This window comes from Pseudopodoces humilis, chromosome 11 (assembly GCF_049639895.1).
Source record: "Pseudopodoces humilis isolate 2021_Gansu_Grassland_sample_001 chromosome 11, ASM4963989v1, whole genome shotgun sequence".
Lineage (NCBI taxonomy): Eukaryota > Metazoa > Chordata > Aves > Passeriformes > Paridae > Pseudopodoces > Pseudopodoces humilis.
The window spans coordinates 8,645,841-8,934,198 of record NC_142210.1 but is presented as its reverse complement, the minus strand read 5'-3'; the positions used below and the strand labels follow the sequence as shown (position 1 = coordinate 8,934,198).

The following is a 288,358-nucleotide window of genomic DNA, read 5'->3' as shown; positions in this document are numbered from 1 at the left end:
ACAGACCTGACTGGAGTGAGCTGTAGCCTCTTCAGTTTTCTCACATAACTGAGAGAAACCCAAACACGCCCATTTCCATCAAGGGTCTTTTGAAACAAGATGGTAGAAAGAAAACAGCAGGTTCCATTTAGGCACTATCCACATCACTGGATACCTGATGGACACATTTTCCAAAGTTGCATTATCAGTGGCACTAATTGATGCTACCCTAGTCTTCAGTGACTGTCTTCAAATATGTGTCCTGATTATTAAAACCAGAAAGTACAGGAAATATAAAAAGGAAATTTTTCCACCAGAGCAGGAGGGTGTCAATGCAGTAATGATACAATGGTTGCTCTTTTATGAATCAGATGAAAAATGCTGAATACCTGCAGGGAATTTCTTCGATTGCTCCTGGAGTTGGCTGGGCTTCTGTAGAAGAACTGGGCTTTCATATGTCTCCACCATACTTTTCAGTTGGTGGTGGTGTCTGCTTATCTACACACGAGATTCCCTGAACTGTTGCTCATTTTTCCCAACAGGGTTCCAGGCAACGAGGACACCATCACTACAGACAAAGTTTAAAGATTTTCAGTATCAGCAAAATTTCATACAACAGCAGTGTTATTAGGAAAAGCTGAGACATCTTCAAAAGGTTGCTAATAATATCCCTGTCCATGGGCAGAGCTTCAAAAAAACCAAACAAACCTGCCAGACTTCAGGTTAAGACATCTGGCAAAAACCTGACCTTTTGTCTTTGATTTGGGGCTAGAACCAATAAGCACTAAAACTTCCTTAACCATACTTTTGCTCAACTTTAATCTGCTGAAAAATATGCAAAGCAAGTTCAAATTTACCAGTGCAAAAGCAATAGAGAAGAGAGTCTGGCTAACAAAGGACTACTATAAGTGTATTTAAGACATATATGTATAGCTGAATATTTTATTTTTATTTCAAATGCCAGTATTTAGCCATCTGGCTTTCCTTGAGGCTTTTCATTTGTGGTTTTGTTGGTTTTTTTTAATAGCAAATTTTCAATAGTGAGGCATTAAAAATACAAAAGAAAAGAAAACCAAGTTCTTTAGTGTGAACCACTGCAGGCTATCAATCACCACTCCATTGTTAAACCTACATGAAACATAATATCAAGAAAGTGTGTATTTTTTAAAACAGTCCTTTATTATCTAAAATATTCATTCCCTCTATATCCTACTATGTGTTAGTCTTAATGGCCATATGGCCGGTCATTTATAATTAACAGCTTTTATCTAAATAAATACAGTGCTTTGAATATTTAAAAGATTTGTTCATTAAGAACCCTCAACAAAAGGTGAAAAAGGCTCTTTCCACAAAGAGTAGAAGAATATGAACTCCATGAGGTGCCTGCAGGCAGGAAGCAGCACATCAAGTATGGTATTAACCATTTCTACTGAAAAAACAACACTTGCCTGCACAGAAATTTCAGTGTAAAGCAGATAAAACATCAAATGAATTAAAAGGAGTTCTGGGGGACAAAACCCCCACATATACACAGCTTGTATAGTGCAGAGGGTCTGATAGCTTGAATTGGCCTTGGAGACACCGGCACCAGAACCTTCCTCTACAGCACAGCACTGAGAGACCTATGTTTTTACATGATTTTACAATCTAAGCATGTGCTTTCTGGTTTTGCTATACAAAGTGTGAAAGGCAAAGAATTACATTAGTTCCTCCAATCTTTTCATCCTGGCACAGCATTGTGGTTATTTCCAGAGGGACAATGCATGTTAGCACTGCCTCACCATGGCAGGGCTCTCAGTTTATTCTATCCATACTGCCACAAGGTTTTGTGCTGTACTAACAACCAAATTCTTGTTAGAATTCCACATCCACTCATTATTGCCTTTCCTTGTTTATATAAATTACCATGGCTTGTTATTTGTCAGGATTCATATCTGTGAATTTAATGGAACTGCATTTCTCAAAATCACCCACACTGTCAACAGCTCTAATTTGTTTATGTCAAATCAGTTCCCCCCCATCCCCCCCATTTACCCTTCTGTTTCATACCATTTATATTAGCTTGTCAGCTGGGATTTTATTTATTTATTTGCTTTGGAAGGTTTGCTTCTGTGAAACCCTGACGGCAGAAGAACCACACAACTCAAGGGACAAGTAATAAGATATAAATGCTTTCAAAACCAAGCTGTTACTTCCAATTCAGTTCTGGTCAGGTGTAAAAGTTCTGGACAGTTTTTTGCATTTTCTACATTTTCTAGAAAAACAGATATGAGATGGTTTGGGATTTTTTTTTCAGTTTTTGTCCTTTTTCAAAATTATTGTTGTTATTGTTATTATTATTATTGTTTAGATTTTTTTTAGCTCTGCAGATTGCCCTTTCTGACTATTTTACTGGCCAACACCTTAGAAAATGACTAAGAAATATTAAGTGAAAATGTAGACACTTAAAGATGCAATTAACTTTTTCAAACACCGGCATTGTAATAACGGAGAAGTCTTACAAGGCACCTGATCTCACACAGCAATTTAAGCACTAGGACTGCACCTTTTCTCTCAAAAAGGTACCATGTGGGAGGACAAAGAATATAGAAATATTCTTTCAGTAGATATTTCTATATAGAAATTTGCAATGAGGTTACCACCAAGATATTAAAGCATATATAAATTTTAATATGTACTGAGAAGAAATTAAAAACAGTGGTGTGGTATTATAAACAGTGTCTGCATGGTTCTTGGAGCTGCAGAAACCCAAAGTCCTTGCTTGTTTAGAAAGGACTAAAGTAATATGCAACATTGCAAGACGAAACTCACTGCATGAAAAACTAGATGAATACTCAAAAAGGACTTAATTTTGTCCAGATTTAACATGAGTTTCTGTAAATATCTAAGGATTTGATGTTTTAGAAGAGATTGGGATGCAAGGGAAGAGCTCCAGTATTTCGCTCAGCCGGATCCTTGATCCTTAAAAATCAAGTCATTGACCCAGAAGGTGATCTGGTGGTTGTGCAGTGTTCAGTATTTCCAAGGGGAAAATCCATCCAAGTCAAGCCATGTTTTTGAAGGGGCTCGGTTCATCACATCTCCTCTTACTCCACGGAGCAGCAGAAGCTGCAGCACTCCTGTGCTGTGGCCTTGCCCCATCTCCAGCCTGCACAAAAGTGTGCTGGCAGCACTCTGCAACAAAGGCAAGGAGCATCTGGGCTCTGCAGGCAGCCACAAAACCCTGCTCTCTCCTCTCCACCCATTTTTGTGCTGTACCAGTTTAATCAAGCAGTAAGCTACTTCTGTCAGGGCTCTTAGCAGCAGCCTGGCACACCACCTCATTTGCTGGCCAATCTGCTTTTTAGACCTTTAACAATAGCTCAGCATTGTAAATGCTCAACACATCATATGTAGCTATTGTGGTGTTTCTGATTTCCATTTTATTTTGGGTACTAACTTTTTCCAGTTGTGGCATGATTGACATCCTGGCAAAGCCTGAAAAAAATTATTAATAGGAGGTATTTCTGGATGTTATGGCAGAGTTGTGTTTAAAAAGGGAACAGAAGTTCTATATTTCAGTTATTGTGCTGAAAACAACAAAACCCCTTTGTTTAAACATTTACTGGAATTTGTGTATTTTTACTGTCTGTAAATTTTATCCTAAAAAAACCCTTAGACTTCATGTCAACAGTATTAGTGCAACTACTGTGTCATCAATACCAAAAAGAAGTTGCTATTTTAGCAGTTCATAGATCTCTTTTCAGCTTGGAAAAAAAAATGCCTTGGGCTAAATTTAGCTCTCAAGATTTCAGCATTTATGTAGAGGAAGGGACTTTGAAATTCTGGAACATCCAAAGTCAGTGTCCTTACTTTCCAGATTACAGCAGGACAGGGTTTATGCTCATATTTGCTAAGCTGAAAGAAAGCTTCCATAATGATAACAACAAATATGTAGGATCAACATGCCTTCAGTTGCACATAAGGACAACATGCACTAATTTTACAAAAAAATTGAAACTAATTTAAACTCTGCATTAGAAATATTCGGAGTACCTCCACAAGAGCTACAATCTTCATTACTCTCTTTGCAGCACACTGAGATGGGACTGATCCCATCTGCTCAGTCAATGAAGCCAGGAATCAAAGTTGCAATAGTGCAAAATCTGAACTGTTTTTTTTTCTGCTTGTGTCAAAGATCCAAACTTTGGGACAAAACCCTGAGTGGTTCTTGATCTTAAAGTCTCCTTTAATAATGTTATAGCTAAGATTTGAAAACCTACATGAACAATTCAGCTAGACACTGATACCATCACTTTTAAAGATTCCATTTGCTACATGATTCACTGAAAATAAACCTAGAAAAGCTGTGTCATCCACTGTCCTGCTTCAAGTCAAGAGAGAGATACATAATCCAACCCACACAGGTGCTATTAACCTATCAATAAAGGCTTCCAGTGATGGAAAACAGACCATCTTCTTGTGAAACCTTTTCCAGCCTGAAAATGCAGCTAAAAACCCCTTACTCTGCTCTCAGTGGGAGACAAAGAGTATCAGTTCACCTTTCTGTTCCCAACTTTCACACTCTAAACTAATCATCTCAAATTCTCCTCATAGCTTTTGTTATCTAAGAGAACAAGGATAAAGCAGAAACAGACAGATTTTGTCTATATCTTTCGCAAAACATGGCTCCTAAAAGAGAACCTCCAGGACTGTAATAATGTCTTACATAGGATGAGTCAATTCATTCACCCAAGAGCAATTTTGTTGCTTTTTTCAAGCAGCAGCGTGGTACTGAAGCTTTATGTTCAGTTTGTGGTCTTCTAGCAAGTATTTTCAGCAGTACTGCTGCCTACCCACTTTTCCCTTGTTTTATATTTGATGATTAATCTGCCTTTTCCTTCTTACACACAGCATCACCTGGGTGAACTTGGGTGAATCTGGAGGATGTGTCATCATTACTCACTAGTTCCCTTTAAGTGTTGTGTGGGAAACTGCCATTCTTGTAAATAGGTCTTTTATACAAATAGCCTACCTTCTGTCAGAAGCCAGTGCTCCAGACAACAAGCAAATAGCAATAGCTGTTGCCACAGTATCTTTACTACTAATTCACTTTAGCCTTAGTAATGACTTTTCCTTTGTTATCACTGTTCGATTAATATTAAGCATCAGTTAAGCCTCAGTTCTTCACCAGCAGAACCCTGAGGACACATTACAGTGATAAGGTCAGAGCTGGCAGTTCTAAGACTACAGACCATATCCTTGGGATAATCACTAGAAAGGAAATACTACATTCATTTTCTATCACTTCTGCTCATCAGAGGGAAGTAACCCTGGGTATGCACTGCTCAAATTGAGACAAAAGCCCTTTGGAGTCAATAAATTATATTTGTGTATATAACAAGACAAGTCAACAAACTGGCATCCATGCAGAAGTCTCAAACATAATAAGGATTTTTTTTCCCACTTGGCAAGACCCAGAAGCATTATACAAGATTTACAAGAGAAAAAAATTGTCTCATTCACACTACCTTGATACTAGCTTGATACTGGTGCAGTGGAGTCCCGAGGACCATGAACTCCGAGGCAATGAAAGCAACAGCCCAGAGATGAGAGCTCAAACCTTTCACTGAATATATTCCCCTTTCAGCCCATGAAAGGTCTTTTAAGACAGAAATTCAAAAGTGGCTGGAAATGATTCTTCACTCACTTCTGCCAGTTACAGACCTTGGCTGACTAACCAAGGAAAGACAGGGGCACAGCCACTTCTGGCCAAAATCCTAAAGCAGTGTAGCTTCCTCCTCTTCCCCTCCCTCACCAAATACAGAAGAATAAATCACTGCTCTGAAGTTGGATTTTGATCTCAAGAAAATTGATGGTGACACAGGTTTTGAAATTTGGCAGCTTCATAGTGCCTTTTAAAAAAGAAGACATCAGGAGGTATCACCAGCATATTCAAATCAGGGAATGAGATTTAGAGCTCTCTGAACAGAATAGACAGGAATACCTTTCACACTTGACTGTAGTTACTGAGTTTTATACCCTTGCAGCATCCTTACAGATTGGCAAAGACCCAGCATATTACATTTCCCATGATGTTGTTGGCTTACATGGAGTCAAAACAGGACCATAAACCAGAATGATCTGGCTCCTCATAGCAGAGAAAAGACAGTGGAGGTAGAAAAAATTTTTTGTTGCCTGCAATATGGTACTTAAATTGGCAGTGACCAACTGAAGGTATATAGCACAGACAACACTTCTGTCCAGCAGCCCACTCCGGTTACATATCCCTGTACCTGCAGTTAAGTCTGCTTCTTAATTGTGTGTGTAAAAAATATGTTTGTTTTACAAGAAGACTTTCACCCAAAATACCAAAATACCCAAGTTCATTTCTGTTCTCACACACCACCAGAGCAGCAGTCTGGTTTTTGGTTATCTTACTGCTCTGTGAACTTTTGTAACTAGATTTACAATCATGGTTTAGATTCAAACACCCTCCACAGTTATCCCAGGAACTTTACTGGTTTGTGGTGTAGGATCATTGAGAAGAGGGGATTTTCAAATACTCTAAGAAATCAGGGCAGAACAGTACTTTTGAGTATTTATCTTTTAAAGTAAAAATAATTTGTAAATAGTAACAAGCCGTATAATTTGAAATACTATTTCTTCATTTAGCAGACAAATCACTTGCCTGAAAGGTCTAAGAGTTGTTGGTTCCAGCCAAGATCATTGCTTTCACTCACTAAAAGCATGCAGTGTACTCCATTAGGCAATTGCTTGCCCATCAGTGTACAATCTAACACAGGGCCCCCTGAAAACATTGTATTTGATAACTATCATAAGGATTGATTAAACTCCCTCAGATAAGAGTATCTGTTTCCATCAGGTTAGTTAGTTATGCTAACACCATGTGGCAGTACTTACTAAGCAGATGAATTTGTGAAAAGTTCTACAGATATTTTGAGGATATAATAGATATTTCATTTTGACTTGAGATTAGCACACTTCTCCCCCCACTTCTCAAAAGCATAGATGTATAAATACATTAAAGCAAACAATTTCTAGCTCCCCTTTCTATTTAAAACTTGCTTAATTAAGGCATTTATATTTCCACAAATTACTGCAAAGTGATTGACCTAGGGGTTACTCTGAACCTCACAGATGAAAGACTTTACTGGAAATTCTTCTCGGCAGCTGTTTTCCAAGTTCATTTCATTTGAAAATCTTTACTTTTTTTTTTTTTTTTTTTTTTTTTGTTATCATTATTGCTAAGTGAAACTTCCTTAGTTGGCCAGAATGGGAAAACATTTTACTGTCTCACAATGAGTCAGTTCCTGAAAGCTGATTAGCTTCTACTTCATAATGGCTCTAAGGATTCAGTTATCAGCAGTGACTCCCAAATAATCATGCTGGACACTTACAATGAAGAAAATTTACTTTAAAGCAAACAATTGCAAATCCAGCGTGCTTTGGATCTCCTAATGTCAGTTTAAGTATTATTGCCTATTAGGAACAACAACAGCACAGCTGAAGCGGTTAATAGAAATGAGCACAAGTCACAGTTTTAATTGCAGCCTTAGAGCCATATTCATTAGAGATGAACACATTCCCTCCACGTTGCTAGCAGAATGCCTGCATACATGATTTCAAAATCACTGCACATCTGCTCAGAATATGACTTCTGTCTCCCCACACTTTACCTGATGTCTCTGATGAGGACAAGAATGCTTCTCTCCTAAACTTGCCAGCTGAAAATATAGAGCAGTGAACACATTAAAAATATTACACTTTGATATGTCCTTAAATAAGGTTTTAGAACAAAATGTAATTTTAAGTAATGTACACAGATACATGGAAATGTACTGACTTGATATTCTTGCTATATCTCTCCCATTGTAAGAATTGTATTTCCAGTGCCAGATTTGAGAAAATTACACCTGTCAAGCAAAAACTGTCTCAAACACTTAAAACTATCCCTTGGAAATATAAGAAGACACTACATGATGTTATTTTCTGCACAGGTAGAGGTCAGCTGTTGCACAGGAGTCATTTACATGTCTGGAGGAAAAACAGTGCTTGGAGAGCTCCTAACACCACCCTGTTCACACAGCTTTCAAGGATACATCTTGTATTTTTCCTTAGAAGTCCCAAAACAAAGTTCAGGAACTGCAGCTGGGAACAGAGAGGTTAACTGGGCAGCAAAACCCCAGGGAAGGCTGTATAAGCTTGAAAAGTATCCAGTGAAGGATCAGAGTGAATGAAGTGGGAAATGAGGATTTGGCTGTTTTGAAACTAAATATATCAGTCCATGGCATCTGTCTAACGAGGAAAAGGTTAAAAATGCAGATCTGGAAAGCTATACTTCTTACTGTGAGCTGCTAAGTGTCCACAAATTCCAACCTTCCTGTCACTAAAATTTAGGGAGGATCACTCACAATGGATGCATGGAAAATAACATCCTCTTCAAGTGAGAAGAGGATGCCAACTCACAGACAGAGAAAAAGATTGAAAGCAGCACATGGCAGAGAGATTCATCGCAACCCTCCAGATTTTAAAAATCCAGGATGAAACTCCAATGTCCAAGAGATTCTTGAGTTTCATTTCACCATTTACCACCACTTGACAGGAATCAAGTGTTTCAAACAATCAGGGAGCTACAAGAGAGTCCAACATAAAACAGGTACATTGTTTGAGAGGAAGTATTATACAAACCAAAAAAAAAGAAAAAAAAGCAATTAAGCATTGCAAGGCTTTTTTAATAAATATACATCATTATAGACTCACACAAGTGGGGAAAGACTCATAAGATCATCGTATACAGCCCTATACTGTGGGCACTGCCAAGCCCACAACTAAACCATGTCCCTAAGTGCCACATCTACATGTGTTTTAAACACTTCCAGGATGGTGTTTCCAATACTTGACAACCCTTTCCATGAAAAACTTTCCTAGTATCAAACCTAAACCATCCCTGGTGCAACTATATAATTCTACAGTATATTCTACACTTGAACTCTGAAAAAGAGTTCCTCTTGATGATTTATTTTTAATTTTCTGCTGAAAGAAATGGGAAGACGTTAGGGTCAACACAGTCTGATGAATCCATATATTAACAATTAAAGTACATTGCATTAGCATGTCAACCACATAAAGTACACTTTAAGGTTAATAGAGTATGGTTTGTCATTTATTAATTAGATGACATGTTGAATATTTTCATTCCTTCAGAATGAACTCTATTTTTCTCATTTGAAACACAATACAAACATGAAAGGAAAATAAAAACTGCAGAAGAAATATGCAACATATGCTGAAATTAAATTTGGCTGCACTACCAAAACATTTCAGTGACATGCAATTTACTGGAGACAACAACTGCCAATTTCACCTTGTGAAAATAATTCTCTTCCTGTTCCTGCATCAGTTGACAGCTGTATTGGCTTTTCAGCTCCTGCCTGTGTCTTGCCTTTGGCTCCAACCTCATCAGCCTTTAAATGGTGGTCTCTGAGGAAACAGAGATGTTTTCAATTCTGAGCTCCAGTTCCTCATCTACATTTATCCATAATGCATCTCATCCTGAACTGATAAGCAAGGGAATTATTCCAACAGTAATGTCACCATGCACAAAATGGCAGAAATAGCCTTCAGCCCAACAGCCTTACCTTGCTGCCATTGCCTGTCTGGGTTCCAACAGCACACACACAGAAAAAAAAACAGAGGAGAAGAAAGCTGAACTCTGGCTATCAAGACCCTACTTGAAGCTTGAAATTTTAGGCTCATTCTTTCTGAGCTGGGAAAAGAAAAAAAAAAAAAAAGAAGAAAAGAAAAAGATTTTAAAAACCTACCTTAAACTAGTTTTTCTTTCTATGTCATGGGCCATACCTTGAGAGTACTAATCTACAGATCCTCTGTAATTACATGTAATATTCTGGAAAGCCATGGAACAATTCTTCCAACCACTCTCTTTTTCTCCTGATGTTTTTCCAGTAATTAACAATGTCCAGTTTATCCATACTTTATGTTTTTGGAGTTTTTAAGGCATAATTGGAATTGATTCAAGAGCAACAAGAATTGAGAAGGGTCCTGGTGCTCAGCTCCAGAAAGTACATCACAGACATCAAGCTTACACAGCCACTGCTTGGAAACAGCCTCCTCTGGGAAGTCAGGCTTCCTTTTTTTTCACTGCAAAACTTCAGTCTCACTCCCACACAAAGCCTTCCCACCTCCTGCTAAGATATAAAGAAACCTAAGGATATGGTCATAATTACAAAGCTGACACAACTGAACCAACCACAGAAGAAACCTCTCATGTTCTCACCCACTGCAGCTTTTCACCTTCTCTTCACACTCATTTTTGATGTAGCCTCCCAACCCTGAGACTTTGGCCTCAACGTGAAGCATCAGACATTAAGTCTCTGACACAGCATGAAAAGTAGCAACAGAAACTTCCAGCTAGTGAAGTCAGAGAAAAGGCAAGAAAAAGGAATTGACACAGTTAGAATCTGTTTTCCAAGATGCTCCTGCGTCAGCTTCCAGAGGGAGCTCTGTGTCTAGAGAGATGGGGTGGCTGGGCCCCTGCTGCTCCCCAAATAGCTCATTTAGGCATTTCCCTCCTGCTCCCACTGAAATGTAATGCACAAATGCATGTTCACCAGCATGGCACTCTCCAGATGGTACATGTCTGCTCTAACTTTTTGTATTGGAAGGACAATTTCCTCAGTAAACCTGCATGACTTAAAGCATGGTGTCTTACTGTAGTCTGGATTTCTGCTCACTTTCCATGAAGGTTTACCTGGCATTTCAGCCAGCAACCTCTACTGTGTCGGGTTTTTTTTTAAATAAAAGGTAGTAACACATAGCACAGTCTTTGAAAAATACTGGAAAGAAGGGTAGGGCATTGGAAGGAGAAAAAACAGACAGTAAGAATGGTGTTTACAATGTGTAGTTCACAGACCTGAGGCAAGGGACACACAGCATGATGTTCACAACTAGTGAAAAAGACAGCAATTTTTTCACTAAGCATCTCCATGAAGGCCTCAGGTCAGTATGGTAAATGCAGGATTAGAAACAGTTTGTTTAAGTGCTTAGCTGAATTAGAGCATAGGAACAGCTATCTTGGATCCTTCCCAGGCCAGTCACCACCAGGATATTTTTGTAGTGCGAGAGTTTTTACTTGTAAGAGGCTGGGGATACATGTTCTCTTAAAGAGACATTTGTGTAAGGAAATTAATTATAAACCAGGAGATGTAGGCTTTGTGGTCTTCTATTCTATTATTTCTTAGAATGTCAAACCTCTAATTCTAGTCTAAACTCATATTAAAGCTTGATTATCTGGCTTAATTCACATGATGAAAGAAACTCTGTAATCAATAGTCTGCCGATCAGAATCAGAGATAAGGAGAAAAAAAAAAAGCTAGACATAACCTACTCCCTCTCACTGTTTTGGAGGGTTTTTCATTTTTTATAAACTTACTGGTTTCATGTCCTTGCAGGTAAAAACAGGCATGGACACTTGAAGAATAAGTTGAAAGGGCAGTAACATCACAGACTTCCCAGTGTTTCTCAAGACAATGGGGGAAGAGCAGTATGCCATGAGGTTGCCCAAAATGCCCAGGTGCTCTATGGTCTTACAAGGAAAACTAACAAACTGCTAACCCCACAGTTTAGACTGGCAGAGATGTTCACTCCCAGCAGCTCCTGATGCCTTATGCCAGGATCCCCTGCAGTAAGTCACTGCTGTCCCTCAGATGCAAGACTGGGCAGCTCACGTGTCCTGCTTTCCATCACACACCTCAGCCTCCACCTGCTGCCCACTCCAGGCCTGCTGCTTGCTCCTCACGGGATATACTGAATGGCAGAGGAAAAGAGAGATGCTCTGGAGAAAAGGTAGCAGGCAGAGCAGCACAAGCTGGAAGAAAAAAAGCAGAAAGGAAGATGAAAATATGATAATGTTGACACTAGAAAGGTCAACACTGACCTTTCTTAAATAATAAATACTTGCTTGTGAAAGAGGGTGGGGTCTCTTCCAATTAAAAATAAAAATAAAAGATAATGTCTAAACTGACTCCTTGATCCTAAAAGCTACCAAAAACCACAGTCCAAAATGGGCTAGAGTCTGGGCTGGCAAAAGCATATCCTTGTAAGACAGCAACTGTTCTCACACTCACAAACTCATCCTGGCACTGCTGCTATTCCATTGTTCTGGGAGCTGAGATTATTTTAATTGAAAGCCTGTCCCCCTTCCCCTCCATATAAACACCACTTTTCTAAATGTAAGACACATTGAATGTTACAGAGTAAATTGTGAAGCACACAGACAGCGCACCACTGCTGGCAGGCGCTGGCCAGAGGACAATGCCCACCCAGCCATGTCCCCTCAGTCCCAGGTGTGTGGCAGCAATGTGGCCCCCAGTGTTGGCAGTGTGGGGTCCTCCCAGCTGGACCCTGTGTGAGGAGCAGTCCCATAAAAAGGCTTCTACAGGGACACAGCTGTATATGTGTGTTGGGCTCTGTCTCAGCCTGGATGGCCCTGTTCCTGCCTGGAGCCTGAAGCCTGGGCTGGGAGAGGTTTTGGCTGGCTGCAGTGTGGGGCACAGATGATGGGGTGGCCACTGTCCTTTGTGGCCCTGTAAGGCTTGTCTGTTCACATCCAGCATGAGCTCTCACTGAGGAGTAGAAAGCATATGGAGGAATTGGGGAGAGAAGGTTTGTAGAGTGGCTGAGACTCATATTAAATTAAGATGCCTGAAAGAAATGTGGAAGCTTGGGATATGTAGACCATTCCTCCCAGTTCAATGTCCCTGCCTCCATGGAATGAGTGAGGAGCAGGGCAGAACCACAGACCTAGAAGAACAGGTGCTGAGCAGCACAGAGCAGGCCCTGGGAAATGAAGACTGAGAGGAGACACCTGAAGAACTGAGATTGCTGCAGCCGATTTGTGAGGCGTGCGTGTGTGCAGGCCCGTCAGCCTCCCTCAGGCCTGAGGCTCCAAAGGCGCCATGGAGCCGGTGAGGCCCGGCTGGCCGTGTCCTGCTCTGTGGGCCGGCTGGGGCTCTCGTGGGGTAGCCAGCCCCAAGGCCTGGTGTCTGTGACTCTTCTGCGGCTCCAGAGCCGGCTCCCCGTGTGCTGCTGCCGGTGGGTCCCTGCCAGGCCTGCCCACACCCCAGCCCGGCTTCCCCACGGCCCCCGTTCATGGCATCACAGCTTGAGCTGCATGGCTGCAGGCTGTAACACCAGTCGGCTGCCGCTCTCTGAGCGATCCAAGCCTTCCTCTGCCTCCAAGGAGGGGGGAATGAACAGGTGGTGAATGTCCCAAGAGGGAATGCAAAGAACAATTCGCTTGTGACAGCCCCTCACTCGCTTCTGAAAATTAAGTTGCTTAATGAGGGTTATTCCACTAAGGGTTTTTTTCTGCTTCATTTCGTGGGACCATTTGAGGGTAATCATTGACAAAAGAATGCGGATTAGAGCTGTGCAATTGTTTTCATGGTTCCCTCTGCCCGGTATTACAATAACTGCTCTTTTATGTATTTTTATACTTTTTTGGTGGCATAATAGATGATTCTGACCTCTTTTTTTTGAGAACCCTACTTGCCTCTGGCTTTTCCACAGAGGTTAAAATGAAGAAGATTAGCCTTGTTTTCTGCTTCAGAGGTAACGCTGTTTTTCTCTAAGCAGCTGTGGGCTGGACTGCAGAGTCAGTATTTCAGTGTGTTTAAAAATGCAGAAGCTTCAATAAATGCAGCTGAAAGGTTTGGTAGCCATGAATGAAAGGGAATAAGGTTTTTAATGAGTTGTGCTTCCTCAGGGAAACTGAAAATGTGGAGCACAAGCATAACTACAAAATGTAGAGGGGTTTATGGCTCTGGAGCATTATTAATTATTAGTATTAATATTAGTATTAATAAGAAATTGTAGCAGAAATGTAGCATAACAGGAAGCCCAAGAACAGTGTTCTCAATGTGATAACAAAAATAAAACAAACAACCCCACACACCCACCATTATTATGGACAACAGGAATTACTGCTGGTCTGAGGGGTTTGGGCACCCTAAGATGCAGTAGTCAAGACACTCTCTTAGGGTTAAAGACAAGATTGAACAAATTGACATCCTTTCTGATGATAAAATGTGAGTTTTGACTGGAGTTATGAAGAGTATAAATTTACTATTCCTCTAATGACCACAACAATAGGCTTGTCAAAGCATTTGCTAAATAGTAAGTTACCTGAAGAGTTTGGATGTTCATGTAGTCAGTAACTTTCTTTTACAAGTATATAAATGAAAAGCATTTAGGTGGAATGTCTTCAGTTCTTATTTATATAGGAAGGCCTCTTAGAGAAAACATGATGAAAAAGAACAACCTCATGCTCCATACAGACAGGATAAATTATTTTATTAGACTTGTAATTCATTCTATTAAACTGTAACTTTACCTTTGTTAAAAGGCAAAACTATTATGGGCATCTCAATCTGCAAAATCCCTTCCTCTGCATCCTATTCAATGCTCTTGCTGTAAGGCAGGTTCTTGGAAAAGACTCTTTTGTGAAAGGGTTTTGGATTATCTCAGAGAAGTGTGAAACTGCAGTAGAACACTTTAATGAGACATTTTGGCTCATGTCTGTCCATGCTGCTTAAAAATTGGCTGATCAGGTTTTATGGCTTCTGGGGACATATTGCTGCTTGTCTTGTGAGAACATTCTTTTTCATTTTTTTCGTTTTAAAATTAGTTTAACACTTAAAATGTGACAGGTTTATAGCTACAAACAGTGGGATTTTCAAGTTGCTGAAGGAAATATGGAACCCAGAAATGCATGAAGCAGGTCTGATTTTAGTCTTATAGGGGACTAGAATAAAAATTGTGTTTTCTTTAGAGTACAATTTTTTTTTTTTTCCAATATCCATTTCTCTTTCTATTAAACAAAATCAGAAACTGATAAACACTGTTTTTAATTTTGTGGTTTCAAAAAGTCTGCTTAGCCAAGACCTCTTTTGACTTTTAGGTGCATAGAAGATTGAGCTCTGTGTGATTCATAATGAGTCAGGCTGTAAAGGGTCTTAAAGATCTAGAACAAGTCTCCAAAAGGCTGACATATGTGAAAATGTTTCTCTTTCATGACAGCATTCTGAACAGCATGGCTTGAAAAGAGCAGTGTGTTCTGACCTGCTCTAGTCTGTAACAGCTTAATCATATTTTCCTTTTCTGTGCTTTTCTTACAATTGACAATGATAATTTTCATTCCTTTCCTGTCTTTGGCCTTTTTGTTGTGGCTTGCAGCAGGAGCACTGTTTGTGCATAGTGCATCTTTTTTTTACTAGAGGCCTGGTCAAAGACTTTCAGGAAATCATTTGATGCCTTTAGCTCTTTTTCCTGCTCTGCAAAAGGGTGAATGTGCTATTGCATTGTAAAAATTTATGCAATCTACTTGTGAGAAGACAGTAGTACTAAATGCCTTTTGATTTCTAAAAATTCATCATTGTGATACCACCAATCTGCTTTGTGTAATGCAGGTCACTAGTTACTTGTATGGGTAAACATGGTGTTGATTTGAGTTCCTGAGGATTTACATAATAATGTATTTTTTATCAATATTTATAATTGTAATGATTGTATAATTGCAATTTATATCTTATGCATCTTAAAAGAAATTGAGACATTTTATTATTTTTGTCATATAGGGGGTATTAGTAGCTGCAGCTGTTTGCTGTTATGACCTGACAATGCATTAAAAATTCTCTTTTCATGACTGGGGTCATAAGAAACTATTAAATGTTTTTTCCCCCTATAACAGGAATTGAAGTAAATTTTAAAAGTGTTGTTTTTTTTTTTTTCTTTGTGCTTCATGCATGAGTTGTGGACTTTGAGGTTGGGGGCTTTTGTTTCATGAATGCAAAGAGCAGCAGACTTGGGGTGGTAAAGGTAGGAAAGCTCTCCTGAATGCATAGTAAGAGCATTACTTTGCCAGTGTGTGATACTGAGAGCTCTTAGTCTAGCTCAGTAAGACTGATATTGCTGTATTTTTGCTCCTTCCCCAGAAACCATGTTTTTAGTGGTTTCTAAATTTTACCTGCTATTCCAAATGTGTTTGTCCTCATTCCATTAGTGCTATTTATGTTCAACTAATTTTTTTTTTCCATGGTGGTGTTTATTTTAAATAATTCATTAAGGCAGTCTTGCTGCTCTTCAGCCTTCACTTGATCAAGCTGCATATATTTATTATATTTATTGCACTTCATCTTTCTTCATTGGAATTGAGGTGTGATTTTCCACACAGGGAAATATCCATACCTTTCAGTTGTCTGTCAGCATTCTTCTAGCACAGCATAAGCTCGCTGAGCTCTTTGACAGACTGAGACTTTAAGTTCAGCAGAGCTGAGCTGCATTATGCCTGTAGAGAGCATCTTCTAGCTCTTTAATAAATTTATTTTATTTGGCAAATTTTAGTTCCTGTTGTGTGTCATGTTCCACTCAAATGGAAATTAACCCTTCATTTGTTTTTTGTTGTTAATTCTAGGAAAGCTTTATCTGTCTGACTGTTGCATTGGGGAAGCGGTGGCTGTGATGATGTGACATTGTCAGTCTTGTCAGATCTGGGTCATGTGGAGCAGGATTTCTGTGCTTGCCTGGTGGTAGTTACTGGGTTTTGCCTGTGCAGCCCAAAATACTGTCTGCCTTTGCTTGTGTGAATATTCCTGCATGCTTTGATTAACTTACAGCCTGTGTCTACACTCAGCCCTTGTTCAGTCTTATCAGTAAATACTCCAAGTCCTTGTCCCACTCTTACCCTAACAGGCAGGTTTTCCAGTGGATTCTAAACATGATATTTTTCTGCAAAAACATAGCATTTATGTTTGTACCCCATGTAAATTCTACTTTCCCTTTTCTCCCCTACTCCCTTTACTGCTGAATGATTTTCAGCTCTTCTGTGGTCTCCAAGTACAACTTCTAGAAATGTTTTATAAGTGTCTCAGAGGCTGAAAAAAGAATGAGTTATTTGCATATCTGTATTTTTCCCTGTAGATATTTTCTAAGCAGTGGATTCAAGACAAAGCAGTAAATGTGGGAATGGACCATTCAGGCAGGCACTGACATGAAAGGCAGAAATAAATGGGGGAGGAGGAAGTGCCTCACCACCCACTTTTTTGCTATAATATACCTGTTTACGTGACCAGTGTTTGTCAAAGATTGCATCTCTTCCATAGTGAATACCAACCTTTTTTTCTTTTAAAGTCATGTCTTCTATATATTTTTCCTCCTTTTGGGTTTGGTTTTGTGCAATAGAATTTTTTTTAAAACAAGCATTACCAATTTACCTGTCAAGCAAGCAGTTAAGCTTGCAAAAAGACTTGGGCACAATAGCTCTGCTGCATTGTCCTCTCTGATTATCACCTTCTATTCTTCTTAGGATACTTAGAATCTTTTGAAGCTAGTGATTTTGGAAAAGCTGCCCAGGTTACAAAGCTAAAGGAACTGTATATTTCATAGAATTTTTTAGTTCATTTATTTTCACTGCTCTGGTCTTTTCAGTAACTGGAGCATAAAGAATCATACTCTACCTTAATGCATCAGAGGGAATACTTTTAATTTATCTTCAGTTTGTCGAAAGGCAGCGATGAAAAATTGAAAGCCTTTACTTTTTCTGGGGAATAAATCCTCACAAAATATTCTAAAGAAATCATTTGGGGTTCAGCTAGTCAAAATATTCTTGAATGAAGGCAGAACACCCTTCACCAAGAAACTTATTTCTGGTTAAGGAATGTGTATTCCTTTTTTTCTTGTATTTTTAAGATTCTTAACCGCTTGTATTCAGAAGTCCTAACAATCATCAAGTCTGTTTGGAGACAACTGTGAATGAAATTTCACATCTACTCATGCTGTAGTAACAGCAAAATGTGACTAATAACCTTTTTCCTCCATCTAGTGTTGAGTAATCCATAATTGTAAGTAATTTTTTAAGTTGCACTTTCTTCTTTCAGACAGCAAAAAACCAAATGAGCAGTGATTGTTGGATCATTTTTAGAGATATTTAAATTTCAGGATAGCGATATGATTTAATGGAAAGATCTTGGGACTTTCAAACTGTTTAAATCTTTGTCTTATAATTGTAGTGAATATGTATGTGTCGTGATTACTGTTTGAGACATGCTTGTCCCCAACAAGCATGAGTTTTTTAGAAGCCATGGCAAGAAAAGATAAGAAAGCCTTCCCCAGTTTTAATATAATCACAGCAATCCCCAGCACAGCAAATATTCATGCTGCAAGGATTTGGGATGTACTTTTCCATGAATTTCACTGTACGCTGCTGTATTTAGGCTGTAGAGCATTTTCAGGTATGTTCCTGGTGTATGGAGGCTCCTGTCCAGCTGAAACTGACCCACTGGAAGGTTCCAAATTTTTCATAACCAATTAAAATGTAAAACTGCCCTTAGAGACAAGTTTTGCATAATTTCATACATTTGAACATCCCTGGAATTATGGAATTTACCAGCAAACCTGCAGTTTGGAAAATGTCACTGGTTTGATGGCTCACCCATCTCCAGAAAGCAGGAGTTAGTTGCCTGTAACCCTTAGCAGACCGTCTGGACAGTAGAAAACTGCCTGCATCCCTCTCAATTATCTACCTGGGGAATTAAGATGAGTTAAGATGTGTTTCCAGCAAGTTTTTCCTTTGGAATCCCATTATGGCCATTAAGAAGGTTGGGATTTAATCATCAAACAGAGTATTGTGATTATGGTGTTTCTGAAGCACAGCAGCGTGTGCTTGTCAAGCATTCATGATCCATCCTCATGAGGAAGAATTTTGAGGACAATGACTAATGATGTGTTAGGATGAAATTGGACAGAAAGATTAAGTGTTTATTAAATAACTAAACAGTGACAAAGGAAAGCCTCTGACTGTTGATTAAAAGTATTTGCAAGTTCATGGGAGTATGAAAGAGAATTAGTTGTTTAAAATATCAAGATATTTTACTGTGTGTTGGGAAGAGGACTGTGGAAATGGAATCAGGCTTCTATGAACCCTTATGGAGAGACAAATATTTTTCTCTTGGTGTGAATCCTTAATGTGTCAGCAGAAATGCTGTAGTTCTTTAGGGAAACTTTTATCCTTCCTTACTTTTTCATCTAAAATAAGCCATTTTGCAGTTTGATCCTTGTACATCTAGGATATAACACTTTGTCTTTCTGCCTTTTGAGGTGAAAACAGGGACAGAGTAGATTTAGCAGAAATGTATTATGATGATGTTTATCATACTACCATAATTTTTCCCTTCCATAAGTGAGAGGAAGGTTAACATATGATGGGCTGTGGTATATTTTAAAAAAGCAGAATCAGTGCAGAGATGCCCATGCACAGAGAAATGGAGTAATTCTTCTATGAGTTCTGTGAAGTTCTGCAATACCTGAGTCAAAGTCATACAGTGACTGAGTGACTGATAGTTCAACAAAATCTTGACATTTTACAGGAAGAGCAGACCAAAACTGATCACTCTGGGACAATTGTTTGTAATTTAAACATTTGAGGTTTTGAGTTGTTCACCTTATTCAAGGCAAAACATTTATAATTGACAAAAATGGAAATATCCCTTCATTTTCTGCAATGCCCCAGTAGAAGGTTTATGTGTCTTTTGAACCTCTCTGCAAATTGGTGTTTGAGCAGTTAAAACTCAAAACAGTAACTGGCAAAATCTGATTAATCTGCTCTAGTTTTTTCCTGTTTACAATTTTGCAAGGCAGCCAAAGAGTTTCATGCAGCACTGCATTTAACCGCAGAGCTCCCTCCCTGATTGCTTGTTACATTCTCCGGAGAGTGATGGAAATCAGCAAAGGGAAGGATAAGGCTCTCTGATTGTTCCAAGAGGTGGAATCAATGTCCTTGGGGAAAAGCAGAAATGGGAACACAACGAGCTCTCCTTTGTCAAACTGGAACTCAAGAAAAACAAAGAGCATCTTTAAGAGGATAGTGGTGGTTTCTTCCATTTCTTAGTGTGGAGGTGTCCAGACAAAAACATATGTTTCCTGACTTCCCCACCATCTGTTCTAACCTTTATGTGTACTTCTTGTGTCTGTAGGGAATAGAAGTGCTAACTTCCAATCTAGGTACATAGCAGCTCTGCATATGGTGTCAAACTGACACCTTTTGACTTGAAACCTGGTTAGAGGAAATGAAGAGCCTTGCTGACAAATGTTCCACCCTATTATAAGGAAAATGCTTTTGTTTTCATGGCTGGGAAGTTTTCCAGGCCTTCATCATGAGCTTTTGGCAAGGTAGATAATGAGTAATTACTTACTGATTTTCTTCAGTAAACTGCTGAGCTCATAAAAAAATAATATGGTTTTGGGAATTTGAAGAAGGTGCACTTCAATGTAAGGTTGGGATATCAGAGTCTGTGGTGCAACAGTGATCCTGAAAGATCTGAAACCGGGAACTAAGTTTCCTGGATTAGAAAAACTAACATACATGTGAAAGTTCTTTCAGGCCAGAACACAATAGCATTTTGCATTGTCTTCAAGTTATGTTTAGATTCAGTGACTGCTGACAAGCTCTGAAGAGCTGATGCTTTGGAAACTAAAGGATTGAAGGGGGAAATAGGTGAGTTATGAAGTACTAAAACTTAACTGAGAGGTTAGAGTGTTCATGTAATTTTCAATGGTCCAAAGTCTGATCTAATTCTGTTATTTCAAAGGTAGGACACAACTTTTCCCAGCTGATTTGGTGCATCGAAACCTGCAGCATGATTTGAAGATGTGTTTGACATCGTTGGAAGACAGGAAATTTCTTTATTAATAGTGAAGGATTGATTGCTTTGCATGGAACACCAGACATAACAGGGGTACCAAGTCCAACTTGACTTTGCCTCCACCCCATTCAATGTTCAGATTATTTGATTCCTTTAAAAACATGAGAAAGCCTGGGCACAGTTTACCAATAGTCCTTAAAAAATGAAATTTTCTTTTTCATTACTCAGATAAATTATTATATTTGTCTTTATTTTAATAGCTATACTACTTGAATACTAAATATATACACTCAAAATCATTTTTATGTACTTTACAGAAATAAACCGTTTGTAAATGAAATGATAACTATATCCATCTTCTATGACAACTGAGTCATTTGCGGCTGTTCAAAATGAGAATTGACACTAAAAGCCAAGGATGATTTAAGGGAAATGACAAATACTCCTGCAATAGTAAAGTACTTTGTATTTTAAGATGTGGGTAGCCTAGACAAGTGCTTAGTTGCACAATTTTCATATAACATGAGGAAATTAGAGGCATATTTACTAATTCAGTACTGAGAGGAGTTATTTTGTATCTTGAATTCAACCAACCTTCATTTTTTGTACTTCTTATAAATAATCATGCTTTGTATGAGTATGAAATATCCATAATCCATATAGAAATTAATTAACTCAAGAGAAGAACAAACGAGTCTCAAAATGGAGCTTCAGCCCAGGAGTGCCAGTCTGGTGCCTATAATGGTGGTCACAATAGTGGGAAGGGAGGAGTCAGTCTTGGAGGATTCAGACTGGGTAATCTCCAAGTTCTCAGTTGGTGTATTCTGTCCCTCAGTGCATTTAGCTTCCAGAAAATAAGTTTAATGGTAACACTGAAAAATGTGGAATAAAACACATCCTTTTGTTCTATAGGCAAGCAGTGAGTTTGGGTTGCTTTTCTTTGCATTTTTGCAGATTTTTACTTTTGCAGCTGGTCATCTGTTTATCAGGTGAATTTGGATATCGTCTCTTGTGTTCCTTTATCTGATTGGCTACATCATTTCCTCTGAGGTGTTCTCAGGCTTCAGGTGGGAGTTCAGTGCCTCTGATAGGGAAGAATAGGAGGAAAGAAAAGCTGGCTTCGCAATCTCTGTGTACTAAAAGCAGCACGTGTTGTTGGGTTGCTTGGATACTGTACATAGAAAATGCTGTTGTACCTGAGCACCTCATCTATCTTTGTTAGAACTTGGCAGTGTCTTAAGGATTCAATTCTTTTTTGTATGAGTGTAAATTCAGGGTAACTCCTCTGAGAAAAGGGGTGTTACCTGCTAAGAGAATTAAGACAAAGATGCCCTGCTGCATTAACAGGATCTCTCTCCTTTTTGAGAGAGAGCCCCTTTTGGAGCTCCTCCATCCACTGGAACCTATTTTTGTCTGTAATCTCAGGGCCTGACTTTATCTCAGAGCAAGGTACTTTGCAGTTGTGAGCTCATTTCTGGCTTTTTATTTGTTCTGAAGTTTGTAACTTGTTTGTGCACTGCTTACAGAGAAAGCTCTGACCTTGAGAAATGAGAGAGAGCAGGGGCAGCAGGATAAAGAATCAAGGACTCAAAAAGCCTCAGATGATAGGAACCAGAGCAAACTCTTCAACCTAATCACTAGAGCAAGAGATTTGAGGATGGGTACCAAGGTAAGCTGAAGAAAGCTTTGGTTTCTCATGAGGCTGCTTTGTAGCTCACAAGATATTGAAGTTATGGTTAAAATCCAGTCTTTGAGTCTGAAAACAGGAAAGTCAAGGGAATACTCACATTGTATTTCCCTGCAGCTTAGAGTGAGAATGCCTAACCCACAGCCTGTGGGCCAAAGTTGGCCACCAGCCCAATTAATCTTGCAGAACATTTGCCACCCTTTTTCCCACAGGTTTTTAGATGTGAGCATGAAATTGTTCCAGGATGTGATTCCTGCTGCCTTTTTTTTGAGTCTTTCTGGACCCTTCCTTATTACTTGATTCCGAGAACTTCTGGTATGACGTGATTGCTGATCACCAGTTCTTTGAGAATTTTCCAGGCTTGGCTTCTGGAAAGAGTGTATTTCTGAAATATAAATTCACATTTTCTTGCTTTATTTTGGATGTAGGTGATTGCATTTTGATGAGTTACCTGCACTATAAAAACTGGTGTTTGTTATGTAAAGATTATACCCACACATGGCATTTGTTTGAATTCCATTTTATTTCTGGTTACAATGTTCTTGCCAGCCTAATTAAATGCTGTTTTCCTGCTGGAATGTTGCATCATTGGAGCTAAATAATTAGATTGGTTGATGACCTGGGACATACAGTTTGTTTGGTTTTGCATTTTTAGTTTTCTTTTGGGACACAAAACTTCATTTCAGATCTGTCAACAGATGAATACTTAAGTGCAGTCATGGACAACTCTTGCATGTATGTGGGAGATGGTGGGAATGAGTCCTGAGGGTCTGGAGCCCTTCGTGGGTCGGGCTTTGAAAAATGTTGAGCTGCTATTTTCTGTTTGATTTTATCTTTGCAAAAACAGCTGGTGTTTCTTTCTTCCCACATTTCTATTCTTTTCCCTTCAAAATTAAACACTAATATTTTATTAAATGAAATCTAATTACTCTGGCTGAATGCATACCCTTTATTTTATTGTAAAAAAGAAAAACGATGTAAGAAAAGTAATTATGTGAGTAATGTAATTATGTGCCTTGTGAATGGCACTGCTTCTTTCAAAGCCTTGGTGTTCTTCCCATTGTATTTTTCTTTTCTCTAATTCTTCTTTCTGTCTGAGCTGGACTTGAGTCAAGACTGAAGGGAAGGGTCTGAGCAGATTCTGGGGCTGGGTTCTCAAGGTGCACAATAACCAGGGCACCTCAAATCTTCCTGCAGTCCCAGGGAGGAAGCCTAAAGAGCCCACGTGTGCTGCAATGAAGCCATACTGCAAATCAGATGCTCTGGCCCATCTGCTGTGCTTTTCTAGTGGCACAACACATTTGGCATGGGCTACCTTGCACCATGTGAAAGGCTCTCTCCTGTCCAGCCTGGAGTGAGCCAGCTGCAGTGCAGGGAGGGGATCATCGATCATGTGCCGTGTGCTGCTGCCTGCCTTCACCATGTGAGGGGAGCTGGGTCAGCCCCTGTCCTCACAGGAGATTTGCTAAGGGCCAAACATTGATTCCTCTTTCTACCTTCTGCTTTCTCCATTAGCTGACACCTGGCTCTTGCTATCCCAGGCCCAGGCTTTTTGTACCAGGTGCAAGCTCCAGAAGTGTCAGGCGGGTTCTGTGCATGGACTCCTGTCTTGTTTGATTTGTAAAAGAAATGCCTGAAGGAAAGCAGGCTTCTCCTATCATAATGAGTGCCCTCATCCATTCTGAGGAGTTGACAATTTTGATAGCATTTATTACTTTTTATTCCACCTTAATATACAATATTATCAAATACTGGTTTTCACTGCTCATATTCCTTCTCAGACTGGGAGAAAGGGACCACTGGTTTCAGTGAGGCATTTTGCAGCAGAAAGACGTGGGTAATGGGGTATCTGACCTTGTAGGACCTTCAGCCTGAGAGAAATCTGGACATCAGTTTCAGTTTATTATATACTTTTTATATACTTTTATTTTTAAATTAGACCTTCTTGCATAAAAATGAATGTGTCATACATAGGCTTCCCTGCTGCTTTTTTCAGTAGCATTAAGATAATGCAAGTTGATAACTTGGTTTATGTCAGAATACTCTTCTGCAAGGAATTATTCATATTTGATACTGGAACCAAGGCCTCAGAATATGTAGCAGTGTCAAGAATTTTAAAAAGTTTAAAAGTTTAAAAGTTTAAAAAAGTGTTCTCATTCTAACAGGGATGTGATACTGCAGTGGAAGGCTCTGTCTTAATAATTGAAATTGGTAAATCATTCCACTGGTTTTTAAGAAGATTCAGATGAGATCCTATCTTTACTGATTTCAGATGCAACACAGGGGAAGGAGAAACCACTTTCCAGTCCATCACTTTGTGCCTTAGAATTGAGAATGGATCAACAAAAATATCTAAGCTTACAGTGCATGATGACCAGTTCTTTGCAGCTACATTATTTATGTAGTCTCTTATATAATGTAGTGTAACTAGGAAAGTCAAGTATATACAAGAGAATTTTTTTGCTGATAACTTTAATTTGTTGGGTTTTTTTAATTTCTTACTTGTCTTCATTACAAATAAACAATATGCAGTTACATTGTTTTTATTATTAAGGACTTTCAAAAGGAAACACAGCAATGCTTATTTTAATTTTATTTTAGTTAACATTATTTTTAGAAACTAAATACTCTTTAACCAAACTTTTCCTCAAGTAGGTAATGGTCACTTCAGATAAAGAAATCAGCTAGTAAAAGGAATAGAAGTGGATTACTTTGGGAATTTTTTTCCTTAAAGTACCATTTAAAAAAATTATATACTCAAAAGCTTTCTAAGAATCATTAAATATTTAAAGTTAGTTCATTAGGAGTAAAAAAAAAATGTATTAAGAATTTAGAATTCTAAATCCTTTCATCTGCTCTGATGTGGAGTGTTTAATCACAGAAACCCTTGCATGCTTGTTGCTGATGCACCTGTCAGCTTTCTTTACCAGTGTAGAAAGCACAGTAAATAAGGCTAATTTTTCTTTTTAGGTTCTAGGGAAAAAGCTAAAATAGAAGAGAGGAGTAGAGGAAAGGAGGGGAGGCCCATCTCCTTAAGGAATGTAAAGTCTCGTAAAATAAAAAGCTTGAAGGTATCAGGAAGTGATAACCCACCAGTTATGGATGGTGCTCAGGGTGGGCAATGGGGGTCAAACACTGGCTGGAATTTTGATATGAAAGCCCTAAAGGGTGCAAGACTTTGTTGTAGGAAAGCTGTAACCTTTAGAGGCCTGCTGATGTATAATCCTCACACATGCACGGCTCCCACCAGCTTCAGCAAGTGCCACACAGCTGGCAGTCGCAAGCAGCGTGGCTGCAGTGGTGCAGAAATCCCCTCACCGTGTCTGGGTGTGCCTTCCACAGCTTTGCTCGCTCTGTGTTTGAGGCTTGCAGCTCCATCTCTCAGCAGGACCTGCTTTGTGCTGCACTGCGCCAGCGTGCTGATTAACTCGCTTACTCCAGTGTCACAGTGGATAGTTTTCCAATTAAGAACTGACTGTTAAACAGGAAGTTAAATTGCTGCTCTGACCTTGCTGTGAAAAGCCACAGGGGTAGCCCTGACACAGCTTTGCGTGTCAGGATTTGTCTCTTCACAGTGAAAGGTATCAACACAAGTCTGTCAGAAGGGTGGAAACCAGGACCCTGCTATACAGCTTTGCCTTTTCCCCTGAGAGAATCTTAGTTTCTTTCCAACATGCTGGGGAGAGTAAAAAGCAAAATTACGAGAAAATTGAAACAATTCCTTCCCTAGATATTGGTTTTCTCCTTTTCTCCTCTCTAGCAGAGAGAGCTGAACAGACTCCATGTGTATCTGCTTGAAAAACCTTCACAGAAGTACAGCTATGTATTTTATTTAGCCTTCTCTATTTCCCCACATGAGGGGTGTTTGTGTGTGGGTGTGTGGGTGTGTGTTTTGTTTATATTTCCCATGCTAGTTTTGTTTCTTTTTTCATCAGAAATCCTCTTCTGTTTTTGGATAAGGTTTTTTAAATATATAGCTATATGACATGTAAAATATAGTCAAATCATAATGACAGCTAAGAAAAAAATTATCCTAGAGGTTTTTGCACTGATGATAAAATCACAGTGGAATGAGCCTTCAAGTGAAAGCTGACATAAATGGGAGGCAAGCTCAGGAACTGCAATAAAAAACCAGAGTATTCAATTCAGAAAATTTTCATTTGGAAATTTTTCAAAATTTCAAACGTTTCAGTTAGGGAAGATTTCTGTCTGTGTATGTTCCTGCAGAAGTATCACAGGGCAGTGGATAGAAAGATAAGTATTGTTTGAAGAGAAATTTATTTAATCATTCTTCCAGTCAGACAACCTGTCTTCTGTAGAGATTTCCAGGAATCCTGAGTACAATTGCCTTTCATTTTCAGTGGATAACATTTTCAAGCAGGTCCTTGAAGCAGTCATTTCACAATGAGTCCTGTCAAGCCTAACACACACACACCTGATTTTCCTGAAGCAGAAGTATATAGTCATGTGTGTTTAAACTTTGCTGCTCAGAACACCTTGACGTGTGGTACAGGATGGGGGAAGGGCGCTAAACAACAGCAAAGAAGGAAGAAAACAGGCCTAAAACTGCTTTGACTACACAAACTGCAGGAGAAAATCTGGCATATGAAAAGATTTCCCCATTACTGCTTGCTGAAGTAAACAGAGCCGTGGTGACAGAAACTGTATAGGTTTGTGTTCTGTCCTCATTATCTGCTCCTATTTCTGACGAGAACATCCTCAAACTGCATAGTAGGCAAAACCCCTGTTGTGTGCCAGGCACTTGGAGCTGCTAATGAATGCTGATATAGGAGAAGTGCTCCAGTAATTTTTTCATGTAAATGGGATCGACAGTAGGTCAGAGACAAACATGAAAAGGAAGGCAGACATTTAAAGAGAATAATTTAGTGAGATAATTTGTATAATATTTTATTCCTTTCATAAACTAAAAGAAAAAGCCTCTGAAAAATAGATATGAGAGAGGAGACTGTAACAGTCTGTCTGGGAAAGCTACAAGGCTCTGTGTAAGAAGGTGACATTTGAATCAATTAGATAACTATCACATGAGATAGCCAGGCTTTCAGCTGAGTTTCAGTGGACAAGAGCACTGCTTTTTCTGCCCCTTTCCTTCCCCTGCCCTCCAAGCCAATATGTGAAAGAGAGGAAAATAAGGTTTGGGGCATGTCACTCTCACTCAAGCTTGCCACAGGAAGGTGATATGAATTGTGTACTATGAGCCAAGTCAATAACTACTCAGATCCTCATCTGGTACAGATTACTTAACCCCAAGGAGGTCATCATAACACCACTGAGAGTGTGCAGCTTTGTCCTGTCTAATATTCACTGATGGGTAGAACAGGTTTTAACCTCTGGTTTGTCATTCACTAGATGATTTCTGACATCACCTTCTGCACTGTAGCTTGTTCCCCAGTGTGCAGCAACTGCAGGTGCTTGCTGTAAAGTAACCCAAAGGGTTGGTCCCAGTACCAAAAGAAGGATGTAGTTGGGTAAATCAGTTTTAAAGCCAAGTTTTTCTTCCTCTCTAATATTATTTATGCTGAAAAAAAAAAAAGGTTGTTTTTCAAATAATTTGCTTTCTTATCCCAATAGAGAAAGAAATATCATTGCAATATTATTTTAACATTTTGCAACATTTTGTGTTGGTATGTACCTTTTTTTTTCTGAACAAAACCTGTGTGCTTTAAACATTGCACAAAGTAGCTAATGGTTAGTATTTAGTGCTTCAAAATATACAAGTCTCCTTGAAAATGGGAAGGTGACTAATTCTCTGATTGTGTCTCTACAAAATTCAAAGTTATTCTGATTAGATTTTTTTAATGATCAGAATAATTGCCGTTAGCTGCCTTATACTTAACATCTATGTTCTCCATCAATATGCAGGTGAACAAAGTGCATAACTCCCTGATGCTTTGAAATGATTGCAGCCCTTAATGTTTAAGAGCCTGTTTCTGAGAGATACTGAGTGCCTTCGCTTTTGTTGAAGTGTGTGTTCAAAGAGCTTGGGGATTCTGGAGGAACTGCCTTGGAATCTCACTGAACCAGAACCTGAAAATGTTCAGAATAAGCCACAGAAGAAAGCAGTCAGGACATGACCTGTGTGAGCCCTGCAGGGGCCAGTTTGTTATGGATTCTATTAAATAAGTGCCTGGACAGAAAGCTGAAATCAAATCAATCTTTGAACATTTGATTTCAATTTCTAGTGCCCCTGAGGAATGTACCATTCCCACCAGGAGAATGTTCTTGCTTCCCTTCTTCACAAACTTCCTGTCTCACTAAATGTTCCCTGATACCAGTTCCCTTTATATCCTCATCCTGCCTCAGTTCCTATGGAGACAACACTGAGGGACAGGTCAATCTTTTGGGATCACAGAGACTTTTGTCTGGCCTGGTTGCACTGATGCTTTAACCCCGGGTTGCCAAAATCCAAGATGAAGGGCTGGGATCCTGAGGCTGTTTCAGCTATCCAGTGGATGTCATGTTGAGTTTCCTAGTGGATAAAAATGAGCCTTCACTGAGTATGGGTCTAAATCTCAGTGTCCCATCTAGAGCTGCATCTGGAGCTGTTCTTTCTCTGGGTTGATATTTATTTGTGTAAAGTAGTAGAGTCCTGCCAGAAGAGAGAATAAGCCATGCAAGAGTAGTTAATAGGATGAGTGGATAATTACTGGGATATGCAAAATGGCTCTAGTTTTCCACTCAGACTCAGCCAGAGCAGTGTGGGTTAATTAGAAACTGCATGGTGGTGGTTAGATATATTTGTGGTCCTGGATTTAATATCCTATCAGGGCTAAGGAGCTATTTCCCCTGAAAATTTTAATAAAATCAATACCTTCACAAAATGCTTTCATTTCAACTCATCAGCTTTTTCTCATGGGAAAAAATGCTTTGTCAGACCACTGACCATTAGTTCTGCTCATCAAGGTGAATTTGTAAGGCTTGTTCAAGGTTTGGAGCTTAATGAAGGTGATGGCTGGGTTGCTTAGGTTTTCACAGGACCAGCAGATTTATTTTTTTCTTATACTTGATGCTTCTGATGCTAAAACCGTCAAGGCACTGTAATAAATCAATGCTTTCTTTTCATTTTGTGCAACTCATGATTCCTTTCTCCTAATCCAAATGAAAAGCCCTAGGTGTTTCTATAGGTTCTCTTATGACCAGTTAAAGTGACATTCACAATGGGGTGTGAATGTCATTCTCTTCTCTTATCTGTATCAGTAAAACCCCTTTGTTGTGCTGCTATAAATGTGTGCAGGCTGAATAGCTGCCTTGACCACAGTTAAAGGCTGTGTCTGACCTGAGTGTCTGCTGCATCTCCGAAAGAATTGAAAGCTGGGAGAACATTTCTGGTAAAAATTCCATACATATATTTGCTATTTGTGTTGTGTTCACTTTTGACTGCTTCTGAAGGAAGGACTTTGACTTAGAGGAACTGAGGCAGTTTAAATTCTGACATTCTGGGGGTGACCATGTCAGCCAGTTCTCAGGAACAAGGTCCAGGAAGTCAGATGTGGGATGGACATGTATTGAAGAGCTGAAAAGAGAAACTCCCAGTGCTTATGGAGACCTAAGTACTGCAGATTCTCCTTTGTAGCATGAGCAGAATTACCAAACCATGTATTTTTTTACAGTTCCTCAGTGCACATGCTGGAGAAGACCTAAAATCAGCTGTCTTTATTACAGTGTCACCTACCAAGCGTCTTAAAAGACCCTGTAAAATTAAAATGTCCCAAGTTATAAAAGGGCACAGCTTTAGTGATATCAAGAGATTTCTAGTGATTTATGAAGGCTGCAATCTGGTACTCCCTCAAAAAAAAAAAAAAGTGGGAAAAAAATTCCTCTATGGCAGATAGCAGCTTGTTCTGTCCTCTAATAAATTACACAGTGTGCAAGACAGATGATTTTCCAACACTTAGATATTGTTGAAATTACAATTGTTATAACTGAGTGGGATATGGTGCTAACAGAAGCCAAATTTTATAGAATCTTTTTTTAATCTTGGAGATTAAGAAAAACAAAACAGTCCACAAACCCACAAACATCTTTATGTATCTGTAGTTATCAAAAGTAGCTTTTTCAAAGAGTATTAGAGGTCTTGAACAGAAATCTGAAAATGTTGATTGTGAATTAGGAGGTTCTGGGTTGGTGGTTTTTTTTTTCATAAAAAAGCTGAAGAAGCATGAACAGAAGTGAATAAGAAACTTCTCATAAATAACTGAGTTCTATCTGTTAATAATGAATAAGAGCTGAAACTAGGTTGTATCTGTTTTATGCAGATGGGATGTTTTAGTCCTTTTTATTGAAAGTCAAAATGTGTGAATTACAAATACATGCAGAGGCAATCTCACAAAGGATATTAAAAATCCTTGTGAATGTTTCTGGCATAAGAAAACTTTTAAAAAACCTTTCTTTCTCCCTGGGTTATAATGACAGTTGAACTTTAAAGTAACGGATATCTGAGTGAATGATCTGATATTACATTCAGAGAAAGTGAATAAGAGAATAAGAGGTGTATAGGAGAGGGTTATTATTTACTATTTCTCACAAAATTGAAGACAAAGTAATGAACAATGATACGGTTCAGTATCAGATTTAACTGCTCAAGGAAAGTGCTTCTTATGCAGGCGAGGTAATTAAATCTTGGAGCTTGTTACTCTAGTAGAGACAAGATATAATGAGTTTAAAAGAAAGAAATAAATTAGCAATTGGTAGTCTTCAGTCATGATGGTGCAGAGCAGAAATCTCCTTTCCAGTGGATGCCAAAACCTCCCAAAAGAGGAAAAGACCACACTTTGATTGTCTGGGTTCTTATGTTCTGTTTGTAGTCTACACCTGGCAGCTCTTGGAGGTAGTATGTTGAATTTGAAAAACCTTCAGTCTTATAACCCATAAGCACTTGTTTAAAGTATCCTGGGGACCTGGATATGAGAGAAGATTTTTCAGTCTGTGTTTAAGAATGATTCTGTATTTGTCTGTACAATGTGTGTGGAGATAGAGCATTCCCAAGAACAGGTGCAGAGCCTCTAGGAAGATAAAAAGGTATTTCAGTGCTTGCACCTCATGCAGTCCCTGAAGGCACCTGGGCTGTGTCTCAGCTTTGTGATGGGAGCAGAACAAGTGGCAGTTCTTCTGTACACCTGTATTTTCCACTGCAGAAAAATTGGTGGTGGTGTCCTGTTTCCAAATATTCAGAGGACAAGAATGCCCTCTCTGCAGTGTGAGACAGCCTGGCCACACGTCCAGGAGCCAGGACTCTTAAACTACTGGGAAGTGCTTCTCCTTAATGTTTTTTTTCTTGCTATACAGCAGTGGCAGCTTGGCACAAGACAAAGACTGGCTCTGTTTGTGACTGCTGCTCCCTTGCTGAATGAATTTGGGTAACTCAGCTTGGCACTTCCAATTTTTTTCCTTGCTTTTCCTGCTCTGGCTATTGAGGGTAAGCAAGATTTGTCAATTCCTTGTCTAGAAGACACAAGCTTGCATTAAGAAGGTTCTTTTCTTTTTAATTTTCAACACACTTCACTAGCTTGGGCTTGGTACAATGGCCAGTGTGTGGTGTTCAATAACTTCCATCTGAGAAACACCACCTGGGTGTGCACTTGCACGGGAGACTCGTTAGGACAGAGTCACTTTTTCCTCTACATTTTTGTGCAGTAACTCATGGCTACATCTTGCATGACCTACTATTTATGTGTATTAAATAATAAAAGTTAAGAATAATTGATATTTTTAAAGGGAAAACAGTGTCTCATCTTACTATCTAGTTTTTTTATTCCCAGCCCAGTCAGCAGCTGTAGTACAATACAGTAACTTCATCATCTTATTTCTATTGGGCTTTGTGAAAGCTTTACTAAATTTCCATTACAAGAATTAGACTAATTGCAAATGTAGAGCTCTCTGTGGATTTGTAATATTTTTAATCTTAACAGATAATGCAAAAGATAGCAACGCTGTAGATGCTATTTTTAGGTCCATGGCCTAAAGTTCTATACATTTTTAGAGATGTTATCAAACAACAGTGGAATTTTACAAGTGACAGTAGTGGGTATGTTCATTTCCCAGCATATTTGTGGGACAAGTCTGACAACTGCTCAAAGTATCTGGCTTCAGCAGCCATTTAATCAGTTTTTCGTGTGTAGCTGTAAGGCAGAGGATCCCCATCTCCCCTGACCCCAATTCCATGCCATAGTTTAGGGTTACACACGTCCCTGGTCTGCAGCAGGACACACTCTGGACTTTCTTGCTGCTCATGGGGAGCACAGCAGTGGACCTCCCTACAAGTGAATCTGGGTGAATTTAGACTCAGTGGTTCACAGATTAGGGGAACAACCATACAGTGAGGGAGATTATTTTGTAACTAATTTTGGTGCTTAGTCAGTCTTTTAAGGGCCAGAAGTAGTTCTGGCTTTTAAAATCCTAAACCTTGAAGGTTTGGGGGATTTACTCTTGTTTAAACTGAACCTGGGTGCAAAATTAAGTATGCAAAGGAAAACCCTTGATCTGCACAACCTTGAAGTTTTAATATGAGACTACAAATTTTCATTTTCAGCTGTTTTTTGATTTGCTGTTTCCTAGGAGTAGCAGAAATTGCAGCATTTTCAAGGGATAAGAAAGAAAAACTACTAAAGTGATTTTTTATTAAGAGGAATGACTTCATTGAATTCTTTACTGATCTGAGGGCATCAGCCTACAACCAGCATGACTTTTAAACTCTCCCCTTGTTTGAATGAAAGCAGTTTTTAAATTGTGCCTGTGCTTTAAAGCACCAAAACAATGCTCTTATCAATACTGTGCAAACCAAGACCCAAGGCAGTTGAGGCTTACAGAGTATGGTATCTTTGCTGACAGAAATGGGTATGAAAATGAGCATTAACTTTCTTCAGGACAGACTTGAATTTATGTCTTTTATGTATATAGACTTGTTATGATGGAACATTAGGTATTTGATAAAAATTAGTGCAGTTGCTCCTGTTAGGCTGTCATTGAGGACTATTGTTTATTGTTGCTTATTATAATTTATTTTTTATTATCTCAGTATCTTCAACTATAGTAACTTTTTCTTGTCTGAAATCTGAATCTATAATTATCTTTCTTAATGAAATACATCCAAATTACCAGAAGAATTTATATTTTCAACATTTGTAGCTCATGTAGAATCTCCTTTGAAGAGCTGTTGCATAAACCACCAGGGTATATATGGTTTATGCATCTCTCAAACTTTTCCTAGCCTCTAAAGGCTAGGAAATAACTTTTGTGATGTCAGGTATTATACATTCTCATGTTATGCCATGCTGTCAGTGACTATGCATAGCTGCTGCCTGCTGTCATTGCCAGCACAGTAAATTGGGTCCATGGTGGATGATTTTGTTATTAGTGCATGAATGTGGACGCCCACATTTATTCAGATGCTTTTCACGTGCCCATGGATGTGTACACACAGAGAGAAACTGCAGAGTTTGTCACCATGAAGTATTTTTAACGCATGACAAGCAAGTGAGGTTTTACTGCTATGAGTCTGCAGAATCAATCTGTACTAGTACTGTTTATTGCTATAAAGTTACATTAACTCTGTTTTTGTTATAAATCTTCTTGTGATTTTTTTTTAAGTGCTTTCATTGTGCATATTTAGAGATAATAATGTAATCTTCACACCATTCTAAACTTTCCCAGGGTGTTTCTTCAGAAAAGGCTGTTATTAGAAGACTTTTATGGCGCTAATTTCTTTTCTACCTCAAAAAAAAAAAAATGACACTTAAGACAACAATCAAGGACTTCAAACTGTAATTTATGAGTCATGTTCAAATCCTATTAGTTCCCTTAATATAACTGATTTACTTATTTGAAGTTTCTCACATTTTCCATTTAATTATATTAAATGCCAGGAAGTTTTGTTGTGGAAAAGCCAATAACTTCAGGCTACATTCAGTGAAAAATATACTCTATCCAGTTACATAATCCCATAGATCTGAATTAATCCCAGCTATGGCAAATGAAATAGGGGTCTACTTTGATAATTTTGAATACTAACAAGTTGCAAATCTTGTATAAATTATTTTGAGGTGATAAGGATTTGGTTGAAGCCACTTTGGTAAGAATGAACACATAAAGTTATTACAGAAGACCTCCTCAAATGTCTTAATGCTCCCTTTTTCCATGTGGAAGACCATAATGTCTTGCTCTTGTGTCACCATAACAAAATTTCTGTGTTCTGAGATATCCTCTAAAGTGATAATGCTCTAAAACTATGAAAGAAGTTCTTGCCCCATGTCCCAGTTTGCTGACATTTCACCTGTCTTACCAGAGGTCAGCATTTTCAGGTGGGCCACATAATCAAAACAAAGCAAAACCAGAAGCATTTTGAAAAATGTTTGTGTAGCTTGTTTGCTGCAGGTTTAAGAGTGGGAATGATCAGATGGAAGCAGAGAAATGCCTGAGGTGGCTTTTCAACTGGATATTGACAAACAGGGACCACACCCCCACGGCACTTCGATGGTCACCAAGCGAGCTGAGGCTGGTGCTGTTAATGCTCATGGAACCTTTGAAACAATGGCAAATACCTCTGTTGTGTTTTGTTTGGAGTGTGATTGGACAAACTTTGGAGCCTTTGCCTCTGAATCAGTTTACATATTTCTGAGCAAAATGCAGCTGCATTACTGATGTCAGTGGATTTAACCTCAGGTATTTATTTACTGCATGGTAATAAAAATTTCTGCTATATAACTGTAAAATTATTTAAGCTAGATAAGTCAAGAACATATGATGACAACTGAAAGAACAAAAGCCAAAGGAGCAGTGTATAAATGCAACACATGGAACATGAAAATGCTAGTATTATGAGAGTCATAATTGGGTTAGAGTGAAAGGAAATGCCCTTCATCCTTTTGGGCTTCAATATATTTAAACATAGAAGGATGCATATTTTATGTTGCTGGATTATGCATAGTCTTCTACAAGCATTTTTGCACCACTCCATCATTTTGATGATGAACATGTGTGCATCTGACTTCATTCTGTGCTGTATTGTTTGCTGGTAGAAAATGTCAGATTGATTAATGGTGCTTTTTAACAAAAAAGAATATTACAGCCATTCTGACTATCTTCTTTAAATGACTGCATAACATATTTTGCCCCATTATCTAGCTTATTAATTTATTTTTTTTTTGGTAGGCACAGCATGCCTTTTAGAAATACTTAAAGATCTCAAGAGATGGGAAACAGCAGTGCATCCTTGGATAAGAGATCTGTAAGTTTAACCTACCTCACTGTCCTGTTTTGAGATGGCTTTTCATTTTATTTGCCTTACCTTTGTTAGATCAAATGACAAACATAGCAGAGTTTTGCTGGTTTTTTTCAGTTTTAAAACACTTTCAGTCAAAACCATTAAAATTTAAAAAATTTCAAAAAGGGAAAGTAAGAAAAGTTAAGAGCTGAAAACTCTTCTTCAATGAATGTTTTTTTAACCCAATGGAGAATTACTACAATTCCCAAATTTTCCATGATTTGTTTTCATTTCCTGCTTCACTTATATGGCAATATAAGTGGCAATATATAGTAGCTGTTAGATATCTAGTAACTCAGTGAAAATGAGGTTTTCATGTTTCTCTGGTGACAATTGATTTGTGCTTGGGACCATAAAAATATCTCTTATGAGGGCATAGATGGATCAGACATATGGCATTGGTAAAAAATCACAGCCTGGGTTGGCAGAGATTATTTTTTTTATTTTTTCCTGTGTTCCACAGAAAAAGCTGCTTTCCTCAAACAATGGATGTGGAACCATATGAAATGAGGAAATACACATCTTTGTATTTTGTGTTCCTGTTTTGCAGCTGTGGCTCTGCCTAGAGCCATTCCTAAGCAATCTTAGCTTGTTTCCGTTTGCTGACTTGCTAGGTTTGTGCATTGTGTCGAATATCCTGATGCCACTGAAGATTTTACCATTTATTTAATGACATTTTCATGGGTAGACCCAAAAATGTTTATTGTAATTATTAGTGCAAAGTATATGCATGGTCAGCGTCAGGGAATCCAAGTCAGGGTAACTGACCAGGAGCAAGCAGTCAGTCCCTTCTGGTCAATACAGCTCCTGCAGGGATTGATGTTTGCTCAGGCTCTGAACTGGGGCACTTGTGGGTTTGAATATAATTGTGGTTACGTTCCTTGATGGCTAAAGTGATCACTTCTAAAAGCTGGGATCACTTCTGCCAGTCTGTATTATCAAACAAGTATTTGGAGAGGGGAAAAAAAGCTTTGGCTGCTTTGAAAAGTCACAAAGCAAAAAAATGTCAAAACAGCGTGGCTGAAGTGCACTTTAATGAATGTGAATAATACAAACCCTGTTTCTGTAGACAGGCTTTTCAGCTGAATAGTCTCTTCATTCTACTGTGTTTCATTTTGTTAGCTTATCACTGACATTTTAACCAATCCTTCCCAGGGTCCATCTGGTGGTCCATCTGTCTTCAGCATCTACAGTTCAGTGTGTGACAAATGACGTATACACTATTAAAGAATAACAATTAGCTACAGCATTAAACATAAAGGTTACACAAATTGCATACTTCTGTTAACAAACAGTGTCACACTGAGGCATGAAGAATTTGGCAAGTCAGACAGTAAAAGTATACTTTATATCACAGAGCAAAACAAATTTAGGTCAAATGATTTGCTGTGATTTTTTTTTTTTTCTACCCCTCGGGTCTTCTGAATAACAGATGTTGGCTGTACAGTGTTTTGATTATGCAGAACCTTTTAAATGCAGTAATGTTCACTATAAAGGTCAGATTTACATGCAAAGCAAAATAGTCAAATTATTCATCAACCAAACATTTGTCATTCACCATGCATTACTTCAGAATAATCAGCTTGAAGCAGGGAAATTATAGGACCCTTCTCATTTAAAAAAGCATAGCAAATTTCCAGTACACCTGCAGTGTGAGTTTAATGCTTGTTCTACCTGCTCCAGTTGAAAATAATCTCTCTCCTGATACAGGGAGGTTGTGTACAGACTGTGTCAAATTACCTAAAACCAAAAGAGGAAAGAGTTTACAACTGAACTGGGTTTGTTTGACTCCTGAATCTTTCTGCAGAGTATGACTATATATCTATGCACAGAGAGTAAGTCTGCAGTATTCAGCCAAGTCATGGAGAAGTAAGTCAGCCAAGTGATGGAGAAATTGCCCAGGCTTCTAGCAAAAGGTAGCGCTAGAAGGATGGTGACATAAAGTTAAAAAAGAAAACTGGTGAAAGAGGCAAGGCAACCTTTTAACACAACAGTGTCCTTGCATCAGTATGGTTCAGTAGTTCAGCAAGTCTCTTCCAGTCATTTCATGCCAAAAAGTGGCATCTATCCAAATTTCTTGCATGCTAATGTTGCATTCTGGTAGGTGCAGCTTTCCCACCTGTTGGCTCCCTTTAAAGAACCATGAATGCTTAATGAGTCCTTCTGACCTGGTAAAATGTGACTAGACTTTGCAAGTATAGCCACACTGTAATAGATCTTGGGAAGCAGATTGAGAACAAATCAAATCCATACTCTTGCAGAGTTTGGGATGTTTTTATCATATTTTTAAGACCTCTCTTTTTTTTTTATTTTAATTAATTTAGGACCCCACAATGAATTGGAAAAGGGAAGTGGTCTTGAAATTTGAGATTTTCTTTTCTCACCTGAGTCATTAATTCTGGCCCCTTTTTCTTCTGGAGATACAAAGGCTCAGCTACTTCCCCCTTTGTTTCTTTCTTCCCCTCTCCATTAGTTCACCTCATCACCATCTTCTTTGTTAAATTTCACCTGGGTGCATGAGCTCATGACAGGTAGAAAGACTGCATGGAGCTACTTATATTTAAGTACTCACTTCTCTGTTCTTAAAATTATTTCCTGATGGGAAAGAAGGGTGCATCTCACCCTAAATCCTAGGCAGAAAACAGTATTAACCTGAGCTTTCAGAGATTGAATTGTTGATGTTGCTACTAAGAAGAAATATGTTTAAAACCCCTACCTTTTTCTGATTTATCTTATGCTCTGTAAGAGGGAATGTTCGTGCTCTGCTAAATGCATGTCCAGTTGTAGACACTCATGTTTGTCAGTGGAATTGTGTATTACCAGTGTATCACACAGGTTTTTGTGCCCTTTCAGGCCTTGGCAAGCTACCTCGGAGTATGTGGCTATTGCTTCACCCAGACTGTTGTGGGGAATTAATATGCTCTAGGGGAGGCACAGATATGACCCTGCAGAGATACTGTCATACATATTAGGGGAAGGACTGTAAAGGAGAGAATTTAAGAAGAAATGGAGGAAGATTACAGTTAATATATTTTGTCCATGTCAGAGTGGTACCAGCCCCTGCTGTGTTGGACCCTTAACTTGGTGACTGTTCACCTTCAGAGCAGAGCTCTGGATAGGAGTCAAGTTATCAAGGAAGTCCTTGGCTCTGACAAGGAATGGATGGTCAATTTGAAGGGCAGAAATTAGCTGTGGGGTGAGCTATAATTTAGTATGTGGAGTAGCAAGGTTTTTATTGCTAATGGGGCAAAGTAGATGAGCAGAAGGGTGAAAAAATTTAAGTGAAAAAATTTTAAAATTAAGTTAATCAAATGTAGGGATTTAGGGAACCTTAAGGAATGGCTCTGCCAGGGTGATAGTGATTGAAAATCAGCACTGATAGACACAAAATTACATGAATTATTGACAAATTTCATACTCTGTTTATGGTAGAAGCTTACCAAAACCTCTTTTTATGCTGCAAAATGTCCAACAATGGCAATACCTGTTGTTCATGGGGTACAAATGACAAGGAGCACGTGCTCCATAGTAAATGCTGTTAGCACTTTTGCCAAATGACAGCTATCCCAATAGTGAACTTCATTATGTTCAAATTTTTTCATTCTCTTTCCTGTCCTACAGTATTGGAGGAAAGTAAAATTGATATTCTGCTTCAAAGATGGCCTCACCTGGTGCGTGAAATGATCTTAGATGCTTTCTGCATCTTAAAATGTGTAAGCAGTCTTGAATTCTTCAGGAAGAAAAACCTTCTCCAAAGGCAAGGTAAAGGAGTAATATAGTTGTCCAGACTGTGTCAAAATATCATAATTATGTTTACTAATTCTTAATAGTAATAATATTATACTTATAATATAGTTATTTTAAACACCTTGTTGAAATATTAAAAGAACAGGTGTAGTTTTTAGGATTTACCAAGGCCACATATTTCTATCCAAAAAATGTAAAACTGATTGCTAGTTCCAACAAAACTATTAAAAGCTTCATACTTTTAAGCATGAAGTGAATTACATGGCTGTACAAGTATTGGAGAAATTCTTATTTATTTGTTTTTTTACAGTCAATAGTTGACATAGCATTTGTTTTCCCTTTGTTGATTTTTTTTTTTAACAATCTAATGCAGAGTGCCTAAATGTTGCACTTAATTTATTTTTCTGCTTGAATGGCGAATGCCAATTTGTCTGGAGGCAAGAATTTTGCTTACTATCAGCTAGTATTTCTATCTCAGCAACAAAGGCAGAATATTTTCAAAAGAAAATATATAGCAACATTAAGAAAAATTACCACCCTTAGAAAATAAATTTTAGAATAAAACTTGAAAGTGTCAAAATTGCTGTAATAGCTTCTGTATCTATTTGAGAAAATGATGATCAGACCTTAAATTTATGAATGAGATCTTGCAGTACATTCAGAACAGCGAGGGCATCCTCTACCAATGTTTTCAGTCTTCAGTACTAAAAGGGAAACAAATTAATACTTCATAAGGGTGCTGTTGGTGAGGAATATAGCTCAAGTGCAGAATGGACACGCTGGCCAATGAACTTCCCGTGGTTCAGCAAGCGCAAGAAACAAGCGTCATGGTGACTACACATCAACCCTCTCCATTGCCACACAAAATCCACATCAAGTCTGCTTGCCTGAGTCTGGGCTGGGAATTCAGGTGCTGTGGGGTCGTGAAACTGCACTGCATGGTCTGGGGGCAGGGTGGGAGCAGAGCAGCTTCAGCTGCCCCTCCCCAGCCCCAGTGCTGCAGGTAGTGTTGGACTATAAAAAGATGTTCAGAATTTGCATCAAATTCCCATAAGTCTGAGTTACCCAAGCCTGCTTCAAAACTAACCATTGCAGAGCTGTCAGGCTGTTCCACTTTATGAATGCCCTTGATAAGAAGGTTAGGCTGTGTGATTGGGTTTTGTTTTTTCTTTGTTGCCTGTAAAGGTGCCCAACTGATAATCCTAGAGAATAAAATCCTCTTTTCAGTCACAAAGCAGATAACTGCCTGTGAAGTGGCAGCACATCTCAGTTCTGACCTGTAAGGAGATGAAGGAATACGAAAGACAGTAACATTTTCAGTTCATACTTATTCAGACCTGACTGGCATCCAAGACATTAAGTGCATCTGGCAACGGTGTCACATTACAGACAACCTGCCCTTCCTGAGATAGACTGAAGTTTCTGTGTGTGTTTTTGCCACTGACAGAACATCTCTGGGATATCCTGAAAGTTTTAAATTAGCACTTGTTTTTTATTTGATCATAGGCTTTTTTTTTTTTTCCCATGGAAAGAATAAGATTTATTTCATTAAAAGTATGAATTTTTAATAGCTTGAAAGGCATCTCTGTAAGGTAGAATGCTTCAAATTAATAATGTCAGAATATAAACTAAATATGGAACTTCCAACAAAACTGTATTTTCTAAGGAAGAAAATTGAAGCACTTTTGGCTTTTGGGCTATTTTTGCTAGGACAATTTACTTAGAAAACTCTTCAGCAGTTAGAGGTGTTCACAGAATCAAGTGTTCTGGTGCTGAGTAGAGAGGCAAGTCCAGGCTGATATTAAAGTACTAACTGTTCCTGGCAATTGTTGATCTGAGATAGAACCAAACTGACAAAATAAAGACAAAATGCTATGGGCTGTGATATTGCATAGTATTGTCCATTGAATTGCAAGCTGGGTAACAGAGTACCAATTTTCCTTCTGATTCCTGCTTATTCCTATTTCAATATTCTGCTCCATCCTGATGTCACTTGTTCCTCTAACTTAGGAAAATTCTGATTTCTCTTAAGGGTTTAAAACAGGTACTGTACTGTTGTAGACAGAGTATGGCCAATATTTCCCTATATTTTATGTGTCACTGTGGTTCAGGTTTTCTTACTAAACTCAGATGTTTGATGCAGATTCAACTTCATTTTCACAGAGCTTGTTGCCACAGAAGAGTTTCTTTTAGGCAAGTCTTATATGCCGTAGTAAGTAGAAATATTGTCTGTCTGTGGTTGCAGCAAAGGCCTTGGATAACAAACAGCCATGGAACATGAAATATACTTAACAACCCTATTTAAAAAAAAAAAGATCTCTCAGTGAAGGACCCTATATCCGAGGGGTAGTTGTATCAGTCTAGATACAAGTATTACTGTTTAAACCAGTCCTGAAAACAGCTAATTTATTCTATTCCTAAATATTTTCAGCCATTTGAAAGGTTTTTCCTTGCTCTCAGTTGATCTTGTCACTTAGCCAATTTCAGGAGTGCTGAAGACAGTCTTGTCCAGGATCAGCTTTGACAACACGTCCAAGGAATTTTTCAAAGTAACAATACTAAATAAATAGCGTGAGGATTGGTCACTCTTTCACACTCAGCTCTATCTGCATCTCCTTTCTAATCACATCAAAAGGCTGTCTAGGTGTCTTGCTTTGTAATATTGCCAATAGTAAGCTTGGGACTCCAGAAGTGAATGTGAAGCTCCCACTAGGATGTGCAAGGCATTGCATTTGGCAGAGCTGACTGCAGTGTACAGTGATCCATAAACAAAGCCACCAGGTCACGTTATTTGTTTCCTGCAAGTATTCAGCACTAGCCTGATACTTGAGGAAGTGCTCAGAAATCTCTTTCAGCTCATAAGCAGGAAAGACACTTCTTTTTCCTTGCCTGTGTTCTCTCTTTGACCTTACTACAGCGTTGATTTGCTCCTTTTCTTAGTAAAAACAGCTAGAGGATCTGACCTCAATTTCCCAGGATTCTGTGTTTGTCAGCAGGGAGCTACCACCAATATAAGAGGGAAAAGCTGTATTTCTCTATCTGTTTGCTTCAAGCTCAGTAGCCAGGCTCCATTGCAACAAGGGCACTGGTCTTTGCTGTGTGTTTGTGTACAGGGTAACAGTGGGGTCCCCATAGTGGGCTGGAGCTCTTAGATGTTATTGTAACAGAAATAATGTGAGAAATAATAGCTGTGCTGGCAGGGAGGCAAATCAGATCTTGGCAGGGAATCTTCCCTCAGCCCAGGTCCCTTTTGGAATGTGCAGGTAAGCTAGCTGTGCAAATTAGCTTCTCCAGCTTCTTGGACACAGGGAAAAAAATGGATTTAGCCAGGTTTTGCCTATGGATGTTAGTGTGTGATGGGATGTTTCCTGTGGCCTTCATGAACACTGACTAAGGCTGCTGTGTGTGTCACATGTACAGTCACATTTGGAAGTGAATTCAGAGCAAAGTCAAGCTGCAATGGCTTTACAAATCTGTCCTGATGATGTCAAGAATGCTGGGCTATTGAGAATGCCATCCCAGGTGAATTTTATGTAGAGCAGAGAATCCTGAACATTTGAGAAAAAAGCCTGAATGGAAAAATATTCTGTTGAAAGACTAATATGCCAACAGCAGTCTCTGCTTAAAGGCAGAGCAAATAGACACTCCAGACCTCATAGATGCTTTGAGATTTACTGTCCTTGCAGAAGGGAAGGGTGTTTGAAGAGCACAGACTCTACTTAGAGACTTCTCAAACAAATGGTCTCCTATTGCCTTGTCCTTGCAGAGGATCACCTTTTCATGACTTTACACGCTTGCTTATATGGTGAAAAATCTTGAAGTGTTGAGATTTCCATGTACAAAGAGAAAAACAAAAATGTTTCTGCATCAAAGTGAAACTTAATTTCCTAGAAACGGACATTTTCATCTAGGGGGAGTAGAACAGAAGTGTCTAAAACCAATTGTGAAGCTTCACTTTGAAGTGAAGCTCAGAGGTTCTGAGCTCTGAAATTCAGAGCTTTGGCTGTTTGTCTGGTGAGCTAAGAAGAAGCTCAGAGTTCAATGGATTTTGATGAGGCTGATTTAGTCACAGCTTCTAAGGCCCTGGCACTTCTCAGCCTGTGAAAGCTGAACTGACAAGAAATCGAGGTATGAAGAGTTAACAAAATTATACTGCTCCTCAAAACTTTTCAGTTTTGACAAACCTCCATTTTTCAAAAGAAGAATGTTCCATCAGAAAACTCAGAAGTATGCTTTGGGGAAGGGGAGGAGGGATAAGAAGTTTACTCCTTTCTTTCTGCCTTCAAAAGCAACAGGCCAGAAAGATGTTCTCATTATGTGAGCAGGGACTGAGTCATGGGGAATTGGATCAAGAAAATTAGTTTAAAAGGGAGTGGTGGAGGTTGTCAGTGGGGTGAACTCTACAGATGTGATTTGTTTCTTCCATGTGGCTGCCTATTTCTGGATTGAGAAGGAGAGGTCCCTGGAGAACAAGGTTATTTTCTTCTGTGAATGTCCAGCCCTCAGTAGTACAGAGCCCTGTGTTGACAGTAGGCACAGGGAAGGCTCTGCCAGTACCCAGCTGAACCCTCCAAGAGCCTGAAGGAATCCTAATGGAAGTGGGCTGAGGATGAAAACTACCAGTTACAATCCTGGTTGTGGTAGTAGATTTGCTGCATGCAAATTTGTGCATTATGTTTAGATAGAAGGATTTTTAAAAACTGCATGGAAATGAATTGAGTGATTTACAGGCCCAGTGGTTTATGAGTTACAATTATAACCCATGCAATGTACTGCAAAGGGCTCTGACCATATTCAGCAAATGTTGTTGACAAGTTCATACAAATAGGAGAGACATATGGCCATCATCTGGTCCAGCTGCTTGGTGAGAGCAGGCCAGAGTCACCAAATCAAAAAGAACTAGCAACTTCACGAGGCAACTCTCTAAACAAGGTACATATTCAGAATTCTTGACACATGCTGAAGCTGAAATTGAATGTGAAATGTTATCATACTTTCACTTCCATGTGATTTAACCTTCTATAATATTAACCACAGAATTTGTACAATAAGTACAAAATTATCAATGGAATTGAAGCCAGCAACAGACATTATGATTCATAGCAAAATACTGTCACTACTAAATGCTTACTTGGCAGGGTTTTGTTATACAGGACAAATGCTCTGTCTCTTGCACAATTTTGCAAATCTCACAGTTAGCTTTATTTTTCCCTTTTGCTTAAATTTGCAGGAACTTTAGGTTATTATAGCTGCATTCTAACAAAGCAGATTATAAACTAGGCACAGAACTAAACTTAATCTGCAAAAGCATATGGTTAATATGGGGTTCAGGCATAGTGGGTGTGAAAGAGAAATGAATTTCAGCCAGCATGTGTTTATCAAGCATTGTCATTGCCAGCTATTTGAAATTCATTTTTTGCCATTTGGAAATGTTAACATTGTAATTCTTATGTTTTTCCAGACACAAAGAGCAAACAGACACTTTCTATGCGAATTAGGTTTCTTTGATTAAGAGAACAACAAACCAAACAAAAAAGTCCTCTTGAAAGAATGCCCTGGTGTGGTTTTCTTCTGACAGTCTGTGCTGCAGTTTGCTCCACTCCACAAATAAAGGTCATCTAGAAATGGAAAGGCAAAGTGCACAAGAAAGTGATTTTTCCCACTGTGTTTCTGTCTGTCATTGTGCCCTGAAGAACAGGCAAAATGCAGAGTGGGTGAGAATCAGTGGCTGTTTTTCCTGCTAGTTCAGAGGATTAAGCCTAGGATATGCTGCCTGCAGTCTGTTTGCCACGAGGGAATTCTTAAAGGACAGCCCTGAGGATGGATTAGCAGGCAGGGAGAGCCACAGAGGGTGCCATGCAGTGACTCTGAGGGCAGTGAGGTGGGACTTGGATTGGAGGGACTTGTAAATTGAATGGTGCATGGGGGGATGGCTCCAAGAGGGACAGGGGCTCACCTGGCAGTGGTGGGAAGTGCCAGGCAAAACTCTCCCAGGGGCAACTGCATCTTATCTGGGAAAAAATAGAGTGAGTTTTGTAGCATGTTGTCTTTGTAACACAGACACAAGATTCTTCTATAATAAAAATATAATATATTTGAATATTCTCTTTATATCTTATTTGTTAAGATTATTTGCTGCAAAATCCTCAAAAGAGTAGTCTATCAAAAATGGAATTCTGCATATTTCATAACAAAAACCAATCATTTTCGTGTTTCAACTGAAAACGTAATACACCTAATTCCTCTTATTATATATCAAATTAATACTTTGTTCCTCTAAATATTGTTTATATTGAAGCTTTCTCTGTAAAGAGCATAATATAATTTTAATTATTATGCAAATTATTAATTTTAATTAATTATGCAGTTAATTAAACGCTGGGCTTTGTGCTTCGTTTTTAAGTCACAGTTCCTTAAACTTCAAATTGCAGCCACTAGAGTCCCTTTGTTTCGTGAAGGTGACCAACAGGGTGTGATTTCCAGTGCTGATGGTATTTTTTGGGATATGGGTCAAAACCAAGGGGGAGTTGAGTCAGCAGGGAGAGGACAGAGTTAGGTGGGCAGCGGGGTGGGAGGGCAGTTGCCATGGGGATGGAAGCCCCTTGAAGGGTACTGGAGGGTTGAACAAGTCTCTCCTTTGGTTCCAAAGGTAGACTGGAAGGAGCCGCTCCCCAGACTGAACCAGCTGCACTGTAGTGTTCAGCTCTGTCTGAAAAATTAAGATCCACTTACCTCCTTTTCTAACAAAAAGATGAAGTTGTTGAGTTATCTGGATGGCAACTTAGCCAGAAGCAGAAATGCAAGGTGTATGGGAGTGTCTGACTGCTGTGTGTCCTTCAGTGGCACTTAGAATATTCCTCCTCCCATTTATCAAATTCCCATTCCCTTACACATGAGTTTCTTGTTGCTTCGCCCCCCCCCACCCCCATAAATAAAAAGACACACACACCCACTCCCCACCCCCCAAACAGAAAAAGCAGTGAAAGCAAAACAAAGAGATCTGTGGAAAAACTGGCTTATGTCTGCTTGGTTTTATTTTTAGATCTGTAAAATATTTCTCAACTTTCTGCCTTGTGTCAAAGTCAGTGAGCTTCCCTGATGTGCCCCAGCTTTATTGCCTATTATTTGAATTGAGATAGGAGTATTTGAAAGAATTTGGGTAGCAATGCTGTGTCTGTGATACTGTATTTCAGAAGTCTGAGGGAGTCAGAGATCTTGTAAATATATCTCCTATTAGTCTTACAAAACTATTCTTGTGTGCCAGGCAGATTAATGCTAATACTTTTGCAGTGAGAAGAGTAAATCTCTGAGACCACACATTCAGCTTCTGTCTCCAGGTTCTTATTATGTCTTGCCTTATTATGTCAACTCCAAGGCTTTTACCAAGTCTGCACTGAAGTAACAAAACTGGAGAGGATCCTGGAGGTGAGGAAGTTACGCTCCCAGTCATCGCAGGCTCCTGTCATTGCTTCCTAGGAGCTCAGCAAAGAAGTGAGTCTGCTGTGCCTGTAGGGAGGTTCTTACTCACAAAAAGTCATTCCTTTGGTTAAAAACCTTCTGTTGACATCCAATTTTCAGTTTATTCAGGGAAAGCTCACGCTGCTTTATTCTTGTGCCAGCATCTTCTATTTTCACACAAAGAGATCTTTCCTCTTCCTGGCATTTATCCCTGTGATGTATTTATAGACATTAATGGGCTTCTATCCATTCTCTGCTTTCATTTGTTAGCAGAAGTCAGGCTTCACCAGTCCCCTTCATGTGAGCAAAATTATAGCTAATACTGTAGTCAAAGCTGTTTAATATTGTGTATTCTTCCCTAATGAATTACCTTTTTTTAATGAAGTGGATGATGTCTCTGTTACTTTCACAGGTGTCACTGTGGCAGTTTGTTGTCATCTTACATTCAGATTGCATGTCCGTATATTTCTCAGTCGCTTTTACACTGAAGAGCTCCTGTTTTATATTATGAGTTGTGGGTTTGTTGTTTTTTATTTTTTAATTAGGCCATTAAACCTGATGTTTTATGATACCAAATTCATTCTGTTTCTATTACTCTTTTTCTGTCTAGTCTTCCAATCGTCTTCTGTTGCTGATACAGCCTTCATTATCTTCTATTAATCCATTTCCCTTGCTCTCTTACAATTAGTTTTTTAGTCCTCCCCTTCTTCATCTCAGCTAATGGACTCCTACGTGCTGCTCTCCTGGACTCCAGCTAGTTTAGATCCTTTTGGGTTAGAAAAGCAGTTACCAAAGAAACCTAGATGAATCCAGACTAATCTGATATAGCTGTCATTTCTTGTCCAATCCACTCAGAAGCTGGGGCTGGAAAGAACTCAGGTCTCCTGGTCATTTCTGTACCCTTCACTTTAGCCAATCTGTTTTGACTCCTATATTCTTTTCCATTTAGGTCAGGGTCTATTTTCTTTTCTGTCTATAGTGAGTGATATCAGGAGTGTTTTAGTTAGCTAAATACCAAACTCTTCTTGCAGGGAATGGAGTGCCTGGACAGTTCAGTTGTTTGCTGGGACTTACAGAACTTTCTAGAACCTGCAACAGCCTTTTTGAGCCTATTTTTCCATTACCTTTTTAGAAGGAAGAAGACACTCAGCAGTGTAAAAAACAAAATTTAAAGAAAACCTGTGATATTCTCCATATCAATCTTTTTCATCATGGCCACAGTACGTTTTACAGCATGACTAAAGTAAGGAAATATCTTAATGAGACCCTCACAAACAGAACTTTGTATGGAATAGCTTTATCATGAGTGATTTGGGAGAAATGTGTTTCACCTGAAATGAATTTGATCCAATGACTTTGAATCTCTAAAATGTTAAATGCAAAAGTCTATCTACTAGATCCTATCTAAAATGTTTATTATAGAATGAGTTCAGTAGGTGTTACAGAACAACCATTCATATTCTTACCTTAACAGTCATTGCAGTTCTTGTTTAAAATTCCTGTTTTAATGAGCTTGTCATTTGGCTCTAAAATGTTCCAGACTGAAGCTTGGCATAAGAATATAGCTACAGATTGCATTTATTCAATTAATCTGGGGTCTGGGTGGGGGTGCTGATGGTTTGTTTGGTCTTTGTTTTGTTTGGTTTCTTTTAATTTCAGAACTGTGATATAATTTAAAGAAGGGGTTTGAGGGTTTTTGCCCCTAATATGTTACTGAGTATTTAAAGTGTCAAATGCATTTCCACAGGCAGTAGGCTTGCTGCATGAAGTGTTACTACATTTTCAAGACAAATTATATGCATTTCTGTCACAAAATACGGGACCACAAAATATTCTGGGCCTGCTTTTGTATGATTTTAAGGTATCTTTGTGCGGTTTTTGTGACAAAAAGCTGTTGTGAAGTTGATACTCACAGGAAGCTGGTTCTAGCTGCTCAAGAGCCTTCAGCTGGCAGGGACAGCAACTTTTTAGCTTTAACACTGTAGCTGGGATCAGGACTTGTATTGCTAAAATTGCATTTCTCTAAACATTTTTAGCCACAAGCCAGTGTCAGCCTCTCATTCTAGTTGCACCACTGCTGATAAGCAATTTAAAATCTGTGTGTGAAGAAAAAGATTAAAATTGCTAAAAATTTACTTTTTTTCTTCTTTCTTTCTTGTCCATATTTCACATCATGTTTTGTAACAGAATAAGATTGGAAACAATATCTAGAGTTTGGAATATTTTTTGCAAATGCACAACACTGGATCATAAGATCAGATGTGTAAGTTTAAAAACAAAAACAAAACAAAAACAAGCAAAAAAAAAAATCATCAGAACTTTATTCCTGATGAAATTGTTCTTTCTTAGCACATATTTAATTCTAGGCATGGTATCAACAAAATATGGTTGTCATGGAAGGCCCCAGCCAGGACCCCCAGCTCAGGAGCTGACAGGGTCTGTTCAGCAGTGTGTGCACAGCCCCTGTGGCATCTGGGATGAGCAGCACTTGAGCTGTTTACAAACCAAGCACGGCACAGGGACAGCTGCCTGTCTCCTTCTCTCTTTTGTCCTTGGGTTAGAGCAGTGTTAGAGCAAAGGAGATGTTGTTTTTGTCTATAACTCTAGAGATAATTACAAATCTAAACTATAAATGTTAATGCTTCACATATTCAAGGAATTATTTATGAATATGGATTAGCCCAGCCAGTGAATATTAACAATGATAAATATCTTGTGTTCTTCAGCACTGTTTATCAACAGGTATTCCAAAATTCATTGCAGTTTTAACCTTGATTTATACAAACTCTGCAATATGCACAGAAGTCACTCTGTAACAAATCATGGGCAAAACAAAGAAGTAAATTAAGTTTGGCAATTAATATATTCAATCACGGTAACAAGGTCATCTTAAAGTAAAAGGTTTTAGCAAGAACTGTTGCCCAGTTAGAATTCATCATCTCTGGACTACCAACTTTTTGTAGCAAGTTAGCAATGATAAGCATATTCTGAGGTTTTGGTGGCTAAAAACTGTCCAGCAATGTTGGTTTCCAATCCCATGGAAGCACAACTACCTCACTGCAGTACTCAGGTGTGAGCTTGGCCTGCCCCTCGGCCAGACATTGCCCAGCTTTGTGTGGCTGGTGGTCTTTTGAGGACATGCTCTGTCTGCTGACCTGCATCACCAAACCCAACCCACACTACGCAACAGAGCCCGCTGCAGCCCCCTGGGAAGAGTCATCCCTTGCTTTAGCAGTGTAACTTTTACTTGTACTGCTCTTGGAGCCCTGCCACTCAAGTACAGACCCATTTCTCTTATAAGTTCTGACAAGATCACAGCTGGAGACAGTATGGCTGTAGGCATTATGCATTTTTATGCACTCTGAGTACTCTTTCAGGATGAAAGCAATTAAAAATTTTGACATATTGAGGAAAAAAATGAGGAAGTCACATGGACTGCAACTTTAAAATACAAAATAAAAATCGAGGAAGTCATGTGTACTAAAATTTAAAAATAAAAAGTATTAAAAAATAGTAATAGTGAGTGTAGAACATTTTGCATACCTTGAGCCTTTGAAACAATTTCATTAAGTATAGTAACAGTAACAGTTTGAAGTGTCACAATTATTGCATATTTTTGCCAAATTTATTCTATTTCAGAACTTTCATAAGTGTCTTCTCAGATTGATTCATATATTGCAAAAGAGGAGATACTTAAAGGTGATGAGATAGGAGATAGACTGTGTTTGTTATAATAACGATTAATTCTATCGTTAGTATTTTATTTTAATAGCTTCCAAGTATAAACACATGCTTAAATCAAAATAAAGGGCATGTCAGGATAAAGAGACAAGCAAAAAGGTATAATGCACAACAACAACAGAACAAGTAAATGAAACTGCAGAATACATTACATTTTCCAGAGTCACAGCTGATTTGTATGGTTTTGTTGGTAAGAGAGACCATGTGCTCATATTGCTCTCAAGAACAGAAATGAAAGGAAAAATAAGGCAAAGATAAGTAAAGGGACCAGATACAAGTCAAGTTGGGTTTGCATGCCATTTATCATGCTGCACAGACCTAGTGAGGCATTCCAAGACATTCTGGACACAAGTAAATAAATCCATTTAGCACTAAACTGCATAGACATACCGACTCTGGTCTCAGGACTTGGCTCTGGATTTCCTAAAATACATCCTATTTCTTTAGTGTAGACATGACTTCAATTATTTCTTGGCCAAGTCCTCCATTAGCTGTGAGCAGCAAGGGGTTGAGGGAAGTTTAGCAGTGTTACATCACATGGAGCAGGTAGTGGTTACTGTGATATTATATAAAACACAGAAGTTTGGGAAGGTGAGGGTTACAGCTAGAGAAGACAAAGTAGGTTATTTTGCATTAAAATCAGAGGAAAGAGAAATTTCTGAGCATGTTGATATTTCAAGGATGATATGGGAATTGTGGTTACTGCACATTAAGTATAATGTTATGTGCAGGATTGGGACTAGGAGACTCTCTAAATTGGTATATTACAAATTTCTGTGTAAGAACAAATGAGGTCATAAATTAGAGACAACTGGCAAAATTCAGCTAATTAGAATTTATGATGGTAGAGAAGATACTTTGTGCTACTAACAAGTATCAGACCACCTCGTGTTAGATACAGGCTGTATATTTAATTTAGGTCCAGCATTTTGACCCAGTAGTTTCTCCTTTGTCCAGGGTTACAAGTCTGTGTTATTGCAGGTTTCTCTGTATTCCTCTAACTTCAGCTAATTTGTTCTTTTACTCTCATGTCCTGCTCAGTATGTTGATAGTTCATAGTAGTGCTGTTAAAGGGATAGGTGGGCTTGCAAGCATTTGTTCTCCAGTTCTGAGCACAACCTGTGATAAGAACACAGTCCACATTTCTCTCTCTGGTAAATTTTCATGTGGAGCTGTTATAAATAGGGAGATTTCCTCAGAGATACTCCAAATGTCTTGACCTCTCTTTTTCTTGCTAGAAGATACTGAAGGTAAAACTCATTCCTTCGGAGCAATGCTTTAAAAGATCCAACTCTACAGGAAATGGAAGTTTGAGCCAAATTCTGAATGTTCCTGAATGCTCAGGTGCTCCTGTCTCAGTCTGTTCTCTGGTGCCAGCCCAGTGACTCAGTGTTCTTCTGAGAAATTCTTGCCTGTTTCTTACATTCCTTCCATTCAGATCATTTATATTTGGGCTCCTTGGTTTTACAGGAGGTACAGCTTTCTTTTCTGCCCTGGAAGGATTGCTGACCAGTATGCAAGGAACACAGCAATGGGATTGGTGATTTTTTTTTCAGAAGTCTCTTTACCACTGTTTCTACATTCCCTCTGCTCTGAGGCTGATAGAAAGAACCATTGAAAAAGCCTAAATACTGGAAAAACACTTGGAATGCTTTAGAGAATAGTCAAGGCCTTATCCCTGACATGAAAAATCTAGAAATTCTCTTCCAGTTATTTGCATGAGAGAGCTGATGATAATTTTGTAAGTAGAGCAAAGTCAATAAATCTGGAAAAGTAATCAGCTACAATAGTGTATGTGCTCTTTCCAGAAAAACAAATGTATGCTAGCTGCAGCCATGGACTTTAAGGTACCTTTGTGGAAAATAATTTTCCAAAGGCTTAATTTTTTTCTCCTTTATTACACCCCTGTAGCTCTCTACTGAAATCTTAGGTCTTTGCTCGAGCGAGTGCTTCTTTCTTGTCTGTGTGCAAAGGCAAAAGTAAATTGTATCAGTGATAGCCAAAATAGCTGAATTCTAAATAGAAGATACTTGTTACCTGCGACTCTGATGGCAACGGGATCTTGTAATCTGTGTCTTGAGGAAAGGCTGAATGAAATATTCAGTGATGTGCTTGCAGGTCCAAGTCATTCATAGTGTTTTCTCTACTTAGGTTCCTGATCCATTTGTGTGGGCTATGTTGATGTTAATCCTGACTGGTCTCATGCAAGCTCTGCTCCCCTGCAGTCAGAGCATGCATCCATTGGCAGTCTCCTGCTTTGGCAGTAACTGACTTGAGTGAGAACTGACAGAAAAAGCAGCTTTGGTTTAACTTTGTCAAACTTTACTGAATCTCCTCCAGATCCATTTTTAAAATGGTCTTTAACAATTTCATTAGTGGAGGCAAACTTGATAAAAGATTTCTCCCCAAACTAATTGTCCTGTAAAAGACTTCTGGCAATTTTGGTAAGGTGTTTTATCTTACTCCACCCTCATTAACATAAACAAAATATTGTCCATCTGTCAAAGGTCACAAAACCCTCAGACTGCACACAGACCCTTCTGGAAGAATTTCCAATGTCAAGTTTACAGGATTTGTGAACTGAAGCAGTAGAGACATGAATTTTGATACAGAAGTCATAACACTTCATGTCTGCCTCTCATCCAGCAAGACTGACATAAGCAGATGAAGTTCTGGATTGTCATTAAAAGTCCATGTGTATTATTTGGGAAAGGTTTTGGTACCAAAACTATTCTGAGTGCAAGTTGACTGAATCCTTCTAAATGACTGAAGAAATGGTAGTGAATTTTTCAATTTTAACATTAATTTTCTTAATTTACCTATTTTTTCTAACTTTCAAGGATTGGTGATATACACTGGTACCTGAAGAGAAGGGAAAATGTGAGAAAAGGAAAACTAAGATATGAGTGAATTGGTATCCGACCAGATTAGAACCCATCATAAATTTCAAAATTTTCATGGTATTTTTCTTACCTTAAAGTTATTTTTCATTATTAAGTTAAACAATTTAGCATAACCATTACTGCCTTCCTAGAAATAAAGCACTGCACTCTTTCTCTTTGGTGCTGGAGGCTAATCCTCCTGCAGCCAGGGACTACAAAGAAACGGAAATAATGCAAAGTTGTTTTCAAGTGAAATGGCTGCTTTCCAGCTGTATTAAGCTGATGTGAAGACTGTGTAGGACACCACTGAGTCTCCCAACAAGAGAATGCTAAAGGAGTCTGAGATTGTGAGATTTCTGTGCAGGCAGAGCAAAGCAACTTTTCAAAGGTTGTCAAGGATGAAACTTAATTGAGTGCTCCAAGAGACCAGGAAATAATCATTCAAACTGCCTGACAAATAAATCCTAGAACTATAAAGGCATTAAAGGCCAGATGTCATGCATATAATCATAAAGCATTGAGAAAATTTGTATGGTGTCTAAACCAAGAAGAAAATCTGGATATTGTAACATTTTCTGCCTGCATGGTTCTAGTGATCTTGACGTGAATGACTCTGGAGTAGGAGCCAGAAAAGTGAAACCAAAAAACTTAAATCCCCAAATGTCACAAAACAGCTAAAGGACCATGCTTGGACATACAAAAACCAATGAGCACCTACTGTGAGTTTCCAGAGACTTTTATACCATGGCAGTATCAGGTAAACAAATTAATTACGCTGGTACTGCAAGATTTAATGCACAGAAATACAGGACACCACTACCATTTTTACAAAAGCAGATAAAGTTTATCTCTTGTCATTATAAACATATTCTAGATTTTTCTTACAAAGAAAAAAAGAATTGAATGGAAAAAGCAAGAACACAGACTTGTTTCCCAATATCAGATGGGATTTTCTCATCTGTGAAAAATTCAAGAAACAAATTCTTTTTTCCTCACTTACTGCTCCAGCTGATTTCCTCCCACATGTCATCAAATCTATTTCTGGATTTCATTAGCCCAGCGTCTCTTTCTTTAATAATGTCAGACTCTTTTCTGAGCTAAATAAAAACAAATGAATATTAATGCTTTCTTCTTTTGTTTGGCTCTTCTAACATAGAGAACCAGAAGATGTAAATTTGTTCACTGTGATTGTATTCCTTTGGATGGTAAAGGGCAACATTTTTTTCATAGACTTTAATAATGGTAATTTAAAACACAGATTAGGTAAGGTGTTTTTCTTGGTGTACATGTGGAACAGTTCTATGTCTGCAAATATAATATGATCCTAAACAAAAGCTCTTAACATAATATGCACAAAATTGTGATTCTTCTATACACCAGATGTTACATCTGCAAGGAATCCTGTTGATAGATAACTGGATGGCATGCTAGTTCTTTTCCCATACAAGAAACAAAAATAAAATCCTCAGATAACACTATGTCATGCAATTCCTTAAGGCTTTCCTTTTTTCAAAGCAATATGCAAAATATTGCAAACCATCACAGACATAATTCTGTCTTAGTTAAAGCAGAAAAAAATCCATCAAAAAAGTCTCTCACTTCAAGCAGGAAAAGCATCTTACAGTTGTATTCTGTGTTCATCAGTAATTTTTAATTCATTCTATTTACAAAAAAAAGGACCCCTCAGTTAATTTATATAGCACTTTTGGTATAATATGGTTTAAAATATGAAGATAGATTTTATCATTTGTCCTTTTGTAACAAGAGAAGTGAAAAAAAGTTGCTGTGCTCTGAGATATTATTTTATCCAGCCTTCCCAGTAGATCTAAACCTGAATTAGTAGGTCATTTGAAGCACTGGGGAGAAGTGAAAGACAAAGGAGAAAGGAGCATGTAACTCAGTCATGGAAAAAAGGGATCTGTTAAACTTTGTGGTTCATTCTTTTTCATATTTTGATCAAAAGAGGAAAACATTGCTAGACTGAATTGTCCTCCACCTTTCTCCCCAGCCCCATCCATGAGGACACATTTGTGTGCTCTATTTTCAGCTGATTTCCACCTGTGCAGTCCTCTGCTTCTGCCATCTCCTTTTCCATTCTGCCACAGCAGTTGCTGTCTGCTGTGAGCAGGTATTTCATTCCCATGCTTCCATCTTAGTATGACTGTTCACAGCCTGATTTATTCTTTAATGCTTGTCTACTCCAAAGTAATGCTTCTTTAGGAAATTAACTTGATGGTGGGAGAATTCTGCCCACAGGTGTAGAGAGCTTATGTTAGGGTCAGTTGTCAGTTATTAACAGTGGTGTAACTTCAGAAAGGTTATACTGAAAACTTTCCTGTCTAGTGTTGTTTTAAGTATCAAGTGGCATTTGTCAGCATGCACTTCACTTAAATTTGGATTTCACTTTGGTCAGGCTTAAATTAATTAGGTGCAGCATTAAGCTATAAATATCCATTAACTTGGTAAACAATTAGAGCATTTCAACATTTTTTTTGTCTAATGCTCAGCATTTAGTTCACAGTTCTACCAGCAGATCAGAACATGGGAGCATTTATTAATCCATTCTAAAATGAGGTGCAGTGGCTTAATTCAAGGTCCGCACAGATCTACTGCGGGTTTTGGTTTCTGCTGTGGGCTTTTTTTGTCTCACATTACATAATTGCTGAATTTAGATTGAATGACAATTTATTCTGTCATCACTAAGTATATGAAGATAGCTAAAAGAAGAATTTGATTTGTTTCTTGTTCTTGAATTCAGCCTAGAGTTTATACTACTGGCTCAAAATAAGAGATATTTTTTTTTTTAATAACCACATTTATAGGCTCCACAAAGTGCTTATTGAGTGACATATTTGGCAGGTTTTAGATTAGTTTTGTTCAGGAAAGCTGAACATTATTTCACACTATTAGATTGCTTTAAAAGCATCTTTCCAAGAGAATATGTAGCAAGTTCATTCAGTTAGCCTGATTAAAAACATTTGCAGATGTCATTTAAAACTTGTACATAAAAGCCATTTATTTTTTACCATTTCTGTAGCTGGAACTTCCCTTCTCTTCTCTGTATATGTGCATGTCCATGGAAAACTGAAGGTCTGCAGCTGGACTGTGATTTCCCAGTTGGGCTGGAGTCAGAGCTGACAGCTCACTGCAGGTCAGCAGCCTGTTGAGGTGTGCTGAGATCAGAGCAGCAGCCTGGGCATGTCTGAAGATGCCCCAGAGAGCTCTTTCCCAGCTCACAGCCTTGGCTGATTTCTGGTGCCTTCTCTGTCTCCTGATGGTGCCTGGGAGTCCTCTCCTGTGGTGGCTGTGACCATGAGCATGAAGATGTCGTCTCCTGTAGCTCCTGCTGAAGCCAGAGCTGATTTCAGAAATGTCTACATGTAAAAATGGTAGTAGCAGACCATCCGCTATAGCTACTTTACCAAGAAAACTACAACCAAACCATAAATATTTTATTTCTTTAAAATAAGGAAATAATTCTTTCCACCACACGAGAAACCAGTACAATTCTTCATCCTTACTAACATGCATATTAGCAATGGGATCACAGAGAAAATGAGAAACCAGACCTTACTACAGGATACGCTTTATTAAAGAATAATTTACCTTTAATGTGGGATGCAGAAATCTGCACCCAAATGTATAATCCCTTCCTCTCCATTTCGAGGGAGTTAAGCCTAGCCTTAGATATGGACTACACATACATTTTATTTTTTATTGACATAGGATAACAAATGGTTCCAGCACTCTGTCTCTCATATTCCTACATCCTTTCTGTTTCTGCCTGCTCATTTGGAAGTGGTGAGTTCCACCAAAGATATATCACTGTATTCCAGGGATGAATTAACTTTTCTTTCACATAATTTAAGATACGGTAAATCATTCATTTTACTCACAGAATTTATGCTTGTTTCCTTTGGATTTGATTAAAGACTCAGATCTGAGAAGAAATTTTAAGAACCTTTGTGTAAATACTAATTAAGAATCCTGGCTATTCAGTTATCAGGGTCTTGCCAGAGCTCTGGTTTGCAGCAGACAGGAATCTGAGTGTTAGAATTCTTCTAAAGATTTGAAAATGGTGTTCTCCAGCACACCTAATTTCTGGAAGGGTACAGCACTTCTGCATTTGCGAGTCTAAAATTAGAAACAGTAGATTTCAGGGAGATATGTAAATTACTGATCCTGGGAGGTCTCCACCTTTTCAGATTACCTGAGTGTTCAAATACAGAATGAATAATCAACTTAGTCACCATTTTTAAAAATTTAAGTTGTGCTGTACGTAAGTAGTGTTAATAATAATTTCTAATTTTTTGTACTTTTACTCCTAGGGGTTGTTAATTGTACTGTCAGATTTCAAAAAGAAATAAATCAGCTTAGCATAAAATAGTCATCCCTCTCCCTGAAATATCTCTTAGTGCACTGCTGTCCTGCATTCTAATTTGAAAATGAATTTGTTAAAAAGGGAAGAGAACACTGGGTAGACACATTTCATTAAATGTCCAATTATATTCATAGCTGGAGCTGTAGTGGTTCTTCCCTGATCTTTTAATAGAGACACTGGTTTCCCAGTAATTATAATGGCTTGTTAAAGTAACCTGATAGTGCAGTGCTAGCCTATAAAGAGTTGTTTAAACTTGAGATTCAGGTGGCTCTTTTTAATTCTAGGCACCTATTTTGTTAAGGCTAAATGAATTATAGACATTATTCCACTGTCCTCCAAGAGGAAGAATTTGTCATTCACACATAATCTTGCAAAACAGTAATGCAGCAACATCTCTCGCTGAACTGTCATTTTAGTAATTTGCAACAAGTATCTTTAAGAACTGAAATCATGTCATAAACAACAGAAGCCCCTTAAAATATGAGTCTTAGATTTGGTTTGGAATATTCTATATTATCTCTGTGAAAGCTTTTCAGACTTTCCTGCCATACAGTAGTTAATTTTATTTCCTAAATGTTTTTAGTACTCCTTCTCCTCATTAATTTCAAAACAGTTCAACAAATTCAGTTTTCCAATCACTTTGGCTGACCCAAATCTGTATCGTTCAGTAAATTCATCATTTTCTTAAAGAACTTCTTCAACTCACAATTCAAGATGAAGCACTGACCCTCCTGTGTAAGCTGAATGAAGACCTATAGCCATACTTGTACCAAACTATAGTTTAAAATAAGTTCAAAAAGGACTTGTTCAAAAAAGACAAAGGGGCTGCACTGAGTCAAATGAGGGGTAAACTCTTCAAGAGCTCAAAGTCATTTATCTGGAAAGCTCAACAAAGGCCTTACTTTTGTGTATGAGCACCTCCCATACCTAAAAAAGAAGGGGAGAGAGGAATTTGCTCAGAAGCTGGTGGTGCCTCAGGGAATGGTGAAATGAGCATCCTGTTTGAGGGAGGATGTGGTTTGCAGGTGGCAAAGAGGAGCTGGAGATCTGCCAGCGTGAGTACCAGCATGGCATTCGAGTAAACTCCATCAACCTCCCAGCCAACTCAAAGTAACGCATGCTGCATGCTAATAAACATCATATGGCTTTTCAGTCTGTGGTGGGAAGGACCAAACCTGCAATTTTTAAAAGTAATTTTTTTTGTATTGAGATGATTTAATTAGCAAGATTCAATGTAAAGGCATAGTATGGACAAAAGAAAAAATTCAGAATCCCAGCAGTGTCAGAAGTTAAACTTTGGGTTGGATGGGGGTAAAGTGGCTCATCAGCTTTTGTCAAGAGGACATTCAGGATAATGGAAATGTCAGCAGAGCCCTGTAATGTTTAGACGCATCTTCTGCCATGTCTTCTGACAGCTGGCACCAGAGTAGTAGTGAAATGCAGGAAAAGGTTAAAATAACTTGTCAGTAAGATGCTGTCTGTATGAAGGTGTCTTGGTTTGTGTTGCTTCTTATAATTTCTTATTTCAATGCACAGCAGCCAGCAGATTACATAAAACTCCTAAAATAAGATTAAAAATTATGTAATTTTAGTGTGCTATTATATCTGTCAGCTTCACTTGGTGATGTCAGTAGAGGAGACATAGAAGGAGATTAATGTCTAGAGAGGTTTGATTGTGTTTGTCAGGGAGTCTTTTCCCTTTTTGGATTTTAATTGTCTGATTACAATGTGTTGTCTAGTATAAATATTAGCTAGGTACTTGGAAAGGTTTAAATATTTGCCAGGAGTGTTATCAATGGGTTCTAGTGTCACAAATGAGTGGTTTAGGTCGCTTAAAGCATCATCATCATCAAAGCTATTAGCAAAAGCAGATTTAATAGAAATTTGTGAAAATGTAACTTAATGAAGTTTGACAGCACAGTTCACTCTATTACTTACTGCATAGATGAAGCATGCAGAGGAAATTCAGATTAGAATGTGTTTAGAATGATTTTCAGAGGCAGGGAACACGACAGGGTAAGGATGCAGAGGGGTAGGGACAGAAAGGTTGAAGATGTAATCAGGTGAGGGAGACGCTGCCATTAAGTCATGAGGTTCAGAATAGTCCCCCTTGCTTTCTATGCTCCTGATGGAGCCTAAGCGAGGCTGAGCCCAAACCTAGCCTCCAGTTTGGTCAGCATTTTACATCAAAAGCATTTAACAGCCCTTAATCAATGACTGATCCAATAGGATTTTCTATAAGCACAGCAGTAACTCGAGATCCGCAATGGCAATATTCATACTATGCTTGCTGTGCAGTATTTCAGTGATTCACACCTGCACACACACTGACACAGGGATGTATATGTGCATGTGTGCAGATGTACAGAGGTACCTGCTAAAATTCCCCTCACATTCTGTAGAACACTTTAATGCCTTTGCATTCCTCAGCAGACAAAGGCTGAGCCTCGAACATGGGGGTCACAGCTCAGGCCCTTCGGCAGATTTCGGGGTGGCCCTTGAGCACTGCAAAGGTGGCAGCTGGTGAGCTGAGCTGTCCCACTCAGGGAGATGCTGCCACAGCCCCCTGTGACCCCAGAGAGCTCCAAGGGCCTCACTTAGCACCACTGCTTATGAAGTTACAGGATGATTGGCATTACTCATCAGTCAGTGTCTGTCCCAGCCATAATCCAATACAGTAATTACTGGAATTTGTCAAAAGTCCACTAACAGTGGTATTGCTCTCCTTGGGCTATGATTCAGGCAGGTAATGTTCCAAGGCTGCCCAGGGATGACTGATGATCTCTTGTCCCCTTCCTTGGTTAGGTAACAGAAGTTCCTGCTGCAGTGTTTCTGATAAGCTGAAGGGGAGTTTCAGTGCCATGGGGCCATTAGTCAAGGCCTAATGAGGATTCCTGAGGTCACAGAGCAGCCTGAGGGAGGATGGAGGCAATGCACTACCACACCCAGCTAGACTAGAAAGGACACAAAACAAGTGTTCAACATGTAATCACAAGTCTCCTTTAACAATCTCTCTAATTATACATTTTCTAGCTTTCATAGCTGCAACGTATAATCCAGGTGTACCAGGCAATGTACAGGAAATTAAAGTAGAATCTTATTGTTGGAAGGAATATGTCAATGTAGATTGCAAATGGCAGATACAAAAAGCAAGGGAACAATAGTAGGAACATATCAGTCCTTCTGCAGGACCTCATCTGATAGCTATTAATCAGAGAAGAAAACCCTGGTCTGGATCTTTAGGCAGTCTAAATTGAATTGTCTAGACTGCGGTGACCAGAAGGGATTTATATCAGCTGAGATATTGCCCCACAAGTTTGAAAACTCAGATTCAATTCTATAATATATCAGAAAGCCTTATTTTTTAATTTGTTAATTTTTTTCCTGAAAGAATATTCTACTGGCTGTATCTGCAAAAAATTAAGCTTGTCCAAGGTTGTGAGCAGCTTGTTAAAAATGTAAAGAGCTTACAGTGACTGTACCTTTAGAGGTACACATTTAAGATGCAGTGTGGCTATCTAGCATCTAGCCATGGTCTGTAGCTGTGAAAATATATTTTTGTAGAAAACTCAGCAAAATTCAAGAAACAGAAGCATCTTTTCTCCATGTAACCATGGGGGGGAATCTTCCAGATTGGAAACCATAACATGTACAGCACAGGAAGAGCACTCAAAATTCAGGCAAGCAGGTTATGACAGGGAAATAGAAACTACAGGGTGATGTGATCATAAAGTTCAGGACACAGCCTGAACTTTATGACACATGGATGCTGCAGTCCAGACTTAAATATCTTTGGGCAAGGTGCTCAGAAATTACTCATTATATATAATAGAATAAAACTTTTTTTTTTTTTTTTTCTCCAACTAATAGCAATTCTACACATCACTCTAGGCCTTTCTCTTCAGGAACTATCCTGGAGCAAGGAGACTATGCAGAAGCTAAAGCTTTATACCACTCAGCTTTGGAAGGTTTAGTATTAAATTCTTACAAGCCTTATTTTCCACAGACCTTCCTAATGGAAGTAAAAAAGAATCCAGCAGCTGCAGCAGAATTGGACTGTTCCAGAACACATGTCCTGTGTTTTTCTAGTAACTCTAATACACTGAGGCATGTCAGTCCAGGTAGAAAACTCAGCTTTCTGAAATAGGCCTATTTAGGTCAATGTGTCAAAGAAATTAAATTATTTTCAGTAGCATTTATTTTTGTTGAAGACCTGTTATATCTGAAAAAAAATAAAATTTTTGAAATTGAGGTGTGTACTTATTTGAATCTGAGGTTCTACTGGAATGGAATCTTTTTTTACTTATTAAAAAAACCCAAAAATATGAATGCTGAAAACTATTTTGATTCCACTGTTTGGCTGAGGACAAACACAGCTGTATGGAAATTTAGTGTGGTGGTTCCCACAGCAGCTGTAGTCCCACCATAGAACACATAACAATATTCTTAATTTTCTTCTCAAACTGAAAATCTACCATTGTCTGAAAAAAAAATCTGAGTAATTTCACATGCATAGTGAGAGATATATTTCCAAAGAAACAGCACTATTGAATTTTGAGCTTCAGCAGCCTTTCATTTCTCATCTGTAATTTCCCATTAAGATAGGATTTTGTACCAATGTATTTCTATAGAACATGACAACAATTCCTTTTACAGGCACTTATTTTTGTAGTATTTCAAATGTGAAGATCAAAGTGATTAATGGATTCCATTTCACTGTAGAAGTACTAAGAGAATACTTCCTTCGATGACTTCTGTAATCAGGTTTAATTAAAATAATTTTTTGCACTTCAGAAAATGAGATTCAGATATTTATTTGAATGTAACTATAGTCATTTAATTAAATCATTAGCAATCACAGAGATGACATTATTAGTTCAAGCTCACTTAGCGTGTATTTTAGCTTGAGGCAAAGCCATGGGCTGAAATCAAGACAGGCAAGTAATTTTTTTTTCCATTTCATTAACATAAAACCTTGTGAATGTAATGTATTTTTATTGTAGTCTGAGTTAGAGCAAGCTCTATCAAATTTCACCAAGACTGGAATGCAATGCACTGGCCTTAGAGCTTCTGGACAGAGGGAGCTCCTGACAGGCACAGCTTGTAGTTTAAGGAGACAATAGAAATAAAGTATATAAAAGAGAACAGGCAGCTGCAGCTCCCAAACCTGGTCACAGCATAGCTGATGATCAGGTATTATGCAGGATGTGTCCTCCACCAATTCCACAGGAGTTAGGAACCCTCCCTCTTAACTGCAAATCAACTGTTTTACAGAAATTCATTGTTCCTCTGTATTTTGTTAAACTTGAAAGTTTGGCGTTATTACTAATGTGAAAAACTTGAGAGTGAGCATCTGTTAGTACAAAATTGTTGGTTTGTCATCTTCCCTTTATTTCCTTTATTCTGTGTCCTTGTGCCACTGAAAGACTCGCAGGATTCTTCTGGTATTTCCTTTGGTTTTGGTGCAGTGAGACATAAAAAACCTGGAGGTGAATTGGATGCAAATGTTACTTCTAATGAGGAGCAAAAACCTTATTTCCATTAAATGAGCATAAGAGAAAAGAAGATCTTTTAGTGAAAGACACTCTAGAGATACAAAATTGTCTCCAGTAGGGCTTTTCAGAACTATTGTACAGAGGCTGTTGCCTCACAGTTCAGAGCCCCAATCCCAACCAAGGCCACGTGTTCCTGCTGGGCAGTCAAAATCTACCAAACAAATGGTTATTAGGGTACAGAAGAGCTCCTAGAGGAGATGCAATTTTTGAATTGCCACAGTCCAGTCCTAATTAGTGTTACAAAATGTGCTGTCTTTGAGGTGGGCAGCAGACAAAGACATCTGAGAGACAGGGATGGGAGCCAGAAACCAAATTGCAAAGTATTAGTGGGTTAGTGTGGGAATTATACTAAGAGGGTTTTCCTAAAAGCTGGAAAGACCCATAGGGAGAAGTGGGATACTTGACTGTGGAGGTCTTGGACATGAGTGTAATATACTGACAGTTTCAGTTCTCTCATTTGCAATTTATAAATAGATGAAAAGAGCAACTAAAAACATAATAAAAGTGCAATTGCCTTTTTCAGTCTTCATTAGCATTCTTTTCTTGAACAGATGGGCCTTCACTAGATATTCTTATGTTAAGTTTTGTTCTGTTCTGGGCAATATTATGTTATTTGAATTGTTTAATAAACTTAAATTTATAGAGACAGTATCTGAATTGTCATGAACGAAAGGCTTGGAGAAAAACCTCTTCTTCCCATCAGCTTAAAAATCACCTGAAATTTATGTTGTTTCTGAAACCAAGGACAACTCTGGAAAAATCTTACAAACCAAATCTGTTTTGAGATCATCACCCCATTTCCTTAGCAGTTTAAAACTTGTTCATTGTCAACAGGTTATGTTTTCTAGGTGGTTGCTGAGATTTACAGACATGGAACATATCTGCAAACTCTACATCATCCTCACACTCTTCTGGTGCATTACTGCTGCTTTTTATATTTTGCTGTTTGATTAATCTGTAAGAAGGAAAAAAATTCAAGGGTTGAGATAAATTAGCAGTAACTTTAAACTCTTTTTTTCCTATCCTGTTTTCTTGTCTTTCTTCTGATTGTAGCTATTCACATTTACATGATATGATGAAAAAATATTTATTTTGTCATACCAGGTCTAACTTTTAAATAAATAGTCAGAAATCTGAAAAACTCTGGGAAATCAAAACTACATTTGTTAAATTTGGCAAATATTTTCTTTAAGAAAAGAAAACTGGAATCCTAAAATATTAGCCTTAATGTTTCATTCTGGAGCTGACAGAAGATTTGATTTTAACATTTGAGATGTCATTTGCATGTGTGATTTAAGTAATATCAGTAGGTAAATGAGGTTCTAAATTTATAAGTAAAACATCTCATTTTGAGTCAAATTAACTATTTTAGCTTCCTTTTATTGGAATCCAAAATAATGTTGACATCTAAAATGTATAACATAGAATCAAATTTCTTTCAGAGGTTTTTTTCTTTCAGCTGTCAAGGCAAAAAATAATTTTCTCTCAGAGAGCAGGAAGATGTAATAACCATAGACTTCCTGCTGTTGGGAAGGCAGGATGAGAAATAAGAAATGTGCCAGTACCTGGGTAAGAAGCTATCTGTGGTTGAAAGGCTTCAGCATCTTCTTTTGCTTTGTTTTGCTTAAAGGCATTTCTGGTTTATTTCAGTGTTCCAGAGTCCAAAGGGTGTGTTGTAATATTTAAATCCCTGTTCTCTTCAAGCTCAATTTGAAATATGTATTTGTATGGATGCCTTAGGCTTGCAAGAGGAAAACAACAGCAGGGAATCCAAGGTGGCCCTTGGCCATCCAAAGATTGGTCTTTGGGATCTTTGAACCGTCTGGTTCTTGAGGGAGAGCCCCTCACTGCAGGGCAGCTCAGTGTGCAGCAATGTAGATTACACTGATCCTGCCTGGGACAGAAAAGGGATTTGGTGCCAGACAAAGGAGCATCTGTTGATCTTTTTGAACCTGGAGAGAGCCTGCTGTAATAAGTTCTAGTTCAGCACTCTGTAAGTGCACACAAAGCTGGATATACATGGTGGGAGTGTAGCTTAACTCATTGCCAGTTTTTTTCTTTTTTCTCTACACACAGAGCAATTCTGCTCACAGGAATGCAGGCAAAGGGAAGAGAGCCCTTGGTTTGGCTCAGGAAAGTTGAACTCCAGCCACAGAAACCTGTCCCATGTGTAAGGCAAAGCTCTTTTGTGTCTTGGGCTGTACTTTACCAGTTCTGAAAGCAGATACAGTGATATTACTGTGCACTGCAGAGTACCTGGCACATTTCAACCTACCTAAGGCAGGTATTGCTATTACTGGGACAAAACTGCCAAGGTAAATGGAGTGAACTGCTGGAACTCCAGATAATTCCGGGAGCTAAGAATGAAATGTGGTTCACTGGTTTTCACTCACTTCTTCCTGCCTGGTATTTGAATGCCAAATATCTGGCTTATGTTTCTGGAACTTCCCTTCTGACCGACACTGCTGTGAATCTGACTCTTGCCTTCTCTCTTCTGCCTTCCAACATGAGGGGTTTCCTCTGGAGCCACTGCCTCACGTCTCTTTGAGAGGTCTTTGGCCAGCACTGGCCCCCAGACAAAGCTGTTATTTTCTAACATTAATTTCATGTATTTATAAACATCAACAAATGCAAGCTTCTCACGGCTCTATGGAGGTACTGAGGAGCCTTTGAGGAATTACCATTGCCTCTACTGGCCACAAATTTGTTCTCTGCATGGTGCTATGGGAGGGCTGTTTTAATTCTGGATGAAAGGTCTTTTCTGCTGGAAATCTGGTATTGGCTGCCAATAAATAAGACAGAAATCAGGAATTCCCAGACTGTTTCTACCATATTACAGATCCAGCCTCTTCAGCTGTATTCTTGGCATTCTTCCTTACCATAAAAAGTGTGTGAACATCTTGTCATACTCACTATACCAGGACTTTGAGAAACATACTGGAATATTCATCAAGGCAAACAATGTAATTTGAAAATATGCACATCTTGAACAAAGCATTTATTCTTGAAAGAGATAGAATACATTTTTTTTTTCATCTCTTATAGCCAGTTTAATAATATTTTTATTTTTATTTTTGTTATTCATAATGAAAGGGAGTGGGTTTTCTTAGCTTTGCATTGTATTCAAATTACCCTGTGGATTGGGGACAATTTTATTCTTAGTTTGAAATGTTGTGTAGGGAGCATTCACAATGAAATCATGTTAATAAGTATAGCTTTGTTAAAGACTTATATAAAATAAAAGAGAAGCTAGCTGATACTTCTCTGTCTACCTTAAGTTCAGAAAAATAATACAGATACTGCTATGGTAACCAGAACTGAGTATTGTGCCAAGACTAAACTTATACTGCTCCTCTTGTTTCTTTACCTTGTTTGTGGCTACTGAGTTTCAAGAATGTAACTCTTTCAGAGGAAGACCTCAGAGACAGGCTAATGCTTTGGTTTTAAAAAAAATAGATACTGTCAAAATCTTTCGTGGAAGTGAAACTGACTCCTTTAACATGTTTTTTTGAAATGGGTTTTTCTGCTTTAGTTTTCCTGCTCACAACTCTCTTTGTAGTCCTCTTTGGCTCAGTGAACATTTAATTATCTACCCAAAATGAAACAGTTCCAGCAGGAGAGAGGCAGACTCTATAAAGTCTACTGTTAATATTATAGCTTCCTTTTACAAAAATACAATGAACTTAAAATTCTGGTAACCAGATGTGCTCGACCATGACTCACAAAGATCTGATATTTCCCTCTCAAATGCATTTTCTGTCCCTGCCAGCTTTCACCACTAAAAACCTACCACAGAGGAGAATACTTTTTGCTCCTGTTCCTATAAGGAAATGAACCATTTAATCTGACCTTGAACCCAATCGTGCCATTCTGCCAAGTCCAGCCTCACGACTACAAGAGCCTCTATATAACAAGGGAAATTGTGTGAATTCATGTTCAGGGCACTGACACAAATAGAATGGGATATGAGCCTTTCTTTCCTATGTTCCTCCCCAGTAGGATATTATTTCAAGGTGAAAATTCTAGTTTTGGAGAGCTTGCATTTTCCAAGGGAAAAAAAGTTCAGTCAGAAACAAAAAATACACATTAGGTCTCATAGCAGTTAGCACAGAAGGCCTAATGAAATTATTTTCTGTGTTTAAAAGAAAGTGGTTAGATATTTCCCTCAAGATAGGTTGTGTGGGTGGAAACTTTTCCTTACCTGTGCTTTCCAGGCAACCACTATTCTGAACCTCTTTGGACAAGAGTATATACCTTTTTCTGCAGAAGCCAATGAAGCTCCCAGAGAGGTATGTTATTTTGGAGGGATTTTATATTCTCTACTCTGGCTGTCCAGGCTCTTTTCCAACTCTTGTTATGCACAATTGAAATAACTCCAAGTGTAGGACAGTAATACGTCTCTTACTGTCTAAATGTAGCTGCCTTATTTAAAGGGTTTGTTCCTCATGTTCCCCATGTAGCCTCAGTATTTAATAAGCACAGAGTGTCTCCTGGCCAGTGCTGTCCTCTGCCAAATCCATAACTAGAAAACAGAAGGTTTTAACTTCAGATTCTCAACTTCCTTACACAAGGATCCAGCTTGAGCAACTGAGGCTGGTCTGTGCAAATACACTGCAGTTATGGGCCTCCAGTTGCTCCCCAGAACAGCCCCCATTCAGTCCCAGAACATGCAGGAGGGAAATGCTCCAGCCCCCTGACCATTTTGGTGGCCCTCCACAGAATTCATCTCATCAGTGACCTCAGTTTGCTGTGCTGGCACCCCAAACAGGCAGCCAGCTGCAGGTATCAAGTGCAGCTAACCATGTAGGCTGTGGCCTCCGTGGTACAGCACAAATGTGCACTAATATTGTCATTTGGGCACTGGGAACTGAGGCCTGGGTCTGGCAGCTGCTCTCTGGGGTTGGAGGAAGTGCAGCCACCAGCTCTGCCTTCACTGCTGTGGTGTGCTCTGGTCCCAAGCTCTGTCAGGAGAAGACAGGACTGGCAGTGGACAGCTGTAATTCATATGCTCCTTAGAGGAACTCAAACCTTTTTGTATTTGCCCTGCTTTCAGGAAAATGTCAGTGCTGTAACACTGCTGTGACAACTCTTGTCTAACACAGTACATGGTTTCTCTGGACACCATTTGTTTATTAGGACAGGGGAGGAACCAAGGTTACTATAAATTATATTAGCCAGAGTCCCCATAGTTTGACAGTGCAGAAGAATGAGTCACTAAGTCTTAGATATTTCTGCTGAAACTGGAATAACTGGCTACTGGCTTCATTGGTAGCACAACAACATGGAAATGGTGGGTTTATTGTAGGATATGATGCAGACAAACAAGAAATTGTGAAAAGGAAGATGCTGTTGTCAGTACCAGCATGGTTATGTTTATTTTTCAGGTAGCCTGCTGGTTAGCTAAATACAGAAATAGAAGTGGAAGTTTTATCAGCTGAAATTTCTTTGTATGGAGAAGCATTCTTTGACCAGTTGCACAGGGCCATTTCTGGCAATGGCATTGCTTTCAGTTTGCAAGAAATCTCTGTTACTCATTGAAGTGTGATAGTTTGGAAAGGGAGTAACTCAATACCTTTAGAGGAAGAGTAACATTCTCCAAGTATTCCTGTTGTGGAATACAAATGAAGGTTTACAGCTGGTCATTCAGTAAAGCTTATTAGAGTGAGCTTCATTAGCTCTTTTGTATGATTTTGCTAAAGGCTAAGCAGCATTCTTTATGTCTTTGTTACTTTTTGCGCATGCTTGTACGTAGGCTAAATATAGGAACCTAGAGAGATGGAATTGGTTACAGAAGACACAGCTGTGGAGTTATTATTTACAATCAAATTAGAGAAAAAGAACAATTGAAGGGAACAGCGACCCCACTAATAACTGCTGGGAGCCTTGTTTGAAATACTCTTTTTTTCTTATATCCAAATGTGTCATTGAGAGACAAACAATTCTGTACGGTGGTTTTATTATTGGAGTATGAGACGGTGTTGTTTTTTCTTTGCCAAAATTTACTTTTCGTACAACTATGATATTATTAATATTTATCATATTAATCTGTTGCTTTGATTTTCTTATTTTCTTTCTCCCATAAATTGCTGGGTTTCACAGTAGTATTCTATGGAGGAAAGCATCTAAAGGCAGCATTCCCCTTCATGAATCCAAACTAAACTGCAGAGCTGGTACCACAGAAATGAAACTTCCCTTTCCCAAATCAGTGATGTCAATCCATCACGTCACTGCCTGATGACCAGGCTCCAAGACTAACACTGGCATCCTAAGAAAACACAAGCTCTGGCTGTATGGTAATTTAACGCCCACCTTCTTAAGGTTCAAGTCTGTTCAGCAAAATTCTCCCACGTATCTCCCAAGACATTGCTGTGTTGGCTTCAGGCATTTTTGTGACAGCAGTGTCCTGTGATGCTCCTACCCTTTTAACACCCTCGTCCCAGGTTGTACTTAACACTCTGCTGCAACCTACTGATGCTCCGAGGAACTACAGATTGGGCAATCCCTCCTCAGCCCCACCCAAGCAGAAGGTTTAAAATAATTTAAACAGTCCATTTTCAGCACTCGTGACATCATTGTTTGGAGGGGAATGCTCTTCTATTTTGGCGTTTCTATATTGGAAAGTTTCCTGTAATGCCAACTTAAAATGAGTTGCTGGTTCTGAAAATGGCTGTCAAGTTTGATGAGCACAGCAGGATGAACAGATTGTAGAGTCACTAACATGAGGAATTGTTTCCTTCTCACTGTTACATTCTTTCTAGAACTTCAGTAATTTGTCTGAATTCATGCAGAACGATTAATGAAATCAGCTTTGATAACAGTTAGTAAGCACTCACTGTGCAGAAGCAACTAGCTCTATTAAGCTACTGAGAATAACAATATATATAGAAGGTAGCAGATTTTTTTCTCCAAGGTGCCTCAATATCAAGGTGCTGAGATTTTTCCTTGTTCTAACATGACAATTACTATGTGCCCTGTTAGTGCTTTGTCTTCATAAACTGTGGAGAGATAATCTGGAATTCTCAAAGGTACAAAGTAGCTGCTAAGTCTTGTTAATTTTAGTAGAAATGGAGAGCCCAGCACTGAGCTAGCTTGAGAGACAAGAAGATTTTGCTCTGCTTGTACAGCTGAAATATTGGTTGCTTAACAATACACTGGTGTTAGGATAAGACTAATAAGCCAGATGTGTGGCCAAGATCTACCACAGATACCTCTACAAAGGTGACAGGTAGATGAGGAAATATCCAAATTCAACTTTCAAATTACATTATCTGCACTGATAGGTGGTGATGGGAGATAGAGCTTATGATGGTAAGAAAAATGTGTAGGAAGAAGGGTGACTAAATAAGGGGAAGAGATATCTATGGACACCACGGTTGCTGTACTTTATGGTGTGCTTTGGAATGACAGAGAAGCGGTGCTCTGTGCCTTTCTTCGCAAACCTGACCGGAGTCCCTCCTGAACCAAGGCTCTTCCAAGCAGAGAGAGAAGCAGCTGATGAGGGCAGGTCTGGATCAGAGGTTGTTAACAGGTTGTGGCTTGTAGGTTATGGCCATGCTTGGAAAGACCTTGGGACCACACCTGGCTCAGTGGGAGAGGCAGAGTCTGGCAGGAAGCAGTGACTCATGGACAGTGCTTCTCCAAATCTCATGGAATGCCAGTCTGCTTCACCAAGCTGCTCTCCTCCTTGCTGGTGGAGGGTGATCACATGTTCTGAACACCAATTACTGTTCAAAATTAAATCAGTATAGGTCAAAGAACTGTCTCCCAGAAGCCATCCTTCTGGGATGAATTTAAAGGATTTTTAGCATTTCAAACAATTCCCAAATTACACACTATGAAAATTATTTCAGAAGATGTAATGCTCTCTATTCCAGTGTACTTGAAGAGGAGCTGAGGGGAAAAAATATTTGCATAAAAAAACCCTGGAAAGATAAGTGTTGCTCTCATGTTCTGACTTCATCAGCCTACTGAGCCACCTTCAGGTTCAAGCCTCAGACCTCAAGAGGGAGCTCATAAGTACTCTACTGACTTACTTTGTCCTTCACATTTGAACTAAAGATATTTCTCATTTTAGGGCCACACATCACTAATGTTAATTGTAGTTCTTTTCCCCTTGTCAAATTTTCACATGTTAAATGCACCACAGTGCTATTGCTATCTGGAGCCGATTTATGTTCATACACACTCAGAATTAGTCAGAGAATGAGAACATACTTCTGTAGTTCTTAGATATCAGAAAAGAAACAAGAGAGATGCATCTTGAGGTTTAGTCTCAGAGGACAGTTCAGCAGACAGAGGACATGGACACTTCCTTCCAGCCATCCTTATCTGCACTAGTTTCCTCTGACTCTTCTTGGGTGTGTCAGAGATGAGGGTGCTCAGCATTTCACACAGTCCCACCTCACCAGCTCAGGAGCTAGTGCTGGCACCCTGTGACTTCCCAGTCACCTGGCATGGATCAGACCTTGCTGCCAGCCCAGGAATGATTTTCCAGGGAGAGCCTGATGTGACAGATTTGCTATTAATGGGTATTTGGCTCAGCCCATACACTGACCCCTCTCAAGATACATCACACAACCTTATTCCATTTCTGAAGACTGCCTTCAAGGAGCCAAAGCCAGCAGCCTGTACCTGTCTGAGAGGTTGTATTAAGAAGCCTGCCTGGCATCAAGTGTGGAAAGCAGACAGATTGTACAGAAACATAGAGGAAGTGGTTCAGGGACCATGTGCTCCAAGGGGAGAGCTCATGTAACTATAGCTGCAGAATTGCTATGCGTCTGGAAGACAGCCAAGGGTTGGCAAGACATGCTTGAATTGTCCTGTTCTTCCCACATTATTTCCATGCCCTACCACCTGCTTCTGCCTGAGCCTGAGCTGCTTCCTGCTAGTTTTGCTCCCGATAATGAAACCAAAGCAAACGAGTTATTTCCCTTTTTGGACCTCCAGGTGTCTGTTCACAGAATGGTCTGCAGGATGAAAAGCTCCTGAAGGGAAACAATATGAGAGCAGAAGTTCATTAGGCTGTGAACGGCTTGGGTAAGGACACCTAGGAGAGAGAGTTATGAAATAGTTCTGGGGAGTGGGAACCTCTCCATGATATTCTCTAAAGGAAAGGTGATGCTTTAATTTAACACTGGCAGAAGAAGATGGATTATCTGGATACTTGGAGGAAATTGTGTGAGATGAGTTAAGAGCTATTAATCAACAAGGACTCCTAAATTGAAACAAATGCAATCCAATATACTTCAGACTGTCCTGGGCACCAGAACACTTACACAGATTGGGATCACAAGAAAATAATTTATGCTGGAGAAGTTTCAACCCAGGAGGAAATTATAAGCATATGTTTTGAGGCAGCTGTAACCTAGAGCATTGTGGAATATGATTCTTAGTAATTAATATTGCAAAAGCAAGGACACCAGCCTCTGAAGTGCTACCTGTAGTATATTAGCAAATTACTCTTAGTAATAGGAGTACTCCTAGATAACAGAGGAGTTTCAGCCTTACGCTGGCAAATTAGTTATTGGATCAGAGAGTGTCCTGCTGATTAGACAAAATGGCTGAATAGAAATAGAATAGACAATGCATTATATAGATGGAAAATACATTAGAAGAATGTTAAACATATGGAAAGCATTTAAGGCTCTGAAGGGGGAAAATGGCTGGATCAAATCTGAAGTAAGAAATACTCTGTGAGAAACAGAAGCTAAAGAGAAACCTTAAAGATTGTGGTTTATACTTTTTTTTTCTTCCTTTTCTTCACTTCCTTATAAAATGCCTACTCTTTTGGGAACCCACAGGTCAGAGCCAGGCACAGAGCAGTGCCAGCCCACAGTTGCAGTGTCTCTCCCCATTTCTGAAGCAGTAGGACTCTCTTTCCCTCCCTGTGCAGCCTGCCTCAGCTCCTCTTTCCCAGTCAGTGTGATTAGCATGTTTTGCTAGCACAATTATACAGTACTTTGACTTCTACTGAAGAGCTTAGAGAGGGATAGAATTTAAGTTTGGAAGTAAGTAAAACTTAAGTCTGTGATAGAAAAGAATGTCTACAAATGGTTCATGGGAGGCAAAATGCCCTGGAAATGCAGACCTTGTGGGTAGACTGTTGGTAATGGCTTACACCTTCTTTAAGAACATGCAGAAAATCTGGCTCAGAAGATGATGTAGGCATTTTTCTAGGCCACTGACTCCAGATGAGTGTTCTAATGTTTGCCATTCTGAAAAAGAAGTTGTGATACTGCTGACCATTATTTCTTTCCCATTTTATCTCTTGAATAGAACATGTCAGGTAAAATAAAATCTCTGTCTGTCTGGGGGCTGCTCTGAGCTGGTGGCTCTTCCCAGAGAGTCTCTTAACTTAACCAACAGCTGCATCTGAACACTGCAGCAATTTAAAACTGGATTTGCAGCCCAGCATGAAGGCAGAGGGAATTTGGGTGATTCAGGTGCAAAGTTGTGATCCTGCAAACCCCACCAAGCTGCTGCCACAGCATCTGAGCAACACAGTTTGGAAATGGGCCTGATAATAAGTTGTCCAGAGCTCATGGAGTGCATAGGAGGAGGCTCACTTGCGGCTGTTTGTTTCAATACACATTTCTTAAGCAAAAGGTGTTCAGGAATGCCTTGTCCTAAATTGCCCTCTTTAAACCATTTTGGTATTTTGATTTGATTGTGTAGAAAATAGTGGATTGGAAAAGTTTTTCCCTTTTTTCAGAGATTTCAAAGCCATGTTTCCCATTCCTTTGGCTATACTGCCAGCAGCGGGAACTGCTCTGTGTCTGGCTGAAGCAATACCTTTGTACAAAACCAGTTCAGGTCTCTGGAAATATACAAACACAAAGGCACCAAAAAGAGTAAACATATCCTTGCACTTTGGCATTATGCAAGCTACATTTTAAACTGGATTTCTGACCTAGTCAAAAGTGATTCACTATTGTTTTTGCAATAAAAATCCATGTCAAGGCTAAAACCCCAAAGTTTCCTGCCTTCAAGTCTTCCCTTAGTACCTGATGTACTGTATTCTGATATTGACTCTTTTGGAAAGTAATTTCCTACTTCTCTTCATATAAATCTATTTTAAGAGGAGATGCCCCACTGAATAATGAGATACATTTCCTTTCTCCCTTGCTAATGTTATTTTCTCACTTAAATACTGGTGTTTCTGTTGTATGAGTGTGCATGTGACGTTTATGTCTATGTAGCTTCACAACTTCAGAGAAAGTTTGAAAACATCAGATGAAATGCTGAGAAAGTAATTTGCTATATCCAAAGGTTGAGCAACAAGTTTAAATATGATAATAAAAAATACAAAGGGTTAAATATAGACTAAATGTAGTCAGTTATAATTGTAAGCAAGCAAAGACTGTGAGGAAGTTGGATACTCTACTAATGTCTGGTATTTCATATAAAACTAGACATGTCACAGTCTGACCAGGAAGACAATATCAACGGGACTAATTTACCCAATGATATGCTGAGTTGAATGAGAAATAAAGAATTACAGAACATTCCAAATTCTAATCGGTCTGAATTTTTCCTTCTGATTTTAAGCAGAAGAGTCACAAAATTTTAAATGTATGATACTTCTATTTGAAAAGCTTTCACTGGGAAGAGCTCTTAAATGTTTATTTATTTATATACTGAATTTATTTTATCTGTGTACTACTTTAATCTCCAATGTTCATGCTGCCTGCAGGACAGCTCTTGAGTGTTGCTGTCCTATATACACACAAAGACAATGTGTGCGGGAGGGAGTTATATTTTTACACTGACTTAAAATCCCTGATCTCCTAGAAGTCATGTATAGGAATAGCTAAATGTTGCAGCACTGGAACATTCTAGATAATTGTTTTAGTGCCATAACACATGTATAAACACTGATCTTTACCTCTGCACACTGGGTGCAGAGTTCTGACACAGTAATAGTGCAGGTAAATAGAATCATATGGTAGAAAACCTTTGGGAAACAGACCCCATTCTCATGGTGGTGCAGTGAAGGATCTCATACCTGCATTTAAATTTTATATTTGATATTGTTCCATCATAATTATGAATTTTCTGTTAATAGAAGTTGCCTTACTCCAGGCCTTTTGGTGTCCTATTGCACTCATTTCCCAACTGAATCTTTTTTGGTTTATGTATCTTGGAAATATTCAACCAGCTTATTAAGTCCCACTGTTTTCCAGACACAGAAATATAAAATCTCTAGAAATCTGTGGACTTAAAGCATTGTTATGATCAATGTTTTAGCTCTTGAGTGACTGGGCTGTGCTATTCCCACTCATGGACAAATATCTTGCTAGCTACAATGTGGAAAAAAGTGCATGCAGTGCTCTCAGTAGGTGACATGCCTCATATTCTTTGTCAAATAGAAAGACTTTGACCTTAACAATAACAAACTTGTATTGTTTATCCCTTGACTCTATTCCTTACAAGAGTTCTACAGAAATTGTTTTGTATGTTGCTGTATCTCCTTATTTAACAACCTGGGATAGGTACATCACTGATTAATTGTTTCTGACTGTTTTACTGCTTTGAACCTGTGCCTCTCTTCTCCCCACCAGGCCTCTGCTTCCACTCTGGATATTTACCCTATATTTTCACTCAGCAAATGACAAAATGCAGCACAGCATAAAAAAACATCACTGACCAACCATGGGATTTAATGCCATTCAAAGATGAAATGCCTGACTGCTATTTCATTAAAAATTCAAAATTCAGAAGACTTTGACTCTGCTAGTCTACTGCTTCTGTCTAAACTTGTACCAGTGTCCCAAGTCATCACATTTTGGCTTTTTGAAATCCCCCACAGTGTCTCATTTCATTAAGTATTAAGTATCAGTGCACAAAAGTAATGCTTAGCCCCTTTTAAGATTCACAGTCTGCATCTTTCTGATTTACTCATCTGCAGAGCACAGTCTGATACTTTCCGGGTCTGCCTGACAGATTGGGGCAGGGATCTTGTGGAGCACATCCCACAGCAGTGAAAAGAAATAGCATGCATGCCTTATCCAGCAGCTCCATGGCTAGGGCACGCATCTGAAATGCTGGAAATCCCAGATCAGCTTTCTATTTAGGTGAGTTAATCTGAATCCCTCTTTCCCAGGATAAAGCCCTAATCAACGTCTATGGGGTTGAGGTATTCAGCTACAGACCAGAGTGTCTGCAGTGCAGAAGGACATCACAGACACTCTACAGCAGCTTTCCAGCTTTCCTAAGGATTCTTCAGTCCCTTATTACTGTGTGACTGTGTGTCTGTCCCTAAAAAGCAGCAGGGTCCTGGAGTCACACTTGGACATCGTCACAGGCTGGTCAGAGCACATGGGAAAGCTGGAACTACATGGCCTCACATCTCTCTATTTCTCTGCTGCAATAAAAAGCTGGAATTCTGTTTCCTTTTAGGTGTGTGCAGCAATCAAATAAGGATTGAGGCAGAGAGGACATGAAAAACTAGCGGTACTGGCAATTACCCAGAAGAGGAGAGGCATATAAATCTGGGGTGGGATTTGCATCTTGTTTATTCTCTGTGCACTGTGTAGCCCAAATTGCCTCAGCAATAGACACGTCAAAACATTTTCATTCAGGCAGTAAAATTTTCTTCTTTGACAGGCCAGCTGACCTTCCAGAGCAGGGTTGTGCTATATCAGATACGTGGCACACTGAGAACACATCCTCACGTGGCATTCTCATAAACATAAGGCAGCAGAATCTAGATGAAATCATCATTAGCTGAGTACACAACCAGCTGAAAACTGTCCAAAGGTCAAGTGTCAATTGGCTTGCTAGAACAGAAGGAAATTTCAAGACAAAGCGGTCCTTGGCTTAACTGTAATATATCTCTTTGCCACTGACATAAGAGTAGAACTAAGATGGTCTATTAACATTTGTAGATGATGCTGTGCAGGGAATGGTTGCAGTACTTTGATGCAGAAAACCAGAATGTTCAGACATTTAATAAATGGTCTGAAATTCACCACTTGACATTCAGTCCAGGTCCAAAACTTTGCATTTCAGAGAAATTGGGTACTCAAATATGAAACAGGAGAGTAACCAGCAAAGCAGCAGAAAGATGCAGGGAGTGTCTGACACCTCAGTGGCAGCACCAAGATGGTGATGTTACTGTGAAGGCAGATCTCTCAGTGATGAGAAAAACTAGAGAGTTTAGTCCAGGAAGAAAAGAAGGCAAAGGGTATGTGGAGGAAAGAAACATAACACCAAGCTTTGGAGCTATCCTTGGCCCTGCCTCCAAAAAAAGACGTAAACTCTTATAAACCCTATGACCTTACATGTCTTTTCTACATAAAGGCTTCCTTACCTAACCTGAGGCAAGCTGAGGTAAAAAGAGAGAATGTAAAATGGAATAAATAATGACAAGAGAATTGGGCTTTTAGGATTAATGGATTAATAATATTCTTTCTTGTTTAATCATCTAATTGTAACTTTCACTATAGGTGGGAAACCATTTACTGGGACAGAGCTTATCTCCCACCTGTGATTAATCAGTTGGCAGAAACTCAAGTGTCACCCCCCCAAGTGAAATCTGGGTAGGGACAGAGCTTTAAAGAGGGACTTTACACAGTGCATCTATGGGGAGGGAATGTCTGTAATATCCCCATTTTTGTTTATGACGTGTTATATCTGATTTGCATGCATCATTCCACTTCTGTGTAAATGTAATGTGATGAGAAGGTGGGCCTAGAAATTTTAAATTGCTGGGGTATACATAAAACAATATTTAAGGACACAGTCAGGGACTCCCTGCATGTTTAACTGATAATTCAGGAAACTATAATTATTAATGTGCCATTAGTCATAAATAAATATTAAATAGTCATAAAAGCAACCCTGATGTTAGCCCCTGATGTTTTTGTTATTATCTCTCAAAGGAGCTATTAAGTATCACAGATATGGCTGAGCAGGGAAGAAATATCTTATTCCAAAGCTGAAGAGATGGCCTTAAGGAAGATGAAGCAGCTCAAAAAATAGAGCAGTAGTCTAATTGTGATGGGCCCAGAGCTGCAGCCAAAGTCACCCAGACAGTTTATCATGTAGGCAGATGCTGATGCTAGAGACTGATTTTTAGGTCTTGATATCCGGCTACTGAGCCCACTGCTCTAGGAGAAATACACACACAGTGAATGCCTTTGTGCATCTGCAGTATCAAGTCCCGGGCAGTGCACTAACGCAGCCTGTAATGCTTGTATTTTCTGGTGTTTTCAGTTATCTTTTACATGTGACACATTTCAAGTTGCATCTTTTTTTCAGCTTTCTGAATGTAGTTTTCTTTTAAGAACCACTGTTTATGAAAATGGCACCTGCTCTGAACTCTACCTGCTGCTTCTAATGCCAAAGTATTTCCAGTTTTCCTGTCCCGACAACCCTACAAATGTGGGTAGAGGAATTTCTGTTTGCTTCTCTCTGATCTCCCATGAGTCATTCCCGGTAGTTTATTGCCTTATAAACAATGAGAGACAGTGGGTCTGTAATGGAACCTCATTTGGGCCTGGATGCTATGGGGATCTGTCACATAACAGGAGTAAGTAAGTAAGTTTGAAAAACCAGGTGGTTTACTATCATGGCATGTTGGAGGCAAAAGGTGGACCAAGAATATTCTACATAACTGTTTCCACTGTAGGAGGTAACAGGGAGGGAAGGCCTTCTTTTAAACCTAATTTTCTGCACCTGGGGAAATGAGCAGCTCTGTGTTCCACTTCACAGATGGTAAAGTAAAAGGTATCATATAGAAAAAAGGAGGTGGTAATTACTGTAAAAATCTTCCCTTAAAAATGCATCTTTCCCCTCTGCCACATTATACAAAAGTTGAATGAGAATACACATGTACATCTGAGGAGAGGGTTTTTCTCTCATGTTAAAGATGTACTTCAGTAGTAAGTTAATTGGAATCCCCTTGCTTATGCAGGGGAGAATGTAAAAGTCCAGTAAAACTGGAGGATTTAGTCCCATGAACTTTAATGAGATTTGGTCAGTCTCAATAACGTGATGTATTGTTACTATCAAGTAAAAGCCAGAATCTGATAACAGCTTCAGAGAACAGTTGCAGGCCAGTTTTTGACACTCTTCTCTGGTTACATTAAGTATATAGAGTTACCCTAAGCAGAGTAACTTATTATTCCATCTTGGTTAATGTGTTTATTTATGAGTACAGAAAGAGGAGAGATGTCTTGGCACCTGTCATTGTTACAGATAGAGGGGCAGAATTATTTTACATTGACTGATGCTGACAGAAGTTCCTGTTCAGATTTTCAGCTGGTCTCCATGGGTAGCTCTCTCCATCGGATGTTATGTAGCTATGGTGCCCATCTGCACTCTCATTTTATAACAAATCACTTTCTGCTATTTTATTAGTATTTTTGTACTCTGTTACTGTATTAAACTTCTATTTATAGGTTTTGTGATATACTCCAAAGATTCAAGAAATACATCAGAAGGAAGACATTTGATTCTCCAGTGTGGAATATGCTCATACGAGCTGCTGCTTTCATTTACATTGTATGAGTTACAATCTGAGCTTGACCTCAAATTGGCCTTGTTGTTAGATAGGTGAAAAGGATTTTTGTTTAAAATGCAATTGTTTTTAATTTATTATGTGTCTAAATTTAAATTAAAAGTAAACCAACTGCCATTCTAGTATTGCTGTTTGTAAATATCAAGTGATTGCTCAAGGATGTACAAACTATGTGGTGCAAGCAAATTGGACCCAGCAGCAGCTCTTATAATCACAGGAACTAGATTAAACTCTGGATTTTCACTTACATAAATTGGTTACAATCAGCTGCTAAGCAGAGTTTATACTTCAGGGATGACATTTTCCCCTCTTTCTCCTGCCAGTGCATCCATGTGAGTTTTTGAGGGTTTTTAGTATTTTACCTGTTTGTGACTGAATAGCATAGAGGGAAGATAATTTGACTTATCCTTTTTCTTATTCCACAAGTTCCCTTGTAAGTGAGGAAAAAACCAGTAAATTTTAGCAAAACTAAACCTCTAGAAAGTAAATTTCAGAATGCCTGTTTACATTTTTTTTCTGACACATGTTTATGGTGTAGCACTTTGTTCAACCCTTCTGACTAAGAAGCGGGAGTGGGCCCAAGAGTCTTGTAACTTGGAAAATTCAGGTCTCTGGATGTTTTACAGAGAGACAGATTACATCAATCTGAGTGTTTTCCACAACTAAATCAGCTCTGGCAATACTGTTCTTGCAGTGTCCAGATAAAATTTCAGAGGAGCTGTGGAAGACTTCTTAAATCTTTCTGCATTTTGGTGGCAAAGAGAGGGAGAAGATTTGGTCTCACTGTGAGCGTTTGTGCATGAAGTGAAACTAAAAGTGATTTCAATCACTTTGTGTGAGAGGCAAGAGTAGAAATAGAGAACAAAACTTACCCCAAAGCCACATGATGTGACCATGTTTCCACTTCAAGGAGCAGGCTTTAAGAGATAGCATGTGAGTGTTTGTGGTAGGGACAAGATTGCACAGGGTTGCTGCTGTGGCTCCTACTCACTTTCCCAGCACAGCAGTAGAACAAGAGTCTAAGAGAGAGCAGAGGAAAGGCCTCTGCTTTTCCTGTGACATTTGAGGACAATTCCTCCCTCTGTGCAGGCAGGGGGGTGGGAGGAAGGCAACGATAAGGGCAGAGGCCACTCACTGATGTTCCTGGCTGTATTTAGGGATGTGCAAGCTGGTGGATGCATTTCCTGAACAACCTTTTCCACAAGCTGAGTGCTCTGACTACAAACTCCAGCATCTACTCTTTTTTTATTTTCTCAAATGGAGCAAGAAAGAAAAAAAAAGTTCTTTCCTCCCAAAGGAAAGTACTGAATCATGTCCAGTACATTTATCCTTTTCACTCCCATTTGGTCATGCAGAATTTCCAGTCTCCAGCAGCTGCTTCCCACCCTGGCAGCAGTACATTGCTATAGGCATGTTGCTGCATCCCAACAAACCACCAAAAGAAAGGGGCAGTAGTAGTTTCAGGCTTTACTTCCTCCTGCTTTAAACTGCACCTATACTCTATTGAAACCAGTGTCTACCTTTATAAAAATGACTGAAAAATTTAATGGGCTTTCTGCCTTATTTCTGTTGCCTGCTTTTTTGTTGGTAATGCCTTCCTTTTCCAAAGAGTTGACTGTTTGTGTATATGCAGTGCCCAAGAGTTTTGGCAGAAGTCAGGTTGGCTGATTTTGCTGTTTACTGTTTTATACCATAGATCTTATTGTCTATGTGCTCTGCATTTTCATGAAGGAAAAAAAACATTTGTGCAACATCTGCTTTTAAAAAAGGAAAATATGACAAAGCATCCAGATTTCACCCAAGAGGATTATCCATTAAATTATGGTTGCATTCAATTGTCACCCCAGTTCTTTCCCATTGGGAATTTTACCTGTGAGGTACCAGGCCAAATGCATTTTAAAATTAAATTTAGAGGTCACAACACCCATCCTATTAATCATTTCAAGCAGTAGAAAAATCAAGCAGACTATGTGTTTAGAAAAGAAAAAAGAGGCTCCTGGAATGCAATCCTCAATGCCAAGTACACTTTGTATAGAGTATCATGGAAAAACAGCATTTAAAAATGGAAAGGTCAGGATCTTGACCTGGTTGACTCCCACAAATGGTAAAATATGCTCACTGTGAAAGAAGAGTATGTGCTATGGAGGTATGGGACATGAAAGTGAGAATTAAAAGCATGAAGACAATTAATCTTGCCTTTAGTATCATCTATAAGTACAGTGAAAAATGTGCAGGTGGAGCACTTACTAGAAGTTTCAAGCTGCTCTGAATATTCCTAAATTAAGACTGTGATCACAGAGAATTACCTTAAGCTTCTGCTCTTTTATATTTAAATTTTCTGCCAATTTTTCAAACTAAAGAGGTGATTCTAATGATGCACACTTGTCAAGTGCTACATGGAACAGAGAATTTCTTCTTTAAAAGGGAAAAGACTGCTTGAGCTGTAATTCGTGTGATTATGTGCACTTTCACCACTGCAAAATATGACAGAGATCTGTTTTTTGGTGACAATGGACCTCAGTCTATTTACAAGAGGGTTGGTGTCACAATTAAATCATGCATGACATTTCATCAGTCTTACCAAATGGAGCCTCTCAGCAATGTATGTTTAATGTAATTGATAATGGAGTCATTTTTTGAAATTGAGAACATATCAATCATTCAATGATTAAGATAAACTTGCAGTTGATTTGACATGATTTTCCTTGCAGCTTCCATGTTAGAATTTTATGAGAATTTCCAAGAAGAATCTGATGACTCGGTAGAGAGGGGATGTGAGGAATGAGTCTTAGAAGGGCTGCAGTGCTCAGTGCTGCCATGCCTGAGAATTCATAACAGCCTTGTACAGAGAAAGGTTTAAACACCAAACTTGTTATTTTCTGCACACTTAAGAAAAGCACTCTGTACTTAACAATGTCTGTAGTCCTGTGAGTGCCTGAGAACTTACAGGATGAGTGTCTTGTGAATCACTGAGTAATGCTTCTGCTCCATAAAGGTGCTTTAATCCATGTGTGAATCTTCTCCTAAGAGGCTAATACAGCTGTCACAAATTCAAGGGTTTGGATTTGCACAGCTGAAGTGAAAAGAACTTTTTTTTCTTATGTTCCAGCTTTTTATAATGCTGTTCTGAAAGCAGTGTTTGAATGCTTTATAAACAACATTGCTCCTGCACTTTTGCCACAGTAAAGGGGAAAGTAAAGGGGAGGATGATTAATGTGAATTATACAGCTGACCAGAAAAGAGAATACAATATTTAGATGGGAATTTTTTGTGAAATTCCAGCTCTGAATGAAGCTAAAAAACAGTTTAAAATTACCACTTTTCAATTAGTATTAATTATTTTTGTTCTTACAGTTATCTACATATAGCCATAGATAGCCTTATTACTCATTTGGAGCTTGTGAACTAAATATTTGAACCCCTATATACCTTTATGCCCACAGAGAGGATATCCTTTTTCCCATCTTCTTCCCATAAATTCTGCAGAATAGGAATTAACACAAGTGTCCAGATTATTGCCTTAACCATTAGGTAGTGCCCTCTCAATTTAAAACCATGCTAATATTGCCACATAAACACTGGCAGTAAATTTTATGCCTATTCATGATACAAAGAGACATCACCCTAAAGAAACTGGTTTGGATGAATAAATGCTTCTTGTATTATTAAATTTAAGGGTGTTGGGATGGGAGAGGAGCTTATGTCTAGAGTTCAAAGCATGAATGAATTCAGATGCACAAGACATACTGGATTTTTCTGGATGCTTATGAGATTGCATGCCCTGGTCAGAGATAACACTAAATATGTATACATCTTTGTTTTCATTTAAATTGTGTACTTGAATACTTTGGTGGCCTTTAAATATAGAGGAATTTTTTCTTAAACCTGCAGTGTTCTTGTTCTTCTCAACTTCTTACATTTAACTCTCTAGGACTAGAATTCTGCCCTGGCATTGTAACTAAATATGAGGTCAGATTTGGTATTCTGTAATTAAGGAAAGACATTCTGACCTTGCTGAACATGTAAAATAATGACATAGCCTGTCTTCTACTAGCAGTGTGTTTTCTAGTAATAAGAATTTATAAAAAGGATAAGGTCACTGTTTGCTGTGTTTGAGATTTACACTTAGCTACCAACTTGAACCTGATTCATTAAAGACATACATGCATTAATTGATTAATAAAAACAGTTCACTGCAATCTGTCAGTTGTAGCTCCTCAAAGATGAGCCTACATCCTCACAAATCTAGCAGAACTAGTTAAATTTATATGCGTTCACAGAGCAGGTCATAGCATGAAGCTTGAAATATTTAGAGCCACCCTATGATCCTCTTACTTGCCTTGCTGAAATAGGCCTACTGATGCCAATGGTACTTCTCCTCAGGCAGCTACACCCAACATGGTCCCTTAGAAAAAGGGTAGATGAAAGGTTGGAAACTCATTTCTCTTCATATCATTCATGCTATAAGCCTGTTTTTACAGAGTATAACCTTTGCAGCAAAGTGTACCTAGATATTAAAGGCATAAGCAAGAGTATTACTTTTGCAGTTTTTAATTTGAGCATTGAAGGAGATTATTTCGTGTTTGCAGGTTTTCATTTCCTTCTGTTGCTATCTTGTGTTAGAACACATTGAACTTCAACCAGATCTATCACCTCGAATTTGGTGAGTTGATCCACTGTGAGATGAAGCAATGCAGATGCAGTGCAGGTATCAGCTGTGGAGGGAGAAGGCTCTCCCCAGTGCTGTGGGGTGTGCTCTGCTTGGGTGACCACCCAAGGCTGACCACGGTCATCCTGCCAAGGGCAGGTGCCTGAGAGCAGGTTGGATGTCATGTTCTGCAGGTGGCAGAACAACTAAAAATTGTGCAATGCTGTCATTTGTAACAAATCAGAGGGAGTGGGAATTTCCTGAATTCTGTGAATACTGAAGAATAAAAAGTTTCCAGAATTACTGGACTAATGTAAAGGGCACTTGCATTTAAAATCATGTTAAAGGAGTCAGCCTTCATGTGCTATTAGTAGTGATGAAGATTCCTAAATTCCATGCAGCAAACATCTTCATCAGCACTTAGTGACAACTTAAAACTTTACTAGAAGCTAAGGAAGGTGTCATGGACAGGAAGATTCTTTACATTATACACAGGAAAAAGTTCAAAGCCCAAGAGAAAATGAAGCTACACTTTACAGTATATTTTGGGGGTTTTGCAGCACAGATGATAAAAAAAACCACAGCAGTTAGTTTCACTCTGCAGTTTGTGTGTGCTGATAATAGGACAGAAATGCATTTGTGGTCGGGGCAGAAGAGGCAGGGGTGGTGGAAGCTGTTATCTCAATGGATAAAATAATGCTTGTATTGAATGTTTGTGCGCACCAGCTTAATGGTATAAGAAATACAATAACTTTTTCACTACACAATTTTGTTGTGACAACTTTGTCACTTTCAGGGACAAAGAAAACTTAGGTAAAATGTTTAAATACCCACACTCCTGAGTTACCTGTTGACTTGAACTAGAATCCCCAGATAACAAAGCTGGATATCTGTGTTAGAAAACTAATGTATATTTGGTAAGTTGTGCCAGTACAGATATATAAAATGACAGATTTCTTGATTTTCTTCAAGAGGCAGTTCTAGAAATGTTAGATTACAAAACATGCTAAAGAAGCAAACCTAGAGTGTACCTATCTTTTCTTTTTTTTTCTGGGGGAAATGGCCACTGGGGGAAAGGGGGCCAATTCTTTGATGCATTTGTGAGAAAGAGGAACTATTGTCTATTCAAGCTCACACACAGTTGTGAAAGAAAATAGTTTTCATGGTCTTGCTAAACAGAGACAAGACTCACATGGCCTTGCTATTTAATGCAACTGCAAATTGAAGGGTTTTGCTTCTGATTTGCAGTGGTATTGAAACAAAATTTTTCCAAGCATTCTTGAAATTTACAAAGGAATTGTTCCAGATCCAAAGCCAACTTCGAGTATGAAACCCAGTCCAAACAGTTACTGCCAGACATTTTATGCTGTGCTGAAATTGCTCTCCATCAGTGATGCTATAATCATCCATCTCTCAGGGGCAGCCTTAAGTAGTTGTAGGAATAGACTTCAAACTCATTTTTTGAAGAATGACATGTTTCTGTAAATCCAAATCTCCAGACCAAGATCAATTGAATGTCCAAAGTTACAACTCTGCTCTTGCTGCTAGTTTGCTAATGCTAAATGTGTTTATCAAGTTTTTAAAGGTGGAGAATTGACAGCATATAGCATATATACCTTTCTAGCAGAACCACACTACGGGGTACCCAAAATCAAATGGAAAGACTCTTAGGGAGTACAGTGGCCATGTGTAACAACTGAAATCTGAAAACCAAAGAACTTCTGAAATACAGAAAAGCTGTGAAACAAACCCAAAGAATTACTCTTGCATAATGGTTTTTTCATTACCACATGCATATAAAATCCAGGACACTTGTGCTTTGTACTGTGTGTGACAATTTGAGAGACTCAGCTTGTCTTTGACAGAGGTCCTTTCCTAAACTATCACTGAATGTTTACTTAGAAGGATGAAAATAAAGAATGTGTTATATTTAATCCTACTGCCTTTTTTTTCCTTCAATATTTTATGCATATATTCGTGGATGTTTTTGCTTCCCTGCAGGTTCAAAAATGTTTGTGGTGTAGAAATAGCTAGCACTTTAACTTCTTAATATCTTCTAACAGATTTCAGCAGCCCTGTGCTCACTGACAAGTATCTGCATATTCACTCAATCCCAGCTTGCCCATGTGCAGTTTTGAAGGGAGAAGTATTGTGGAGCACAGGCTGCTATTGCCTGACCACAGAGTTGACCACATCTGGGCAGGAGCAAGAGCACTGTGCCCAAACACAGGGATGGCTGGACATTTCTGGCCTGCTTTATGGTGATGATTTCCTTAAAACCATTTTCCAGAATGTACATGCACATACTGAATGGAATAAACCATTCATTTTCTTTGTCCTTTCTCACATATGCAGTGTGTGTTTTCTTTGCTGTCTGCAATAAATTGCAGTCAAGTTTATCCTAAATTACATCCTTGTGTTGAGGCAGAATGCTTCCCTAGTCTCTGAGGCTACTTACTCTTCTTTTGTGTTTCTTTGCTACATCAGGCTGCATTCCTAAAGTGAACCTTATATGGATTGTTTGCAAAATGAATGGAGTCTCCTTTTTCATCCCACAGTAGTTTTTTGTGTCAAATTTCTCAAGAAATCTTGTCAAATCCAGTAGTATTTTCTTCCTGAGCTTTGGCTTCAAACGAAATCATCTCCAAGATATTGCAATGTAGCACCTGTTTCCTGGTAGAAATGGCTAGACTAGAATACTTAATTGTTTTAAGCCAGTTCTGGACACACTTCAGATGAATCAGTTTATGGGGAAACATAACCTTTGCAGAGCAATACTTAAACTCTGTTATCATTGCTGCCTTTGGTATCTTTAGTAAGCTTGGAGGAGAGAACTGGGAGCCACGAGGAGGCTGCAGTGAATTTGTACCACAGTGCAACCTGCAGTGTCTTACAGCAAACAATCTCAAAACACACACGGTGCTTCTCGGGGAGGACATAATCCAGGAATTCTTGCAACATTTAATTCCCTAATACAATGTCTAACTAAATGTTAACTGACTCCGCTGGGTTTTGTGTTTTAGCACCTTTGCAGCTGCAGCTGTTGCCCTCACACATGTACAGCAGTGTTGCCCTTCAGGGATTACACCTGAAGTTCCTCGGGTTTTATTTCAATCTTTTCTTATAGGGATTGCAGTGTTCTCAGATGTGTTATCTCTCATGGTTACCTCCTTTCCCACGCCTCCCAGTTTAACTGAAGAAGGAAAACTCTGCATTGCTGAAAATTTAAGTGTTATTGTGCAAAGAAATTAAGAGACAGCTCTCACGGCAATCTTTTATTCTCCACATTGAAGCTTTAGTGTTAAGGCATGGAGCTGTATTCCTACTGACAGAAGGCATGGTCGGTCCGCTGGGGGCTGGGACAGCTGCGACTGTTGTGTAACTTCTGTGGGTTTAAATGGCTAAACTTAATTGTGGTTCGGCTGAGTGTTCCACGGTGAAGAGAGAGGGATGCCATTCCAGCTGGCAGAAGGATTGGGAGACATGCAGCCTCGATCTGTGCTGGGTCCCCGTGCGGCTTGGAGGATGCTTTCTAAGAGCTCAGTGGATGGTGGTGTCGACCAGAGGGTTGATTTCTCGTGAAACCTGGAGACCACTTCAGTTTCATCTCATGAACCGGGATTCACACCTTAGCAAGTGGTTAATACCAAGAGCAGCTTGCATACAAGCTACTCTTGGTATCAACCAGTTGCTTGGTATATAATAGTAGCTTGTATTAACCGGTTAATACCAAGAGAAGCTTCCTGCGCCGAACCCAGCCGCAGCCTTGCCGGGAGAGCATCCTTTGCTGACCACACGCACGGAAAGCGGTGTGGCTGCGCCGGCCGGGCTGGGGCTCCCTCCCGGAGCCCCCGGGGCCCCCGTATCCCCCTCGGTGGCGGGCTCTGGCAGCAGCCGGGGCGGGCGGGGGCCGTGTCCGCGGCGCCTCTCGGCCCGGCGCGCACATGGCCAGCGCGGGCGGCGGGGGCGCGACGCTGGCCCGGGGAGGTTCTGCGGGCCCGGGGGCTGCGGGCGGCCCCCGCCCCGCCCACCTCCCCCGCGCGGGGGGAGCGGGAGGGAAACCCCCAGTTCCGCTTCCTGACGGCGCCGCGGCCCGGGCGGGGAGCGGCGGCCGGAGCGCGGGGCTGCCGGCGCCCATGGCCGGCGAGCGGACGCGGCGCTTCACGCGGAGCCTCCTGCGGCCGGGGCAGGCGGCGGAGCTGCGGCACAGCGCGGCCGCCGCGGCCGCCGGCGGGCGGCTGCAGCTGCGGGTGAGTGCGGCGGGGGTGCCCGGCGGGGCCGCGGGCTCCGGGCACCGGCCCAGGTGCGAAGCGCGCTCGGTTCCCGCGGAGGGAGCGGCGGCAGCGCCGGGAGCCCCGGCCCGCCCGGGCCCGGGCGGAGCAGCCCGCGGGCAGCGCTGGCCCGCCCGAGCCGCTCGGCCGCGCCCGCTCCGCGCCTCCCCGTGCTACGGGCTGACAGCCCTCGCTGACAGCCCTCCCTTCGCTTCGCCATCCTCCCTTCGCTTTCGCCGGCTTTCTTTCCCTTTGGCTGAGCTTCGCGGTGGCGGGCGAAGCGAGAGCCGGGGAGCGCTCGGGCGGTGCGGGACGGGGGCGGGCGCTCGGGGCCGGGACGGGCGCGGGCTCCCCGGTGTGTGACAGGTGAGGATCGGTCCTGCACGGCCCGGGTGTCACCATCGCTACCGAGGAGGGGGGGATTCCCCGGGATTTCCATTGGAAACCCCGCGCAAGAAGCCTAAAATGCCACAGAAACACAGACCCTGTTCCTACTTGCATTCGCTTTTAAAATGCACTGCGTGAGGCTTCAGGGCCCGTGCCTCTCCATCAGTGGAGTTTTCTCCTCCGTTACATAGTTGTACCTAAGTCTGTAGCTGATAGGCATAGGTAACAAATTGTTAAGAGTTCACAGTGAAATATCCACTGGCGCTTTCAAATCTCTAAGCATCTATGATTCGTTTATTAGCCATTTGGATATTAAGATTCCTTTGGACTGAAAGCTATGTGGTATGAGACTTATATGACTCTTTGGATGATTAAGCATATAATTTCTGTGAATCATTTAATTCAGATAAATATTTTCCTTTTCTAGTTTTTCAGACAACACAGCTCATGAAGTAGAGGGAAAGTTGTAAGTGAAAGGTCATCACTCATCAAAGTTTACCCCACAGCAGTGCCTACAGAGAATGTAATACATTCTCACTGCACAAAACAAAAGCAATTCTGCAACTGCATTCCTATAAAGTTAGTGGGCATTTTATATCTTTTGAGGGGTCTTGCCTAGTACAAATGGGCCCCTGTGCTAAAGCTGTTCTTAGACAACAGCCAGTTCACAGTTCCCAGTTACCTGTACACCAAATAGGAGTTGTTTTCTTTACATCACTAGATTTGAAGTGCTTTTACAGTCATCTTTGGAGGTCTTCATAAAGCATTCCCAAACTCCTGACTTTTGAAAACTTAGAAGAAGTTACATGTCTTTCCTGAATTTCCACAAATGCTGTACACGCTATCAGCTCTTGTCAAATCCCGAAGCATCCCTACAGCTGCACCACCAACAGATTTACCTGGTCCTGCCTGCTGGGTACACAGATCAGAATTTGGCTCGTTATCAAACAGGATGCACTACACTGACGGAGTTTTAGTGGAAACCCTCAAGGAACCGTCATGGTTGGTTTGGGCTCTGAGCAGATACCCTACCAAGTACCTGTCCCCCAAGAGGGTGTGTTTCAGTTCAGGTACCAGCTAAACTCTTATATTGTCTCATTGCATCTTGGAGTGTTATAAATGAAGTTCTGTTAGCAATATATTTTACTTTGCTGTGTCTTTGCTGCAAGAATGCAGAAACAAAACAGAATGAAATTGATGAAGCAAATCTGAAAATGATGGTCTGTTTCCTTAGAGGAGAGTGGTGTTTTTATTGTGTTGCTAACAAATCTTATACTGCTATCTTAATATAGGATTTAATTACTCCTCGTGTATTCACATTGTATTTTATTCAATCTGTCTTTAAAACATCAAAACTTCAGTTGTAGGGTGACAAAAATCATCTGCCACTTCTGTGAGTCTTCTGTAAGACTTCCTGTTGACTGATGAAATACACTGGTGCTGGATTTCATCAGGGCTTTTGATGCAATATCTGAGGCAAATACAATCAGATCTGAAAAGATGGTCTTTGAAAGATACTGAAGTTAAGATTGGAAGATGCCAGACCAAATTCTGGTTTCAGTTATACTGCTCAGTGGGATCACTTAGGGACTTCCAGATGTGTTTTATTCACCAGCAGGCACATTGGTTCTGAAGTTTGAGTTGCTTGCTGTGTTGAATATGTATGGCTCTGGGGAATTTAATGAAGTTACCATCTTTTTACCATACTTTTTTCGGTTGTCAGTAATGTTGCCTCTGAAAAGCAAAGTTTTATAAAATGCCTTATGCTGAGGTCTGATGATGGAGAACAAAGCTGCTCCCTTCAGGGTTAAATCTTTTCTGCCTACATCAGCTAGATTGGGCAGAATTAACCATGGTGTCTTGGCTAACAGGCAGATCTCTTGGCAGATATACCAGGGTTGCAGTTCTGGGGCTGCCAGGTGGAGCTGTGTTGTTCTGTCCTGGGCAATGATTGCTGCCGCTGGATCTGTAACACAGAATGCCAGGGTGGCAGGTCTGCTGAGGTGTGCTAGGGTTCTCTCTAGCCTCTGTGCCTTGCAGTCAGGGATGCAGAGATGGCACAGCTGTTGCAGTAAAGTTGTTGTCTTGCTTTTGTAAGAAAGTCCCACAGAACCTGAAATTTCTGGCTGAATTTCAGCTGACATTTTGTACCAGGAGTGAATATTCTCACAGAAGAGAAAAATTGTGTGTATTCAGTGAGGTCTGTTGGCTCTCATCACATCTTGCTCTGGCTGTATCAGCACCTTATATTCCAGTTATACTAAATCTGGCTTGTGTTGAAGTGTCCTGAAAGTTGGCTCAGCTGCTGTCAAGAGTCTGCAAATAACTGGCAGCCACAAAGGAGGGAAAGCATAAACGTGTAATGTGTAAAGAATTATGTGCAAAGAGCAAAGAATTAAGCCTGCTGGTACTGCTTTTGTGCTTGTCCTGTATTGAGTTGCGTCTGGATTTCTGCTGGTAACATTTGGACTGCACCTGCTCTAGGTGCAACCCTTCAGTTCAGTAGGAGCATAGGGATCAAATGTCTAAACTATCTTAGAGAAAAGTGTTGTGTCTTGTTGCTCTTTACTGTCTTCATATAGATTGCTTCTTCTTTTGTGTCCTTCACCTTTACTTTTGCTCACTTATTCATTTAATTATTGCTAGTGTTCAGCACACAAATCTGTTTGTAAGAAAAAAGGTGCCATTATAATCAGGAAAAATGAGTTGGCAAAAGTAAGGATGTTTGTCATTTGGTATTGTATAAGAGAGGAACTTCTGCAGTGCCCTGACAGATAAAAAGTGGAAAAAGAGGTTGAAGGTGGAATATATGTGTATATCTTTCTGGTAGGGGGTAGTAGCTGCAGTGTTTTGGCAGAAGTAACATTCTACATTAATTACCCAACTCTTCAGCAGGTAGGAGGAGTGGTGCTATCAGGTGTTGATGGTGTATGGCTGGACTTCAGGTTGTTTCCATTGCCTCCTTAAGCTTTCAAGTAATAACGGCAATTCACCAAACTAGCTGGTGAAATAGATAAGCATCATCTAGAAGGTAAATAATTTATTGTATTTTGAAACTTTGATGTGAAATTCTTTGTCTCTTCCAATAGCAAACACTTGTTTGAAAGTTGCTTTGTGAACACTAGCTGCCTCTGCCCAGAATAGCTGTGTGCCCATGAATAGCTGTGCACAAGAAAGGGAAATTAATATGTCTGTTGCTTCATTTGTGTCTGTCACTGCAGACACAGTTACTGGAGGCTTTTAAAAATGGGGTTGGGCCAGTCAGTGCTCCTAGAAATCAGCTTGCTAACTGCTTAGCTAGTACTGAACTTTGTTTTATACTATTATTTCCAGATCCCAATTAATTTGGCTAAGTACTGCTGGCTGCAGTCCTCATGCAGTCCTCATCCTTTACGTAAAGTGTTGTGACATTGCTTTTATAAAAGAGCTGTGGCAGGTCTTGCTCCTCATCTCTCTTCCATCGTTAAACAAGTTAATAGCAGTCTGGACTTGGGCTCTTGCTCCACGTGTCTTTTTTTTTGGCAGAGGTTTCTTTCCATCCCACTGCAGCCAAGCACAGAGAGTTGTGATGCCCAGTCCCTGAGTACTGGGATCTCTCACTTGGAAGGCTGGATTACATGGCTCTCTGTTCTGTTCAATATGGGTTCCTCTCCTTTCTACCTTACCTGGGGTCACCATAATTCCTCCCTGAAATTCCCTGAATTCCTCCCTGAAAGAATAGATCCCCTTAGTTTCCCATGTGTCTTTTATGTGGTATGTACTTTACAAATACCTCTGTTTATATTGTGGTAGTATATTTCTTGTTTTGTGTGGGTAATGAGCTGGTTTGTGACTCCAGTGGTGTGTTGGAGTCTCTCAAGAAGAGTGCTGTGTGTGGTTTCCAGCCTCTCAGGGAGCACCCACTGCCTTGGTACCTGGAAAATGATACCAGAGCTTTGACTGTGCCTACTCTGTATGGCCTGTTCTCGTTATGTGGTTGTACTTCCATGTTGTGAATAAAATAACACTGAAAACCTCATCTGGTCAGAAGGTACAGTGTTACCTGAGCTACTTCAAGGACAGAAACTGGACTGTGAAAGACATCTTTCTTCTGAGGATGTTCTGATGTCTACTGTTAGTCCAGGATGAACCCAAGTAATGCATTTATAAAGGCAGTGAGTCTCTGGTGGTGTTGTACCCAAAACAGACTGTGTGCTTGTACATGGTTGCACATGCACTGTCTTCACACACCAGCCACTAGAATTTTTGTCTATTTCCCTGTGAAAAAAAACAAATGAACAAACTTGGTTTTGAACAAACAGTATTCTTAAAAGCATGTGCATACAGAGAAAGCCTCATCCTGTTCTAGTGGTTGAGACTTTGTTCATGACACCAGGGTAAGGGAGTGTCACATGCAGGTCTGGAGCTGATAGTTCTGTTATGGCATTTGAGATGAGTTAGGGTTTGCTCAGGGCAGAGAATTTGACAGTCATATTTAGAATGTTGACAACCTTGTGCAATGTTGAAATATTAAGTAACTTCTTTATATTTTTAGTTTACCTGTGAACCTTGTTCATGAAGCTACACTCATAAACTTGCCTATCATTTATAGCCTGTGTGAAATCCCTTACTTCCTCAAGCACAAGACTCACATTATTTGCAAGTAGTCTCCTTTATTAGCAATTTTTTGTTGAAGTGTTCAGAGAGTAATTCTGTAGATGTTTTTCAGCTGGGTTATCCCAAGAACACTTGGTCTGGCCCTGGCAAGGATCTGATTGCTTTCAACTGGCTGCTGGAGCCCAGATGTAAGGGCAAATCAAGCGAAGGGTACAGGCAAGAATGCACTACTTGCACATTCTCCAGCTGCAAGGCTCCCTCCTCTGCAGGCAGACAAAAGGGGCAAAGTCTGCTTCTGAGCAATTCTAGGAACTTCATCTGGCACTGGCGATGAAATTGATGCAGAAATGAGGAAGAGGAGATAAGGGAATAGAGTCTCAGAGAGAGTGGAGACGGAAAAGGAAAGAAAATGGTTTAGAAAGAAGAAAAACATTGGAGAAAATGGGGGAAAAAAGAAAAGACTTTGTGGGGAAGGAGAGGCTGAAGAAGACGATAAAACGCAGGAAAGAAACTAAGAGAGCTGCCAGAAAGCTTCGTCAGGTTGGTGAATAACTTGTTCAGATAAGCCATTAATGTGCACCCCTGGGCAGCCATTTAGGAGGTGGGGAGACCCAGGCACTTGGATTTAAATGCAGGGTTTTTACTGTTGCCTCGCATCTGTCACTTGACTAACACTTTCTTTTAAATTTATGGAAAGTGAGTCAGTTTGAATAACTCATATTGCTCTCAGTTTATAGAAGCTGCATTAACTTTTTTTCCTTTTGCCTGCAAGGTTAAATAAGGGGTCTTGAGAGGGAGAGAATGAACATCAGTAGCAAAGAGAAGCTGGAAAATTAAGCCTTATGTTGGCTTTGGAGGAGGATGGATACACAGAGAGACAGTTTAGTATTGTTGTGGTTTGTAGCAGGCAGTTCTGCATATGTCACTTCCAGAAGACAAAACATGTTTGCAACTTTACTAGCATAAGGTCAAAAGCCTATGAAGTAGTGACACAGATGTGATTATTACACAAAGACTTACTTATTATGTGTGTAATGTTTCCAGTTAAGGATTCCCTGCATTTCACAGAATTCAACAATAATTTTCTGAATCTAAATTATACTTGGTGTATGTTTTGTGAGAACTGTGTATTTTTATTTTAACAAAAGTTGCCTTTATCCCTGTTTTTGTTGATAAGAAAAACAAAACACGAGGAGCTAACTGCACAAGTTCATTCAATAAATCTACAGTAAAAGCTGTAGAATGATTGCCTCCAAGTTTATCCCCCTCACAGGCTGTCCTGCCCCATATGGATGAATAATTTGCCTGGCTTCATAGTCTCCCCTACTCCTCTCATCTCTGACATGGGCAAATTTTTCCCTCTCTTGTAAAATGTAAGAAAACTGAAGGCTGCCTGTCCTTTGCATTCTTGTTTGGTGTAAATTACTTCTGTTCAATTTGTCCCTTTTGGACAGAGCACAGACTCCATGTAGCAGTGTAATAGGAGGGTACTGAGCTCATTAGTGTTAAATGGTGATGTGTGTCACTGAAGCCTTCCAAAGTTGGGAAGGCTTTTTCTAACTTTTTTTTTTTTTTTTTTAATTTCCCAGCTCTTCCTACCCCTCCTCCATATTTTAGTTTGGGTGCTCAAGGCAGTAGTCTATTATTTTTTCTCCTTCATGTCAGTGATAGATAATCACAACATAAATGCATTGCTCAAATATGTGTTTTTTTTAGATTACTTGTCATTTGTGGTACTAGTTTTTCTTCATGGTACAAACAGGAAGAGGTCATTGTTGCATTTTTGTTCTTAAATTTTACACAGGAGGAGTTCCCTTGGAGCACTGGGGGTAGGTGGTGCTGCCCAGCCTCTCCTTCCCAGCTTTATTCTGGGGATCAACATCCAGCCTCTTTACTTGGGTACTGTAAAGTTACTTTTCAGCTGGAACCCAAATACTGCATGTTTTGGAACACAGTGTAACGTTTTGAGATGAAAAAGTAAAAGTACATCAGATAGGGAAATATGGATATGTTTGTGACCTGTGTGGGTTCATACTGTGCAGACAGCAGTGTGAACTGCAGCTACTGTCACTGGGAACCCAGGAAAATGTGGGAAATGGAGATGGATACCTCCCTGCAACGAGAGTCTTCTGCTGCCTCTGTGAAACAAGGTTTTATCTCTGCAGACTCAAAGAAGAAAAAAAGGAAGCCTCAAAAGTTGAAATATACATTGTATTACATTTAAATTACTAATGCACATATTAATAAATAACAATTAACTTACTGCTAGACTTTCTTCTCCTATTGCTGTTGTGCAGTTGTATAATTCTCTTTGTATAGAAGCTTAGTATGCTGTCAGCATTGCAGTGATTTTTAAATTGCACTGCAGTTCCCTGCTTTTTCCTTCATGGAGTGTGGAGGAAGTGGAGGGCAATTCTGTCACTGAGTCTGAAAAGGGCTGTTCAGGTAGAAGAATAATGCTGGCTGACTTAAAAAAAACCATGATCCTAGGTTACTTTGACATGTTGACCTAAATTAAATGATGTAGATATAATGAAATTTAATGAATGCAATCGAATTGGATATGATAGAGGGGAAAAAAGGTTTCATTTTTTTATGTGTTACTGTTTATCAAGAGTAATAAAGAAATATTCTCTCTGAAAGTAGAGTGACTAGGAATGTCTAGAATAGCAAAAGGAAAATCTATTATCTTTGGATTTTAATTTTTAAACTGTCATTGTCTAAATGTATTGCTTTTCCATGCTAGATGTACCTGCTTTGGTAACCATGTTTAGGTTGATAATTTTGAGGAATGTACTTCTAATTTGTAGGCAAGAATGAAATTCTGGACTCTGAAGTGTCTGGTAACACATGGCTCTGCTTTTCTAGGGCTGAGTTAAAAGTTCCCTGCATGGGGAGCACAGTGGCTCTGCAGACAAGGCCTAGAAGGATCTTTTATCCAAAAGCTGCCTGGAACATTTCACTTAAGGGTTAATGTGCCTATCTTTTGATACAAATTCCTCAGTGATCTTTATTCTGGATTGGGGTTTTTTTCGTGGTTTAGGGGCAGAGGTTGACATGGTTTGAAGAAAATGTATTTTTAAAGTGTGAGAAGATTCTCCTGTGGTCTGAGCTTTTGCCAGGCTCTGGGACAGAACAAGTGCATGGCAGAGGGGCATGAGGAGAGAGAGGGGGAAAACTGCTGTGCTACCCTCTGGCCACAGTCGTGTGTAATGAAGCCTTTAACTACTTTTTCCATATTTTTCTTTTGCTGTGAGGTGCTCGTTGCATCTTCCTCCTTCCCCACACTCTACTTCCTGCCTTCTTTCCCTCTCAGTCCAGCTCTGGCAGCCCTGGGGGGAGTCTGAGCCAAAAAGTCAACAGAATAGAGGAAGGGAAGGCTGCCACTACCCAGTGTGTATACTGTGCAAAATGTATGTGTTTCTGGTAGGGCAGGATGCCAGTCCTCCACATCCCCCTTCTGTCCCCTTTGGAAGCAAGCACAGCACTCCTTTCCGTGCTCTGGGTAGGTGCAGGAGAAAGGATTCAGAGCTTGTTGAGTCTTTGAGTGAAAGTGGTGGGCTGGAGTCAGCCTGGGGGCTATTGATTGGACTGTGTTTAGATAACAAGTCATCTTTGGAGCCTGCCCCGTGAAAGAACTTTCTCCACTGCTGTGCAAGTACCATGGCACGGGCCAGGCTTGATGTCTTTTGTTAGGAATGCCTCTGTTGCATTTCACAGGCCATAAATAACTTGTGGTATTTGTAGCAATCTCAGTCTCTCTTTGAAGATACAAGTGTACAGCTTTTTTCCTGGCTTCTCTTTTCTCCTTTTTTTTTTTTTTTTTTGTTACTTAGCCTCAAGTGGTCTCAAGTCTCAAAAGTGGCTCAGGGGCCTAAATTTGGCCATCCTTGCGACAGAACTGTTTTGTGGCTTTGAACTTTTAAGCTATATGGAACAAAATACATGCAAGATTGCTATACTGAATGATGGCGTGTTGACAGGGAGAGACCTTGGGAAAACAAGACCTGAGTCACACCTCTGATTCTGTGTGCAGAGAGAAAAGGAGTGATGAGTAAGTATTAAAACCAGTAATGAGCAGACTTTGATATTTATTCTAGAATATCATGTGGTGTGTGAATACCTTTTCTATTCACATATTTGCAATGCATAGTAAAATATGTGCTGAGCCATCATGTTTCTGTTGTCAGTACATAGGCACACATTTTCCCCTTCAATTCATGGGTAGCAGGTGGACTTCCAGCAGTGGATAGAGAGCAATTACAGAAGCAATGCAGACATTAAATACCATGCACAGCTCTCCTCTGAAAGCAAGTTACTAAAAAGCATCTGCCTGTTCCAAAGCTGCATCTCACTTTAGGCAACAGTTGCCTTTTACATGAGTAACAGTTGTTTTTTCCTTTGAGCTCTGTGATTGCACAGTGCCTCTGTTCTGCTGACACCCTTTCATTAAACAGCTAAAATAGCAAACACTGATGGAAACGAAGTCGTACAACATTAAGTAGAGTTGAATTATACTGGTTTCTTTAGTGCTGCATTAATTTATTCTCATAGCTTCCCCTGAATCAATGAAAACTGTTTTGGAGGTTTTTTAAGAAAACCTACAAAACAGAAGTTTGGCTTTCCTGGTCAAATAATAACCTGTAATGTTAGGAAATCCCTGATATAAACAAAAAAAAAAAATGTAGTCAAGATAGGTGATTACTTTTCTTCAGATGTCTTTCAGAAACCTCCTGCTTCTTTTTATATTTCAAATGTATACCCAGTTGTTTCCATGAAAAGAAATGGAGCTCATGTGACACACCAAATCCATGTGTTAACTCCAATTAGTTTGGAAATGGAAGAAGATGGAATAGTAGTTTTGTGGGGGTTTATGCAGCAGTGATAGTTCCAGCTGCCTGGAGATGTTGGCAATGAAATGTTTTTTGCCTTCTATGTATTCTTTCTACAGAAAGGGTGAGAAGAAAACTGTTTGCAGAGAGCTTTCACGTGAATGTTACAAGTTACTTGTGTTGCAATAAGGATGAGCAGTAGTAGAGTGGGACACAATATTTTACTTATCTTAATAAGTAAAATATTTGTCTCCTTTTTTTTCTTAGAGTTTTTCTTACAATAAGAATCCTTCAAAACCACTAGCTGTGGCCTGTATGTTGCAGTTAAATATTATCTTTCTCTCATTTCTTCATTCTCACATCTGCCCACTCCCTGCTTTGCTGCCCTCACCCCTTCCAGTCCTGGATCCTTGTTGTGCTTTGTGTCCCTCTCCCACTTGTCTCGGAGCCTCTGTTAATGCCTCTCTGTGCAGGGAACAGTGTGTCAGTTGTGTCAGGAACCCTATCTTTGCCTGCCATCCATGCCACACTAAAACCCACTTCTTCCAGGAATGCTCCTTGCCAGTCCTGCCAGTAGATATCTCTGTGCAGCTGCCCCGGGTTGCTCTGCCCAGCCGTGCCTCTGAACCTCAAACTGGCAGTGGAAAGCCTTTGGCTTTGGTAATAGGCCCCTCTTCTGGCTTTAGTGAGAGGTTCTGCATTGAAAACATGGGTTTGTATTGATAGTTGCTATTTGAATGACTGTTCACCAGGTAAAATATAATTCAAATAATACTGAGTGACTTTTCTTGAAAGACAAATTTTTCCTATGTCTGTTTCCTTAAAGGAAGCAGTGGTTCCTTGTTCAGTGTAGTGCAGAAGACAACTCCAATTTGTGATGTGTGAATATATCAGTGGATTTATATGTATTTTGAAATTGACTCAAGTAAATAGAGCTAAAATCAGTTTCCTTGGAATAATGTGGCATGCCTGGTTTGGGGGGTTTTAAAACGAGAACTTTGCATTTAAATTCCATGATGATGGCTACTGAGATGTGCTGGAATAAGGTATAAGGGCTATTCTGCTTGGTCTTTGTGCCCCAAGGCTTCTGGGTTTCTGTTGTCTACCAGTGTTTCCCAGTGTGTATTTCAGAAGATCCTCATTCCTAATCCTAAAGGATCTGTCAGGGATTCAGATAAGAAATTTGAGTTTCTTTATTTTGGGGGAAGATTTTATGTGATCAAGAATAGGAGTCTGCAAATGACTTATAATTAGAGCTTGAGAACTGAGATGTGGAAGCTCTGTGATGCACAATGAGGGGCTGCTGCTCAGTCTGTGGCTGGGTCTGTCCTCACCCCAGCAGCCCGTCCCGAACCCACCTTGCATAGCTTGCAATGCAGCTGGTTGTTGTCAACATCTATGAGGTAAAAAAGATAATGTGACAGAGTTGTCTGACTTTTTTTGCCCGTGTCAGAGCTCCAGACATGCCCCAGAGCCAGTGTGCCAAACACATCCTGCTATCGTTAGCTAACAAGGATAATTTAACAAATACATTTTTCTGTCATAAGGGTGTGAAAAGAAACGAAAATTGAGCCATGACTAAGGAATAATACACTCTAGTTGCTATTATCATGGGCTCAGCTTAGCAGATTTTTTAGCTTTTTTGTGTCTGTCTGTAAGATAACAGGAATAAAAGCCAGCAAAGTGCAGTGCTGATGGTATGACTGTTTTTAGACAGTTTGGCAGGAAATGCTGTTTCCTGTTCTGTTTGATGTTCTCTTGACTTTCTCATAAATATTAACCCATCTGGGGCTTCAAAATTTGTTGTTACGGTGGGATAGACAATGTCAGTGGCAGCCAATTTTAAATCTAGTTGTTCCTTTAAGTAGATTGAACAGGTTAAAAAATACAGAATTATGCTGTAATTCTTTTGACTGCAGTGTAACATCTTCAGATTTCTGTCTGCATAGTCAAGTTGGAAAGTGGGATTATATTTGCCTTTAAAGTATGAGCTCACATTTGTGTGGCTTGCTCTTCTGGATCAGATTAGAGCTTCCAGAAGTCCTGTGTCATAGGCAGATGCCAGATTCCTCAGCACTCCAAAGTCAAGTAATAGTAGTGCCATTTGATCTTCCCAGATCACCAGATTAATTTATATTTGGAATAGGATGATAGATCCATCTTCTCCATTACTTTCTTGAGAGGAATTGTGTCCTTGTCTCTTGAGACTCCAAGCAAGTGCTGTCCACTGGTGTCAAGGTCCCTTCCAACCAAGCTCCTGTGTGACAGAGGTGAACCTCTTAACCTTTCACTCTGCCTGTTCCTCCTGGCTGGCAGTGGTGTGAACACTGGTTCAGCAGGATGTCTTGCTGAGGGTAGTGCCTCCTATCAGGGTACTTTTGGGGCTGGCTTTTAAGCTTGTGGTTGTTTCCAAATCAGATGGTGATAGATGAGATTTGAAAGACAGAGGGTGCTGCTTCGCAGAGAGCTGAGATCTGCAGACACATTTGTGCTGGGTGGAGGACATCTCTAGGTGTCTCCCTGGAAATGCAGTAGCTTCCATTCCTGGAGTGTGTGTGAGTGCCAGTGACACTGCAGTGCCCCAGCAGTCTCCTCAGTAAATTGCCAGCCTCATCTTTAGTGAAGAGCAGTCGTGTTGAATTTAGTGTTACTACATCAGGAGTGAAGCACTGATTCTGAGAGTGAGTAATTGTAACCAAGTCTGCCCTTATGCCTGACAGTGTTTGGTATTTAGCTGTAACTGCTCCTAATTTGCTCAGCTGCTTGAAAAAAGCATAAATGACATTGAGGTGAGAGCTCTTCTGTTGGCTGCAACTCTGTGTTACCATGAAATAATTGTAAGATTACACAGAAAGTGATAAATGATTGTTAACTTTAATTAGAGCGCTAATTATATATTGGAGTGAATTTCAGCAGAAATGAACAATTGCTATCTCTGCATTTAAATTGCCATCTGAATTGTAAGAGAAAGTTGAGAATATTTTCCCTTGGTATGAAAAAGGGGTGTGTTTAAAGGGAATCTGCATGTACCATCATATTTTCACTTGGATATAGATGTTCTAATGAAAGCTTTGGCAGCATAGACAGCCAGATTGTTGGCTTCATTAAAAAATGACTATAAACAATCTTTTGGATTAAAGTTCTCATGTGTACTCTGTAAAATTTAAATAATTTACTTATGCATTTGCACTTTTTCTACTGGAACTATTTAGGAACATAACCCTGTTGAATGGCCAGCTGTCAGCAGAAGACTGAGGGGGTGGTCTGGGAAGTTGGACATCTATTTAAAAACCTAATTGCATGTTGCTCACAGCTTGATGCCCTGAAGTAAATCAATACCTTTGTGAGTGTAAATAATTGTGATTTCTTGAAAAATGCTATCTGGCTGATCTTCATTTCCTGCTTGATTGAGAAGTCCTAAAAGACTAAAAACATAAGAGGTCAACATTTGGGTACTACGTAAAATTACTAGGAACCTTTGGAAGTTCATTTGAAATGTGTCATAATAATCTAGACAATGATATCACTTCTGTTATATACTAGGTAGTTCTTTTTTTTTTTTTTTTATGTCCTAACATGATTCTGTAAAAACAGGATATTTTCATAACTATCAGTTAATTTTACAATGAGTCAATAGCACAGGCTATTAGGACTTTAATAATAAAAATAAATTACTTGTAACTAGACATTTCAGTCAGTGAGAATGAAAGCTCTTTGCACATATGTGTACTTAGCTCATAGTTTCTACTCATATTTTAATCTCCCTTGGAGTTCAGTATTAGTCTTTCAAAACACACATGTTACTAATCAAAATATTATTCTTCTAAGGATTTCTTCCTGAAATACCAACCAGAAGACATATGTTTATAGAGACTGTGTTAGAACTTAACAAATACAGGCCAAACAACTTATAATTGGCCTGGCTTTGCTTATTTTGTATTTTGTTGAATCAACAGCCTTGTGGATGTGAATGTTAATGGATACCAGAAACCTAAGTTTCGTTAGGTTTAGATTTTGTATGATTTTATTATCTTCTGGAGGTCAAATAAAAGAAAGGGAATGAAATCCTGACAAGAGACATTAAATGAAAGCCACATGTTGTACAGAAAAGCTGTCCAGGGGACAGTGTCACCCATTAGCTGCTACAATAGCTGTTACTTGGTTTGATATATTGTGCACATTGTTGTGCTGTGACAAAAGCCCAGCAATAATATTTCTAAAAGGGGCAGGATGCTTTTTGATTGGGTTGATGTGTTTTGTTTTGCTTTTTGGGGTGCCTTTACTTTTCCATGGTGTTAAGGGCAAAGCTGTGGGTTTCAGGCACTTCCTTGGGTGGTGTGAGGAGCTGTGTTTGAGTTGCTCCATTCTGAAAGGGTGACAACATCCCAGTGAGCATTGTGAGTCTGAGGGACCTTGTCTCTTTTCCATGCTGTTGTCTGGGTGGTCTCACTGTTCCATTCTGCAGCTTGGGCTTCTTGGCTGGTGTAAAGCAGGAGGAATGTGAGCCTCCCTGAGCTTCTAGATGTGCTAAGAAAGGAAAGGTTTTGGGGCTAATCAGCCCCCACATGGTAATCAAGAGGATAACTTCTCTTACGGTATCTGGCACTATATACACACAAATCCCTTTCCTTGTCCTGTGAAGGCTGATGTTTATGCCAGCAGGATTCTCTGTAGGTGGACTTCTCTGTAGAAATTAATATTTTTCCCTGTGTGCTTTAGCCCAAGAAGTGTCATAGTTTGGTGATACTTGACATGATCAAACTGGGAAAAGGTGCTTGGCTGGCTGCCCCTGGACCTGTCAGATTTGGGTAGGGTTTTTGGAGTAATATGTAAACAAACAAAAAAATCAAGACAGCTCTGTAATATTTATAGCCTTAAAAACTTTCAGAGTCCTAACTCTTCCTTATTTTGGATTCTTGGCACTGATAAGAAAAAAGGAATCTGAAGCCACATTATTATACTGCTAGTGGAAACAATCCATATTCTTCTTGTGGGATCTTTTCTGACCAGACACAAGGGTACATCTGCAGCTGCTGTATTTGGGGGAGTGGGCTGATGGAGGAGCAGCACCTCAACACAGTTTTTGCTGGCCCTGTATGTACAGATTTTACTTTGCATTACTTTTTTTTTTTTTTTTTTTACTTTGTCCACATTTTATGCCTAATTTTCCCTTTTGCAGCTGTAGAGGCTTATGCTCGGAAATTGAATGAGATTGTTCCTTTTGGTTCCTTGCTTCTGGCTGAACTCTTTGCATATGCCTCAAAGTGAAATTGCCTTGGAATAATAAGCAGGGATTGTACAGTTGACTTAGAGTTGAAAGAAGGCTGATTGGGAGCCTCTTTTATTAATTTCTGGGTTAGGTTAGAAACAGAGCCTTGTGTGAAGAGGAATTGTATGGCCTAAATGGCCAGTTCATCACCTGTAGCCTTTAGTTTAAGGCTTTGGCTTAGGTGGATCTTCTGCTATGGTTGTGTTTGAGGCTGTTCCGAAGAGGACACAAATTCAGGCTCTGATTTGTTAGGCTGAATAAGCCACGTTCTTACATGTTAATGAAATAACAGTTTGTAAAGAATTTCTGGAGGTTGTCAAGTCCAGCTCCCTGTTCAAAGCAGTTCCAGAGAGATAAGGTTATTCAGGACCTCATCCACTCTCCTAGGATGCCCTGTTCCTGTGTTTGACTTTTAACCCTTCATAGTTAAAAGTTTATTTTACTGTATTTAATTGAAATATGAACTATCACACGTCTCATCCCCTGCTGCTGTGTCTCTGTGGAAAGCCTCTCTTCTCTGTGTCCTATGAGAGTGTAGATTGGCAAGGTTTTCCATCAGTCTTCATTTCTTAAAGGTATTTTTCTCAGCATTTCCTCCAGCCTGTCTGTCTTGGTGATCTTGCAAAAGAACTCCATCCTCTGTGTCAGTGGACTTGTGCTGGGCATCTGAGAGCTGGGCACAGCAACCACATAATTTCCTGGGCACCTTGGCAGGTTTGCTCTGCAGCTGGTTCATTCTTGAAGGTGGCCAGGCCTGTTCATGTAGTTTCAGCGATGGCTCAGCAGGGTATTCATGTCATTACTTTTAAACACAGTAGTGCAAGTACTCCCTTTGCTAGAGGTACCTTTCATGATCTCCAGAACTACACTGAACTCTGCTTCTGCTGGTGTCATGTTGGTAGTTGATGATCAGTTTGGTATTGGCCTCTGCTTCCAGCTCTTTCTCCTCTGTTTTCAGCTGCTGATGGCCCAGCTTGCAGTAGAAATTCTTAGCTTCAAGGCATTTGATGTTTTGAATTAAAAATTTATTAAATTAGTTTGGAATGCTTTAGGCATCTAAACTCCTGGCTCCCTGGGACAGCCATTATTTTTGTGAGGGACTTTGGAAAGGGCTTTCTTGGCTTGAAAATCCAAAAGGCTTTTGTGAAGAGCATGTTCTGAGCCAGGTGGGAATTACTGCTGACCTCTATCACATACAGAGTCTTGACTCAGAGGCAGAAGGTGCTGGATATTACTTTTGTAATATTAGTTTGGCATCTGAGAGAGATGAAGGATATCAAAAGTGGGAGCCAAGAGATGAGTGACTGTACGGCTCCAGCCTGGCTTCATCTACAGGGGAAAAAATGGTGGGGTTTGGGTTCTTTTTCATTTTTCATGCAGACAAATAAAGAAACATGCTTAGCTCCCAGGTAGTCATTCTAAGTGCTGATATTATGAAGAATGGGAAACTGTGCTGGAAGGCTGTGACTGAGGTGAAGATGCCATCCCTGCCACTGAGTTCCACACATTTCTGAAAATGTTTTTACCATGTGTACATTTGCAATCAATACAGTCCTGCTTTTCTAGCTTATCTGGTGTGGCCTGGATTCAGACTTCTCCTGTGTAATCTGTGGCATTTGTGTATGAAGCCTGACCTCTTCATTTAATACCTGATTCACTCTTTCTTGGTTGTAAACCATTAGTTTTTCCTTGTTAAACAATATGGAAAACATTAAACAAAAGAATTCATTCATGTTATTTAAATTCCTCAAATGGGCTTTTTTCCTTACTCAAGTGAATTGTTTGAAAACAAAAGGAGTGTATGAGTAGATTGGAGTGTGCCAAGACATACCTTCTTTTGCAGGCTCTCTTGTGACCCAAAGAAGACATATCTGGCCCAAGAATTAGAGGCTGGAAGTGCTCTGGTTATGGAGCAGTTCTGGATTTTGTTATTGTTGTTAGCTGGGTTGTAAATACAAAGATGTCATCGGCTTGGAGTGGAGGCCAATTAGAATAAGAAATGCATTTTCTACCAAGATATCACTGTCTAAAATTCTGCTTTAGTCCAGATTTGAGTGGTCTTTTTGAAAGTAATTCCAGCCTCTCTTTGTTTGTGTTTGCTCTGTATTTCTAGCCTGTATTTGAACAGAAATACTAGTTCTGGATTATGGCAAGCTGTGGCTGCTACAGAAATACAGAATAGGTTGGACATCCTGAAGATGTGGTGTCAGCAATAAAGATTTCTGTGGCTCTTGTCCAAAGTTTGTGGATGTGGGTGAGAGGTTTTGCAGTGGTTTTTTTTGGCCTTTGATCATATTTTAGAGAAGAAGTGGTAGTTTATTAAACCATGGCACTGTTCAGGCCATTCAGCATAGAGAACATTGCTGTACAAATGACACCTCATCCAAACCCACTTCTTGCTCTCAGAACCTCGTTAGTGCCGCTGACATCTCTGTGTGTGGGGATGTTCCTGCCTGCTCTCCCCATTGCTCTGTTCTCTTTCCAAGGTTTCCAAAAGTGTCAGGGCTGGTGCCAGAGCAGCAAATGGAGATTGCAAATGCATTGGCTCTTCTGTGGGAAGAACGTCTGCCCATGTAGTTGTGTGTGTTTTGTTCTTTAAAATAGATTTGTGAAACATCTAGACAAAAGGCTTTGGAATTTATGCATTTCATGGAGATCTTGGACTGTGACAGGTAACAGACAAGTAGCACTCTGTTTCAGCTGTAAGGAGTGTCACAAAACCAACATGTCAGAGTGAAAACAGGCACTGTGGTCTTTTTTTTCCCTCTGTGCCAGTTTCATTTTTCAGACCCTCTCCCATTGGGCTAGTGAAGTGGAGGTCACTAAAAAACAGGAAACAGGATCAGCTGTTGCTAGTGCCATTTGAGGGGATGTGTGGAAGTTAAATGTGTATCTTTCTGAAAGAGGATAATAATTTGCTACAAGTTCTTTTGGGGAACCAGTGGAGTGGTGGCTGTTTTTTTCTTGTGACTGATCTGTGAAATCTTTGATTTAGAAGTGTAGGCTCAGCCAGGGTTATAACTTCTGGTGAAAACTCTTCACAGAGTTTATCTTAATACATTTTGTTTTTGTTTAACTGTGTGCCAAAGAAAAGATTCATGTTGGTAGCTCCAACTCATTCCCCACCAGTATTATGGGATAATAAAAGTTCTTTTTAAAAACAAACAAACATTTGCTTTGTAGGTTAAGTAGATATTTTCCCTGGTTTGAAGTCAAAGATTTTCTTTTCCTGTTACATGTTTAAGGAAACCACAACAATGCTCTTAGCTGCTTTTTGGAATATTCTGTGCTTGCTCCAGAAAGCCACTGAAGTGCATTGAAATAAGGAGGTTTTCATCACTGCCTATGGTTTGCAGTGCTCCGTTTTACTTGATCTAAGAATAATCCCACTGGTCTCACAGGGGCTGTAATTGTGGAAAACTACCTGTCAAAGTGAGGAAATTCTTGAAAATTAGCAGGGTGCTTCACCTAAGTTGAAAATAAGAACGTAGAAACTACTTGCACACAGACTAGAGATTTATTTCACTTTTTGTATAAAGAGAATACTCTGAGAAACCTCTTTAGAGTTTGAAGCTCCAGAGGAATTCTAGACCAGCTTCTGTCATCAGCCTGTTGGAAATCCTTACACCAGTACTAAAAAAACCTTTGTTTTCTTATTTGTCAAGTGGTTGCAATTTGTTGATGTGAGATCTAAGGGGGGGAAGCTGTATTCTGGCCGTGTACAGTGGGGTAGCAATTAAGAGTCTTCCACACGACGTCTGTGTAACACTTTGCACCAGCCATCGACGAGAATGAGCAGAGGAATATCGAGAAGAGAAAGGCAGCGCTAGCACAGGCAGTCATGGGAAGCCTGTTTCTGTGCTTATGTGACTTTTTTTTCTTTCCTCCCGTGCCTGTAGCGATTGTTCCCAGGCTGAGAGGTGAAGTCGGGAGGCAGCGGCTGTGAGTTGGTTTTTCGTGTGCTACTCCCTAGAGGGTGCCAGACACCCGCGCTGCGCAGCCCGTGCGCTCCGCAGGTGAGCGCGCTGCCTCCGTCCTGCCCCGCCAGCATCGCTCGCTGCTGCCGCCTGCCACCGGGAAAACGGGGGGCTGGACACACAAACACCTCTCACACCGTGTGCTCTCCTTCCTGGGGTTTCGCTCACTGTAACTTGTGTGTTGGGAATCGTTTGTGTTGGTCCAGGATAACTTTGTGTGAAGGAAACGATTTCAAGATGAAGATGCTGTAAATACCTGCTTTCCTGGGTCACTAGGGAGCAGCTGGTGGAAAATAAAGAATTACAAAGCCTGTGTATTCTGATTCTTAGTCATCCTCTCTGCTGTTTGAGACCTCGGTGTTTCTGATATTTGACCATTTTTGCAACAACCCTTGAAGATACAGTGCATGAATGTTTTGAAATGAGTGCAAGAGGGCATGTTATGAGTGGAAGGCACAGATGCTATTTATGGCTTGTAGCACCTGTGACTGCATATGCTTTCTTTGAAGTAAATGTGGGATCCCCATGTGTCCTTTAAAGCACTTTTTTTTTTCTCCTTCCTCAAAACATGGCAGCAGTGGTTCAGCCTAGCCTTGCACAGCCTCCTGTTGGCTTCTGGGCTGGCTGTGAAAGGTTTGGGACACAACTTTTGGAAAGAGAAGACAGGGCAGAAAGAGAAGACAGACACCATGTAGGTGGATTGTTGTAGGCCCCCAGACCTCCACTGAGAGCAGACAGAGAACAGAAGGACTATTGGAAATTCTGCCTCTGTGGCAGTGACAGATGCCACTCTAACATGGTATCCTCCACATTGCTTTAAGGCCATAGTCATAAGAAAAATGTGCGTAGAAAGACCTGAGCTTATACTCAGGTATATGTTCTTATAGCTTTTCCTCATGCATAAAATGTGCAAGGAAAAGAGGCCTTTAATGAGAGATTGTCTCATGGAGCTGCCTGCCATGATGAGCATCTCCTGCAGGACTGCACCTGTCTGATCTGGGTCTCGATGCTGATTCCTTGGAGGCTGGTTAGGATTCCCTGGTTTGTTTTGAAGTAACAGAGCATAAGAGTCTTTCAAACTAGAATGTGGTTTTTCCCCTCTGCTTTCTTTGCAAATGCACCCAAGCCTTTATGAAAACAAATACTGGAGACAAAGACCTTTGCTAAGAAAACGTGTATCAGCTCTTTTTGTTTTGAAAGGGCGAGTGATAAATATTTAAGTGTTGAGAAATGAGACATTAGCTTACCAAAATGTGAGTGATCCTCATTTGCATCAGGGCAGAGACTGTAATTTTGTTGTCATATCTTGCTTCAAATGTTTATCTGCTACTTGTATGGACTAACTTAAGGGAAGTTTTACGATAAACTGTGGGTCTCTGTGTGGAGCTGTGAGTTACAGCCTCTGGCCACTTATGTTGTTTCTGTGCTGCTGGGGAGCTGCTCATCATCTGTACATCAAATGATGTATGTGGAATGGTAACTTAAGTAACCTGTAATGGTGGTATGAGCCTTTCCATTTGTAACTGTGAGTTCTTATTGTTTGTACTGCTATGCTGTCTTTAGTTCCTGCTAGTGGCTTGAGGCTCCTGTGGGCCAGATTAAACACAGAGCTGTAAGCAGTTCCAGGGGTGTTCCTGTTCATTTTGGTGGCTCCTGTGCTCACCTGCCTCTGCTGCTTTAGGATTGTCGCACTGCAAGAGCTTCTGTGCAGCTTCTCAGTATCTATCGTGCAAAAATACCATGGAGAGGCAGGCTTGTTTTACAGATTAAAAAAAGTGGAACCAAACAAAATGGTGCATGTCATTCTGGCAGCTGAGAGGTCTCGTGGCAAAGGGAGGTTCTAACCTGCAGCCATCCTCCTTGCTTGAGAATAACACAGCCTCCTTTGGGGGTAGAAGAAGGATAAATATTGAATTTGATAAGTCATCCTTTCACTTAAAGGATCTTCTCCAACACTTGTCTTTCTGCCTTCCTCTTTAAAGCCCTCAGCTGAATATTAAAATACCAATAGGTTGTATCCTGTTTATTATGATCACAGGAATTCAAATCCCACAAAGAGAAAGGAAAATTAATGGAATAAAGTAAGCTGTGGGAAGGAAAACAGCTTTTAATGTGGCATGCTAATGAGGTATGAAATAGGCATGTAAGAAAATGTTTGGTAGCATCTTTAGAAAGTCTTGCAACCTGCAGAAACACAAATACAGGAATATTTAGAAGAGAAATAAGCCAGTGCTTGGAGGAGAAGGAGTTTAGTGTCTGCTACAGACTTGGAGTGAGAGAGAGTTTGCCTCTTCAGGCCCTGGCTGCCCTTTTGCAGAGCTGGCATCTCTTTCATGTGGAAGCTGAGGCCGGAATAGCTGTAAGCTCGAGGATACAGATGCCTTTGAACTCTGCTTTCTTATCATGGACTTTATAAGACATGGCAAGTGTGACCCATTTCTGTTCCTGCTTAGCTCTGCAGCTACACAGACCCAGCCCTTAGAGCTGCTGAGGACTGGGTCACTGAACTTCTCTGGATTTAAACAATTGTCTTGCCTATCCAATTTTTTTTTTCCTTTTCTTCACTGATTTGCCTTTAGTGGTCTCCTTCCCAGCCTGTCCCCATAAACCACCATGCTGGTGTTACATGTCTATACAGCACAGCAAAAACGAGTGGGGGACAAGGATGGAGTGAGAGTGGGCAGTGGAAGGCTTCCAGTGTGCATATTCCTTAGCCCAGCATTGCTGCCAAAGTCTTCGCAATGGGGAGTTAAGGAGTTGCTTGCACAAAGGAGTATTTTGCCTCCCAGGGGGTTTCACTGAATTTTGTTTCTAGATTAAAGTGCCAATTAACACAAAATAGTGCTGAATGCTTCACTGTAAGAGTAACTAACACTGTTGATAACTGGTGTATAAACATAATGTCTGCTAATGAGATCTCTACCTTTGTAAAACAAAGCTGTTGATACTCTGTGTGTGTCCAGGCATTTTTAGTGGGCTGGGAGGTTTCCTTTCCAATGACAGCTCATGCCTCTGTGAGATTTCCTTAAAACGGAAGGGATTTTTTTTAGCTCCTCAGTGGTTTCTTTTCCCCTGTGCATTAGCTGTTTTTCAGTTTTTGAATTTTGATCAAGAGCTGGAGGCTACTTTTAGCTGGCTTTGGCTTGTTTAGTTTACTTGCTTTCAGAGTGTCATTTTTCTCTCTGAAGAGCTGAAATGCCAAGATTGTGTCATTTCTACTTGTATCTAATAATAGCTTAATCCACAAATAATTGTAATGAAGTTACTAATGCTGCTGGCAGAGAATAGTGTGATCCAAAGGCCCCTGAAATGAATGGGATTCCTCAGTGAGAACAGAGTGAAGCTTTGGGTCGAGCCCTAGGGTGCCGCTCCATACACACGTGCACTCACGTGTGCGACAGCGTTGGGCTGCGCTCTGGAAAACAAATTTCAAAAAACTGCTGCCAACTCTCACAGCTGAGCACTGGTGAGTGAAGGAGGATGCTGTACAGACAGGGGATGTGTTAGCAGCCCCCGAGGTAGCAGAGCAGTTGCCATAACAGCCAGCAGCAGATGTTACCCAGGACCGTATCGCTGCTGCTGGAGTTAGAGTAGGAATGGAGTCTCCCAGCTGCCAAGCACATCGTTTGTGTGGCCAAGGTGTCAACTGCAGCTCAGGAATAGGCAGGGAGCTGATGAAAACATCAGCAACAGCAGCAGCAGCAGGATTGCTGGTTTGGTGCAGGAATTACTCAGCTGTGCCCTTGTAATCCCATAAGGAAAGTCAGAGTAACAAGCATGATAGGAGCCCCCTCTGCAGGGTTTGCTGCTGGGGAGGCAGGGACATCTCACCAGGGTGTGAAGGGTGTGCCTGGGGGGATCTGGGGGGGAAGAGCTGGGTGGCTGCATTGGCAGGGCTGGGGGTCAGCTTGTGCAGTGCCTGCCAGTGCTGCTGACTGCTTTCCACATGCCCTTAAAGCTGTTTGCTCTGAAGAAGTAAAGGCAAGAAATAACGGTGATGAGTTTGTTGCTATTAAAGGACAGATCTAAAGGATTTACCTTTTCTGGGAAGTGCTTTAATTAGAGTTATGATGTCTTTTGCCAGATTGCTGAGCAATTAAATTCTACTTAAGCCCAGAAAAAGTACTTCCATGAAAAGTTTTCAGTGCAGTTCCTGGCTGAGATTGTGAAGAGGATATTATTTACAAATATCTCACCAACAGACATTACATTACAGAGTTGACTATGCTCCTGTGGGAATTGATGACAAAACTTTCATGGCCTTCATTAGAAACTAAAACCTTTTGATGCAAGGTAAATATGGTTTTGGGTGCACATATAATAAAGTTAAACATATTAGCTTAAAAGCAGCTGCTCTGGAAACCCTACTGGAAATTCTTAGTTTTCCTAATGTGTAGGAGAAATCCATTTTCTGTAGGTATTTTTAGTGCTAACTTCCTCTCCTGTGCTATTATCTTACACACTCTCCCATTAGTGCTTGCTGTGTTTCCAGGTCAGCCATGTGATTGCCGAGCATCCCTGACTGGCCAGGCAGCAGCCAGAGAGGCAAGCTGTTCGTGCTGGCTGCCAGCAGCAGCTTCTCCCAGCACGGACCCACTGACAGCACACAGCACCCCTCTCCTCTCGCCCTTCTGGGACGGTCAGCACTGTGTGCTTCAGAGCGAGACCCTGCTCCTGTGTAGGTGTAAAGATGTTTCTCTGTGAAGGCAGAAGGTTGTGTGTAGGAACACAAAACAGCCCCACTGTTGAGAGGCGTTTTGGAGCTACTGCTTCACCTTGAGCCACGGTTGTTTTAGCATGAGCTGGAGGAAGCACACGGATTTCTGCCTTTTTGCCACTTGTTACGTTTACAACTCAAATGAACTTGCTGTGCTTCAGAAAATTGCAAGAAGTGGTGAAAGCATTGTAGCCCAAATCCCTCTGTGAGTTTTTTTTTTGTGTGTGTGTGGTAAAAAACCCTGAGGCAAAGTGTTTTAAACCCAGCAGTGCTGATAATGAGAGTTAATAACTTTCCAGATATTGGCTTTTTTTGCTACGTGCGACTTTTTAAAAAAGGTATTTAAACTGATCCAGCCAGTTGCTGTGGATGCCTCTGTGTGTGTTTAATGAACAGCTGGCTCTTTTGAACTGGGAATTTTAATACTTTCAGTTCCATGAAACTAGAATCAGAGGAGGCGGATGATTGTACAAGAGAGGGAGCGCATTTTCTCATGCGAATTCAGGAGCAGAGAGGGAGGGAGGGAGAGGAAAGCATCGTAATATTGCGTGTGTTTCTGTTTCAGAGGATCAAATCTTTCCTCTGTCTGCATCCAAGCTATTTGGTTGTGATCAGATGATCAGAGCTCAAGGAAGCGATTGGAGAGCGAGCTGGCTGCAGCTGCACTGTAGGCTGTTTTCAGGGACAAGGAGCCACTGTTTTTCAAACATAGCATAAACATAGAAGTTATTTTGTAGGCTTCAGGATGCAGATATGGGTTGTGCTGCCAGCATTGTTCTGCTCCAAGCCTTTCGTTCTGTGGTACAGAGGAACTGTCCACATATCTGCAGGCGCCGACGGCGAGAGGAGTTGTCACATGAAATTCTGCCGCTGGATAGTGATGATGAAATGAGCAGACCCAGGACTCTCATCATTATGGTATGGTATACTTTAATCAAGAGAGAGGTGACAGAATTATTACTACAGATGTTATGTGATTATTTTTTTCCTTTGACTATATATTCGTAGAGAAAAAGCATTGACAGGCAGTTTGTCAGTTCAGTTAGTTTGCTGGTAGATTTGCTTTATCTATAATGTTACTTTATAGGTGAAGCTGTAAGCTGCACATAATCTCTGTGTAAAGTAAGTGTTCTGTTATTTAATTGTTGGTGGGTTTTGTTTGTGAGATAGGCAGCACTGGAGCCGGTAGTGTGGTTATGTTTTATTTCAGACTTGGAATTCCAAACAGCAGACAGCTTATGAAATGTTTGATAAGTCTGTTCATCATAAAAACAAAAACAAACCCAAAAGCCAAGCCAAACAAAACAAAAATCTTTACTTGCACCCAGGATGCAGTTGGAATTCATATTAAGTTATATGCAAATAAACTGCCATATATCTTTGCTTCAAACAGTTTGCAGCAGTGAAATGTTTGCTGGATCATTGCTTTCCGGTTTACTGAGTTGCCTCTGCTCTTTAATGAAGGAGGGCTTGAAAGGCTCTCAGTCTTTGAGTGTCATTTTCTTCCTGAATTAAATTTTTATTTTGTGATGGGAATATAATAAGCACTATAGGTTTATTAGAAATAAGTGACAGGGTTGTGCCTGGTTATAAATCACTGTTTCAGAATGAGGAATACACTTACTGCCTAGTTACTGCTCTTCTTTGCCAAATACACATGTGGTGAGCATTTCCACAACCCTGGAGTGGTTTGCATCTGAGGTGGCAATGATTTGTTACTCTGTGGCTCTCACTTGATAAAAATATTACCAAGACACTGAAAATAGTATTTGTTTCATTTTGTCAGGACACTCATTTACACCATTTAAGTGCTAGATATTTGATGAAGTTCAAAGTGCCTCCCATGATAGTCTGATCCCACACAGGGCTGTGACTTAGTGGTAATGGGTAGCAGTAGAGAATTTAATAGCTGTCCTGAGCAGCTGTTTTGAATAGAGCATTGCTGCCCATGGAGAGGTGTGTGGTGCAGTCATGGCAACGATAGTAGCAAGGACCCAATCTCAGCAGTGCTTTATGTATCAGCTGAGGGTATTTATTATCCAGGGAGGGAGTCCCATGGTCATAAAGAGGAAGGAAATTGAGTTCATCATTGTGAATCTGATGGTAAAGCTTCTTTTTCTCTAAAAGTATCTATATCTATACAACAAACTTTTTTTCCACTTAGTTAAATAAATTACCTCAACAGCATTTAAATGAATAAATGTCTCCTTTCTGGTAGTAATTTCAAGCGTGATGAAGTGAGAAATGTCTGGAAGCACATCCGAGTATGGATCATCTGTGTAACTTGCTTCAGCCCTTGGAGGAAAAGGGTAGTCTCTGGTGTTGTGGCACCAAACACTGTGCCAGCCTTGCCAAACCCAGAAATACTCATCAGCAGCTTGAGTTGTGTTTCTTTGTGTGCTAAGTCCTGTCAGATCAGGGCTCCCAGAGCGAAGGTCCCTGGGCTCTCTGGGAGGTGAGGCTTTACCCTGCAGTGTGGAAGGAGAGATGTTCTGGTCAGGTTACCTGATGCTGCATGTGGGCTCTGAGATCCCCTCAAACACATCCCCCAGCTGCACTGACAGGGGCTTGGGTTTTCTATGTCAGTGGTGTTTGTCCTGCCAGAAGGCTGCCCTTCCCCAGGAGCTTTGTGGGATCACTTTCTCCCTCTCAGTCCCCTTGAGGAGGAGGAGTGGCCCAGCCCTGTCCTGAGGCTGGGGTAGGTGCAGGCAGGTGCTTTGGAAGAAAGCTGCCAAGCAGGGGTTGATTTTGGACACATCTTTCTTCTCAGGATGTGTATTATCACCATACTTTTGTTTTGAAGCAGTTAATTATGTAAATATCTAAATGAATTTGCCATTAAACTTTGCAGCTAGGCTTAGGAATGATGTGGAGACCTGGCAAGCTAAGAAAAAAGTGGTGCTTCAGAGCACTTTGTGGCGGAATGGATGGTCCTGTTTCCACCTGAATTCATGTTACTTGAAAGAACAGCACGATAAAGAGAGCTGGAGGCTACTGGGCCATGATAAAATATGTTACAGTCCTAACAAATTAGTTTTTCCCCTGGGTCTGCTGTAGATCCTTGAGGATTATACAGTGGAGGCAACTATGTAGATGAGTAAAAGAGTGTTTGGTTCCCAGTGCCATTATGCACATTGTGCAGATGCCAGGAGCTAAACTGATCCAAATGAGATGGCAAGTGCTTATGTCTGAGGGCAGTGAGTAATTGGAGAGCCCAAGAAGGAAGAAATCTCAAAATGCAGAATACCAGAAGTACACTGATGGGCCTGGGTGTGATCATTTGGCTCCTGCCAGCTGAAGATCTGGCATTTTGTCTCTTCATGCCTTCAGATGAAATGGTTTTCCTCTCTGTAACTTGTGTGCCACTGCCTATATGTGCCCTGAAAGTGTGAGCCTCTGGTATTGATTACAGGAGACAAGCCTTCTGTTTGAACAGTCACCAGGCTCTGCTCTTTGTTCTTGCAAGTTTGTGTGAAGCAAAAGTAACATCTTGGTGTTGCCTTGATAGGGAAAACAACCCTGAATCAGAGAACACCAGTCTACCCTAAAATGCTTCAGGTAAGTAAACAGCTCTAGGGATGTGCCCCATTTTCCTTAGGGATGTGCCCCATTTTCCTTTGTTAGTCTCTGAGGAGGAACATCCTGGTAGGATATTCTTCTAGAAATTGTTTTTGCCAGTGGCACTCCAAACAGGAGATTCTGTGGGCGGGCTCTGTGAGAAAAGAAAGGAAGAAGTCCCAAGCACAGCCTCCAGCTATTGCTTAATGGCTACCTACTAATCACTGTATGAAGTATTTAGGCATTATAGCAGGTATTTCTAACATTCTGGTCCTTGCAGAAAGTGAGGATTGATGTCTTTATTCAGAGAATTTTTTTTTCTTCAGTTTATTACTTTAGAAATCTGGTTTTACCCTTAGGCAAGACAGATAAATCATTAGTTTTAGATCTTGACTGAATCCACAGAACTGGGAGAGATGTCAAAAGAGCAAGCTTTAAATTCTCTGTCAATTTCTATTGTGTGTCATCTTCTCTTGGATGAAATCCTGGAATTTGGCAGAGACATGCAAAGTAAGTGTCCAAACAACCTCTAATATGGTGCACAGGTTGAATCAATTTATTCAGTGATAGTGATTTAATAGACCTTTGTTTTCTGTACCTTTAAGAGCATGTCTGCAAGAACTGGCTTTCAAAATAAGTCTATGAGATGGTGAGATTTGAGGTACTAAAAACCTTTCTAGTGTGAATGCAAATGGCTCTATGTGCTGTTTCCACAACAAAAAGGAGAAGAGGAAGATGCCTGAGGGAAGAAAATGAAGTACATGGGTTATGTAGAGCTGTTTGGGGTTTTAAGGGGGGCACTTACATTCAAGATGATGGTTTGCATTTGGAACTTGTGACTTGAAGTTGAGCTTTATCTAGTGGGTCATTCTTTGGGATTTTTCATGCAATTTATTACAAACTGTGGCAGCTGAGATTTGTGTGATAAGAGCAAAGCGTATTTGAGGATATGATCCTACTTTCCACCATTCCCAGCTTTCCTGCCCTTGGTAATAAACGACATAAAAGTGTAAAAATTGTTTTGCATTTTGAATAAAATAGTGTAGCTTGAGCTGACTTATTAGCTTGAACACGGCAATATTCACTTCATTAATGCTGCCCAAGCTGCTTCTCAGGCCACTTAGTTTGTAAATGTATTTTTACTCTTCTAAAAGCAGTAGAGAGAACAGAAGCATGGCTTTGAGAATTTTCCATCATCTAGAATTGACCAGAACTGTGTTCCTTAAGTTTTGTTATATGGTCTCTACTCATTTTCTACTTTTTGTTGAAATAATTTAGTCCACTCATCTCATTTGTATGCATTTCTGTCCTGAAGGTCTGTACAATATAAGTGCTATCAATGGATGGCAGCTCTAGGAACTGCTGGATCTCTGACTCATGACTTGCTGGTTTTGAATGTGGGAATGTGTCTGTGTATACTCAAATAGGGGGGAATTGCAGTGCCTTTTGGAGGCTCAACCCTGGGAACAGAAGGGTGTTCCTTTCCTGCAGTGTCTTGGAAGAGGGATTGTCTTTGCAAAGCAAGATTACCCAGAACTTGAAGTGAACAAAATAAAAAAAAAAAAAAAACCCTCAAAAATTTCATGACTTCTTAGCTTAAGTCAGAAGCTTCAATGTGTAATGCATTTTTAAGAAACGATAAGCATATGGAGCTTTATTTGACCTTAACTTCCACTTCAGCACTTGACCTCAGCAGGAACAGAAACAGGCCCATGTTTGAATAAATGAATAACATTACAGTGTAAAGAGGAGAAGTAGTGAGTGATGCACAAAATTTAGTTCTGCTTCAGAGTCATTTTGGCCACTGTTCTTGTTACCTTTGCAGCTTCTTTGTGTGCTGTGCCCAGTGCCCCTCAGACCTGTGAGTGCCTGCCAGCCCTTCCCCTGGGCACCAGGAGCAGTGTCCCTTGGAAAGATGTGGGGTTTGTTTTGGTGTTTACCTGTTCAGACAGCAGCTGTGGCTCTGTCTGAACAGGTAGAGTTTATTTTATACAGAGGGGAGAAAATGTGGGTCAGTTTTCATTCTTCAGGGTTGCAGTACCATGTAGTGTATGCATATGGTTCAAGAAAAGCTGGTGTTAAAAGTGGCCTTTTGCCACTGAGCTTCTCCATCTGACTTTGGTACTCTGAGCAATTTTTTTATATTGCTTTCACTTCTTATTAGTGTTGCAGCAATGTGTATAGTATGACAGTGTGTGAAATGTAATTATTATGAATGTGTTAACCAAATTTTTTGTGACAGCTTATGAAGAGTGTGGGCTCAAAGCAATAAAGTGATGAAAACATTCTCCTATATATGAGGAATTTTTTCTCTTTTTTCTAGGGAAAAAGGAGAGCAGTAAGCAATGCCTACCTGAAAGAGTAAGATATATATTAAAGAGGCACAATAAGTCTCTGTAAGTCTCGGTCCTTGGGAATGCTTTGGGAAGGTGATTTATGCATTTGACAGAAACCCCAATTTAGGATGTGTGTTCAAAATACTACTTGAGAGAGCAGAAAACTGACCTACAGAAAGGCAGAGAAACTTGATTAAAGCCAAGAATACAAAGAGAGAAACAAACCTGCACAAGAGAAGCAGGAAAAAAACAAGTCAGGTTTTTCAGGCTTTGACCATCTGCAGGCACAGTGCTGTGTCACAGGCACATACACAGACAGAGCTATGCACACACATGCTTCACTTGTCACAGTTTTGGCTATGATGCTCTGCAGTTCTGCTTGGCTCCAGTTATCATGGGCTTTAGCAAATGCAAGCTTGCCATATTTCCCTTCATCACTTTGGTCTTTGGATTATCATACAGAGGAAGGTAGGAGAGTCAGGAAGAAGATCCCAATGATCTGTCTAGTCTGGGATTTTGGAACTGGATGAGCTGTGGTTGTAGTAACCTGAAGCTCTGTACATGGTGTGATGTGCTCATACAGCAAGTCAGCCATGAGCACAGATTTTGCATTTGTTTGGGCCTCTCCTGTGTTTATCACAATATTAAATACTTGAATGAATTATAACAAAAAGATAAAATTAATAATAATTAAGATGCTAACATAGATTTAAATGCTAAGTGCTAGATACTGGATGAACCACCTAAAATAACCACAGTAATTGAAGTTCTGGAGACTTGATTTGAAATGCATTTCACACAGAATTTAGTAGAGGTATTTTCTTTCATGCTGTCAATAGTGTAGTGCTGGACAGAAATATAAAACACATATGTGTGTATTTGGAACCAGCAGCCTTTAGGTATAATTTCAGAGTAGCTCTCTGGGTTTTTTATGCATGTCTTGGGCTGCACAAGGAGTTCCAGACTCAAGACTTTGTTCAAATAATTTGGTCTTTTACTTCCCCCAGTGAGGTTTTGGTACTGGGATGTGCAGCTGCTGCTGGCACTGTACTGACTAGGGTGTGGGAGTGGGTTAGGTTGCTAGTTAATAGCTACAGAAATTAAGTGATGACTGATACAACCTGCTGCAGTGTCTTGGCTGAGGAGCAGGTGCTCCCATGCTCTGGTACAGGGAGCCCATCTCCATTAGGCAGGATTCACAGAATCACATCCCACTTGGAGTCTAGCAGCACTGTCACTGCCCGTAGCTCACAGGAGGCAGTCTGTGGAGCCAGAGGAGTGCAGAAATCCCCCTGGGATGCTCCATTCACGCTCCCAGCACAACGCAGGTGTTTGCACTGCCTTACCGGTGAGAGCGTTCCCGCAGGGACCCGCAGCTGGAGCACCAACCTGCGATGGGCAGAGCAGGGACAGTGGCAGCAGGGCTGGTGGCAGCAGTGGCAGCAGGGCTGGTGGCAGCAGTGGCAGCAGGGCTGGTGGCAGCAGTGGCAGCAGCACTTGAATCTGAACGTGCGCTCCCTGTCCTTGGCCCAGGCTCTGGCAGACTGGGTCTCTCTGGCTGAATCAGGGGGAGCTGCAGCTGGTTCCAGAAGAGCACAAAGGAACAGTATATTAAGCTCATGCTTTCAGAAAGTGATATTAGTGCCAGCCCTCACTGGTCTTAACTCACTGTTGGCTGCAGCCCCGAAAGCCGGGCTGGGCTTTATTTTTCCCTCTGTTGTTAATGCAGAATCCTCTGAGTAGCACTGAACTGGATTTAAATGCATATAGCTGAGTCCAGAGTCCATTTCAGGCCTTTGGCCACAAATATGGGGATATTGATTTAGCTTGGAAACAGCTGTGCCCTGTAAGAGGTATGCTGAGTGCAGAAGGGAGCCATAAAGACATCAGGGCCTTCAGAGAATGCTGGCCAACAAAAAGTACTGCCAAAGTAAAAGCTGCTGGGAGGGAGAGCTGTCAAGGCAAAGACAGTGTGTAAGAGAGGAAGAGTTAAGTGAAGAGAGAGAAGCCAAATGGGTAATGCCATTTCTTCTCATTTGAAATTAAATAGGCACTCTGCTGTTAAATTTTGGTCAGATATTTGATTTTAGAGGGCTACCCACCGTTGCTCTGTTGATATATCATATTCTAATGCTGCTTTTTGCCTCCCACCTTGTTATTTTCAAAAGCTTTGGTTTTACTTCAGTGTGCCTCTTCCTCACTAATATTAAGTTCTCCTCCCTTGCCCTTCTTCCATTTCCTCCTTCCCAAAGTGTAAAACTGTCTTCTGCTTTGACTTCACTATAAATACACTCCATTCCCCTCCTCTGTGTGGACTGGAAATCTGAATGGAGTGCAACAAAGCTGTTCCTGATATTTCTCACTTCCATGATTTTTTTCCAGAACAGCACCAATCTTAATACACTTGTTCCAAATCTAGATTAAATGAGCCAGAATGCAGTTTAGCACATTTCAGACAAAAGCATTATGTGAAGTTTCCTTTCTCTTGAGAGACAGAGATATATCTCTGATTCTTTGTCTCCCTGCTTCATACTCTTCCATCCATCAGAACTAATTGGTTTTGGTGTATGTGGAAAGTCTCTGTTGCTTTGTAACCTCTCTAGTAACCTTTGGGCAGCAAAGCAAGATCATGTTGTAACAGGAGTCACTTCTTTTCATAGCAGCTGCTCAACCATTCCACCATCAGCTGTGGCAGAAAGTTGAATGGATGAGTAGATACTGTGAGTGCACCTGCAGCACAAAATTTAGTGTGATCAACTGTGTGCTGCAAAACCTTGTGTGGGTAGCTTTGTTCTTGTTTTTTCTGTGCATCTCAGGGGGATTCCCACCTGATTTCAAAAAACCTCTCAAGATATTCTGACTTCTAGATTACATTTCCTGAATCATACAGGCTTTTGATGAAAGGCATCATGACTATCAGATGACTGCTGTCATTGTGGGGGTGAATACAGACCAGTTCCAGCTTGCAGTATCTCCTGTAGTGAACAGGAGCTGGACAAAGACAGGAAAATGGTTTTGATGTTCCCTTGACCAAAGAGAAGTTTGTAAAGGCAAAACATGGGATTTAATTTCTAGGTCTAAAGAGTATTTCAGCCTGTTTTAAGGCTGTCAGGTAGTACTGGCCGCTCTACTTTTATGAGTAAAACAAATTAAATTACCTGCTGAAGTACTTGACTGAACTCTTGTTTCCTGCAGTAATGTTGTTCAGGAATATAGGAACAGGTTTGTTACCTTCAGAGTGTTTGGAGCTAAGGAAGATGAAGGAAAGTGGACTGTTGAGGAAATACGAGTCTTTCAGCTCTCAAATCACTGTCTTGAATAATTAAAGCTTCCGGCTTAGTGATTGGAGTAAGAAATACCACAATAGTGAAAGGATTAGGATTCAGCATCAAAAAGCGAGTCACATGAATACTTCAGGATGTTTTGAGTGGCAAGGGTTTGACATCATCTCAAGACACTGACCACGGGCCATGATCTCCTATGCCAAGGTGTGGTACCTGTACATGTGTGCACACATTTCCAGTCAGACAGAAACTGATTACTTCATTGTTCTGGGGCTCAATTATTTCTCTTCTTTTAGACTCTGTAATAAATACATTCTATAAAAATGTACTTTTATTATCCTGTTAATGTGGTGCCTCTTCAGAGCAAAGTGTTATTTTCTTCCTAAACAGAAAGAAGCTGTGTTCAATATCTTACTTTACAATTGCTGTCTGTTAATAATTATTGCCAATTTGTGGTTAGCTTAAAAAATAATAGTTTCTCTGTGTGTGGTTTTTGATGAAAAATAGCCATTGTGATGTTTGTTGGACTTTCCTGCCTCAGGGATCACTCTGAGTACATTGTATGGAGCCAGTTGAATTGAATACTTCATGCCTTTAGTGTTTGTTTTTCCTCACTTCTCATCTGTCAACTGCTGTGCTCATTTTCTTTTCATTAGTATTGATACTTGCATGAAGATGAGTTGGCCAAATTAATTCTCAGTTAAATGTGTGCAAATCCAGCAGAATAAGTTTTGACTTAAAGCAGTAAACCAGATCAGAAGTTTAATTCTGTGCTGCTTGCATGTTTCTCTCCCCAAAAATAGAAATAATGAACTTAGAGTGGGAAATGTGTGTGGCTTTGTTGGATCAGTCAGTGGCTGGCTCTGAAACAAGGATGCTGAGTTGAACATCATGCCACCAATCACTCATGACTTTCTTTGGCATTTCAAGTAAGGGTTTGGTGTTATTACCTTGATGTTTTCCACAGGTTGTGACTTATGTGCTAAAATTAGCTTGTGCAGAGTATAAGCCTTAGCAGTAAAGAGATTAATTACTGAAATGTATGTTCCTGGAACCAGATGCTCCCCCATTGTCTGAGATGTTCCTGCCATTAGTAAATTATGTGCAACCATTCATTGCAGGCATCACTACAGAAGATCTGATCTTAATGAGATTACAGAGAAGGTCTTGAAACTGCTCTTGGAATTAGTCCTATTCTTTCTCATTTTTGGATCCTTCTCTTTTATGCCTTGAAGTTAAAGAATAAAAAGTGCTCACACAGCTGATGTACTTCTTTCTTTTCAGTGCCTTAGCCCTTTCCCTGTCTTTAATCCATTCTCCCATGAGCTCAAGGAGACTTTTCTCATCTCCTTAGAGCTCCCCAGAAAATGCATCCAGCTGCCTGTTTGGTCTCTCCACCTGCCCAGTGGTGCTTGAGCCTGACTTTGCTCATTCTGACTGTGACTCTGGTTGGCTTTTTGCAGTGCTCGAGTTCCTCCAGCTATTGACCACTGTCAGCTCTTTGGTTTTAAGCAAGGGCATAGCCCTTAAGGAGGAGCAGTGATCTAAGCAGTTAGCTAATGGCTCGTTTGTTGCCAGGAATGTCCGGTTCCTTTGGCCTTCAACCTTGCAGTGGGCTCTCCTTTTATCTTTTAGCTGGGCTGATAGGAAAGAAACCAAGCCCCTTTTTTGCTGTCTGCTCCCAGGAGCGGCACATGTGTTCCCTAGGACATCGTCCAGATGAATGTGAGCATCACATGTGTCAAAGATAAAGGGAAAGCAATCCCAACCTTGAATATGGTGTGTCCAGCAGGAAAAAATCACTGTTGCTTTGCACTTTCCAGTATTTCAGATACACAATACATTTTATTGTTCATGATGCATCTGATTCTTCATGATGACCATTTATTTGCCCCTTGTAGCACCTGATTTTGTTTGTGCTGACAGTGCAGCAAAGATGTCACTTGGGGAAGGACTCGTGACTGGAGTGTTTGTGCATCTGTCACCTGCTTTTGTTCACAAACCCTCTGACCAAGCAGCTCTGACAGACAGCATGCTCATTCCTCAAACTCATCTGTAAATGTAAAATATTTTAGTAGAATATATGGAAGTATACAGGATACCCATAAACACAATTTGAACTGAAGAACTATTTGGAAATAATAGAAATGTTTACTAGCACATCCTTGATTCTGCTTTTGATATAAAAGATAAAAGTGAATCCAAGCCTGGAATTATACCAATATGTTTTAGCCTGTCCTTTCTGAATCTAAATGAAACTGTAAGTATCAGGTAATAAAATGTAATTCTGAAACATTTTACTGTATAAAAAAAAGCAAATTCTTGAACAATGCACCAAAACAGACCTGCCCAGATGAAATGTTTGAGATGAGTTGACATAAAAGTTTGTACCAGCTACCACTGAGAAGTTTCTTTACACAGTATTTTTAAGCTGCCAAAAGCTTTTGTACGTGCTAAGTGCTTGCCAATTTTTTCCTTTTTAAGAGAACTCAAAGGCAATTTTAAGTTACATGAGCCTGCAGAAAGAATCTGAATTGGTGGCTAAACATTGTTTTTTTGTAAAATGCATTCAAAAGACAACTGTATTTCTTGGAAATATTTTCAAAAAAGGTTTTGTTCCTTGAGTCAGGATGTGTCTGCAATGTTTTCAGTCAGAACAAGGAGCTGAGTGAGGAGGAACTGCAGCAAATTCTTCTTTATTTCCCATCCACATCCTTTTCTGGCACTTCTTTATGCCTGGCTGTAGCATGTATTTGTAGGAAATCAGAAGTTAACCTTTTAGTTTCTGATTTCCTGACCAATCCTTTTGCTTCAAGTTCAAGTGGCACTTAATAGAACCAAGAATCAAAATGTCCCAGCAATTTCCCAGTAAAAGGGAATTTTTTTGACTTTCCATAGTTTCCATATTAAAAAAAAACCCCAGAATTTCCAAATTAAAAAAAAGACCTCTTGGTACAGAGTCAGTTGTCAGTGACCAGTTTAGGGTTGGTATAAGGCAAAAGTGAAGGTGCAAACAATTGTGTTTGTGTTGGATACAGAAAGCAAGATATGGGAGTGAGGAGGAACACAAGGGGAGGAATATTGGCTTATACTCATCCTATTGGAGAAAATCATCCAGAAAGGGTGAAGGAAGAGAAATCACTATGGTTCAGCTCTCTGCCTTGCAGGGACTGGGATCTGGAAGCATAGAACAGCTTTACTGTGTTAAGAATGACATAGTTTTGGTTCTGTTTTCCAGTTCACTGAGAAATCGTAAATAAATTTTGCTTTTTGATCTATCCTTGGATAGAAGAGTTCTATAGCAGCTTCCTGGGAGGCCTTCAATAGCTCACAGAATTCAGACAGACTTATTGGAACTGGGACATTTCAGAGAAGGGTGAGTAGGATCAAAATTAGTTCATTACTACATTTGTACATAAAGACTGGTCCTGGACTGGCCTGAAAAATAACTGTCAGGGGATATGATGAAAGTCATACAAATCAAGAATGGTCAGAGACGTGTAGGCTTGCTTGCAGATTTTTCTCCAAAAAGTGAGAGAAGATGAACTAGGGATCATCAAAGTAAACTTACAAGGGACAAGTTTTGGGGGAAAAATGCACAGAATTAACATTAAAACTGAATTTCCTTGCCAAAAACTGTGTACGTTTGAAGAATAACTGAAAAAATTTGTGAGAGAAAAGTCTTTGAGAACTAGAGAATATGCTGATGCTGTCTCAGGCTGGGAAACTGCATGAGTGTAGGTTGGAAGGGTATCCAGGAGAAATACTGTTACAGAGACCACATTCTGTACTTCTACCTGAGCACCTGCAGACACAGGTGCAGAAATGTGGTTTAAATCCTACATGTCATGACCGTGCTTGCAAAAACTGAAATTTGGCATGGAATAATTGAAGGAGTAGAATTTGATGGATTATTATATCCATCTCTTTTATAATGTCTCTAAAGAGACATTATATCTTTTTTTGGTCAAGGTTGGGTTAGGTGTAGTTTTAATGATTTTACATGGGCCAACTCAGGGACCCTAAGCACTGCCACTTGGGTATTTTCCTTGTGGTTTTTGCTTTCTTATTTTGATAATACTGAAGATTACATATTTTTTTTATGTCTCAATTAGGATAAGCAGGTTTTAATTAAGAAATTAAATGCAAAGGCCTGGAAAGGTGAAACAATTCTTTGGGTTTACAGAAAGTTGTATCAGAGTGAGAAATACCATATCAGATGTTGGCACAGTTTGATGATGCTGTTTTATTTTCTGTGTTCCAGGGGAACAGAAAGAGAAGGGCAATGTCAAAAGGATGCAAATTGTCTTTCAATCTTTTCCACATACAAAATTTAATTAATGTAAATCTGACTTGCAGAGTTTTATACTTCACACCTTTATTTTTTCTTTTTAAAAATGAGAAAATAATCTTGCTTATTTGCATTGAAATTTGTGGTTTTTGTCTCTTCCAAAATGCCATTATTTAGCTTTCAATTACAGGATCCAGGTGATGAATTATTACATGCAGTTGCTTTCTCAATTGCTTAAGATACCCACAGGTGCTAGAAGAGGGTATACAGGAATTTGTGGCATTGAATGTAAGTTACAAATACATGATATCAAACACAATAATGATTGCAGAGTCAGCTTGCACATGTGTGAAGGAAAGAGTTTGTGTTTAAAAAAAAAAAAAAAGGGAGAAGATTCTAGGATATTTTATATCAATGTTATAGCATTGTAGAGGTTGATTGTGACCTTGAGTAAATGAGTGAGTTGCCCAGCCTCCTTTTGCTTCAGTTATTCCAGCTGGAAAATTGGGTGAAAATGTGGATTCTCTTTATAAACCAGATGTCTGATCTGAGGCTTTTCTTGGTAAAGAAAATATCATTTTTGCAGCATAGCACAGACCTGGATAAAAAGGATTAAAATTACAGTCATAAAAGCAAGCAACTGGAGCCAAAGTCACAGCTGCATTTTCATGTCTGGAGATAGTGTAAATTCTGATGATTAAATTATTTAATCACCTTTCATGTCCCTTCATCACTATGTGTGTTGCTATCAAGGACTGATTCCAGTCCAAGTAGATGAAAACAAAAGGGGTAATGTTTGTTTGAAATTTCCCAATGGATCAAACTAAAGAAGAAATTAAAGTAATTGCATATTATGCTTTTGTGCACATCAGCAGGACAGCATTACTAATGGGGAGTTTATTCTTCCAACCTGGTTGCTGGTGTAAGAAGTAGCATTTTGTTTGCTTAGAGAGAATGAGTGCAGCCCAGTTTCTCCCCAGGCTGTGCAGAGCAGGCTGGGGCAGCAGCCTGTGCTGGCTGTGCTCTCCTGCGGCTGCAGCGCCCTGGGGAGCCTGGCACTGGCACTGGCACTGGCACTGGCTCTGGCACTGGCACTGGCACTGGCACTGGCACTGGCACTGGCACTGGCTCTGGCACTGGCTCTGGCTCTGGCACTGGCTCTGGCACTGGCACTGGCACTGGCACTGGCACTGGCTCTGGCTCTGGCACTGGCTCTGGCACTGGCTCTGGCACTGGCACTGGCACTGGCACTGGCACTGGCTCTGGCTCTGGCACTGGCTCTGGCACTGGCTCTGGCACTGGCTCTGGCACTGGCACTGGCTCTGGCTCTGGCACTGGCTCTGGCACTGGCTCTGGCACTGGCTCTGGCTCTGGCACTGGCTCTGGCACTGGCTCTGGCACTGGCACTGGCTCTGGCACTGGCTCTGGCACTGGCTCTGGCTCTGGCACTGGCACTGGCACTGGCACTGGCTCTGGCACTGGCTCTGGCACTGGCACTGGCTCTGGCACTGGCTCTGGCTCTGGCACTGGCACTGGCTCTGGCACTGGCTCTGGCTCTGGCACTGGCTCTGGCACTGGCACTGGCTCTGGCTCTGGCACTGGCACTGGCTCTGGCACTGGCTCTGGCACTGGCTCTGGCTCTGGCACTGGCACTGGCTCTGGCACTGGCTCTGGCACTGGCACTGGCACTGGCTCTGGCTCTGGCACTGGCTCTGGCACTGGCACTGGCTCTGGCTCTGGCACTGGCTCTGGCACTGGCACTGGCTCTGGCTCTGGCTCTGGCACTGGCACTGGCACTGGCCCAGGGACCAGCTGGCAGCAGCAGGGCACAGAAGCCGTACTCTGCCCCCTGGGCTCCCCCAGGCTCTGTGCCCAGGGGGCTGCTGGGCTGGGAGAGCTGAGGTGATGGTGTCTGTAAACGAGACCATCGTTGGGTCCTCTGAGGCCCTTTTCATTTTCCTTCAGCCTTGTGGCAAAGGAATGCATTATATTTGTGCCAGGTGGGATTCCAGCTTGGAAAGCTGCTCAAATGATGCTGCTGTTCCATCAGTGTTCTTGTGAGGTGAGCTGACAGAAACATCGTGGTGGCAAATTGAGAGCAGGATGGTGTGTGCAGGGGGAGCAGCATTCTCAGCCTGTGGACAGGGAGGGACTGCCTCTGGCTCAGCCAAGCCTACTTCCCAAACAGCAGGATGTTCTTTAGGAGCTGTAAACTCAGTAAAGGTAGGTAGCAAGTGCCTTTTGGGGTGTGGATATTACCATTACTGGGTGTACTTGGGCGTGTTGAGGTGATGAAATGGCCATCGGGTGCTGTGTGGGCGGTCAGGCTGGGAGCTGCCAAATTGCTCTCCCAAGGCCTTCTCAACCCTGTCAGGGACCCCTCTGGCCACGGGTGAATTCTCTGGCATGGCACAGACTGGCGCACACAACCTGTGGATGGCTCCTGTCACCAGCAGTTCAGCTGGAGGGGCTGTTCCAGCCTTGCACACAGGGCAAAGTGACACAGCAGCCTCTCCCAAACGTGTTCTGTGTGAGTGCACTGGTAGCTGGGGCACAAGGAGAAGCTGAAGGCACAGAGGGAGGAATTGGTGAGATCAGCACACTGATCTGCCTGGGAAGGACGGAGATGGATTGACACAGGCGGAGTCTCTGACATCAGGGAGTGCTATCTGGAAAGATCTGTTAGCAGAGCTCTGACAGATAGAAGGGCTGCTTGTCATGGATATTTATGCAGAGGCACCGTCCCCTGCCTTGGAGAGCTCACCTTGTGTGCTGATGTCATTTTAACTGTGATGGATTCCCAGCCCTTGGCCTGCTCAGAGCAAGCTGTACGGATGTGTGTGCAAAATGCAAGCAGCAGCTGCTCTAAGGGCCTTGTGGAGTGTTTGTATGCAAAGCTTGATGTATCAGCTTAGGCTGTTAGACCATAGGTGGAGTCATATTTCTTTAAAAAAACCATGTCATTCGATTTCAGTTGATTCAATATCAGAATGGCTTTGCAAAAGGTTGCTTTAGATGTAGTTTTTCTAACTCAGTTGTTTTACCTCTCTGTTTACATTGTTTAGGTTTCATATTTTTCCTTTTTTATTTTTTAGGACGTGTTCAAATATTCATGGATCAATAGCGATCATTTAATCCAATTATTTAATTAAAAAATATGACCTCTTGGTTTGATTTGGGAGTTTTTTTGATGAGGGGAGGAGGAGAGGAGAGAATGTTCAGTCTTTGACAAAGGGATTGGGATGGAGGTCACTAGTGCTTTCTGTTGTCTTTGTTAGGTGCTAGTAAAAAGCACCTATCTGTTCCTGGCCCCAGTGCAGTGATCTGCTTTACCTGTCCAGCATGAAGCTTTTGGGAAGTGCAGCTTTCAGGTGCAGTCACAAACCTCACCAGAGCACCCTCTCTTCCCGATGCCTGGATGATGCAGGTAAGATGAACGTGTGGTGGCCAGTCCCTGTCGCCTCAGCTTTAGTTTCACAGTCTCATTGGGAGATTTTTGACAGTCATATATGAAAAAAACACATCCAGTGTGTGGCCACTCAGTGCAATCACTGTCCTAGGGAGCATTCTGACCACAGAAAGGACAGTGTGTAATATCTGATCCTGCTGGCTTTGTCCAAACACAAAACTGGCTTCTGGCAGCACTGCCCTGTTCAGGGTGTCACAGACCGTGGTGGGGGACTTGCTGGGGGATTAACACTGAGGACATGAAGAGCTGCACTGCCTGGATGCTGTGGGATATTAACAGTGTAAATCTCCTCTTTATTGGCCTCAGAGGATGAGTGCACCAGCTACTTCTCCAAATCTTGAAGAAAATGATGTGAAAATATTAAAATTTAAAAAGAAAAATACAAAGAGTTCTTCGTGACCCTCTCGAGGAGCCATGATTTTCTTCTTCTCCCCAGTACCTGAGCTAATACTGCCTGTCCCCCATGTGCCAACCTGTAACCGTGGTCAGAGTGCATTTTTTCTGTTTTTTTCTGGTTCTAGGATTTTTTTCTGGTTCTAGCCCAGGGGCTGGGTGTTGGGCAGGTTTTTCTTCTACTTCTTCTGCTTCACTGTAGTGGTTCTACCAGGAACTCTGAAGTGTTAGAAGTGCCACAAGCCATTCAAGGGAGGTCCTTATCTGCCCTCTGCCAAGTTGAGAAATACTAAGTGTGTCAGAAGATCTCTCAGTACTGGTCTAGGCTGCACAGACTTTCTGAATGGCAGTGTCACTGTCATCACAGGGGTCTTAGTTTATAAATGAAACAAGATTCTTTTTATGAAAAGCTTGTGTTTTATTTCAGAATTTAACCTTAGCATAGGCATAATATGCAGCTGATGCAGCTTGTTCTAGCAAAAGGAGTATTCTTGTTAATTTAACTTTTTCTCAAATCTGTTAAACAAAAGGTCTGAGTCAGGATTATGCAATTATTTGTATATTCAGTGGCATAAGTCAAGATTGTATTTTTGACTTGCACTCGTTTTTTTCAGGTCAGCATTGCTCCCAGACAGAAGTCCTGAGCTGAAGGGAAGCATTCATTCCCTGAAATTTGCTATTAATTTGATGTTTGCATGAGATTTTTTTTTTTTCTTCTCTGAATCTGGGTGAAAAAAATGCCAGCGTGACAAACAAAAGTATCAGTCCTTGATCCTTCTTGGTTGGAGCTGGTAAACTGTATTATTTTAGAAGGACAGTATGCTGAATTGATTATTTGCTACACAGCAGCCCAAATATTCAGCCTGTTTTGGGGTGTCTTTTATATTAGTTGAAGATACACACTTTAGGAACTGAATTTTTGTATCTTTCAATGGCTCCTTGCAGAGTTCTATCAAAATGCATTTTCCAATGATCACATGATGTACTGTAGCAGTGAATTAGTTTTGTTCAGTGGTATTTTTTTAGATACTGCTGTATATCACAATTCAAACTGAAGTAAATGAAGTGTGACAATGAACAGATCTAAAAGGGAAATGAGAAACTCTAGAAGAAATGGAGAAAAAGGGAATTAAAAGTTACTAAAAAACTTGTGACCCCTGTTGGAAAATTAAATGCTACTGGTTCTGCAGCAAAAGGAATGCATAGTGTCTCCTTAACTGGAGCAGAGATATCAAATATCATTATTCTTCCTACCTGGATATTCATACATTTCTGAAAAGTGCTGGGAGTAGATGAACATGTCACACAAAGCAAAGCAGAAGGCAATTAAACACTTAATTGACTACTTTACATAATAGATTGTTTTTTGAAGGGCTTCAGCATCCTTATTTTGACTCTGTGTATTGGGTACAGCAGTTCACAAATGTAAACCAAGGCTTGTGGTTTTCCTGGGGCCTAATACCTCTCTTCTTTGGAGTACACTGAGATATGGATAATACTTCTCACCTTATACATTATAGTTCTGAATTTGAAAGCATCACAGGAGGTTTATTCATATTAATATAACATAACCAATTTTCTAATTATCTTAAATTGTCTGGCATCTTTAACTCAAGAGAAGTCTTGAGAAAAAATTAGGAAATCTTTTGCAGTCCCACTGATGCTAATGAAGTTTGCTTTGTACTTTGCTTCAGGACAAAGCATTATTAGACATTTGAATGGTTTTGTTATTCCCCATTACAAGAGGGATTTGCATCCAAAACATTTCTAAGAAAGTGGAGTCTTTATTTGCAGTTGTTTACTATTATTTTGGTTCATATCTCTCTGTGAATGCTGTAGCTTATTTGTTATTTCAGTGCTTCAGTCTTTTAATGCCTTGGTGTTGAGAAAATACAGTGATTTTAGTTTTGTTCCTGAAAACCTATCTGCCAGAGATATGGCAATAAATAAGAATTAATATTAGGAATGAAAATCTGGACAAAAGACACTCAGTGGAGTAAGCTGGATGAGGACCAGCTGGAAACTTGAACCTAAGTTCATCTTTTGTATTATTTTGGAGTAATAGAAGTTCATTAAAGTTTCAGGAAGTGCTAGTGACCCTTATCTCAGTGGAAAGGGCACCCTGGAGAGGCTCCTCTGTGCTGTGGGAGGCAGGAAGCTGAGGAGAGCCTTCCCAGGGAAAGGAAGGATGGAGCTCTGCTTGTTCTATGTGATGAGTTAAGGAGTGGATAAGCAAAGGAGCCTCTGAGAGGAGCTGATACCTGCCCAAAGTTAAGCCAGCAGAGCTGATGATTCCAGCATTAAATTCAACTTCTGGCAAGGACCTCTGGTCTTGGCAGCCCATTCCCTGTGCTACATGAGAGGCACCAGGGACTCCAGTAGAGATAGTGTGGTGGATTGAGAGAAAACAAGGGTGATTCCAGCTTGGTTCATGCTGTGCTTCTATATTGGTAGCTACTTGAAATGTCTGCATACCGTGGCAAAGGGTTTCTGTTGTCTTTTTTGCTTCCTAGTGCCAGACAGATGCCTTTCACCACTAAGTAGGAGTAGAGTAAAATCTGTTTTAGGGCATCACACAGCAGGCTGGTAGTGCTCAGTTTAAAGGAGGTGATCTCAAAGGCAAAGCTGAACAACAGAGATAATGATGAGATGGGGGGTTAATTCAAGAGTAGCACTATGTTTTAACTTCGGAAGAGGAAGGCAACTGATCAGACAGATGTGGTTTTGTAGTGTTCAGGTCAAACGTGGGCTCAGTGTCTCTGATCTCCTGGAATGGAAACCTAGCATATGGAACAATCCTTGGAACTCTTGCAGACGTTTGTTACTTTGGATCAAATGTTACTGATCTTGAGAAATGTGTGATAGAGTTCCCAGAGTTTGTAGGACTCAGAATTATTTGTTGGAAAGAAAAAAAAAAGAGACATTCAGCATAAACTTGCAGATCTCAAACAGAGTAATTAATTAATTCAACCAAGTTGTGAGAATGATGCTTTTATTGTTCAGTTGGCAAATGAAATACAGAATGAAGAAGCAGAAAAACTATCCCTTTGTCCTAGCTATACACACAGATATTCAGATATATAAAAATAAAAACTTAATGCGTGCCTCATAAGGGCTATGTGCATAGGGGAGTGCAGCATTGCTGCTGCAGCAGCAGGATGAATCCTCAGCTGGAACAAAGAAGAAAAGGGATCTGTGTGTGTGGCTGCACACGTGTGGGCACTGAGGGGGTTTGTTCAGTTTTAAAAGACCTTTGTGCCCTGCCAGCCTTCAGACAGCTGAGCACTGGGTGAGTCTCCTACCTTAATTAATAATTTGACTGGCTCTGTCACTGCTCCTGTTGCCACTGCAGTTCTGAGGCACTGAGTGAGGGCTTCTAACCTGTCAAGGTGCTGCTGGGCTTGCCCCTGTGTGGGGTGGTGGGCAGGGGGAGCTGCTGGCATTTCCCATGTGTGGGGAATCTGGGGTGCAGGCTCAGTCTGGCAGCTTTATTTCTCCTGAGGTGGGAGCAAGGTGTGAAGCAAACAGGTTCTTAGCTGGCAGCTTACAAGCACTTCTAAAACCTGTTTTTTATAAGCCAAAAATGTATTTTGGACATTATGTATTTCTCTGTTTTCCCCTTTTTGTAACTGTCTGCAAATTTAAGAATTTGCCGGATTCTTCCTCTTATTGGCGTTTCGCGCCGCTTCAAAAGGGGAACTGCTACCTTGGTCCAAAAGCAGAGATGGCCCTGGGCCCTGGCAGCAGAAACCTGTCACTCTGTGGTCCAAGTTGGCTACCAAGGGGCTCTGTAGGAGATGGCTGTTCTGTGAATGACTTTTTTTATCTTGCAGACACACACACCCCCACACGAGTGAGACCGCAGCTGTTTTGGCTTTCGAATCAGGGAGGGTGATGAGGAGAAAGGATGTAATGGTGTTTGAAACAAAGATGTTCACTTGCAGCGTTTTTTCTACAACTTCCTATTTCGAATTTGCATTAGAGGTGGGGACTGAGTGTATTTATGGTTTAATGAGATGCTCTTGCCTTAATAGCAGAATGTTGTTCACAGGAAGAAATGAGTTATTGCTGGTTTTCTTCTTCTTTCTGTTCAGTTACTGTGGATACAGCGTGTAACTTTTAGACCTACTTCCCCCTTGAACAGCATATGCAGCTTCCAGTTGTGCTGAAGCTGCTGAAGGAAGGAGGTTAAAGGAGCACAGTTTTTAAACAGATATTTGTTGGCTGCTTAATTCCTACGGATACAATGAGCTTTCGTGGGAGATTCAGAAGGGAGCCCAGTGAACTGCGGAGGAAGAGAAAGACCATTAGGAGAGTGAATCAAAGAGAAATTCACAGATTAAGCTGTGTGAGTATGCACCTTCTTCCACCTCTTCTGAGAAATGGCTAAGAAATTGCAGGTCACTCTCAGGACTACACTTTGGGCAGAGTAGGATTTATTGCTCATTGTGTATGTAGGATTCACTGAGCCTCATTCAGTCTGTGATTAGGGACTGAGCACTGGAGAATGGGACTGAAGCACAGGGAGTTCAGGAGTTTACAGAACTCAGGCACATTAGGGAAACTTTTATAGCCTCACATTGCTGATCAGAAACGTACTGGGAGCGGCAATGTTTGATTGTCTCTCTGGCACCTATAGCAGGTGCCTGGAAATTCCATGAAAATGCATAGTACTGCTTCTGGAGTGGAAAGTTCCTCTGTGCTATTTCAGAGTTTGTGATCTGTGGTGGGCACTTCTCAAGGCCAAGAAGAGGAGGAAGACAGTGCAGGGAGCCACTGGAGAAAGCTCCAGAACTTTTGGAAGAAAGCTAGGGTGAGGTTCTGCCCTATGGACTACACAGCAGCTTTGGGACAGGACAGGACTGAGCTTCCTGAAAGTGCTCTATGGGGCACTGGGAATCTCACATTAACTGCGTTGTACCTAAACTTACCTGACTGAAATTGAAACTGCAGACAGCAAGAAATAAAACACTTAGAGCAGGCTGTTGAGGAGTATTAGGCAAGTACTGTTTTTCAGTGTATTCTCTTCACTTGAAAGTCTGATTTAGGTCATAAAACATTTAATGGCTTCCCCAAGAAGAGACAATTAATCCTTTTCCTCAAGCAAGAGGTGTTTGATTTTCTTCCGTAGTTTTGTTCATCCAATTACTCTGTTTGGATGTGCATGCAGAGGGCTCTTTTGAAGCTTTTCAGTGTGTTCAGTGTAACAGAATCAGTGATAATACAACCAAGAAGAGTATTCTCATTAACTTTTTTAAATGGGAGGGAAAAGAACTTTGCAGTTGTAACACTTGGTGACCAGTTAAGATGTTTGTGGTTCACCTAGTTGTGTTTGGGTTTTGCTTGTGACTAGCTGCCTTTTTGGATAGGTACTTTACATGGAAGTGGATCTTTTTGACAAGGCTACTTTACTTTACTACTAGTTTCTGCTGCCCTGAGCTATTGGCCTGCAGTCAAAGATGACATTTGAGATTCATGGTCAAGGGTCCCAGGAATCAGCTGCTTTCAGCTGCTGGTGCTGATGAAAGCATCTAACCCTGGCAGCTCACAAGGCTTTGGTAGGAGGTAGGCACTGCTTACTTGACTTATCCTCTTAAATCCTAGTGAGGAGGGATTTCTATCATTATTGTACAAATCCTGACTGTACTTTATTAGTGCTCATTAGAGAAATATATTTGTTCCCCTTTGTGTATATCCTCAGATAACAGAAACTAAGCATTCAATTTAGTGGTGCCAAATAGAAATATCAACAATGCATTGTAGTTAGACCTAAAGCACAGAGCACTTGTAACCCTGTGCCTGTAACTGGAAATAGGAAACAAGCCTGCTTCAGCAGAGGCTTGTGGGTCACGCTGCACTTCCCCTGATGTGGATGGTGGCTGTATGTCAGCAGCACAGCTCTGCTTTGCAGGGGAATCTGTGCTGATTTCTGTTCTTTTCAAACATAAGATGGGGTCACTGTGTCATATTACTCTGTAGATGTATTCCTCAGTAGTTTGTTTAGCCCTTAGGAAATGCAGGCGCACTTGGCTTTACTTTTGTGCCTTGCAATCTGTGTCTTTCTGCCCAATATTTCATAATTGGAGCATGTTAAATCTTTGGCCTACGGGCACTTTTTGCTATCAACCAGCAGCCAATCTCCCCTTCATGCATCAGCCCTCTGCACCTCCACACAGATTTCAAAGTGATGTCAGCTCCCACTGCAGCTGTAAAGGCTTTTGTGTATGGAGACCTTACTCAAAGAGTGCATTTCTTCATGTACTATTCTTAGACCTGTGTTTTCTGTAGATGGACTTGCATTATTTGCTGGAAGCTCCTTTTTTTTTTGTGAGACTAATTATCTGATTAGCTTTAATTGATAGTAGGTTGATGGTTGAGCTCAGTGTAGTTGACCAGATTTTGCTCTCATTTACATCCTGTGTGTGTAAATGCATTGATAGCCAGATAATTGACTGGGAGGGGAGTTGATGTCAAGGAAACAATTACAAGTTTAACGTCATTGAGAGAGGTGGGTTTATAGTGGTCACGTACAGATGATGTTAATTTTACAGATAAAGCCTCTGTGGAAATACTTAAAATCATTTACTCAGACATGTAGTATGAGAAATACCTATTACTTGTGAAGAAATAAGTAACCAAAGTCCAGGTAGAGAAAGAGGGTTATTCACTGAGTAAAATGAAACAGAACACCATACATGAGATTTGCCCCATGGGACAGTGACTTATTACTAAGTACTCTAGAAGTTAAATGATGTCTTTGAAAAGTTTATTTAGAGCTAATGCAAACATTTTTATTAGTTGTTTTTTTGCTTCTGAAGTGCTTGAGCCCTTTTCAAAACAGTTGTTTGCTCAGTCAACATGTCTAGGTCTTCATACATTTAAATTTTAGGTTTTAATAGGAATTAAACAATGAGTGTTTGCCTTTGCACTGTGTTGCAACTTCATCAGACATACAATAGTGATCAGTCTTTAGCATCAGAGTGTGATCTAATGAACAGAGATCAGAGCTTTCTCTTCAGTGCTTGAAAGACAAACTGTACTCTAAAACCAAAGTCTGCTAAAAAGAAATCTTAAGTTTCAAAGTAAATGAAACTGTTTTAAAGACAATCCTGTGCTGTGCATGGTGTTATGTAAAATCTACCCCATTTTAGCAGCAGGTTTGTGCTGGATGAACCTGGTGGAGGGGTGGGTGGGTAGGAATGCCTGGCACATCCTTCTTTTTGTACTTCCCCTGAACCTGTACACAGATAACCATGGGTAGATCTCTCTGTCTCCCTAATTCATCCAGTGTACCTGTTGCTAGCCACTTCTATTACTGCTGTGTAAATACTACAGGTATCAGAGCTGGGCTTCTACCTCTGCTAGAAGGGCAAAAATTGGGAGTATCTTTTCTTTAAATTAGATTTTCCTGAGCCTGCAAAGACTGTCCATGTGAAGTTATACACGTGTGTGTGTGTGTGTGCGCGCGCGTGTGTGTGTGTGTGCATGCACTGATAGACTCAGAAGTGCTGTTTACATAAACTTTATACTGGAAGCTGACAAGCTTTGGTTAAATCCACTGCGAGCAGCTTTCAGGCTGGTTTTGTTAATGTTTCTGCTTGGGGTCATGGCTCTGCCCACCTGAGATGTGCTAGAAGAAGCAGACATGAGGTAAAGTGTATTTCCAGAGCAGCTGAACTAGACTCACTTCAGCATCCCCTTGGTGGTGCACAGGGCAAGCAAAAGCCCTTTTCCTTCTCTGGACTGAAGTAATCACTAAGGAGGCAAATGCCTGAGCAGAACTCTCCAGCTCTGTTGGCAGCTCCTCTCTGCTCCCCCACAGTGCCATCCCTTCTGCCCAGTCCCCTTCCACCACATCCTACCTGTCTCTTCACATGTCTGCATGAAGAGGAGTGAATTGCGTCTTTGGCTTTAGCTTGCTTTCTTCATGGATAGATTCTGTGTGGTAGATTCAAAGAAAGTCTTTTGTTGCTAAAACTGCACTTTTTGTTCCAGGTTTAGGTCAGGTAAGGGGAGAGAAAGTGGCTGAAGGTTGTTAGGTTAGAGATCTATCTATGTAAATTATTAAAAAAAACTTTCAATGCTTTACAAAACTTTCTTGTTTTTCCCCTGAGGTGACCTATGGGCAAATATTTAGTCTGGGCTTCGGAAGTCCTCACTATTTAGAAGCTGTTATTCTTGACATTTTGAAAAGCTAACCAGTTAAATTCAAATTTAAAACTTAGCACATTCTTGTCAGTGGCTGATTTTAGTATTTTTATGATTAATTTGAATTTTTTAATCTCCTTCCTAAGAAGAGTTGCAAGATACTGCATAAGCAGAGAGAATGAGTAAGTTGTTGCCTTGTTACCCTGAATGTTTTTTGCAGATTGTACTGATAATTTTATCAAGTGTCTAAGAGTGTTAGTCCATGAAGATGGGCATGCCCATGCACTGCCATACCAGAGTGGGAAGGCACTGCACAAGGCTGCACTGCCAGGTGCACAGCCGTGGTTGGGAAACAGAATTCAGGAAACGCGGTGATGAAGTGGAACACAGCACAAAGCATCTCCTCTCCCTAACCCTTGCCGAACCAGCAGTCCTGTGTGGCTTCCACGGTTTAACCATGAGGGAGGTAGTTTTGTGAGGGCTGGAGCTTTCAAAATTCATAATGAAAGGAATGATAAATTCTGTCTTGAGAAACAAGAGGTGTTAGAAGGAGTGGGTCACGCCCAGTTGCCTGAGAACAGATCTCTGTGGTTTGAGCAGCCTTACCCCTGGCCGCTTGTCGGTTGCTGTGCTGGAGCAGCTCCGAGTGCCACTGAAGGCTTTATGATCATTAGTTGACATGAAAGTTTTGAATTAGCTCGTCCACATGAGAGGTGTTTCTATTTTTCAGGACATGCTGAATTCTCTTACAGTAATTTTTAAAGCTGGAACATAATATGAAGTAGGCTTACATAGACTGTGATCCACAAAACAGTGGTGGTGTGAGCAATTAGGATTCGTTCTATCCCAGCTGTATTTGTACAAAGTAAGTCTCATTTAGTCAAGCAGGTCACTTATTGGTATCAATCAGAATTTTCTTTGAATAAAGAGACTTTAAAGAATGAAAATTACTTTTCCCTTTTGTTATTCCCAGGAGGGTCTTCAACAGGTTTCCTTTCTTTTGCTCTGCTTGAGCTGATGGATACAATAGCATTTTGGCAAATAATTTCTGAATCACTAGGAACTGGGGGTTGGATTCTTCGTAATTCTTTGTGATTTTCTCTGTAGCAGAGTCGTGTGGGAACTGGCAATCCCCTTAATGAAATTTATTGGCACATTGGCTTCAGTGCTGACACTGAAGAGTATATTAGTTGTGCTGTGCAGCCCTGACTGGATTCCTTCCAAGTGCAGTTCTCCAAGGTTTACTGAAAGTCATGACAAATTAAACATTTTGGACCTGACAAGTGAATATATTTTAAGGTGGGAGGGGGTGTGTCAAAGAAAATTTTCTTTGTACCACTAATTTTAATAAATTTGTTGACTATGAATCACATACTGAGCCAAATGAAGCCTTTGTAATGTAGCCAGAGAGTTGGTTGACTGTAAATAGATGCAGAACAGGCCAACCAGTCATAAAGAGGAGATCTGAATCAAAAGGAGAGACAGTCAGCCTGCTGGTTCTGGCTGTGCTTCCCAATCCATACCCCAGATACCTTTTGCAGACCTTGAATTGCCTGCCCTGTACTTGAAATGCAATAGTTATTTTCCTTAAAGGAAATCTATAACACGATGCAGAGTGTGTTGGGAGCAGAGGGAGGGCAGGCCTGTGGGATGAAGCATTTTGAGTGGTGATTCCTGTCACTCCCAGCTCAGCTGCTTGAGGTTGTTGGGGACACCTTAATCCCAGAGTGGCTGTGCTGCCTGTGCTGCCATGGGACTCCCTGCCAGGAGTACACGGGGTCTTAGGCAGCTCCCCCATCATCTGCTGGGGGAAAAGGTGCACCCAATGGAGATACCCTTCCCATGGAATTCACCCAAGGCACCAGACTGCTCTGCTGCCCTGGGAATAGAGACAGACATTGGTCCTACAGAAATGCAAAAGTCTTGGTGACTCCCAAATTGTTTTACAGCCTCAGCTTCAGCTCCTTGAGTGTTCAGGCAGCTGCAGGTAGCACATCTCAGAACTACTGGGCATGCTGGATCTCTGGCTTATCTGAGACAGGGTTAAACTCAGCCTTTGTGCTACATTTTCTCCAAAAGTCATGGAAGTCCTTTATTCTTTAGCTTCAGTTTGGACCGGCTTGGAAAAGAATTATTCAATTGAAGTTGGCCTGCCCTGGTACATATATTAACCATATGAAATCATAGAAAGACATGTATTATGTCAGAGACACAGTATTTAACTGGTGACAGGAAATGTGAGAAGCACTTCACATTGGTGTCATCCTAGAAAGCAGTTTAATTTGCTGTTGTGAGTTTTGGTGGCATTTGGTTTGGTTCATAATATCATTAAGAAGTGTAAAAAAATGAAGGAAGGTGATGCTGTTGTTTTAGTAAGTGGCCCTTTCTGAGTGCACGTTTTGGTATTTCAGATGTATAACAAACTTTTTGACAAGCCATAGCTTGGATGAAATATAAAATCTGAGTCTTTCTTGATCTTAACTAATCTGGCCATCACAATAGTTTTGACTCTCTTTATGAACATGTATCCTTCTGTCCCAGAGACAGGATATGGGTAACTGAAGTCCAGGTAACTGAAGTCCATCAACTTAACTTCTTTCTGTTTGTCTGTTTCCTTAATTTTTTCTTCATGGTGTGTGGAAGAGAAGAAATTAATTTAAACATCTCTATTCAGCTCAGTAAATTTTAGATATTGAAGATTTGGTGTCAGAATAATATGACATTAAAGCATTAGAAAATCATAGCAGTTAGTCTAGCTTATTTTTAGAAAGGGGAAGTTCTTGGGATGACTGTTCAGAGACTATTGGACTCTGTTACATCATTTCCTCCTTCAGGGAGTGTTCACAGAAATGCAGCTTTAGGAGGAGGAGATATAATTATGAACAAATGATGGGTACTAGCATTAGTGCACAATGTCTGTGCATCTGGAGGCAAGTCTAGTACCATATTTGATTCTGTAATATCATTTATGTGGATATTTTGGGTAATTACTACTGGGAAATGTCATCCTTTTTTACCTAGTCTAGAAGATGGTGGCAATGAAGCCATATGTCACTGGTGGAATCTGGCCAGTTTCACCTCTGTGAAACTATATTGTCCTCCTATGGTGTTGGCTCTGATTTAACATCTCTCCAGTGTTCCAAAAGAGTGTGGAAAAGCTGGCTCAACAACATACAAAGCTACACTACACTGCCAGGGTTTGAAGTAAATGGTACTGCTGAGAATGTTGTAGCAGGTGAGGAGTCGGAGATGGCTTTTTTACTAGATGTATTCACAACCATTTCAGCACAACTAAATTCATTACTCACTTGAGATGGAGAATATAAAAAGCATTACGAAATCCAAGCCAGCATAATTTGATTTTGGCACAGATTGCCAGGTTGGCCTCTTTCCAAAAAGAACAGACAAGTTAAATTTAGAAGAGGCAGCGCTGTGGTTATTAAATTAGCTTTAAATCAGCCCCACTCATTTACAGATCTCTGCTAGTGCTTGCAGGGAGAAATTTGCTAATCCCAACATCTTCTGTCTGCTTGGGAGAAAGCGGAGCAGCCACCCCACACCAGCAGAGATAAGCTGCTAACTAACCAGCTGCCACTTGCCATCACAACTGCAGCACAAGAGTTGCACTGCTGAGCCCTGCCAAGTCCAAAGTACTGACTCTGCAAAGGATGGAGTCAGCATCCACAGAGAAGAGTCTTATGGTCTGTAAGAACATGCAGAATTGATGAGGAGAGGCATCACATTTATTATACTATCATGCTTGATGCTGGCAGGGAATGGACTAAATTATCTCTGCAGCCAGAGTATTGACAAGGATGGGCTATTACTTGCATCTCTGATTTATGGGAGCTGGCATAATACAGTATTGCATTTTACACAGGATTTTGCTGTACTGACATGGAAAGAAGAATATAATTTTTATTGCATCAGTAGAAAAACATCATCATAAATACTGAAGTGCTTCACTGAAAAGTTTTGCAGTAGGCTTGATAATGTCATATCTACTTGCATTTATTTCAGATGTGTAATGTTTCTCCACAGACTCCTCTGTTAACATCTGTTAAAATGCTTCCATCAGATCATGCCCTTTGCAGCACTGAGAGCAGGAGAATTAGTGCTGTGGGAACAGTGATGTTCATACACTTGCTGTGTTCCTCTGCTTTGGGGTTTTCTCGAGCTGTATTTTTGTCTCATGTAAATGACCTTGTAGCTGCCAAGGAGAAGTTTTCCCCTGGAGTGTTTGAACAGTTTCAGCAGTGGCTTTCTGAGCATTGCTGGTTTCTGAAGAGCAAAGAGAGGGCAATATGACATGGCTTATCCTGCCTCCATTAGCACCCCGACATCTGCAGAATATTAATTTTGAAGGGGATGTAGCTGCATCCACCCCAACCTTACTGGGATTTCCAGGGGGGAAGAAGGAATACCTCTTCCTTCTGCCAACCCCAGCAAAAAGGGTAGTTTTCACAGGCATAGAAAACCTGCAAATGCTACACATTTTTATGGGGTTTCCTCATATTTCAAGAGAAGTCCCAAGATTTCTGGAGTTTCCCAGCTCTTTCTTAGCCTACTTCAGTAGGAAGGGGACTACTTATGTCATTTGTTTGCTTAATATTTTCTTAGGAAATTTTGAAAATTGACATTCATGATGTTTCCAAGGAGCATCTGACCAAGATTAAGATTGTGTTGACATATGTCTTGTTTAGGGGAGCGGACATTTTATGATTTCAGTGGTATATCTGTCTTACTAAGAGTTGAGATTGTTCCAGAATCATTAGCCTGACAGTATCAGCTCTGGAAAGGGAGGGTTGTCAGTGTCAGTGTCAAATTTTCTGCAGGAAATGTTAATATTTTAGTGAAACCATTATACAGGAAAAATGCTTGTTTGAAGCACAGGTACCTCATAAATGTCATTGCATGTATTTCTTTCACTTTTACTTTGAGTTTTCTGGTAAATGGTTGCTATAAAGTTTCCTGCTGAAGGTAAGAGTTGCACTACTACAAGTTTGCTTTTTGCTGAACTTGAACTGAGTGAACTTTGTTCAGGTTTAGGTACCATTACCAAAATGGGTGGTACAGCATAGATGGTAGGTACACTCAGTGTGCACTGGTGTTTTCTCTTTGTGGTTTTAACTCCATAACTTATGTATAATGTATATGTATATTTATAAAGCAATATTTAATAAATAGATGCAACGACAGGTTTAATGATAGCAAGTCTGAAACTCCTGTCAAAGATCCTGCAGTGGCTTAACACAGTTTGGAAGGGAATGAGAGCAGGCTGTGTTTGGTGACGTGGCCAAGTGACCCTGTTAAGTTCTTGTGGGGACCCACTGTCAGCAAAAGACAGAGAGACCTCACTAAGGGGTTTGGCTGGTACTCAGCCCAGGACCTCCTTGAGCAGGACTGGATCATTGTGTGTCAACTGGGACAGCCCAGGGCTAAGTACTGACTTGAAACAGCTTAAAGTGATGTGGTTGGGTTCATATGAAGTCTTATGTCCTAGTAGGGCTCTGTCTTAACTGGACATCACAAAACCAGAATCCAGTCCTGTCACAGAATATAAATCAGACATGAAAGGTTTTTTTTTCAGTTTGTTACTGTTATGTGCTGGTCTTACCTGTCTTTACAATCCTTCAATGTCTCAGCGTCAGTAGATAGTGCTTGTGGCTTGTGAATGCTAAGCAGTAAGGATTTTTAGAAGTGTATTACTCTTAAGTGTGCAGATGGGAGTGTGAGAGTTAATAGTTCGAGAAGAGAGGTAATAGATCGATCTGCTGAAGGAGTTCTAACTGTTTTAATTGCCTTGCCAGACTTTGGTGGAGCTTTAATGCTTTAAGCAGGGATTTGGAGTAGATGACCTGCAGAGGTCCTGAGTTATTTTGTGATTCTTGCATCAACTGTTCAGCAATTGAAGAACTTTCTAAGAACATGTGTATTCCTGTGTCTTAATTTAATTTGTGTGGCTGTATTACTGATACTTAATTAAACTTTGCATAGATGCTTTTGATGCCAAGTGGAGTCTTGGACTCAATATATAAGTGAAAAAATGTTCATAAGAAATCTTGATATGACTGTGATTACAGAATAAACAAGACCTGTCAGGACAAAGTCAAAAGGGAGAGGGACTATTACATTTGAATCATTATGTGTATAATGGACCATACATGAATGAGATGGGTAAAATCATATATGATAGACAATCTCATTGGAGAAATTTGTTTTATGGAGATGTCAAAGCTTTCTTTTTCAATACATCTTAGTTTTGATTTAGGGAAGACAGAGGGAAATTTTATATAATTCTGAATAGCCCAATGAAAGAATAGTGGATAAAATATTACTTATCTAATGTCCACTTTTGAATCAGACTAAGAGAGTAAATGTGACTGCATTTGCTTTCCACTAGTGTCCTTTTTCTCTTTCATCACTTTCTTTTCCATCCCTTCTGGCACTTCTCTTGCCCTTTCTCATTCATTCTTCCTCATGATTACATCTTCGAATTGAGCAAATGTTCTCACTCTAGTACATGACTCTCTATTTGTTTAAGGTATTCTAGCATGTCAGGCAGGCTTCTCTTTTTCTATGTTTGGGTTGTATTTCAAGACATTGTGACTTTACTTTTTCCTGTGGTGGTTTCTTACTTTATTGCTGTTTCGAGCAATAGTAGAACTGCTGTGGTGATACTAGTCCTGCTTCCTGAGAAGAGAAGCCATGGAGGTGGATGCCAGATAGTTTATCCCAGGAGAATAACCTTGGATTATTACCAAGTAAAACAATATGATGGCTTTCACAAGCTGCCAGCAGTTCAAAAGGTGAATTGTGTAAGACAGTGAAGAAATAATTAGTTTTCTTATTCTGAAACATACTAGCTCAAAATCCTATGTTCAGTTCAAACTGTGTCCATCAATTTTCTTGATGTATTTATGGAGAAAAAGAGAGAATTCCTGAGACTTCCAGATAAATTATCATGGTGGTTTCAGTCTGTGTAATGAGCTGACAGATTGCTCTGGAGTTTTGAGATGGAGAGTGGCTGTTACAAGTGGCCCAACTTCCTCACTTCACTCTCATGCATGAGCTCAGATGCAACAAGCTGAGCAGAATGGAATGAAAGGAGAAGTTATTCATGCTTTGGTGTACAAAAGCAAAAATAATGCAGATCTCAGCTTATGAAGGGGGAGGAAAGCAAATTTGTGTGTAGAGAGAGATCACCTGATCTTTTCTTTTTTTCCACAGCAGGAAAAACCCAAACTCTTGGAGCCTTTGGATTATGAAGCCGTTATCACAGAGATCGAAAAAAACATTGGGGACAGCCAGTTTAAGGATCTGATATTATTCCCTGATGATGACTTTTCAGTAAGTACAATGTGTTAACTCCTTTGCTTAGGTTTGTTCTGTTCACTTATTTAATCTCCAATGCTAGAGGGAGAGCCAGAAGTTGTCTAAGGGCTCTCTAAGATTTTCTTAAATTATGCACAATGCCATGCTTCCCTCTCACCAAATTTACTTGTTTTGGGGTTTTTTTCCTCTGACACTTATATATGCATGACTTTACTCCTCAGGCTTAGATGAAGCTTGAAGCCCTGTTTCTTCCCAGATGCATTTCAGGAACTCACTAAACATGTTATTCTATAATGTGTGCTTGTCTGTTTGCTCAGCACATCATTCGTTTGGCCAGTCCTAGAATCTCTACCTACTATTATAGTCTAATTTAATCTGTAACTTCTGATCCTGTTCTGTTTGATGTATTTGGCCACTAGATAGATTCTCTTCTGCTGAGAAAAGCTGTCATGGTGGAACACTGAGGAGCAGTAGATCCCTGACCCCACAGCCACGGAGCTGCCTGACCTCATCCTCATTCCCCACTGCTTGTCCTGGCAAACTGCAAAGACACTGAGAGCCTGGAGGCCCAGGGCAGCTCTCCAGTGGCAGTGCTGGGGTGCTCAGATGGGTGGCTGGGGAGGTGTTCTGCCAGGCAAGTATATGTGCAGATTGCCTGCATTGAACAGCAACTTCTGCTAAATCACACCATCTTTTTATAACATTTAGGTTTTGATGAACAGGCATTCTCTAATGGAAAGGCATTTCAATTTGTGACCAATTGTAACTGCTCTGTGAGGGCCCTTCCCATCAGCTCATGGCACTGCTACTGTCCTAGGAGGGCAGCTTAATCTAATTGACTGCTTTGTTTTACTAAATGGCTCGATTTCCTTGGTGGCATTAACTGAGTTAGTGTGCTCATGGGATTGAGAGAAGCTGAACAGAAAAGATTTCCTCATTATTGTTAATTCCTTTATCCATTTTGCACGTTTGTCAATTTATGAAATTGAAACTTAGCATTACAAAGCTGAGTTGACATACTGTGTGCTGTCACAAGGCCGTTGAGCCCTTTGATTTAGAGTAACTGAGCTCAAGTCCATGGATCTTCTCAGTGAAAGAAGAATCTTGTCCTACTTCTGAAGACCTCTGTCTGTCAAGCATATTTTCATATCCTTATTTTCATTTTATTTTGAGCAGTCGCTGGATTTTCATAGCTAGTTCTGTTTTGTTTCCTCTGTGTTGTACTTTGCAACCATCTGGCATAATCTATTTAAATTCAAAAAACAATAAGAAAAAATAGATTAAGACAGATGAGAGAGGTACCTGCATGGTAGAGGTGGTCTGTACTCATTGAAGAGCAAAGTCTGTGGTAGGTAGGGTGCATATCCTTGCAATGAACCTCTCTTGTCTTTGTTCTAAGTCAGTGTCAGCGGCAAGAGCCTATGCAGGTTTTCATCCCAGGCAGGTTTTCCAGTTGCAGAGTATCTATTTATAGTCCTGCTCCCTCCTGCTGAAATATTACCTGAGCACAAAAGTCTGGGTCAGGCGTTTGAGTAGAAAGAGATCCACATCTGACTGAATTAGGAGATGCCCAGGCTGGCTCTGAGTGGGATTTAATGGGATAATGCCCAAGGAAATGGTGGCTGGCTCTCTTTAACTCCTAATGATTACACTTGCTGCAGACTTTGTGTCTCAGTGTTGATACAGCCCAACTTTGGGCCTGTGGGTGAGCACATCCTATGGGCAAAAGTCTCTTCAGAAGCAAAACCCCAGCTAAAAGAGTTGGCTGAAGTAGTGAACATAGGAGAAAGTTCTGCTTTTAATAATGGTTTCCTATTTTTGGATCTGACATGTTCACCACATGCGTCAGTAGGGGTGAATTATTGTAGCTGTTGTTTCATTTCAGATTTGTTTCTCTTTTTGACTTGCATTCAAAGAGAATGCTGTTATTCTCACAAGACTTCTGTTGGTCATTTCCAACATCTTATGTGAAGTCTGTGGAGCAGCAGAGAATTCTTTATATCAATCTGAGCCTGATAGACTGTATTCCTCCATCCCCTGCATCTCTACAGAAGAGCACAAGATGTGTACATTACAGATGTCTTTGCTGGTTATATTCCAGTTGGGGAAAAGATATTTCACTTCTTTTGTAACCATGCTTAATAATCCCTTAAAAAAAATAAAATAAAAAATTGATTCACAGCAGTTCTACTTTTTGTTTTCCTAGCAATTCCTTCCTTATAACTTGTTTGCCTGCTCAAAGTCCATTTTCCATTTCAAAAAAAGCACATCAGCTCAGCTTCATTTTTCACCTGTTCCTGGATCCCATGAATAAATTTGGCTTTTGTTTCTGTGCTGTGTGAAATAATGGCCAGTGGATATTTCTGCAGCAGTACATCAGTACAGAGCTTACACTGTACTTCTTGGTGGTAGTAAGAGGGAGTTGATGGGCTTCCTGTTGTACTTATAAAAAGCTTGGTGATGATCCTGGTAGTTTTGCATCCTCATCGTTGGGTTTCTGTACTTCCTTCACCTTGGTTCACCAAACCTGGCCACAATCTCCTTGACAACTGGAATTGCTGCTGTCTGGGATTCCTATTTCTCCCTTTTCCTCTGTGTGTTTGCCAGAAAGGAAGCCATGAAGGAAGGGTTACACCTTTCTTCAAGTTGGTCTCACACCTTTAACTTTTGACATCTTAGCATTACCTGGATTTGTTGTCATACATATGTACTTCTACTCCTAAATGCTGTCATATAGCCAAACAAAATACTTGCTGTATCCTTTCATAGATTTTTTTTTGTCTTTTCTTCCATCCTTTGGAAATTCACTGAACACCCAGCAGTCTCTTTTCAAATCTCCAGGATCTGAAGTCTTGTTTAAAATCACTGCTGCTCTTCCTTAGTGGCAACAGGCTCAGCACTCCTTTCCTAATAGCTTTTCTTGTGTGGAGGTTTAGTAGCTAAATATGTTAACAGTATGTTGGTAAATATAAGTTAATTGCTTTAAAAAGGTAGATTAAAGTATTTAATAGTCACTTAAATTTGTATAGTATAAAAGCGTATTAAACTCTCTGCATCTTGAAAATTTGTTTCTCCTTCTCACATATGACTTTCCTAAATCTGTTTGAAAAGCAGAATTCAGACTTTTTAAAATTACTTGTATAAATATGGCTGAATGCCTGGTTTTCAACCTGCAACAGAAACAATAATTCATTGCCTAAATTTAGGACAGGTGTAAGATGGCAAAACTTACCTGCACAGTGCAAAAGCTATTTAAGTTCAGTCTGATGTGCTCCTGACCCTTTGGGCTTCTGAAAGCTCACCTGGGATCCCTGTTCCTTCCAAGCATCGAGGAGGACTTAGAAGAAGAGGGGCTGAGTTATGAAATTGCTGTAATTGCCATCACTGCAGGTGTGATTGTTTCCAGGCTTCTTTTTTTTTTTAGCTCTGAACAAAAGTCAAAATCTCCCTATTTTTCAGGTTTTGAAACCTCTGCTTTCTAGATGCTGTGCAGGGACAAAAGTTGTTCATTTGGATACAGAAGTTCAGAACAGAACCAGATGCATCTGTAAGGGGAGGGTGCAAGAGTCATCAAGGACACTGCCCTTAACATGGAGTGTGTATGCCATAGGGGCAGCTGGAAGTGCTGGCCTTGCAGCCTCCTTGGAAAAACCCCTGGAGACCTGACTGTTATTTCTAAGCTCAGAAGAGTTACAGAGCTGAAATCATGAGTTATTTCAAATAGCACATGATTTGGCTCCCACTTACCATGTGAGTATCTGCTCATTCTTAGAGGAGCAGAAATTGAGTCCATTACTCTGATGATTGATGGGGTTATGGGTATCCTTGACATGCAAGTTTGCATGGGCTGGCAGGAGCAGGACAGGGAGAGGTAGCTGGGCTCCTAGGGAGGCATTCTAGCTGTTTAAGTAGGGAGAGCTAATACAGTCAGCAAAGGAACTGTGGGCAAAACTTAGCCACTCACACTGGATGTGATTCAGGGAGCGATGAGGCAAAATCAGCCCTTTAAACGTGCTCTGTTCCTGCTTTCCTTTCTCTTTTCCCCACACAGAGGTGGTGAGGTCTGTGCTGAGTCCCAACAGCCTCTGCACTGTGGTATTTACACAGCATAGTTGCATCTTAGCCTTCTTTTTTATTTTGATGGACTATGTCATCGCATGTTTTGGTAACATTAAGCAAATCTGTTTACTTGGATGAAAGTGGGGCTGAGCAACTTTCCTTCAGAGTCCCTGACCTTAAGCATTGCCAGGGAGGAACATGTCAGCCAGTGTGTGGTTAGGTCTCTGCAAAGGGCGGCCTTTGCAGGAAGGAAATATCATTGTTGTTGGTGCATCCCTCTCAAGATTTAACCACTACTAACGTGCTTTCAGACTAAAAGCTGTTCAGAATAGATATAGACTGAAAATGTCTGAAATGGCTAATGGAGTTTGAACTCCATTTTCAAATGCTAAATTCACCATGTCACTGGGAAGCCATCACTGCCTGAAAACATAATTCCTAATCAGTGTTTCAGAGGAGCAGTATTAATTTTTGTGTTTCATTATAGAAGATGAATGTGGCAAGAGAAGGTGCTTAGTGAAATTGCACCTTATAACTCATCCAACACCTGGGGCCAACAGCTTATGCAAATGAGACAGCCTGGTAGTGCCAGAAATTGTACTTAGATATAGGATATTTATATAAAATAAATTAAAAATAATTCAGAAGAATTATAGACTTGAATGCTTTAGGCTGATACCTGCATTATTTGATTAGCACTGTTTGTGTGCACAAATGAGAGGGTAATTTGTCTCTGGCTTGAACAAACAATTGCCATGATTGCCTAAACATTAGAAAAATAGGCTGAATTCACAGCACATTTATAAATACTGAATTCTCTAAATAAAATCTCTGATTTTTTGCATGACTGTTTCAGAAACATATATTCTGTTGTTGAAATTTAGTTCTGTTCTGAGCAATGCAGTTTTGGTGAATAATGGCATGCCTGATCAACCTTTAAGAGCATTTAACTTTGGAAGTAATCAACTATGAACAGGAAGAGCCTTTGTGGCCAAGCTTTTGCAGCAAAGTGGTTCAACATAACTAGTTCTCAGAAGGGAAGTGCTTTGTAGTTTTTAACACAAGTTTAAATATGACAATATGCAACATTTTCCACGTCCCAATTCTTTGTAAATAAACCTGTGATATTCTTTCTCAAAGTCTACAAAGGCAACAAGGCCAGTGTTACCTGATTTCTCAGGTTTGCAGGGCTGTGTTTCTCTCAAGCGCAGTCTTGTTGGAAAGGACACTGGGGGAATGTACCATGGGCAAGAACAGAGGGCTTGGGTGAAAACCTATCTTGTTCAGCTACAGTATTTTAACAGGTGTGTAAGGAGAGGGAGGCACGATGGCCCCACTAAGACAAATATTAGCTCTCTCAGTGTGTTCATAACACTTGACAGGAAGTGTTGTGTTAGGTAAAAGAATTGACTCGCTCTATTTTTTACCTATAAAAAAAAGATACTGGAAACTACTTTCTGTGCAATACATGGAGCAGGCAAGTTTTGCTGTGGGCAAGCAGAAAGGTCTCTGTGAAGCTTATTCACCATCATGACAAGGTCACTGTGAGGTACAGGGGGCATTACATCTCTTCTCCTGTGGCCTCCCACTCTGCCTTGGTCTGGGAAGAGCTGTGGATCCTCAGCAGTGCTGTGTGTGATGGGAGGATGGAGTTTTGTGGCTGCAGAGCTCAGCCCTGGGAAAAGCTTCACATCTTGGGCCACAGGGGCACCCCAGGCTTTCCAGCTGTGCTCAGGGATTGTGTCTTTTCATGACTGCTTAAAAAACGCTTCTGCTTAAAATGTCACGTATGTGTGAAGGGAATAAGGTGCATTTCAGAGTCTGTGGGTGCTGCTGGGAAGTCCCTAAGCAACCAAGAATTCAGACATCTATTACTAAGCATGGCCTGAAAAGTCATACTTCTCTACTTCTGCCTCTTTTGCTCATAGACTCAAAGATTGTGTAAATCACTTCATGCAGCCATTGGTAATACAGCTGGGTAGAGCCCAGGAACCCACATTTAGGAAACTGTGCTCAGTTTGTCAGAACAATGGGATTTTTTTCACTTCGTGGTGTCTGAGACAATCATAATTTTTTGAGAGACCTGTGGTTTAATCATATTGTATCCTGACCCCTCTGGATGAAACAGAAAAAGTTTGGGGAATCCCATGATCTTTCTGCCTGAGTGATATGTGCCTTTCTTCCATAACTACTCATGTGGAAAGTGATGGGGGAAATCAGAGTGGTTCTTTAATCAGAGTGGTAGCTTTAATGAAAAATGCAATCAAATAATATCCAGACACTGGTTGTGTAGAGTCTGGGTGCTTCAATTTCTAGAGAGAAAACGTCACCTTTTAGTCTGAGGGTGAGGATAAGGAGGAGAGCCTCCAGGGACACAGTAGGTACTGCAAGCTGCTTCATGGTATTAGTGTGTAGTGATTCTTCATACTAAACCAGTTGTATGGCACATGCCTTCCTCTGGAAATCATGGGTCTTTCTGTAATGGAAGAGAAAATGTTTTTGGGAGGTCAGATTTGTCTGGGTTTCAGTCCTTCGCTGTCTTGAATGACAGAGTTACTCCTTTGAAACTGAGAGCATAATCTGGGCTGCTGGGCATTGATTTTGGTTTTTTTCTCCTGTTATGGCAGAGAAAATGAGTAGGACGGATCTGTAGGTTAATTGAAAATACCCCAAAGCTTCCCCTTGGGAGCCTTCTGCGAAGAGGCCTCCTTGGCCGAGCCCAGCGCAGAGCCGTGGGTCACACAGGCACTGCTGGTGGCCCTGGCCTCTTGCTGGCCTGCTGGGAACCAGGAGAAGCTTGGCTCCTTGTGGAGAACTTCAGGAGATCCACTTTCCTCTGTGGTTTCCTGCTCTGGGGCCTGACAAGACAGCTCAGCCAGCAGCTGCTTTCAGAAAAAGGGCTTGATTTGTGCAGGCTGTGGAGGCTGGAAGTGGCTGCAGGCAGCGCCAGGAGGCCCTGCTCAGCCCTGTCCTGCTGCCTGTGCCCACAGGTGGGAATGTCCCTCCCAGAAGCTGCTGCCTGGTTCTCCTCACTTTCCAGCCTTTGAGCTGTCCTGTGACACTCCTTTTGCAGCTTCCTGGGGCGACTCTGCTCCTCTCTTCTCCGTTCAAAAGAGTCAAAGCTTTTAGTTCTATCTCCACATTCCTCACCAAAAACGCATGAGGTGGAGAAGGGAAGTGGAGGAAGCAAGTATCACTATTGGATTTGGCATGTGTTTCTGGGAGAGGATGTATGGAAGACCTGACTTTTTAATCAGAAAACTCAGAGACTGAAGGAACTATACTTGGAACAGTTTTATTCCCAGAAATCTACTTGAACACTGTTCTTGCTTGTAATTAATGCCTTAGCTGATAGTATTGAATAGTGTGTGTGGGCAGGAGCTGAGTTGCAGTTGTTGATATGCATGTGTGTTGGCTGCATGACAAACTGAAAAATGCAAGCCATGATAACAAGGTTCTTAACCTCTTCCTGAGACAAAACTGCTGTTCTGTTTGGCTTCGACTAAATTGCATATTTTTTGTTTATTGTCAGATAGACACAATTTCACTGGAAATCAGGACGCTGTATCCTTCTGTACCTGAAGATGCAGAACAAAAAGCAGAAAATTTATTTGTTAGAGAGGTGAGTATCTAATTTTAAATTAATCCAAGAGTTTGGGGGAGGTTTGCTATGTTTATAATGAGAATCTTTTTTAATATGCTTTAGGTGATTTGAATCAGGATTGGATTTTGAAGGCCATTAGGAGGGGGGAGGATTAACAGCATGTCTGCAGTTGCATATTGTGAGATGTTTGTATCTTAAAAAATTGCAAATGCACTGAATTAGCCTGTCATTGTGCTGTTTTCCAGCTGCATTCCCTGTCACCACTAGTCCACTGATATTGATGTTGGTATTTTTACATCACTGCTAATGATTGGTGATCTGCATGTGCTTTGCACTTTGAAAATATTGAAATCTTTCCAAAAATAGATAACCAGTTGGCACTGGTTTAGACTTTTAGGTGTTATTACAAGGTATGTATCTCATTTGGAGGTGTACATGTGGAGTAGGTGCACTGTGAAGGGTGCATAGGGGTTTATATTTATTGTCAGTATTTAGAGTCTGCTTTACCTTACCATAATAGAAAGTTCAGCAAGTTCTTCCATGACAGTTAGAGGCCCACCAGTGAATAGCTGCTCTACCTTTAAAAAAACCCATATGGTTGTATTTTTTTCATACCTGATCTCAGATTGTATGAGATTTCTCATCCTGCTGCCTCAGGAATATTTTGTGTTGTCACTGGTTTTATCATTTTGAAAGACTTTAGAGGAGCTGGTTGCACTGTTCAAAGGAATTTACTTTAGATGGCCCCCTGAACATTCCCATCTTTCATTATAGATGTGCAATATAGCTCATTTGCATTAACAAAATAGGTTTATGAAACCAAATTTTTGGCCATCTTCTAGAAGGAGTTTAATTCCGAGCACTTATAATTAGCACATAATGTGATAGTTCTTGGCCTTTCTTTCCACAGATTGTGATTTTTCACACCCCGCTCCTGGTCTGAAAAAATATTTCATATGCACTATTATCGCAAGAGGAAACTGTGGAGGAAAAGTCGGTCACAGACAAACACGGGGATTAGAAATCATGAAGTCCAAAATTAGGCAGAAATGTAGCTGTTGAATTGTATGCAATGTAACATTTTACAGGCTGGCCCAATTTCTTTTCAGCAGGTCTAAAAAGAGCAATAATAATTTATTGCTAGCTCAGATTCCCTGAACTTTGCCATCTTTGTTAATCTGGCAGCAGTGTTAAAGGATAACATAGCTTCTGGAGTTATCTACCTTCCCAGAAGCTTCACTGCCCTTTCAGCAATTTGGGGTCTGCTTTTTATTTTAAGGTTCCACAAGTTGCAAGGCCAGCACTGTGCTCATGGCCTTACAGAGAAAGTGGTGGGTCTAAAAACAGTGCACAGTGCCTGGGAATCATTACAGCTGAGTACGCCAAGGGGATGCTAATGGCAACCTGGTAAAACACATATTGAGTACATCTATTAGCTTTCTCTGCAGTACCAGTGAATCAAGGGGAGGGGGAGAGAGGAGCAGAGCAGTGGAAAAAAACAGTACTACAGGACTAAACTTGTGCATGGAAGAGTAGCAGGGTAAAGACCCTGCTTAAAGTAGTAGAGCATATGTTCCAATTTGCCATAAAGCCAAAAACTAGATATATATGTATATATATATAGAGAGAGAGTAAATTAAACTCCGTGGAGAGGATGGTATCTAGTCCAAAATTAGGCAAAACTGAGCACAGGGTTCTGTGAAGACCTGAAATTGTAGTCCCTTGCAGCAATTGCAGAGTTGTGCACTGCCCTGGCAGCAGCCTGTTGTGTTCTCATCAGGTGTTCAGCACTTTGGGATAGATGTACAGGGGTGGAGCTGGTGGCCTTCTCTTCTCTCTTAGAATTGTGGAAAAGCCGTCACTTCACTCACTGAAGGAGTCTTTCTTCAAATATTGCATGATATTGTGAACAGTGAGGATGTCCACCTGGTGTACACTTAACTGGCTGTTGGTCACCTGGGCTTGTGGCAGCCCAGGATCAAACACTAATTCCTGATGAGACTCTGGGGAATGTACAGCTCCATATGCTGAAGCCGTTTTGGTATCAGCTGTTTGACTGCTCCCTATCTCAGTACTTCAGCAAGTCGAGACAAAGGCATCGAGCAAGTTGGTGAGCTGCAAAAGAAGGGTCTGCTCTTGGAGGAGAAACTCATTTCCTCCATATGGTGCAGTGTGGGGACATGGTATTGAAATTGTTTCAAGACCTCAGATCCATGATCTCTTGTCTCATTCTTCTGGGTGCTTGGTGGTGTTCAGATGGTCTTGTCTACAAGACGAGGGCATTTGTAAAGGGCTGTCAGAAGTCTGTGATAATGCCTTAACATCCTGTCTGTTTCTTCCTGGCTGTGTGTTACCTAAGTATTAACTATATTTTAAAGTTAGTACTTTGTGAATTGATTATTCCTATACCTGTGGTTGTATTAGGATATTTTCCTTGTGGATTTTTCCACCTTAACTTTTCTTAGGCAGAACCAACCTGAGGAACTAAATCAGGTTTGAAGAAAAGAGAAGTTTCCAGAAACTTTTAAAGTCAAAATAAAATTATCTTCAGTGGTTTGTTGTTTTAAGTATTCCTGACTTCCTTATTCATGCTGTTTCCTTCCAAATTCTGAATTTTCTCACTCCTTCCAGAGTCTGCTGTACCTCTTCTGCCTTTTTGCCAATCAGCATTGTCCTCATGGTCCATAATTGTGGTGAAAAGAAACATTCACTTCACTAGAAACAAAATAAAATTCTTCCTTTTAGACAATAAAAACCTTCCTAATATCACCTTCCCTAAGTCTGTATCCTGCATATGCAGATCAAATGGGAATTCTTGGGATTTTCCCCACATTTCATTTGGAAATACAAGGGGATAGTGCACTTTGCTATTCAGAGTTACATTTAGTTTGAGGAACTTTAACTGCCTAATTGCAATATATTTAATCCCATATTGGTTTGCATCTGGTCAGTATTTTCAGGAAGAATGCAGGCATGAGCTCACAAATACTTGCTGTTTGTGTGTGTGTATCCATAGGAATAAAATTCTAGGTATATGTAAAAAATAATGTAGAAAGTAAATAAATATTAATTGTCAACTCACCTTTAACAAATGAGTTTAAGTCAGGTGATCCTTCAAAAAAAGCAAGATTCTTCTTGGGTAAGTTTTTGGGAAACATGTTTGCAGAGGGGATGTCCCCATGAATGAGGAGGTATGGGAGCTGTGCAGGGGTAGAGGAGTAATTTTCCTGGGTGAAAACCAAATCAAAATGAAATAACAGTGTAGAAATATTGCAATTTCATTCAGTGAATGACGTGGTTAATTTTGTCTATAATATTACAGCGTTCATTCACGTGGGTGTCTCTAAACTTTCCTGTCAAGGTTTTGTAGGTATACAAGAGGGAGTTGTCACTTGCAGAAAGCTTTGCAAGATGCTTGCCACTCATCTGAGGGAGTTTTTATTTGAGATTTTGCAGGGTGGGTCTACAGGATCTGTAAGTAATTATGAAACATGAGTTACATTAATCACAGTGTATAAAAGCCACAGCCTCCTGTATAACTTCTGAAAGCGGTGGTGTGCCCATAGTGTTGATTTCTGAGGCTTTTTGATTTGCAGGCTAATCTGCATTGTTCTTACCTCTTTCAAAATCAGACTAAAATGGGAACTCCTGTTGACAATGACACCCAGAAAGTTATGTTGTTTCTCATAACAGTGTAAATTTCCCCATCTTCAAAATCTAAGTTTTTTCAGTGCTTGAAAGAGCTGTAGTGTCAGGGCTAGACACAGATTATTAAAGGATAGTGAATCTTCTGGTAGCTCAGATGATAAATACTTGCTAAAATGTTTGATACTTTAATAGTGTGATTCGATGTTTTGGCTGTTACTTGCCTGTGTCACTGGACTCTACGTGTGAGCTGTTATTTTAGGAATAGTTTTGAGAGCCCCAAGATGAAGGTCCAGGTTGGCAGCAGACACCGGTGATGCTGCAGTGCTCATTGTGGGCAGGCCTGGGTGGAGGGCTGGATTTCACCCAGGGTGATCACAGCACCTTCCACCTCCCTGAGCCCAGCACGCTTCCTTCCTTGGGCTGCTGCAGCCGAGAGGGGAGGCTCTGTGAGCAGGGCCCTGCACGTCGTGGGCAGAGCACACAGCCACCTCTGCGGCTTCCTCTCCAGCACTGTGGCCACATCCAGCTCTGGAACATCTTTGCTTTCTGTTTCCAAGCTCCTGTGTATGCTTGCCCTGCCCTGTTCCACCTCAGGAGCAGCCACTCTGCCAGGGTTTCTCTGTCAGTGCAGTTCCTCTGCAAGGAGCCCACTTGTTCCACTAATTACTTTAATTATACATGCATCTCTGTTTCTGAAGACCACATACTAGTGCTCTCTTAGAGAGGATAGAAGCAGGGAAGTTGTTTGTTTCCTTTGTGTTTTCCTCATTTCCCCCTTTTTTCTGTTTTTTTTTGTTTTGTTTGTTTGTTTTTGTGGGGTTTTGTTTGTTTGGGGTTTTTTTGTTGGCTAGTTGGTTGGTTGTTTTGTTTTTCTTTCCCTCCAAAAGGTTCCTTTCCATTTCTGGGTAAATCTTAAGTGTCTTTTTCACAGTGATAGCCATCATGCTGTCATCACCAGAACCAGAGATAAGTTACACGGGGAAAAAGTCTGCAGGATTATCTGTCCCTGTAAGGAAAACTTAGGCCATCTGGACAAAAACAAAAAAGAAAAAGAAAAAACCAAAGGAAAGACCTTAGTTTGATAGGGCCCCTGGGAATGGGCTGTGCTGCCTGCCTGGTTAACAGAACAGTAAAAAGTTCATGCAAACATGTGCCAACCCTCCCACATCCCAAAACTTCCATTTCTCTGTCTGTATTTTTCCTCCCCCACAGTTCACTTGAGCTCAACATCCCCTGTATTGGTGCCTCTGTTCTTTGCCAGGAACAGGAGTATCCAGCTCTAGCCTCCTTGTGAAATCTCTGCCTCTAGAAAGGTTTTCCCTGCTCCTCAAATCAGGTTTGCAGCTACTGTTCCTCATTGCTGAAACTCAGTTTCCTATTTAAAGAAATCATTCTAAGTCAGTACGATTAGCAGAAGAATTTAATTTTCAGTTGGGATATTCTGAAGAGAAAATCTGTACCCCTTTTTTGGTGTTACTTTTTAAGTTAGCTCCAGTTTCCCCACAGAAGCTAGTCCAATAACAGCAGTAGCTGTTGCACTGGGTTGGCTTGTCTTTTGTGAATTTACTGAGTGATACTTGAATGTGCTGCTTTGTCCCCTTTGATTTGTATTTTGATTAGCTTTTTCTTGGAGGAGCACAATAAACCTTTATAGTTACAAGCTAAAATACTGTGGCCTGCTCTATATGTTATTCACAACTGCTTTTTTGAACACACCAGCCTATAATGTTTGCAATAAAAGCCTGCATTGAGAGGTCTCTGTGGGCTTTAATTGCATCTGTTAAATAAAATACTTAGTAATGAAAGTACCACAGTGGCAAAGTGGTCCTTTCTGTAGAAGGTTCACTTGGTTTACACTTTCCGAGGAGAAGGGGAGTGATGTGTGAATTAGAGGTTCTGGGCTCACAATGCTCTGTGAGCTTTTCATTGGCTTAGGTAGAACAGAGAATATGTTATTCTTGTGTAAGAATTCTTATAGCCTAGGTGACTGTCACGCACATTTAACACAAATGCAACAGTGACCAGGTTGTTTTATGAAGAATCATAAAACAGAAAGCTTGGTGTGAAGTGGTTTTTTTTTTATTATCTCTTCATTCAGAGGCTGAGTGCAAGCAATGCTGGAGAGATTTTCAGGCTTTGAACCTGACCCTGGCAAGTGCAGAGAGAGTCAGTAATAATGCTGTAATATTATCCTCATTCTTGGAGAATATGTGATTATATTGTCTGATGGTCACACTTTATTCTGCATCCTGTAAAATAATGAGGTTTTGTGTCAGATGAGAAGGTAAATACTGGATCCACAGGGAATGTGTTTACTGCCTTTGGTTGTGCTGTGCTGCCAGTGAGAGAAATGCCTATAAATGTGCACCCACTTCCTTGCCACCTTTTCCACACTCTAAACCAAATAAAGCTGTCACAGAAGACTGAATACGAAGAAGATGACTTCCTAAAATAATTTGTGGCTACATACTCTGCATATTTTGCACAAGATTTAAAAAAAGAGATCTATTAAGCCAGTGCTGGGTAATTTAGACAGCCCATCTAAGGTTTGCTCCAGCAGCCTGATAATCTACTCTCTGTCCCTCTGAGGCAGAGACCCCTGTGCAAGCAGTGACTCCCATGGGTACTTTGAAGAAGCTGGGAATTAAGAGAGGGAATAATTCCAGTTGAAACAGTCAACCTTTTATACTAATTTATAATTTTCCTTTTTTTCTCTTCTACTTTCTCTGCACATTTTTTTTGTATTTAGACACCTTTGATCTATCTGTTATTCCATTTTGTTTGACTCCTGGAGTCTTATGCCTTTCTGTGAGACTCTTTACTCTTCCCACCTCAGATTCCTTTCAATCCTGCTGCTTTTCTCTACTGAAGCTCTCCACCCTTTTCCTTCCTGATGTGCCTCCTTTTCCCTACGGTGTTGGGCAGCAGCTTCTGCTGTTGGGTTCTGGGCTTGACCCCTCTCTTTCTTCCTTTCCATCTCAGCTGGGCTGGCACAAATTTCCAGGTGGAGCATGGGAAGAAAGTAATACAATAATGGGGTAAAATCTTCAGCATAGTGCAAGTATCAGTTTGCAGTTTACACTCTGTATGAACAATCCCTGGAAATTCTGACAGTGTATCGTTTTTCTTGTAGATGCACACCTCAGCAATAACTGCACATATTTCATGCATCTTGTTGTTTGTTGCCTTTCAGAATGTCATGTGTTTAACTGCATTGATAAAAGTTCTGCATCAAATAAACTTCACAGATATTCTGGTGTGTTTGACAGCACAGCCAAGCCCCTCTGTATAGATCAGGTTTGGCTTCCTTATTTAAGGGAGATTGATGTACTAGGAACAATTTCCAAAGGCAAATGCAAAACAAGCAAGAAATTTTTTAGAGAGCAAAATCTACATGATGACATGACTGAGCAAATTAGGTGTGGAAGGGAAAATGAGACTGATGAAAAATTATGGTCCTATTAATACGTTCCTGAATGTTACTAAGAGGTTAAAGATCAATCCTTAAGGGTAGATAAAAAGTAGAGAGCTTGTGCTGCAATAAGGGGCAGTAAAATAGTAAGTCAAATGTATTTACAGTGGAAGGCTTAGGTAATGAAACAGGATGCAAACAAAAAATGTGTAATCAATGTCCATGGAGGAAGTCAGGCTTAAACTAGATCAAGTCTTTTGAGGCAGTAACTATGTAATTTAATGATGCTTCCTAGAAAGCAGATGAGAATCAGTAAAGCATGTTAAATTGCTATCATCTCCCTCCTCCATCTTGTGTGATTCAGTGCATTTGATTTTAAAGGGAAATTGTGCTTCAAAAGGTGGAAACATATGAGTCTGGATTTCCTTTATGAGCTGCTCTAAAAGGGAAGAATATGTTCTCTAGCACATGGACTGCCTCAGAACTTTATCAGTTCTCTAGCCGAGCCTAAACCCTTGTAGTAATTCTATTGTTGTTGTTTGCATTTCTTCTATTTAGGCTTGTAAATACTACAGTTCCCACTGGCATGTTGTGAACTACAAATATGAATCCTATTCAGAAGACTTTCGACACCTACCACAGTAAGAACTTACATGTGTTCCTTTTTTAATTTTTTTCCCCTTTAGGCTTGTGTTATTTGCTAAGCTTTGTCCATATTTGCACTTTCCTTTGTCTTCTACGCTGTGCTTGTTTTACTGTATTTTTAGTGCCTTGCATTTTTAAAAAGGGGAAGCAAAGGTCCTTCAGAAAAGTTCAAGACTCTGCAGAATTCCCTGGTATCAACAAACTCCATTAGTGCTGATTCAAATCCTTACAAGCTTATTTGCGTTTTCAAAGCACAGTTGATACAGGAGAGGTGGCTTTTCATTTTCCTTAATAATGCATAAATGTCACTCACCTTTCACTGGGATTCATTCTCCTTTTAGTTGCCCTGTGGAGCAGAGAGTAGGATTTCAGTGCTTTATAGCTGCATTGTTCAGAACTGGGTGCACTGGTGGTGCAAGGCTGCAGAGGTGTGCTGGTGTCAGGGTAAGGGGCATCCCTCCTGTGCTTGGAGGCACATGAATGTGAAAATCACTGTAAAAGTGCTGGGAGGAGCAGGAACAAGTTCCTTGACTTGAGCGGAAAGAAATTGAGAATCTGGTGCTCATTCCTACATGCATGAGTTTCTACCCATACTCTTGTTTCTGGAAGGTTTGTGTCCTGCCCCTGAGGAAGGTTTTAGAGAGTAGTTGCCAAAATCACCAAGTGCCAGGATGAGCTCTGTTACTGCCTCCTTTCCTGGAGTTTGAGTCATTAAATTTACAATACAGGATGAAAAAGGTTTTTACCTGCATATAAGACAGGAATTAATGACTTCTCCAAGCATGGGTTGGATGGAAACTAGTTCTAACTTCATTGTTTTAGGAACTGATAAAACTCATAAAGCTGGATCTTATGGCCTAGATAGATGCTGTGTTCAGAGGGTTTTGCTCTGCAAACCTTCCTTTAGATCTGCATTTGTGCTTGTAGGTTGGCATTTTTATGAACAGCATACGTGGTAGTACATAAAGCCATTAAGAGCACTTTTGCTAATTAGAGATTATAAACACACCCTTACTTAAGTACCCAGCCTGCTGATTGGTTCAGAAAATTACTGCATTTAGTGCTCAAGAAAAAGGTTGTAGTACAGCAGTTTTCCATTTAACCTTAAATGTCTTCACTCTTATGAAATATGCATTGGACAGATGTGGGTTCATTGCTGTGCAGAAAAGTACATTTTAGCTGATTACATACATCCTCTTCTGCAAAGGATATTTTAGTGTGGTGCTTAATGGGATTTGCTTTCATGGGTTCATGCACCAAGGGTACCAAGGTGTCTTGCATATTACTTTTTCCTCCTTCCTAATGCATACATTGTACTGAGGATTATACTGGCCTGAGATCTTGTGTCTTGTATCCCTCAGGGAAGGTTTGGGTGCCACACTTGTTGATATTTCAGACAAAAAGTCATAGCAGGAGTTGCTTGCATTTTGTTTGCTGGAAGCTGCCATGGCTTTTGAGCTTAACATACCTTTAACAGATCTGGTTTGAGATCCACCTCATTTCATATTGTTTCCAGCCTCTTCAACCTTCATTTGCATGTGCATGTTACAAAGTTTGGTGGTTTAGACTTATTCTTCTCAAAAAAAATAGAGGCTTGATATGTCCTGCTTATTATACTGTATCTCACTGTTGATAGCTCTGGATGCCTACTTTTTACTGGTTTTTGTTTGATTTGAAGAAACCCGCTGTCATACTTTCAGAAATCTGAACATGTTCTTGTATCAATCCCTTTATAGGAAGTCATTGTGTTGGCGAACAATGGATGAGTGTTAAGTGTTTAGCTTTACATGGTGGCAAGCCATATCATTTACAATACCAGATCTAACTGTGGCTAAAGTAGTTCCATTCACTGAGGGTGTGCTGAAATTCCCTGTGGGCATTTCCATATAGAAACAAGCATATTGGGGCTCAGCTTTCAGCAGCACCGAAGGACTTCATGCTTGGGTGTGCTTGAGGCCGTGCTGTGCTGGGTGACACAGTGGTACAACACCTCAGGTAATGGCTGCAGGGTGTAGCAGAGGTTTGTGTGTTACTCTTTCTGAATGCTGGCCCTTTCTGATTGGAAAGCAGTTGCTGTGTGATGCTGAGCACCCAGGGCAGGCAGTGAGTACTCCACATGTCCACTGCAGTACTGCTGTGGCACCAGGGCAGAGCACAGCGCCATGTGCATGACAGGATCAAAATATTTAGCAATATTTTGCTTTGGCTTTTCTCTGAGTGTGTTCCTCCTTGGAGGTTTCTCTCAGCTCTTTCTAACCCCTTAAATTCCTCTCTGTGAGCTCTCACTACCTCTTTTACACCATGTTTTATGCTTTGTGCTGGTGTGTTCTTGCTTCTTGAGCAAGTGGATGGGTGGGAAAAGATTAAGTGTGTACTGTGCTGACTGTCTGGGAACAGAAAGAGTCATTAGCAAAATTTTTTGCTACTGTTTATAGGAAACCTGGAACACTTGGTAGATATTTCAGGTATAGTGCCTCTTTTTATAAAAGGTGGGATTTGGCTTGAGATTTTTAGATTGGAGTCCTTTCAGGTGGGAATGTTTGTGTAAGAATCTTTAACAGCTGCCTTCAGTTGCATTGGAAAATCTACAATGATTTTCCGTCACAAATATTCTGACTATTAAAGCTCTACAGATGTCAAAAATGCCAGTACATTGTCAGTGTTCCTTTTATTCAAAGCATTGATCAGTTGTTCACTGTACATAAACTGCAAAACTGGAAGAAACCAAAGAGGGAATGAAACACTCTTGTGTTCTCTGTGCACTTGTGGTGGCATGGGCACATCATGGGAACATTGGTTTTGAAATGGGGAAAACAAAGAGGAGATAGGCATTGCTCATTACTCTGATCTTCCTTATCTGTAATTTATGAATAAAAAAATAAAAAAGGTCAAAGTTATCTCTTTTTAATTTTTTTTTATTCTGGAAAAGTCAATCTTCCTAATAAATAATAGCTTTTAGCATGAAAAGTTTTTTAGGTTTTAATATCATTACTAAAGGTTTTCAAGATGAGATTTGTAATCTTTAGGAATTTGAAAACAGTATTGAAATTTTTCAGGGCACTGAAAAGCCTATTTTTTCCCATTTAAAAATACCCTTGAATTTTTATTGTGTGTATTTGGCTATTACTTACTGTTTAATTCTGCAGCATGAGAAGTACTCTGGACCTAAGTACAGTTATTTATGTGCTTAAAATTAAGCAAATGCTTAAGTGCTTTGCTTTTTCATATTCAGTTCTGGGTTTGAGTATACAGCATAAAGCACTTAAATGGCATCACATCAAAAAGACATCTGTGTATTTTCAAAAATTGCTTGAAGGCTGTACTCATCATATTGAATAGAAAAAAAAAATCTTTAACTCATGAAGTGATGTAGAAGCTTTAAGATGGAAGTTTTAATGTTCTTGGTTAATAAATCTGTTGAAGAGCTCTTTCCTTTGACAGCCTTGAATGGGATATCTCTTTGGAAATTGTTTTGGGTTTGTTGCCCATGGTGGTGGAAGAGCAGTGAAGAGACCAAGAATTGGTATTTTATCATTTGTATAGAACTGTTACAGCTTCAGAGTCTTGGGGGGAAAAATAGATACATGTGGCTTAGGAAAAAAAGTATTTTAAAAGTCTAGTGATTTTAAAGGAGACAATAGGATGACAGCAAAAGATGTACTGACATTGCCATGGGGGCTCAGGATGGTTCCCTCCCTGAAACAGCAGGTACATTTGTTTTTAATAAATAAATAAATACATTTTTTCCCCCCTCCCAGAAGTGAATGTAGACCAGAGAAACTGCCATCACATTCCTTTGAAATCGATCATGAAGATGTGGATAAAGATGAAGTATGTATTCTGGTTTGGTTTGGTTTTTTTCTACTGGGGAAGTTATTTTTTTTTTGCTTAAATATCAAATAAAGAATGATAATGGAGGGTCATTATCTCCTATAAAATATTTTATATTTTAAATAGCTCTGAAATTAGTGGAACAGCTTTGTCACATGTCATCCCATGCATGGGAGGGCCATTAATAATGTCTTATTTTAAAAGGAATGAAAGGGTGATTATTTGTTATCAAGCAGATATTCACACATTACAGTTTTTGTATTGGAATTCAGAAAACAAGTCTGCAGTTTCAACCTTGTCTTCCATATAGGACACAACATCCCACTCATCTTCTAAAGGTGGTGGTGGTGGAGGAGGAGGAGGATTAGCAGCAGGAGTTTACAAGTCTGGATGGCTTTATAAAGGGAATTTCAACAGCACTGTAAACAATAGCATTACTGTTCGGGTAAGGAAACAACATTATTCTTTCTTTATTCCATTTGGATTTATCTTCCCCACAGAGGCACACTTTTTTCCATTGTCACTTAGCTGTTTACATCTCAGGTTTGATTACATTGCTTTAAACAATAATAAATATTTAATTTGTCTGTAAAATAGTGATTGAAATGCAGTCAGGAGTTACCTGTTATTTAAACCCTGTGAATAAAGTATCAGTGAAAATAATTTGCAGTACAACAATTTTCATGCTTCTTCTTTCCCACTGCTCCAGTCATTCAAAAAGCGCTATTTCCAGCTGACACAGTTATCGGATAACTCATATATTATGAATTTTTATAAAGATGAAAAAATATCAAAGGAGCCAAAGGGATGTATTTTTTTGGATTCTTGTACGGGAGTTGTACAGGTAAGTTCCATTTATTTCATTGTAGTATTTTGGGTGTAGGATGCATTTAAAAAGGCTAGTGGAAGAACACGTTCATTAACAGAATAATGGCCTCGTTAACACTTCCAGGAATTGAAAGTACCAATGGTTTTGCTCTTTAATTTGGTGCAGATGGTCAGACTGACAAATTACAAAAAACCACAGCTGAATTATGGTATCAGACCGTGCACACACTCTTTGTCCATGGCAAACATGACAAAAAAATGTTGTGAAATATTTAGGAGGGATTTCACTGAAATTATTTTCTGAGATGTCAGATTTTACCTCATGCTTACTAAGAGAAGGCTTGCTTGTGGGGTAAAGAAATTCAGGTTACAAAGCATTGCCTGTTGGGAAGGTGTGAAATTAATCTTGTATCCTGAGCCTCCTTGAAGGTCATCACTTCTGGAGATGATAGAGTCTTAATGGCATCAGGTAGGACAGAACCTTACTGGTTGTTTGCCAGAAGTTTCTAAACCAACCTTTTTTTCCTATTGTTACCCTTAGACTGTGTGTTTAGCTTTTTTCTCCCATCCAATCCTTTCCTCTAATTCTAATAATATATTTCTCTTTTTTCTTTTGTTTCATTCTAAAAAAGATGTTACCTTGAATGGTATGTGACTATTGACTGATCTAGCCCGATGTGTCACTGAATAAGAAAATGCTTTTTATTTAATCTATGCTTTACTACTTAACCAGTAAAGATTGGTAACAGGGCTGATTTGAGGGCTGCTTTGAGCCTTTCAGGTAACTCAAGGGAACACCCCTGATAAACAAGAACTTTTTGTGGTTGTGATGTCCCTCCTTTACCTCTAAACCCCTTTGGTGCAAGAAAAATTATCAGTTCCCAGTGATTCACCCTGGGAACAAGTATTTGCTGTCAGTCCCCAGCTCTGTGGACAATGGCCATTATCCCTGTTCAGAAGGACATTTCTTTTTCCAAAAGGGGGTAGAAGAGGATGGAGTTAAGCATGTAGGATAGTGATGCTTGCCAGTGTCAATCCATTGCCTTGAGAGACCCTCACAGGTAGCTTGGAAGAGGAGATTCTTGTGAGAAATCCTGGTTAGAAATTGCTGTTTGCTCCTGCCTGCTGGCAGAAGGGACTTTCTCTCAAGCTGTGTCTCAGCCAGAGCTCCAGTCCAGCCCTGCAGAATGTATATTATGTACACATTTAATGCTACCTCAGAGGGTGCCCTTTCTGCTGTGCTGTTTCTCATGGCACTCCAGGATAGCAGAAGTGTCTTGACTGCAAGATTTCTGCCCTTTTTTGACTAACTTCCAACAAAAAAAAAAACTTAAAGAAAACTTTGAAATCCTCCTCCTGAAGCTTTGACAGCTGCTTTTTATATCTACAGTGTTCCTCCAGATTATCCCACACTGGTGGGTTCTCCTCATGCCTGCCCCAGATACAAGTTGCTGTGGTAGTTTTTGATTGACATTTAGTATGGGACTCACAAATTTGAGCTATCTTCACCAGCAAGAAGTTAGAATCTTAGCCAGGGGTGTACTGGGATGAATACCATCAGTTATCAAAGTCTGTGAGGGACTTGGAATCATCAACAAAACCTGGCTTAGAGTTGCCATAAACAGGGAGACCAGAGAATGTGGAGAAACAGTTGGACAAAACTGAATTTTTAGTGAAAAAATGTGATGTGTACATTGTGATTTAATGAGTTTTAATACTGCTATAAAATATTTAAGTCTCTATTAATGACTTTGAGCTCCTGTTTGATTGAGATAGAATATCAGAATTGTAGTAAATATCCCAGAGAAATCATCTCCAGATAAAATACAAAATGCTTCCAAAACAATTCAGTTAGTTTGGAAGAATGACCCTGCAGGCATTAGACTTAGCCTGATGTTTCATTTATAGCTCATTCATAGTCTCTTTATTCAATTTTGTATTATTTCTTTCTGGAAGAAATTTTTGGACTTGAAATTAAGTGTTGAAGATTAGGAGTCAAGGTCCATATACCATATGGAAGGGATTTTATAGAGGAGCAAACTGAGAAATGGTACTTTGGTTTGGGTTTTTTTTCCTGTTAACTGATCAGGAAGGTAAAATAGTTGGCCTTACATTTAAAACAAAGACTTTGCTGTAGATCTCATCTGCTTGCCAGAAGTCTGAAGTGCAGATGGAAAAGTGGATATTGAAGTTTTCCTGCCCTGCATGATGTTTTTAAGGTTCAACATGCAAAATATATTGCTGCATTAGATAATGTCTGATAGTCTTTCAGTACCTGATTTAAAGATCTTGGCCATGTCTATAAGGGGAAGTCCATAATATAGACAATAAATGTACTCATCTTGTGCTTCAGTATCTGATTTAGAGAACTTGGCCATGTCATTAGGGGAAATATATAAAATAGAAAATACATTAATTTTAAATGCTTTTGTTCTTATCTGAAGTAAAATTGAAACATAGCATTCTTCTTTACAGATTTTGCATAAAGTGATGTACATAATCCACTTTACAAATAATCTGGCTTGAAAAGTTTTAAGTGGCCACTACCTAAGATTCTTGGCATAGTTTTGTTCAACTTCTAGCTCTTGGTCAAGCCCATATATAATTTTATATATATGCAACAGGTTTTAGTGAAGTTAGAGTCTTTTTTTTACATTAATTTAAATGTATGATTGGAGGAAAGGAAATTGGTACAAAATCCAAGCCTATTCTTACTCTGCATTTAATGAACTAAAATTTATAACCCTGAAAGAATATTCACCTCCATAAAGTACTTGAGAGGAAAATTATTTCCTATCAAGAAAATTTCCAGTAGCAGAACTAAAAAATGGCACACATATACACACAGACAGTCCCAAGTCAGTTTGAAAAGCCAAGATTTGTCTGACCCCACTGACCCAAGTAGTTCCAGAGGAAGGAGTTCAGTCTTAAGTGATTCCTGATCTGGGTCATGACATGTAATATAAGAGCTGGAGCAAGTGATTAGCAACAGATTGGGTAGGAATCTTCTAAATCATCTCTGCTGCTGGAAAAAAATGTTCATGGAACTTGCTTCTCAGTGTCCTGGGTTTTCATCCTCCTCTGCTAATCAGTATCAGATTTTGCCTCTGCTCCTCTTAAATAAAAGTAACACTATCTTCTCACCATCTGGCTTGGAAACCTCTTAATAACTTGTTCACATAGAACTGTGCAGAAAAATGCTTACTGTATGTGGAATTACAGGAGACCACTGTGATGTTACTTGAGACTGTTAAGGAAGAAGAAATGGAATGAAATAACCAGTTATGGGGTGGATGATTTTTTTTTTTTATTTTCATTTGTCAGCATCACTCCAAGGTTAAATCTATCAACAAAATGATGGGAATCTTCTGGAATATTGAAATCAAAATGGTGGCACTGATGTCCACCATCAGTCATTTTTAAAAGTTCAGTGACACAGTAGGGGATAGAATGCATTACTGTTCTCTCAGGTATAAGTAAGGGGAGAGAAAATTGATGCAACTGCTTCCTTAAGACTAAGAGATATGTGCCTCGCTAATTGGGTAAATTTGAGAAATGAAGCACATTATGTTAGATACCATCACTTTGCTTGATTTTACTGAGGTGTTTCAGTAGCTAAGAACCTGTTAATTCTTATGGCAGAAATTGATAGACTTATCATCTCCTGCAAGTAAAATCTGGTGACAGAGAACAGCTCTCAGAACTTAATCTATTCCCAGTACACTGGGCATTTGTTCTTATTTTGTGCTTGAAATGGATAGCATTGTAATGACTGACCAGCACTGTACCTCACCTTTGCCTTTTGGGAAAAATTGTTGAAATCCCCTAAGTGGTTTTTAAAATCCTTCTAAGACAAAAGTAGATGTGGGAAGTACCCATTGCAATAGGTCCTTACTGTGCAGGAATTTGTCCTGTTGCAATCTTCTGGAAAGTCCTGTTCCCACTCTCCCCCAAATATTTATATGACTTAGCAATACTTTGATTTATCTTTTCGGGTGTAAGTGTAAGAGGCTGGTTTTTTAGAGCTGTGCTCTCCAGACCATTCCAACTCATGCAGCAGTGCTGCACTTTGTGGCCAGAAGTCTTTTATTGTTCCACATGGGAGGTATTCCCTTCTGAACTATTGTCCAGCTTAGATTTTTGTGGCTAAATTTAGGACATATGTTTGGCCACAGAAGGTCTTAAATGCACAAATTGACAGAAATTTGTGTGACTATCACACTATTTGAATTTTCTTTGACGCCACTGAAGTTTGCTTAAATGTAATTTTTAAAGACTTTTATACAAGTCCGTCTTATGGATGTGTTTTTCAGTAACTTTTTGTATTACTTCTAGTGTTTATTTTTATTTTCCTTTTGTTCCAACAGAATAACAGGCTTAGGAAACATGCCTTTGAGTTGAAAATGAATGACCTCACATACTTTGTGCTGGCAGCTGAAAATGAGCAGGATATGGATGACTGGATTTTTACTCTCAACAAAATCCTGCAAATAAATCCAGAGGGAACTGTTCAGGAGAGGAAGAGTGCAGATCTCACTGATCTGAGACTTGGTAAGACTGAAAAATCTCTTGTATTGCTGGGGATTTTTTAAAAAAGTGAAAAAAGTGGAACCTTCATATCAGTATTTAATCATTTTAACTGCCTGAGTCTGTAATGGGTTTTGTAGCTATTGATTTCTGAGGAAGCAGAAATCTTCCAGCCTTGGCAATCCCTGAGCAATGTCAGCTAACTCCCCTCAGATCGCTTTCAGGGGAGGGGAGGTAGAGCTGTTCTCACAAAGTCAGCAGGAGCAACGTGGCTCCACTTTGCATATGCAGCTCTTTTTTAAATTTAGTTCTGTCAATGATCTCGTTGGTGCTTTGTGTTTTACTGTCCTGGAACTTTGAAGGTTTAAAAAAGTTTTGTGCTGGAGAGTGGTTTGATCAGTTCTTTTTCCAACATTTTGCTTTCTTTAAAATTTCTGGTGCTAATAATTTTTTTAAAAAAACAACCAAAAAAGAAAACCCAACAAACCAGCTGTGGTATATGGCTCTTTCTCTGAAAGCTTATTGACTTCTTGCTTTTTTGAGCTTGCTCTTACTGTGGAAGAAAGAATTGGATTCTCTACTATACTGCAGTCTTCATGTGGCAGTAGCTCATTCCTCCACATAATAAATCCACACACAGTTTGGATGAACTCCTGCTGAAATTCTAAGGCTGAAAACACTTGAAACCTTAAGACAGATGTAAAATGCATGTGCTCTAAGCTGAGTCAAAGCTTTGAATCCATATGCATCTGAATCTTAGGGATGTTCAGAGCTAATTGAACTCTTTACCCTGATGTTTATAAGTTCTAATTTTGGAAGGACAGGATAGTCTTCATACAGACAAAGATGTTTTTAGAACTTGCAGGCACAAGAGACTTGCATTACAGAATCAGAGGAGTACTTTTGAAGATCCCACCCATAAGGGATATTAATGAAACAGGAAGAAATACGTGCATAAAAGGTCAAAAACACAGGCTAACACAAAACAGAAGTCTCTATTGGTAAAAAAGCTGATAACAAGCAACAGGAATGTGCTATATAGTTAACTTTTCAGAAGGCATGAGACTTTCTTGGCAAGAAGAGCCCTAAGTGACTGTAATGACTTCTTTCACATGGGGCTGAATTACCACGTGAGAACAGAGCACTCCCTGGTGAGCTGAGTGAAGCACAGGGCTTGTGTTCAGTGCTGTTCCCTGGATTCATAGGTCTGCAGCTGATGGAGTCCACACTGCATCCCTCCCTTTCCCAAAGAGAGGGCAAGGTCCTGCCTCGCCAAACGCTCCCTTTGCTGGGAATACAAAATCTTTTGGTCGACATAAACCCTTGGTGTTGCATCAGAAGGGACTGAGACAGAGAGGTGTCTTTGTCATGAGTATGAATATTTGTCATGGGTGAATGTGTTGGATGTTTCACTGAGTAGTCAGGCCTGTTGTTTGGAAGCTTAAATATAGACTAAGATACAGTGAGAGATGAGCTTGAGGAGGACAGAGGTTTACATGAGCATTGCTTCCGTTTGGAGAGATGCTGAGTCTGAAGGGAATAAAAAGAAATAACATGGAAATACGGGGTTTTATCTTTTAAATCTTATGGTAATAGAGAGAATAATAAACTGTTTTGTGGGTTGTTGTTTTTTTTTCTCTTCAAGACCCTGCAGAAGTTTTGGTGAATTACGATTGCTCTCAAGAAGAAGCAGATTCTTCGGAGAACACCTTGCACCCAGACTTCGCAAAAGTAATGGATGTTACATTTTTCTTTACAAGTCTAGTGGAAAGAACTTTCTGGGTGAAAAATGCCTGCCAATAGCTGATCATTAATATTCTGAAAGGTTGAAAAATACAGCACAGTCTATTACAATTGTTAGAGACGCAACAAATGACAGGAATAATCTTGTTTCTGAACAACTCATCCTTTTGTTTAAGTGAGAAAATATCCACCAGATGCAAAGAGAGTTGGTGCTCCAGAAAGTATTTTGATTTAGACCTGTGAAGTAAGAAAGGATCCAGTCCCCTCAGTTATGTCTGAAATATTTGCTCATCTGAACTGCATTTCAGTAGAATTTGGCCCTTGGAGAGCCAAAATTTCCTGTGTGACTGGCAAGGAGGTGAGCTCTGAACTGCTCATTGCCTTCTGTAACTTCGTTGAAAGATGGGTGTGCTACCAGGGGAGGCATTTTGTTCTCTGGAGCTCATAAACTGCTTCATGTGGATGAGATAATTGTATGTGGTGCTAAGAAGCTTTTTAATGAAAAGCTAGATTGGAAATGCTTCACTGCTTTCTCCTAAGCAAATGTACAATCTGTTTTTAGCCTTCTGCCAGTGAGCTGCTGTAGATGCTGTCTGTCTACAGAGCCAAATGCTGTTTGAGAATGTTACACGGATTTGAACTGAAAGCTGTCTGTGCAATTGAGGACAGAATTTTACTCTAGGTCATATATGTAAAGTGGTCCCCTAGAATGCGAAAAAGCAAAAAAAATCAAATCACCAAACAAAATAAAAACAAAATAGCCAACTGAATAAAAGGTGTTTGAGTTTATGTATTAAGGGCAGCAGAAGTGTCTGAGCATCTTGTCTGTGGATAGATTATTTCTAATGGTTTAGTTGATGCAAATATCTCAGAGGTATCTTGCAGATATCTCTAATTCCACTGGTGCCTGCAAGGCTATAGGAGATGGTCAGCTTGGTTTGTGATTCTCTTTTTGCCCTTCATGTGGATAATTCCTGTTCCCCCAACCTGGCTGCAGCAGTGTGGCCTTTCCCTAGTCCATGGCAGAGAAACACCCTGATCCCATCTCCATCTGAAACAGTCTACCAGAGCCACAGCAGGACCTGCTTCTACGGGTCAGGGACACGTTGGGAAGTGAACGTGGAGCTCTTGGACCTGCTGGGCTGCTGCTGCTTGTTACTTTATGTGTACTGGCAATGCCATGGTGTTGTGGGAGACATGAAACACTGAATGGGACCTGAACAAGAGAATATCCTGTGCTATGTCAGCTAAGGGTTGTACTCAGTCCTAGGAAACCAGAAAAGATGGACAATCTTTTAATATTTTAGAGATTAAAAAATAAATTAAAAAAAAAAAAAAGTTAGAGAAAATTGAAGTGCAGAGAAAGTCTGAAGGAATTGAGCAATTGAAATCTCCCAGGGGATCTCTAAGGGGAAGAGAATGTGTAGGGCTTACTTTACATATTGGATACATGAGCTTAACTAGAGAGGAAAAAGGATTTTGCAGTTAGACATAAGGATAAACTTTTAGAATATAGGGGAGGAAAGCACCAGGTGGCTTCAGAAGGTGAAGTTGGTGTTGTCAGAGAGCTTGCTATTAACTTGAACATGTGTCTGTCAGAAAGGAAATGGGTATGTCTGATCCTCCCCCTGGCAGAGGGTGGGTGGGAGAGGACTCCCAGCCTTGCCTTGGGGTGACACTGCAGTCTGTGTCTGCTCAGCCTGTGAGGCTCACTGGCATTTGCTGCTCCCCTTTCTGCCCTCCCCTGGCACAGGTGTTTTTCTGTGGGGCTGGTTTGTCAGGGCTTTACCTCCCTCAGCTTGGGAATCCCTGAACTGATTTTGGTGTGGAGATCTGACATCTTCCTCAATGGGTTGCATATGTGAACATGCAAAAGCTTGAATTACTTAATTGATCTATTTTGGGATTCCTTAGAAGTATGTCATGGCCTGAAAATCCCTGCTCACAAGCAGAGAGTGCTTGGGGATAACTGCTGCAGAAGTGGGAGATGTTGTTACCAGTAAAACATTGATCACTCATTTAGAACATAACAACTCTATGGATTTCTGTTCTTGTGCAGAAAACTAATTTATTATCTGTCACCACAGTACATCACAGAAACAGAGGAAACAGTGAAAGCCTCTCGAAATACAGAGCGACTAAACCTGTTCTCTTTGGATCCTGATATAGCAGTAAGCAATATTTTATTTTTTTTTTTAATTCTTAGAAGTTTTTAAATACAGGTGACACGAGCTGACTGGGTTAGCTGAGCCAGCAGAGTGAGTTGCACTTCAGCAAGCACCTGGCTATGCCCAGGGCTTCAGCAGTGAAGAGGGAGGGGAGCTTTCTGTGATCCACAGAGGTTTCTGTACAGACTCTACACTTTATTTTAAAAATAAATGTACTGTACTCTACTGTACAGACTGCAGAGTGGTTGAGGATGGCAGTGACCTCTGGAGGTCATCCAGTCCAGCCAAGCTAAGCTCTGAATTAGTTTAAAACAAGCATTAAAGTAAAGCTTAACATTTAATGTCAGGATTCAAAGAAAGCTATTTCTTGCACTGAATGTGATTTAAATGGAAATTTTATTTTAGTTAAAAAGGAGGCTTAAGTAAAATTTGCATTAGTGTATATTTAAACTTCAGCCTGATGTCAATCAACTTAGAAGACTTTTATTCAAAACATTAAGCAAATTGAAATAATTAATGGGAAAAGAGGGAAGTGCCTGGAATCTCATTCTAAAATGTGCTGTTAATGGTCTGATGTGAGGGTTTTTAATCAATATGAGGAAATGAAAAGCTAAAATTTTAGAAACAGTAAGTAAACAAGAAAGGGGTCTGTTCTAAAATTATTGGAAACCTAATTTGAATCCCTAATTCTGCCTCTGACATTATATATATCCTCAGGCAGTCTTTTTTGTTTGCTTCCTAATCTTCCTAAAAAATTAGGAACAACACTCATTTACTGTAGTAATATGAAGATACCAACAGTGACTTTTGAGGTTTTCAGGTGCTTCAGTGGTTGCAAAGACATTTAAAAAGCTTACTTAGTTTTGGGATATGATGATTTTTCCTATGTATAACAAATTGCCCTACTTATTTCAGGCATTGAACCCTCAGAAAAAGGAGTTTCCAGGGACAAACTCAGTGATAAAGCCATTTGAAGAAAAGCCTGCAAAGAGGATCCTGATCACCTGCAAATCCCTCAGTTTGAATCTCCAGGCTTGTGTTACTGAAAATGAAAATGATCCCTCAACCAACGTAAGCTTTTCTTATTTCTCTGTGTTTTTTGGGGTTTTTTGGGTTTTTTGTTTTGGTTTTTTTGTTGTTGGTTGGTTTTTTTTTTCTTTTCATACATGTGTTAGTTTGGAAAGAGAAGTGGAAGGAAAGCTGTATCACACATGCATACTGCTCCCTTTGGACTGAATAACAAAACTGATTAACTTTTCAATAGATATTTTGAAGTTGATTTACACTGCAGATTTTAGCTACAGCTCAGTGGAGGATTAAAAATGTTTCAAACCTTGAGGATTCTTAACAATTGCTATGAGAAGAACAAGTTTAAACTGCCAAGACCTATGTAGGGGGACAATGGAATATCAGTTGCTGGTGAACTGGTGGATTTTTCTTTTTTTTCAGGGAGAGACAAGGAACCAGGCAGATAAAGTTACAGAAGAGAAGGCAAAATAGAAAGGACAGGATGTTTCATCTAGTGGAAAAATCCAGCTAAAACCAGGACAAAACAGAAAATTTTGCTTATTCTTACTATAAAAAAAAGGTCTGAGAAAATTGAGATGTAGATATCAGTCTATAGCTTTTAGTTAGCTCTCCTCTGAAGCAGGAAAGTTATGATACATCAGTGTCCCAGCAGCTCCATTTTCATATATTACATATGAGACATTGATTTTGTTTGTTGATTTGTTTGTTTTTCATTTGAAGATGACCTCAATAGTGAGGTCAAATTCAGCATGATGTAATCAATATCTTTTTTTGGCAGACTGGAGTAACTGTTTAAATAAAGTCATGATAACTGCACCAAGGGCATGCAATACTCACTGCAGAGGCTGAAAAAGCAAAGGGCATTGTACCTGCCATGCTCTGCTCTTTATCTCCACAGTTTTGAGGTTCTGATTTCTGGACAGCTCAGGTGATGTTATTCTGGGGCTGATTTATTCCATCAGAGCTATGGATGCTCTTTGGAGGTTACTTTCAGTCACAGGACTGAATTCCCTGGTACTCTGCCATAGGATAAGTGGGCACTGTCAGAGGGGTTTGAATGCTCTTGGTTTCCCAGCAAAATGGAACATGTGTTTCCCACGGAATAATACACCCACTCTTTTGTGTTTGTACCAGTAAACATTTTCCGTCCCCTTACTTTTGTCATCTTTGTGTTGCATTTCTGACTATCCCTGAAAGCCCACACTCAGTCTTCCCTCTTTTGTAATGACTCTCAATCTACATTTTAAAAATCCTGCAGTGTATTTTCTGGGGCTCTATTCATTTATTCTAATAATTAGCTATCTATTTGGTCTTCATTCTGTGAGTTTCTAAGCTGTCAATTCCTCTTCTGGCACCCTGTTAACAAGCTCTCTTAAAAAGCCCCTAAAATCACATGGTTGGAAACTAATCTGGGGTGTGTGTGAACATGTGTTTTAAATGTGTCTCATAATTTGTAAATAATATTTGTTTGCTTGGGTTTTTTTCTAGTTGCAAAAACCCATTAAAAGATAGACTTTACCCCCATCCCCTCAGTTATCACTGTATTATGTTTCTGGTATTTTCTCCAGGTAGAGCCTTTCTTTGTGAGCGTGGCACTGTATGATGTCAGGGATGGCAGGAAGATCTCTGCTGATTTTCATGTGGATTTGAACCACACTCTGGTTAGACAGATGATTTCAGCTTCCTCGAGTCCATTAGAAAATGGTGCGGTTGAAAATATTGACTCAAATGAAATGGAAGAACCACAGGTCAAAGGGTTTCCAGAAGAGTGGCTGAAATACCCCAAACAGGTATTCCACATGTGACTTGCATGGCTTAGTGACTTGTGGGACTTGTTTTAGTTTGATGGTATTCTTTTTCCTTGAAGAACTTTTGCATGTTATGTTCTTGTTTTCAAGAAAATTCTCTTTTGTGTGTCAGTTGCAAAGAGCCACTTGCTTTCTGAGCTCCCTGTATAGACCACTGACAATCAAACTGATAAAATGTAGTGTCTCTTATCTAGAGAGATCACCCATATTGCCTCTGCTCTTTGGGTCCATTTGCTGACCTCTCCCAACCAGCCAAACAAAATCACAACTCGAAGCAACACCTAGATGCTGCAAGAATCTCAAAGTGCTTCCACATTCTTGCTGTTGCCACAAACTGTGGGCTGAAACAGCAGAAACCTTTTCTCCTCCTTTCATTCCCCTGAGGAATGACTGACTCAGGCCAGCTTTTAGGTGCTGCCCAAGAGGAGCAGTTGGGTCAGGCCATACTAACACAGTCACACTGCTTTTGATTTGAGCCAGTCTGTTTGCAAGGTGCTGCATGTGAGCAAGCTGACTTCAGCACTAGCACAAAGATTTTCTTTTCCATCTGGCTGTGTTGAATAAATAGAGATAATAATCCATAATAATCCTTTCTGGATTTGGTTTGTTACTGTTTCCATCAACAGGGAGTACTGGCAGTATTTCCTTTCTCCAGTATTGCTGTGTACTTTTGAACTGTTCTCCCTTTCATCCACAGGCTCTTTTCTCCATAAGTAATCCTCACTCTGAGATTGTACTGGTGGCAAAGATAGAAAAGGTGCTTACAGGAAACATTGCCAGCAGTGCTGAACCTTACATTAAGAATCCTGATTCTTTTAAGGTAATGTAACAGGAGCATCCTTTCCTGCTCTGTAAGCCTCAGCCTGCTGGAAGCTGAAGGCATTGCAAATTGTGCTGACAAATCTCAGCAGTCAGTCTGTGGGTGCTGAACAGGATGAGCTCCCAGGAGCCCCATGCTTCAGAAAGCAAATGTACAAATTCCAGTGGCTGGATGAATGAAGCTCCATTTTGTCTTCAACTTGCAAATCCACCCATGGTGCATTCCTGTGCTGGTTGTGCCATAGTACAGGGACAACTTTCAGCAACATTTTAGAAATTATGAGCTATGGAACTTGGTACAGGAGCAAAGCTGGGGTAGGCACCTCTCTGAGAGCAGGCACTGCACCTGCATTGGGTAATGACAGAAAACTGGAATAACAACTTTAATGCAGTTCTGAATAAAGGAATGGTGACAAGGTTTAATTTGTCAGAAGCATCATATTCATCTTGTGATGTCTCTGCTGTCCACCCTAGAAACTTTTGTTATGAACAGCATCAGGCCAAATTATTGTAGGGACACTGTAGCCTCTTCAGTTTGGATGTACTTTGTGCAGCATTTAAGATGTTAGAATGAAACTGATGAAATAATTCACATTTCCTTTTTTGCAGTGTGCACAGAAGGTGCTAAAATCCAATAAACAGTTCTGCAGCAAGCTGGGGAAATACCGTATGCCATTTGCTTGGTCAGTGAGGTATGTATTCATTCTTTTCATGAATTTATAAGCATCTTATAGCTTATTCCCTTGGACTTCTATCCTTTTATTCTTTTCCACTTTTTCTGCCTGAAGCTAAGCAAAGCTTTCTCTCTGGTACAGGACCCCAGAATATCCTGCAGGCTTTTTGTTTCATTGCCCTATTTTTCTCACAGCTAAATGTCAGTTGCTCTCTCATTAAATGTTACTGTGGCGGAATCTTTTCTTCAGGTATGTAGTGAAGTTGCCAGGGAGCAGCAAAGGTGGCTGACAGAATATTAATTTATCCTGAGCTCCACCATTCATTGGGTGCTAAAAATTACCAAAGATGTTTCAAAGTCACAGTTCTCATAAGAATTTCCTGCAAAGGTAATTGTGGTCTGAAAAAGAGTTACAGTGGCCACCTAGAAAGTAGGTGTATGGGTACCTGTTCTTGAGGCTGTGTTTTGATGCCTGACAAGTTTGTAAGAAAAATCTAACCAAGGACTTGAAATGCTTTGGAGGTCATATTGAGGAATTTGGGTTCAGGCACTCTTGCATTTTTTCGTGGTTAGCAGGTGATGGAGAACTTCTATTTTCTCATTAGGCAGGTCAGCTGGGTTTTATTGCAGGTCAGTGTGGTGGCAGTAATGGATTTTACTTCTTTCTCTCACTCCTCCTGTATAATTTTTTGCTGGTATCACCTCAAGACTGAGGCACCCCTGTGCCTTTTCATCTCCTTTTACCAAATATTGCTGTTTTGTCTGTTTGTTCTCCCTTCAAATTTTGATGTAATTCCTTCTCTGTCCTCTCCCTTTTTTCTTTCTCAGTCTTGTGTAATTTCTTCAATTTACTGCTGCCCTGGGATGAGAGAGCTCCCTGACAGTGACCCTCCTGTGTGTCCCTGTGACAGCTCTCCCTTCTTTCTGCCATGCGTAGAGCAGGGAATATGAATTTTCATATTCCCTATAAAAAGGAAAACTGTCAATTGCCAAGTGAGAACATTCCTCCTCTTCTGTGGCTTCTGTTCTCACAGTAGCAGGCCAGGTGGAAAGCTGCCTGAAGCTCTCAGTAGGGAGAAAGGAAGAGCAAGTTCTGGGTGAAAGAGCTGTGTTGTGGCATTGCCTGTGGTTATGAGAGAGCTCTGTGTGGTGTCTGCTTCTGGTGTGGAGCACCAGGAGGACAGTTTCCCATGATTTGTGCAAGGAAAAAACTTCTGCTTTTAGAATATGGTGCTTAGATGGTGAAGAGGAAAAGAAGCAGTGAGATATGGCCATTTGAAGGGTTCATTTATATTTTATTTACATACTTTTTTGTCAATATCCAGTAAGAACAGGAGAGCTGAGAAGGGCAGATAATGTGTTTTGATCTGTCATCACAAGCTCAAGGACACTCATAAATATTGCTACTTCTGTGTAGGCAGAGGACCATTAATCAAAATCATATTGATGGGTTGATGGAGACACTTTTACCATGTAGCAGTCTGTGCAGTGGCAGGAGGTGCAGGCTTGGCACCAGCCCGACCTGGAGCTTCCCATTGAGTCTGTGTGCCTGTGCTCTGTGGCAGTACCATCAGTGATATGTTCTGCAGCTCAGCCCTTGCTGTACTAGCTATCTTTAGGTGGCCTGATGATTTTAACCAGTTCAAGGTCTGGCCAGGCGCTCATAGGTATAAAGAAGGCTAGAATATTCTTCCACAGCAGGAGAATTTTGCTGAAGCAAATCCTGCCAAAAAGTAAAATACAGAAAGGTTTTCTTCTCATTTTGAAATAACTCTATTTGCTTTTCACAGGGTTCTCCAAGTGTCAATCTCTTGTTGCTTTGTGATGAGGAGTGGGGCAGGACAGGATTTGGGCTGTGCCCCTCTCTGGCTCTCAGCTGCTGGGCTGTGTGTGCCTCAGCCTGGAGCTGTGGCTGCAGCTCTGTGCTTGCTCTGCCTAAGTCTTAACAGGCATGAGTGAAGTTTTGCTGCTATCCCTGTGAGGCAGAGAGCCCTCTAAATACCTGTCAAACTAGGGGGCACTGAGTAAATTCAAATTCCACACTCATTTACATCTGCTTGTGTATTAACATTGCTCAGGTCTGACTTTGGTAAAAGCAAAGTATAAAATTATTTCTGTTTTCACAGCTTGAAAATAGAAGTTTCCACATGAGGCTATCACACTACAGGGGGAAAGAAATGGTTTGGCTATGATAAATAGCAAAACCCTGGGTTTGGAAATGTGTTTTCCAGTTAGTTCATTCTGGCATTAACCACACTCCTGTTCTTGTGTGGAAATTTTCCCTCCTTAGAGCAGTTACAGATGGCCACAGTGCGATTTTTACGTATGCATTCAGCAAGCCAAACTCTTGACAGTTGAGTATTGCACATGTGACTGAAACTCTTAATTAGCTCCTGTGGCACCAGTTTGTTAGCATTGCTCAAAAGCATGACTCAGGGTTCTTCCCTGAGTTCCTGCTGGGAAATCTGGTGCCTGCATGCTCTCGCAGGTATAATTATGATATGTGTCAGAATTACAGTGTGTCAGAGTCTCATATTCCTGCCAGAACTGCCAAAGTTTGCAAATATCTGCCTCAGCTACATATTGTAGATGTGGGGGGAAACTTCATTCCCAGAGATTAGTTTTTACACTCTTACTCCTTCAAACCTTCTCCACCCTCATAAACATGTTTTAAAGCCTAATATTTGAATCCTTCAGCAGCTTGTGTTGCTGCTGGTTTGATTCAGCTGCCTGCTGTAGGTTGAGGTAGCTGAAGGCAGTGAGGCTGCACTGATTTCCAGTAGCTGCAGATCTTCCACTGAATGTCTAACCCTGGAGGTGAGCAATTTTTCCACAAATCATAAACCACTACTTCAAAAGTAACCTTTTTCAAAGTTAAATGATGAACAATGTGTAGGATTTCTGTGCTTGACAAGTAGACAGTCAGCTAACAATGTCAAAAGAGCAGAATCTTATAAACACTTAAGTACTGAGATGATGTTTCAGTTTATTTAGTGTAATCTATTAACTTGCTTTCCCCTAAATTACCACTTTTAGAATCTCTTCAGGAATTTAGTTCAGTGAAATTTTTCTTATTAAATTATGTCAGTAAGTAGGTACCCATAACTAAGGTACATCATTAATGCATTAGATAAATATTGAACTCCTGTAGAAGTTTTTAAAGCATTTCCTTGTTTTGATGTGACAGCTGTCATTCTCTAGTGCCTTCAGTACATTCCCTATGACAAGGAGCATTCTTGTTGCACCTGCAAGAGTAAAGCAAAACATGGGATTGCAGTTACTGAACTGCAGCTGTAACACATTCAATACTTGCTGCTCTGGCAATTCTTCAGCTTTACTGAACCTGGGGAATTGAGACACCAGTACAATTTGACCAGTGCATAAAATGTACCTTTTTAAGAAAGGGTATCTTGTTTTCAATTGACATCTAAACTACTCATGTGATTGTAAGAACTTTACAGAAATGGAGTACTGTGTATAAGCTGGAAAGATAAAAATACTTCCCTGTTTTGTAGTGGTTTCATGCCTTTAATTTTGTACTGGGTGCATTATTTAGGCAGGGATATGCTGCTGGACCAGTCCTAGAGGCAAAGCATGTGATAGCCAGGAAGCACTGATGCTCTGGAGCAGTGGTTGTAGGCAGGGTGACTTTGTAAAGCCCTTCTGACTCCAAACCAGAGTAGAGGAGTGAGCAGTCACAGAATCTTTTGGGTCTGAAGATACCCTGAGGACGGTGGCGCTGTGTCCCTGAGCCTCCTGGAAGGCTGTGCTCAATACACTGACCCAAAGTGAGCTACAGCTTCATTTCCTTTTTCACTTGCATCTACAGCCCTCCTTGGTGAGTGCCCCTACACCCTGCTGCACTGAGCAGGGCTTTGCTCGGTGTCAGAGCCTGCTCTGGAATCAGTTAATCGTTTCCAGCAGAGCCTGGGTTTGCTCAGCATCACGTTGCACAGCCCAGTGGCACAGCGGAAATCACTCACCCAATGTTTTGGTTCTCCCTGTTAGTCTGGAGGAGGAAGCAGTGCCGAGTCTAAGAAATACCATAATGTCACCAATACTGTAATAATTATTAAATCTTTTTTCTTTCCTTTTTCTTTTTTCTGACAGCAGTTTAATAGGATTTATAGAGTAAGTGGTGGCTGCCAGAAATGAGGGCTGGTTTCTCCCTAGTAAACTTTTTGATATGGTGTGTTGGTGTGGACCTTATTCCCTCCAACAGCTGGAGGTAAAAATCTGATAGAAGAGTTGATCATTCTCGACAGTTGCAAAGAAATGAGATAGGGATACTTCTCTCAGTTAATTAAGTTAAGATATGGTGCATTTATAATTATTCTTGGGATCCTCTTCCAAAGGTTTGCTCCGTTATTTTGCAGCTGGCAACAATTTGTCCTGGCATCAATTCTTCCTCTCACTGGCAGTGGAACAGAGAAGTAAATTAAGGAAGCAAGATTGGCCAAATGATTCACAGAACAGCACTTAGTGTCAAGAACATTTTACTTTTGTTAAGCAATGTTTTTTCATACTACAGTTGAATCCAAGGTTCATTAATTTGAATAGCTCTTACATTATCCGGTCCAGCCAGCGTGTATGACCCTGGAGGATACAAAGGGCACTGGAATGTCTTAATTAAATCCTGCAAGTGTCAATAAGCAGGAATGGAAATGTCTGGAAATGTTTGCCTGTGCACACAACAGCTGATATTTATTGTTCTCAGTTATAGATGGCTATCCTTCTTTTCCAGTTCATTCAGCACTTTGTCGCTGGTTCATCAAAATTTTAGTTGGTGTTCCACAAATTTGTTTTGTGAAGGAATGCTAAGCCACAGCTGAGTTTGTGTTGTGCCTCTGGAGGGCACAGGACAGATTTAGTTCACTGAGGTCTCTAACCTGGTTCTGTAAAATCACGTGTTTCTTTATGTGGTAAGAGGTAGTGGTTGAGATTTGACAGCTAGCTATGATTTCCATTATTTAAAGTTATCATGATTTTCCTTGGTTAATAACTTTTTGGATGAAATTACCTATGGGTGAAACTACCTACTGATGCATAGAATTCTTCAAATTGATTCCTTGAAACGAGGAATCAGTCTCTTTGTTGAAGTGAGGAGTCGTGCACGATGGTGAGAGGCTCTCACTCAAACCAGCTCTGAGGTCTTTGCAGGACTGGGATGCACATGGAATAAACTGAAATTGCCTAAGCTTGGCAGGGCTCTCTTGGGTGAAAATCTGCAGAGAGGCCATGAATTTGTGTAAGAATTTGTATAACAACCTTGTTAGAAGATTACATGATAATTTCAAATGTTCAAGTATATATATATACATTCATACATCTATATGGATGAGTGTTTATAAATATGATATTTTTTTCTCTTTATAGGCCAGTGTTTAAAGATAATCAGGGAAATGTTGACAGAGACTCCCGATTCTCACCCTTATTCAGGCAAGAAAGTAATAAGATTTCCATGGAAGATTTGATTAAACTAATAGCGGAATACAGAAGGTAAGGAAAACTTTCTAATTTGCTTTGAAGCTTTATAAAGCTGTGCAGAGTAATCATAGCTGGGTTTTTTTCTTCATTAAACACAGTGTGCCAAAGTGGCCGTGTTAAATTTTATTACATTAGTGTTTTTTACATTAGGCTATTACCTGCCAAAGAGTGCTTGAGGTTGGACTTTCCAGGAAAATTGAAACATCATTTGGCACATTAAAATAAATGTTATTATAACCTAAAAATAGCGACTGCTTAAATAAGCTTTTATCAGGGGGGCTGCAGGTAAATTATCTCAGGGGGAAAAAAAAACAAAAAAGAAAAAAAGAGACAGACATATAAAATCATTCTTTGTGGGTTTCCCAACTCCTTGCTTTTGTTTGTTCGAGTCTCCGTGGCAAACTCAAGAATGGACATTGAAAGTAAAAACCTTCTCCAAGTGTTTTCCAGCCTGTAAATTTCTGAATAGAGGTTTGGCTGCACAGTTTCCATACAGGTATAAATCAGGTTAATCCTAGAGCAGGGTCTGTGTTTATACTGGGTAAGTGACATGAGAATTTAACTATGTCTCCTTGTCTTTTCTACTCTAAATGGGCCTAAAAATGAATTAATCTAAATAGCTTCTGTTCCATTTATATAAAAAGAGATCATAGAAGGACTGAATGTTAGATATGGGGCTTGGATTAGGCCCTTAACTTCTTGTACCCCCTTACTGTTACTGGTCACCCTACTGACAATTCATTAGTGTCACCACTGTTGTGTTGGTGTCCCTAAAACATCTCCTAGACAAAAGAGATTTAGCATCGTGGTTTTGGCACTCAAATTGCTCAGGCACAAGGAATATGTCTTGGGCCTTTTTCAGCATAGCACTTGGAAGCCACAATGCTGTGAACTCCTCTCATCCCAGTGCTCGTTGGATTCCTTTTAGGGAATATTTCATTCAGATTTTAGAAAGTAAAAATAGATAAGTTAATTCTCATACATTTTGCTTCATCACTTCCTTTTCTACAAAATAATGCTGCTTGCAAAGAGAAGGCAGGAGTGACACTAAGAAAGAAAAACCCAGAATCCAAATAATATTTTATTTCTGGTGTTATATTTCATTAGAGTTTAATAGTCAATAGATATATGTTAAATGTGTTTAATGTACCTTAAATATCTTAAATAAGGGTCTGTTTTTAACTTTTGATTAATTCCTGTGATGTTATGCTCTCTGTTGTTCTAATTTTCTAAAATGTTTCCATTTATCTCATTGCAGAGCAGAGAAGATAAGCAAAATACAGACTATACCTGGCTGTTTGGACATTGCAGTTGATTGTGTTCCTTTGGAACATCCAAGTATGATTCCACTTTGAAATTAACTATTCTAACTAAATAGGACATTGTTGTAGCCTTTCCATCCATAATTGTGCCTTGAGACAGAAGTGTCCATTGTGTAGAAAAATGTGTGCAGGGGAGTGGTTTTGATTTGCTGTCATTTAATTACACCATTCTTTGTTTCATCCTGTACCTGGCCGGATCCAGCCCAGTTTGCAGTGTCTGTGAAAGAGAAGGAAACCACACTGCTGCAGCTGGCCTAGAGCTGCTCCTCCCCAGCCTGCCTGGGCTGCAGAGCACCTGCATTGTTCTGAAACTGGCAATTTCCTCTTCTGCTAGGTTAGAAGGAAGTAAAATTTGGCATGGTGCATGTGAGGGATCACAAGCTTCTTTCAGTTTCCTCACAATACATTGGTAGACTTTTCCTGGGGATTATTCTATGATTTGAGGAAGGAATTTGTAGGCAGGGTCTGTCCAATGGCTTTTCCCTGAAATAATTCTGGTTGCTCTGGACATCCCTAAGTTGGTGGCCCCTCTCAGCTTGAGTTGCCCATGAAGTTAAATGCCTCACTGCTTTAATGGTATAGGAAGGGAGAGTATTCTCTATCCAGTTTTAATCTCTCCCTGTCTCAGTGACAGAGGCTTATTTTCATCTTCTGTTTCTTGATCTGATTTCAGTTATCCCAATTGCATCATATATTTGATCTAGTGCTGCACTGCTCACTTCTTCATTTTATTTATTATGTTACTAGATAATAGAAAAACTTAAATGAGCTGTTGAGCTGTAAAATTGATTAGAAGCAGCATCACTCAGTACATTCTGTAGAAATTGTCCATATACTAATGGGGCTCTTGTGCCATCAAATGTCACCAAATACTGTGGGTGTCAAAAGAGGTTACCAGTGCTGTCCAGTTTAATTCAAGTGAGAGAAGTCATTTAAGGATGATACATTGCCACTTTTCTGAGGTTATGTGTAAATTTGAGGCATCTCAGCATTAGTCATTTTTCTGAAGTTAAGGTAGGGTTTTGTATGTTCCATCTCAATATTACTTATTTTTAGTAGTGAGACAGTAAAAGCAAACACAATGTATGATGGATCTCTTTTCTTTTCTTTTGAAGACTGTGTGACTTCATCCTTTATTCCAATCAAGCCATTCCATAATGTAAAGGAGCATCAACCTACAGTGGAAGTTGAGGAGTTTGTGCAGGAATCAACAAAATATTCTCGACCTTACAGGGTGTACAAGAACCAAATATACATCTATCCAAAGCACCTCAAGTATGACAGCCAAAAACATTTCAACAAGGTACAGAATGTGACTGATTGAGGCCAGCATGGGGTAGTAGTGGCCTGCATGAGCTTTTTTAGGAATCAAGAACTTATATAAATGAGAGAAAAATGGTGATGTCACTTGAGTTGGCTCTTCATTTTTTTTCAGCTTTTGCAGTCATAAAACTGGTACAATTTTAATGAATCTGTGGGTTAATTTTAAGTTGTAACAGTGATTCAAAGAGACATAATGCGGTAATTACCTTAAAATTATTAAATAATATATTTCATTATATATAAAAATCTTCACAATTTTCTTAAGGGCTTTATATTATTGACATACCATGTGCAGATAAAATTAATCAAGATAATGTTTGTAATTCTTTAATTAAACCCGGTACCACTTGTGTTTCCATGGTGGTTGAAAACTAATTAAGGACAAGATACAGGTAAGTCCTGGTCACTTAATATTCTACTTCTTCACAGTCACTTTGAGGCCTGGCTCGCATTTTGCATATTTCTAGGAAATTTTATTTCTGGTGAGACTTACAGGCATTTATAAATATTGATATACCATCTGTGTGTTTCTCTTGGATTCTGAAAAGGCCTTATTCCAGCTCTATAGTTTACCTGAGTTTTTATGGGTACCCATTTCTGATCTCAGCTTTAATATGCTCCTGTCTCTCCAGGCTCGGAATATAACAGTGTGCATTGAGTTCAAAAGCTCTGATGGAGAAGGAGCAAAGCCACTCAAGGTGAGCTGCAAGAGGAACATATTCAGAGGGTGCTGTTTCTGAGAACACTACTTGTAAAATACAGGAATAAGGATGATACTGAACCAGAACAATTCAAGAGTGGATGTTGTCATACATCCCTCTGATATTGCTCTGTGGTTCTGTTAGATCCCAGCAGATCACAGTGATTCCATTTTGCAGTTCTGACTGGTGGAGGAAAAGGAGATAATATTAAAGAATATTATACGTTTTACAGCGCAGCTTGTTTTTTCTAGAATTTATCATTTATCCTACATTTCTCATTGTGCTCAGGAGACTTGATTGAAAAGGGTGAGGCACAAAATTAGAAGGACCTGAGACTTAATTCTTAACTTTGCCATTGCCCAAGGGCTGTTGCATAGTCTGACTGTGGTCTAGTTTTCCCAGCAATAAATAAAACTGCCACTACTCAGTAATCAAGAGCGCCCAGACAGGACCCTGCCAGAAAAGAGATTAACAGCTTTTGTAACATTGGAAAGTCAGTAGAAGCACTGTATTGTGTATTGAACTGCATAAAAGTGAAATAGTTTTTGTAAAGCTTTTTACAGAAAACTCTCAAATTGATAACAGCAAGGAAAAAGTCTAAGGAGTCTGCATTGCTTAATTGAGCAAAGGGTAATTTTCACAGAATCAATGGACTTTTACTGGAAGTGTGTATAAAAAAATCCAGGTTTGAACACTTAAAACATTTCTTTTAATATTTGATAAAGTAATGATCAATTTTTCATGATAATTGTTTTAAATGTACATACATTTTAGATATACCAATACTAGTATCTTTAGCAGAATTTCCCAATGTAATGAAAACATGTTACTTTTATCAGTGTATTTATGGGAAGCCAGGTGGACCCTTATTTACAACCTCAGCCTACACTGCTGTGCTACATCATTCCCAGAATCCTGATTTCTATGATGAGGTCAGTCTGCTTTTTTTTTCATTAAATATCTGCCAATCCCACATGTTTGCCAATGAGACAGAAAAATATCTGTACAGAACGCTTCTGTTGCTGTTGCTTGTGTATCTGGAAGGGCTGTGCTATGTGGACTGATGCAGTCTCACGTTTTGTTTTCTCTTCTTAAATCAACTCAGTGCATCGTACCTTTTGTAAGATGTTCTAAGTACAGTTAAGATGCTGTAGAATTAATTAGGAACAGTGGAGCTCTCTAAAATGCATGTCTGGATTACATTAAGGGTCCAGCTGCATCTCTGAATTTAATGGAAACAGTAAACATCATGATGAATTGTGGAGCCAAGTGTCAGAACAAATCCCCCTCTGGCATACAAGATTTGCATCGGGGCATTTTTGTTGATCCAGTGGTCTGAACAGAATGTACAGTGACATGTGGTGGCTGCAGCAAGTCCTTTAGCTGCTGCTTTTGGGGATGCAGCTATAGAGTATTTCATATGGTGGCCTTTGCCAAATGTTACTCACATGTGCATCTCTATGTTTCACCAACACCAAGTGTTGATTCCCCAGGCTTCCTGCAGGTGAACTTAATTTCACCCTATCAGTGACTGGTGTGTTTGATGGCTTGTGAATGTCAAGTGCCTGTTCTGGATTTTCCACTTCTTCTTTTCATGTAGTGATAAGACTGGCAAACAGCAAAGAGTTTATAGCCAGCATTTTCCAAACTGTTCTCATAGTCGGTAAAATTTCCTTTTTCAGTAAAAATTTAGTTTGATAAAATTGCTGAGGCAAGATCAGCAGATAATGTACAACTACATGTGAAGCATCAGTTTTAAGATTCCTGTTTAGGAACTGAGGTGGAATTTAAGCATTACATTTTCAGATATTTTGAACTCCTTGCTAATCCTTTACAAGATGTGTTTTGGGGTTTAACACATCTGAAAGTGATGCTAGCGAGCCACTTGGTTTGGGGAGATTGCTTTGAACCTGAATGAGAAGCTGAATTCAGATGTGAATAGCCAATTTGGCTGGAAGAGGTGTGCACCTGTCCTAAATGTCCCTAGTAAAGCAAATGCAGAACTTAAAAGAATGTAAGATATAAAAAAGAAAGTTGTCTGCCCATTTTATATCTGTGTTTATGGTATCAGGTTCTTACCCATAAGCTGATTTAACCCTGGAAGCATTTATCAATGATTTCTAACCCTTACTTTAGCATAGGATTAGCCTGAATAAATTTTTTCACAGCTCATAAGAGCAAAAGGTAATTTTTATTTGTTCTCATGGTAACATGCTCTGATTAGTTTGTATGTTTATTCAAGTAGACTAATAATACCTGAAAACCAGTATGTAGGATTTCATGGATGGCATGAAATTATAAATAAAAGTTTATTTTCACTTCAGCATTTATTACTTGGTCTTTGCCATAAAATTAAGATGAGCAGTAGCAGAGATGTCATTTTAGTTTTAGTTTAGTTTGGTCATCCTGAAAATATGAGCATGGGGCTGGCTATTTATGGCTGCAAAAGTGCGGGTGATCACTTCTAAGCAGAGTCCACCACTTTTTAGTTCTTTCCTCTTTCATCGTATGTTCTTTCATCATTAATGAAAATATTCCTCCACAAGACAAAGTGGAAAAAAGCTGTTTTAGGTAAAAGTGATAGATGATCATCATAAATAGTCCTTAAAAGAGCATTTCTTACCATGAGGCAAACATTACCCAAGAGAGGCAGGCCACACTTAGACCTGTGTGTAGAGCGATGTCACTCATTTAGCCCATCTCTGATGCCTGGTTTGATTGATTTTTAAACTAAAGTGAGGTGTAACATTTTACATTTCAGGTGAAAATTGAACTTCCCACTCAACTCCATAAGAAACACCACATTCTGTTTTCATTTTATCATGTCACCTGTGACATAAATGCAAAAGCTAATGCCAAAAAGAAAGAGGCTCTGGAAACACCAGGTACCTGTAGTAGAATTACTTTCAATTATAAATTTACATTATGTACATTCAAATAAGGATTGCAAAGTTTTTGGCTGGATGTTATTGTCTTCCTTTAAACTTTAGAAGCTTGTTTTTCCAAAGAGTGCCATTTATTTGTTGTGCACAGTGGGGTTTGCCTGGCTCCCTTTGTTGAAAGACGCCCAGTTGGCTTCCCAGGAGCACCACGTGCCAGTGGCCAGCAGCCTGCCCCCCAACTACCTGAGCCTTCAGGAGCCAGCCAGCACAAAGGTATCCATTCATTCACACCTCCATGCTACTCAAATGGCACAGAACATTCATTTGCAGCTGTTTTTCATGAGATCAGATTTCTATTTGCATTTGCTGGGGAGTAAATGGTAACTAGTCACTTATATTCACTTGCTTATCACTGACTATAGGAACTAATATATGCAGCACTAAACTGAGTGTCCTACGTTTCAGATTCATAGGTGTATATGGAAAAAGTGTATTTTATGTATTCTACAGTGTTATAACTCCTCAAATTGTGAATCAGAATGGTCAAAAAGAACTCTTTTCACAAACTCAGGCCATATGACATTCGTTCTCCAGCTGATGTGATCCACAATCATGATTCATTCTCCAGTTTTGTGATGCGATATCATATTTTCCTGCTGATCCAGTCCAGCTTGGATTATTTCTGCCTCCTTGTGTTTGTTTTGCTATTGTCATGAGGACAGGGTGGGGCAGGATCTGGTCCCTTGAAGGGTAGCATTGGTGTTGTGCTGAAAAGTGGGTTTGTGCTGCGGTGATGGTGATTGAAAGCACAGCAGCCAGTGCAGTTCATGCACTCAAGTGCAAAGCTCTGCACTGAAAATTTGATGCAAGCTTGAATAAGTAGGAAATAGGTGGAACATTTTTTATTTGTTTGTTTGTTTTAACAGCAGATTGGCAGTGATATAAAATGGGTAGACAGTGGGAAACCACTTTTCAAAGTCTCTACTTTCGTTGTATCAACAGTAAATACTCAGGTAAGCCAACATTCCTCTCAGCTCTGCGACCTGCTTGTACACAAAAAGTGTCAGAGAATGTCTGAAAGGGGTTTTAATATCGTGCATGAATTTGTTTCTATAACACTTAAAGATTATTTCAATGCAGAAGAGCAAGATGCCAGTGATGGAATACATACTTTAAGGATACACAATTCAAGGAAAAATAAAAATAGTTTAAAGTAATACCAATAGAAAAATTTTAGAATATCAGTTTAAACAGCAAGAAAATAATTTATAAGCACGAGGAAGAAAAGAAAAAAGTCTGGCCTTTGAAACCCCTCAGGTTATGAGGAAAAAAATTAATCACTCAGGGCAGTGAAAAAGGATTTGTCAAAGCAACTGGAATTTAGCAAGCTGTGCTGGCCAATGGGTTGGACTCAATAAATTGATTTTCTTTCTGTGACTCCAGTAGGAGATGGTGGGGACCAAGTGTGTTCATGGGTGTCACTGGTGATTGCTGTAACCAATTTCTGGCACTAAATTCTAATCATCTATAATATACATTAATGGGATTATTTCCTATTTTAGGATCCATACCTGAATAACTTTTTCCATCAGTGCCAGGAAAGGGAAAAGGATCTGTCTCAGACTCCTACCTCAAACTTTATCAGTTCTTGTAAGGTAAAGTAACCTGCAACACAATCTGAACTATACAACTGTATTTAGGGTTTCTCTCAGCTCATCCCCCACCATGGCACAGGTTTACCAGGAGGCAGAGGGTCTGTGACAGCTCCAGACAGATGGACTCGATGTGACAGATGCACTTCTGGTCACCAGCTGCCTCCCATCTCTTCTCATCCAGAGCAGGGCTGCATCTGCCCCAGCAGCTCTGCTAATCCAGCCCATGCCCAGGCTCAGATCCCATTAGGGGATAAGGGAATGTTGCTCCAGTAATGTCTGGGGCAGGGAGCTGTGGCCTATAGAGCTGCAGTATTCCTGATAATCCTCTCTTGCCTTAAATAACTTCTGTTCTTACCTCCTCTAAAAACCTGGATGCTGTTCAAAGGGCTGCTCAGGGTGTTTGGTGTGTATAAATCAAGGGTGCTTGTTGCCTGTCAAGTTCTGAGACCAGAAAGAGCATCTACAAAGATGAGGCAAGAGCTGCATTAAATGTGTCTGTATTCAGTAGAAGTCAAAAACTGTGAGAAGGGAGGAGTATGACAAGCAAATTAGAAGAGCAGCAGGTAAATGTAAAGCCCTAATTCTTTATCTGTTCCTGAGTGCTGAAATCCAGAGTTCTTGCTGTGCTCTAGGCTTGTGGAGCATTACCAGACAGATAAGCAAGAAAACGGAAGGCAGATGTGACTCTGTTCCATCTCTGAACTGACTGAAGCATCATACATATGACATTTATTATATTTCCTTTTACCACTCTGTAAAATCCAGCAGGTGTTTGGGGGTTTAAATGTCACCACCATGTAGGTGCTTTCCCCCTTTCCTTCACTGGTGATGTTTTCCTGTATGAATGTACCTTAATCAGATACAAGCTGCTTGGGGAGAGATTTTTTCTTTAGTAAGCAAAGAATAAGTTCCAATAAAACATGGTACTTCTCTGGACAAACCCATAAGGATGGCCACTATTTTTGTTTGTAGATGCAGGTTTACCTGCAGACCTGAAAAGAGTGGCTTTGTTTTCAAATAGTCTTGATTTAAAGAAGTTAAGGTGTGTGTTCACAAATCAAAGCATCAGTGTTATTTAGAGCTAATACTTCTACAGAATTAAGTCCTTAATTAATTTTTGGAAAGCCACTGAGCATAGCAGGTAAAGTTTAGGAATCCATAAAAGCTTTACAACTTTCTGGACAGTAAGCTGGTTGTCTAAACCACCAGAATTGCATAGTCTACTTGTGGTCTAGTTTTCACAGCAATTCCACCATTCTTTATCTGCTCTTTGTAGTTTACCTTTTAAAATATTCCAGTGAATTTATTGGAAAACAGAGACAGTGTTGTATGCAACAAGGAGTCAACTATACAATATAACCAGAGAATAAGTAATCTTCCCCAGGGTATTTTGCTTTTATTTATAAATTGCTAGTACCTTTGTTAGAAGTTCTGGAATGATTTGGAAAGACCTGAAATAAATAGGAGAAATGCAAAGGAGTTTGTTTGCTTTTTATTAAAAGCTCAGTACCTTTCTTGATTAGAGAAAATAATAAAATATCAGGTTAGCATGTTAATACAAATTTTTACCGCTGTGCTTTTAACAAAAGTATTTAAGCCACAACAAGTTGAGTTTATCAGATCTCTGCATAAAAAAAAAAAGAAGAGTTTTCCTAAAAATACTAGCAAACACATATTTTGAAAATAGTTGAATTCTTTTATTGCCCTTAGATAGTATCCTTAGTGAAATATAAAAATTGGTTTGGGTTTCTCTTCTTTGTTTTTTTTTTTTGCCCTTAAGTCGGTATAGCACAAAATACTGCAATTCTGAAATTTGGACAATACCTGCAGTCATGTTGATGGTCATATTTAAAACAAGCTTCATGGGGAACCAGTTCTTTCTTTAGTTGATCTGTTCTCCTGCTGTTACACCAGTGGCTGCACTGCATTTTACCTGCTGAAGCAGCCAAGCTGCATGGCACCTGTCAGCTTCCATTACTTGTATTGAAAGTCTCTCACTTTCTTACCTCCCTTACAGAATTTGTTGAGGATTGAGAAGATCCATGTGATTATGAATTTTCTTCCTGTAGTCCTGAACCAACTCTTCTGGGTTTTGGTGCAGAACAGTGACGATGAAGTTACAACAGCTGTGACCAGGTACCTGGATAACTCCTGTGTGATGTGCAGAACTCACTCAGGAGCACAAATGCAGGTCTTAGTCCAGTTGTAGCTGCTCCATGACATTTAGACTTCAGCAGGGGAGAATGCTTCTTCCCCTTAGCACTGGGCTCTGCAAATAACACATGGAAGAGTGTTGGTATCATGGGGCTGGAAATCACTGACCGTGGTGGACATGTCTGTCTGCCCTGAGACAATCCTAGGAAAAGCTAAGTGCAGCTAAACTTTTCCTGACAAAGCTGGGTTTCAACTTTGGTTTACGTTTTTGTGTTTCTGTTTTTTATGTTTTGTTTCTGAGGATGTGGAGTTCAGCACAGGAAGAGCTCGTCATCTTGCTGCATCCAGTGCAAACAACCAGGTCACACCGTGCAGGGGCATATTTTAATTAGAATATATCAGCAATAACTGAAAAGCAATAGAAGTATTTTCCAGAGAGCAGGCAAACAACTGCAATGATTTGCTGAGTCTCTCCCCCCTTGCATAATGAAATTGTCTTTATTGATGTTTTTAATCAGGGCAGCTGGAAAAAAAATACTGGTGAGATTATTATTATTGGTCTCTGCAGGAGGGCAGAAAGTTGTGCTGCATTTACTTGTGGCCATAGTGATGTTTTTGTTGTACTTCGTCCAGCAGCTAAACATGGGGACTACAATACTACTAGTAGGAAAAACTTACAACTGTCCTCTGCAAGCCTGTTAGACTGATCTGCTGTCAGTATTTTTTCTTTCCTTACAGAGATTGTGCTTCAGAATTCATTCCTGAAGAACAATTATTTAGGGAAACTTAAAGGAACAAAGAAGCAGAGTTCCCCATCTTGGCCTTGGAGAGCTAGAGTTTCAATATGCTTTATCAAAGGATCATGGCATTTTTCAGGGCAAAGTCCAGTTTTACCACAGCTAGGTACTGGGATTAAAAGATCCTTTCCTCATCAGTGTGTGTGATTTCATCACTGCACACCATTTTTAAAGAGAAAGAGTCCAGCAGACCTTTGTTAGGGACACCTTTGTGGCCAGCAAATCAACTGATGTTAGGTCTAGAGAAAATGATGAATTGTGTCCCAGGGTAGAATTTCAGCATGAGTTAACTGACTGGAAAAATGCTGTAGAAGAAGCAGCTGTTTAAAATACAGTTTTAATGATTAGGTAGAAAAATGGTAGGATGTTGGTTTTTTTTTTTCCATGCTTCAAATTTTGACTGTACACACACCTGGCCCAAACAAAAAAAAAACAAAACCAAAAAAAACAAAAAAAAAAGGAATACAAGAAGGATTCTCAGTGTTTTTCTTGCATATGAGGCATCTTGTCTTTTGTGCTGGCAGAGCTGATGCCAGTGGGAATATGCATGTCTGCTGTGTGTGCCATTCATTGACGTGTCCTATATATACACACTGTGAATAGCTTAAAGCAGCTTGTGTTGAACTTACTGAAAGCAATAACAACAGAATGAGAGCATGGATTGGCTTATGTGTTGTGAAGAAAACATTATTCCTTTTATATCCATGGTTATTTACTTGTCCAGGGGCCCAGTCATGCCATCATTTCTCTGTCACATTTTTGCCAGAACTCATTTCAGTTTCAAATCATAACGAAGGTTAAAAGATCAGAACTGGCACAGCGAATTCTGTCACAGCTTTTGTGTTTTGCTGCAAGTTTTACTTCTCCTACTAACAGCAAGAAATGAGATCAATTTAAAATACTTAAAGGACTTAGAAAGCTTTTTGATCCAATGATAAGAATTGGCAGAAGTCACTCAAATCACCAAGCTAGTTAAAAGGAGTACTGGTATGTGGACCACAGTCAGGCATATTATTAATCTATTTTAGTCATACTGTTACTATGCATATCCCTGAATTCTTTAACATAAAAATAAGATTATAAAGTAGCAGAGTCTTTTCTATATTAAGTATCCTGAAAAAATGAGCAGGGTGTTCTCAAACAAAGATGGTCCTACAAACTGAAGAGAAAACTTTGCTGCAATTCTCAGCTTCACACAGTTAAATTCTCAGTTTGTAGGAGCTGAGGTTTTACAGTGGGTGCTGGTGTGATCCTGGCAATTTTCTTCCCTGTTGCTGATCCCTGAGCTTGCCCGTGGTCTCTCTGAGTGTCCAGCCAGTCCCTGCTGTGCAGTACTGAGGGTGCTGTGCTGGGGCTGAGTGAAGGGTGTGAGCAGACACGGCTGCAGAGGGACCTGCTCGGGCTGCAGACCAGCCTTGTGCTGCTCTTTGATGAGTTGTGCCAGCATAAGCAAAGTATCAGGGAATTTGCACAGTTACAAAGAACTGAGAGAGCTTAGCAAGTAGCATTCCTGGAGAAAGGTGCTCTGTCTGTTTCAGTAAAGTATTCTAATTTTTGTTATCCCTAAGTATCCAAGGCCTGCATAAAGTTCAGTTAGTTAATATTTCCTCTTGTTATGGTTACAGTGCAGTTACTATCCTTAACACTGGGTACAATGTTAAGAAAATGCATATGTAACAGCACAATCCAAACAAGTGGAAAGCCCAAGAAATGACTGGCTTTTCCCACTGGACAGATTTTGCACGTTATTCATCATTTGGATCACATCTCTCATGCACTGTTTACAAGAGCTTACAAGAACAGGACAGTGTATCAGGTAGACTTTCTCTGCCTTATGACACAAAATAGCTCAAAGTTTTGTTCTTTTATCTTGCAGAGTACTTACCAACATTGTTGCCAAGTGCCATGAAGAACAACTAGACAACTGCATCAATTCTTACGTGATGGTATGGCCAGTATTTGAATGCTAATATTTGTGGAGAGATGGATTAGGCTTGGTGGTTTTGTGGGATTTCTTCCTGTTTACTCTTAATTGTACTTGTTTGTAGCTTTTTCTGCATTTGCATCATAACTTTCTGCCACTGAGAGATCCTGGTTAAGAAATTTTAAAACTCTTCTGTTGAGGACAAGCAGCTGCTCAGGTCTCTGCTACTGCAGCTTTGTTTTTTCATAGAAGTTGAGCAAGCACAGGAGGGAGAAGCCACAATGCATTCAGCTGATGTCTAGAATTTATATTTTAGAACCAAAACCTGGTGCAAAAACCACTGAGCTTTTAGGAGTGTAGAGTTAGTGTCAGTCTTTGTGAAATTATGCTAAACTGAGAATTTCCCACTGTGCAGGGTTTGAGAGAAGGGAAGGGGGAGATAATGTAAAAGCTTGTGAAACTTCAGCTAGATGGATACCAGTGAGAGACATTTGATGCTGGTTTCAGTCTGCAGCACTCCACTTGACTGTGATGAGATTTATCACTATAAAATATCTGGCCATCTCTGTTATACAGGTACAGGGTTGCCCTCCCTTTGAATCCCTTTCCTGTCACTCCCTTGAAAAAGATCCACAAGTAGCAATTTTTATGAACAAGGTACTTCTGGGTGCTACTCGTGGTTGCCAGATGGCTTCATGTCTCTTAGGAAGCTGTAGCTTTGTAACTAAACTTTTGATTAAAAAATCACTATTTTAGTCTCAAGATCCCTTTTTTTTGCTTGTGCTGTTCTACATAAATTATTTTCTTATCTGTGGAATTCAGATTCTGTGACTTTTCCCTACTTCTTCAGCCTTTTTTGATTCTTTAAATCCATTAAATGAGTACAAGTAATACTGTTGGCCAGCAGCTGTCTCATCATCAATACACTTGGGCAACAGCTTGATAAACTGAGAGTTTTATGAAGCAGTGGTTTTAATCAGAAGCACAAATTAACTGCAGCTACTGGCATGGACAGAAGCATCCATAGACAAGTGAGCCCCATTAAGGCTGTTTCACTTATTATTCCCTTCCCTTGCCTTTGTTCTTTACCCTCTCTTAATTGCAGTGGAGAGGGATGATAATTTTTGTTCTACTCATGCTTGATGAATCAATAGTGACAAAGTTGTAATACCTTTGACTGTTGTCTTTGCTGACCTATCTGTGTATTTCAAAGAGCAGAATAGTGGAGAATTGAAGGTTATTCAAAGAGTTGAAGGAGATATTGCCATCACTTTGTCTCTTGTCTTGCTCTGGTCAGTGGTGGCAGAGCTAATGGAGATCATGACAGCAATGAGAGATCCCCCACAGTCATGGAAAGAACCTGTGAGAGACAGACAATTGTGTGGAGTGCTGTCTGTAATGACATCCTGCTTCACTGTGCAACAAGTAGCTCTCATAAAGTACATCTCATTTGTGGATGATGAGTAGTATTTGTGACGTAAGCCTGGAGGGAGGTGTTTCACTTTAGGAATGAAGTGAAAGCAAGCACATTCCCGATAAACTGGAGACTTCAGCATGTTCATGAGTAGAAATATGAAAACATGATGGGAGTTAGGCTGCTAAATGGGAAAACATTTTAATTTCAGTGTTGACAACTGTTGATTGATATTTGCATGGCATGGATTTACTTTCCTACTTTGAGTGTGTGTGTTTAGAGGTCATGCACCTCAGCCTCTGCATAGTTCAGTTTCAGTCTCGAGTACCCCAATTTAAGCACAGAAGAATTCTGCTGAGGTCCAGCAGAGCTCTTCAGGCTCCAAAATAAATAACCTATGTAGCATGTAAATGTAGTTAATTAAATGGGTATTAAAACCTCTTCTACTCAATAACTTTTCAAAATTGCAGTAGATATCTACTACATGCCAGCTAATAACCTTTGAAATTACAGGTGATCATTAAGTCACACCATAAGTCCATTTGGTCTGTTTTCTCATTTCCAGCAGCAGTCAAAACCCACTAGCTGGTAATCTCTTTGTTTTCCAAATACCTACTTTACAAATGCTGTTTTGGGAATAAGTAAGTAGAGAATTGTGATTCACAATGCAGCAATAATATGAAATTACACTGACTTAAATAACTGGACCCAGAAGTGCCAGACTGCACAGGGAGAAGCTTATGGCATCTGCTGTGGAAACAAAGCTGAATATTAATAATCTGTTTTCAAGATATATTTGTTTCTTTTGCCAGCCTGGTGATATCGAAAAGATTTTTGATCCCAACTGATGCCCTGTCAGAGCTCTTGCTGTAGGGAAGGTACAGTGGTACCAAATCGTTAGCTTAAATTGTTGAATACTCATGGTGGGTTTATGAGTTCCTAGCAGCTTGGTAGGTGAATTCCTCCCCTGAGGGCTCAGTATCTGCAAGTTTTGCCCGTCAGTCAGCTGCAGTGGGTGCTCCACACCTTTCAGGATGAAGAGGTCTTGCCAGCTCTGAGTAGCTGTTGCCACAGGAAGGAAGGAGCAGGTGAAAGGTGACCTGGACTAGGTGGGTGGAAAGCCCTCCACACTTCCTCTGCTTGGAAGTTTGGAAGTGTCAGGATCCTATCATCTATTGAAAAGTATATCATAGCACTGATTTTAAGCAGAATTTCCTCTTGATTCACATTAATCTGAAATCAACAGGAAGCTGTGTTTAAAACTGAGGTTTTGTAGGGGAGCAGTGTTGTGCCATTACTGCCAGGGAAATTAAACTTTATGTGGCTGGATTGTTCAGTCAAGATCTTTTGGCAGCGAAGACTGTCAGCTGTTAGTGGTACACAAATAATTTATCGTCTCCTACTGATGCTTTTTTTGTATTTGTTTTAATGCACATTTTGAAAATTTTGATTTTTGTTTCTTCAGTACGTGTTCAGGACCAAATCATTTGATGAAAGAACTGTCCATGAGGAGCTGTCCAAGAACATGACTGGTCTGCTGAAGTCAAATGAACAAGTAACTGTGAAACAGGTTTTAAAGGTGAATGATAGCTTGAATTAGCAAATCTGTAGTTGTACTACTGGTTTTCTGCCTGAAACTCACTTATCTCTTTCTCCTCTTCCTTTTCCCTGTATGACCCTTGTGCAAATCACATCCTGCAGTGATTCAACACACAGAATTAGCAGAGCTGATGCAGGTTCTCAGCATAAAACGTACCTCAAGATGCTGTGGTTTGCATAATAAAATTCCTCCTGTCTGTCACAGCTCAGTCAGAACCTGAGACCCAGTTCTTACACAGTATGATGTGGGCAATTACTTTTAGGATACTCTGTTTTAATTTTTAAGTCAGAAGATGCAGGAAAAATATTGATCTGTATGAAATTCATACATCTGCAAGGTCCGTCCCTGAGCCTCTGGGTTATGGTACAAGAGCTACCCAGTCCAGCCCAGGACTTCCCAGAGGCAAAAATGTGTTCACCTGCTTAAAATGAGCCAGTTCTGATTTTCTTTATTGAGCTATTAGTAAAAAATAGTCTGAAAAAAAGCAGAAAACCTGCAGAAATCCTGAGCCACAAAAAAGTGCTTGTGGTTGGGTTTGGTGTGGGGTGGTTTGGGTTATTTTTCAATGTATAAGCTATTGGAGTGTATTTGCTTCACATCTTGAGATACTAATCTGTATTGTATCTTTTCATATTTTTAATGGTATTTGAAGAACCTCTCTGTTCAAGTACCATCTTACTCTGTGCCAAATTACCCATCTGATGGAACTCACAAGGCAGGTTATTCTCTGAGGTTCTCTGCATCACACCTTCCTGCCAGTTCCCTGCAAGCAAACCATGAAGATGGTGCTCTGGAGGAATGGAAAGTTTGTAGGGGTGGTGCTTGGAGGCTCCTAATTGCAAAAAGCCACAGTGACAAAATGCCTGAGATGGCCTCACCTCTCTTAAGAACATGATCCAGTGTTACTCAAATACATGGCACTTAGATTTTTTAATTTATTTGTCACATAGTGTTTAACATGGTGTGATCTATCTGTAAGGAATGGTAATGCATCAAAAGGTGTTTATCTGGTAACCATTATTCACTCACTCTTTTCCTTCTTTTGAACAGCATTCCTGGTTCTTCTTTGCAGTCATCTTAAAATCAATGGCTCAGCACTTGGTTGATACAAATAAAACAAAGGTAAGTTTATACACAGAATCACATAGGGTAAATATAAAATGCAGAATCCTAGCAAATACACTTGAATATACTTCACCTCTTGACTGGCCAATAAAATAGATCCTGTGATACTTGGTAAAATATTTGGTTGACCTGCAAAAACATTTACTTACCAGCTAGGCTCAAACTTGTTCTTGATTGTACAAAGACAGATTGAGGATAGTTTGAAGATATATTTCCCACTTTCATATGGACCAGATTCTTCTCTTTGGGGTTTGTAATCAGAATGGATCTATGGAGCTCTAGGAATATTTTTCTTCTATGTTGAATGGCTTGTGGTTATTGTCTTTATTCTTGGCCTGAATGTTTGATGTGCAACATCATGCACTCTTAAGTTGGTGGTCTATTCCCTGCTTAGGTTTCTCGAACTCAGAGGTTTCCAGAATCATTTCAAACCGAGCTGGACACACTTGTTATGGTTTTAGCAGACCATGTTGTTTGGAAGTACAAAGATGCTCTTGAGGAAGCCAGGAATGCAAACTACAGCACTGCCAAATTTCTCAAGGTGAGGTGTTTTGTTTTTACAGCACATGCACTTGTTTCCCCACATTTAATACAAACTCCAGACTAGTCTAGTCTAGTCAAAGGGAGTAAAACCAGTTCTGAGTGGATGATGACTCAATTTCCAAGTTCATCAGTAACTGATTGTTCAGTTTTCTATTGCCTTTGGTCTTTGAGGATTAAAACATTTCATGTAAATCTGCTCTAATGGAATTGTAATTCATTTCTGTCTATGCTCTTAAAGAGTCAAAGTTTTTAAGTTTTGCAGATTCTTACATTATATTCAAATGGGTAAAACATAAGGAATGCTACTTCAGTTAGACTTGAGCTGATACTCTTCTTTCAAATTCTGTAATTCTGAATGACTGTGGGTGGATTAATAGTTCCTAATGATTAGATAGTTCCTAATCAAGGAATCATGTTTGAATGTGTGTAGCAGAAGCTTTGCTAGTTTTGCAGAGTTCAGGAACCACAGAGAAGGAGGGAATTCAGGATTGCATTCTCTACCCTGTAGGCTGACTCTGCAAGGAAAACATGTCAGTAACTGCAGAACCAAGGCCCTCAAACCCATCACACCTTCTGTCAAAATTTAGCCCCACCAGTCAGGAAGAGCTGTGTTCTCACCATGAAGCAGTGCAGTGTCACACTGTGTCCCAGAGAGAGAACATAGCTCAGACAGTGAGCATTGTGGCTGGATTGTTCCTCACCAGTCCTGCCCTGTCCCTGAGGGAGATGCTCAGCTCAGCTCCCATCACCTGCCAGCTCCAGGGGTGGATGCAGTGCTGCCATACAGGAGTGACTGCCATTAGAGAAGCTTTCTTGAGTGTGCACTGTGGTGATTACTTCAGGTTGCAGACACAGTGAAAATGAAAAGTTTGAATTAATTCATTATTACTGAAAATAAACATAAAAATCAAGGGAGACTCACCAAGTCCCTGATGTTCCTTGACCTGCCTAAGACTTATCTGTGCACATGATCCCAGTGTACAGGTGACACAAAGTGATCAGGTAACTGAGGCCATATAATGGAGTTTTTTTCCTATAAATATTATTCTTTTTTCCCTCTTTCTTAGCGCTGTTTTACCTTTATGGATCGTGGATTTGTGTTCAGGATGGTCAACAACTATATAAGTATGTTTGGAGCTGGAGATAGCAAGGTATGGCTCTGATTTATTTGTTTGTGTCTGGTTTTTTCTAAACTGGCTGACTAGCAGAGTATTTTTTATATTGAAACTATGATTCCATCACTTCACCATGCTCAGAACTCAAGTCAATGAAAACATTTAGGGTAAATATGGATTTAAACTTCCTGGGTTTACTCCATGTGCTCCCTTCTCTAGGAGTAAATAGCCATGTTCAAACAGCTATTCAGTGAGACCTGCAAGAGCAGATTCTGCACAGACTGCTCAGACCAAAGAATCCAAAAGACTGGATTTAAGCTTTAATTCTTTGAAAGTACACTTGTCTATAAATATCATCAGTAATTGGCAGTAATTTTCTTTGAGGAGAAGTAAGAACATATGAAAAAGTTATCACTGTGTAAACTCAAGTGAGACTGTAACATCTTTACTTTGTGTGAATGCCATGCTCTTACCTCATTGATGATGCAAGGAGGCAAATCTGCTCCAAATTAGTTTAAGGTGGCTATGAGGAAAATTCCATGCAGCCTGAATTTTTTCTATAATACCTGCAATAGTCACTGATATAGTTTGAACAATAAATTTTAAACAGCAAGAGGTCCCCAAATTATTCAGCATGACTCCTTTGCTCTTCATCCAGCAGGATGAGTCACAGGCTTTTTCTCTTCCATGCCAGAGTTTATGAGCATATATATATATATATATATATATATATATATATATATATATATATATATATATATACACATATATATAGTAACATAATTCAGTCAAGATATACACTTTGAATGATTCATCCTTCCCCAAAAAGCTCACAAAGCTTTTGTTCATTAACTTTTTTATAATTCTTTACTGGTAATATATGCATTTGTAGCTAAAGAATGAGATTACTCCAGGTCTGCTTTGCTTTTTCCTAAAATCAACTTCATTCTGAACTCGAGTCTTTCACGTCATCTCCGGAACAGCTGTAGAATGGAGTCTCTGTTATTAATGTCATAGCCTGAAGTCTGTAATTCTGTAAATAATGTTATGCAATCTGAAAACTGTTTCCACATTTCAAACTTCCCTAAATACATTCAACCACAGAGACGGATGTTTAATTAAAAAAGCCCATTAATGGTCAGTGGAAAAGCCTGAGATTAATCAGTGTGCAGAGCAGTACTTTGCACCTTCTTGGCAGTAAGTGTGTGAACTTTGCCAGCATCCCTCCAGATCCATCTGCCAGCGTGTGTGGGAGCGGATTCACTGTGGAGTTGTGACAGATGTGCAGCTAGAGCAGGCTTTGTGGCACTTGGAAACAATAGTCACAAAATAAAATCAGAGATTTCTGACCTCAAGGAGAGGGAGGCCTTCCATCATTTTCATTTCAGTCCAATGCCTAAGCAAAAGTCTTCTAAATGTGCTGCAAGATTTCTTTTTGTGTGTTTTTTTCCTCTTTAATTGGATTATTTATGTATCAAAAAAAAAAAGATACTTCATCTGACCTGTCTTTTCAGAAAATTTAACAGTGTATATTGTTGCCTGAATATTTTGTGGGCGTATCAGTCTGTAGCAGTGCACTTTGAATTTATTGTAAGTCTGGATGATGAAGCAACATAATTACTCTTCCACAGAAATATCCCTTATGGTATTCCATATTTTGACATTTAAATTTTTTTTTAGAAAAACATTTATTCAAAAGTTGAAATACCTCATTAGAAATCAGTTCATTGCTGTGCTCCCTCTAAATGTCACAGTTCCTCTTGGGAAACACATTTCAGATGCTTCACTTCTTTAGTTGCCATTAGCATGTACAGTTAACGTCCTGTTTTCCTGAAGAGGTACTACAGTGCAATAAAACATTTTAGGGGAAAATTCCCTACCATCCCCTACGCAGCAGTCTCAGAAAAGTGCATGTTCTAGGTATCCCAGCCTGATGGTGGCAGCAGAAATGCTACCATTCAATTTTAGTGCAAATTAAAATACTTTTATAAGTGCTTTCTAGTGTTAGGGCATTCAGAGTAATCCTGCTGCTGAATGACTGAGGATGGCTGCTTTGACCACTGAGAACAATGAGATGAGACAATGGAAATAAAGATGTGTTGCTGGAAATGGTGCATTATCTTTGTATCTCAATGTCACATCATTACAGAAAGAATGATAAATTCTTGAGGTAGGTGCAAGGCTCCAAAAATGGCTTCTTTGAAGGGAGATATTAAAGAAATAATACCAAAACTATATATTGCCCATATCCCTTGGGGGTAGAACTCATTGGTATCAACAGAGGCAGTTTTTGCTACTGTCAGTAAGCTCTGTGTGTGACCTGTGTGGCTGAAACTTTATTGAAAAAACACAAACATCATAATAACTGTGATGGTTCAAAATTTCTGTGGACTGGAGAAGATGCTTGATATAATAACTATAATGCAATGCTATAGTATATGTCATCAAAAGACCCAGTGTATCTTTAAGGATACAATAAATATTTAGTTTGGATCAAGCTTAGGTTCATCACTACATCTTCAATGAACAATCACAGTTTAAAAATACAAAAGGCTTGTTTGTGTGTGGCAAGTTCCTTTGATAACAGAGATGAAAACCACATGTTTATTGTTTGTGCATCTTGGTGTAACAAGCTCTAAAGTTTTGTTGTTGAGTGTGAGCGTGAAGTTTGAGGTAGAGATAAGTAGTAATGGAGCTCTGTCTCACCATTTTCCCTGTTTTAATGTGAACTGAACTGTTGCCTGTTGTGATTTTCAGACTTTACACCAGTTCAAATTTGACTTTCTTCAAGAAGTCTGTCACCATGAGCACTTTATCCCTCTGTGCCTGCCCATAAGGTCTTCAAACATTCCTGGTAAGGCCCCTCTCAGGGGGATTTCTTTACAGCACTGAGTTGTTGGGAGGTTCAAAGAGCAGATAATAAATAACTCTCTCAAGAGCCATCAGGCTCAAAAGCCCCAAACAGCTTTTCAGGTGCGGTACTTAAGCAGTGTGATAAAAATAACTTAATTTCAGTATGCCTATAAATAAATGCAATTATCTGGCAGCTCAGTTAGGTGGTGGGAGGTGGAAACTTTTCACTGGAAGTTTTACCTGGAATTTTTGTGATGACATTTACTAAATCAGTAAGGCTACTGCAGCAGCCTTGGGAGGTGGTGAACTAGGAAAGGATTTCAACAGGTACCGCAGGAATAGGGAGAAGCTCAAACAGTGGGCTCTTGTCTCATTTTTCAGCATCAAAAAATGAATTCAGTTTTTGACACTCGGCACTTCTTTTAACAGTAGAAGCTGTTTAGTTCAAATTTGCATCAAATTTTTTGAAAAGTGAGCAAATATTTTCTTGCAAATAATTTTAAAATGCATTATTTTTCCCATTTTCTTATGTTTATGAAAAATGAAGACACTGTGACGCCCTCAGAGTCAGCACAGGAATATCGAACATCAGGTATGAGCGATGTGACTGCGTAAGTGAGCAGAATTTTACTTTGACCACTGCCACTTTTGGCATGCAATGCATTGTGGCAAATCTTAGACAAAAGTTAATTTATCATTTTCAGAAGTGGAATTGATCTCAACCTCTGTATTTTACAACTCTACTAGCTTAGAATATGGGAACAACAATTTGAACTTTGTGCCTCTAAGAAGGTAATAGTCTAATGAGCTATATAAGTTGAGATTCTCATGTGGGAACATGTATACAAATCATCTTTTATTACTAAATAGTAAAAACTGCATGATTTCAAGAGATAATAATATTAGATTAGTTCATTCTGAGAATTGGAGGAGGAGGAGAATGAGGCAGTCAGACCAGGAAATCAAGGTCTGATTGAGCATTTGGAAAATGAAAGGGGGGAGGGAGGATGTATGTCACCTATATATTAATTTAAACATTCTTGTCCATTCTATTCCAAGACATTCCAGAGTACACACTGACTAATGAATTTTGCCGTAAGCATTTCCTAATTGGAGTCCTGCTGCGAGAGGTTGGCTTTGCCTTGCAAGAAGACCAGGATATCAGGCACTTGGCTCTGGCTGTGCTTAAAAACCTGATGGCCAAGCATTCCTTTGATGATCGATACGCAGAGCCGGTAAAGAAACTGTTTGTTCTTTTTCATTTACTTGTTCGTACAGTACCCAAACAGACATGAACCTTCCTTAGCCACTGGTATGTATTTATTAGTTTCTTGAGGATTATCTTGTATCTTTTATTTTTAGGCAAAACAAGCACAAATAGCAAACCTGTATATGCCACTCTATGGAATGCTTTTGGACAATATGCCAAGGATTTACATGAAAGATATGTTCCTCTTCAATATCAATACTTCCAATCAGGTAATTCATGTACTTTTTTTGGAGCACTGAAATGATCAAAGTGAGCCAGTCTGAGCCAGTGGGAAGAGGTCCGAGTTTTTGCTGGTCACCAATCAAGTAGCAGAATAGTTCTGAAATTGCTGATATATTTGCATCTGCAAAGTTTAATTTGGAAGGTCCCTATTTGCGGAGAACCTGAAGAGCCCTGGGAGTCTGTACTGTCAAGGAACAGAATGGGGATCTGGAACAGACCCAGGACACTGCTGTCCCAGGGCTGGAGGTTCAGGGTTAGAGATCTGGAGCCCCAGACAATGTGTCCAGTACCTCTGCCAGAGGCTGGGGTCTGAGGACGTGTCCTCAGGCAGGAGGGGACACAGTGATGTAAAGAAAACCTCCCACTGGCCACAGAGTCTTTGCAGGATTACTTTGTGTACCCAAAGATGGTACAACTGAGGGACCATGAGCTATACCAGGAATGCATACAAGTAACTGAAGGAGGGAAGTGGTACAGAAACATCATTAAACAGCTTTACTGCCACAGAAAGTATCTGTATAAACTGCGTATCTGGAGAAATATGTTTGTTTCATAGAAGATACATTTTAACCATACTGCTTTAAAAACTAGAAGCAGATTTCTGCAGGGGTGTTGTGTTTTTCAGTCCTTCCAGCAAATGAGCCCATTTCATTTGTGCATTGCTAATAGCAATTAGTGTTCCTTTCCCAGTGCTGTGTTAATATTTCAGAAACAAGTCTAACACTAGTTAGACTTGACCAGTTCTTTACAGCTTCCACTGTGAGAGAGTCTCATATTGCAGGTAACTTTTCAGCATAGTTTTCATCCTTTAAGGCTGTCATGTTAGAACAGCTGAAAGTAGGTTCTCAAACTCAGAGTCTTAGAAAAACCTCCTAGGTGTGCTGTCATTATCCAAGTTATGAGCGATATCACCTGCTGGAGCTGGTTCTGTTTCTTTCAAATACAGGGATCCAGGGATGACCTGAGCACAGCTGGAGGGTTTCAGAGCCAGACAGCAATGAAACATGCCAACTCTGTGGACACCTCCTTTTCCAAAGATGTTCTGAACTCTATTGCAGGTACAAACAACAGATTGAACAGACACAGGCAGATTTGTGTGTATCTCAATCCATTGTGCTTTCTGCTTAGAGTTCATGGAGGATATCATTAACATTTTTTATACCATATCCGGGGAAACATGGTATGCAATGTTTCTCTTCCCTTTGGGTGTCTTTGGATTGACTTTCTTTTGTGAAGCTGTTCTACTTCCACTGCTTCACTTACTCTCCTGCTTTGGAATGATGCCAGTATTCAGGCTCTAAGAAATCCCTTTGCCTGAGTTCATTCTTATAGACTCTGCCTGACATAAAAATAGTTCCAAGGTTTCTCCTAAAAACTCCTGCTATCTTATGGAGGCAATAGTCACCATTTTTCCGGGCTTAATGGAAAAGTAAAAACACAACTTATTTTGTTCACTACCTCCAAACCCCATTTCAAAATTCAGGGAAATGAATTCAGGCATCTTTCCACTGATTTTTGTGTCTTTCGGTCAGTTCTTACAGAATGCAACAGGCCATCTTAATGCCATGAAAAATGGCAAACTGAATCATGGTACTTCAACTTGTTGCATGTTTTCAGTACTAAACATACCCATCAATAGCTTTGCTATTGGAAGTTCAAAGCACTTGTCTCAATCCAGCATGTGACACATTTTAAGTTCTCCTTTTTATTTTTTTGTTAGTTTTTGTATCCATAAATGTTTTAGTTTAGCATGTTTGCTATGACTTTCATTTACAGCCTTTTCATCAATAGCTATCTCTGCAGCAAACCATGCTGACTCCAGAGCTTCCTTAGCAAGTCTTGAATCTAACCCAAGTACCAATGAAAAAAACAGTGAGAGAACTGACACGTGTGAAAAGGTACATGTGCAAATGTTGAAAATGCTTGCTAGAGGTGGGAGTCCATCACTGCACTTAATGAGGTCCTTTGCTGTCCCCTCAACAGATCATGAGACCTTTGTCTTTGATTGGGTCAACTCTTCGTTTTGACAAGCTGGATCAAGCTGAAACTAGGAGCCTTCTTATGTGCTTCCTTCACATTATGAAAACAATTTCAGAAGGTAAACACTCTGCACTCACTAATGCTTATGTTGCTGTAAAATACTGTGAATGCTGAATCCAAGTGAACATTAAATTAGAATAATTATCAGTGTATTTTATGGGCTTTCTAAGTTTAATTCCCTGTAATGGATACATAATATATTTTAATATCTCCCCTTAGATGCACTGATTTCCTACTGGTTGCGAGCACCCTTCTCAGAAATAACAGACTTTTTCAGCATTTTAGAGTAAGTTTACTTTGTGGTTGTTTGTATTTTGTGTTGAATATTCCAAAGTGCTGGCTGCAAACAATTCCTCTTTGGGTTTGTCTGTCTATTGGAATAGTCTGAGATAGCTCTTGTATCTTAAATTATTTCACTACAGTCTTCCAAAGTCACAATGAAACGTTATTAATAAGATACATATCCTTCAATATGTTGTAATTTCCATGAACAAGGGTCATAATGCTTTGAGTTTTCCTCCTAAAAGAGATTTTCATATTAGTTTCGCTTTTGGTGTTGAGATTCTGTTCTTCCTTTAGAAAAATATTTAGCTCCTCAAAACTTCCCAGCCATAAGAAAAGTCACGTAATGTGGGATGACCTACTTTTCACATCCCCAGGGTGGTTTGCTCAATCCAATCTATGCATGACTGCAGAATCCAGCAGGTAGCTGGTTTTGGAATTTCCTCACCATCTTGTAGTTGATATGAGAGTTATTTACCTTCAGCTGTTGAAGAAGCAATGCTTTTGCAGCCAGGTTTTTGTCTTTGCCATCTCACCAGACAGGAATCTTCAACTGTGGAGAAAGAGAACATGGGTGTGCAAAGTGCTGCCACACCTCGTGTGTCCTTGGCTGGGAACTGCTGCATTCTATTCTTTTTGCCTACTAGCAGGTGCATGTGCCATGGGTCTCACTGAGGCACTAAGATTCAGCATTGTTTTTATAAGTACAAGCCATTAATAGGCATAAAATGTATTGTTTTATCTTTCAGGGTTTGTCTGCAAAACTTCAGATATCTAGGAAAACGCAATATTGTCAGGTAATTCTGTAGTTACAGACTCAGTGTTGCAGTATTTAAATATTATGGCATTTATTATACTTAAATGAGATTAACAGCATATCCATCAATTTTCTCTTGAAAGAATCTCTTTGTGGAACTGAAGCCAATGTATGCTTCATACACACTTTTATGCAAATGATGTTACTGTGATGTTCTGCATATCTGGTACATACCTGCTTTAAAGGATTAATTGCATCATGTAGTAATCATTATTTTATTTATAACCCAAAATACTGGGGCCATTCTTGACCACATTTCTGTGCATGTGCCAAACAAGGGAACTTTGAACACTGTATTTCCGTCTATGTCATGGAAAGAATAGTTCTAATGGGCATAGATAATTGTTTCACAGCAATAAAAAGAAATCTCCTGCCTCTCTGAAAAAATGTGAGGTCATGTTCAGCTGTGAAATGTGGAACACACACTTCAGGTCAGCTGATGTTTCATTTTTAATTTTATATTGCTGCTGTGAACTTGTCTGTATGTCTTGCAGTGTTAAAATTAAAGGTCATCAGATGCACCAGCTCTTGCTCCACGGCAGGTTTTGTCAGGCCTGCATTTACTCTTCAGGGACATGCCAAATTCGATGTTACATTTCATAACAGATCAACACTTATTTTCTCTTTCTCCTAACAGGAAAATTGCAGCTGCTTTCAAGTTTGTCCAGGCCACCCAGAATAATGGAACTCTTAAAGGTTCGAACTCCTCTGGCCAGGCATCAGGGCTGCTCTCACAATGGTAATGGCACATTGAATTCTAACTCCACAAACCCTCAGCCTGGCCTGCCATCCTCCAGCCCTCATACTCTGTCACAGCATTGACTGAAAAGAGGTTGACAAAACATGTAACAAATTTCAGAGGTCCCAGAACTTTAAACTGTAAAAAAGTTGAGTCTCTTTGGCTTGACTTACAAGCTGTTGGTTAGTGTGTTATGTTCAGGGAGTAATTCTGTCCTAGAATTATTTTAATCATGTAAATTTATGAAATTACATTTTTAAAATAAATAAACAGGAAGTGCATTTTTAAGTCACCTGAATTTTGAGATGTTAAATCTTCCTAAATTCTACACTAGTTACAAATATAAAATCCTTTCAAAAATTATAATAATCATTGGTATTTTTGTTCTAAGCTTCTCATTATAAATTAATGATGAATTTGTCAGCATCAAAGAGGATTAAAAGAACACATGAATATGCACACATGTATTTTTACTGTCATTGTCAGTTTGTCATCATTTCTTTCACCTCATAAAAACTGTATTATTTCTTTCTTGAACATGATATATTTTTCTTACATTCTGAGGTAACAGAACTTACGTCAGTTATTCTTCACCCAAAGAGAGTTTTCTAAACATCAGCCAGTAATTTAAGCTGATGCTTTTTTTATTTGTTCCATTTGTTCAGTATTTATTCTTTTTTTCTATTCTTAATGGTACCTTTCAATTGCAGGATGCATTCTACTTCAAGTCATGATGGCCACAAGCACCACAGATCTCAAACATTACCAATAATCCGGGGCAAAAATGCACTTTCCAACCCCAAGCTCCTGCAAATGATAGACAGCAGCACTGCAAGTAAGTACAGAAATTATTTACTTCCCTCTGGAATTCTGTGGGATTTAGATCAGGCTCTGCACAGACCTTATCTTGACAGGAGGCTTTTAAAATTATGAGACTGGAGTCATCTATCCCACTTCCCAGTTAGGTTTCTTTCCTCCTTTGAGGATGACCAGAAACAGTGAAAGGATGTACTCACATCACTGGTGCAGTTGGTGAGAATTGACTCAAATTTCCTCCCCTTTCATCTCCTATGAGCAGCTTTCTTCAGAATACCACTTTGATTAAAAGTGCAGTTAGGACCCCATCTCTGCTGTGATGAGACCTAAGGACCAGATTGCAGAATTAAATTATCTTTAATGACACTCAGGAGATTGTTTTTCATCTTTCTATTTTATGCTGCAGGTACCTCCAGTGAAACAGACATTGTACAGTATGTAGACACAGAGGCAAACATTGCTACAGAAGTTTCCCTCACAATCCTTGACCTGTTGTGTCTTTACACTCTGAATCACCAGGTATGTTTTGCTGGTTTTCTTTTCTGCTTGAACTGGTGGGATATGGGGTGAAAGGAAGGCCTGGGGGAGCAGGCACACAGAAAACTTGAAATGTCCAAGACAGCAGGATAGGGAAATAAGATATGTCAGTCTCCAGTAAAGGTCTTTTAGAAGGGAATTGGTTCATAGTACCCAAACTGAATAGAAGGTGGTGGAAGAAGAACATCCTACATATCCAGGGCTATGTACAACTCTGCTCTGCTTGGAAGCGTCTTGTATCTAGTATTACACCACTTTTTCTGGATCATGCTTGTCCCACAAGACTTCAGAGATTGTCAACAACAGATTTCCAAACTGCTTGTTATCTCTATCTCTTCAAGTCAGCAGGTGAATCCTCTGCCTCTTTAAAATTTGCTCAAATTGTCCAGATGACTTGCTGAAGGGTCTCACAGCCACAATACAGCAAGCAGCTCCTTTCACATTTTAGTGCTCCCTCTCTGTCACCCTAACCCTTTAATATAAGTGTATACAACCCATGAGTAGTACAGGCATAGCAAAGTGCTTTTCTTGAAAAACTGCAAGAGTCTGCATCAAGCTGGGAAAGCATCATCTGCAGAAATTTGACATTGAAAAAAGCATCTCTCTAGGAGTACTCTGAGGTAATGTCCAGCAGATCCTTTCCTGTTTATTCACTTCCATAATCACAATGTCCTGTCTTGTTTGTGAACTTTTCAGAGGCAGCTCCAACAATCTGATTGCCAGAATGTGTTGATGAAGAAAGTCTTTGACACGCACATGCTCTTTTTACAAATCAACCAGTCAGCAGCAGCTCTCAAACACGTCTTTGCTGCTCTGCGGCTGTTCGTGGGCAAGGTAACTCTGGCTTTATTCTGTTAGTCATGGCTATCAATATGTTACAGCAAGTACAGCTTGGGGACAATTGGACACTTGGCAAGGGTTCTGAACTTACTCTATTAACAGTCATTCCTGACACAGTCTGATTTATTGCTGATGAAGTTCACAATGTCTGAAAATACAGTTCTGTTTTGAAATTGGAAAATTTAGTAAGAAGGGGAAACTTTTAATGTAAGTAGGTAAGTGATGTTCAGCTCTGTAGTGTATCCATTGATTTTTCTCCTTTTATCACCTATGGAAGAAAGCTTGAAACCCTATAGAGGTCCATGGTCTTCGTTTGCAGAATCCAGCAGTGAATGATTACTGCTGTTCCCAGAGGAACTAGCAGGAGAGTACTCAGTACACTTCACCGAAAGTTCATCCATACTGATACAGTTTTACCTGGTTTGAAACATAAGAAACAATATGATCATGTGTCAAACTGTTTCTTTGCTTGCTTTGCACTTGTGTAAAATGTCATGGGCAATTAGGCACTTGGTGCCAGCTGCAAAGGTTGCACAATTTCCAAGTCTCAGACTTAGATGAGATCCTCTGAAAACCAACCAGTATGTAGCACTCACATAACAATTGTTCTGGGGAAGTGAGAATAAGCAAGGCTGGCCTCAGTTCCTAAGTGTTTTTATGGAACACAAGAGTGTAGCTGAGTTTATAGCATGTGGCCTCCCTCTGGTTGCTGTCTCAGGGGAAAGGAGGAGGAAATCATGCTTTTCCCAGTAGTGCAGCTTGAGGATGTGGGGGAAATATGAAGCAAAGCATCCACAGACAGCTTTAAATGACATACCAGACAGCTGGGAATGGAAGAACTCTATGCAATGGGGAGAATGAATAAATATCCAGAATTGCCCTTCTCATTTATCCTGTAGCTTTTGGGATTGAGTTCTGCCTTGATGGTCCTGTGGCAGCAGGGACCTGCTGTGGTTCCTGCAGCAGAACCCCTCAGGCAGGAATTACAATCTGTAGCCCATGTGTGCATTTCCACCTCTCCTCCCTCGGTCTTCTGTTTCATTCACCCTCCTGGTAACAGGGGGTATGGTTTGGAGAGCCTTCCTCTGTTGTTTCCTGCTCTTCAAACCCTTGACCTCTGGAAGTTCACTGACCATGCTAATCAAAGTATTTTCCTTCTGCTGAACAGCTTTTACAGCCATGCAGAGCTCCCCTGCTTTTCCTGGTTAGCTATCGTGCCTTCCTTGCAGATTCCACGCTGCTGGGCTCGCTGTGTGCCAGCTGCTCTCAGGCCTTCCTAGAGGCCAGTTTGATAGCATCAGTGTTTGTAGGAAAACCTGAGTATAGCTCTTAATTAATCTTAATTTGTGTGGGGGATTATGTTTATTTATGATTTATGATTTTTAAACCCTGCTATGAATAACTGTGGGAGAGTTACTGAAAGGTTAAGAAAAAATTGCACCGAGCCCTGAGAGTAGTACTGAACACATTCACACTTTTTTTTTTCAATAGTTCCCATCAGCATTCTTCCAAGGACAAGCAGATCTCTGTGGTTCCCTCTGCTATGAAATCCTGAAGTGCTGTAACCATAGGTCACGTTCAACTCAGACAGAAGCATCTGCTCTTCTTTATTTTTTCATGAGGAAGAACTTTGAATTTAACAAGCAGAAGTCAATAGTCAGATCCCATCTACAGGTAAGTGAAGTGTGAGATCATCAATATTTCACTGGTGTACATTAGTTTTTATCGTTATTATTTTTATGCATTGAAGCAAGGTAATCCTTTTGCAGTCCTCAGACATGCAATTCTCTGTAGCAGCTTGAATTTCCTGCCAAGTCTGAAGTTGGACTGGATTCTCTGCTGTTCTTGGGCTGCTCAGCTCTGTTCCAGGGAGAGACAACAGCTGTGAACGTATCTGCATTGCCAGATTAATGGCTATTCTTGACTCACGAGTTGCTTACAGCAGTTGGAGCACAGCTGATGAAGGAATTAAACAGAATCTGAGAATCTGGCAATATAGGAACAGACATGTGAAGTCCAGTAATAACATATTTACACTGCAAAGTGTGAGCAGTTAGAAAATTTTGAAAGATTACTCATAGTCCTTGCCTTTGTACATGTTACCTTCATAAGACAGGTATGAAATTACACTGCCTGGTGCATCAAGTCATACTAAAACATGGGTTAAAACCTCTTCTGAGACTCTGATTTCTCTGCTAATTGCATCCTGTGTTTGCTCCCCCTGTGCAGCTCATCAAGGCAGTGAGCCAGCTGATAGCGGATGCGGGGATTGGCGGATCTCGATTTCAGCATTCACTCGCAATTATAAATAATTTTGCTAATGGAGACAAGCAGATGAAAGTAAGAAACATTTTTTGTCAATCACTACCTCTTGCAAAAGGTCAACAATTTCACAGGAGCAAGTGTTTCAGTAAATAAAATTGCTGGCTCTATTAGCCAGTGATTTATGCATTCATAAAGTGCCTTTCTCAGGCAATCTGAAGTTCATGAAGGTGTTTGTGACTCAAAAGCTTAATACCTGAAAATAATTTTTAAACAAAAATTATTTTTATTTGAAAATTATATTATTGCTTATTTTTTGCTTATTTTCTTCATTTGCCTCATGTCAGAGGTCATGCATTGGTACCAATGGAAAACAACTGCAGTTAACAAACAATTTTTAGTCTACAATTGCTCCCTTTTCTCTGTTCAGTAAATGTGTAGCAAAAACAGGCACAACAGTTGGGTTTTGTACGACCTTGCTTACTCACTGAAGGTATACTTGGCTCTTAGGTGAGTTACCATTGCTGTTATAGTAATTGTCATACTAAAATTGTTGAAAAAAGATTCTGGTTTTTTTAATTTTTACAATTCTTGCCCAAACATGTGTCAATGTGCATTTTCAATTTTACACTTTGGAAGTGTTGTCCTTCTCTGAAGGTGACTTTAGGATATCTCCACTGAGATTAATAATTAAGCTAGCATAAGCAAATTGGTAGATAACTAGCAGAAGTAATTTGATGTATAATAAGATGTCATGAAAATTCTATATGTTTTTGAAGTCCAGCTTTGATTTCACTCACTGCAGCCAGTCACACTGCTTCTGTGATTTGCTCATCTCTGTGTGACATAGAGCAGGGAGTATTTAATTTCATTTACTTTTTCTGAATGTTTTGCTTTTAAACAAAGCAAAGGATGGAAATAAATCTGAAAACAAATGTATTTCACTGCATACCTGAAAAGGAAAAACTGAAGAGCTGGGCTAAATATGTTGAGAACAGCTGGTGTGAGTAATGTAAGGACTCTGTTTGAATCTAGCACAGTGTGAGAAGGTTAGGAGCCAGACTTGTGCTTTATTCCCATGCTGAAACATGCTGGGAGTGTAGTTAAGCAGGACTACCTATATCTATATGTGCAAGGATCCATTCTGGACCCAGTAAGCAATTGAGGAACACCTGTTCCAGTTCCCTGACTTCAGCAGAGCTGTTGGAACACGTGACTGACTTGGGCCGTCTTGTAGTGCTCTGACACATCAGGAAAAAACATCCAGAGTCTGTGTGCAATGTGCAGTGTGTGCATGCTCTCCTAAGCCTCCCCAGCTAGGGAAGGGGATGGAGGTCCTCTGTAAGCAGAACTTTATTTTGTACAGGGATGCAGCGTGTGGCTCTTTGGATGGTTTCAGTGATGCATTACTTATCTTTCCCAAAGAACGTTAATTTCCCAGCAGAGGTGAAGGATCTGACCAAGCGCATCAGGACGGTTTTGATGGCCACGGCTCAGATGAAGGAGCATGAGAAGGACCCTGAGATGCTGGTGGATCTGCAGTACAGCCTAGCAAATTCCTATGCCAGCACACCTGAGTTACGCAGGACATGGCTCGAAAGCATGGCCAAGATTCATGCAAGAAATGGAGATTTATCAGAGGTAAGGTAAATAAATGAACAGGAGATCAGTTTGTCTTTAGGCTGAGCTGGTCTGATGGAAAGGGCTTTGGGAGACCAGCAACAGTAGTGAGTTAAGAGAATCATACAGTCTCTCTCATATAGTTGAAATCAGAGGAGCAGAGGTTTGAAAACACCTGGAGATGTGATATGCTCAGCTTGCCTGATCATGAGTACCTGATACATGCTGGAGCAGGACTTGAAACTGTCTGGCAGAGAAGCTGAGGGCAGTGTCACTTTGGCACCTCTGCTGCCTACTCCTAACAGGCACAGTAGCTGTGGTGTAGAGGAGTTTATGAGCAGTGAGTAATTCACATAAAGGATTTTTTTCTCCCTTACTGCAGCCTAGAAGAGGAGCTTTGCTTATAATGTGTTGTCATTTTCATCAAAGACTAAATGGGTGATGCAAAATTCCACTGCATAACCCAGAAATACCTTATTTATTAAGTCATCTTAATGGTTTTCTTGAGAAAATCTATGCATTTATGTGAGACACCTCATGAAATTTACACCTGAGGAGGATTTCATCATTTAATCCTTTATTTTCTTAGATTACTTTTGTCTTCCCTTTTCTGCCTCATGACTTGAGAGTGCTGAAAGTATATGCTCCTTATCACATGTATGCTGGAATTCAGGGTGCTTTAACATATCCATGTGTATTGGATGTCTCTCGTTACAGGCTGCTATGTGCTATATTCATATTGCTGCTCTCATTGCAGAGTATCTGAAGAGAAAAGGTAAGATCAACATATTCAAAACCAACTGTGTGTCTATAAATATTATTGTTCAAAATCAATTTTGGCTATCCCATTTTCCTTCCTCATATGTAAAGTATTCTTAAAGCATCTTGAATTCTTCCCAAATGTTTTATTTTTAAAATATATCGTAAATGCTAGTCTTAGACTGGAACAGTGAAAGTGTGTTTTGTGTAAAGAGGGTTAATTAAATGTTCAGCAAACTAGTGCTAATAGAGAATGCTTCACTTCTTAGTCTGTTGTTATTAAATATGCATGTATTAACACATACCAGTAGCAGTATACTAATACCATCTTACAATATCATAGGTTACTGGAAAATGGAAAAGATTTGTACCTCACGTATGCTCCTGGAAGATGCTCAAGTCTCTGATAGTAATGTGTTACTAACAACTCACAATGGAGGAAGTGAGTGCTCTAACCGTGCCTGTTTGTGGGTCAAATAACACAAATAGGAGACAAGCTGCTGTTTTCCAGCTGATCTGGAGAAATATCAACCAAATCAAGACTTGTTTCTAGTGCATGTTGAAGGCTGTTATAGAAAGCAATGTTGGAAACATCATGAGTTCTTTTCCTGATGCTCTTTGGCTGAGAGGATGTCTCTGGTTGTCTCTGAATGTCTCTGGTTATGGGCTTTTGCAGCAGGAAAATCCCTCTTGGGTAAATTGGTGTTTAGCATGCAAATCCATGTCCAATTCCTTGGCTATCCAAAGCTGGGAGGGCAGGGGGATGGAATTAATATCTGGTTATCCATATGTAACTTTGTATAGATAAAGGAGGTTTTTTAAAATCTATGATGCTTATTTAAAAAATAAAGTGCAGGCTTATATTTTTTAATGCTTCTATGCCAGTGGTTATTTAGTTTATGAAATCTGTATTTCATAGTAATTCCCAGCATGAGATATGTTAGCAATTTCCACAAAGAGCAATTTCCAGGGTCAAGGGCAAATATCTGGGGAAGAGAAAACAGTTTGGGAAAGAGTATAGTCTTTCTTTACATTTGGAAGTGTCTGTGAACAAGATGATAAAGTGCATTCTTTTAGAAGAAAGTTTTCTGTGAAGAGCAGTAGTTGTGAGACAGTTCAGTAGTGGTAAAAGACTTTGCCTGAATAAAGATTATAGTAGCTGGAATGAATGAAGAACTTGGGCGATTTTAAACCTGTACTTAAATGGTTTCCAAAACTTGAGAGAGAGAATGGAGGCCCCATCTCAGTGTGTATGAGTTAGCTTTTTTAATAGAGCCACAGTAGCATTTTCCTACTTTTAATTTAAGCATGGGTCTTGCCAGGAGTTTGTCACCACCCTGGCAGCCTTACCTTCTCCACTCCAGAGCAGTAGGAAAGTCCTTGCAGGGCAGACCCTTCCTGATCTGTAAAGTGTGATGTTTGTGCAAGTTCTTTCTGCTGCAATGGCACTAAGGCTTCAGCTTAGCAAATACTCAATTTAAGCTCAGTTTTATTCCTTGTGAGCCTTCCCATCTGCAGCTGTTGCCACCAGAGCTCTCTGCAGGGCAGTCCCTTGGCCGGGGCCCTGGCAGCGCTGCTGAGCAGGGTAGGACAGGAAAGGCACTGGCCATGCTGGCATGGCCTGGAGCCCAGCACAGGCACAGTATACCCTGCAGCCACCTCCCCTGGGCTCTGGCAGTCCTGGGGGACTGTGCCCCTGGGACCCCTGACATGTGCAGGTCCCCCAGGTGTGACTTGTGTCACCTCAGCCTGCGAGAGTCATTCCTGTGCATGAAGAAGTGTTGCACACGAAACTTTGCAAGGACTGCCAGCCAAAAGGAGCCAAAATGCCAAAGAGAGGAATAACACTGCATCAGGAAAATGCTATCATTCCCCTTTACCTGGAGAAGTGAATTTATATCATTGAGGAAAATTTGTAATAGTCTCATAAATTCAGTCAGCTCCATTTGTGCTTCTCATTACTTGGGCTGTGAAAGAAATTAACTCGTCAGCTCTGTTTTAATGGCATCTAGTAACTTCTTGAAGTATCTGGTCATTCAGTCATTAATTTCTTTCTTATGACTTGCACTTCAAGGCTTATTTTCCATGGGATGGCCTGCTTTTCTGAGCATTACCCCCAACATTAAAGAAGAAGGTGCTATGAAGGAAGACTCTGGGATGCAAGATACTCCCTATAATGAGGTCAGCAAGGTTAACATTTATATACCTGTTCTGCATTAACAGAGTGTTATTTCCAGTGGAATCCTGTGCATGTTACAACAAATTATAGTGAGTGCACTCAGGCATTGTTAAAAGGCACTCAGGTTTTGAGTGAAATGTCACAGCTGTTCAGTGGTGTTCATCTAAGGAGAACATAAAGTACCAGGGTTGAAAGTCAGGGTAGGGGGAAGCCCATGAAGCAAACCCATTCTTCTGCATGAGATGTCAGCTATTCAAGTATTTTCATGCTACTGTTATTTCAGGTTCTTTGTCTAAAGAAGAGCTAGGTCACCAATAACTGATTAAACATTGTGTAATTGCAATAAACCTTAATATAGAAGTTCCAGAATAAAAATGAAGTAGTGGATATGTGCTTTTGCTGCATTGCTATTAATTAAATGCCACCAGCTGTCAAGTCACTGAACTATTTGCATTTGTGAAATTGCAGAATATTCTCGTGGAACAGCTGGAATTGTGTGTTGAGTACCTCTGGAAGTCTGAGAGATACGAGCTTATTGCTGAGGTTAACAAGCCCATCATTGCTGTTTTTGAAAAGCAGAGGGACTTTAAAGTAAGTGGGAGTTTGGTTTGGGTCTTTTTAATTATCCTAAGGCAACAGAAAAGATCAAAATTTTTAGGCAAAAAAATGTGCTTTCTTTAAAAAGGAGTGTTTTCTTTCCTCCTGTCTGAAATTTCTCCTTTTAACGTTTTGTGCTGTGAGAAAATAAAAAACTTTGGTGTCTTCCCTGCCTCTTTTCAGCACCAATGCAACAGTATATGTAAAAAGATTTCAAACAAACCTCTTGTCTTAGCCAGTGGATATGATTTTTTACATGGGTTTTAAACCAAGAGCACATTTGCATTGTATTTAAGTTTAGAAAATGCTGATAAATTCTATGATTTATTCACAGTTTAGGGTTTCTTAGTTTCTTATTTACTTGGCAATTTCAGTACATAATGATGTATAATTTCAGATTATAATCTCATTTACTGATTTTTCTGGGTTTAAAATAAAAAAGACACAAAGTGGTAGGTAGCAATAAACAGTATTCTAAGGAAGCAGGTCCTCAGATTTTAATTTAGCTGCAGGTTTGGTCCACTATCCTGAGAAAGTGCTGTTTAGTGGTAACTGTGGAAAGGACATTATTGTGTGGGGTTGGGAGCTCACTGGAGTTGTTGGCACCTTGTTCTCACCTGCACAAACAACACTTGGGTTCTCTGAGCCCTTACTAGGTCAGCAGCACTGTCTGGTGGTGGGATGATTCCCTGTGACCCTGCACACAAAGGCTCCACTGCCACAAAACTCCTCAGAAGATGGCAGAAGCCCTGCAGTGAATCTTTAATGACTGCTAACAAGGTTAAACCATTCCCTTAGCACTTAGAACCATCTTTGCAAAGGTTTGGGAACGCAGCTAAGGCAAGCCAGGGTTGTGCAGAGCTGTGCTGGCATTTCCCAAGGTGCTGGCACACCCTCACCTCCCTCCCTCTGCCTGTCTGTCCATGCAGAGACTGTCTGACCTGTACTATGACATCCACCGCTCCTACCTGAAGGTTGCAGAAGTAGTGAACTCTGAGAAACGTCTCTTTGGGCGATATTACCGGGTGGCATTTTATGGGCAGGTAAGTGAACTTGGGCTCCTTTGTTTCCACAGTCAAAGATTTCAGACCTGTTTGTGATACAGCTCAGGGAAGCACCTGGTAGTGAATCCCAGGGTAAACTGCCTCGTGGGTCAGACTCCCAGCAGGATTTTGGTCAGGAGAGAGCACTCGGTTGCCTCTTGTAAAGCACTGCTGTGGATTTAGTGGTGTATTAGAGAAGACTTCTGTGTCAGCTTTAGTTCTTGACTTCATAAGGCAAAGCTGAGACTGAGGCAGGGCAGGTTTTTTCAAACTACAACAGAAATAGAACCAGATAAGGCATCCTTGATATATGGCACTCTAATAGATCTTAAAGCAGAGCAGTATGCAGTAGATGCTTTGTTGTGTTTTTCGCTGACTCTGCCTTCTGCTTCCAGGCCACCTGATTCTGTGCAATGTACTGTAGAATAGCATTATTCCCTCTGCTGTGCTTCAGCACCCTTGAAGCATTATTTTGTGCTTTCTTCCACCACAAACCAGTGTAGCAATCCAGCATGTTCCTTTTAGTCCTGGTTTTGGCAAGCATAAAATTTTCTGTGCTCTAAAATATAAAGTGTGTAAACAACAGATTGATGTGAATCATTCTGTTTGCTAATTAGATTTTAATGCAGAAATTTGCTCTTTTCTCCTTTTGATCTTATTCAAGGCTGTGGTAAGTCTAGTTCTTTTGCATGTTTTGTTTAATTCTCCTCACACATCCTTCATCCTTCCCTCTACTGTTACTTAGCATTAATTTACCTTTGCTCTTGATTCTTTGGTTCGTGGCAGATGAAATAATGTTGCTGCATTCATTGTTGCATCCTGCAAACTAACTTTTGTTTGTTCAGTTACCTGAATTACTGAGCTGTATCTGTCCTCATGTTGTGTGTGCACTGTGGGGCCCAATGCTGCTTCATCTCATCTCAGTAGAAGTTCCTCCCAGCTTCACTGGGAGTGGGATTGGACCCCCTCTTCCTCTGTTGAAAGTCTTGGGGTGGCATTAATGCTGTTTGAATGCAAGCCTGCTTTCCTGGCCTGCACAGCAGCAGAGTGGAGGGCTGCTGTGTCAGGCTGAGGTCTCTGGCAGCGGTCACTGGAGCACTCTGGGCAGGCTGTGGCCATGGCCATGGTCCTGGCAGTCCCTTGTAGGAGCAAACAAATGGGAATTCAGAGGAGAATGGCAGGTCCTGGCTCTCTGGACAGATTAGCAAAGCTGAACTTGCCAATGCAAGGAGGAAGTGAGCTGCACCTGAGGAAGGGAGGTTTTGCTTGTGCCTGGCCTTCCTCAAAATGGGAGCAGCACGGGGCAAAACAAGACTCTCCTACTTGCAGCCTCTGGCCAGCGCTCTCCCAGAGCCAGTGGCTCTCCCACTGGGTAATTCAGCTGCAGCTCTTCTGCTGAACTGGGCTAGCATCTCTGTAACAGTGCAATGACTATCCAGGTGCCAGTGCCACAAGGGCAATTTCATTTAAACAGCTTTAGTGCTCTAAAGGGTGTGACTTTGTCATAGCTGTGTCTTCTTCCTCTGTTTGTTCCCCTAGTCACTGGGCTCTAAAGGCAACCAAGCACTGCTTTCTCCTTGCCCTTTGCAAGAGAGATGTGATGTGGCTGCTGTTCCTTACCTGAAACGAAAGCTGCAGAGAAAGCAGATTAAAGAACAAATGGATAATGTTAATACTGGGAGGGAGAATTTTGGAGGTTCTTAGTGGAGAAAGATGATCTGCAGCTGCACCCAAAAGCTGTTCTTCATGCAAAGGCAGAGACAGTATTTGGTTACTGCATTGCTGCAGGGACCCTGTGCATGGATGGTTTGAATTAATGTAATCCTCAGGGAGGAGACAGTCGTCTGTTTTCACCAGCAAGATTTATTTGCCAGCTCAGGGAGCCAGATCTCATGGCAGCTGCTGTTTTAGACCACACATTCTGTTAGAGGCCTTTGGTGACAATATCTCATTGCACCCCCAAGTGACCACACTAGCCAGTGCATGAGTTTACTCATAGATGAGTGTCTGAGAAGTCAGTATCTCTCTTGAATTAAGAGCTAAAAAAAAAATCCTGTTAAATATATTGAATAGCTTGGAGCTCATATTGTGCTGATAGGCAAAGACATTCAAGATCTGTGTTTCAGAGCAGTGCCAGGTAAAGGTAGAGCTGAGGGTTCATTCTCCTGTGTGTACAAGAAGCTGGAGAAGTTGGAGGGCAGAGTTTCATAGTGATCACAATCACTTACTGTGAGAAGAGACAGGGAAAGAACCATTAGATGTCAATTCCTGGCAGGTCAAGCAGAAGGTTTTACCTCAGCACCTTTCAACAAAGGGCAGAGAAGGGTCTGATGTACTGTGAGCCCCAAGGCTGTGTCTGGAGGTGTGTGAGGATGAGGAAGGGCCTTATCAGAACTCCCAGTGATAGGCCTGAGTCACAGCTTCTCTCAGAACATCAGAGCTCAGTGGAAACCAGTGACCTGCTGTCCAGGAGGTCATCTGCCTTCCATCAGCTGCTCCCTGTAAAAATTTTCATCTGTAAGGCTGTGTTGTCCTTGCAGGACCAAACCAGCCAGGATGAAAATAATCCAGGGATATGCATTGATAATGTAACCTTGGCTGCTTAATATTTTAAAATCCTGAAATTGGAGGATATTTGGCTTCTGAAATGTATTTAATCTTACTTTTAATAGTCTTTGCCAGACATATAGCATATGGCAGACATGATTATTTATAGCTCACAGTTAACTTCTGCTTGTCACTTGTCAGTTGAAATACTGTAGGGAATATGTGCTTAAATGATGTCTCTTGCATTAGAGATAAGACTAAATCTGTTAGTTGTTTGCTTTCAGGTATTTTTTTTTTAAGTAAAACGATTACCAGAGATATCATCTCAGTGTGCCATGCAGCATCAGCAGAGATTTGGCACTTACATATAAACACTGTGTTCCAGCATTCAAACATACACAGAATCAGGGTTTAAGAGCATAAACTATATTCTAGCTTGCTATGTGATCAATCTGGAAAACATGAGGGGTTTTGTTGAAAACACTGAATAGTAACAGAAAGCAGATGTCTTTTGACAGAAACAGTCCAGAGTAGTATGTTTAAGTATGATTTCATCAAACTAATGAGTTTTTCCCACATAAGGCAGTTTTGCTTCAGTGGAAACAAGATCAGAAACCAGATTGTGGTCCTGTAGATATTTTCTCAGTGTAATCAATAGGAAGTCAATTGCCTGCCCAGCGCAACAGATGTTTACAGGATCAACTTTGGAGCTCTAGATTTTTTTCTCTAATTACCTGTGAAGTTCTTCATATGCCTATGGAATTTAATTGATAATGTTGTTAAAAATCATGCAGTGTTAGAAGGTCACTGTAAGACTGAAGAAGATGCTGTCAGATGAGCTGCTGTTGCAGCTATTAGTTATTGGCTTCCAGTAATGCCCACAGTACTCCTGACACTTGCCAAATTAAAAGACAATTATATTGCCCCTCACTGAAGGAAAAGCCAGAGATGCACATATTTGTTAATCCCCGCTGAAATAAAGCTTGGGGAGTGGTTCCTAAAGAAGCAATGAAATTCATAGCTTATTTTATTTTAATTCTGTTTGGGGTTTTTTTATGATGATATGCCTAATCAATAATTTTAGAGGGCAAAGTTGAAAAACACTTCCAGATAAAAAGGCTGAACTTTTGCATGAGTACCTTCTGAAGAAGTTTTGGAGATATCTCTTGCCTTCATTAATTTCTGCTTCTCTGTTTTTTTCTACAGATAGCAGTTTGCTTAGGCATATTGTAGAATTAGCCATCCAAGTCACATCATGTGAAGTTCAAAGGGCCTTGGGTCTGACAGTATTAATGTTGTCTCCCTTTGCCCTATCCCTGCAGCTTCAGGCGTTTTCCTCTGGGTCAGTTTGCATTAAGGTGAAAGGAAGAGGTTTTGAGTGCAGCTGCAGTGGTGGCCATCACCAAATTGCATATGAAATCCTAGGAGGGGGCTGGTGCTGCCCTTGGACTTGAATCCAGTCCTTGTTAATGGGGCACCTGCTGCTTTCTGCCCAGCTGGGAGAGCTTCTCCTGGAGCACTGATGTACATGTTCATCTTGTAGCAGTTGAGTGTCTCACCTGCAGGTGATGCAATGCTCTGTTAGTTTTCAGGGGCTGGCACTTCTTCCGAAGCCTGACAGATTCATGTTCAGCTCTTCACTGGACCCTTTTATTAAATGTTTGCCAAATCCATCCAGTGTATTAAATAATGACCTTAACAAGACTGTAGCTTTTTTCCGGAGGAACATGGTCTGTGGGTCTTTTTTTGCTTTTCTTTTGAAATGTGAGTAATTTGCTAATTGTCTCTGGAAGTGCTGCAATTCTATATGGCCTTTAAAGGTGCCCACTGGAGTTTCCCTTCAGCTGCCCCGAGGAGATGCAGACTGGTTCCCAGGTGGTCCCCATGCCATGGCCATGGGCAGCAGTGCCCAGCCTGTGCCTGCACACATGCCTCACAGAGGAAGCACTGGAGATGATGTGCTGCACATAGCCCTGCTTGTCTCAGTGTCCAGCAAACAGCTGTTAATTGAACCAAATCATTAAAATTCAAAGAATTTTTAATGTCTAGTTTTTAATCCGTGAGGGTTTTTTCATCATGCACATGTCAGCATTTTCAGGAAAGCCCTTTAACTCTTTAAGCAGGTCAGTCTCTTAAGTGAATAAATGTGTAGGGATATTTTTCTGGGTAACTTTGCAGATTGCAGACCAGTATAAACACTGACCTCTAGGCACATGTCTGCTAGGAGTGGACAGAGGTAAGCTTTTAACTTAGGTGCTGGAAGTGGCCTAAAGGATGGTCTGGTGGGTATACAGGCAACCTTGATTCCTGATATAAGCACCTCATTTAGGTTTTTCCCTGCCTATTATGTTCACTGTATCCTTTTGTTTCTCTCCAAACAGGGCTTTTTTGAAGAAGAGGAAGGTAAAGAGTATATCTATAAAGAGCCCAAATTAACTGGCTTGTCTGAGATCTCTCAAAGACTGATGAAACTTTATGCAGACAAGTTTGGAATAGATAACGTGAAAATCATCCAGGATTCCAACAAGGTACAAAAGACACGTGGAAAGACAAGGGAGAGAACTGAGTGCATGGTGCAAGATGAGCAGGCAGATGTTGGCTGCAGTGTAGAAGCAGGTTGTTTTCTGTCTCATTTAGCTTTCATCCATTTTTGACAGTGGCTATAGTCAAAGGTCCCACACTTCTTAGGTAAATACTTCTCAGTAAAATACTTTCATATCCATCCATGATCTGAGTATTGCATTTGAAGTCTCAGTTTGCATCGGTATGGCTATAAATAAATAAATACATCAAAAATGTAATGGATGCCTTAGAAGCTCCTCACACTTAGCATAATTTTATTACATTTGCCACTGTACCACAGGTGAACCCCAAAGACCTGGATCCCAAATATGCCTACATCCAAGTGACCTATGTGACACCTTTCTTTGAGGAGAAGGAGGCCGAGGATCGCAAGACTGACTTTGAGATGCACCACAACATCAACCGCTTCGTGTTCGAGACGCCGTTCACGCTCTCGGGGAAGAAGCACGGCGGTGTGGAGGAGCAGTGCAAGAGACGCACCATCCTCACCAGTATGTCTGCTTGGCTGCTCCCTGCTCCATCTCACCTGTCCCAGCTCAGCCCAGAAGGGCAGGTCAAGGGCCAGGTGTCCATCAGCCAGTTGTGCAGGATGATAACTCATCTCTTCACTGTGTGTGTTGGCTGTGTGCTTCCTTACAGACCTGCTGATCATCTTAGGGATAGTTATTTTCATTCAGCTGCTATATTTTTCCTTACAGTTGACATCTTAACTGTTCTTGCAGTGATTGCAGTCACTTGAGATTGGTTCTGTTGGAGGCAGCTTAGTACTCTGAACCATTTTCTTTTAATAATAAACAATTCAAAGAAAAAGCCAAGTGAGATGTCTGTTCTGCTAAGAGTAAAACTTCAGATAGAAATTTTTGTTCAAAATGGGAATAAGATACATTATATAGAATTTTTTTAAGCTAGAGGTAAGATTTCAATCAGTGTTTTAAGGCAGGAATGTCAGGAGCACTAGATATGTCTTCACTTAATAAGTCATATTAAACTGAAGTTTCTAGCTCCTTATCATGATTGAAATCTCTCTTTTAAAAAGCCTCCTTTGTGAGACTACTGCTGAAACTTGACATGTCTGAATTTTGATGTCTGAGGAACTGTCTGGATGGAGGCGTTGTTCTCATGGGCAGCCGTGGGCAGAGAGGCTGATGTTCACAGCAAAGGCTCCCAAGTGACAGAAAATCCGATTCCCTACCAACTTCAGTGCATCAGCTTCCCCCAAAGGACAAAGTGAAAAAAACTGCTCACAGTGCAAGCATAGTCACCTAAAAGTTTTGTTCTGGCAATCAAGAAAGAGACACTGATGTCTGAGGGTGTCTTGTTACATGACACAGCCTTGCTTGTAAGAGGAAAGAAGGAATAGCTTGAGTGTGGTTTTTTTAAGTGCTTGGGCAGCAGTAGGTGTTTTGAGATGTGTATTGAAGCAGGTAGTTTCACTGACTTGAAAGTGCAGCTGTTATGGTCTGTCTGGCAAAAACAGAGAGGGCTGTTCTTCTGGCAGAATGTTTTCCCTGGGTTATTACATGCTGTCATCAGCTCCCACTGCTCTCAGCCCTTCTCCATCTTTGGCTTTAGAAGGAAATTTGATGACTTCCTCTTCTCCCCCTCTTGTCCCTTTGGCACCTACCTCATCTCAGTGCTTTTCACTAAAGGAAACATTCTTTTCTTCCCTTTTCTTTTTTTTCCTACTCCTGTTTGATAAAGTCATGTGTTTTCATTTGTTTCCTGTGTAAGCTTAAGCGCTTTTAGTTTGAGAGGAAAGCAAGGCTTCTTCTCTGACTGGAGGAGTGAAGTCAGTTGTGCCTGTGTGGCTGGGGCGGCACCTGCACTGCATCTCTGCTCCAGAGCCTGCTGGGCAGAGGGCGAGTGCAGTCTGGCTGCAGTCCCTGGTTCACTGACTCTCTGCCATGCCTGGCTCGTGCTTCCAGCTCTGGAAATCCTGGGTTTCCTGATCTCCAATGAGACAGACATGCTGTAAACTGGAGCTTATTTAGGTCTGAGCTGACTGGAAGCAGATGCTTAGTGGAGAAGGACATGCATGGAGTTTGGGAGACCTTCCAAAGCGTGTAGGGCAATCAGAAGTGTTAGCTCAGATCAGACTTAATGCACCCTAACTGTACTTTTGCCAAACTCCCTGAGATCCATGAAAGGCCTTGACTGGAAGTAGAGTTTTAAAGGTGAATAATTCCTCTGTCAGCTCCCACAGCAGTATTTAGGTTGAATGTTAAAAGTACCTCTTCACTGCTTTAAGGATGTGTTTTAATGGCAGGTTCATCTGCAGGTGAGTGTCCTGGTTTAACTCCAGCTGGCAGCTAAGCCCCATGCAGCCACTCACTCACTGGGTGGGCTGGAGAAAATCAGAAGTGTAAACGTGAAAAAACTCAGGGGCTGAGATAAAGACAGTTTAATAGGTAAAGCAAAAGCTGCACAAACAAGCAAAGCAAAGCCAGGGGTTCATTTGCTGCTTCCCTGTGAAGGCAGGTAAAGGTAACTCCAAGAAAGCAGGGCTCCATCACATGTAACAGTGTCTTGGGAAGATAAACACCACACTCTGAATGCCCCTCCTCTTTCCTCCTCCTTCCCCCAGCTCTATATGCTGAGCATGACACCATATGGTCTGGAAAATCCCTTGGGTCATTTGGGGTTAGCTGTCCTGGCTGTGTCCCCTCCCAAATCCTTGTGCACCTCCAGCCTCCTCTCTGGTGTGTGGGCTGAGGAACAGAAAAGGCCTTGGTGCTGTGTAAACCCTGTCCAGCAATAACCAAAACATCCCTGTGCTATCAGCGCTGTTTCCAGCACAAATGCAGAGCACAGCCCTGTACCAGCTACTGTGAAGAAAATTAACTCTGTCCCAGCCAACACCAGCACAGTGATTCCCAATTCAGCTAAGCTAGACGCTCCTGCCCCTAATGTGAAATATGTTTGATGTGATGGTTTGAGCTGTCTGAAGTTCAGTGTGGACTTATAATTTGGTGTCTTAAATCAGTAGAAGAAATTTGTGGTTTCTAAAATCTGAGCTCTGATAGCTTTTTGCCACCTGCATGGGGCAGAACTTGGTATCAAACACTGATGGGTTCAAAAGGAAATGCTCTTCCAGTGCCAGGTACACCAGAATCCAGTTTGGCCTGCTGTGTCACTTCTACTCAGTGATTAAAACTTAAATTTTTGTGGATTAATCAAGAGATCGACAAAGTTTGTTTTCCTAAGACTTGTTTTGCTTTCCTAAATATTCTCTTGTTGGGCAAGTTCTCTGATCTATTTCTCTCTCTTGAGTAGCCAGTCACTTGTTTCCCTATGTGAAGAAGCGGATTCAGGTCATAAGCCAAACCAGCACAGAGCTGAACCCCATCGAAGTGGCCATTGATGAAATGTCCAAAAAGGTCTCAGAGCTCAATCAGCTTTGCACAATGGAAGAAGTGGACATGATCCGACTGCAGCTCAAGCTCCAAGGAAGTGTCAGTGTCAAGGTAATGACAATTTGCTGCCTTTTTTTTTTCAATGCATCTTTCTAAATTTTTATTCTGATTTTCATCATTCCAGGTATTTTTTTTCTTTGGCATATCTTGTATCATAGTGTTGTTAGAGCCCACTCTAAATACAGTAAGGAATGGAAAGTTTTCTACTGGCATTGATGACTGCTGGTTTTATATGCTATTTCATTCAAGTCTACTCTAAATATTAAGACCTTTCCAACAAGACTGTCACATACCACTTGAGAATATGGCCCATCACAAGCAGGTGGATTCTTTAAATAAGGTTTTGCTAGGATTGGCTTTGTCATTTCCTGTTTAGGAAAGTTGGGATTGTGATGGGTTTTCCTGGTGCTCTCATAGAAATGTCTTCAAATCAACATGTAACTGTCTGGGTGATCAGCTGTGGCTGGGGACTTGGAAACGCAAGCACAGCTTGTATGAGGTTGAGCAGCTCCTGTTTCCTCAATCAAACTCCTCAGCCTCCATCCTGGTGACAAAAGGAGTGAGGGGGTGTTCTCACAGCCTAGGTTGCCTGAGCCCAGTCTCCAAGCCTTGGCACACAAGAGAAACAACAAGGAATGGTTTGTTCTGTGTAACTAAGCTGTGTATTTTTCACCCAGGTAAACGCTGGACCAATGGCATATGCTCGAGCTTTCCTTGAAGAGACAAATGCTAAGAGATATCCTGATAATCAAGTTAAGCTTCTGAAGGAAATATTCAGGTGAACATTAATTTTAGGCTTTTCACCCCCCACATAGCACACAGGACACTGCATGGTACAGGCAGGTGAGACACAAAATCAGGCTGATTTGAACCAGCCTAATTTACATCTGCACTTACACTATCTTAAAAATCATTCGTAAGAAACATTTCCTGGAGTTCTGGGCTACCCTAGACTACATTCCTTCTGATCTGAGAATGAAATTCACTTCTAATAAGGTGCAATTTGCAAGGGGGAGAAGAGCCACAGCATTGTGTGTGTATATGTCCATAGATGGGTTTTTTCATTAGTACAAAACTTGTGTCATTGTTTTTGTGTTTCTGTGTTTGCAGGCAATTTGCTGAAGCCTGTGGACATGCCCTTGATGTCAATGAGCGCCTCATTAAGGAGGACCAATTTGAGTATCAGGGAGAGATGAAGTCTCATTACAAGGATATGCTCAGCGAGCTCTCTGTAGTTATGAATGAACAGGTCAGAACATCTATTTTGGTGCTGGTTGGGCTCAGTGAGGGTGGCTAATTGTGCCTTCTAGTGACAAATGAAGCTGTAGTGCAACATTCTAGAAGTAAAACCTTGCAATGCAATAATGACTGAGAAAACAGTTTATATTTTTGTGGTTTTGGGTTTTGTTTCTTACCCTCTTTTTTTTTATAGAAATATATTCTATATAGCAAATCTGATCAACAAAGATCTGTTTTCGGCCTGCCTTGCTACATATTGAAAAGCTGAATGCTTATGAGTCTAAATGCTGACTGGGGTTCAGAGGCATAGAAAGATAGTCAGTTTAAACTAGTGCTTTATGCTTTGCTTGCTTTGTCCTATAGCGGTGATGTATTTAATTAAAACAGTAAATTGCTATTCAGAAGTAGCTTATAACCACAGGAGGTATCTTTGTTGTTCCTATTTATATTCAGCTTTCAGAGAAAGTTATTTTTTAATTTTTTTTATGCTTGAGTACACTGTCAGAATAGATGCCATGTATTTTAGCTTCAGAGGGATGAGCATGCATGGATACATTATATGAACTGCATCCCAAAATTCGGAATTGGACTCCAGTGCACACTTGCAGCTATTCTACTGCTGTGTCCAGGCAGATTTATTTTTTTTAATATTTTCTGTTTCAATTAAATATTGAACGATTTGCATACTGAAGTGCTAATTAAACCACGTTTAATTATATCTCCGCATGCCTATGGGCAGGCTACCTTAGATTGCATCTGATAAATAGTTCCTCTCTAGCAGTTGTGCTGCATTTCCAGGTGCCTGTAGCATCCAAAAGCAGTGTTGGTGTAGAGTTACTTGGTTTAACCATTGGTATCAGTGGTGGCATCTCACAGAAGTGCCTAATTGGTTCTCCATTACCCCATGCTGTATTATTTATCTTCACATAGGAGGAGAATAAGGATTGACCTGAATTTTTTTTCCCATTGTTGTACTTACTGTGGAATTGAGTGAGTTTTTCCTTGGGTATAAAGCTCCTAATTGCTTGGAGGCCTGGTGCCTGCCAGGTGGGGTTTGAGCTCAGGGGTGGCTGCAGCTCTGGGAGTTGTGCTCCTCTCCTGTTCAAGTGTATAAAGATTTGTGAACCTCAAGCATTCCAGCAATTTTATCGTAACTAGTATTTATCACTGTTTTGTTAAGTATGTGAGTGTTAAGGGTATTATTTGTTAATCAATATTCATGCATCTCACATGGGAGTTATTTTGACCATCTAGTCAGTGTGCATAGGCAGCACCATAAGCCTTGGGTGAACCACTGTTTCCCACAAGAATGGAAGATGGATGGTCAGCTCAAACAAGGCATGAGCAGCCCATGAGCTTCAGCATTCATAAAACATTTGGAGAGTTCCTGTATTTATATCCGTGAGCTCTGAGTTTTCTTCATGCTAAATAATACAAAATTACATGTGCAAAGCAATGCTAATGTGTAAGCCATAAAAAGTCAAAATTGTCATCTCTTCTACAAAAATAGTGTGAATTTTAAAGTCCACCCTGAAAACAGTCTCCCACTTGCAATCCTTTGGGGAAGCCTAAAAAGTGACAGCTCCATTTTCCAGGCAGTGTGGAGTTTTGAGAAAACTCTACTTCTCTTGCAGTGAACTCATGAACTCCTTGCTTTTGAGCTGAGTATTTCCTTAGAGAAATCACATGCCATAAACTGTGGCTGAAATATTTATCTCATAGTTGGAAAGCTTGAGGCTCTCATGCATCTGTGCTGTGTGCTTTACACCAATACAATTTGCCATCTTTCCCATTGTTGTATTCAAGAGAGTTTTGTTTCTCACCTGCTGACAGTGACTTTTTCATCACCATATGTTTTTCTCTTTTTTGTTTTTCTCTTTTTTGTTTTTCTTTTCTGACAGCTCTGTCATGGTCCTTGCTTATACAGCTTCTCTTCTTCCCTGTCTAACATTTCCCTCAATACTATAGCCAAAAGTGGTATGTTCATTTTTCTTACATCTATTTTTTCTTTTAATGTCATATACTTCCCTCATTTGCTGTTTTTTCTGCTGGATGTGTTTGTTTAATTTCATCTCTAATGGCTCCCTTCTCAGGGAGTTTAAATAAAGATACAATATGTGTGATGTGTTGTCCATAAGCAGTCTTGAGAGGCCTGTTCTTTAGGATCCTAGCTGTGAACTTTGGGGAGGCCAGTGAGGCAGCTCGACAAGAGCCCCCCTAATGCAAAAGCAAGTGCCAGTAGCAGCAAAAGCGGCTGCCAGGGTGCGCCCAAGTCCCGGTGCTCTTCCTGCAGCCCATGGTGTGAGAGCAGCTCCTTCCCAGAGCTGCTGGCTCAGAGGCTGGCTGTGCTCATGTCTGCCCGAGTGACAGCTGAGCCATGGCTGACCTGCAGCCCTGGCCAAGGAGAGGTTTCTCTTCCACTGCTGATGCTGTGTGGTCAGTGGGGATGGCCCTCTCTCTGCTGTGAATGCTTCAATGAAGCGCCCATGGAGGAAGACAGGTTTTCAGTCTGCTTTTATAGAAGTAAGCAGGAAAAAAGGGCTATTACCAAGGCTAAAAGAGCTTCTTCAGGAAAAAGATCTTCCTTCTTGCTAAAGCAAACCCATAGGACAGGGCAGAGCTTTGGCCACTGCTGCTCAGCTGCAGCTCTGCCCAGAGGCTCAGCCTGGCACTTGGTCCCAGCCTGGTGTGTGCAGCTCCGTGGGGCTGCCCAGCCCCATTTTACCCTGGACTCAGAGGATGTCATCCCTGTCCCTGCAGTCCCCATTTACCAGGGAAAGGTCCTTTTCCTCTGTCAGATCCTTGGCATCATTGTGTTACAATTAAAAAATGGGAGATCCTTGGTTAGGCAATGGACACTTCAGACACCAAATTATTCAGATCTCTCTCACTGTTGCTTTTTTTTTTTTCCCTGAAAAGATTGCATACAAGGAGGAATCAGCAAAACATCCAGGGATGGAGCGCACATATTCACGAGTCATCCACAGAGCCAGCTCCTCTGTGCCAGCAGCAACCATTCCAGCAAATCCTGATGCCTGACTGCAGCGTGGGGAACATATGGCCTCAGGAAGATCTGGTGTCTGGGGTGGGGTTTGTTCTTTGTTGTTTAAGGTATTTTTTTATTTTTTTATTTTTTTCCTTTTAGATTAATAGTACTGAAAATTAAGTTGATGGAAAATACCAGGAGAAGGATTTGAGGGTTAAGATTTTAATTTATTGGAAGTCTTCATGGTGTTATTTTTAAAGATGAAAGCTTGAGAATTTTTTGGTTTTGCCTGCCCCAATATTTGCACATTCCCTCTTTTTTTTTTTTCCTGTCAATTTTGGTTTTGAACAGCCTTTATTAAGCCAGGCTGATTACAAAATTCCCATTGAACAGATAGGTACACAGCAAACCCTAAGTTTGCTATAAATTATAATATATCTAATACTAAGTCCTAGTATACATATATTTTAAAGGTCAGAGTGGATGTTTTATAACATTTAAGCATATTGCAATTGTAAATAGAAGATGTGTAAAATATGTCATTTTTACAAAATTTTAAAAAATATCTTTTTAGTTAATTATGACAGTACTAAGAATATGGATAACATTTCAGTTACCATTATATTAAAATATTTGTGTATGTGTATGAAAGCGTCCATAAAATTTTCTCTTTGAAGGTCTGTGTGTTGGTTCATTCCTATGACAGCACCCTCTGGAGTGGTGGAGATCAGGATGCCTCCTGCATCCCAACTGTGTCGTGTTGTGGGTGCTGATAGAGACACTTATGACCATCTGCAGAACGTGGCTTTGGGTTCTCTCCATGGCCCCAGACTGAGGCCACCCTGGGAAGCGGGCTTGGTGTAGTTCTCCTGCTTGAGGCCAAGAAAACTCAGATTTTCCTTTGAAGTTCATAGTCCCAGATTTTGCCCGGGGCATATTGGGAAACCACATGCTTTTATGAGATTTTTGTTTCAGTTTCTACATCTTGTGGGGATAAGGGGGAGTGATTGTGCTGGTTCTCAGGAGTTCCCTTTAACCTCAAGAGTTCCCACACTCCTTCACGTTCATTCATAGAAAATCCCTGCTTGCAGCAGTCCCTGCTCATAGTACTTGTGTGTTAAAATTCTTTCCTGTGCACACATTCTCCACAATTCTGCTGTGTTTTTTTCTGTTTGGATCATTTTCCCTGGAGAAGCTCTGGTGATTCCCCTGAGGCCTCCGCAGGTTTGCTCAGAGTAGAGGCCAGTGCTGTCTTTCTACCTAGGAGTACCAGGAGGAATCTTCCAGTGTTTTGTCTCATTCTACCCTCCTGTCTCTTCTCGTAACACCCCAAGTTCACAACTGGTGCATCTCAGCTGGAGTGTAGCCTGGCCCTGGAGGCCAGAGTCAAGGGTGGGCTCTGAATTCACCCCATCTCAGTGTGCAAGGTAGAGCTGCCATGGCCCAGCCTCTACCTGCTTGCAGGTGCTGCCAGCACCTGTGGCTGTCTCACTCAGCAGATCAGTTTTCCAGAATTCTTGGCTAAGGTTTGGAAACCTCACCAGTGTCCTTGTCTGGTGAGGGAAGGAGGGGAGTGGTTGGGACAGGCACACCATGGTTTGGGATGGCCCTGCTCCAGCATCAGTGCAACAATAGCGTGAGCCTCATATGGGGCTTGGAAAGAGCCCAAGTTCTCAGCTGGGCACTGCACAGCAGCATCAACCACACAGCTGGGCAGGGGCTGAGCCCTCCTCATCCTCACCTCGACAAGCCCGGCTCTGCTCTTCGGACACTGTGCTCTGCAAAGCCAGTAGTCTGCTGAAAGGAATGATTCTGGCCCAAATGGTTTTCACTGAAGGAATCTTGCAGGCTGGGCTGAAGCCAAGCTGTGGTCTGTAAAGCAGAGGTAAGGAAATCCCTGGATTGTTTCCTCAATAACTTGCACACAAAATGAGTTTCATGAGTAAGTCCAAGGGCTGTGGGATTTGTTTTATTTTAAGCAGCCAGCTCTGCAGCCTCCTCTGGGGCTTGAAAACCAGCCCATATTCTAGGGTTGCCTCGTTGCTGGTGTTAGAGATGCTCAGGCTTGAGTGTTACTGCGTCCTTGCTCCAGATGGCTCTTCCCCTCCTGCTGTGTTCACACACTTTAAACTTAGTCGGGTGAAAGCAATTAGCACAAACATTAGCTTTGAACCAAGGCTGCAGTGGAGAGAAAACAAAGCATTAAACCATGGATGGTCCCAGCTTTTGAGGGGAGGGAATAAAAAAAACGGATGTGAAGCTGTAGGATAATTACAACGATGGGGTTTGTCCCTTTCCCATGACAAAATTCAGCAACCCAACTGCAGAAGTCAGATGTGTAGCACTGAATCCCACACCTACCCTGTCCATGATGCTGTAGGAAAAGGCTCTTCACACAATTGCTGGTTTTTAAACTCATAGGTCATGACGTCTGAACCATTTGGTTTTCCTACCAAAAGCTCCCCTTTGAGACTCCTTTTGTGTAGGGAAGCCATTAAATCATGATTGGCTGTTCTTGGAGCTGAGGGTTTCTCCAGTAAATTATTTCACAGTCTTTTCTTACACCTTTTCCTCCAGCTGGAGGAGGCTCATCCCCCTGGTGCTGTAGGCGAAGCTGGTGAAAGATTCCTTTTCATCCAAGGAAGGAGATCTGTGCGAGCCAGACTCAAATTGAGCTTCTTTAAAAACTTTACAGAGTGCAAAAGAAATTATTCATGTTTGTTACTTAGTGGAAGCTATCTCAACACCCCAAAAGGAGTTAAGTGTTATACATATTTTATGTTTAATCACATCTTTAGTGACACCCAACCACAACCAAAGGTTTAAATTTCAATTAGAGGGAGGTGTATTAAATGTTTAATAGGAATCATTCCTTACAGGGTAATTATATCTTAACTGGAGAGATGTTATCTTGGCAATATAATATTGATCTGAAGAGGGATAATTTATTTTTTTTAATTTTATTTTTGGATAACATCCAAATGAGAAATGGAAGGGGATGAACTATACCATTTATACTCCAGACACACTGCCCCTGTCCTGGCCATCCATGGGCCTGGATGTGGGAAGAAGTGAAATTGCATCCATACATAGCTTTAAATGTGGCTTTTCTGATCTCTGCCTCAAAACTGTTGTCCCACATGTGTGGAGAAGCTCCAGGCTGCAGGTACCTTTTACATCAGTTTGAATGTTTTTTGAACGTTTTTGAACAGGTAACTGTCTACTCAATATTTCAGCTGTAAGTAATATGGGATGATGAATCTTCAAGACACATGATCTATCAAGGATATCTGCTATGGACATGAATATGTTTACCAATTTTTAGTAAGTTTGGTATGCATGCAAAAGATTTTTCTCTTAATATTTAGATTACCACAAAGATAATCAGTGTTCAGAGTCACCTCAAATTAAAACCATGAAGTGAGCTCTGAACATAGGCAGTTAATATCAAAGGATGTTTAAATCAAATATTAAATGAGAATAAAGAAATGGGATTTGGAGAAAAGCATTCACATCTATAGAAAAATAAAGACAATTTTAAAAACCAAATAAACTAGAATGCATTTGTCATTTAAGAGAATTGAGATAAATAGAAACTAATCCAAAAGGCAAAGAGCAGCCAAGTACACGTTAGAACTGTGACCATGACCAGGAAGAATCCTTCTTAGTGGGAAACACAACTGAACTTATTTGCTAATTAGAACTGAACAGAATAACCAATTTTAGTTGGGAAAAGAAGGGGAAATTTTGGGAAATGCTAAATTGGTGCTTTTATTTCAAAAATACTTAAATCAGGGATGTGCAGAGTTTGTTCCAAACAAGGCCAGTTCCTCTGGCTGTGTCTTCCACACCAGCTCCCACTGGGGCTGAGCCAGCCCCTGAGAGCCCAGGGTGGGCTCATGGCTCAGTGGCTGAGCATGCAGACCCCAGCCTGGGTGCCCACAGCTCTCCCTGCCCAGGCCCTTCCAGCCTGGTCTTGTTTGTAGTTCACAGAGAGCAGCTCTGGGCAGCTGTCAGCTCGCTGGGCAGCTGGGGGAGGAAATGAGAACATTATTATTCTTTTAAAGAAACGTCCAGGACAGTTCCTTGGTGAAATATTAGCTATGGAAAATATCAAGTAACTTTCCTACCTTCCAGGCACGTATTGGAGCATTTGGAGATGGGAAAAAGTAAAAGTACGGTGAAACCAGCAGCTTTAGGGGAAAGCTGCCACAGAGTGCAGATTATCAGGCCAAGAGAGTACTGAGTGGTTTCAAGGCAGAACGGTGAAGGGCTCATCTGGGAGAGCCTCCTAGTCAGTAAGTGGTGTGTGTATTTCACACTACAGCCTCAAGACGCGAAACCCCAAGCAGTTCTGGCTCATGGCACTGCGGGAGGAGGTGCTGCTGCCCCTCACGGAAGCTGTACCCAACAGAGGTTTGGGATCAGCCCTGGGCATGTCCCATGCCTTCAAGAGCATCTGAGGCACAGTCAGGTGGGAGTCAGAGTAATGAGTTCCCTTTAAGCTGGGAATCATAGCCTACACTAGATATTTGCATGGTTTGTAATGTTTCATTGAGTTGACAATGTACAGGTATTTTTAGAAAAGTCTCCATAATGCAAAAGTGCAATCATAATTATTGACATGTCTGTCCAGGCTGAGGTTTTTTTCATAACTCACTAGAGCATCTTGAAGTTCTCAGTATAAGCATCTCATCATGAACAGCATCATGTTTCCTTTTTTCCAATTAACTACACCCCATCTTACAGAAGCTGCATTTTTGGTGGGCTTTTTAAGCTGTGCTCCCCATGTGCTGCCTCAGCCATATAGTCACTTTTTGTTAGGGATAGCTGTGAGTGTGTTACTTACATTGTGATACATTTCTGTGACCTGCAAATGCCATGTGATGTTCCCTGTAGCTCTCGGTCATGGGGTAGATGTCATCGCACAAATTGCCTGTGGTGAGATACCTTATAGCTACAGGGCTTCAAATATACTCATGCTTAACATACGGGGTGTTTTGCTTGAGAAAAAGTGAGGTAAGAAATTATTATTATTGTTATTAAAAATAATTTTAGGATGTATTTTGTGCTTGGGGGTGCTCTGTGATTGTGATGATCTCTCCCATGACTGAGGGCTTGTTTTCATTTGAAAGCTATCGCAAGGTCTGTGCAGGTAACTTCTGGCCCAGTTGCAAGCTCCTCATTATGAAAATCTCCAGCTGAGCATAAAGATTCTCTTGCATGAGGCATGGGTTTGTAGTCTGTAGCATATGTTGTGCTTGCAGGGGGCTGGCATAAAAGAGCCTAATTCTGATTACTCTGCACTAACTTGAGGAGCCATTTAAAGGGACAGAAACCCAAAGCCTTGGAAATTCAACACGGAGACCCAAAGTGCCCTCTTAGAAGTCTGAAATGTTTCTGTAGCCGAACTTCATGCCAGCCCAGTCCAAAACCATAGCCAAGGTTTCCAGATGTGACTCACTTATCTTGGTGTTTTGATTTCGCATTTTCAGGTTAGCCTTGTTTTTCAAAAGTATTGAGCATCCCCTGCTGGAATTCAGACCCCTTTCAGAAACCTCGAATGCTCAAAATCAAAGCTTCCTTTAATACGGGTCAGGTGGGATTTTCTGCTTTCATGTGGGAGTTAAGGCACAGTCAGGCAAATGGTCCTTGCAAAAGGAAAAGGATGCTTCACAGATGTTAATAAGTTAAACAATTACCTTTTAACAGACTAATCAGATAACTCGGTGCCATCATTACCTAATGAGATGTTGAAACCTGAGAATGCTTTACACATATAATTGATTTTTGCCATCTTGCTTTGTTTCTGGGAGGTTGTGGAGCTCGCTCCCCACAACTGCCCCGTTGTGAGAAGTCCCCACCCGGCCGTGGTTAAAAGGGAGCGTTTAATGAGCCATGAGAGGAAGGCGAGGTCTCACTCAGGCAGAGAGAGCAGCCAGGCTCGCTGCCCGTCCGAGCGCTGTGCCCCAAGGCAGCCCCTGCCCCGTGTCCCCCTCGCACTCAGCTGCAGCACTTCCCACCTCACTGGCAAGGACACAGCACCCCTGCAGACTCGTAGTTGCCCTGCTGGGCTCTTGTAGCAAGCTGCCGGGGGACAGTGGCTGTGCTCGGAAGAGCTCTGTGCAGAGGAGCCGTGCTCCGGCCGCCGCTCACGGTGCGCCACACGAGGCGGCTCCGTGAGGGACGGCGGGCCCGGCCCAGCCCGGCAGGAGCACCGCGCCCGCCCGGGGCAGGCCCCTCAGTGCTGCTCTGCGCTCCCTCGGAGCTCTGCCCGCAAAGGCAGCGCCCCAGCCCTGCTAGTCACGGGAAAAACCCGCCTAGGTGGGCTCTGGTTCGGGGGCACACCCGCCTGCTGGCAGCCTCCCGCACGGGTGTCCCAACACCAGCTCACCCTTGGCCTTCAGAAGGGCTCAGGAATAGCCGGTTTTGGCTGTGCAATAGGTAAGATTGCACAGCCACACTTTTCAGAATAAGGATGGGGGTTTTTCGGCATTTTTATCTTTGGGAACGTACCAAAACGGGCCTCCAGGTTCCTCTGTTGGGCTACAGAGTGCTGCCGGAGCAGAGGAAGGGGAGGTGCTCCAAACAGCCCTGGAATGAATCTAGTCGGTGAATAATTAGCTGATTGCCCTGGTGAAAGCCTAAGGCACTGCTGCAGAAATTGGTAGAAGCTCCTGCACCTGCCTTCACTGTGGCAGCTGAGCTCTGGCGAGGAGCCCAGACTGGCCCGAGGGTGGGTGAGCACAGGCTGGGCACTGGGGCTGAGAGCAGCACCCTCCCCAGGCAGTGCATGGCCAGGAAACTGCGTTAAACACAGAGATGACCAGCAAACTTGAGAGGCTGGGACTTGTCTAATTATCAGAACATTCCCAATTTCTGCTGCAAAATCTACTTTGTCAAATCCTTTTCTCACAAGGATGCGTTTCTTTACATGTTTGCAGATGAATTGTGTCCAAAGCAAGATGTGACCTGGCCTGGCAGAGCAGCACCTGTGGGGACACTGATGTGGCTTTCAGCATGCCAGGACCAGGTGAGGAAGGACCTTGCAGACTTGCATGTCCCACTGCATTCAAGCCGTTATTTGAGCACTCAGAAGAAAATGCATTCAAGTTCAGTATCAATCTTAAACCTCCTGCTGAGCCTCAGGCAATGGGATAAGCCAAGTAAAGCATAGGGATAATTTAAATGCATAAAGGTCTAAATGTCTCAACTTTGAGAAGAATTAAAGGGGAGAAATGAAAATTGAGAAAAAATATGTTTGCTTCTTAAATTTACTGTTTAGCTCTTACTTTACCATTTAAATAGAGAAGCCACTGAGAGAAAGCCAATATGGGATCAAATTTAGACATGAAACCTATTCAGATGTACAGAAGGAAAATGATCAGAAGTGTGTCAGCAAAACAAAATCAGCACACGAAAAAATCTTCTTGTTAATTTTTAAATCCACTGAAATATTCTTTTTTACCTCCTTAAGTTGTACAGCCAGATTCAGAAGAGATTCATGGTCTTTTGTACCTCAGTGAAGAATAAAACATATCAAAGTCAGAAATCTAGCAAGGACTTGGGGCACAGTGATGTTTTTGCACAGTGAGACTTGGAAGGGCTTGGCACTGACTCCGACCAGAGCTGCTGTTATGCTTTTGCCTGGTAATTTTTTATAGGATGCATATATCCAGTGCTGCTGATATTCAAGGCTGACTAACAGCAAACCTTCCTGCAGACTCCAGCCCTGACAGAGATCTGGGCTTCAGGTTTGCTGCTGGGATGATGGACCTGTGAGCTGTTCTGTTCCCCAAGATTTCCTGTTGGGGCAGATGGGCTGCTGTGCTTCTCCCCCATCCTGTCCCAGCGAGGCTGGAGATGCAGTGTCAATACTTGTGCTCTGCTGATTTGGTTTAGTCCCAGAAAAGGGAGGCTCTGTCTTTTTGCACAGGGATTCCTGTGCCACTGGGAGGCAGGACACACCTCCAGCTGCAGCATGTCACAGAAAACATCCACATACCCGCTGCTGATGGATTTTCCAGGACAAAATGTTGTGATACACTAAAAAAAAAATATTGTACTAGAGTAGAAATGAGTCCTTTTTGATTTTTTTTATCTCTCTAACCTCAGGGGAGCAAGAGGGATTTGGCAAGAGAGACAGCTACAAGAACTGTTCAGCAGTGGTGGTGGCTGTGCAGGTGCTGTTTCCTGCTGGTGGCAGTTTTCATCCTGTCCCTTTCCGGCTGCCCCTGCAGCAGCCGTGCACACACAGCTGCTGCGTGTCACCGTGCTGGGCAGGACCACGATAAAGAGCTGATCTCCCCAGGGTTTGGATGAAGATGCTCCACAAGGTTTCTGTTTTCAGGTTTTCTGCTGCAGTGCTATTTGGTATGCAGTTTGGACAGTCCACAGGGGCAGAGCACATCCACCAGCAGCCACACAGTGGTATTGCTGTGGGGCTCCTAGCAGAGAGCTTCAGATATGACTGATGGTGAAAACAATTTTACCTGGGTCCATATCCTACCAAGGACAACTTGCCAAAGCATTTCAGGAGTGAGGAATTGCCCTTTCTGTTAAAAGACTTGAAGTGTTTTACAGCAAAACCCTCAGAGTTACAGGTTTCTGCAGTAGGCTCAGGAAGGCACACTGAAGATACTCATCAAAATCTGCAGCCTGCAAGTGTGTCACGGCTAAACCCAGCATGTTTCCTACCCATGGCACACAGAGCAGCAGCATCCAGGAGCTGGCAGGCTAAGCACAAGTCTTGGACCCCATTAAATTTACAAAAAACAAGGTTGGGTGCATGAAGCTCTTTCTGCTTTCAGGGAACATGCTGGTCAGCCCAGTGGCAAAGGCAGCTTTGCCAGGTTTTCACTGTCCAAAACTCCACAGTCGCTTTCAGCAGGGGCAGATGTACAAGGTTACAAGACAAAAGCCATTTCCTCAGATGTTTCTGGTGCATCAAGAGGTCTATGCCTGCTCCAGTCTGGTTCCAGAGGAGCAGTAGGCATGGGATGAGAGGAGCAGATGTCTTCAGCTACAGCTGGGGTAAGCTAATTGCTGAGTTGGTACGTGTCCCCTGCCCAGCCAAACCTGCCAGCTGTGGGATCAGCAGCAATATTGTTACACATGGGTGCTGTCACTGCTCTAGTGCCTGATCTGCTTGCTGGAGAAATAGACCCTTCCTTAATGCTCCCCGCACATTATCCCCAGCACAGGGGCACCTACACTGTTATTTAAGCCTGGGTCCAAGCCCAAGAAAAATGCATGGGTGCCGTGGGCTTCATCTGCAGCCTGAGAACTCACGTTTGTTTCCCCTCTCTGCCTGCAGCCTGAACCCTGCAGGGCCCTCTGGAGAGGTTCCCGGGAGGTGACAGCAGGGCTGATGCTGGGCAGCAGCACCTCCCCGTGGACCCGATGGCTTCCTCAGGACAGCCCTTCTGACACCTCAGGAAAAACAAAGACTGAGTCATCTCATGTTTGAAGCATCTCATAACGGCTTTTTTTTTTCCCCGTGCCTCCAGCAGCAGAGTAGGGAAAGGCACACAGATGAAATGGGTTGTTTTTTTCCTCTCTCACTTACTTCTGAGTCACTGTTGAGCTATTGGGAAGTGAAGGGCCTCAAAACAAAAGGTATGTTAAATTATTTCCCTGTTGACTTTTTGGCATTCTAAGTTCTGTACTTTGAAGTAGGTTTTGGGGAGCAGGAGGACTGCTCCACAGGCTTTTGCATCTTAGTGCCAGAAGAAAGATGGCTTCAGGGACTGGGTGATGAGAGAAGTGCGGGGGATTGTGTTTCTCTTCCTAATGCAAGAATCATGCCTGCTCTGTCTCTCGTTACACTGCTGGGTGCTGCCAGTGCTCCAATGAGCCTCCCTGGGCACCCAGAGGGGGCCCAGCCTCTGCTGCAGCCTTCCAGGAGAGCTGTGATGTACCTGCTTGTCCATCACAGCTGCTGGCATGTGTTGTTAATAGCCGGGTTCTTGCACTGTATCAGATCCCATTTAGAAACTTAATTTTCCTGAGAGAAACTGGTAATTCTGGAATTGAAATTCCAGATACACAGAGCTAAAAAGTGTAAATCACCACGTGTTAGGGACAAGATGAATTGCTGCCCAGTAAAGGCTGAGCCTCTCTCTGTGCAATGGAGATGACCACTGGGGCATGGAGATGACCACTTTTTTGGGAAAGGCAAAGGGCTCTGTCCTCCTCAGCGGTGCGGAGAAAACCAAGCGGCAGGCGAGGGGCGGGCGGGTTTCTTCTGGGACCGCGCTCCCGTGTTGACAGTGATTTGTGCGGTGGGGAAAGGCCAGCGCTGCTCTGAAACGCGAGCCCCGAATAAATAAATCATGGCCTTCCCTTGGCAACTCGACAGCACGGGCTCTGGCCCGTCCTGGGTGTGCGGGGAGGGCCTCCCACTGTCCAGGAGCTTTTAAGGGCAGGGTCTGCCCGCGGCCGGCTGAGGAGCCGCTCTGCAGGGCAGGGGACCATGGAGGGGAACACGCACCTCCTGCAGATCATCCGCAAGATGCGCTCCCAAATCAACAGGCTGGAGAGGGAGAACAGGGCCCTGAAAGGAGAGCTGCAGGGCTGCGGGCAGAGAGCTGTGCCGGCAGCGGGAGGTGGGAACGGCGGTGCCATCGCCTTTGATGGGGAGGGAGCGGCTGCAGCCGCAGCATCCCCGCAGGGCCCGGCGCCGCTGGAGCAGACAGGTACCGAGCGGTGCGGGAGCAGACAGACAGACAGACAGGTACCGAGCGGTGCGGGAGCAGACAGACAGACAGACAGGTACCGAGCGGTGCGGGAGCAGACAGACAGACAGACAGACAGACAGGTACCGAGCAGCGAACTGGGCTGGCCTCGGCCCCCCAGGCACTGCCCGAGCGGGAGGTGCCAGCCCGGCTGGGGCCGGCCCGTGGGCAATGGGCATGAGCTGCTAGATGCTGGCTGGCCAACTCCGTGGAAGCGGTCTGGCCTCTCTCTAGGCTTCTGAGGGTGCATCCCTGCCAGCTGAGCTTAGTGGAGTATTTTGCTTCTGCCCAAACAAAAGATTCAACTCAAAGTGTTCATTTTGCTTAAGCAGAATTTAACTTTCTGCTTTGGGTTTTCACAGGCATGGACTCTCCTCCACATGTCTGTCCCCTTTCTGTTCCAGGCAGAAAAGGGCCAACACTTGTAACTATGCCATAACCCCTCCTGCCTTATTACTCAAAGAGGAGAAAAATGCTTTTTTTTACAGATTACAAATAATAACAAAGAATGATGGGTTGGCTGCATACATCATGCCAGATGTGCAGTTTATTTTTGCAGATAATGCAGTATGCTCTTGCTGAGGCAGAGAGGGGTCAACATATAGGAATACATTCTCTTCACAATTTTATCAGAGAAGAAAAACGGAAATGTTCCTCAGTTATAGAAGTCTGGAGGAATTACTGAAGCAGGAATCAGAGCAAAATGTTGCTTGGTGAGAAGTATTGGAGAAATGGCCCCACAGGTTTTCATGGAGCCAAATCTGTGTGAAGGAATGAGAGGCTGACAAGCACGAGTGGATTTTCGTGCAGCCAGAGGGGTGCTGTGATGGAAGTGGTTGTTGCCAATCCCACTGACCCAGTGGTCAGGTTACCAGCCTGAAGGTCTCAGGCAGGGGCTGCTGGTGGCTAGGGATGTCATCAGTTTGAGAACAGCTCCATGGGGCAAGGGGGAAAGCTGTGGAAAGTGATTTCTAACCCTGTGGCTCTGCCTCTCAGCTGTACCACATCCAAAATGTGTTTGAGCCCCAAAAAAGTGATTAAAAATAGAATGGTAGATCATTTGGGGTTGGAAGGGACCTTAAACATCATCTAGTTAAAACACCCCTGCTATGGGTAGGGACACCTTTCACTAGACCAGATTGCTCAAAGACTCATCCATCCTGGCCTTGAATGCCTCCAGGGATGGGGCATCCATAGCTTCCCTGGGCAACCTGTGCCAGTGTTTCACCTCCTGAAATCTCATGTCCTCTCTTTTAGCTTAAAACTGTTCTCCCTGGTTCTATCACTATCTGCCTGTGTAAAAAGTTGCTCTCCAAAAATACATTGAGGATATCTGAATTGTCATTACTATTAATAGTTGTATTATTAGTATTAGTATTGTTTTTATCTCTGCTTTTTTTCTCTGCTCCTCAGATACTGCCATGACTGTGAGACGCTACCCCGCTGTCTCCCCAGCTCCTGCTCCTTCCAGCACAAGGTCCCATGGGGCTGGCAGGAAGCCTTCAAGCAATGGGCTCCCGGAGGTGCCAGGCAGTGCCCAGCCACCAGCCCCTCCTGCTCCAGCACAGCTCAGCAGGGAAGAGGAGAAAGGGCTTGAAAAATCACCAGCCTGTTGTCTCTCCTACAGCCACTCCAGCAACATGAAGCCGTTTCAGGAGCATGTCTATAAGTGCCAGTAGGTTTGGTTTGCATTCACAGCACCACCTGCCTGGGCTGGTCACAGGTTTCACCTAATAAGAGACATGGACTTTGCTGTGGGGCTTAGTATGTTATCAGCAGAACAACTGTTTGAATGTAGATGGGCCCTGAGCAGACTGGAGACCTCTTCTGAGGAAGCTGTGCTTTTCCTCCCTGCACTGCATGAGGTTTGGCAATGGTAGCAGGTTAAATTTGTTACAGAAAGGAGAGGCTGAGGGAGACAGCAGGGTTGAAATCTTTGCTCTGTTAAAGCCAGGCAGAGTTTTGCAGATTGATGTGGTATCCTGACAAGCTAAGCTTGAAAGGGATTTTTAAACTTTGAACAAAAAGCACTGAAATACCAAGGAATTCCGCACTATGCCTTTAGAAGTGTGATTACTGTGGCCCATGGATTTAGATGTACTGTATCATATTTCCTCTGTAACTGAAGCATTACAAGTTAATGCTTTCAGCCTTGAAAGAAGTAGTCAGCTTTAGTAGTCAGAAAAAAGTAGTCAGGACAGCTTCTAAATTAAGTGAAATGGCTGCTGGACCAGCCCTGAGTGTCTCTGCTCCTTGCTGAGAAGCTCTCCAGCACAGGACAACAACCACAGGTAGAACCAGCAGTAATGAGACTGTGATATGATAGCCCAGCCACATCCTGTTGCTGATACATCTACCTTGGCAATTCATGCTGATTCCTGGGTTTAGCCCAATCATGCTGTGCTCAAAAGAAAAATAATCCAAATGGCCTCAAAGCATGTGTTTGAGCAGGGAGAAGTCCAAGGCTCTGCTTGCCTGCCCTTGCATGTCCTGGATCAGGACTTCAGCAGCTGTCCCAGGGGCTGACACCTGCTGTGGGTTCTGTCACCTGTGTGGAGGTACCTGTGCATGGCACATCACAACAGCTTTTATTCTGTCCCCCTAAAGGGGCAGCCCAGCCCCCTGCACTCCCTCTGCAAAGCTGATTTTGGGCCCAGCTCCCCTCTGAGAGGCTGCAAGGAACAAGAAGGTCAAGCTTTCAGAGGCACCTGGATTTTCTTGTAAGGACTTTTCAGGGTCAGATGTTTTACAGCAGTTAGACACCTAAATTTAGTCCCTGGCAGGGAACCCGTATAGTTTTGCAAAGCACCCTGGCCCTGTAACTGGATTTCTTTGCATGCTGCACTGTGTGCAGGGCACTCCAGGCTCTCAGTGCACATGAACATGTCAGGGCTGTGCCCTGGAGCCAGCTCACGTGGAAGGTGTGCGTGGTAGGAGCACGGGCAGCATGCAGGCATGGGATGGCAATGGCAAATACTGCTGCTTGCTCATGAGAGGAAAGAGCTTTCAAAGCAATCAAAATAGCAGCACAGATCTGTTACATCGAATGCCTGGGGACCTAGCAGGTGCCCCGTGGCCAAACGACAGCGCTGGTGATTTTATCGCTGTCATTAGAGCTGCCTTGTCAAGCTGAACAGTGACTCATGTGCACTCGCTGCTGGCTGCTTTAGGAGGAGAAGTGGCTGTGGAAAGAGCTTTTCATCTAACCCCCTTGGCAGGCTGGTTGATATCCTGAAGCACAAAGCTTTGTGCTTCTTACACCAAAAAACATTTCATATCTTTTATGGTCTCAATGGTGGATGCTTCCATTATATACTCAAATGTCTGACACAGACACCAATCTTAGTTAGCTTTTCACTAGTAAGGTAATTTCTAGCAATTAGTTCAGCAAGCTTATTACGCTTAATTTTTTACAAGGATGACATTTTTGCTTTCCAGCATGCTGCTTCATGTCAGATTTTCCTGTTCTTTGTTTACTGTAGCTTCCTCACATTTTGCTCCAAAGCTATAATCCTGTATGTGATATGAATATTTTTGCTTTAAAATTAACTCTGTAGAAGTATCATCTTGAATTTATATAGAGTGCAGTTGCATTCAAGTAATAAAAGCCCATTACTGCTAACAAATCATCTCTAATTTGCATGTCTAAAATATTTAAATTCATATATGCTAAAGTATTATTTCTACCAAGGGATTCCCACTGTGTTTGGTAAATGGAAAAAATCATTAAATATTTAAATACAGGATAAGAGAGGCTGAGAACTCTTTTCAGGGCTATTATACTAAAATTACTGAAGGGTCTCTGTGGGTGCACATGCACCCCCAGGGTTCTGTGAACACACAGCTTTGTACACACAGGTCAGGCATTGATAGGGAGATGTGAGACTCAGTGGAAAAAGGCAAATGCTTCCAGCAGAGAAGACCATGCTTGGTCCTTTGGGATGACCATGTGAATGCATGAAATCCTGCCTCCAGTAGGATGCAAGGGTTGAAAGCTTTTGCTTTTTTGCTCATTGGGTTGGTATTCTGGTTTTTGTTTATTTTTTTACTTTCTCTGCGTGTTTTATGCATTTGTAATCCTCATAATGATTTCTCACTTTTTCTTCAGGGGTAAAGTGAAGGCGGTGAGTTTCCTCTTACCAATGGATATGTCATCATTTGCTGAAAAGCAAGGTTCTCTCAAAAGCCCACAAAATCAGAGCACAAAACATCTAATGACCATCACTGAAAAGGATATGTGAGCTGGTTAATTTTTAAAGGCCCATTGATTCCTGAGATAAATTGGCCTTTAGTGATAGCTGTGTGTCAGGTTCCTCTCCTGCAAAACGTTTTGGCAGGATGCCCACAGAGCATCACCCAGCCGTGTTTCGGGTCACTGGCCTGATGTTCAGCATGGAAATGGAAGCCACAACAAAGCCCAGACACTGTGATGTGACCACACAAAGCAAAGGTGCCTCCACAAAGTGCTTCTGTGCAATGTGTCTCAGATCCTTACCTCAGGACTGATGTGAACAGGGTGTTGAAGCTGGGTTTGGTGTGTTTATCACAAAAAGCAGAAACCGTGTCAGCACTTGAGTTTGCTGATTCCCTTGACAGAAAGGTGTCTGATGCAAATGACAAAAGAACTATCAAAGAGCCTGTGAGGTTTTCTGTGTCGGTGAAACTTCCAAGTTTCACTAATACAGCAAAATTAAGGAGATGCTACAGGGTCAGTTAATGTTGCTCTGAATTTCTGCAAAGCCTGGCCAAATGTCCATTTGGGGTTCACTTCTAACAGAGCACAGGGGAGACTAAGTACTTATTGGTATGAAAACATGACTACAAGTCTGCTTCTCACTTGTGCTCATCCAGCTGGAGTCTAAAGGCTGGACACCAAGCCAAAATAGGAAGAATTGTGAATATCAGAATATTTTAGGAATGGCTTCTCAGCACAGCTCGGACAAAAATTATTAGCAGAAATTCAGCAAGCAAGTGCAACATAACTGTGAGACAGAACTACAGACAGCTTGTAAAAAATGAGCAGTGCTTGTTAATCTGCTCATGTAAGTGAAGACAACATTCCATGTTTATTTTGATTACAACTATTTATGGAATCAAAATACTGCACACTGCTATTTCTTTCTGTACAGGAAGCACTGATGATTGAATATTGTATAGAGAATACATGAAGAGTAGATGTTTGTACAAATAACTTTAAGGAAGATTTTCATCTCATTGTCTACTCTTAAAGTCTTGAGTTTTCTAAGGTGGAGGCAGAGACTTAGTAGGAAAAAATCCCCTCTGGATTTTCCATGATGTTGTATACTTCTATGAAATTGTGTGTTTCTTTTTTCATTTTGAATTTCACCATAGATTTTATATTCAAGTATAGTTTTAATATATTCTCACTATTGAAAATAATTTCAATTTCACTGCTGTTTTATTTGTGCATTTTTATGTTCAGCTTGGATTCATACAGAATTGCATTGTAACGTCAGAAGTAATGAATTAATACAAACGAGGTTCCAGTTTGGAAAGTTTACTAAACAGCCCATTTTAGAAGGCTTTACAGGGAAATGCTTTATAAATGTTTTAAGGAAAGCATCATTTGTGGGAATTAAACACTGCATATATGTTCAATTAAGCACCTAAATCCAGTTATTTTTACTTAGGAAAGTAACAAAAGTTTTTGAAATATCTTGCCCAGGACCTTTAAGGTACCCAGACTTTTACAGTTAACGGGATTTGGGAATCCATATGCTTCAGAAAGCTTTCAAAAGTCTCAACTTTTAATTTTCCTAACCCTCAGCTTCCATGAAGCAGTGCTGGGAATTCTCCCACCCTTTTTGTGTCAATTCACTGTAGATATGTGACTGACACAAAGACTGAGCACTTTCTTAGGCCAAGAGGAAAAAGAGAATAGGAAAGGTGGAAAGGAAAAGAGGGACAGGAATCAAAGTAGTCATTGACAAATGGCAGTCAGTGTATTAATGAAAAGATTTATTTTTGAATTGTATTTCTGCAGTCTTTAGCAGTGCCTACAGATTTAAGAACACATGATGATGCACAGGCACATTAATTTTTAGAAGCAGTTGTGCAGATTTGACCCAGCTCTGCAACTCCAGGAGAACCAGATTGTAGCAGATGCCACAGAGAAACCACTGAGCACACTATTTTTACCACAGTACAGCATGAAGTACCTTACCATGGAGCACTTACTGGCAATTAAAACATTCCAATATTAAACACCCATAGATTTTTCAGTGCAAGAAGGGCAGGTTTAAGCAAAGCAAGTGTTAAAGGACAGAGAGATGCTGGCAGCAATTAAGCCATGGTCCTTTTCTTTCTTCTTCCCAAGATGATCCATACAAGTTCAGAGGAGTTCTGGGCTTCTGCCTAAAACTCTGTAGCATATCTATATTAAACCTCAGAATATATACCAAACCCTATACACTGGTGGCCAGGCTGGCTGGACCATTTCCAAATGGAAATTCTCTTTTTCAGAGTGGTCAGTGATGTTCAGCCACACAGGTGTGGGACTGTAAGAGCACCAGAGACAGCAAGAGCTTCCCTGCTGCATTCACACTGGCCACTGAGAGATGTAAACTCCTGTGTCACACTTGTGCTTGGAACTAAAGAGGCTTTAGATGTCCACAGCCAAAAATGAGAATCCTCCACTGCCATTTGTTAGATGACATGTTCTCCATTCCATCAGCAAGATTAGTCCAGAGTACTGAAACACATCTCTAGGCTGGAGACACGAAAGTCTGCTCAGAGTTCCTTCTTAACTTCAATCACTGGGATAGTGCTGATTTAACTGTTACTTCATTTTTACATCATTGTGAGTGAGAGAAACTGGGTATTCTCATTCTTCAGGAAAGTCGTTAAAGCTGCGGTTGTACTACAGGAGCACTGGGAGGATGGGGAGGAGCTACCAAAAGCAAAGGTGACATTTAGGTGGTGTGTCTGAGGGTAGCAGAGTTTGAAATCTTGATACCCAGCCTAACAATTATAACCCTTAGACACAGCATCAACATACAGTAGATCTCTCCCTTGCCAAAATAATGAATACTTAGATGACAAAATCCAAATAATTGAGTAAAGCTTTCCACTCATAAAATTGGACTCCCTGAATGGTGCTGCTCAGCTGTATGGTGGAAGGTCCTTTTGTTACAGGGTGTGCCTGCAACAGAATTTCGTCAATCAGGAGTACAGTCCTGAGGGAATTTCCTGCTCAAACCCACTTACCATACTTTATTTCTCACTGTAGCGGTCTCACAGCACACAAATGGATCTCTTCTGGATGAAGCTGTCAGAGGATGTGCTTCTGAGGTGCTCCAAAAGCTAACAGGTATTCATTGCCTGGGACCACACCTAGCAAACCCCCAGGAACATCTCTTGCATGGAGAACAGCACCAATGGTTTCACTCTGTGCACCCTCCTCTGCTGGTCTAATTGCACTAATTGTTCCTTTAGACTGAGCTCCTGGACTATGGAGCCCCTGTCTCAGAGATTTGAAAAAAAAATCTAACCAGGTGAAATTTCATCTGGCTATACTATAAAGAGGAGGAGATGCCTTTCATCAGTCTTAGCTCTCTGTCTGGTGTTTAAAGAGCCTTGTTCTTGCTGCAGACACAGAGGTGGAAATGTGATGCTCCAGGCTGGTAGAGAGGAGTAACATTATCACCCTCTTCAGTGAGTTCTTACCCAGAGTGCACATTGGTCTCATGCCTGCATCCTTAGTTGATGAATCCACACCCAGAGGTAATAAATCAGTGTGCAGGGCACATCTTCTGTCAAAGTCACCCACCTATTCCAAGCTCCATTTATAGGAGTGAGAGCACAATTTATGATGCACCAAATCGTCTACAACCTTTATAACCATTGTAATTTTGCTCCTCTCTCTGAAATCCTGACAAATGAGCTTCAATTTTTCTCTCCCATTTCTGATCAGGCTCTAAGAATACATATACTCTAAGAATATATCAGCATGGAAGTATTTCAGTTGAGCAGCCTCTGATACCAGGTAATGTTGATCTCTAATGCTGTTGTTTTCATTGCTGCTAACACTAATTCCAGCACTGACAGTCTCCTTCTGCTGTCCTCAATCTTTTTGTTTTTTGTTGTTTAGCTGGGGTGAAAAAATGAAAAATAAACTTGAAACTCATTTGAAGGTCTCAAATAGGTTGTAGGCCTTGAACAGTCCTTCAGTGTTGTGACAAATCTGATGCTTTGTAACTCCACCATTTCCATGTCCTTCTATGCACAGTATGTATGGCTGGTCCAGAGATCACAGATGCTCTTTTTTACCATTGGCTGCTACTGAGTACACATTATTCTCTCTTCAGGATGCAAAAATACAGGTTGTTTTAGATCTATTCTGCACTTCTACTTCATAATGCCTTTACCCAACAAAAGACATGTTAAGAAATGTAGCTGTTAGGGCAGTTAAAACACAGGTGGAACGCTGCTAACCTTACATGGGGAAGTTGTTGGCTGTGCTGGAGTCAAGACAGATGGTCACTTCAGGGAATGTTTCTTTTATGGCAAGTGCTCATTTGAGTAGGAATATTTCTAGCTGGATGAGTCACCTCTTTCCCGATTGCTGCATCAGATACCAACACATGATTTTTATACAAGGATATTCAAAGATGTGGCACAGGCTGAAAATGCATCTTCAAAGCATCCTGCAAGGGTTTCTTTCTCCACTGGGAGTATAATATGGCCCATGTAGATGGATTAAAAAATTTTCCTCCACTGTTTTATTTTTACTGAAAACTGTGATGAAATGTCTTTTTTCTTTTTTTTTTTTTTTTTTTTTACAAAATCATGTGGTATTCATATACAAAATAAGTCCCATAACAGCAAAATGCACAAAATCATAACAAAATTTCTCTGTTTAATGTAAAAGTAAGAAACCTAGAGTAAAGTGCAAAAATTAGAGCGAACATTTCTATTCTGTGGCTCTTCAGTAGCAGGTTTGACTCTTCCCTGGTTTGGAGGACGAGGACCATCATCTGCATGCTGGTTGCCATGGAGACTCCCATCGCTTTTGGAATCACAAGTTTTGCCTGAAAGAAAACACTCCTGCAGTGTGAGTTTTTAAGGACCAGAGAGGTTTCTGTTTGTCAGCACAACACATACTAGACTAACCACCACATCTAAGCAGGTGGGAGGGAAGGCAGTAAAATATTTTCTAGTAATTAGCAACAACATATTTAGTCTGTATAAAATCCACAAAACACATAAATAGAACTACAAGACTTGCTGCATAAGATTAGGTTGTTATGGCATCAAATCTGTTATCTCTCAGTATCAGCTACTTCAAAGGAGAATGAACTTCGGTCACAAAACATAAGCATGGCAATAAATTCTTCTGATTCCTGCAGCAGACAGGACTGAGGTCTCTCTAGAGTTGGTAAGGCTCCCCCATAAGGCTTCTGGGAAAAGATGTGTGCATGAACAGTTCATGGGTCTGCCCCTGTCAAGAGCTGTCTAACGTTTATCCATTTAATCTGCACTTCCAGAAGGGCTCTGGGGTTCTTTTTCACTAGTGCACAGTCAACACCTGGGATTGCTCCAAAGGTGAAATTTGTCTGGCCCTAAAAATTGTGCAGAAGGGTAATGTGTATATGCTGGAATGAATTTCTGGCTTGAGTAAAACTATGGTTATTCAGAAGATGAATATAAAGAACTTGCAAGATTAAGCCTCAATTACTTCCTAGTTCTGTGGTCTTTGTGAGATGGCAACTAAAAAACTACCTGTTAAATCTCCAACTTTCATCTGATTTCTTCTTTTGAGGCTGTTTTGTGCATCTGGGGGGCCATCAACATACTTCATTGCAATAGCTGGGGTCTGGTCCTTCTTTTGCTGAGTCTGAGTAGCTGAAAGAACAACACAAAAGGACATTTAATTGGATTGTATTAATGTTAGTTTGTTCAAGGAGGAAAATACGTGTTGAGTTGACTCTACCTGGTTGATGAGAACTTGGTATAGTTTCAGTCTTGCCTTCTGGAAAGGACTGAACAGATTCATGGCCAGAATCCAAATCTTTCATTGGCTTTCCCATAATCTCATTTTCAGTTGCAGATTTATTTCTAATGAGGAAGTATGTGCGCATTTTCCCTTTTCCTTTTACTTCTATTTCTCCTCTTTCAGTAATCTCAAAATTCTTGTATTTTAGGCACCTAAAGTATCAGAAGCAAAATGACACATGAAAATTCAAGACAATTTAAAACTACTCTGATATTTTAAAAAAGCTGAGTGATCAAATCACAACAGTCTGGGGAAAAGGATCTCAATTTGTGAACAACTGAGGGTTTGTTTCAACTGTTTATTCAAGCTTGTTGTGCTGTCATAGCTTTATGCATACAGTCTGATCAAAAATTAATGGATCACATAGTCAAATACTTCAGTAGGGTGGAGGGTTCTTATTCACCAGTAAACAGAAATTAAGAAGTGAGGCAGCCAATATAAGCTAGACAGAATGATCCCCAGTCATTTCATCAGAGAAGGCAATCAGGTCCATCAAGCATGACTGACTAATTTATTTCACATCCAGACTTGCTATTTCCAATTGCCTTTTTCATGTGTCCAAAAAATGGCCATTAGATTTTCACTGGGACTGACAGAAGACATACCAGCCTACAGTTTCACCATGTCCCCCTTTCCATTTTTCCATGCAGCTGTAGTTTTCTTCAGCTGCTACGGTGCTGACAGTCATGGCTTTCCAGAGCTGACAGCCAGCAGCTCTGCAGTGCCATCACCCAGCTCTCATTACCTCAGATCCCTTCTGCTCCTGTGCATTCTGTAGACTGAGATGCCTCAAAAGACCCCTGCTCTGATCCTCTTCCAGTACTCATAGCTCACCTACTCCTTGAACCCTGACCCTTGCTGCAGGGACCTTGAAGATCTCATCAGTGAAGACCAAAGCAGGAGAGGCCTTGAGTAACTCAGCCTTTCTTCAGGGCACTGTCACTAAATCACCTGCCACAGCAGGTCCATGTTTCTATTTATATTCTAACATTGCAGAAGCTCCTCTGACTGCCTTTGAACTTTGTTGCCCATTTCAATGCCAGCTGCGTTCTCATTTTCCCAGCATCATTCCTATGTGCCCAGACAATGTTGTAGTACTCCTTCCTTTGTAGTTTGTCTTTGCTTCCACTCGTGCATACAGATTTTATGCATACATAAAGTTCTTGAAAATGTAGTATTAATTTTTTACAAACATGAGTTTCTGGAAAGTAAATTACAGCATGAAGAGGATAACTGTTTATGTAGTTAATCCTTGATAAGTGTAAATAAAACTGTTTCACTACAAATTATGGTGCTCAATCAGAGAGATTTTAAACCTTTTGTTATTAAATGTTCTAAATGTTCTGTCTTTCTAGCATCTCCATTAATTTATCAGTATTTCCAAATAAGTTATCACAATTAATTTTTTTTTTAATATTTTGCTTTCTAGGATGGAGACTCTCAAACCTTTGCCTCTATATATAAGTATATTTGGAATAATTAGGAAAAAAATTAAAATTTACAAGCAGTGACAGTCATTTACAAGCTGCTTAAATGAGTGACTAAGCACCATCTACACTGGAAGGTGCAGCTGCCAAGGCAGTGGATTTTAGCATGGAATTGAGCAGGTAGTTTCCATCAGTTACTCACTGATAGGCACTGGAGCTCAGGTGAATTTTGCTGGGCACGCCGTGGCTCTCCATACGGGAGGCGATATTCACCGTGTCTCCAAACAAGCAGTAACGAGGCATCTTTTCTCCAACAACCCCCGCCAAGACAGGACCTGTATGGATCCCAACTCGAATCTTTACAAAGACATAAAACACCCCCCAGAAATGTCACTTGTTATTTAACATCTTTCTGAAAGCTATCCAGCCACCAAAAAGTTCATCTCAACACAACACTGGGCAGCAGTATGATATAAAATATCTGCAGGGAGAGGCTCTTCATGAAAACGTGTCCACGTGGGCCTTGCCCAAAGCGGAGTCAGAAGCAGCTCTTTGAGGTGCTGCTGCACTACATTAACCAGAAGCTCAGCACAAGAAGCAGAGAGACACACACATGCACCTTTGCATTAACTTACTTGGATAGGATTCCCAGAAACTGGGTTCTGTACTCCTTTGGCAGCCATTATCATGCCCAAGGCAAAATTAGCAACTCGCTCTGCGTGAGTGGGTACGGGCACAGGGACCCCACCTACCACCATGTAGGCATCTCCAATCGTCTCCACCTTTAATTGAGAGGGACAAGCACATCAGCATGCCAGGTGTACCTCACTCAAGTTAGTGTTTTGCTGTTCAGGGCTCTTATCTACACCAACTGCCCCTTTCTCTTAAAAGATGCTTCCAGTCACTGGAAAGCTTTAGCACACATGAGTTTCCTTGAGATGAAGATCTTTTCCTTCACTCCACACTAAAAATTTCCTCGCATTCAGTCCCTGCTCACTTGACCCATTTTAGGTATCAGTGTGAGAGACCCTAAGGAGAAAGATCTCCTGTGCAAGTGTCAGACTGTTTGCCTTCCTCTTACCCAGGGCAGACCTTGGTAAAGACATGCAGACATGCAAAGAGCTAGCCCGAGGCACAGCCTCCTGAGCCAGGAGGTTCCCTGACAGATGAATGCTGTTAATTAGCCCTAATTCACAATTGGTGCTAAAAGTGTGTTTCTTATTTGAGAGAGATTTATTTTTTAAAAAGCCACAATACAGCAAGGGAGCCCATTCACTGTTGATTATGATTAAGGGGTACACACAAATTTAAGGAACCTCCAGTCTCCAGGATGTCACAGAATACAGTGTGAGCTAAACAATTTGGGAGCATCCTTCCCTACAACCAGCTGTTTTCCCACAACAGCTGCAGCCTGTGAGACAAATGCTGAAGGGTTATCCTCCTTCAGGCATCCCGTTTCCTTGAAATACACTCTAAAGTATCTGATAAATACTTTGGATTTTGTTCCTGTACTAGAAATTTTGCTGTGAATAGAACAGACCTGTTTGAAACAGAGAATTCTTAAATGTATAAAATCCACTGTAAAAGCCTGTTAGACAGTAATGAAATTTTCCAAATTGCTCTTATGAGGCTTCACTGGCCCATTTATCATCAGTAAATAAGAGATCTTTTAGATTAGACTAACTGGCTTTCTTAAAAATTAACACAAATAGGAGAGTGGAAACATAATTTAATATTTGGGTTTGTTCATTAACACAATGACTTAAAACAGTTCAGCACATCAATCTCAAAGAATGTGTTCCTGTCCATGCCTTCTATCAGACAGCCAAACCCAGAGTGATGCCTGTAATTTTCTGTAACAAATTAAAAACAACTGCAAAAAGCTACTAATGCAAACAGATACCCTAATTATTTTTCAGCCATAGTAGAAGATTTAATTTAACAAGATTTATTCATAACTTCAGATGTTTATAAGCTTGGGCCAGATTTCTTTGATCAATGTCACTATTTCATTCCTTTCCCAATTCCCTGCAATAGTAATCTCATCCTTGCTCTCTGTACCCCAGTAACTTCCTTCAATATTAATAGGAGTTATATACAGGCTTCAAAAGGAGATATTATAGTGACAGATCATTTACTTATGACGGATGATTTAGATAGAATATGATGCTAATTTATCCTGAAATCTGTGGGCCATATCCTGGATGCTTCAATTATTGAATACAGATTCCTTGCCAAGGAAGAAATGCTTCTGATTTCCCAGTACAATTTATTGTGCAATGAACTGCAAGCCTTGCCTGAGCAAGGAATGAACGAGATTTGGATTTCACCCTTTACTATTTTTGCCTTCCTAAATATTTAATGAGCTGGGGACAGACAGAAACTTAGGAAGTGCTCTTCAGCACATCAAATCTGGTACCTCTAGAAGTGTTAATAACATTACTATTATAGGCCAGCCAGGGCTCTGATCTTCCAGCACAGTTTGGAGACCACATGTACAGTCTAGGTCTAACTGATGCTCTGTGGGGGTTAGCAGGAGATGATACCATTGCTGAAGATCTCCGCGAAATAAAAGTCTATCTGTTGTCTGGGTATTGTTTATAACATTATTTCCTACCAAAAGACACTATGACATGGTGACCCATTCAGAAGAGGTTCAAATAAAAGAACTAGGCAAATTATTCATGTTGGACAGGCATTTGAGAAAGAAGGGAGAGAGAGATATACAAAAGAAGAGTCGTTCTGGTATTAGCATTGTGGGAAGAGACTTTAGCCTATGACAGAAGTTGTGCTCTTGTCCAATAATTTCCACTTCTCCCTGTTTTTCAGTTTGTGTGGCCACTACAAATAGGTAATGTTTTATGGTTTAATCAAGAATCATGCTGTGGTAAAGAGGATTTAAGTACATTTAAAAACAAAACAAAACAAACAAAAAACCAACCAACAAAAAAAAAACCAGCAAAAATTTCTGCAGCCTTTTTTGATCAGTACCTACCTTGTACACATCATGCACTGTGGTCAGTCTGTCAAACCTCAGGTACATTGAATTTAACATGAGAACTATCTGAATAGGCTCACACTGGGCACAAATGTTGGTAAAGGTCACCACATCACTGAACAATATAGTGCACTCCTTGAACTCTCCTGTGGGCAGAAAGAACAGTGGTAACAGACAGCCACAGTATCTGTTTGAGACTTGTTTGAAAAGACCATTCTATGGCCTCTCAGTTGTAATAATCATACACAAGTGCTGAGATGAAGGAGAGGTAAGAATGTAAGAGTGTATCAAATATAAGAATAATTGCACGTCTCAAACAACCCAAAAATCTGAATATACCATATACAGGATACAATTAGCTCGTTATCCCTAATTTCATATACGTGCTCACTAAGGGGAATTTAAGCATATTATTGCTACCCTTAATAACAATGGGAATCGTCATCATCCTACATTTATAGATAGCATAAAGGTACTAAGAGAATTTTCTAGCAAAGTCAGTCCACTTTCTTTATTCCCTTCACTTCTGAGCCCTCATTCTCCTGTGTGCCCAAGTTAAAACCAAAATCTCAGATTATTGCTGAAACACCGAATTTTGTTCACTGAATGGGCAGCTATTACCACCTTTCAACACCTAAGGAACAATTTTGGCAAAGAGCTTCCAAAGCTTTCTTTGAAAGAATAGCCTAATTTTTATTATCAGCAAAATTAAGGGTCTGTGATTATCCTCCTACACATGGATGTCCCCAGGTAGAGAATGGACTCCAGGGCAGTGGCAAAGGGGCTGTGCCAGCACCCCAATCTCTCTATCACCATCCCCCGTTGCACAAATCACACATCCCAAATGCATCCTGTTCATTCACCTGCCTCAACTCGCTTCCCCTCTTTCAGCTGGTTGGCCACGTGCTGGGGAAGCATGGCATAGAGCAGAGCTTCAGTCTTCTTCTTCTCTTCCTCCAGGTGCTTCGACAGGATCCGCAGCTCCTCCTTCTTCCTCTCCAGCTGGTTTGAGAGCTCCATCTCTGCCAGTCGCTGCTGATTGAGGAGAATCAAATCCCTGGTCACGTCGTGAGGGGCGATGTCTGCAATGTGCATCTGCCTCTCCTCCAGCTCATGCAAAGTGCGAAGCAAAGGTGAGCAGAGGTAGAGCATGCACTGCAGGGACTCCATCCACATCATCTGGCCTGTGTGGAACAAGTATTGGCAAGGGTTTTCAGCAGTGTGGCCTTTCACAGGGTGCTCAACATTACTGCTGTTAATCTTAGGCAGAGTTCTAAGGAACTTCTGCCTTAAATTTCCTAGGAAATAAATTCCTGTGATCATCCACTTCAGTGGGTTTCTGTAGGGTCTGGATGATCACAGGAATTTATTTCCTAGGAATTCGAGGTGAACTTGTACAGAGGAGCCACACTAGGCAAACAACCAAATTTTGGAGCCCAGGAAGCAGTCACTCCCTCATTGCAGGTGCTGGGCAGAGCCCAGCTATGATTCAAGTCCCTCCTCCTCATGAGGAACCCCAGCGCTCTCAACATCTCTCCTCTCCTTTCCCTCCTCTCTGCATTGTCCCCTCCTCTCCTCCTAGTTCTTGAGCTATTCCCAAATAGCTCTGAAGTCAGTCAGAATCATGCACAGGGGAACTGAGACTCACAGTGATTAAGCAAAACATTTGAAGTTTAATTTCACAGTGCATAGTTTGTGTCCCAGTAAAGTCAATGGCACTTTCCTCCCTGGTAATAGCAGCTTTTAGTTGCTATCATAATCTAAATAAGCAGTTATAAAAATGCCTGAAAGGTAAAAGGGATTTTTGGTGGGGGATCTAGCTTTTTGGGTTTTAGTTGAGGTTTGATTACGATTCTAATTATTATTAGTAGTATTAGTATTATTGACTTGCTCTGTAAGTAGCAAAACAGCAATCTAGGAATTCCTATTTCTTTCTTTCTCCCTCACCTCATCCCCAGTGCTACTGGATGAAGAGCTTTAAAACTAAGAGGGTTGAAACATGATAGATACATATGAATTAACCCCTAGAGCATAAGAGAAAGTACAGTTGTATCCATGAGCAGTCAAAGTTCCTTGTTTTGGTAGCATTACTTTTTTCAAGGTGTCCCTAGACCTTAAAATTTTTTTCTGAATCTCAGTAAAACAAGATTTGACACTCATTACATAAAGGTGAAAGGAGACAAGAGAAAATTAGGTCACATTAAAAGAGAAAAGAAGAACTGAAGCACAGAACAATTAAACAAAATGTCATTATAGTTAATTACACCAAGCAGAGGATCATCTCATATTCAGTCCTCTCACTAAAAATAAAGCAAATACAGTATCTTTATTGCTGAGATAATTTTAACTGGTAAATTCTTGCATGTCTTTGGGGGGGTTTGTGAAGACAGAAATTGGAACCTGAAAATGTGCTACAAAAAATAAAAGCACAGAGAACAAATCTATTTTTAATCACATTTGAAACCCAGCCAGTAGCAAATAACTCCCCTCAAAGGCATAAATTAAGAACAAATCATGTATTCACATGTGAGTTTTGCAGCATTAGAAAACCACCATATTTCTTAGTCTTTCAAATAGGAGCAGAGTTGTTGTTTCTGACTGAAAGCCTTCAAAATCTGGTGAGGTGACAGCAGAATTTGTGTACAAGCATGTACTGTTTCTCTAAACAGAACCATCTAATCTCCTCACTGCCCAAAGGCTATTTATAGGACTTGAGTGAGGTCAGGAGTACACCTCAGTGTAATTCCTGATTTAATATGAGCACTTATACTATTGAAAACAGTGAAATACCTCTTAGCTCTAGCATTGGCCGTTCTTTCCATGACTCAGGCATCATCTCTCTCCTAGTCTGGAAAACAAATTGGCTGTTGATGAATTTCTGAATGCTGGAGATGGTGAAGGGTACTTCTGGGTGAATGATTCTGAAGTACTGATCCAAGCAGATGCCCATGGTCTGAAGGCCAGGTACAATCTTTTGAATGCTCACCCCAGCTTGCTTCACTTTGAGCTTAAAAAGAAAATATGGACCAGTGTTACAATCCATGTCCCTCTGGGTTCAGACCAAGCTACAGCTGATCACTGTTTATACATTTCCCCACACTTAGCCTTTCTAGAGCACACGACTTATTTCTGAGCAAAGTTTCTCCCTTGTCAGTGTAGCACTACACAGCTCTGAATGCATGCCCTTCATAGCAAGACAAAGCCACAAGAAATTAATGTTGTTATTAAAATGTTCCTTCCTGTCAATTGTGAAAAACCCCCAAAACCACCTGCTATTATCCCTGCTTGCATTTGTGTAGGCCTCACAGCCTTACAGGTAGCTGCAGGAGAAAATTAGAGATACCAGTGTGTCTTATATTCCAAAATGAAAACAACTGTGGCATAAAATGCCTTGACAAATATTAATTTTCTAATAGATGCCATGGGTTACTTTCTCTTAATGAGTGTAAAGGTTTAGTAATTCTCCTTTACTCTGCTGACCATACGTGAGCTCCTAAATTCTGCAGAAGTGTTCTTCTCTGCTTGTCATCAGTTATTGAAGCTCTGACCTGGCTAACAGTAATGGGTGTAGGACTTTTCTTCTTTGCACACTAGTAATTTTATTAAATTATGCATACTGGCCTTCTTGAAAGTTTTAAGACTCTGCATTTTGGCTGATGTGGGCAGTGGCATGAAGCAGATTATATGCTCTGGAACCTTGATCAGCACGACACAAAATGTTCCCTGAGGGGAATGTACTCAGCCTTCTTCTGCTGTCCCATCCTCAGCTTCTCCTTTCTTTGCTCCTGTCTTAAGCCAGTGTTCTCTCCACAGAGTTTGGAGCAAGAGGACCTGTAGCTTGTGGGAACCCAGGCAGGCTGCGAACCAGCCAAGGGCAGCCCTGAAGTGGCTGCAGGGTATGTGTGCACAGGAGAGGAGACTCAGTCCTGCCCCAGAAGATAAAGAGATTTTTGGGTCCCAGTGGGGCTGCACGCTGCCTGATTCAGTCAGTAGCTGGGAGCAGACTCAGGAAAGCACAAAGCCTCAGCTGCCAGCAAAGCCCTCAAAGCCTTGGGATGGGTTAGCAAGTGGGAGGAGAGGGGGGAACATCATTTAAACTGCAAAGCCAATTTAAAGGATGGGACGTGTCTCTGGTATATCCAGGAACAGGAAGGTGACCAGAAACCAGAAAAATTCTGCTCACTGTTTGGTAACAGATAGACTGCTGCAATAAACCTTGCTGGCATATCTGCAGCTGTTTCAGACATGGTGAACTCGATAAATGCAAAGGAGATTCCTATCTGCAGCGATATGGAGCATGTCTCTGTACAGAGTATTTCTGCAAATCCTGTAACTGGGTGTAGACTGCACACAGAGCACACGAAGCAGGAAACTGTAGGACAGTCAAAACAGAGGGAAAGTACTAGGAGGTTTATGCAAACTAAGGGCCCTGACCAGAAGCTTGTCCTACCTCTTTGTCAAAAACCATATGAAAAGGAAGTCCATTGCAAAACGTTTTTGTATCAATCCAGAGGCTCTTGGGATAAACAGGATCAAATCCTCTCAGGAGCTTACCTGTGGTGAGATAAATGCGTAGTTCTTAAATGAGGCTGCTCGTCATAAAACCAATCAGCATTACTTTGTATCACTTGGTGAGACAGGACCCTATATCATAGTGAGTGAAGACAAAAGCAAACAGTGTGTGGGCCCAGAAATGTGCACACATCTGTGCTAAATGCTCTGCAGTGTAACCCACAGCTGATTAGCAACTGCTGTGAGTTGGCTGGGTGCTTAAAACTTAAGTACACCAAAAACACAGAGCACTAAATGCATGAAAATATGTGGAAAAAATAAGAATAGATGAACAACTGTAGATGTTACTTCTCTATGAATCTGCATATGCCACAGCAATATAACACAGCTCCATCCCACAAAAATATGCACACAAGTGGATTTACATTTTTCCAGCTACTAAGGAACACTTAGCAAGTAAGATCCTAACTTAAAAATTCCTTCCATTTTATAAACATATATAAACATCTAATACATAGAGGTAAGAACAGGGATTACTAGATTAGCAGTAGACTTTTGGTAGTGGAGGATTTAATTTGGCTTTCAAAATTTACTACAGTTGATAATTTTGGAAAGAAGTAGTATCTACCAAATTAAAAAACCACACTTTTAAATTCAGCATCTTATACAAAGTGACATGAGAATGAATTCATCACACAATGACATTTTATAGAAGAACAATTTTCAGATGAAAGCCCTGTTTAAGAGACAAAAGTGACAGGTCATATTCCATTTAAGTATCTGTCATTACTAAGCATGCTTATTATCTGCAATTTTTCTTTGATCAGCAATGTCAAACTGAAAGAAACGTAACCAGAAACATTTTGAACAGTTGCAGAGGAAATATAAATGGTAACTTTAAAATGGATGGGTGGGTGGGGATAGGGAGGCTTACTGACTTTCTAATTGAAGAGACTCAGAAATGATGACGAGCTCCCTCTGAATGATCTCTCACCTTTTCCTAATGTGATTATTCCTCTTAATGTTCTCCAGTGACTCTTCTTAACAGGACAAACAGAGTTCCCTCTGTCTCCATTTGCATTCTTGGCTTTTTCAAGGTCCTGTTGAAATAAATCCAAAGGGAAATTTCTAGGGTGTTTTTATTTTAAATGTATTTTAGTAATATGGTGATAATGAATATTAAAATACCTCTTTATTCAGTTGGTTTTCAATTTGTTTTTCAGAGTCAAAAAGACATTGAGATGAGGAAGAAAATTCATTTCTTTCCTTGGATGGAAAGAGAGGGTTTTGAGTGACAAGAAAAACAATATGTTCTTTTTTCCCAGTTCTTTCTTCTTCCTCTTCTGTTTGATTGACTATTTTCATTGAAATCTCAATGTTAAAAAAATCCAGGGCTGCTGCACCGATGATTCCTGAACGGGAAACAAAAGACAAGGTATTGCCAAGAACAAAACCTTTTCAATTCCCGTTTCAGAGGGCCCACAGTGGAATTTCACTGTTTCAGAAATCACTTTTCCAAAGGACTCTGGAAGAAGAAAGCAACACCTGTCGTTCTTGCTACCGTTGCCATGATGAGAATATGCACATAGGAGGTCAGCTTTAAAGTTACTGCTGCTTTTGCCTTGGCTGAAGACAAATGCTGATTTTCACTAGGAGCAGCTCAGCAGGACATCTGAAGAATGTGTTCAAGTAGGCATAGAGCAATAATATGAATTTCCATCAACCCAAAGAGTGCAGGGAGTCTAAAAAGATTCTGCTTTACAATCTATTTCAGTCATTGAAGAATATTATATTTTGAAAGGAAGGAAATATCTTTCATGCAGATGCACAATCAGTTCTCTCATTTCTGGTTATGTTTTAGGCAAAAGACTGGACATCAAAATGACATCAAAAGCTCTTTCTGAAATTCCAAATAATTCTGTGCTTTCAATATCGAATAAGTTTTGACAAAGGGGGATGTTTTGATGAACTTCTAAATTCAGCATAATTTATGAAAGAAAGGAACATGATCATCTCTTACAGACCTATAGCTCTCTAATGCTTGCACAAGTACAGCTCTGGAGATTGTGGAAAATGCTGGTAAAAGATTCAGTTTGGAGCAGGGTTCAGTAGGAGTTTTACAGACTGGATGTTCTACAGGGTGGATGAATGTCTTCAATTCAACTAGAATTTCTACGTCACTGTAATTTAAAAAGCGCGAGTCATTGAAAATTAATAAACAGACACAATACACACCATGAGCCTATTTTTTCTTCCAGGGAGGGAGTTCTGTATAGCAAGAATGGACATTTATGGCCTGGCTTGTCATACAATAAATTTTGATGAGCTAGTGGGAGCTAGGAGTGATCAGGCAGTAGGGGAATCCTGAGTTCAGGTGTCTGGGCACCGAACTCTACGAGGCTTCAATTCCATGGCCAGGCCTCATCTAAAAAAAAGATACTGAACTCTGAGTGCATCTGCAAATTTATGATTAGTCTGTACATGCATTGCATTGATATGTACTCTGCATTTAGTCTCATTACCTGGCACAATATGGCACAGACCTCTTCTGTCTGAATAGTAATGTAAATGCATTGACCCATCTTCATTCTTTTCTACTCTAAAAGATGGTGCATTCATCTCCTGAGGAAATAAAACAAACAAAACCAAGACCTTAGTATCTTTTTTCTGAAAAAGTCTACAGATGAATTCCACTTATACAAAATCATCTCATGCCTTAATAACATGAACTGTAATACAAATAAATTGAAAAACAGAAAATTAAATATTCTCACCTGAGAAGAAAAATCTGCTATGCATTAGAGCCAATGTAGTAAATAATGCCTAATGTTGAGGACTAGTGAAAACCAAACATTTTTAGAAATTGTCCTAACATTTGGAGTAATCTGTGTCAGAACACAGCAGAAGAGAACATGCTCTGGTGATTTTTTTCATTATTTATTCACACCTATGAGATGCTGTTCCTTGTGTTAGGAACTCTGTCAGAGTGCATCCATACCTGCTCAGCAGTTACTACTCAGACTTGCCTGGTAAGAAAGGGACAGGTAGCTGTGCAAGGCATCCAGGTTCTCTATGAACTCATAGAGATTTCCACCCAGTGTCCTCAGCATGTGGTCATAGCCTGAGCGCTTACAGAATTCAAAGAAATACTTTCCAAACTCCCTCAGAACAATGTCAGCAGGAACACCTGGCAAAAATAAAGATACCTTAAGGAATAAGAAAAGTTTGGAAGTTCTTGCAATGTTGTCAGGTGGATTAAGATTGAAGGCATAAAATTTGCAGCGTAGGGAAGGCATTCCCAAGGGCACAAGGGACAAAATCTGGGCTGCAGTCTCAGGCTTGACCCAGGATGATCCATTTTTGAGGCATGCCAATACATACCTAATACTTTGCAGGCTTTGTCGACAAGCTGCATTGTGATCTCATCTTTGTAAACCTCAAAAGTCAAGAAAGAATCCTGGACTCCAGCCTGCAGCCTAAAACAGAGAAGACCATATTCTTGTCTCAGCAGTGCTGTACATTCAACATGGCTGGGTGACCCAACTGGCATTCCTTAAGCACTGTTTGCTGTGAATGCACTCCTTAACCTCCCTCAAGTGTTACTTATTACTTCACCTAATGGTGTAAATTTAATATTAAATTGCTTTAAATTAATTAAATTGCTTTAACATGGCTGAGTGGTGGTGTCCACCTCACCATTTGTGCTATTTCACATTATGGTATTACAGTAAGTTCCTTCAAGGATTAAGACATTATACTGCAGGGCGCTAGAGCAAGTGGAGTTTTAGTTTATCTTCTGGTTAGTTTGCTGTTCAATGTGGCCACAACATCAAGCTCTTGGGGCTCCCCAAATCTGCTGTTTTCTTTTTATATTGGCTTCAATGGATGAGAATATACGGTGGATGGATTATATGGCATCTGAGTATCATCTGTTTTTCTTGGAAATACTATATAGCCCATAAAAACAAGACAAAACCAGAGGTGATACAAGGCCAGATTGAATGGGACTTTGAGCATCCTGGTCTAGTGGAAGGTTCCCCGCTCACGGCAGGGGGATTGGAACTGGATGGTCTATGATGCTATGATTTAGCTGCTCTTCTGAGTACTGGAATTAAACTGACTTTATATTAAGGATGACATCTTTTCAGCGTAATTACTTCTTGATATTGTCACAGTGAGCCAGGGAGTCTATTGCAAAATTGTGTAAAAGACTAAATGTCATCTTTAATTATCTGATATGACAAATTAATTGGGACAAATTAGTATCAGAGGATGAAGTGTTACAAGGCAAACTCTTGCTTTTGCCCTGTTAGTTACTCCTAATAATAATTACTTGAGCTACACATCAGCTACCATTTACCAATAAGAAACTATATCCTCTGCTGCTGAATTCCTGAGCGCTTTCTTTCAATGCACTACATTTATTTGGAACACATTACCTTAATTTTTCCCATGTTTCTTCACCGTACTTTTCAACCACCAAAGACTTCAGGCACGTGTTTATAAATCCATACTGCAAAAAGAAAATATATGAGCACGAAAAAGATGGTTTTTCAAACACTGCCCCAACACATCACCTTTTTGTATTTCAGATTCCTCTGCTAATTTTATATTGCAAGAGAAAAAGTAATGATGCTTGACGGCCTAAAGAGAAAGTAATAACGTTGGGCAGCCATTGTATCTCTCAGTGAGCACAGGAGCGTTTCGCAAGCGTTCAGCACGAGAGAGCGAGCAGCCGGCGGTGTTTTGCAGAGCAGCAGCCGAGCCAGGGCGGGCCGGTGCCCGGTGCGGTGGCAGCGGCCGGAGCTGGGCACAGCAGCCCCGCACTGTCCCTGCAGCCCCGCATGGCCCTGCAGCCCCGCATGGCACAGCAGCCCCGCATGGCCCTGCAGCCCCGCATGGCCCTGCAGCCCCGCATGGCTCAGCAGCCCCGCATGGCCCTGCAGCCCCGCACTGTCCCTGCAGCCCCGCATGGCCCTGCAGCCCCGCACTGTCCCTGCAGCCCCGCACTGTCCCTGCAGCCCCGCATGGCCCTGCAGCCCCGCATGGCACAGCAGCCCCGCATGGCCCTGCAGCCCCGCACTGTCCCTGCAGCCCCGCATGGCACAGCAGCCCCGCATGGCCCTGCAGCCCCGCACTGTCCCTGCAGCCCCGCATGGCCCTGCAGCCCCGCATGGCCCTGCAGCCCCGCATGGCCCTGCAGCCCCGCATGGCCCTGCAGCCCCGCACTGTCCCTGCAGCCCCGCATGGCCCTGCAGCCCCGCATGGCCCTGCAGCCCCGCACTGGCGCTGCCGCAGCCGCCGTCACTCGGCCGAGCCGCGGGCGCTGCGCTTCTGCCTCATCCCTGCTGGAGCTGCTCCGGGGACCGGGGGAACTCAGAACGGGCGGCCCGAGCGGGGCTCTCGGGGCGGCAGCAGCGCAAGGGCGGGGCGCTCCGAATGCCCCAAAACTGCGGGTCAGCGCCCTGCCCCGGCACGGCGGCAGCAGCCGCTCGGCCCCTGCTCTCGGGATGGGAGCCAGCGACAGGGACTGCCCGTCTGTCCGTCTGTCCGTCCGTCCCCGGCAGGGGCTGCCCGTCTGTCTGTCTGTCTGTCCGTCCGTCCCCGGCAGGGGCTGCCCGTCTGTCTGTCTGTCCGTCCGTCCCCGGCAGGGGCTGCCCGTCTGTCTGTCTGTCTGTCTGTCCGTCCCCGGCAGGGGCTGCCCGTCTGTCTGTCTGTCTGTCTGTCCGTCCCCGGCAGGGGCTGCCCGTCTGTCTGTCTGTCCGTCCGTCCCCGGCAGGGGCTGCCTGTCTGTCCCCGGCCGCAGCTGTTTGTCCGTGACAGGAGCTACCTGTCTGCCTATCTGTCCCCAGAAGGAGCTACCTGTCTATCTGTCGGTCCCGGGCAGGAGCTGTCTGTCTGTCTGTCTGTCTGTCTGTCTGTCTGTCCCGGCCCGCCGCCCCGCTCACCATCCTGCCGCTGCCGCCGGTCCCGCCGCGCCTCCCGCTGCCGGCCCGGGGGGCGGCGGCCCGGCCAGGCCCGGCCCCGCCGCGCTCGCCCGCGGCGGTGGCTCCTGGTGGCCCTGGTGCCCCGGTGGCCCCCGATGGCTCCCGGTGGCCCCGGTAGCCCCTGTGGCCGCGGCACGGACGAGCCGCCGGCGCTCGGAGCGGCCCCGAGCGGAGCGGTCCCGGGTGCCCTCCGCGCCCGCCACGGGCTCGGCTGTTCTCCGCAGAAGAGGCGCGTTCCCCGCAGCTGCGGCTGTGTCGGGAATTCCGAGTGCTGCCGAGGAGCATCCCGGGGCCACGGCATCGCCGGCACGACGGCAGCTCACGGCAGGTCCCCGGTTCCCGCTGCTGGAGCCCGGGCAGGACGTGGTGCGGTCAGCCCCGGCTGGACACTGCCGGGCACGGCCGGGATCATCGGGTCCGACCTCCGGAGGGCAAGGAGCCGCGGGGGTGACAACAGCAGAGGAGGTTTCTTACCAAGGGTTTCTCAGAACTGCCCTGAGCAGAGCAGGAGCAGAAATGATGGAGTCAATAGCCACCCTTACCCAAGCAGAGGAGGTCTGTAGGGAGAAGCAGGACTTTCCATTCCACTGCTGCTGAGCTGGGAGCTGCTGCCGGAGGCCTGACAAGAAGCAGGAGGTGAAGCTCCCTGCATGTGGCTGCCATCATCCAGGCTGTGTCTGCAGCCACCCAGCCTGAGAGGAAAGGACAGCAGCAAAGATGTTAACAGGAATGCAGTGATTGGTGTTATGAGAATGAATTCGTGGGGTTTGGTGCTTGCCAGAGTTATCTCATTTCCTAGGTTTATTTTTTAAATAATTATTGTAGAGTGAGATATTTGAGTGATTAGAGAGTCATGAGGGAACACAATTCAGAATCCAGTATTTGGGGAACATCCCTCTCCCCTTGGCAAAGATGAGCTTCTGTCCTCCATCAGCCAAACTGGCAGAGGCAGCCCTGCGGCTGCTCCAAGTCCTGTGCCACCACCTCATTGCTGCTGTTTTGTGCAGGGGTTGTGGACACTGTAGGGGACTGTGTATTGAGCTCTGTGCCTGTCTGGCAGGGAGGGGTTTGCTCTTGCTGTGGTGATTCTAAGGCACTGTGCTCGTGGCCCTGTCTCTGATCCCCAGCCCTCCAATGCTGCATGTGTTCAGCAGGCACATAAAAATCTGGGCCAAAGCCCTACACCAGGCTACAGAAGTGCTGATTTTTTGGCAATCACAGCCCTCCCACAGCCTCCTCTAAACTCCCCACAGCCTTTCTGTGCCACACCACCAGTGACTCTCTTGTGACCTCACGGATAATAAACCGGGTCTCTTCTCAAAAGCTGCCTCGTGAGCCAAAGCCTGGTCGCAGCCAGGCCCAGGGGAAGAGAAGTAACAGAAGTCCGTGCCCTGCTGTATTCCCACTGCAGTGTGTAGAGGACTAGTTTAGCACAGAAATATGTACACAAAGCCCTTTGTATTTCCTGGACAATATCAAATATTTGTTCAAACATGCACCTGTTGGAGCTAGCATTGGCCAGCACAACAGATGGCCTGTCTCCTGGTTTTCTCTCCGTGCTGTGATTCCAAGGAGCACCCATGCCTGCTGCAGGGCAAGAGGTGGTCCTGGACCCACAGACTCAACCCCACAGCTCAGCAGTACCTGAGGGGAATAAACACCAAATCATCTAAGAATTGTATAGGTGTGCTTACTGCCTTCCATTTATAAATTAATTTATATTATCACAGAAATGAAACCCATTTTAAGATTTATAAAACCTGAGTCACTGGTGGGATTTGCAATTACAGTAAGAACTTTAGTGTCCTCTCTTCCAGTACTTCAGTATTTTTTCTTGTCATTGTATGATACCTAAATAAGCAATACAGTGATTTTAGTAGAAAAGATTAGCAACAATCAAGAAGATTTGGAGATGCAACTCAGGTAAGCTATCCAAAACTCACATTAGTACCTATATACTACATCTATATTGTACAAGGTAAATCGTAGTGGAATCGAATTTATTATTGCTTTATACCTTCTTTGGTTAGTGAATTGATTCTATTTTTTTTTCCCAGTCCATTTGTAATTATGAGAGAAATTTGGATAAAGAATCTTCTAGTCAGGGTTGGTTTTTGTGGGTCATTAGGCTGCTCATCCTTCACAGCCCCTGGCCCATAATGTGTCCTCGATCACCTCTGTCATCTCAAGTTGGATAACAGAAACCTTCCAAGTAAAAGAACAGAAATCAAGAGAAAAAAATTATAGTACACTTTTGGTGTGACTAGGGATTCTTTATTCCTTTGGCACAATGTAACCAGTACTTCCTAGAATTCTGAAATCAGCAGCTATTTCTGAGTATCACCACCAGTCTTTAATCAAAGACAACATCCAACATGTTTCTGTATCTCAGCCCACTCTGTATAAAATGAAGAAAACAATACTCCCCTTTCCAATCTGTTGCTGTGCTCTGTTGATGGTGATTCTGGTCTCTCTTGGCACAGCACATTCAGGTCTCCCAGACTATACTGGACCACAGTGCAGAGATCTGGCATTGGCCCAACCTGCCACGTGCTGCAGCAGAGCAGGTATATTTGGGTATGTAGAGGGGAGGCTGGAGCAGGATGGCTTTGCTGTCAGAGGGTTTCTTGCCTCCCAGAACACACAGGGTGGATAGGCTCAAACATAACTGCTCACATATCCTCAGAGGCTGAGCCTCTTTCCGAGGGCACAGGACACTTTCAGGTGGAATGTGTCTGAAAAGTCCTCTGTGAGCTGCAGCTGCACATAGCCTCTCCTTCCTCCTGCAGCCCACTCAGGGCTGATACCCAAACAGCAGGCTGATGACTGTGCTGCTGTAAAACTGCAAAATTCTGCAACATTTCTGCCAGTTTGTGAGTAAGTGTGCCTTATATTTTTTCTGCCTTTGTGGCAAAAGCTTCATTAATTCAGAAGGGAGGTGCTGTGGCCTTGCAGAAAAGGCCTGACAATTGATTTTGTCGAGAGCCAATTTCCCCATGCCTTTGTTGTGCTTGAACCCAGTTAGTTCTAAACAGCATCCTTGAGTCCTAGGTAGTTCAGCAAAATAAATGGGCCATCTGCAAACCTGTATACACTGTTTCTTCAATTAGATGAGAGGTGAAAACAAGCAATACAGCAATTTATGACTCCTGCTTACAGCCTTGGAGAATGCAGTCATAGACCATCACGGTCTGTGTATGCAAGGCCATCCTCCTTTTCCTTTTTCTCTCTGCTGTGTGATCATTTCCAACAATGCAAAGTCACATGTGAGTTGCCACGGTGGAGGGGCTCCTCCCATGACCGTCTGAGCAGAGCACATTCTAAATGTTGCACCCTGGAGCCCAAAATACCACAGCAGTAACAGAATCCTTTCTCCAAGTGGTTGCCAGCGCTGTCTCCTACCAAAGACCCCTAAGGATGCAGGCTTTTTCAGCATACTTCTTTCAAACACAGCCTCACATCCGTTGTTCAGATATCATGTGCTCACATTTGTCTTAAATTAGCCTGCACAGTGACTTTTTAGTGACTCAAAGTGAAAAAGAATCTGTCCTTCTACTGATGCAAACCAAAAAGGAAGTTTTATATATATATATCTGCATTGGTAGGCTTCCAGTATACTTCACACTACCAAACCATGAAGACAGCTGATGCAGAGTCTAGATCAGGAATAAAAATAAACACAGGAGATGTGCTGTTCTGCATAGTTTGGATGGCTCCAATTTTCAAAACACATATTTTAAACCCCCAGCAGTTATATTTGAATTCTTATTAAAGACCCTGGGCAAAATTTAAATGACATTAATATAGACTAACTCTACAGCAGTGAAACTGCACGAGTGCAGGCTTTGTCCTCAAGAAAGCTTTCAATATTCCAGCTCCTCTGGTTATCTGTTATGCTGAGCTTGAGATAGGAGGCCATCAATAATATTTTCAGTGGAATTTAATTTGGAAAAAGTCACCAGCTCAGGTCCAAAACCTATTCACAGGTGCCCTTGAGCACGCAGATGGGGAGGGAACTGAGGAAATTAATGATTCTTCTAAGAGCTGCATAGTCACTGGCATCGCTCCCTCTCCCTTGGCTTTCCATGTCTGCTGCCATGGAGCTCTGCTCTGCCTGCGTGTGATCCCCCCCATGCTTCCCTTCCTCAGCACTCCTCCCATCTGTGGGAGTCAGGGCTGCATCCCTGGAAATGTCTCATGTGAAGGAGAAACAAGCCCTGGAGGTAATTTGCATGAAGCCTTCTGGTTAAAGTCTGTGCACATTCCTCTGGGTATTTTCTTTAGCTTGCTTCTTGTACGGCTACTCACATTCAAGAGCTAGCATCCAATATCTTTGTTTTCTACAAAGAAAATAGCTCATTGCTTGTATTTTTCCCCTCTGATTGCTAGCTAATGAAATTGGTTCCAGCTGTAGCATCACTGCAATGAGCTACAAAGAATCACTTGTCTCAGTTGCCTGGGCCAGGCTCATTTCAGCTATAGCTCACAGATGGCAGAGTTATCCAGGAGACTGGAAGAATGCAGTCAAGAATAATGCAAAAATGGGTAAAAGCTGAGGCTCATCAATCTTTGGTGCTTTGCTATTGTACTCCAGCCTTGTAGCTCCAACATATGAGCCTGTGGAGCTGTTTGGTCACTTTCTGGCATCTTGTTCCTTTGAAAATGGAACTCCAAATTACAAGGTGCTTGCGCCAAATGAAGAAATAGTGTAATACCAGCCTGTGCAGGAAGTGCTGCTAAACAGGGAATATCTGAGGGATCCCTTACATCTCACCAGTGTCCCTCCCCTGCGATTTGAAGAGAGGGCCCTTCCTGGAATACTCATGTCACCTATCATCTACTGTGTAACTCGAAATCTCCAAAGGCCAGTTCAAGAACCCAAAGCAGTTTAGCAGCACATCCCTGATAAAGTCAAACCAACAAACGGTAAACTCTGGCTGTGGCTTTATTTGTCTTTCATATTGTGAGAGATTTCACCTTTACTTTTGGAAATGATAATCCCGATACCCTGCATTGTGGCAAAATAAATATGTGGGGGTTTGTGTTTAAGAGGTGGGCTCAGGTCTCCTGTGGGTATTAAGAGCTCTAACTGTTAAATTGCAAATCTTATTGAATATGTTGATGAGCTTTCTCCTTGGCTACCCTTTCCCATGGAAGCGCCCACCACTGATGCTCTCTTGGAGCTTTGGAGGTAACAATCAGCTTCCTTGTTCCTTGTACTCTTCCGAGTAACATTTTGCAATAAATATTAATTATACAGCATGCTTTGATTTCTCATATCATTATTAGCAAATACATGTTTACTCTAGCTTTCCTTGTTTGAACTGAATCGATGAACTATACCCCATCTTTGAAAAATACTTGGATCCATTCTGTGCAAAGGTGAAGTTCAATATAATTTTTTGTCACTAGGGACAAACTGTTGTATAGCTTTAGGTCTGAGTTTCCAGAGGACAACAGCTACCACAATTCCCAAAAAGAATTGGGCCTGAGCTGTGTCAGCAAAACACTTTATGAAAAGGAGGATGTATACAAAACACAATTCTCTTATTAAAGCACGAGAAGCAAAATTTGTAATTTAATAGGGAATGTTAAATAGTGAGTAGTAAACTCCGCTGGAAAATCCAAGGGGAGATCTGTGACGGTAATACAAGGGGGGTCCAAAGGCTGAAGTTCTAAGGAAACCCTGTAGATTTGTCAAGTAGGAGGGCTCTTAGCCAGGAGTTTATAAATGTTAAAGCCAGAATGGTTAATGACTTTAAAAAATGTGAGTTCTAAGGAAGAAATGTAAATTCTAGTGAAGTAAAAGAAAGATTGAAAGCATAAAGTGCTTGCCTCTGTCCCCAGTGTGTGTCACTTGGCCTTTAAAGGCACAAAGGGATGATGGTTCCTGTTCCTCCTGCACAGGGAGAAATACTGTGCTCAGGAGTGAGGAAGATGACAGATCCTTGCTGGATGTTAGAGCAGTTTTATTCTTTGTAACGGGCTCTGCAAGGGGTAAGGGTTTAGCTGGACAATTAAAATGACACACCTGTCTCTGGAAGGGTGAGCTGAGGAGATGAGAAACTCACAGACTAATTGAGAACAACTAGTAAGAAGTAGTTGGAGGTAGCCCTGTGTTTCCTCTGTCTCTGCCTACAACTGCAATCTCCTTTTTGATCTCTCCTTTCGAAACTGGAGGTGTTGGTGATGATCTAACCAGCACATGACCGGGCAGACATTTGTACTTGGAGGGCAGCTGGATCATGTGATGGGGGGAGTGGCTGTCACCCTGGCAAATCCCATCCGAGGATTACACCAAAATCTCTGCAATTTCCCTTTCAGCCTTAAACCACACACTTCCATCCAGCCAACAATGAACAAACTTGAAAGGCCCAGTGTGTTGAGCTGGTGTGCAAAGAGGAGAAGAGCTAAAATCTATGCTACCAAGAAAACCTGAGAAATGATCCCTTTGATGCTTGCTGATGGTCTCTATCTTCTGATTTCCCTGTGTATTTGTCTAGAATGAATTTATATTGTAATGCAGGAAGGTCCTACCCTCCCTCTCCAATCAAAGCAACAGAGCCAAAACAGTCAGCATTAGATGTTTAAAAAGATTCACCACACAGCTGCAATTATTGCTCTGACTTTTGCTGTGGCTGTTCCTCAGGAACAGAAAACACCTTTCTGTAAACTAGCAATAATAAAAAAAAGTCTTTCTAGCTTAGGCTAGCTACTGAAAATGCACTTCACCTTTCTGACCTCTGCAGTAGCCATCCCATAGCTCTTGCAGATTAATTTGGGGAAATAATGGTCTTTTCTCTGTTTTTGAGCTTGGCTTTGCATTGATAGGAACACTAGATATACTAAAATTTAGATTTTGAGGGTTTTAGAGTAAATGTGGAGCTACAACTATTTGAGATTTCCAGCATTTCCCTTGAGATTGATTTTTCCTCTGATAACTTGTTTTTCTAAAACCACTCTTTTCCTTTATTGACTTGAACCATCTTGATATCATCAAAACTAGTTTTATATAGTGTCTCTGAGGCTAGGGAGTGGCTGTGTTGAAAGGTTTGTTGTTTTTTTTTAGAATAAGAACATATATCTGCACCTCTGTCTAGCCTGCTTGAATTAGTTCTGCCCTAAACAGATGAAACAGTTTAGTTGTAGCTACAAAGAACTTGACAAAGAGTGTTAGATATGTCCAAAAAGCAAGATAAATTGCTCATCTCTGGGCCACCAGTAGGATCAGCAGCAGACAATTAATGGATGTGTGTGCCATGGTCCAGTGTAAATGTGTCACACACTGGGAAGCTGGCACTGACCTCACAATGGGTGTAGCAGAAAGCTGCCCAAATCTGGATATCACTGGCCTTTACAAAAATGGTTTGCAAGGACAGCTAACTTCTTCTTGCTGTGTGAATGCCAGCTTTGCTCCATTTCTTCTGTCATAGCCAGGACTGATGCTGGATTTCCCTGCTGAAAGTTGGAAAATCCAAATCCTGGTCTTCCCCGGGGGTGGAGGGACACGAGGGAGTGTGGGAGCTGGCTGTGGAACGAATGCAGCAGGACGATGTGTACATGCCCATGTAAAACAGGAGCTCTGCTGCAGCACGAGCTACAGCTCTGAGGTGCAATGCTACCTTTGGCTGCACGGAGTTACATGGTTCAGCAAAGCCTCTGTTTGTCTGTGTGGCCAGCGAGCATGCTGCAGTTTGTTTGTGTGCATGGAACTATTTCAAAGTGTGCAGGAGCACATTGCTGCTGGAGCAATTTGTCTGCCCTGCTGCATGCACAGCAGTGCCTGCAGCTCCTCAAGGAGCGTGCTGGGGCTTTGCTCACCTCCTTTCCTGCTGTTTGGCTAGTTTCCCCTTCCTTTTCTCCCTTCTTTTCCTTACCCTGATGGAGTAGCCTTGCGGGGAAGGCAAAGCAGGGTGTTTCTGAAGCACTGCAATGCAAACAGCCCAGCTCCAACTGAACCTTGACTGGGAAAATCTGTGCTGCACACTGTGGCCATCACAGTGTGTGTGAGCTGCAAGGAGAGACTGCCAGGCAGGTGAAGAGCCTGAAGGGCCTGAAGGACCTCAGTTCTTTGACAATGACGGTGTTTGTGAGAAATAGATTAAAGCTAATTTGTGAATTAGCTCTAAAATGTTAATTTTATCCATCCTTGAGGGGTGTGAGTACTGTATAAGGTCAACATCAGACACCAGACTATGCTGTACCTCTCGTCAAAGCCTTGCACAAGTGGTGCTTGTAATGCAGGTGGGTGGTGATGTCCACATTTTCCCGGGGGGAAAACAGAAGAGCACTGCAATGTGCAATGGGACACAGGGGTGATGATCCAGTGTATAACTCCAGAGCTGCTGGCCATCAGACCTGTACTCTGGTCATGTTTTTATTAGCTCAAATAAGCAAGTACAAATGCAAAGGTGGCGAGATGTGAGCTTCTAACTGAGAAGCAGAACTACCAAGCAGTTAATTGGGAGGAGGCTAGCTCCAACTTGTACAGCTGTTCTGTCCCAACAGCTTGCCTGATGGTGTAATACATTAAAAACAACAATAATCCTGCTGTCCAGTAACATGTACAGGCTAGTTACTAGAATCTTAACTGCAGCTGGATGCAGAGATGCAGGAATGACTATCACAGGTAAAGCCAACCCAAATCTATAGTGACAAGTCTTTCCAAGGATTGGCCATTAGGATGACAGTCTAAGTTACATGAGCTTTCACTGCTTCCCAGACTTCCATTTGCTGCCTGTAAGCCAACAGTTTAATTCCTTGTTTTGCCCTATGGCAACGTCCAGCTACCAAAATTTATAATGCTGTTTTGTGTCTGAAACTTGCTGGGGTTCTAGGCAACACCTCTTTTCTCACATGGAAGAATGATCTCTTTAATGGGATTAAAGAGAAGATATAATTTCCTGCTTCCATGCCTAAAAGTGAGAGAATTGTTAATTGGGTAACAAATATTAGAGTACCTTTTGAGTCTGTTTTTCTAACATAGGCTATACTATATGCCTTGATTTCCATGCTTTGGGGAGAAGAGATGGGAATAGCAATGGAATATTCTGATGCTAAGACAGTGACTGGCCATGAGCAGCAAGGTCACTGCTGTCATGTAAACTGCCCAGGCTTTGGGCTCTTCTGACAAGTAATGCCTATGGCATGATGGTCTCAAAATCCATCCTATGTTCAGGCCTGTTCCTGTGATTCCTGTGTCTTCTGTGTATTGCAAGTATTTCCTTACACAGTTATTAAAAGAAGGGAAGACAAGGCAGAGCTATTCAACAACCACCCAGTACCAGAGCACTTGGTGCATAAAGTAATCCTAAAGAATCTTGTGAACCCATGCATGTCATCAAAATGCATGGCAGATTACCCAACAGAGCTCTTGATTCACAGGACTTGGACTAATGAACACCAGGAAAATAATAGATTGTACTGGGTAATCTGTGTGTTTGGACAGCCAATCCTTCAAGCCAAGTCATTCTTGTAGGCTTGGAAAATCACTGAATGAAAAAATCTGCCATTGCTACAGGTCTTCATTAAAACACCAAGCAAAGTCCTCTGCATTCCACCCACTGTGTAACACTGAGAAGAAAACACTGGGAGTAAAAATCTTGCTTTAATCATTATATTCCTGCCAACCAAAAGCAGATACTTTTTTTCCTTATGGCTGCGGAAACTGCACCTTGGATGAATTTGCTGTCAGCAGTGAGACCGATCAAGCACTGTGCATCTGACAGCCAGCCTGGCACTGCCTTGCCACATGCAGAAACTGAGCTCCAATGGATCTCATGTGCAAGGAGGCCTGAAAGGCATATTAATTCCTAATTAAATGTTAAACTTTCAGGTTTAGAAAGCCTCCTCAAGATACATGTCAGTAATATGTATAATGCTATGAATGAGTATGTAGGTCCTTCCCCACTGAGAATAAATATACATATATGTGCATGTACACATGTGTGTATATGTATCTATAAATGTTTGTAAAGCAAGACATCTGGCCCAGTAACACCTCTGCAGCAATAAATGCAAGCCTCCTGCCGTGCTCTGGTTGCATTCAGTGCTGCAGCAGTTTGGCAATGGTGGCTCTGGAAGCTTGTTCAGGAGGAGGAATCCCAGATGCTGGTGCAAAGTGTTTCAATCAGAAAGAAAAATTCTAAAAATGACGTCATAAGCTAGTGCTGACATGTGTGGAAAGAGCAGAGTTATGTAAAGGACTGACTGGTGTGGTATAGATTTCTGTGTAGGGAAGGCTTACTTAGTTGGGGTTTTTTGGTGAATATCTACGAAAGAGACAAGAAATGGAAAAGGACATGAAGAGAGAGACAAAGAATGTTTTGTGCTCTGGAAACTAGAAAATCTATGTTCCCAAAGAATTGCACCTGTTTCACCACATGTTTTTTCAGCTATTTGGCCCTCCTCAGATCATAGGAATACTTTTGAAGTTTGGCAGAGGGTACACAGAGTCAGACTTCGAAGCTACTGCCTTCTTTCTGGATGCTCTCCTACAACTGGGAAGTTGTAGGAAAAGAAGCAGCTCTAGAATATCATAGCATTTCTTCTCATAGGCAACTGTAGATGTTTCCTTGTTAGTAAGCACTGTATGTCACTCTTTCCACAGCCCAACACTGCACTTACTTGAACCCACATGTGTGCTAAATGACACCACTGCTTCTGTATATGATATACTAGCTATACCTTACAAAAAACTTCAGTAAATGAGTCACTTCTAATCATTTCTCCCTCTTTTGGAAATGCATTTATATATGTGCTCTCTTACCCATGGTGAAGAAGTGTTTATACATTTATATTTGAATAAGGAATGCCCATTCATTGGGATAAATCCCTTAAGTCAGGGTAGTTCTGAAATGTGAAAGCAGCATTAAATAAAAAATATTAAAAATTAAAATAAATTATAAATAAATGAATAAATAACCAAACACATGCCACTCTCCCTGGGTAAAAATCTACAATTAAATGAATCACCCTTTTAACTAATCAAAAGTTCTTTAGAAATGTTTCTGCTATGGCAACTGGCCCAGCATTAGGCTGATTGATGGGGCTTGTGAAATGACCTTTAGGACTTTCCAATCTGGTCAAAAATCTTCCCAACTCCTAATAATCCAGCTGGCCCAAAGATGGAGCAGGGGATGTCTTCCTAGATCCTGCATTCAAAAATCCTGCAGTCTTCCTTTTGGCAATGAAAGTATTTAAAAGCCTTTGGTACATTTCCAGCCACTCACTTAAATAAGACCATGTACTGAGCACTAAGTGTGAAAGAAATATACATACCTTTAAAAATCATCAAGAAAAGCATTTTGTTTGTTTAATTTCAAAGCTGGCATTATGCCTCATGCTCTTTACAGCTGCTAATATCTGACAGCTTCGACCTCTGCCAGGCCCCAAAGGGGGCTAGAGATGCTGGGTGCACAAGAGGACAGGATTTACACCTTTCCATTTGGCTGACTTTGCCTAATTTGGCAGAAGAAAACTCTTTGACATTCCTGGTTTCAAGAAATCTCCAAGCTAGGTTTGCTGAGCTGTTGCCTGATGTCTAGGAGTTGCTAAACTGTGATAGCATTTCGACAACAAAATGGCTAAAATAGCACAAGTGTTGCTCCTCTTACTTCAAAAACACCTCAGGACTACCCTAGAATTTACTTACTTCTCTTTTCCTGAGCAATCTGATACTAGAGACAAGGTTTGCAGTTAACATTCATCCCACATCACTTCATTAATACACACATTTGTTAAATTCTTGTTCTGCTCAGATGCCTGCTTCACTTAAAAAATAAAATTAAATTGGAAATCTTTGAGGAGGAGAATTTCTGAGGGTCTTTAGCTAAGGTGAACCCAAACCCTTGCAAGTTAATTAAGAGCCTTTTTAAAGACAGGTGGATTAATAGGGTTTCCAATAAATCTGAATACATACTGCAGATGTCAGAAATATACCTTACAATGGCCTTTAAAGTAAAATAGAGGGAAAATTGTAGTAATGTTGACCAAAAAATGAAATTGTAGCATTTTGAAAATGCAGCATATTGGTTTTGTTTTGTGTTTTCATGCTCTTTTTGGGTTCTTTTTATACTACACTCAACAAACCATTAGAAAGTAATGAAGTGTATAACAGGATCCATGTTACCAGTTGCAAAAGGTTTCTGATAATAACATGGGCCTATCCCTAGCTGTTATAATTTCTCAATTAGAAGAACCAGAAAAGTTGGTGAGGAAGATTATGGTTAAGCAATTTGTAGATCTTTTTTTTTTTAATTCCTCCACTCCCAGGTAGATATTGGAAGGATCCCATTAAACAGAGAAGAAAAATATCTCCCAGAAATAATTCTTATTGTCTGTCTTAACATTACTACTAGTATTCTCTCTCCATACTAATCCAGAAGTGGCTTACAGAGTCATATTTTTTTACAGTGGTATTGAACTTGCTGTTTGCTCAAATTAAGAAATATCAATGGTATATGCAATAAAAATTGATTTTCATGAGTGCTATGTGCAACACAGCTCATTTGAGGAATATTGCTTGGCTTATCCTCTATGGGCAGAATCTGCAGCCTGTCTGACAGCATTTTAAATTGAAGTAGTGATTTTAGTAATGACATGAATAAAACATCCCCTAGCCATGAAGTTGGAGCCAAATAATCCTTGAGATCTGGCCACAGCTGATTTCAATCCCTAGAAAGAATTTGGGTCAAAAACAGAGACTTAGAAATGTGATTGCCAGCCTAAGTATTACCTTGGAAAGGTATCACTGTTTGATCAAATATTTATTTTCTTTTTATCAGCACAGGAGGCTTGTGTAAAGTACATCAGTAACAATGAACTTTTCTTGAGATGTTGTATTTATATTAGGAAAATGTTTCCATGCATCTGATACATCCATCCTAGGAAGATGGTCTTGCATATAGATTTTTATTCAGGTGTATGTAGCTCTCCATTGATTTTTCTGAACTTTGTCTTTCAATGTCTTGAGAAACTGTAGCCATTTCAGGGGAATGGGTCTGTGATACCAACACACCATGCTCTGTCATGAGGACATTATTTATTTAGGTAGTTCTCTAAGATCAAACAAATAACTCACTGGCATCCAAAGTTGTTTGTTGTTTTTTTTTTCTTTACCTTGCATCTATGTCATGACTGTACCAAAAGCCAGGCTCAGCACACGTGGGTCTGCTTTGCCAAACCCACTGGACCCTCTGCACAAAAGACAGATGCATAGCAAGGTGACCTCAAGCATGTTCACACCAGGTTCAATACATCTATGATGTGATCCTTTTCTTTTGCTCACTTGCTTAAGGCCTCCTTTCAGACTGTAAGGCCATGGACCATAATCCCATTCTTGAAAACACATCTTCCTTCCTGCCACACCTTTCCCATAACCTGCCTTATATGCATCATTTGCAAACCTTTTTGCAGAATATTGTCTATTTTTTATGCTTGTCTAGTGCCAGATAAAAGTACTGTTTGTTGGCTCTCAGATGATGGTGTAGTAAAGACTGTAGAAATAATCTTGTGGTTTAAAGAAACACCTTGTCTGAATTTATTGCCTTGGAAAAAAAGCTGTTAAAACATCGTTTCTTGTATTGAACTCAACCTTGTGATTTGAGAACTGTTTAAAGGCTGAAAGACAGTTGTTTTTTTAATGGATGTTTTGTATTTTTTAAGCAGAAATAAAAAAAAGTGGACAGTTGTACTCTGCAACTTGCTTGACTCCTCGATGACCATGTGCCATTACCATTTTGCAAACCCCTTTGACTGCTGAAAGTCTTGCTCTCTCTACTTCCAGTTTTGCATTTTCATCGCATCCAGGAGTTATCAACAGCACAACTCTGCCAAAAAGGTGTAACCAGGGCAATTAATGCTCACTATTCTGTTTCAGGCAAGTTCTGCTGGGTTAGATCAAACAGCTGCCAAAGGCAGGCTTGACTAACCAGCATGCTTTGTCTCAGGCAGATTAGGAAAACAGCAGCACAATTCCAGTTCATTCCAGGGAGAGCCCTGGTTTCTGGGAATGCCCATTCCAGATGCCTGGCATCCTTAGCCTGCAGAACCGGGTCTGGAAGAAAATGTTTACCAGCTGTCTGTAAAATAATGACTGTTTTCTGAGGCATCAGTCACATGGTCATTGTAGAAATGGCTTTGTGGCACTTGAAGACATCCATACCCAGCCATAAGCTGAAAATTACCTCCTTCCTGGTACAGCTTAGATGTCAGACTAAATCATCTGGGCACTCATCATGGGTTTTAGTACAAAGACAGCAGGTTAGTAACTGCTGGTAGGAGTGATGTGAGTTCACCCACCTGACTTTTCTGCTGGAATTTAAATGCTGATTTTTTTATACAGCCTTTAATACTCTGGGCTGACTGTACAGCTGTTGCAGTGATGAGAAACACCGGGATGCTGGTCACATCTTAAACTGGCACAGCTGTTTGGCCACTAAATACCTGACATGAGACTGAACATGAGTCACTTTGCAGCACAAGGCTTGCTGTGGCAGTGTAAAGGATCTGGAAAGGATGCAGACTGTACCTGGGTAGAGCCTTCTCCCATGCAGAAGTAACTTTTGGAATGATGTGTACATTTTAGAAGAAGAAAATTCCCATGTGGGAAACCTAGAGTTTTACCTAGGTTTAGAGAATGTGAAAAGGCCACAAATGTACAGGCATTTTAAGTATGCAAGGCAAGCAATTCTCTGTCACTCAGCAAACAGGAAACGTCAGAATAGTTGAGGCGTGAAAGTCAGTAACAGCCGCAAATAAAGTAATCTCTGGTGAGTGTAACCATGAAAAATGTGAAATGTGTTTTTCCCTCAAGCTTCAGAGTAACTTCCTCCAGTCCCACAGAAACTGAGTTGGTACTGAGACACTAGATCTCATAAGAAGAAAGATTTGCCAGCTAGCTCAGACATTCTCCGTCAGCTCTGTCTGTGCCACACAAAGCAGAGGGTAAATATTCCCAAAAGTTGCATTACACACCTACATCTGCAGATGATGCCAAGAGCTGCTGCTGCTGTTACTACTAAGGTGAATAAATCCAGAGGTTCTGGAAGAACTTGGCATTAGTGGCTACTCCTGACAGAACTCACCCCATTTTGGACTCTGACTTGGTATTTAGCAGGTTACTAAGTTTCATTTGACAGGCTGAATAATGAGGAATCTGTCACATATGTAAGTAAATAATTGTAAGGAATAATTATTTTTGGTGCTGCATTGTTTTTGACCTTGCTTCAGTTTCCAACCAACTTTTCAGGCTCTCTTTTCCAACTAGATTTAAATGGCAGTACTCTCAGAAACCACTTTCCCAGGTGGTGTTCTTTATACATCAAGAACAAGTTACCCCTAAACTTTTGGGAGGTGTTTGTGTAGTATGATGGTACTGGTGCAGCTTTTTTAATTTTACTTGGGTTGGTGCACAATATTTTCTTCCGTGGTTTGTAACAGAAAACGCGTTGGTTTTTTTCGTGAAAGACTGCCTTCAGTATTTTGAAGCATCTGGTTCTTTGAGGCTATCTTAAGACACAATATATTCACATCTGTCTACCTCTTAAGAGCAGATTGTTGTGATAGGGAAAACATCTGCACCTGAACCATTTGTCTGACTGCACCATTGCAGCTTTCACTCTTGGCTGGAACTCTATGGGATGATTTTTTTTTCCTAATGTGAGCCTTGCACAAATGATTTGCTCCAACTAAATCTGTCACACTACTGAAAAGCTGTTTAAACTCTGCAGCTGAGAGTGAAGCAGTGGTTTCACAGCTGTAAGCCAGGAGCCAGCCTGTTCCCGATGGGCCAGCCTGTCCTGTTGCAGTGGGGACACAGCCACTCACCCACTGCTGCAGGTGCTGTTTGCCAGAGAGCCAGGCAGGTGTGAAAGCAGTCCTACAGCCATTGCTGCCATCACAGAAGCTGCAGTGCTGGCGAGTTACAGCCTGTTGGTTTGCTCGTGTCTTTTGCAGTCACTCGGTGCAAGATCACAGTCAAGGACCTGCATCAGAGATGGGAGTTTGCACTGGAACTGACACTTGACTTAGCATAGGACTTCAGCATTATCCCAACTATCTTGAAGTGGGTCAGGTACTGAAAGGGAAGCCAGTGGTGTTTGGACAGCATTAATTTTGGTTATTATGTGCATTGTCTGGTTAGACCTGTTTTTGAAATGTGCCACTACATGATGTGCTCATTACAGCAACCTCATCATCTCCTCCTGCCCGTCCCCAGCTCTCTGCTGTAAACAGTCCGAGTCGGCCGGCACTGCAGGCAGGGCTTGTGCAACCAGTGCCGCTGGAGCTGCTCCTGCAGCCTGGTGCCATGCAAAGCCATGCACAGAGCTCTGAGGGACAGCCTGCCTTCAGCTCTGCCCATCACCAAGGCTTTTGTCTGTAAGTCAGGTCAGTAACAGAGAAAATAGGGTCGAGACAGTACCTCAGCATCTCTTTTTCTTCCTGCTTGCAAAAATATTTGAAAGTAATTTAGACTGGCTTAATTTTGAAACTGTTGAGCTGCTTAGACTTATTTAGTCATATTTTAGCATTTACTGTGTTTGTGGTGGCATTTAAATGCAACAGAAATTAAATTTAAAGACATCCTAGCCAAATGTTCCAAGCAACAAGTTTCCATGAGTGACCAAGTAAATAACTTCACACTGCTTGCTTTCCTTCTTGTCTTGCCACTCCTTGCAGTGCCTTTCACTGCACCCCCAGGCTTCTCAGCCACCCCTACTGCCTCTACCATGTCAAAAAAGACCCCAAATGAAACAAAAAATAGAACCTAACTGTTCTCCTTATTAAAGCAAACAAAATATTTTGTAAGTTATTCCAGAGAATGAAGAAGAAAAAAACCCAAACAAACCAACTCCAAACTTACAGATCTACCTGAAATGCAAGTAGCTTTATTACAGTGAATTATACCTCTGTCTAAGAGGTATACCACTACTCTAAAGTAGTGATTGAGGAAAATGAGAACAAGGTTTTTTCTTCATCCAGGACATACGGGAGAAGAAAAAAATGTTTCTAAATGGATAGAAATGTTATGCCTTGAAATGTTCTGTTTCTTCAAAGAGAAATGAAATAATGTCCTGGTACATCATATTTCTCAATATTGATCGTGTTTCTACAGGAAGCTATTGTTGCTGTACCTACTGAAATCTAGGAACCCTGTACACAAATCAGTCAGTTGTCATTTGCAGGGAAGGAATTAAGGCACTACAAGTATACATTTATCTGGTTGTCCTGAGCTTTTATTTTTGTTCTTTCAGTGGTATAGAATAAGATTCTGCTTTTGACAGAATCCTCAATATGATCAATGAAAAGCCCGTCATTCATTCATCGGATACTTGAACTATCTTATATATGGTTACTGTGTCACATACCAATTATGCAAATCTGAAAGCAACCATCACGTGCAAAGTGATGCAGGCACTTACAGGAAAAAAGTGAAAAAAACAAAGAACAAGGGGGGAAAGCCCTCCTCTTGAATCTGGGTTTTCCAGGGAGGAATCTCATTGTTTTTCCCACCACATAAGGATTTTTTTTTCTACCTTACAGTGACTTCAAGTCCTGAAATGCTCATCCCTTAGTTTGCAGTCAGGCATTTGGATGCTCTGCAGACCAGGATGTGGTCATTCTGCATCCTTCTGTGATACTTTTTTTCTTTATGCTTTTGTATTTCAATCCCTCACCCCTGCGTAAGGAAGACCTGGGAATATGCATCTATGATTCCTTGGAACGGATGATTATTTAAAAAAAAAAAAAAATATATATATATATATATATATGTATATATATATATAAATCACAGTTCCTGGCTTTGGTGAAGCACAATTAAGCCTTACCAAGCAGAAGGTCACCACTTGACATAAAAAATCATATTTTCACAGGTATGTAGTGAATATTTTTCTGGAAGTTAACACAAGCTATGTTCTGCCTAAAGCCTAATTATAAAAATGTAAATTTAGATTGATTCCAGTGTAATGTGCTTTTTACATTCTTCTTTCTTTCACATGATCAAGATTATATGCTAAGATATAAATCAGATTATAAACCCAGTATTTAAATAATTAAAGATTTGCTGTGACTTTCAAGACACACAGGTCAAAGGGCCATCCTTCTGGTGCTGTCGACAAGGTGTTGACGTGTTATTCAGGTGGAGATAGTCTGTGTGGACTGCCAGGCACCTAAGCAATGTCCCCTGTCATTTAGTGATATCATCAGTATCTAAAATCAGAGGACTGATAGGACTTCAGGAAAAAATAAAACCCAAACTGTAAATTACTTATTAGGAAAATGCTGAGCCTTCTCTGCACTAGGGCAATTTATTCTGGGGGTGTTCACAGCTCTGCGTGTTGTTGTGGTTGCTGTAAACTGGGTTTAAGGCTGCTCAATTCTCAGATGTGAACTTTCCAACAGGGGTGACCCTCCTGTGCACAAGAGCCATTCCCTCGTGGCTGGACCACAGAAGGACATGAGAGGTTTGGGACACAGCCAGGGAGACCCAGGCAAGCCACAGGGCACATCACGCTTTCTACGCTAATCTATCCTCCTCCACCTGCCTGTCTTCCTTCTGGCTTTGACTCACCTGGAATTAACATTATTAGCACTTAACAAACATCTCAATTAGTTCTCTGTGTAAGCTCAAAGGGTAACTTTTAGTGAAATCTCATTTTGTACATTATGTATGGAAAAAGAAAATTTGCACAAAAAATGGTAATTGTGTCCACCTTGGACAGTCACAGAACAGACCTCAGATAT

The 288,358-nt window shown here is 40.9% G+C and overlaps 2 protein-coding genes and 1 long non-coding RNA gene across 12 annotated transcripts; 2 read left to right on the top strand and 1 right to left on the bottom strand.

Annotated features, from left to right (window-relative positions):
• Positions 1-94,131: 94,131 nt before the first annotated feature.
• On the top strand, positions 94,132-234,584 carry DOCK10 (dedicator of cytokinesis 10). 10 transcript variants are annotated; one of them, XM_088060798.1, is made up of 56 exons: positions 94,132-94,387; positions 145,355-145,471; positions 153,048-153,137; positions 160,738-160,820; positions 164,583-164,655; positions 164,966-165,100; positions 165,365-165,499; positions 169,851-170,034; positions 171,656-171,741; positions 173,841-173,924; positions 174,837-174,992; positions 176,519-176,740; positions 177,456-177,578; positions 178,187-178,269; positions 183,627-183,749; positions 184,996-185,075; positions 186,175-186,362; positions 187,015-187,080; positions 187,923-188,015; positions 189,845-189,968; positions 190,117-190,238; positions 190,892-190,978; positions 191,528-191,620; positions 193,638-193,756; positions 196,448-196,517; positions 199,375-199,488; positions 200,560-200,631; positions 201,029-201,175; positions 202,245-202,328; positions 205,050-205,146; positions 205,693-205,737; positions 206,205-206,380; positions 206,508-206,624; positions 207,584-207,695; positions 208,414-208,535; positions 208,621-208,735; positions 208,897-208,963; positions 209,709-209,756; positions 210,414-210,515; positions 211,226-211,350; positions 211,738-211,850; positions 212,565-212,702; positions 214,200-214,382; positions 214,938-215,048; positions 216,396-216,611; positions 217,308-217,365; positions 217,693-217,791; positions 219,424-219,530; positions 219,997-220,119; positions 221,055-221,168; positions 226,097-226,243; positions 226,579-226,789; positions 229,572-229,762; positions 230,389-230,489; positions 230,822-230,960; positions 233,870-234,584. In XM_088060798.1, the coding sequence occupies exons 1-56, from the start codon at positions 94,289-94,291 to the stop codon at positions 233,987-233,989; spliced, it is 6,549 nt and encodes a 2,182-aa protein (XP_087916924.1). In that variant the 5' UTR covers positions 94,132-94,288; the 3' UTR covers positions 233,990-234,584. The 10 variants fall into 10 exon arrangements, with proteins under 10 accessions (XP_087916924.1, XP_087916922.1, XP_087916918.1 ...); XM_088060796.1 differs by having other exon boundaries at positions 145,352-145,471; XM_088060792.1 differs by lacking the exon at positions 94,132-94,387 and adding an exon at positions 113,396-113,560 and having other exon boundaries at positions 145,352-145,471; positions 190,895-190,978.
• Positions 234,585-239,857: 5,273 nt separating this feature from the next.
• Positions 239,858-246,217, top strand: LOC148183592 (uncharacterized). Its single transcript, XR_015773489.1, has 4 exons — positions 239,858-240,380; positions 240,881-242,969; positions 243,253-243,554; positions 246,086-246,217. It is a non-coding gene; the product is annotated as an uncharacterized LOC148183592 (long non-coding RNA).
• A 7,313-nt stretch (positions 246,218-253,530) lies between these two features.
• On the bottom strand, positions 253,531-268,872 carry LOC102105071 (guanylate cyclase soluble subunit beta-2-like). Its single transcript, XM_088061138.1, has 16 exons — positions 268,854-268,872; positions 268,064-268,184; positions 267,006-267,100; positions 266,651-266,811; positions 266,147-266,246; positions 264,813-265,036; positions 264,619-264,724; positions 263,563-263,666; positions 261,903-262,119; positions 259,976-260,296; positions 259,110-259,258; positions 256,750-256,896; positions 256,317-256,471; positions 254,625-254,839; positions 254,414-254,536; positions 253,531-253,722 (listed from the first exon to the last, which is right to left on the bottom strand). Exons 1-16 carry the CDS (start codon positions 268,870-268,872, stop codon positions 253,571-253,573), a joined length of 2,409 nt encoding a protein of 802 aa, XP_087917264.1. The 3' UTR covers positions 253,531-253,570.
• Between the last annotated feature and the right edge of the window lie 19,486 nt (positions 268,873-288,358).

Excerpts from the sequence above, each read along its gene's own strand:
- DOCK10 (XM_088060791.1), top strand. The coding sequence starts at position 113,396 with ATGGGTTGTGCTGCCAGCATTGTTCTGCTCCAAGCCTTTCGTTCTGTG. Across the intron at positions 145,472-153,047 it reads TCCCTGATGATGACTTTTCA|ATAGACACAATTTCACTGGA; the intron begins GTAAGTACAATG and ends GTTTATTGTCAG. Across the intron at positions 230,490-230,821 it reads CTTCTGAAGGAAATATTCAG|GCAATTTGCTGAAGCCTGTG; the intron begins GTGAACATTAAT and ends CTGTGTTTGCAG.
- LOC102105071 (XM_088061138.1), bottom strand. Across the intron at positions 262,120-263,562 it reads ATATGGTTTTTGACAAAGAG|CTCAAAGTGAAGCAAGCTGG; the intron begins GTAGGACAAGCT and ends TTTCTTTTTAAG. Across the intron at positions 254,840-256,316 it reads CTGAGCTCCAGTGCCTATCA|GTGCCTAAAATACAAGAATT; the intron begins GTGAGTAACTGA and ends CTGATACTTTAG.